The sequence below is a fragment of the Haliotis rubra genome, unplaced genomic scaffold, assembly GCF_003918875.1.
Source record: "Haliotis rubra isolate DU_JTF1 unplaced genomic scaffold, ASM391887v1 Scf700, whole genome shotgun sequence".
Classification (NCBI taxonomy): domain Eukaryota; kingdom Metazoa; phylum Mollusca; class Gastropoda; order Lepetellida; family Haliotidae; genus Haliotis; species Haliotis rubra.
The window spans coordinates 219,010-471,887 of NW_025767414.1; the positions used below are offsets into that span (position 1 = coordinate 219,010).

The 252,878-nt window shown below is 39.7% G+C and overlaps 8 protein-coding genes and 1 long non-coding RNA gene across 14 annotated transcripts; 5 read left to right on the forward strand and 4 right to left on the reverse strand.

Annotated features, from left to right (window-relative positions):
• Nucleotides 1–561: 561 nt before the first annotated feature.
• LOC124258871 (Golgi SNAP receptor complex member 1-like) lies at nt 562–13,928 on the reverse strand. Of its 2 annotated transcripts, XM_046692963.1 has the most exons (9): nt 13,823–13,928; nt 9,639–9,741; nt 9,381–9,404; nt 7,019–7,103; nt 6,158–6,357; nt 4,858–4,929; nt 4,423–4,452; nt 3,583–3,665; nt 562–2,698 (listed from the first exon to the last, which is right to left on the reverse strand). In XM_046692963.1, exons 1-9 carry the CDS (start codon nt 13,866–13,868, stop codon nt 2,574–2,576), a joined length of 768 nt encoding a protein of 255 aa, XP_046548919.1. In that variant the 5' UTR covers nt 13,869–13,928; the 3' UTR covers nt 562–2,573. The 2 variants fall into 2 exon arrangements, with proteins under 2 accessions (XP_046548919.1, XP_046548920.1); XM_046692964.1 differs by lacking the exon at nt 9,381–9,404.
• A 2,804-nt stretch (nt 13,929–16,732) lies between these two features.
• Nucleotides 16,733–32,176, forward strand: LOC124258860. Its single transcript, XM_046692950.1, is given in 4 exon segments — nt 16,733–17,045; nt 25,357–25,556; nt 26,772–26,885; nt 27,779–32,176. Coding segments are annotated over 4 exon segments (618 nt in total). The 5' UTR covers nt 16,733–16,823; the 3' UTR covers nt 27,861–32,176.
• A 2,879-nt stretch (nt 32,177–35,055) lies between these two features.
• Nucleotides 35,056–52,432, reverse strand: LOC124258854 (B-cell CLL/lymphoma 7 protein family member A-like). The gene is made up of 8 exons (XM_046692944.1): nt 52,247–52,432; nt 48,230–48,288; nt 47,269–47,291; nt 45,736–45,823; nt 44,282–44,396; nt 38,737–38,888; nt 36,684–36,737; nt 35,056–36,114 (listed from the first exon to the last, which is right to left on the reverse strand). The coding sequence occupies exons 1-8, from the start codon at nt 52,336–52,338 to the stop codon at nt 36,032–36,034; spliced, it is 666 nt and encodes a 221-aa protein (XP_046548900.1). The 5' UTR covers nt 52,339–52,432; the 3' UTR covers nt 35,056–36,031.
• Nucleotides 52,433–62,345: 9,913 nt separating this feature from the next.
• LOC124258869 lies at nt 62,346–76,448 on the reverse strand. Of its 4 annotated transcripts, none has more exons than XR_006893703.1 (9): nt 76,357–76,428; nt 74,100–74,206; nt 72,880–72,984; nt 71,861–71,972; nt 69,501–69,643; nt 68,595–68,764; nt 67,360–68,012; nt 66,825–67,329; nt 62,346–64,567 (listed from the first exon to the last, which is right to left on the reverse strand). XR_006893703.1 is itself a non-coding variant. In XM_046692961.1 (7 exons), the coding sequence occupies exons 1-7, from the start codon at nt 76,385–76,387 to the stop codon at nt 67,364–67,366; spliced, it is 1,317 nt and encodes a 438-aa protein (XP_046548917.1). In that variant the 5' UTR covers nt 76,388–76,428; the 3' UTR covers nt 67,338–67,363. The 4 variants fall into 4 exon arrangements, 1 of the variants encoding a protein (XP_046548917.1); XR_006893704.1 differs by having other exon boundaries at nt 62,348–64,567; nt 76,396–76,448; XR_006893705.1 differs by lacking the exon at nt 72,880–72,984.
• A 12,002-nt stretch (nt 76,449–88,450) lies between these two features.
• Nucleotides 88,451–181,910, reverse strand: LOC124258866 (transmembrane protein 132E-like). Its single transcript, XM_046692957.1, has 9 exons — nt 181,512–181,910; nt 150,533–151,340; nt 141,136–141,285; nt 111,540–111,738; nt 105,645–105,788; nt 103,959–104,164; nt 99,158–99,449; nt 98,622–98,807; nt 88,451–94,223 (listed from the first exon to the last, which is right to left on the reverse strand). The coding sequence occupies exons 1-9, from the start codon at nt 181,561–181,563 to the stop codon at nt 93,972–93,974; spliced, it is 2,289 nt and encodes a 762-aa protein (XP_046548913.1). The 5' UTR covers nt 181,564–181,910; the 3' UTR covers nt 88,451–93,971.
• On the forward strand, nt 171,341–178,308 carry LOC124258867. Its single transcript, XR_006893701.1, has 3 exons — nt 171,341–171,428; nt 173,186–173,189; nt 178,299–178,308. It is a non-coding gene; the product is annotated as an uncharacterized LOC124258867 (long non-coding RNA).
• Nucleotides 181,911–192,761: 10,851 nt separating the features above from the next.
• Nucleotides 192,762–210,558, forward strand: LOC124258864 (solute carrier family 15 member 4-like). Its single transcript, XM_046692954.1, has 8 exons — nt 192,762–193,485; nt 198,376–198,556; nt 201,662–201,794; nt 203,262–203,430; nt 206,525–206,611; nt 207,109–207,361; nt 208,170–208,265; nt 209,714–210,558. Exons 1-8 carry the CDS (start codon nt 192,886–192,888, stop codon nt 210,133–210,135), a joined length of 1,941 nt encoding a protein of 646 aa, XP_046548910.1. The 5' UTR covers nt 192,762–192,885; the 3' UTR covers nt 210,136–210,558.
• Nucleotides 210,559–224,288: 13,730 nt separating this feature from the next.
• On the forward strand, nt 224,289–232,720 carry LOC124258856 (leucine-rich repeat-containing protein 47-like). Of its 2 annotated transcripts, none has more exons than XM_046692947.1 (5): nt 224,289–225,300; nt 225,764–225,880; nt 226,175–226,293; nt 226,882–226,984; nt 228,792–228,922. In XM_046692947.1, the coding sequence occupies exons 1-5, from the start codon at nt 224,317–224,319 to the stop codon at nt 228,867–228,869; spliced, it is 1,401 nt and encodes a 466-aa protein (XP_046548903.1). In that variant the 5' UTR covers nt 224,289–224,316; the 3' UTR covers nt 228,870–228,922. The 2 variants fall into 2 exon arrangements, with proteins under 2 accessions (XP_046548903.1, XP_046548902.1); XM_046692946.1 differs by lacking the exon at nt 228,792–228,922 and adding an exon at nt 232,026–232,720 and having other exon boundaries at nt 224,290–225,300.
• A 7,043-nt stretch (nt 232,721–239,763) lies between these two features.
• Nucleotides 239,764–244,584, forward strand: LOC124258848. Its single transcript, XM_046692938.1, has 3 exons — nt 239,764–239,865; nt 241,474–241,538; nt 244,084–244,584. The coding sequence occupies exons 1-3, from the start codon at nt 239,844–239,846 to the stop codon at nt 244,477–244,479; spliced, it is 483 nt and encodes a 160-aa protein (XP_046548894.1). The 5' UTR covers nt 239,764–239,843; the 3' UTR covers nt 244,480–244,584.
• The last annotated feature ends 8,294 nt before the right edge of the window (nt 244,585–252,878 follow it).

Below are 252,878 nucleotides of genomic sequence, written 5' to 3' on the forward strand. Positions count from 1 at the left end.
TCTGGACCAGACAATCCAGTGATCAACAGCATGAGCATCGATCTACACAACTGGGATACGATGACATGTGTCAACCAAGTCAGCGAACCTGACCACCGGATCCCGTTAATCACCTCTTATGACAAGCATGGGTTACTGAAGATCGATTCTAACCCGGATCTTCAGGTATACTGACTTATTGCTACTCAGAGCATGGGGCTGTTCCTAATCAGGAACATACTGAACTCAGTCCTGCCATAACAATATTAACCGTGATCCCACAAAAACTGCAACACTCTTTCCTTCAAATATGTGAACTTTAGCTTTAATCATGAAACTTTGTTCATACTTACTGGGTTGGATTCATCACGATGAATTTTTGGTCATAATCACCAGTGACTGATAAGAAATAATTACCAGTGTTTTATTATAAATATGTAGTTGAATGATATAATATATACTAATAAGTACTTGTTAGTGAAGACAAGTCCTCAAATATCTGAACTAATCATTGATCATAAAACTTATACATACTTATTGGGTTGGAATCATCGAAAAGGTATGAATTTTTTGTTTGGGACAGTATCGCCAGTGACAAATATTAAAGTCATTACCAATGCTTTATTATAATTATGTTTTTGTATGATCTAGTATATATACTCGTAAGTGAAGACAAGTCCCACAGGAAGTGAATCATGTTGCATTTGTCGTTAGATCACAACGCACAATGCACATGCAACGCGTAACGGATTTGGATCACGATGAAATGGGACAGCCCACAGCTATGTGTGGTGACAAATCAAACTCATGTCCAGCGAGCAGGACAGCGATACAGTTATCACAGGCTCTCCACAATATCCACAACAAATGTCTGTGATTCCAATCACCAGGAAACTGTCCTGATCAGCTCCCATGGAAGAATGTCTTCGGTTGTCCCTAGTATCACACAGTATAGCCTATACACAGAGGGTTGGAGACACCGGACAGTTCACCGTGGCGGATATACCACCATATAATTATCACATAGTCCAACATAGTCACCAGCCTCCACTGACAGTCACAGTCACAACATAGCTCAGATACAGGACATCAGTTATCTCCCCTGTCTTACACATCAGTTATCTCCCTTGTCGTACACATCAGTTACCTCCCTTGCCTTACACATCACTTATCTCCCTCGTCTTTCCTCCTCCTTTCCATAATGATGTCCAAATCATTAACATGATTAATCATATCCTTGTTTTCTGATAGCTCTATATCTACATGTTTCATGTTATTAGTACACATTTGGCTAGAAATCAATCAATCTGCAAGACAATGGACTCAGAGGATACCTTAAGGTGCACTGGACAGAAAAAGAACACTTCCTTATTACGTATCACTACTTTGCTATCCTGGGGCCCGTTTCACAAAGCCGAATGTAGAGCTACGAATGTCGTAAGTCTATGTTAAAGTATGGGAGTTACGTCACCTTAGCACTACGATAGCTTTGTGAAACGGGCCAGGGAAATATGGAAAATGTAATCTTTTTCTCACAATGATTCCATGATTCTACAATTCAAATGGAACCTCACTATCTCAATCGTAAAAATTCTATTTCATTTGGTACATTTATTTATTCAACAATCTGGTTATTTTCATCTCCATCAATAAATTGTCAATGACTTTACAGTTACTTTTAATGCAAAGGGTCCTGGCCCATCCAAGGGATGTAACTCTGCAGTGAGTGCCCTAGATGAAAAGGTCAATTATTTACTGACAGTGAGTGAGTTTTTTTAACTATTTGCTTGTCAGTAGAACAAAACAAGACAGCTTTCCTTTGTCCCCATTTTGGGTTTCAGTGGATTTTAATTAATTCTTTTGTAAATACCACCTACGTATGCTCACAGGTTGATATGAAGAAATGATATAGCCTGACTCACTGAAACATGAACCAACTACAGACAGGCCATCTGCATGTCCCACAGTATGTAACTTAATGCTTGAAAGAATATACAAGTGCAATAACCTTGACATAAACCCAATTAACCTCATCACCTCTTTCAGTGATGAGCTACAAGTTGTACAAGGATTTCACCTCATACTCACTATCTTTTCAATACAAACCTTCTATATTTAAAAAACGTTTATCGATGCTGATTTACATCAATTGGATCTCAAAATGCTTCAGTTTCATAGCTGTATGTCACAATTGGACGTGACAGCAATTATCTCGAAATCAGATCAACAGATACAAAACCAAGCTGAACGATACACTATATCCAGCTTCCGTATCCAGCAACAAGACACGAAAAGCTACATGTGTCCAGAATTACATCATGCACTGTACTTGATCACGGGTGATGAACTGGACAAAACAAAATCAGACGCGACGCACATTTTCTCCAGTTGTGAACCATGGTTAGACCACTCAGTGATACAGGCTGGTTGACATAATCTTGACCGACACAACACTGACTGACAACTCCTGTCCTCAGTCAGGGTCAACGACGAGTCAAAGACGTATTGAACTCCATCGCGTGTGTCAGCCATTGTCCCTGCAACCTTGTCGTAAGTCGAACAGTATCTGCGTGTGCTGTGAAGTGAGCAGGACGCTAGTGGAAGGCGTAGAGTAGTAGCAGAAAGATGCAGACAGCAATGACGCCACCGAGGATGATGGAATCACGTCGTTTCCGCAGATTAATCCGCTGCATGAGGCTGTTGAGCAATGGGAAGCGATCTAGTGAAGGTCAAGGACAAACAAAGAGAAACTGTTCACACTCTAAGTCTTTAAAATGTATACAGAATCTGACATGTCATCCAAATTAAGGAGACCCTGGAATCCAGGAGGTTTGTCTGATAATATTTAAAGCCCTCTAAAACTTTCAACATTATGGTGATGGTTAACATCTCTCGACCTTTATATCTATTCTTCAGACATCATTTGAAACTGGTCATTTGCAAAGGATTGTACTAATAAATTCACTCCATTCAAATTCTCTTACCCACTGCGATATAGCTGGAATATTGCTGAGAGCAGCATAAAACTAAACTCACTCACTCAACTCTCTTACCCAAGTGCATTATATCATTATTAAAAGCATTTAAAATTTTCATGAACTCCCTCAGTAAAGGTATGTATGACAAGGATCATGAAGAAGCCGATTTGGGGATCTGAACCCATGTTTAGCAGACCCTTGCCAAAGAAGGAACTCTGTATGGTAATGAAAACACGGTGCCATTTAGAATATGGTCACATGTAACACTTTATATTTGGGATTACACTTTATATTCTAGTACTTTTGTTGGGTTGAATCCCATCCAGGATTACCATGACTACCAGTTATCCTACTTCCATTTCTGTGTAGAGTCTGCAATGGCTGAAACGGTTATATGGGTTGGACTGTGGGGATTAGGTGCCTGACTCTGAAAGTGTGGGTTCACATCCCGGATGGGACTCAACCCAACAAAAGCACTAGAATTTGTTCTTTGCTGAGAAAGTGTAATCCCAAATATAACACGTGTTACATCTGATCCACCTGTGCTCCATGTGAAGACTGCTTTATACCAACAAAGTGTTGCACGAAACCTAATACAGGCTGACCCAAGGGTTGCAAAGGATACTCGCTAATGAGTTCATTTTCTGTGTAATTGTGCCCAAGATCTTCTTCTGCGATGAAAGATTTTCCTTTGTTGCGATGGCAATGCTGGAATGAGGAAAAAATGATAGAATAAGAAACAATCAGATCTTCTCAACCCTACATCTGTGTTGGGTTGATTTCCCTGATCTGCATCACAATAACTCAAACACTGTAATATGGATCAAACAGTTACCTCCCCTGGATCTACAGCAAACAGCAGTTACCTCCCCTTAGCCCACAACACCTCTTCCTTCCCATCCACCCCTTCACCTCTTACTATCAGCTATGTCAGAGATGCCAACCCAAAAGTGTTGCAAATAGTAGTTTCAAGGATCAAAATTGGTAGTTTGGCCATAAAATTAGTAGTCAACTAAATACTCAAAACCATGATGGATTCTGAGAAAGATAATATGACACTAATCAAGAATGAAGCTTTAATTTCACATACCTCCAACAGCAGATTTCACATACCTCCAAAAGCAGATTTCCAAATTATAAGCATTATATTTTCTTGTCGTATGTTTTTGACAAAAACGTATTTAATCGACAAACATATATGCAGAATTTCTAGTGCAATCATATTGGCGTAGTTTGAGGCCAAAATTCATAGTGACTACGATAGAATCGTAGAGGTTGGCATCTCTGGCATATGTTACTGGGAATGTGTTCAAAACCAGAATATCTACAATGTTGATTGATATAACCAATATATGTTGTTGGGGGGTCTATTCAAACCTTAAATACACACAATATTGATTGTTTGAAGCCAAAAGTTTAAAAACAAACTCACACATTAATGGACACTGATATATTTCAAACTCACCTAATCTGGTCGTCTACTAATCTCTCTGAGCTGTGAAAATGAACAAGATACTTATTACTTATGCAAGCAGTTGCTATCAGCATCAATAATAGCTTCAAAGGACTGTTTCTTATGAGGTTCTTCATAAAAACGAGATGAAATTTTTACAGGATGCAATCTTTGTAAGGACAGTATGGCTAGTTTGGTGAACTTCACAATCAGCTACTCCAACTATACCACACCAGCTAGTAATTGGCTGTGTTAAGTTATCTTGAATTCTAACGGATCAGGAGCTGCTTTCAAAGAGTGATCTTGGCAGTACGACTATCTAAAGTCTATGCTAGATTATGGGAGTTGCAGTCACCAAAGTGCTTAGATCCCTTTCTGCATGTAGGCAATGGATCCTGTTTTAGAAGGGAAAGGAACCATTTCAGTGTAACAATTATCTGTACTTACTTTCTTATGTGATCATTTTCCTTTAAATATAGATCTGTTCTTCTATTCAAACCAGAGGAATTTTTATATGCACTGAAAAAGGAAGAATAAAATATTAGTAAAGTGGAGTTGCAAATCCAAGAATCTGCGAAACCTAAAATATATATATTTTTTTTGGTATCACTGACTTGGGTACGATCTATCTGAACACGAGGTGAAATTCTTTTTACAATCCTCAAACATTCATATTCTTTGCCCTACATTATTCACCCCCCTTATTCACACATTTTGAACCATTCATAGCAGGTCTTAAACTACATGTTACAATAGCATTCCATACAATACTTGACAATGCTTCAAATTAACCTGGCCTTCCTTAACCAACGACACCAACCCCATTCTCAAAATTGACTGATCACTCACAGACAACCTTCACCTTCCTTAAACCAATACACCATCTCTGGAAACGCTACATCAATCCCATAATGCCAATAGACTCACAGACCCATCCCAACCTTGACCAATAACACCAACCCTATTCTTACTGTTGACACTGCTCACTCACAGACAACCTTCATCTTCCTTCAGCCAATACACCATCTCTGGAAACGCTACATCAATCCCATAATGCCAATAGACTCACAGACCCATCCCAACCTTGACCAATAACACCAACCCTATTCTTACTGTTGACACTGCTCACTCACAGACAACCTTCATCTTCCTTCAGCCAATACACCATCTCTGGAAACGCTACATCAATCCCATAATGCCAATAGACTCACAGTCCCATCCCAACCTTGACCAATAACACCAACCCTATTCTTACTGTTGACACTGCTCACTCACAGACAACCTTCATCTTCCTTAAGCCAATACACCATCTCTGGAAATGCCAATAGCTACATCAATCCCATAATGCCAATAGACTCACAGTCCCATCCCAACCTTGACCAATAACACCAACCCTATTCTTACTGTTGACACTGCTCACTCACAGACAACCTTCATCTTCCTTCAGCCAATACACCATCTCTGGAAACGCTCACTACATCAATCCCATAATGCCAATAGACTCACAGTCCCATCCCAACCTTGACCAATAACACCAACCCTATTCTTACTGTTGACACTGCTCACTCATAGACAACCTTCACCTTCCTTAAACCAATACACCATCTCTGGAAACGCTACATCAATCCCATAATGCCAATAGACTCACAGTCCCATCCCAACCTTGACCAATAACACCAACCCTATTCTTACTGTTGACACTGCTCACTCACAGACACCCCACACCACCCCAAGAGTGTGTCCTCACTTGATGTCTCTGTGTACGGAGCCCAGCAGATCCTCCCTCTCCCGCAGTGATGTGATGTTGGCCTCCGTCTTCTGGAACTCGTGTGTGTAGTCCTGGAGGATGTCGCGATGTCGCTGCAGTGTGTGCAGGAGGGCGGCGCTGGGCGAACTCATGCTGATGTTCTGTGTGTACTCCACCATCCGTTCATTCACCCCCGACAACTGCAGCAGAAACGACCGGGTCTTGGATTCAGAAGTTGGAAACCAGGAAGACATGAGTCAGTGAGTATGGTTTTACGCCGCTTTTAGCAATATTCCAGCAATATCACGGCAGAGGACACCAGAAATGGGCATCACACATTTGAGAATCAAACCTGGGTCTTCGGCGAGATGAGTGAACGCTTTAACCACTAGGCTACCTCACGCCCCAGGAAGACATGAAACCACACACAAAAGAACTTTATTGTTACTGTGAGAAGTACCTTGAAAGATTTTTAAGTTTTAAAATGTATCCATGAACAGTTACGATGCCTTTTTGAGGACTGACCAAGTGAGTAGGAATGGTTTTATGCCAACCTTAGCAATATTCCAGGAATATTACAGTGACATATACGAGAAATGGCTTCACAGAGTAGGGATTCGAACTCAGTTTTTTGCAAGAAGAGTGAACACTTTAACCTCTTGGTTACTACACAAGCTTGCATGTCTTGAGGAAGAGCTTATAACAAGGGGCACATTACAGGATCTGCAAAGAGTAACACAATTTGAAAAACAAATAGCGAAGTCTCAATGTCAGTTTTGCCAATCATTTTAGTGTACTGGTGAGATTTTGGCTTCAGGCCAAAGGCTAAAGTCACAGATGACCAGTTATATTATAACTTACCTTTGCCAATAGTTGCTTAATCTCCATAGCCATTGTGTCGAACATGTGCTCACTGCTTGTCTTGTTTAACAGGGGTGCCGTGTCACTGAAACCATAGCAACTGACACGTGGATATCACACACATCGCTTAGCAACCAACATGCAGGTGTCACATGTATCATAGCAACTGATGGACTGATATCAGACAAACATGCAGGTGTCACATGTATCATAGCAACTGATGGACTGATATCAGACAAACATACAGGTGTCACATGTATCATAGCAACTGATGGACTGATATCAGACAAACATGCAGGTGTCACATGTATCATAGCAACTGATGGACTGATATCAGACAAACATACAGGTGTCACATGTATCATAGCAACTGATGGACTGATATCAGACAAACATGCAGGTGTCACATGTATCATAGCAACTGATGGACTAATAACAGACAAACATACAGGTGTCACATGTATCATAGCAACTGATGGACTGATATCAGACAAACATGCAGGTGTCACATGTATCATAGCAACTGATGGACTGATATCAGACAAACATGCAGGTGTCACATGTACCATAGCAACTGATGGACTGATATCAGACAAACATACAGGTGTCACATGTATCATAGCAACTGATGGACTGATATCAGACAAACATGTAGGTGTCACATGTATCATAGCAACTGATGGACTGATATCAGACAAACATGCAGGTGTCACATGTATCATAGCAACTGATGGACTGATATCAGACAAACATGCAGGTGTTACATGTATCATAGCAACTGATGGACTGATATCAGACAACATGTAGGTGTCACATGTATTATAGCAACTGATGGACTGATATCAGACAACATGTAGGTGTCACATGTATTATAGCAACTGATGGACTGATATCAGACAACATGTAGGTGTCACATGTATTATAGCAACTGATGGATAGACATCACATGCACAGCTTAGCAACCAGTTTGATTTATCGGTATCCAAGTACCATAGCAACTTGCAGGAATATCATTTATCAAACAATTTCAACACGCATGTTTACATAACTGATGACAAAATGTATCCATGGCAACATGCATGAGCAGCCTTGAAGTTACATTGTTACCATGGCAACATGCACACGTACATCACATTAAACAACAAATAGGTAATGGATTACACAGGTCACTTGTCACATCCATGAATGGTTTCTACTGAGAACTTCAAGAGAGCTGGTAATGAGTTTGTATGATTCCAACATACATGGTGGCAAGAATGTTAATAATACCAAACATTTCAAACTCTCCATCTGTCATGTATATGTATTTGATTGGTTTGGTTTGTCTGTTACTTAACACAAAACTCAGCAATATTCCAGCTATATGGCAGCAATCTGTAAATAATCATGTCTGGACCAGACAATCCAGTGATCGACATCATGAGCATCAATCTACGCATTTGGGATAAGATGACATGTGTCAACGAAGTCTGACCACCCAATCCTGTTAGTCACCTATAACAACAAGCAGAAAACCAATTCTAACCCGGATATTCATGGATCGCCCTTAATTTAATCACTAAAAGAAATAGCAAGTACACAGCAAAGTGGCTGTGTATATTCACAGGTGAACCCTTGAAGTACTGACAATGGAAAAATTTGAAGTACCAAAGACGGAAATATGGAAACTCCCACACCATGAAGCAAAGCATGATTCATCCTAACACAGATGAAAGCATCCTGAGACAAGGGAGGTAACTCTTTACTAAAGTCTAGGTTCAACTCTTGCCGACCTAGTTGGAATTGCAGTTATATTTTGGCTGGCCAAATAGGTCTGTGCATCAATCAAAACATGGCAGATGAACAACGGAGAAGGTACTATGGGTAAACAACTTCTTTATTATTAATGTATCGACGTTTTGGTGTTGATGCTAACACCATTCTCAAGCAAGTCTACTGTCAAATTGGTGTCAACAGCTATTTTCCAAATCTATTTTTCATCAAGTTTTTGAAGATACTGATGCATTCCAAAAAGTAAGACCTATTCTTTCACAATATAGATCTTGATCATCAATGTCACTCTTGACTGGGTGCCAACATTGAACATTTGAAGTAAATGTCAATTTGTAAATGCAAATGATAGTAGAGACAGATTCTGACTGTTCAACAGGACGGACACAGAAGGGACATAACTCATAATGGCCATTTGTGGCGCTATAATCGGACCATAAACTCGAGTCTTGTAAGCAAAGAATTGAAACTGGACTCTTATACAGAGTTACCTCCCTTGCTCCGGAGGATGCCATGAAACATGTCACAATGACATTACTAACAACACAGAAATATCCAGATCCATCCCCCTGATAGAGCATAGCAACATTACCTCTTTTCATCACTCGCTGGTGGGCTGGTTAAACAAATCATCAATGTATTAACAGATCTTGAAACAAATGTTATATCAAAATGTCACATCATCAAGTTTAAAATATAAACATTACAGAAGTAAATAGTTTCCCTTTTCAGTCTCAGATTTTACATGTTTCATGAAAGCCCACCGACTCTTATCAAAGATATCATCCTGGTCATGAATGGAACTGATTTAAATGTCACTAAAATCAATTACAGGTGGAAAATCGGCTACCTTTCATAGTCTCTCTGAGAGGAATAACTGGTTCCAAGCTTGCTAAAGGACACCAGTTTAAGGTCAATTTCATTTTCAAGTTGCCGGGCCTGTTTTCGTAAATCTGAAAATCAAAAAATAATTCTTTATACAGGGTAAAATGTCTCATGCACCCATATAGTCACCCTATGTATGCTAACATTCAAATATCACACAATCTGTGCCAGAATCCCTTGAGACTAACTGCCTGAACCTTTTCATTGCATCATTTATAAGAGAATATATTGTTGTTTTCAGGGTTTTACGCTACGCACAAATGTAGAGACAGGATGTAGAAAACCCAAAATACTGCATCTGGAGAGACAATAATCGAGAAATATACCAAGCGACCAAGCAATCGATCACATTTTGTGCCTACACCTCATCAAGGGTAGTTATCTGGGTCTGTCGTTTCACCAATCAGTCATGACTAATCGATTCGCCACTGATTCATTCCAAGCACTGAACTAATTATCTGAATGTACACTACAATACACCATTACAATACTTAAGGGTAGTTATTTACAGTACCCTCCTCATATTACCAGCAAAGATTCATACATTTTATTGACCACACATCCCCACCCAGGGGTGGAAATAACCCATTGCCCGACATCCGAGTCCAGTGTTTTTACCAGTCTGGCAAGCAGATTCGTATATCACGCTGTACTAATGTCAAGTTGACTTTCCAATGTTAATTATGTTGTTTATCTAAAAAATCAACAAGAAAATCGGCCGGTATAGAGGAAAAATTATCAGGGCAAGTGATTTTACATGTGCCACTGTACCAGGGTACACCCAAAATTTTAAAGTTATTTCCACCCTTGCCACCCCTCCCCCCTAAGTGTAACATTTACTAAATAAAATGCCTAATTTCAAGTTCAGGCTAGAAGATAAACAATGCATGAAGATCAAGATGGGGGACACCAGAAATGGTCTTCACACATGGTACCCATGTGGGGAATCAAACCCGAGTGTTTGGCGTGATGTGTGAGTAGATTTCTTAATGGTGTTTGGACCGGTGATGTTTGGATGTGTGCAACATCAATTAAGCTACTTGATAAACTGCATTCCTGTGCATGAGATAATAAAAATTATTAATAACAAAAATATTACATGTCTTTTAAGTTCCCATTTTTAATCCTTTTAGTACCATAATATAAGATGAAACTGAAATATAAAATGAATATATATTAAAAGTGCTTTCCCAGGCTCCATATAGTTATTCAACATCAGGAGTACATACTCAATATTTTTTTAAATATAGGAGTACTGGAAAACCTTAAGAGTACATTTACTGAAGTACTGAATGGAATTAATGGAGTGTGACTATACGACAAGACGAACAAGTGATACTCATAAGCTGTTCATTCATTATTCGTACAACAATTTGATTACTTGACTGTTTACAAGTCGTCGAGGCACAGTCTTGTTTCTGAAAGAAACTTCTAATTTGTTTTTGTGCTGCCATGTTTACATTAGGGGTGGATATTGCAGAGACTGACTGACTGACTGAGTTTGGTTTTACGCCGCTTTTAGCAATATTCCAGCAATATCACGGCAGGGGACACCAGAAATGGGCTTCACACATTGTGCCCATGTGGGGATTCGAACCCGGGTCTTCGGCGTGACGAGCCAACGCTTTAACCATTAGGCTACCCCACCGGCCCGGGTATTGCAGAGAATATTCATATTGCGATATATTGCGATGCGAAAGCATGTATTGCGATATGTATTGTAATATATTGCATGAAGTATTTTTAAACTAAAAACTACATATAATCGAGTTACTGCTTGATTTATAGGGCAAAAACACAACAAAATCACTATGCTTGATTAAGCGTTAATAACAAATTTTAATCATGATAGAATAAAATGTGAATAATATTTGGCACAAATAAAACAAGGAAATATCCGAAGATTTCCGAGTGTTACGACGTTTTCCGAATACAAGTCAAAATACCGGTTTTCGATCAGCTTATCGCACAATACGTATCGTTTTCATGTCTGAACCGGTAAATACCGGTAAACCGGTTATATTGCGCAGCCCTAGTTTACATACACATGCGTAATTTTGACCAATCAAATTTAACCAAGATGATTTGCTGCGGTACTCAGTTTCCTTAGCAACCGGGATTCCCAGAACATGACAAGGGAAACCCCCATGTGTTGCTATCACTTAAATTCAAAGATGGGACACTGCTTGAAATCATATTGATATGTTTTAAATAAATACATCTGTAAATGATTTTAAGACCGTACACCATTGCTGTGGTGCATGTCTGCTACGTTTCTAAATTATTTCCTACCGTATCGTGCCTATTTTTATCCGCACATACGCCGATACAGCCCTTATCTGTAGCCCTGTAAAAGTGCTTTCATAAAGAGGTAATATTGCCATAAAATGTGCCATTTCAGGTCATATTTAGCAAACAATTATTGAAAACTCTCAACATCACCAATCTTATTATTGAATAATAATTCAGTGATAATGCATATAGAGATGATTGATCACTGAAAGGAGCTTATACACACTTGACCCCAGCAACAGTCTGGCATCACAGGGCATTATGTTTTGCAACAAAGTTTTACAAAGTACATCCTAAGGTATTGTGACGTGACTGTGAAGATTGCCATTCTGAACATCTAAAGGTTGGCCAATCTGAGACATAAACTCATCTGCAAAACATTACCATCAGTTTAACAGTGTCAAATCATATACTGGGTTTTACCTCGACTCACAACAAACAGGGGGTTCCCAGGGACCCCTAATTATTAGTGTTAAGGTAAAAAAAAGAAATCCTACCTACCTATCCTAAATTTAAAGAAGTGTAATCGGAACGACAACATTTTTATTTGGCCTGAGGGTCCTTGCGGGCAATACGAGGGTCCTGTGAAGTTACAGTGCAGAGAACTGTATGTTTTGATAATTTCTTTAAGAGTCTGGAATAAATCATCGATCATGTGGACTGATGGATGAAATGATGCATGTAACTACTCTGATAGATACAACCAAACACTTAGCAAGACATAGATGTGTTGTGAGTACAGTGAATAATATTGTGCATCCCTCCGGACGCACTGAAATTGTTTTATGCATCCATTCCTTACATTTGTGTGTACTGGATGCACATTTGCGCAACATGTAAAACCCTGCATAGATTATTCATCCAGTGATGACACTGAATATCCATCAATAAACAGTGTCCGTTTAACTTCAACTTAAGGGGGATTCCCTACACATGTTAACATGGTAAAGGTCTGTTTTCCACCCCCAGACTCTGATACTTAAACCAACTGGGATAATACCATGTCCATCACCTGTACACTGTGACGGACTGCCAGCTTCAGTTAGGAATAATTATGAAGTCACCAGCTATAACGAGGAATATTCAGATATTATCTACATCCTCACATTATGGGTTTTCAGATGCTTAAGAACATCCATTGTCTGCTTGATTATTGAATAAACAATTGCAAAACATATCACTAAGTTACTAAAGAGTGAGAGTAATCACTGCTGCCTGAAAATATACGACTGAAAACATTAAATCTGACACACACACAGTGATACTATTCGCTGATCAGTGACAGCCTGAAAGGCCTACGAAACTTCAAAAGATCTTAAAATACTGCTTCCACTGAAATAGATACAATAAGAACAGATTACAAGCATTGATGTCTTCTACAAAAATAAAGTAACTACATTTACCCTACTGTTCTAAGGTTGTGAAAGAGTACAGTCTGGCCATAATGTCAGTATCGATATTAAGGTCTTTGACTAAGGTCCTAAATAAAAAAGTGTACACATCTACATGTTCAAACCGTGAGTGAGAACCCCCTTGTTCCCATAAATTACCGACTTATATCTATATCTGGCCCTTTAATCTAGCTTATGTCTATACAAAAATATCAGATTCGATGCTGTATATCGTAATGTTGGCCGAACCTCACACAGATACCAAAGCAACCGAAATTGTCAAAATCGATCGGATTTGACATCTAAGCAAGAGAATATTTTTGGATTGATCTCAATTAGTGTGGGACTGTTACATATGGCAGTCGTTTCTCTGTTTAAAACATTTCAATCACATCAATCTGCACCATCGCCGATTAGCATGAAACCTATAAGTATGTCACTTTGACAAGTTCGCGTCTGTGTTTACCTTCCCACAAGTTCCCCATGTCGGCCATGTTACTCATAAGAGTCATGTTGGCAAGTTCTCGCGAGATCGAGAATATTTTTGCGTACAATATTTTTGCTTCTAAAATGGGTAATATATAATTCCATTTAGGTCAATATTGAAATTCAGGGTTAATAATTGTGAAAACATTCTAATATAGACAAAGTGATAGCCTGTCATATATTTTATATTCCTAACAACTAATATTATATGGAACATAAGACGTCAAGTGAAATGCATATTGAGAGTGAGGATTTTGAAACCATTCCCCTTACACTGATGAAACATTCTGAAATTTGAACCGATAGTAACCAAAATATATCTTAAATAATTAAATAATAACCAGAGAATTTCATGATGTTAAAATCTTTAAAGCGGGAAAATCATATGAAGTACACTTTGATTGCCTGTGCAAAATCTTAAATAGCTTGATAATTAAAACTACGTCATTATGTTTGACTCTTACCTAAAAACTAAAATATACACGTGTCTAACATTTTGTTAAATTATGCAACAGCAAGTACAAGCTAATAAACACAGCCGGTTTACCAATCAAATCACAATTATCTCAAGTACTTCCATGTCATCAGCGGTGCGAGCATGATGGTGGCATCAGTAAATATACACTTGACACACGCTGGTTGACCAGACGGACATATATACACACCTTGATATGACATCGTCAGCAGCTCGTTAATGTGTAATCAGTCATTATTTATAGATCACGGTTATGTATTCGAGATCCGTATCAACAAGTAGTATTTTTCAAAAATATATTAGCATAATTATCGAGATGGAAATAATTACGGCGATATCGACTTCGAGAATCTTTATTCAACATGGCAGGGAAATCTAAACGGGATGGGTTAAAATTATAAACATCTTTTTTTTTCCTTGTGTGTGTATGTGTGGTTGGGGGGATGGGGGTTGTTAAACCATGGGGGGGGCCTCTTCTTCCCCTTGATCCTACAATAAACGTCCTGATTGTCATAAAGTTCCTTACTAAATTTCATTGAAATTGAAGCTTATGTGCATCTGCTTTAAACATATTTAATTCCAAGAGTGGAACCGGATTGGTAAACAAGCTATATGTAGGATCTGAAGTTCTTTTCTGATAAAAAATACTAATGGTAAACATTGACACTTTAAGAAATGGTTTAACGGTTCTCTCGTCCCTGAGCATCGGTTGTGGTCTTTTTGGTATTTATGTTCAAATCTTGCTCGAATACCTCTCTTTACGTTAAAATTTAAAAAGTAAAAGGTAAAAGGTACATAATTTTTTATTTTTTTTATGTACTGCACCTACTGTTTTCAATTACATACACACTCATATATACTAGTCTCTCTTGCAGTCTCAGCAACATTATTATGCCCTTCTGCCCAGCCCTTTTTGTAGCGTAAAATCCTCAAATGAAGCTAGTCAATAACTACCACTGTTTTTTTGTCAATCTCAAAATTCACTCAAGCTCCTTTAAATCTCAAAATAAATACCGCCTGATATTGCTGGAATTTTGCTAAAAGCGGCGTAAAACTAAACTCACTCACCCCAAGTTTAAATTTTAATGGAATGATGTGGTTATATTAAATTATATAATTTCCGTTCCTAGGCGTTAGTCTAACTAACACCAACACAAATTTCTAAAAGTCATATTACAGATCAGAATAGAAATTTCTATCCAGCGAGCTTCTACACTGATAATTTACAGAATTACAAATGCGTTCCCCTCATTGAACTACATACTTGTTCAAGAACCAGCATGTTTCAGTTTAAACAGGGATAATACTATCAGTTGTCATTGTATTTTATGTGTAGTTAGTCCAGTGGTCATCCTCTGACCTTCATATCATGTCGACCTGACCATTTTCTCTCCAGTGGTCATCCTCTGACCTTCATATCATGTCGACAGACCATTTTCTCTCCAGTGGTCATCCTCTGACCTTCATACCATGTCGACCAGACCATTTTCTCTCCAGTGGTCATCCTCTGACCTTCATACCATGTCGACCAGACCATTTTCTCTCCAGTGGTCATCCTCTGACCTTCATATCATGTCGACCTGACCATTTTCTCTCCAGTGGTCATCCTCTGACCTTCATACCATGTCGACCAGACCATTTTCTCTCCAGTGGTCATCCTCTGACCTTCATATCACTCACCGGGATTTCAAAGTGTAATACCGAAATCCCTACAACGCGCAAATATTTAGTTTCTGCATTCAAAATACGAATTTTAAATTAACACATACTCTAACAATTCAAACGAAGTGATTGTATTTCCAAACAACATTTTTAACGAAACATCTTGCATAAGAATTAATGCTAACATTTTAGAGTAGAAGAAAAATAATGAGACTACGTTGCGACCATGAAGAATGTTTAGGCAAAATTCTAAAACAATGTGGAATGTGTTTTCTTTACAGATCACCTAATTACAAATACCCTGTTTTCATTTACCAATCCGCAAGTCTTAATAAGAGATCTATTCGATTATATTTTTCTAACCTAGACATATTACTCTGTGGTAATTTATATTTCAGCCGCTCTCGGGTGTGTGAAATTTGTGTTTCAAAAAATACATATTACTACTTTGGCCGGATTAAATATTTTCGACAAATTATTTTGAACGTGCCTTACCATAAAGTCTGATTGGATAGTATAATGAGCTAAACAGATTGCCATATATACATAGGTCGTTAATTAATTGGTAAGCACGTCACACGTGACAGTTATGTACACAGTTCTAAATACACAGTCATTATGCTAATTACATCCGGTTTGATTGGACAATCAGCAAGTCTACGGCTGCCGCATTGCCGACCGTGGACATATATAAGGAGTCGTAGGCATACTGTACTTCCGTCAATAACAGAATCACGTGACAAACATCCTATCGCCATACATGTGCAAGTGACCTGACTGACTTGGCGGTTGTTTTGAAAGTAGTGGGATTTTTGTACGACGTGTTTTCAGCGATCATAGTGAAATGGCGACGATTAAGAAAGCACTGCGAATGTCGATTCGTGGAAAACGGTACAGTGTTCTTGATGGAACTCAAACAGACTATTTCAGTACTCCAAAATACGCAAAGCGACGAAACTCCGACGGTGACTCGCCCAACAGTGATGATCGCGGAGAGGTGAGACTCCCTAGACGGGGGTCAAAAGTAACCCAGTCGGTCAGAGATGCAGTTGGAAACATTAGACAGGTAAGACTCAATATTTTTTCATTACTGTTGAATACAGGGGAATACAGATTTATGAAATGTGTGACCAAATGTGTAAACCAACCCAAATACATTGCGATCGCCGTTTAAAAAAATATGCTGTGTATTTCAGTATATTCGCCTCTGCTTGCGTAGTCGTTTGAGATATTTACTGTAGACATGTTATGTTAACTATTCCTTGACTAGTGTAAGTTCAAATTTCACAAGTAATGCATGTTACTTTGAAGATAAGAACTGTGATGGGAAAAGTACATTAAAAACTGCTCCTAAGTAAAAAAATTCAAACATGGTCCAAAACATTGAAATTATGTTTGTGGTGAAACAACTTCAAACCATCCTAAGTTCATACTGATATTGTGGGTGTGTCTCAAAGCAATAGTTCAGTCTGGTTTGGAACTAGAAACCAAGTGAACAAATGGCATCACTTTAGACCACTCAAATTAACTGATATACACTCCTTATTTGTGCAAAAGATTTCACATCTTAATTTTCAGTTGTTTCACTTGCTTGTGTCGTGTGTGTTGAGATAAATAGTATCCACATTTGAATTTGAAACAGAAATAAACTGTTACAGACCGCTGTTGAAATGATTAAGTATGAAAATATGGGATGCTTACAGGCATGACAGGAGCCATTAGACTCTGGTCTTCCTGGCTCACTGTGACTGTAATCATGGTAACGTGACCCGTCAGCATCCTGCCTCTTTATAAAACTAACTAGATGTGTTAATGGCTACGTACTCTTTTACAAATTGGAGCGTGAATTTGGGGCTAGAACTTTGTCTTTTTTCATTTCTTGCACAAAACACATTTTGATGTTTAATTTGGGGAAATAACTCAATGAAATGTCACAAGAGCGGTATAATGAGGTTTACTGGGAGACAGGATGGGCCATTCAAGCCTTGCCTCCCAACTCATCATAGGTCATGAAGCTGTAACAATGTACAGACACTACATTCCAATTGGCTATTGTCACCAGGGCGCACATTTCAAACTGGTTTAATGACTTGTATTTCATCCTCTGTGTCAGGTGGACATTCTGATTATCCCACAGGGGTCCCGATTGACCCTCCCTGAAAAAGGTTGTCTCTTGCCAGATTCTGAGGAAATTCTATGACATTGAAACTGAGCACTTTGATATTTTCTGGTTTAAAAGCTGATACATATATTGCAATTATTATGTATGGTATGAATATTAAAACATGTCTCACTTTTGGTGCTTTTCATCAACAGCAACAAATATTTGTGGAAAATATTTTGCAACATACTGGGTCTGAAAATCAGAAAAGTGTTTGTTTTTTATGATACATTTATGTGCAGTGGTTTGCACTTTTTGTAAGTCTTTGTCAGCTCACAGACAAGTTCACTTGAAAATTTGAATTCAGTATTTGGGCTAGAAGTTATTGTTCATGGAAGACTGCACATGTGTTGCGATTTCCAAATGTACTTGTTCTCCAGGCAAATGGCATCCTGTGACCCAATTTCACATTATTCCGAATGAGTCACCATCCTGGGGATATGTTTTACGAATAAATAACAGCTGCTTTCATACTAGGTCAGACTCAAGTGAGGTAACTGGGTGTTCATGAATAAAACATTGTTTTACCTTGCAATGAACATCGTGGATGTAGTTTGATACATTATTGCTGTTCAAATACATCAGCAGGTACTGGCTGAAAGTCAGAACAAAAACTGAATTCATCAGAGGTACAGATAAGCTGCGTATCTGAGTAAATTACGCAAATATTTATGTGAAAACTCAATTCCTATTAGGTCTATTGAATTTTTGTAAATACTCAATAAGTTTGATCTTGTGGATAGATAAAATAACAGGTATACTGAGAGGTTCTATTTCAGGACTGAACTTGGAAACTTGCAGTCTTTCTTATCATTTCTGATATTACGGATGAAATATAAATAACAAACACATAAATCAACATTTAAACTTTATTATATTTTTACAATTAATGGAAAATGACAAAATACCAATTGAGTTTGAGTGAGGTGGGTACAATTTATTTGCTTACTCAAAGGAAAAATAGGATACCCATTTGAGATGAACACAAGCGAGTACATAACTCAATGACCCAAAACTTATCTGTAGCTCTGATTCATGTTTATCATATCAATGTCTTTTAAAAAAGTTTAGATTAATGTTTGATGTTGATCCAGTGTAGTAGATTTTTTCATGGACAAGTATTATTTGTACCTGACTTGAAAGTAAAATGGTATTGTGTATTCACTGACTGGAAAGGTCACTTGTTGTTGGAATGAAGAAGGCTGCCAAAACATGGTACCTGTTATTTCTATGCCTGATGGTCAGACCTGGTATTAGAGTATAAAACAAGGGCTTGTCGGGGTGTTTACAGTCTGGCATCCATGTTATACAATAGTTTGGTAACCAGTGGGAAAGCACTATAAAACAGTCCCTCCTGGATTCCACAACAAAAAATTTAAGAACTCCGCGGCAAATTTAAGTAAATTCTGCATCCCATTTTTCAAAATTCTGCAAAATATTCTTCAGTTAAAAACATGGGGGAAAAAACCCCGCAAAATAATGCAATTTCAATCTTAAAAAATGATCAATTTTGTGAACATAATTGCAGTGTCAAATTCAAATAATATTATTGTATGGTGCTGAAGAAAATATTACCTTATGAATAAATCATCTTTATTCGTGAATATTTGAAAATATCGTTATAACAAATGTCTCCATTCGTTTTTGTGTAACCAATCATACTTTTGTAATTTACCCCTACTTTTCATTTCGGTTGATAGTCAATCTTGATTCAACTTTCAAAATAAGTAAATTCTGCAGCAGAAAAATGGCAAATTCTGCAGGTATTCTGCATGAAAATTCATTTTCCGCAGACAAAACATTTTGGGTTACATTTCCGCAATTTATTCTGCAATTGCAGAATGACGGAATCCAGGAGGGACTGATAAAACTGATATTAGTCCCTTTTAGATGTAGTACAAATAGAAACCACATGTGAATGGATATTGGATTGCAAGTGCAATAATATTCTATGCAACATTAAATTCCATTTCATCTGACCTTTACTGATCTAGTTAGGATCAAATGATGACAATAACGATGACAATGATGATGTTGATGATGTGTAGTTTTTTATGGTCAAACAAGAATTGAGTCATCACATCACAAAAGAGTATGAAGATTCACTCAGACTGTCTGTCCCTGCTGAAAACACCATGTCAATATTGTTTTGTACAGAACAGGCTTATGCCAAAGAGCCCTTCAACCACCCTCTAAAATTTAATGCATTTGTAAACATTGACTTAATCTAGCTAATTAGGATAAGCCCAAGCACACAGATCAGCTATGAACAAAGAGATAACGACGTGGTCAGGTGGACTTGTAACAGCATGGCCAGGTGAGAATTGACATGGAAACAGGTGTGAAATGACAATCGCCATGTGATTATAAGGTTCTCTTGAAAAAATACTCGTGTCACAGCTGTGAGAAGCATACTTTTGAAATGTGATTTCAAACATTCTTGGGATGAAAGTGCCACTGTTTGGATGCTGATTTGTTTGGATAACAAGAATTATATGTGGTTTATACAGACTAATGTCCTCCATCTGGTGTATGTGGTAGTGATAACAAGAATTATATGTGGTTTATACAGACTAATGTCCCATCTGGTGTATGTGGTAGTGATAACAAGAATTATATGTGGTTTATACAGACTAATGTCCCATCTGGTGTATGTGGTAGTGATAACAAGAATTATATGTGGTTTATACAGACTAATGTCCCATCTGGTGTATGTGGTAGTGATAACAAGAATTATATGTGGTTTATACAGACTAATGTCCCATCTGGTGTATGTGTTAGTGATAACAAGAATTATATGTGGTTTATACAGACTAATGTCCCATCTGGTGTATGTGGTAGTGATAACAAGAATTATATGTGGTTTATACAGACTAATGTCCCATCTGGTGTATGTGGTAGTGATAACAAGAATTATATGTGGTTTATACAGACTAATGTCCCATCTGGTGTATGTGGTAGTGATAACAAGAATTATATGTGGTTTATACAGACTAATGTCCCATCTGGTGTATGTGGTAGTGATAACAAGAATTATATGTGGTTTATACAGACTAATGTCCCATCTGGTGTATGTGGTAGTGATAACAAGAATTATATGTGGTTTATACAGACTAATGTCCCATCTGGTGTATGTGGTAGTGATAACAAGAATTATATGTGGTTTATACAGACTAATGTCCCATCTGGTGTATGTGGTAGTGATAACAAGAATTATATGTGGTTTATACAGACTAATGTCCCATCTGGTGTATGTGGTAGTGATAACAAGAATTATATGTGGTTTATACAGACTAATGTCCCATCTGGTGTATGTGGTAGTGATAACAAGAATTATATGTGGTTTATACAGACTAATGTCCCATCTGGTGTATGTGGTAGTGATTGACGTTACAAATTGCAGTAAGCACTAACAAACAGCATTATAATCATTAGGGCTGCCATTAGCCTTGCTCCAAGGCTGTACTGAATGCTGAGCCCATGGATGTATAGTAATTCTATCCTTTAAAGAGGCAAGTCTAGATTAGCAGACAGACTGCGTCTATGGATGCCAGTGGGTATATTGTTTCAGAAATTTTCATTTAAACTTTTAATTATTACTGTGGAGACTTGTGCAAATCTAGGCTGTCATGAATCCTCTATTAGAATGTGTAGTATCACAAATATTGGGCAATGAATATTCATATTTGGCTACAAAACTATCGGACATGTTTTGATCATGTTGATACAATGATAGTGTTACTTCATCAGGACAATGGCCAGTGACCACAATACTGTCAAAGTAAACATATAAAAGTGTTGGCTATGTTCCTGGCTTGGATATATTTCATTCTGTATTCTCATTTTGATATTTGATATATAAAGGTGTTTTCTTTGCAAAAAAAAGGTCAGTTAAGTACCATTACACTAAGGCTTTTAATGAAAAGCTATATTCTAATGAGTGTTGTATTTATCCATCTTTGTGTTTTTATCTCTCTCTCAAACCTGAATTATTTTAATAGATGTCTGCTTTTTAAATTAATAGGTGCAATTGTATTTAAAAACTTAACTCATGTTCTCATCCTGTAATGTGCAGTGACTGAAAATGCCACTTGAAATGTCCACTGTGAAGGTCCCTGTAAGAATTGGTCTTCACGAACCCATGACTACCAGTGGTCAGTCTCACTGACCAGGGCTAAAAAAATGCAAAAATCTGCACTCGCCCTGCAGGGCAAGTAATATGAACTTTCCACTCACCCTTCTAAAATTGTACTTTCCCTATAGATCATGCATCATTTAAATTTAAATTATTTTATTTCAAAATGTTTGCTTGGACTAAAATACTTTGTCTTATGTACAAAATCTTTGACAAAGTTGAATTTGTTCACCATTTAAGATAGCTGAACTTCAAGGAAAAGAAAAATGTTACTTTTGGGTCAGAAAACGTACTCGTCCTCTAGGAGGAGCAAATTATGTTTTTCACTTGCTTAGAGGACAAGCAAATTATGTTTTTCACATGTTTAGAGGATGAACAAATTATGTTTTTCACTTGCTCGAAACAAATTTTACTCGTCAATACGGGAGGACGAGTGGAATTTTCGAGCCCTGCTGACTTATTAATGTCAGCCACAGTAAACCAACTTCATGGATGAATGTTCATGATATCAATCACTTGATTGTTTAGTTCAGACTCAATTATTTTCAAACCACTATCATAGTATTTCTGAGTATGATGTTAAACAAAGAGTGATATTTATTGACATGTACAATGTCAACAAAAACTGAGAATATTAATGTTAACAACACGCTACAAGACAGGCTTCTTAAACAGTGATCACACAACTTTCTTCATGAAGTAACCAGTTTCAATACCAGGGCCTAGATTTTCGAAGCTCTCTTAGCGCTAAGATAGTCGTAAGTATTGTAATGTATGGCACTTACTACTATCTTAGCACTAAGAGAGCTTTGAAAATCTAGGCCCTGGTACTTAAACATGATCTATTTCACAATGATTGACAGATTTATGACACAGAGTTATGTAATTACATCTTAGACAATCTAGTTGCACAATATGTAGCCAGCAATATTTGCACATGGCTTGAGTGTAAAATTAAATACTCTTTGTACAATAAAAGTCTGGCAACAAATTGGCTCCACTTAAACAGACACACTTATCAATGTCTACTTACATTATTAACATATTGGGTCAGCCTTTGAAGTTGGTCTCAGTTCTACCATTGTTCATGCTTGACTTTAATTACTAACATTCCCCCTTACATCCAATGTAAACACAGAAGTAATCCCTAAATTGGCTATTCGTCCATCCATCATGCTAAATAGATACACATTATTCACTGCAACACATGGTCAGCCTGGACCGGTCTGTCTGTGGACCGGTCAACCCAGATTGGTTCTGGACCCCACTGTGTGGCTGGAGATTAGACTGTCCACACAGCCCTAGGATAGGTCATCCTTTGTCCAAGAAGGCCATACTGGCCCTTTTATCAAAGTCCTTGTCTTGGCGCCCTGGGGCTATCTCTCCCCTCCCCCTCTCCAGCACCCCCCTGGGAGCTGTTTGAGTTGTAATGAGTGCTTGAGATGGGTTGCATCATAGGGTGTTAAATGCGGGACACACTGGCCATGTGGCTGGGGTGTGAAGAAAGGGCAGGGGTTTATCAGGGATTTCAAACTGAGCATCCTTGTCAGACAAACCGAAATATAATACTCAAATTTTAATAAGGATACTTTCATATTTGTCTGTAGTGCACAGACCAGTTTCTTGTATTTATATAAGTCGGATTTGAAAATAACTCCAATTTTCTTATTTATTTGTTCATCTTTGATAGTACATAAAACTGATTCTCATATTACTGTAAGTAAATATTTCAGTATATTGAACATATCTTATTATACCTATCAAAAGTTTGTGTGAAGATGTTTTGTTCAGTATTAGGATTTTATGAAACTTAAATTCAAAGGTATTTTACAGTTTCATGTAATACAGTAATGTAAAACTACATGTCTGCACTAGTCGTATTCGGTGAAATACAAGTCACCTCTTTAAGTCCCCCTTAAAAGCTATAACATTTATAACTAACATAAAAATGTATCAGTAAATTCTTCTTTGTAATTTGTGAAGTTTTACTGACACTTGTGGCAGGCTTTGGGACTATTATTGGCCTTGCAGATGGTTTCGATAAATCCTCAAGGGTGTAACCTGATATGTGAAGCGGGTTACTCTGACAGTAATCAAAGACCACTTGATGCATCACTGTCAATCATTTCCCTGAACTCACAGTCAACATGGGAGGGATTTATTCAGGATTTTCAACTGAGTATCACCAGAATCCTCCTTTAAGGCAAATTGGTCAAATCTTTTTTTGTCATTATTTTCATAAATTCCCATGAATTATCATGATTATAGTAGTATCAAACTAAGTATGAGCATTATCAGCTGTGAAATACCAGGGACTTTTTTCGAAACTTAAACATGCTCATTAAAAGGTGAAATTATCCTTGTATTTTGGGTTTTCAGACACTTAAAAAACATTCCTAGTTAAGTTTCCATCACATGAACACCTATAACACATCTGGCTTAGCTTATAAAAGATCATTAAAAAATGAACAGTGTTCATCCAAGGCAACACCCCGCATCATAGCCTGAGAAAGCACTTCTGTCCAAAAATGTATGATGTCCAAAACCTGTGATCTGACAATAATGAATAAGGAGAAAATATAGTTCCAATTCAAGAGTTTTTCCAACATTTCTTCCAGCCCAAATGGTCCTGGGCCCCAATCTACAAAGCCTTCTTAGCACTATGACATTCGTAAGCCTATGATAAATAAGAGTTACGACAGGTTGTAACGTTATGAACGCTTTTTGGATCTGGACCCTGCTCAATATGAATCATGTCTAGATTTTCCACGGGTTCAGTGAGTGAGTGAGTTTAGTTTTACACCACTTTTAGCAATATTCCAGCAATATCATGGCGGGTGACACCAGAAATGTTCCTCACACATTGTACCCATGTGGGAAATTGAACCCGGGTCTTCGGAGTGATGAGTCAACACTTTAACCACCAGGCTGCCTTACCACCACCCAATCGTTCAGATTCTAATTCCTGTTTCCCTGTTGCTCCATTTAGTTTGAATGTATTGCTTGTCTTTGTATTTTAAGAGACTGCACATTATTTATTCTAAAGGTGCCCACTATAATGCTCCGTTTTATCTGTTACAGAAATTCCGCATGTCAACCCGCAGGAAGATGAGACTGAAGGAGAAGAAAGGTGTGTCCCCCCGGACACCCACACGCGTGGGGAAGAGGACCATCGGGAAGACCCCTCCGTAGCGAAGCACCAAGATCTACTCCCCCTTCTACATAGAGACCCCTAAGGAGCTTGTGAAGGCACCCAGAAATGGACCCCGTATGGGCAAAGGGTAGGTTATGTTTCATTTATCCCAGGAAGTACATGTGATTCGTAGGGCTGCAACAATTCACCCACACCTCGATTCGATTCAGTTTTTTATATTGGACCCTCGATTCGATCATTTTCGATTTGAGTCTTCATACAAGTAAAAACATCAGATTTCATTTAACTCTCAGAGTTAAAGTGAGTCAGCTTTTTTGCGTGAAATTCATTGTCAACTTGGCGATGTCTACTAATGACAATGCACATTGGATAAGTAGCCCAGCGTCAACCAATCACATTTTGCCTCATATCAGCGCTTGAAACTGTTCGATTTGGATTAAAAATTACGTTCTCGCTGTGTGGAAACAGTTGAAATAGATACTCAATTATCGAATCGAAATAGTGATAATGGTTATCGAAAATCAAAACTAAGGTGTCAGATTCAATTTTTGATGAATCGAATCGAATCACTGCAGCCCTAGTGCTTAGACTGGATTGTGGGGTTCTGGGTAGGAATTTGGGACACTTGATGACTTGATGACAGAAGTGTAGTGATTATACTCCAGGTTTGTGGGCAGTTGTTCATGACATCAATCACTGAATTGCTCGGCCGAGACTATTTATATTCAGCTCTCATTGTGACTGTAATATTTCTTAACTTGCCATTACACAACAAACACACACCTTCAAGCACTGTATAGAGTTGTAATTAGATTATTGAAGTACAGAATTGAGACGACTATTATTTTCATCTCTGGTCCAGGGTCGAATTACACGAAGAGATGGTAACAAAAGACGAAAACCTTCATACATGTTGACACATTGGCAACTCTGAGAAGTCTTCATGGAATTGGACCAGGTGTTCTAGACAACTCTTCTCAGTAATCTCAATAGTGCCTAAGAAATTCTGAGTATGTAGTAGAATATTGATACTAGCTCAACCTTGTTCAGAGTTTTTGTATTAGGTGCAGTCTTTGAGTTTAACCGCTGGGCTGAAGCCTGAGTCAAGTAACTTTCCATTTGGTCTAGTAAGAACAACTAACTAAAGTCCATATGATACCAATAAAAACAGAAGAAACAGATCAGTGTCTTCTGGCTTGTGGTTACACAGACAGTCAAATACAACCATGTGTTGGAAATATACCAGAAGGTTCAAATTGCAAGGGGAAACGTGAGGATACTGAAGTAAGTTTTTGTGAGATTTATAAGTCAGTGAATCAGTGTGATGTATGTTGTATTGCAGACAGATGGTGGAGACTCCGACTCGCCTGAGACGGGAGGTGGAAGCACTGACAGCCAACATGCAGGCTCTAGCTGCGCTCACGCCCACCACACTCCGAGACCGAGCAAAGACCAGGTAACCCTCCACTATAGAGCTCTAAACAACAAGAGGTTTATTATATTTACCAGATGTACAGACAGACCATATTGGAACCTTTGTGAGAGCCCTCCTAGTTGGGTTACCATTGTTCCAAACCAGTTACCATAGCTACACAGTCTCCTGGAGGCGGTGGGGTAGCCTAGTGGTTAAAGTGTTTGCTCGTTCCGCTGAAGACTTGGGTTTGATTCCTCACATGGGTACAATGTGTGAAGCCCATTTCTGGTGTCCCCCGCCGTGATATTGCTGGAATATTGCTGAAAGTGGTGTAAAACTACACTCACTCACTCCTCCTAAAGGCAGTAATTGATAACTGTTTGTTTTGGACAAAGGACCCTGGAACATGAAACTAGAGTTTATATGAGAGGATCCACATATTTGATCAACAGCTGGTATTTACTGATTGACGGATACAGACTTACAGAATGTAGGTGAAACAAATTTGTGCTTTGGGCTAGACATGGCCGCTCGTCTGTTTATTCCAGACTAGTAGCAGTCTGGCCTAGTAGTTGTTCGATCCACAAATCTAATTAGTTTGTTTGCATAACTAGCCTGAAATAAACTAGAAATAAATCAGTGTCTTCCCATGATGGTTTTCGCGATCGGGTGGTCAGGCTCGCTGACTTGGTTGACACATGTCATCGTATCCCAGTTGCATAGTTGATACTCATAATGTTGATCACTGGATTGTCTGGTCCAGACTCGATTATTTACAGACCGCCACCATATAGCTGCTGAGTGCAGCATATTAAACAACAACCAACAAACCAACCATGATGGTTTTGTTCTAGTTTGTTAATTTTGGAGCAGCGATGAAATACTATCCCTCACATTATCGATCCTGTCATTCATTTAACCCCTTCTGTTTTCAGGCGACCAGCCTCACCCATCACAAATGGCAGCCTGAAAGTTCGAACTCAAGCACGGAGAAGAATCGAGACCACCGTGTACTAAAGTGCTAGCTAGACCTCGTGCTGTAGTAGTGTTGTGATGTCCCATGACCCAAGTTGCCATGACGATACATCACAGAACATCAGTATTCATGATATTACCAATGTTTGTAGACATGCTGTCATGCTGTGTCTCTTCTGTCTGACACACTGTACACTAGTTGTGTATCTATAGTACCTGTGATCTGTTTGTTTTCATTCATTCACTCACATTCATTTATTTTCTAAATGGCATTAGAAATACTTTTTACTATTTTAGCTATGATTTTATTTCATCTTCACTAAGGCTTTTAATTTGCTATCATTAAGCATTTTGTTAATGTTGTGATATTTATTTATTTCACCATTTGCTTAAGCTCCTAGGCTTATAATATTCTATTTCATAATTTTTAAACTTTTCTATTATTGCTTATGAGAGGAAAGTGCCAATGTTGGTATATCTTTTTTCTTTCTGTAGTCAATATCTGCCAATGTACTACTCAAATGAAAGATTAACTGTGAGAATCATGTGTTCTTTAACATCTTTGAAGTAGCGGATTTAGTTCTCTGATTAGATATGACTAAATATATCCAAATATCACTGATATGAGTGCCTATGGAACAGTGTATATCTGCAACGCCTGGAGAGAATCTTGACGAATATCAAACTGGTATACATAATACATGTCAGTATCACAATTTTACAGGGATAGAAATTAACCTTAAGTTTACAACCTTGGAGAGCGTTAATGCATAGAGAATGACCCAAATTTTTAATATTCTACCAAGCATTGGGAAAGTTTGATTTAGAAGCCCAAGTCTAGTAAATTTCTTTCAGTCAAGTAAGCTTGTCAGTACATTAATACTAAGATTTACTGAACTGATGTTAAGAGACAGGTTCAAGCTATTTGACTCGAAAGATTTTGGCTCAGACTGAAATTGACAACTTTCTCAGGGTATCGTTAATTTCCATTCCTGGGTAGACAACATCAAATATGTATTCATTTACCCTTAGTTGTCAGGTTCATAAGGCATACAGTTGCTCATTGTATCAAGTTCCACGAAGGTTAAGCCCAATCAACCTTACATTCATTCCAATTTACTTAGGACTTACATGCTCACGCATCTGGAGAAGGGGCTTCAAGGAAAGCTAAGAGTATTATGATGAACAGACTGACCTGAGAGAAGGAATCAATTCGTGTTGCTCAGTAGATTAGAAGAAAAATGTCAACTGGGGATTTGTTGTTGAAATGATTTATTTATGACATAGAAGCTAGTTCAAATAACACAGGCTTTGTATATTATTTTACCCATATTCTTAGATAACATTTCATCTTTGATCATCATCGTTCGTCATCGCTTGTAGATTTCACAGAATTTGGCCAGTGTGCTTCCAGAATTTGTTTTAAGCTACACATTTACAATATCTTTCTCTAATCTTTTGTCTTAATGAAGTGAGAAGATTTCTCACTCTTCTCAACTCTCACCTGCATAATAAATTACATATGAGAACTAATGATAGGAAATTCAAACTTGTCCAGAAAATGCTTTAATCTTTGGCAAATTGCTTCAAGCAAGATCCAATATATTTCCCCTATAAATTTGAATCGTTTTTGGTTAAAATGGTAATTTTGTAATTTAAAATGTTCCGGTGTGAAGATCAGGGGGTACTTTTGTCATTGTGGTAAACGATAAGATTGAGGGTCTCCAGATTAAAATATTTTAGGAAACAAGTACCACCATACCATAGTTTTGAACGTTGTTTTATGTACAAAGTTAGGTGAGTGTTCTCATTGTGAATGTCTAAGTGCATTGTATGCACAGTGTATCTATCTGTAACCTATCTATTGCACAAGTTGCTGCCATGTGTATACTCACAGAGGTATTCAGCATTGATGTATATATTTCATATGTGCTGCCTTAGTGCTAGTCCCATAGGGACATTCTGTACTTGAGATCATCCTCACCAGTCAAGGGTCTTCGCTAGGGGTTACACACTCAGTCCCACTACTGAGCATGTCAGGGAGTAGGTATCTGTATGTTGTCCGTAACATTGGTCGATCTTGAATAGATCATGAGTTACCTTCAAGGTGACATCCTGTGCATATTTTTTATTGTGTCAAATGAAATATACAGGGTTTTTTTGTGAAGTTCAGACAGTCAAACCTGATTTATCTGGAACGATTACTGGTAATGAATGAATAGATATGAATCTAGATTATTGCATTACTCGCCATCGCCCGTCACGACAAAATTAGCTGTTCAACTTTGAATTAAAAATTGCATTTCGGTAGAATATTTGGTCAATATATAAGTGGTCAGTCACTGTGATACGCAATCGACCAAATATTTCGAGAATGAGTCATTGGTGCCGTCTGGTTCAAGATAAGGAGGTTTGACTGTAGCGCAGTATCATACAGGTATCAAGGTGGCTTTACATAACAAACTCATGTTTGCTAGTTTATGTTAACAAACATAAGTTTGTGTGTGTTAGTGTGTCTGTATGTGAACACTGCAAGGACAATTTGTGACGTTTGACAGAAATAGTATCAGTTACCGATATTTTAACCATCATTTTAGTGTTATGTATCTTGATTTTACCAAGATGGTTATCAGACTACTAGACTTGCTCTCAACCAATCAGATGGTAGACATCACATGAATTTTACGGACATCTGCTACAAAATTGGATATGTTTGTGTGTGAAAACACAAGCTGGCAGACATTCTGGAGTTAGCCAGCCTGTGTTTGCACACTTGGGTTGCCCATGTGAAGCCACCTTCACAGGACATCCTGTACAACACCTATTGGTGCTGGACTCTTGACCATTAAATAGCATTGGTTTATAACACTACACTGGACATGAGATCCTTTATCATGAAACAAACATACTTGATTCTATGTCTAAGATTTAGCATCAAGTATGCTCAGAGCTGTGATATATATAAGCATAGATGACAACTCCAAGTGTAGGTCCTTCCTCCAAGGAAGACTACATGGGAGACACTGATTCTTGTGATTTGCTAAGGTGTTTGGTTTTGAATTAGAGCTAGTATAAATCTGTTATACTATCACAATTTTCAAAACACAAGTATATCTCAAAACTGAAACAAATACTTTACTTGTATTTGGTCCTTGTTTGTAGTCTTGTGTTGGAAAACTTTGTTTTCAGAAATTCAAAAAAATAAAACCATAAGGCGTCGGGCAACTTAGTAATTTGCAAATTATACATGGCTTCAGAAATGTGTTTTGGTTATCCTGGCCTTGTGGATCACAGTTCCATGGGTCATAGTTGTGAAGAATTTACCCCGACTTATTCCCTTGACTGGCGAGGATGGTAAAGTTTCAGCATCACCATCATCTGTACAGCTTGCATTTCTTCATCTGTTCTTGTCTTGTCTTATCTCTCACTATCATACAGTTGTTCCGTTTTATGTAAAACAGATGAGTTATCATCACTAGTGTTTAGCCACAGCTGATTCTGTAGGAGTTTAGTCAAAAGCAAATTATCCTATTATAGGTCCCTCTTGAATGGACATTGAAATCTTTATGTTGAAACACAATCTCTGAAGTCTCATACTTGACAAGGGCCTGTATTAAATGTGTATTACACCTGCCTACTTGACACAACAGTATTTACTAGCCTTTAAATTTTCATTGTGATTATGAAGTACTTTTAGCAAGCACGTAATTATACATCACAAGAAAGGTTTAGTTTTTATTGAGAAGAGTTTTAATAATTGGTTGTAAAATTTAGTTTTCTATCCAATTTGTTAAATTTGACCTTCTCTTTCTGATGTTAGTTAGCCTGATAATAATGTTCATGTCATGTTAATGTTACATCATTAATATTTCATCCAAGGATCATCGTAATGATGACCCTTGAGTTAAATATCCATGGTGTGATATCTCAAACATTGTAATTCACAAATGTTTGGGGTTTTTTTTCAATAATTATTCCATCTTAGACCATATTATTTTTGTTCCAATTGATTCAGAACCAGGAAGTCCCTGGGTATTCTGAAAGCACATTTTTAAACTTGTGCATCCGGTCAAAAATTATAGAAAAATTGTATATCACCATAACTTGTTTTAAGTGACAGAAATCACTCATATCTGTTCATTCTACTTTCAGAAACAGGATTTCTAATATATATAACATATTCCACACAACTATCAGTATTACGACAATAGTGTGTAAAGGAACAAGTGTGTTTGTGTCATTTCTCCATCTTATCTCTGCTGTCAACTCTCCTGTGAATACCTATAAATTGTTTCTGACCTGTTATAGTAATGTCACTCATAGCTTAATAGGCAATAAAGCCATTTTGTTTACAAAAATCTGACTTTTTGTTTTCTCTGAGTGAGTTTAGTTTCATACCAATATTACAACTGCATCACGGCAGGGGACACCAGAAATGCACCTATATGGGGAATCGAACCCGGGTCTTCGGCATGATGAGCAAACATTTTAACCATTAGGCTATCCAACTGCCCCAGTTTTTGCTGAAGAAACACTAGAAAACCTTTAATAGGTGAGAGTGTGGACACAGAAAGGATTGCCTTTCGTTTAACACAACACTCAGTGGTTCAGCAATATTCCAACTATACGACTACATATGTTATATTTGAGATTTCACTTTCTCCATAAAGCCCAGATACTAGTACTTTTTGGTAAGTGAAGTCCCATCCAGGATTCCAACCCACACCCTCAGAGGAAGGCACCTAATTGCTAGCACAAACAGTCAGTGATTTAACCCACGTAGCCATCGTGGCTAACACAAACAGAGAGTGATTGAGCGAGTTTATTTTTATGCCGCACTCAGCAATATTCTAGCTATATGGCGGCGGTCTAAATAATTGTGTCTGGACCAGACAATCCAGTGATCAACAGCATGAGCATCGATCTGCGCAATTGGGAACAGATGACTTATGTCAACCAAGCCAGAGAGCCTGACCGCCCGATCCCGTTAGTCACCTCTTACGACAAGCAAGGGTTACTGAAGGCACATTCTAACCCGGACCTTCACAGGTACATCATAGCAAACAAGATCACACATTGGTGTACCCCTTTGACAAGTGTAAACTGACACAGCTCCCATGGTAGAAGATATGAATGCACATTGCTATTTAGAAAGTGGTCAAATGCCACATTATATACTTCCTTCAAAAGTTTAGACTCACTTAAAACACTCATGATATGTTATGTATATATGTATGGTTACATCGAAGATTGATTTCTCCACTAACTTGGGGGAACCAACTGCAAACCTTATGCAGATGAATTGCACGAGGATCATGCATCAAATTGCTGAAAAGCATGTGCAAATATCTTCATGTGAACAGCTGTGTTTTGGTGAGAATTTTGTGTTAAGAATTCGCTAACATTCACCGATATTTAAATTTTTTGAACTCATGACAATCTTTTCAACGTTACGAATTTGTTTTACAATTCATCAGTTCATGTGTAAACAGTACCTTTAAACAGTATGGAATGTTTCGCAAAATTTAGTTTAGAAGAGTTGCCTGAAGTAAGTGGCTATATTAACACTAGAGAGTGTGAACGTTTGAAAGGAAGTATATTTAGGATTGGGGATTCCGACTATGCCACAACAGATTGTAACTAATCAGCGGCCAAACAATCCAGTGATCAATAGTGTGAACAATGATCTTCATCATCAGGCTACAGTGAACAGCAATCAGGTGAGGTGAGGTGAGGTGAAATTGGGTTTAACGTCGTGCTTGAGAATATTTCGCTCATATGACGACATGCATGTGTGTGTATGTGTATGTGCGGCTGCTTGTACTAGCCTAGACTTAAGCTGGTTTTATAGTGCTAGCCCACTGAGATACTATGCTGCAGTGAAGCATGAATACCCCACTCAGACACAGTATACTGACTCCGAGCCGACCAGTCCTTTTGTACCAATTAATGCCGAGGGCCAGGCAGGGACCAACAAGTACTACATTTTAACGTCTTTTGGTATGACGCGGTCGGGGATCGAACCCACGACCCTCCGCTCTCCGGGCGGATGCTCTAACCACTACACCACGGAGGCGGTCTGAACAGCAATCAACGCAAGTCACAGTCGGATCACCCAATCCCATTGGTCACAGTGTTTCCGTTCTCCGGTATAAACCAGAACATCGCTGGTAAAATTCATTGAGGACCGGTAAATTGAAAGCCAGCCAGACACTGTGTCCGGTAAATAATCATGTATTAAAATATAAAAATCATGGGTTAGCGAATGGTTGTGATTTCATGGTCACAAAAATTGTTATGTTTGGGAAATACCCAGGCTAAAAATAACTTTAAAATGAGTACTTACAGTATGGTAATAGGATATGACCGGCAAATTTCATTCATGACCGGTAAAATGTTAGGTTGCCAGACACAGGGTCTGATAAATAGTTAAGTCAGCAGAAACACTGGGTCATTGTGACCTGCAGTGATTGCTGGAGACCAATTCTGACTAAGAATCAATCCTGAACAGTCTAAGTAAACTTAGGCTCAGTATTATTCATTACACTGCTTACTAAGTCTAACAAAGCCTAGTAGAAAGTCACGTCAGCTAACCTCTGAATTGACCAATCAGAACACAGCTTACCAAATCGCGAAAGTTAAAATTCGCACATACCGTTTGAACTTTTACCTCGATAACTTGAATGATTCCGAATGCTATTTTCTGCACGATCACTTCCGAGAGAGTAAACAGTCGCTTAAAAAAGCGTTTTTGTCAATATTCCAGAATGTCATCTTGAGGAAATTATGAGCTAATTGGAACCTTGTCATCAGAAACCCCTAAGCATATATACTGCATGTCCAATATCTGTATTTTATGCAGATTTTCATTTGTTCAGAGATCACTGTCAGTGCCCACGGAAGAGAAAATCCAAAAACCATTTTGTAAGTCCCGCCGAAAAAATCTAAATAGTAGCCGTTGTCTGATTGGTTAAATTTGTTCGGCCGTCACGCGTTTGATTGGACGGTCATAGGTCACTCAAGGCTTAGCTGACGCGACCTTCTACTAGGGTTTGTTAGACTCAGTATAGCAGTGTAATGAATAATACTGAGCCTAAGTTTACTTGGACTGAATCCTGAAGGGTATAATTGTCATATGTGCCATCATTAGACCATTATGACTGAGTGAGTGCTTGTCTGCCAGTATTTCAACCAGCTGTTTCATTCACCATCTATCATCCTCGATACAACAACATAGTTTACAATTTAAGCTTTTATTTTCTCACATTCTTGCACCTTCTCCTTTCGTAAGTTGATATAAATGTTTCAAAGCTAATGCCCACCAATGACACGGCATTATGGCGAAACTTAATACAAATATCAGCAGTGTCTCGCCATAACTACCTCTGTGTCATCAAATGTACTTCATACATATAGAGCTTTTACTAACATCTGAATGGAAACAGTTTCATAAAATATTAGAGTTCTTACAAGTTAGTACCAGTTGACATTCTGATATCTTAAGGTGACGCCACATCTTTTTATCAGAACATACATGTTTGACATCATTAAGTGATTTGGAAAAATGAACTGACTTGGGGTGTTTTCCTATCAAAATGTATAGCATGGAAAATGCCTTACTGCATGAAAATATTAGCTGCAACAAAACCAATATGTCAGTAAGATGTACATACAAAACTACCCAGCAGATTGACAGTCTCAGGTACATACCAAACTATCCACATACCTGTCCGGACATTCTCAGGTACATACAAAATTACCTCCACACCTGTCCGGACAGTCACAGGTACATACAAAACTACCTCCACACTTGTCCGGACAGTCACAGGTACATACAAAACTACCCCCACACCTGTCCAGACAGTCACAGGTACATACAAAACTACCCCCACACTTGTCCGGACAGTCACAGGTACATACAAACTGTTCCATTGATTCAATGAGACAATGACAGTGTAAAGTCCAAAGTATGCAATGACAGACTGAAGAACTAGATTAAATGAATAAAACTGTACCAGCCATTGAGACTAGTTAAGCAAAGTATGACCATGCTGCCCTCATTGTAGTGAACTAACCCTGTTTCATCCATTACAGAGTCTGCACAGACCAGTGATACCAGTTCACGTATATTGATCCCTAATTTCTGACAAGACAATGACATGGCAATTGACAATGATACGACAATGTCTATTCACAAGGAGAAGAGGACGTCATCAGCTGGTAGTGGGCGTGTCCGGGCGGGAGCGCTTGCTGGGAGGTGGGTCTAGCTCCGGCTCCAAGACAGGTGGTTCTGAATCTGTAATACAATAAAGATGGAGTAAGTGAGTGAGTTTGGTTTAACTCAAACTTTCTGGTTGTGATGATTTCCATCATTAATCATTACCTTCCGAACAATTTGTGCTCCCCTTTGCACTTAGAAAATATTCATGACTTGAATATGCCTGTTGAAAATGAATACATTGTGGCCAAGCAAAGTTGGTAAACTGAACATGGTGTGACATACTGGTTTCCTAAAACTAGTATGTTAAAACTGTGGAGCACAGCGGTGTAGTGGTTAGCATGCTGGCCTCTCACGCCAAAGGCCCAAGTTCGAATTCCGGCGGAGACACCAAAATTTGTGACCTGGGTCTCATACTGTGTTGTGTCCCTGGGCAAGACACTTCGTCCACATGGCACTCAGTCCACCCAGCTGTTCAAATGGGTACCTGAGAAGCGGATGTACGGACCTATACGGACGCGCGAAGTGCTTAGTAGCAGCTTTGAAAGTACAATTCCGTCAGGGTAATAATGTAACGCCGGAGAGCAACATCGTGTTGGCTTCTAGGCGCAAAAATTAGCATTATTATTATTATTATTATAACCTACCATTAGTTTCATCTCCTTTCAGGGACTTGTCCTCGTCTCGACTCAGGCTCATGGCTGATACAAAGAAAGAAAACAACATCAGTATCCAGACAACAGGACTATTGTAGATTCTAAGGACACATTATCATGTTTTCATTTTCAGGCACCACAGAAGCAAACACACTGCTGCACATCAATCTATACTTTAAAACTGATTATTGTTTACAATTAAATCTATTTCTGTCTATGGTCACCCATTTCTGCATTACAATGTCTCATGAATAAAAGAAATACATAAAGATATAAATGATATATTGAATACAAATTCAAGCCCAGAATTATCAGTTGAGTCCAAATTGTCTCAGCTCTGAACTGAGCATTGTTCTGGACAACAATTGGATTTTACCTTTAATGTCTGTGGCTAAATGTTCTAATTATTGTCCTTCATGTTATGTTCCTACACATGAAGAGAACTGCTATGTGTGCTCCCTGTTTTCATTGCTTGTTGAAGCAAACCATATACACACCTACAGCACACCGTAAAACACATTCTGAGATGTAGACCAAAGGTACTTACAAAACCCCAATCTGATAATTGGACCTTGAGCAAGATATACAACACCCTGCAGTAAGAAGTGGACCTTGAACAAACTTGGATCTGAGAACACACTTACACAACGCCACTCTGAGATCTGGATCAAAGACCACACTTACATAACCCCACTCTGAGATCTGAATCTAAGAAGACACTTACACAACCATACTCTGAGATGTGGATCTGAGAGCTCACTTACACAGCGCCATTCTGAGATCTGAATCTAAGAGCACACTTACACAACCCCACTCTGAGATCTGGATCTAAGAGCACACTTACACAAGCCCAATCTGAGATCTGGATCTAAGAGCACACTTACACCACCCCACCCTGAGATCTGGATCTGAGAGCAAACTTACACAACCCCACCCTGAGATCTGGATCTAAGAGCACACTTACACAACCCCACTCTGAGATCTGGATCTAAGAGCACACTTACACAACCCCACTCTGAGATCTGGATCTAAGAGCACACTTACACAACCCCACTCTGAGATCTGGATCTAAGAGCACACTTACACAACCCCACTCTGAGATCTGGATCTAAGAGCACACTTACACAACCCCACCCTGAGATCTGGATCAAAGAGAACACTTACACAACCATACTCTGAGATGTGGATCTGAGAGCTCACTTACACAACGCCATTCTGAGATCTGAATCTAAGAGCACACTTACACAACCCCAATCTGAGATCTGGATCTAAGAGCACACTTACATAAGCCCAATCTGAGATCTGGATCTAAGAGCACACTTACACCACCCCACCCTGAGATCTGGATCTGAGAGCAAACTTACACAACCCCACCCTGAGATCTGGATCTAAGAGCACACTTACACAACCCCACTCTGAGATCTGGATCTAAGAGCACACTTACACAACCCCACTCTGAGATCTGGATCTAAGAGCACACTTACACAACCCCACTCTGAGATCTGGATCTAAGAGCACACTTACACAACCCCACTCTGAGATCTGGATCTAAGAGCACACTTACACAACCCCACCCTGAGATCTGGATCTAAGAGCACACTTACACAACCCCACTCTGAGATCTGGATCTAAGAGCACACTTACACAACCCCACCCTGAGATCTGGATCTAAGAGCACACTTACACAACCCCACCCTGAGATCTGGATCTAAGAGCACACTTACACAACCCCACCCTGAGATCTGGATCTAAGAGAACACTTACACAACCCCACTCTGAGATCTGGATCTAAGAGCACACTTACACAACCCCACTCTGAGATGTGGATCTAAGAGCACACTTACACAACCCCGCCCTGAGATCTGGATCTAAGTGCTCACTTACACAACCCCACCCTGAGATCTGGATCAAAGAGAACACTTACACAACCCCACTCTGAGATCTGGATCTAAGAGCACACTTACACAACCCCACTCTGAGATGTGGATCTAAGAGCACACTTACACAACCCCGCCCTGAGATCTGGATCTAAGAGCACACTTACACAACCCCACTCTGAGATCTGGATCAACATCATTGCTGTCCTGGGAGAAGTCTGGGACAGAATGATCCGGAAAGGACATGTTCGAGTCCTCGTTCATGTTCTCGCTGTCATTGAAGGACTGCTGGGTGCTGTCCTCACCAAACATGGCGAAGCTGAAATATACAAACACAACATCCTGCAACTGTCAAACATTCACCTGGCTTCAAATCCTTCGTCCTAAATTATCAGTGTACCTATAAATGTTCAACCAAATAGACTACCGTAAAGCCAAGTTCCTACAGACAATTACCACTAGGCAGAGACAGGGGTATAACACTAGGGTATAACATGAGTCAAAGCACTGTCACAAGTTCACGATTCACAAAGTGGATAAAACAATGGTTAGATTTATCTAGGATTTACCTAAGATTTAAAAACAAACTCTCCTTCAGTTTCAACTGGAAAAACATGTTTTGAAACTTCTGTTTTTTCTTAATTTCAGAGGCATTTAACACTGTAATTTAATATTGCACTCAAGGCAATGATATCAAGCTTCGCATTTAAGCATCTTCTCCTTAACTGGTCTTGGGATCAGTGATATACAAGACAAATTTAAATACGCCAGTTAAAAAGTGCTATATTTGTGATAACACGTCATCAGTAAAGTACTGATTCTAGTACTCTAGTACTAGGACTCAGCTTAAAAAAAGTACTAGAATCTGTACTTTACTGAGAAAGTGTAATCCCAAATATAACATGTTCACCTTTACAAAGCCATAACATCAGATGTAAGAACAAGAAATAAACCGGAATGTAAGATGCTTAAAAAATAAAAATTAGAAAAATAAATAAATACATAAATAAATTTGGCAATTTTAATTTCAATCTGAATTTGTTCACTCATCTGTGGGCTACATATCCGTTTTTGGTCTGGTATGGATAAATTCATAAATATTCAAAATGGTTGGAAAGGAAATCTGTGAACTTGCAACATCATTTATTCTCCAGCCTACACTAGCTCTCCAGGCATTTACTCTAGAATATCATGCAAAATATCTGATCAGTAAATAATGGTCTACTATATATCAAGCTTGGTAACTAAATAGAATATATATCTTATCATGCAAATTATAGCAAATGATTAACAAGCATGAGTCTTCCTCTTGGACTGATGTATAGCAGGGTTGGTGTTTGATGACATGCCAGTGGTCCACTACAATACACACTGTCACACACGGTGTAGCAAACAATCGTGTATACACAGATAATAGAGTTACACATGTTGCGGTATATATGTGTGTGAACACCTGTGAACACCTGTGAACACAGACAATAGTGCTGCCAGGTTGGAATCGTAAGAAAATACCCCTAAAGTTTCTGTTCGGCTAGTTGTCACGTCTCTTACAATGACAAACTGTACTGAAAAGTAGTACTGATGACTGTACTGAAGTTTTTGTTAACTGATTTCAATAAAATTTATTTCGGGTCAAAAAAAATTAAATACATTGATAACATGATGTCAAGTAAAAATATTGGCAGAATAGATGCACAATTAAACTAGGTGACTGAAACTAATAGGGAATAGATAGAAAAAGATGAACAGAACTTGACTTTTATGAAAAACATTTTCATTTTTCATTTTAACTGCAATAACCATGAGACTCAAGAATAATTTTTTTTCAAATTTCACATTTATCTTGCAAATAAAAACATAGTGATAATCATATCTATTAAGATTCAATCTTTTGTATCATAAAAAAACATTTTAAACCATTCCCAACACATCATGCTGAAACTCTTTCTGAACAAATTAGCCCTCACCATGAAAAATATGATTAGTAACAACCATTTCTATCTGTACCACTAACAGACAATCCCCTGGCAAGGGAGATAACTGTGCTCACATCAACTGTGTATACCACAAGCTAAGGAGAGTGATGCATGCTGGGAGGAGTGGGGCACACTGTGGGATGTTCAACAAGACAACACTTGTTAGTACTGTTACCATGCATATGGGAGTCACTGAATGTTGTGTTAGTCTGTGACCAGTCAGTTATACAGCTCTGTGCATAAGTGAATGTTGTTTTATGCCTGACTAAACATTATATCAGTGATATCTTAGTGGAATTCATATGAAAAGGTTTGAGCCCTTTTCCACAAAACAATCTTAGCGCTAAGGTGATTGTTAATCCCACAGGTCAACACAGGCTTACAATAGTTGAGGTGCTAAGATTGTTTGTGAAATTGGGGCCTGTGTAAGGCAAACTATTGGTTGATATGCAACCTTTGAGTATGAAGATGCGTAACTGCTTTGGTTACCATGGTTACATATTAACACTAATCTGATTTTTATGAGCTTTTATGCAAAGATTGGTACTAGAGACAAGTACATTCCTCACTGTGTCAGTGATTGTGGAAATATCTTAATTCTCTTTTATACACCAGAAGACAAAATACCACCAAATCATGATTACCTCCCCTTGAGTATTGTGCTTTCAGCAAAAATCCATTTTCATTGAATTGGTTTGTTTGATTTCACTCTAGCCAAACTTATTACTTGTGAACATGGTAAATAACAATATAGAAATGGTTCCTTGATTTTTTAATGAAATTTTGGCCAGAAATAGTTCACAGTTACAAGGATTTGTTCCTGTTTGCCTTTCTTTTCCCTTCTTGGTATAGCTATTTTAACTTTTCCACTTAAAAAGAAAACTTGTCAGAATTTACGTTTTGTATTGATCATAAGTCACTGACAGTAATGGCCGAATTACAACAAACAGAATTTACAATCATATTTATACCCAGAATATTGACTGTCATATCTCTGTTTATATGTTACGTATCATACAAAATTTGGTGCCTAACTGATTGATTTGCTGGCCAGCACTGAGACGTTCTGCAAGACCAACACTCTGATAGTCTCCACCAATGTCATTAAAACCAGATCTTTCAGCCTGATGTTACCTCTCTGCATTAAGATTGTAGGACAGCGCAATAGAAGTTCTGTTTGATTAACCATGACAAAAAGAGACTGCACAACCTAACTGAAGTAAGTGAGAGTATTTTTTACGACAGCGTTTGTAACATTTTGGTAACATTATGAAGGAAAACGCCCCAAAACTCTTAACACATTGTACCTATGTGAATAATTAAAGCTGGGTTTTTTAACCATGAGGCTATGCCAATATTCCTCTATTTGAAGAATATGTTGGTCCTTGGACCAATCCGACGTCAGCTTTTCAAAACATGTAAGCCGCACCACCTCAGTTATTAGCGAGTATGGTTTTACGCTGCTTTTAGCAATATTCCAGCAATATCATGGCGGAGGGGGACACCACAAATAGGCTTCACACATTGTGCTCATGTGGGAAATCGAACCTGGGTCTTCGAAGAGACGAGTGAATATCTTAACCACTAGGCTATCTTGAATTGTACAAATGGAAATCGACACTGAACACAATTATGCCTCGTGTGGTATGCCCTTTTGAGTATAAATGATAAATGCCATGATGTTCCAAAATAATAATGTGTTTTGAATATCCACAACGACATAATGGCAGTTTTATTCATTGCAACTTGGAACTTCAGTTTTGGTTCATTTTGGCAAAAAAGAAGGCAGATATGCATGTCTGAATGCTTTGATCAGCTAAACCAAACATTTGCTTCCTAGGGAGGTGCCTTTGAATCTTCATGCAGAGAGGTATTGTATCAGAGCAGAAGATCTGATATATATGAGAGTGAGTTTCCTCCGGCCAAACACAGAGATGCCAACCCCAATGTGTTGCAAATAGTAGTGTCAAGGATCAAAATTAGTAGTTTGACTATAAAATTAGTAGTCAACTAAATACTTAAAATCGTGATAGATTCTGAGAAAGATAATGTGACACTATCAAGAGTAAGCTTCACATACCTCCAACACCAGATTTCCAGGTTACATGTATCAGCATAACATTTCTTCTTGTCTCTTTTTGGCGAAAATGTATTTAATTGACGTAAAGTTTTTTGTCTATATATCCGAATTTTAATGAATTTTCTTCAAATTTCGTAGAATTGCTAGTGCAATCGTACTGGCATAGTCTGAGGCTAACATTCGTAGCGACTACGATAAAATCGTAGATGTTGTCATCTCTGCAAACATGCAAGCTGCACGAAGAAACAGCACACAACAGCCAGGGCCTATATCCAACAACAACCAAACACAGGAAGTCAACACACAAACAAACACAGGACGTCAACACACAAACAAACACAGGATCAATCAAACACATGGATCTACAAACAAGGCAAGGACATCAACACATGGACTATCCAAGTCACACAAACAAACCACAGGATCTATCGGCAACACACAACCAGTCATGGAACAGGCAGGATCTATCAACCAGTCATGGATCTATCAGGCAAGGATCTATCAACCAGTCGAGGATCTATCAGGCTAGGATCTATCAACCAGTCATGGATCTATCAGGCAAGGATCTATCAACCAGTCATGGATCTATCAGGCAAGGATCTATCAACCAGTCATGGATCTATCAGGCAAGGATCTATCAACCAGTCATGGATCTATCAGGCAAGGATCTATCAACCAGTCATGGATCTATCCATCAGTCTTGGATCTATCCAGCAAGTATCTATCAATCGGTCATGGATCTATCCGGCAAAGATCTATCAGTCAGTCATGGGTCTTTCAGGGTAGGATCAGTCATGGGATCTTTCAGGGTCTATCAGTCAGTCATGGGTCTTTCAGGGTAGGATCAGTCATGGATCTATCAGGCCAGTATCTATCAACTAGTCAAGGATCTATCCATCAGTCTTGGATCTCTCAGACAAGGATCTATCAATCAGTCAGTCTTGGATCTCTCAGACAAGGATCTATCAATCAATCAGTCTTGGATCTCTCAGACAAGGATCTATCAATCAGTCAGTCTTGGATCTCTCAGACAAGGATCAATCAATCAGTCATGGATCTATATCTCAACCCAGGATATGTCAGTTAAGGATCTATCAGTATCAGTCAAAGATAATTCAGTCAAGTTTCAAACAATAACTTGGATAGATACTTCTCCATAATCCACAATAAATCACAACTATACTGATGGATGGAAATACTAGAACAGAAATACTGCTGGTAAATGTTGGTTTCTGTGTAAAATATTTGCATTAAATATGTTCATTCAATTTTTATAAAAATCTAGTTTAACCAAGTGTAAATACAGCATTTTGCACCAAACATATCCACTGTAAAATGTTCCCTTATTTCTTATCATCAGTATAGTCACAGTCAGGCAACCATGTGATTTATTGACCTCACAAGTGCAGTGTTCGAAACTAAGGAGATACAAGGTCCTTGAGATCAACCTATGGACCTCAATGATTTTAGGACATCTTCACAAGGACCTCATGACAGTCGTCCTTATTTCCGAGCACTGGTGTAACCAGAAGCAGAAAAGTGTGAACGGATGCAACAAAAACGGCAGAACAGAAAAGCAAACCTAGACTAGATTGACTTTTAGCGAGAACTGTTTTATCAGCAGGTGACGAGGACGAAGATGACGCGGGACCCAACTGGTGACCCCGCCCACTGACAGCGGGGGCCGACTTACTAGAGCTACGACTCTTGGACGATGGAGTCCCGCCCTTAGGCAGGTGGTTACCATGGTTACTAAACTGAGAGGAGGAATCTGGGAGAAATAAATAAAATGGCAGCAACCAATTAGCATACAGAGACAACAGGGTCCGGGCAAGCACAGAATGATGCCATTACAGGAATAGGGTAGACTAAACTAGGATATCATTCAATATATTATCGAAACATGTCAAACAGAATTAGCAACAAACACGGCCCCATTACACAAAGTCATGTACCAGCTACGATCATCGTAACCATCATGGCATCACAAGGGTAGGTAGGGGTATTATTGAGGAATGGATCCTTTCCATGTTTAATACTAAAATAATGCTGAAGAAAGTTCCTGTATCATGGCATATATGTAAGGACAAGTGTTACATATAAAATACGTAAACAGTGAATACATGAAAGAATAATATTAGGGGTGTCAAGAAACACTTACATTGAAAAGTTTTGAATCTTGATACAAAACATATTCATTAATAACTTGCAACCGTTTTTCATGAAGTCATCCATTTCAATGTAATGAAGATTACAAGACCAAATTGTCAGTCAGCCAGCTTGTGCCAAACCTGAACGACATATTTTATGACATTAGTCTGATTAGATATTGCAAATACATATCAAGACTATAGAAAGCCGAAACAATAAAAACCTGTATTATTTATGGATAACAACTCCTTATGCTGTTATCCACAAGAGTTGAACATCTTTGAATATGTTCAAAATATTCTTTTTCATATCAACATAGGATTCAAATATTATTTAATAGATGATAAGGCATTTGATTTATCGCAATGTGAGATGTAAATCTGCAATTGGTTGACTTCTCTGTGAATCCTGACACCCCTACAATGTGTACAAAATAAATCATGTTATATAAATCGCATTATCTGAAAAGAACAAAGCAATTCACAATGAAACCAACAGAAAAATTTTTTTATTAAAATTTAAAAAAATATATATATCATGGGCAGTTTTTCTATTAAATATTGAATTTATCATTTTTATGTCAACGGAATGGATACTTATTTCCTGTTAATATTGAGTACTGCTCAAATATTTTTTTAAATGTTCGTTTCTAAAAGAGGAGAATGAAACTTAGCAGTTAGGCATCCAGTCGAGTGAGTGAGTGAGTGAGCGAGCATAGTTTTACGCTGTTTTCAGCAATATTTCAACAAGATGGCGGCAAGAGACACCAGAAATGGGCTTCACACATTGCACCCATGTGGGGAATCGAACCCGGGTTTTCAGTGTGAAGAGGAAACATTTAACCACCAGACCACTCACTCCACTGCCTCGTATCCCTGTAAGACACTACCTGTCATGAAGATAACACAATCAATGTATATTATGACAGGTAAACAAGGATGAAGCACACAGGATTTTACCATTAGATAATTCTTTCATGTTCTCCTTATCTCCGGCAGACTTCCCTCCTTTCTGTTTGTACAAACCCTTCTGGGCTGACCGGGACGACTGCAACACAAGCACACCATATCCACACACCTTGTTTACATGTAAACAACTCATGTTATCTTCGCAATGGAAATCTCATATTATTTTCCAAACCAATCACATCATTGAAATAAAAAAATAATAAAAAAAATTATATTATTTGTTTGAGTGGCATTTTAGAAGTTGGGACGTACAATAATATGCTTGACAATGGTACAAGAATCTGTATCAAAAAGTTGAACTCACGAAATAAAGCAGTAGTTCTCCATAAAGTTTGTTCAAAATATGTAATTACAATAAAAAGAAGGATTCATACTGTGGAGGTTAGTCATGGTTAACAAATCAAAAGTCAATATTTCTGGCAGACACAGTGGCAAATAGCCCTTGATTTTATCGGCCCAAGTCATGTTGAGACTCGTCAATATCTGATGAATACCAGAGAATGGAAATGATGATGACGATGTCTCATCTTTAGTAGTCAAATGATCTGTTAACCAGAGTATTTAAGCTTATCTGAACACAAGGAGGACACTAGACAAAGATCAAAACTTTCATAATCACATTAGGTCGAACTCAGCAATATTCCTGCTATATATCAACAGTATTAAATACATCTTACTTGCATTAAATTGACAAAATAGTGTATTTTTGTCATTTTCATGGTTTCAAACCGAAACCGGTTTCATAAAGAGGTTGAGGAAGAATTTTGTTCTGTAGTACACTTTTTGCATGACGTCACACTGTAATGACGTCACTACGCCCTGCTCGTCTGCCCCTTTGGTAACCGACATCACGATGCATGTCAGTTGTCATCGCCTCATACAGCCTCCTATATTAAACTACTCCGTAGCACCCCGTTTCTTAGCTTGCAGTTGCTTCACTCGGCTAAAATCACTGGTGGAAACATTGCGTTAATGTGTTTCGACGGATATAATGTTGCAGTTAGACTCACAATTAAACAGCGATACGGCAACATTCACTATGTTCACATTCCCACAATGCTTTTAAGTTGTAGAATGAATGAATTCACGTGTTTGTTATGAATGAAAAAGTAGTTCCGTCACAACGTGACCTAATTGAGAGGTCATCGGTTATCCAATCAAAACGTTAGAATCTCAGGTCAAGTCGTTACGACACAGGTCAACACAATACGACACTCGTGTGACGTACGAGATAAGTATGCAACTACCCATACGTTGACCACGTGGGTAATAATTAGTTTTACGCCACACTCAGCAACATTCCAGCTATATGGTGGTGGTCTGTAAATAATCTAGTCTGGACCAGACAATCCAGTGATCAACAGTCTGAGCATCGATCTAGACAATTGGGATACGATGACATATGTCAACAAAGTCAGTGAGCCTGACCACCCGATCCTGTTAGTCACCTCTTACGACAAGCACGGGTTACTGAAGATCAATTCTAACCCGGATCTTCATGGGTGGAAGGTAGGTAGCACTTACTTGAGGGGATCCCTGGTTAGCAACTGAAACAACAGAAAATTCTAGATCAAATACCAAGTTCATGACAATACACAATTTATGAAATGTCGCTTTTACACAAGACAAAAAACATCAAAACAAAGAACATGTGTAATATTGATTCATGGTCTACAGTTCAGATGCCATAATGAGTCAGTGAGTGAGTTTGTTATACACCACTTTTAGCAATATTCCAGCAATGTCACGGCGAGGGACACCAGAAATGGGCTTCACACATTGTAACCATGTGAGGAATTGAACCTGGTTCTCTGGTGTGACGAGTGAACACTATAACCACTAGGCTAACCCTCTGCCATAATGAAAGTGAATGTTTATCATGTTTACATATTGTAACAATCATCACTGATGTAATGCATTATTAATATTTATGGCACCATCTTAAACAGTCTAACACTGCACAGAAATTAACGTTACAGTTACCATGGCTAACATAGTGTTAAAAAAGTGAGTGAGTTTAGTTTTACGCAGCTTTTAGCAATATTCCAGCAATATCACGGTGGAGGACACCAGAAATGGGCTGCACACATTGTACCCATGTGGGGAACCGAACCCGGGTCTTCGGTGTGACAAGCAAATGCTTCAACCACTAGGCTACCCCACCTCCCAAAATGTGAGGTGAGGTTTTATAGTTGGTATCATTAAACATTATATCACAGGACTAACCACAGATCCAGGTAGTCCCTTATGAGTGAGTGAGTGGGTGGGTGGGTTTTCGGCGTGACGAACCAAAGCTTTAACCCCTAGGCTACCCTACAGCCCCTAGTGTTACAAAAGAAAGACCCCATCAATGCTGTCAAAACGAAATGTTGATTCTTGCAAAGCATGTTTAGGCAGCTCCTACATTTCACATATGACTCTGACATTACTGGAATCGGGAGTCTCTTGGCTCCTTTAGAAAAAATACACTGTCAAGATGACCGACCTGGTACCCATTTATAGATCCTCATGGTGGTATCGCCTATTGTCACCCATTTCTTCTCCCTGAAAAAGACAAAAATGTTAGACTACATCTGTAACAAAAGTATAAGCATTACCAGTTAGTACATGTAGTAGTTCCTCATACTGTTAACAAATACCCATGATACACTGAAATGACAAACAGAAATATATTTTCCTGACATTATGCGAAGTGGACACATTTTCATATTAATTGCATTTCTCATACCTATACAAATGCTGTACACGTTGTCATGAAAGACTTATATACTGAACTTGCTGAACAAATATAGTTGGGGATCATGAATACATTTATGAAATTGTGTGTTCAATCATGAATATAAAAATACACACCTAGAGTATTCACTAATTCATTTTTGTTCCATTTATATTTATGCAATATCAATGGCTAGTGGTGTTCCCGAGGGGTTGGCCTCATATACTGTTATCAAAAACCTGTATCAACCTTTTTACTATAAATCTTTAATTGAAGCATACATATTCAGGTGTAAGTGATTTCTCACTAAAGTGAGTGAGTGAGTTATTATTTAACGTCACATCGGCAATATTTCAGCCATATCGTGACGAGAACATTTGATATTGAGATAAAATATATGTATATTATAATACACCTGCCGACGAAGGACAGTAAAACAACTAGAGTATCACAGATATACATGTAAAACTAGTAATTGAATCTAAAACATTTTAACTATAGGGGACAACACAATATAAAAATGGGCTATAGATCGCCACCAACTGAAGGTAGATCACCATGCTAGGAGCCATGGGGACTTACATTACTTTTGCTTCCTGCATGGAGCCTAGCTGGATTTACACCATCCCTTCAGCCGCTGGCGATTGTAGGAAAATTTAGCCAACAGTTAAAATAACAAAAATACTACGTTTAAAATGTGATAATTTATATTTTACTTTGAAAGTTTTGGGACTTACGTACCCTCTCAGGAGGACAATAATTTTACGCTACATCAACCCCTTTGAGGGTACAGCCACTAACAATCTCAGTGACTAATTTAAATTACCAATAATAAAATATTTATCTATTTACAAATCAGTTAACAAATCTAATTCTTTTAAAAATTCAACTATTAAATGATAATTAACATTATAAAAAAGATCCTTCAATGTTCTGACATTAAAATACTTATCCCTTGCAATGGAATATTCAACACAGTCAAGCAGGACATGCTTGACCGTGATTCTTTCATCACAAGGGATACAAAACGGAGGATCCTCACCTTTCAATAGGTACTCATGAGTATATCTTGTGTGGCCAATACGACATCGTCGTATGATGACCTCTTCAAATCTGGACTGACAACCCAAGTAGGTGTAACCGATAGTTGGTTTGATTGCATGTAATTTATTGATACCTACTTGGGTGTCCCACTTCTTTTGCATCAGATCGCGGATGTATGTTCTAATGCTGGCTTTATAATCAGAGTATGGGATCAGAAGTGGTGTCACAGATTTGTTGAGTGCTGCCTTAGCAGCAAGATCAGCCATGGTGTTCCCAGAAATGCCAACGTGGCTGGGTAACCAACAAAAGACGATTTCGCATTGGCCAGTAGCAAGTTCATTGTACAATTCAATAATTTCTAATAAAAGTGGATGTTTGCAAGAAAGATTTTTAATAGCCTGAAGACACGAAAGAGAATCTGAAAAGATGATATATTGTTTATATTTACGGTGTTTATTAATATATTTAAGAGCTGTTAAGATGGAGTTTGCTTCTGCTGTAAATATAGAGCTGTTATCCGGTATTCTAGAAGATATTGTTCGGGATCCAACGACAGTGGCACATGCCACTGCGCCACCATCCTTGGACCCATCTGTAAATAAGGATTTGTATGTATTATATTTATTTCTTAATTGACTAAATTCTTGTTTATACTGTAATTCATTTGTTTCTGATTTTTAAAGGTAGTTAATGTTAGGTCAACTTGTGGCCTAACCAATTGCCAAGGCGGAGAAGAAAGAAGGCGACGGAAGGAGCTATATTTTCCAGCTCCAGCTCAATGCCGCTTTTAGTATTCCAGCAACATCACAGTGGGGAAAGATATGGTTTATGTGGGGATTCGAACCAAGAGGCGGAACAAGAGAAGGCTTTTTGTTGTACAACTCCTCATAAGAAGGATTGAAAACACAGTTAAATGCAGGATTAGACTCGTTAGAATAGAGTTTTGTCATATACTGTAAAGAGAGTTTGATACTGACGTTGGGTAAGGGATGGCTCATCAGCCTCAACATAAAGACTATCAATAGGAGAAGTTCTAAAAGACCCAAGACAAAGTCTTAGGCCTTGGTGGTGGACAGAATCAAGTAGTTTGAGGTTGCTTTTGCAGGCTCCACCATAAACGATGGAGCCATAATCAAGCTTCGAGCGGACAAGTGATCTGTAAAGGTGTAGGAGCGTAGTTTGATCCCCTCCCCACCTTGAATTAGACACGACTTTCAATAAATCGAGTGCCTTCAGGCATTTAGTTTTTAGAGATTTAATATGCGGAAGAAAAGTTAAATGGGAGTCGAAAATGAGACCTAAGAACTTGGCCTCTTTTACAACCTTGATGGGAGTGCCATTTAAAAACAATTCTGGGTCTTTATGTGGTTTATATTTACGGCAGAAATGTATGCAATTAGTTTTGGCTTTAGAAAATTTAAAGCCGTTTTCAAGACACCATTTATGAATTTTATTTAAACACAACTGCAGTTGCCGTTCAATAGTATGCATATTCTTACCGCGACAAGAAATGTTAAAATCATCCACAAAAAGTGATCCATCTATGGAATCATTTAAAACCTTGGATAAACTGTTGATCTTAATGCTAAATAAAGTGACAGACAAAACACTGCCTTGTGGGACACCCTGATCCTGATTATAATGGTCAGACAGGGTTGAACCCACTCGGACTTGAAATTGTCTGTCTTTTAAAAACCGTGATATAAAAAGAGGCAAACGGCCTCTCAAACCAAAATCATGTAAATCCTTTAAAATGCCATGCTTCCAGGTGGTATCGTATGCTTTCTCGAGATCAAAGAATATCGATACGGCATGTTGTTTATTTACGATTGCATTTTTAACAAAGGATTCTAATCGTACCAAATGATCAATGGTACTTCGATTTTTCCTGAAACCACATTGAATATTCGTTATAAGGTTGTTGGTTTCAAGATACCAAGTTAATCTGTTATTCACCATACGTTCCATGGTTTTACAGACACAGCTAGTTAGAGAGATCGGTCTATAATTTGACGGATCAGTATGATCCTTGCCAGGTTTTGGTATTGGAACTACAATGGCATTACGCCATGAAGGAGGAAATTCCCCAGACGTCCATATTTTGTCAAATATATCTAAAAGTGTCATCAGACATGGTTCAGGTAAGTGTTTCAATAGCTGGTAATGTATATTATCATCACCCGCTGCAGTGTCATGAGCTTGCTCAAGAGCGGTATGTAGCTCATGTAATGAAAACACTTCATTATAATCTTCACCGTTATTTGAGTCGAAATTAAGTTTTTTCTTTTCCTGTTGTTTCTGATATCTCTGAAACTCAGGGACATAATTTGCCGATGATGAATTTTTGGCAAGAGTTTCGCCAAGTTTATTTGCAATGTTGCATTTATCAGTTATCAAATTGTCACCATCTTTAAGATGATGAACAGCAGATTTGGAGCCTTTGCCTTTTATTCTCTGGACCATGTTCCACACCTTAGACATAGGTGTGCGCGAATTAATTTTGAAGACATAGTTTCTCCAAGAAAGGCGCTTGTTTCTCACTAAAGCAAAAACTATGGGTTTAATGAGGCTAATAATAAATCATTACATTATTTATTATTTTCATGGAATTTTATACAAAGGTATTCAGTCTGAATCTATTAAAGTGGCATTGAACTGTCCTGTCCAACTTTGTGGCTTTTGTTGAACCCCAAACCTTTGATTGAGAAGCCCAGCAAAAGCCACCGGTACAAACATACTCACCATTTTCTAACTTTATCGATAGCATTGATAACTCTCTTGATATCTTCTTTAGCTCGACTTCGAGTTTCAGCTCGTACAGACCTCGAAAGCATCGCTGCTTGTGAATTATATCAGTGTGGTACAATTCACATGCAAACAAAGTAAATTTAGATGCTGTTTATAGCGGAAGTGACGGTTTCTCCTCACACCGACAAAGAAAACGCGCTGCATTGAGTTTGCAGCATTTTTACGGACCAAGGGAGTTAACTCTACAATAACTGAAACGTTGAATGGGGAGTTCCAACGATACTAATTACTTCTGATTTATACAAAAGTACGGGAAGAATAGTCACAAATTTATATTTAAAATGTCTTCAGAACAACAGGCTTCCTTCGGGAATAGGTCAAAAGGGCCAATGACAAAAGTGCCAAGAGAAAGTCAAAAGGGCCATAGATTAAAGTCAAAAGGGCCAAACTTTTAGAAAATAGTAAGATTAGAAGAAATAAAATAGTAAGATTAGAAGAAATTCATTACATCTTGTTGCAGTGGTTCTAATCCTAAACATACTAGTGTCTCAGTGTTGTTTATTTAAAACATCTCAGTGGTTAATTGTTAAGCTTATTAGTATAGTCAACCACACAACTGTTTATTTAATGGTTACAAGACGTTTTAACAGAGTCACTGGTGACAGTTACACTAGTCAGTAATCTAAACAAGATTAACGTTTTAATTAGTTGTGATTGGTCTCATGACTCAGAATGCTATATAAGACGAATGGTTCAACCATAATTCAAATTGGTAACCATGCCTGTATAGTGTGTCCTTGTTGATCCAGGACTTCCCCGGGGCACATGATCCCCAGGGAGTTGAGATTGATAATACGACGTGCCGTTGAGATTGACATCCAGTGATCGAGGGAAAACAAAGCGCCTTTGAGCAGCTGAGCTGGATATCGGCGCTATACAAATGTTAGTATGTATGCATGTACAGATAAGTTATATATCTGCATAGGTGAGGTGACGTGAAATTGGGTGTAACGTCGTGCTTGAGAATATTTCGCTCATATGACGACGTGCATGCGTGTGTATGTGTATGTGCGGCTGCTTGTACAAAATCTTTAGCCCAGACTGAAGCTGTTTTTATAGTGCTAGCCCACTGAGATACCATGCCGAACCACCAAGTACCATGTTTTAACGTCTTTTGGTATGACGCGGTCGGGGATCGAACCCGCGACCTTCCGCTCTCTGGGCGGACGCCCTAACCACTACACCACGGAGGCGGTCATATATCTGCATAAATTACTCAAATATTTATGTGAAAACTCAATTCCTATTAAGCCTCTTGCGTAAAAGTAAGCTTGATTTTTTGTAAATACTCAATAAATTTGATCTTACATGCGTACACATAAAAATGTCAAATCTTAGCTTGCGTACCTATGGACAGATAAAATAACTGATGTATACTGAGAGGTTCTATTTCAGCACATGAACTTGGCAACTTGCGGTCTTTCTTATCTTTCCTCATTTTACAGATCGGGGCGGTGGGGTAGCCCAGTGGTTGAAGCGTTGGCTCGTCATGCCGAAGACCTGGGTTCGATTCCCCACATGGGTACAATGTGTGAAGCCCATTTCTGGTGTCCCCCGCCGTGATATTGCTGGAATGTTGTTAAAAGCGGCGTAAAACTAAACTCACTCACTCATATTTCAGATCAAATATAAATAGCAAACACGTTAACCAACATTTAAACTTTATTATATTTTTACAATTAATGAAAAATGGCAAATACCCAAATGAGTTTGAGCGAGGTGATTACAATTTATTTGGCTACTCAAAGGAAAATCAGGATACCCAATTGAGATGAACACAAGCGAGTACATAACTCAATGACCCAAAACGTAGCTTTGTAGCTCTGACTTCCCTCAGGCAGCAGGGACCACACAGAGCACCTTGCCAGAACCGTAACAGATGTAGGGAAAAGACATGTACATATCAACACCTGAATGTATGATGATCACACTATATAGTTTTACTATTATTACTACATATTGACACAAATATAATAAAACATATCAAATATATATTAGTTTGTATGTTCTTATTTGAATTTGATCTATGGCCCTTTTGACTTAAATCTATGGCCCTTTTGACTTTCCTTTGGCCCTTTCGACTTTCCTTTGGCCCTTTTGAGTTTTTCAATTTTGACCCTTTTGTCTTTTGGCCATTTTGACAGCCTCTGCCTTCAGACAGACCAGGTGCGTAGCAAGCCAATTTTTACGTACAAGTCCGATAGGTTGCAAAGCTTATATTTAGATAGTATTGAGTGCTTGCTCAGCTTTTTTTAGCAACAATCATGTGTAAGCCGGGCTTTTTTTAGACATTAGAATTGATCGTTTTTTACACATCACCACCTGAACAGCCTTGAGCCGCGATGGGTCCCTTCCGTCAATAGATGGCCCAAAAGGGGAGTGAACCCCATCCCACTATAGGAACACACCGCGGCCCGCGTCTATATTCCAGACAGATGCACAAAGAGGTTTTCTGCAGTCAAGAATACACGCGCGTGTTGTCCACTGATGGGGAAGCAAATGATGTGATCTGGATTCAAGTACTTCCCGTGACATAACATCAAGGTTAATACACAGGTTGGTTCGGGTGGAATCGCTTGGTTCTTACTGGAAGGCTTCACTTGGCAGGACTTGTTTGGGCATGCTTTTCTTTTTAAAATAATACCGCATTTAAGTAGTGGTTTTAGCTCTGTGCTTTTCCAGTGTTATAAGAAAGACGTTTACATTGAGTTTAGAGACATCTAGAGACATGAAATATAGTCCCAGCATTGTTTTATAGTAATGGATCATTTTGAAGAAGAGTTTACATTCAAATTTGAGTTTCGAAACATTCCATGGAATTTAGTTCCAACATTGTTTTATGGTAATATATCATTTTGAAGAAGGGTGTTTACATTCAAATTTGAGTTTAGAGACATTCCATGAAATTTAGTTCCAACATTGTTTTATGGTAATATATCATTTTGAAGAAGGGTGTTTACATTCAAATTTGAGTTTAGAGACATTCCATGAAATTTAGTTCCAACATTGTTTTATGGTAACATATCATTTTGAAGGAGGGTTTACATTCAAATTTGTTAACGAAAGTATTCAGATACTCAGACATGTTCAGGGCTTCTTGATGCAAGTTGGTTGCAGTGGCAAATATAGAGCTTAACGTCCGGTCACCACATAATAGAAAGTTCATGCAACTTCAAACTTCTTGGTATGTGTTTTGACCATAGATTAACATAATGTTTTCACACATTGCATGCTGTGGACAAGTATAATGTGCATGCAAATCTGTTAACGTACATTTGCCAAAACGAAGTGTGTTGTGTGTGATAAATGTTCCAAGTTATTGCATCATAAAGCATTGATATTATCAAGACTTGACTATGGCTGCCTCAGAATGTCAGCTTTCAAAACTTTATCACGTTCGCTCCAAGGTTTTGCGAATTTGCAAGTACCCTGGTTTAAATTTTCCTGGTTGACTGCACATAGATGTCTATGAGGCCACCGTTGAGGTGTATCACAAATATTATCCCAAACAGAAACGTAAAACAAATATATTTCACATAATGACTATGTAGAATATGTGATTTGCGGTTGTTGACATAGCATGGTCCTACTAGGTTTGATCATTAAGAAGAGGTTACCTTAGTGAATGGTTCCCAAGCTTACATGGCACAAGACACCTTGGTGTACTCTCTCCATGACTGCACCAGATTTACATCGATGAGTTGCTTAGAACTAAGTCTGTATTATTGTCCCCACGGAGCTAAAATCCACCACTTGCACTGTAGTGCGTCTACACAAGCAGATGACATCTCTCTACTGTCATGTACTAAACATGTTCTTGACGAAATCATGTCCATTTGCCATGTGTACAGCATCCTCGATAATCTCCAGGGTATACGTTACGATCACTCTCCACTATACCCTGGATGCATCCACGGCTTGGCCCGATGATTTTATTACCTCCCTTGGCTGGCTTTTTATCCAGTCAAGTGCCTACGCTGGGAAGTTGAGCGAACCAATCACAACTCACTTTCGGTTCTTAAATTATCTAACCGTTTAACGTGGCAACACAATTGATGCAGAGGTACTGTGAAAGATGTAGAAGGAGTTCCTTTATATATTTTTTGAAAGTTTCAGATCTGTCAATTTGTCTGTAATATTTCCTCAAAAATCTGAGTGGCACTGTGAACAAATAAATCTTCGCGACTGCGACCGCTATCTTTGTTGACACTGGCAAGCTGGAATGTAACGGCGGCTTAGCTGATTGGCTACTGTGAGAATGCAGAGCCAGCAAAGGGAGGTAATATTATTATCGGGCCAAGCCATGGATGCATCCAGGGTATAGTGGAGAGTGATCGTAACGTATACTCGGGAGATTATCGAGGTTGTGTGTACAGCTGCAATGGGCAATATCGCTACAGCGCTAAGGAAAGCAAGATCCTTGTGTTGAATGAGACTCTGCCACAGATGACGCGGTCATCCGTATCCTGGCTTCTTGGTGATGTGGAGGTGTCAGAAGTGACAGAATATGTTCACCTTGGGCTAACCATTACCAAGAACTTCCGCACTGCCAATCAAGTCGGTGATGTGTGCAGAAAACGTAAGAGATCTTACTTCAGCCTAATGAATGCTGGTCTCCATCCTCTCACATGTGTATAAGTCACTAGTCCTCCCCAGAGCACTTTATGGCACCGAAACACTTTGTCATTGTTGAAAAACTCTCGAACTTCAACTGGAGAGAGCTCATCGATTTTGTATGAAACGGCTTCAGCGAATGCCTTCTGTCTGTTAGTCATCTGCCGTACGATAAAGTAGTCTACGATTTACCGTACGATTCTTTGCAGCACGGGAAACGACGTTTGTGTTCACATTGTCTACGGGCATCGTGCGATTTTCTTGGGGACAGGCCGAGGCAAACCTGCTTGGAGGCTGCACAGGAATCGTACGGAGACCTTACGGACATCGTGCGGAGCCCGTGCGGCGTCCGTGAGGAGGCTGAGCGTATATCCCACGGTGATCGAACGATTATCGAAAGTTAAAAGTTGAGATTTTCTGAGAATAATTTTTAAAATCTCATACTGAGACCCAAATATACTTTTATGTGTATATTTTCAAAGAGGACACAAGGGACTACTAATTCATGGGCTGGAAAAGTGATGTAATAATAACACCATAGATAAAAGACTTTTCAGAGCATATATTTTCTATTTTCAAGGGAAAAATATACACAACTGCAGGAGCATGCAATGTAGTTCCTCTTTTTGTCCCACCCAAGTTATGGTTTATCTGAAAGGGAACTATCTATCAATATGGAGAAGCTGATAATTAAAATTACATTCCATATCTCTAAAACTAACACATGTTCATTCATAAACTTTGAACACAGAGAGGGAGAGAGAGAGGGGGGGGGGGGGGTATTTATGAACTAGAGCCCTGTCATATTTTAAGATGTTGAAATGTTATTACCTTGGCAGTAAGTTTGTCTCCATGGTAGTATACTTTCAATGCCAGAGGGAGTTCAGTGGTACCTTTGCTCTCCAGTGGCCGTATGCACATGTTGGGCGTAGCTAACGTCAGGCGTAACACACTACGTCGGGCTTAGCAGCGCCCTCCTCTTACACGTCATGCACAACGTCGGTTAAGCCTAGGCGTTACTACGCCCGGCTTAACGGATTTACGTCAAGGCGCGGTGTGCTATTTTTAGATTTTCGAACGTTTTTTAAACCACCGGTAAAAGGCGCGAAACAACTTCGCGGTACATCCCTTGCAGCCGTAATCATGGAAAGCCAAAGAAAACCGAGAAAACCCAACTTTACCGATGGATCCTGATGGAGAAATAACATGGACTTTCAAAATGGGCTTCACCATAAATGTCGCCATATTTGACACATTACGAAATCACGATTCACAGCGTTATTTGGTGTATGTTTTCAAATGTTCAAATCGGATAATTACTACTCAGATGTATTGAATTTCAAAAATAGCATATTAATGATCACTGATATCAGGTTTTCATGAAATCACTAATGATAATTCTGAAAATACACTTGTAAACACGAACGCCGAAGTGCGCTTTCCGTCATATTGGATAGTGTTTACAAAATCAAGTTTCGCGGAGGACGGTAATGAGACGCCAATTACATCACGTGTATATCACATTTACCTGCGACAAATGCATCACTGAATTCCCCATACATTTTAGAATCAAATTACTAATGGTCTTTGTCACCAATATCAACTGTCTGGATAAAATGAAACGAAAGATATTGAGTGTCAAAAGTCCAAACGAACGCTGTGCTCGAAAGGCTGCGCTTGTAAAGAAAGAAAAATTCCGATTTTATACTACGTAGCATTTTCTGAAATTTTCCGACATGCAGCCGTCTATTCATTGCTTGCAATGGCTCAATAGCTTTAGAATATGCATGGAAAGAGTATCGTAGCAAGAAATGGGAAATTAAAAAAAGAAGCAATGCAATCATTTGATATTTCATAAGAAATTGTCGAAGTGTCCGTGCAGCGTGACGCCATGACTGACGCAGAACGACAAAGGTTTTTATCAGCATTTCTGGCTTCTTCTCTTACTTACAATGAAAACGATAAAACATATAACAATACACATATAGTCAGAATCATTCTGATTACTTACATCTCATATTTATGTACAAACGATCCCTGAATCAAGGGAAGGGTCCTCGCAAAATCCTGTGTACCCTTGTCAGCGTGGCCGCCATTTTATAAGTAATCGGTCGGTGGTAGTGATGTCATACGTCAACATTGTTGTACATGTTAGACAATTTCTTTGAGGTGAAGGTCGGTTGAACAAGTGTAAACACAATCGCCCTATCCTTCCGATTACACTTTCAGTATTATGATGTATACTTTGCGTATCGTTCAGATATTTTTCATCAAACTATTTTCAGTATATACATTTAGCCTTGTTCAATACCATATTATACCTGGATATAGGGTAGGCGTTTTTATTCTTTGAAAGGTTTGATTGTTTGAATAATATTTACATAAGAAATTGGCACACGTAGCCATAACTGCAAAATATTTGGGTGTTGTGAAATATTATTTTTCATTTACGTTAAATTGATGCCAAACAGGTGCGCGTGTTGCTCACAATAAGATACGCAGTCAAACCGTCTAATTGTTGATATATTCAGGACACTATTTAATTGGTAAAATCATTCATTTTATGTTTGGTCTAAAGAGTGTTAAATTCAGACATAGAAGCCGAGACCTTTCATACAATTAATGGAATTTAGGTAAGATATATACTAATCAGCAAACCAATGTCGTCTTTTTCCGACGTCGCAAAATGCATATATATAACAAGCCATGAGGTCAACTAAAATGTTGTATTATTATCAGTAATTTCAGTACATTTGAAGATATGGCTAGTACTCCGTTAATAATGATGCAAAATTAGTCAATATACATCTACACAAACAGGAGAATATGGGAATCTAAGAACTAACTTACATATCGGATAGGGCCATCCAAATCGCTATTCTGCTTTCTCAAGTAGTACATTGCCATCTTTTCTTATAAATTGTGAAACTACCAAAACGTATCCGCTCACATTGGGGAACTTTGTAATGGAATAGGTTGGTTCACCGTGAACACAACATAACGAAAATATAGCGTAAGTATCCACAACAACTTTTCTCCAAGTGATCTGAGTAACATTGACCTAGTGTTAAGCATAACTCAGTTATGCCCCTTATATCTTTATACGTGTATGACCTCTGTCGTCAGTTGACGTCATAGAAGAAAATCCATTTTTGACACTTATTGCGAGTCATTTTTAATGTTGAGCGTCTAACGTTATGCATTAGCACATAAACCCAATTCATATACACTTATGTCGTTCAGATATCAGGCTGTATTTTCTTCGCTCACACTTTCTGTAAAGATGCCAAATTAAAAAAATCGTAGCAGAGTGCTTTTATCGGTGCACGACAAAAAGCGGAGAAATTGACAGTTTCTTAACGCGTAACAAAATTTTAGACAACATTTAGCAGTGTCTATTTCTCAAACCGCCGAGGTAGTCGCACTTATATTTATACCAACGGATATGAAATTAAATATTCTACATTTCTGTGTAATTTTATAGCCGTACGCAGATCCAGGACCACGCGAGCGCAATTCTCGCACAACGTTCACTTTTAAAAACTTTTGAAAATGTGCGCCTGATAAAAACTCGGCATCCAGTGCCGCATTACATTACAAGGCTACGCCTGGCTTTTACGCCTGCTGGGTAGGTGGCGTAAATATAGAGCGCTACGACTGGCGTAACTTTAACTACGTCTACTATGTGCATACCGGTTAACGTTACGTCCGGGCGCACATATTTACTTACGCCCGGACTAGAATTTACGCCCGACATATGCATACGGCCACTTCTTAGGAACAAGATAGTGATGGTGACCCAGAACACCAAGGGCTTTAAAATGGGGTGACAGAGATACCCTTGGTCTCATTGTCTGTATACTTGAATTAATTTTGAGTATCATGTTTGGTAAGAATGCTATTCCAAGCAAAACGTAACAGTAACAGAAGATATTCCGAGTAAAGGAAGTCTAATAATTTGAAGGAATATGTTCAGGCTAACTCTAATATTTGAGATGTGGTTAGGTGAGGTGATTTGATTCAACGGTGCTTGCAATAGTTTTTCACTTACTGGTACATCGACATGTAATACCATGGGATATATAGTCATCCCTGTGTCAGTCAGAAAACTATTAAAATATTTGAAATACTTAAAGTATTTGTCCTTTAGTAATTTCAGTTTAAAAAATACCAATATTATCATTCTTTATTTTTACTGGCAGTAAAAAAGATAATACTGGAGGTACTTTCAAAACCTTTCTAGAGCTTTTAACAAGAAGCCTATCACCCGTGAAGATCCAGGTTAGAATTGATCTTCAGTAACCCATGCGTGTTGTAAGAGGCGACTAACGGGATCGCGTGGTCAGGTTCGCTCACTTGGTTCATACATGTCATTGTATCCCAATTGCGTAGATCGATGCTCATGCTGTTGATTCTCTGATCCAGACTTGATTATTTACAGACCGCCGCCATATATCTATAATGTTGCTGAATGCGGCTTTAAACCAAACAAACTGGTTGAAAACAGAGTGGTTGGGTTGCAATGTTCGGCTGAATCATTCCACTGATTTCGTAGAGCTGTCTACACTCAACTGTATGGCGAACAGTCCGTTGTCGTATAGCTGTAAATACTGCTGGCTGAGGCATAAAATATCATTCATCTCGCTGGCCTGGTATCCACACGTTGCAATGAAAAAACTCAAAAGACTATATAACAACAATGAACGATATAATCTATACATATATATGTTACAAATGCAATGCTATCACACAAGTTATGTACAAAATATCATGTCTTCACATGACAGGAACATGCTCTTCCTAAAGTTATCCCATAACGTCGTCAGTGATATCCTTTCATTGGCATGAACATGCTCTTCCTAACAGTTACCCGATAACATTTTCCGGGATATCCTTTCATTGGCATGAACATGCTCTTCCTAATAGTTACCCGATAACATTTTCTGGGATATCCTTTCATTGACATGAACATGCTCTTCCTAATAGTTACCTGATAACATTTTCTGGGATATCCTTTCATTGGCATGAACATGCTCTTCCTAATAGTTACCCGATAACATTTTCTGGGATATCCTTTCATTGACATGAACATGCTCTTCCTAATAGTTACCCGATAACATTTTCTGGGATATCCTTTCATTGGCATGAACATGCTCTTCCTAATAGTTACCCGATAACATTTTCTGGGATATCCTTTCATTGACATGAACATGCTCTTCCTAACAGTTACCCGATAACATTTTCTGGGATATCCTTTCATTGGCATGAACATGCTCTTCCTAACAGTTACCTGATAACATTTTCTGGGATATCCTTTCATTGACATGAACATGCTCTTCCCTAATAGTTACCCGATAACATTTTCTGGGATATCCTTTCATTGTTACATGAACATGCTCTTCCTAACAGTTACCCGATAACATTTTCTGGGATATCCTTTCATTGACATGAACATGCTCTTCCTAATAGTTACCCGATAACATTTTCTGGGATATCCTTTCATTGGCATGAACATGCTCTTCCTAATAGTTACCCGATAACATTTTCTGGGATATCCTTTCATTGGCATGAACATGCTCTTCCTAACAGTTACCCGATAACATTTTCTGGGATATCCTTTCATTGGCATGAACATGCTCTTCCTAATAGTTACCCGATAACATTTTCTGGGATATCCTTTCATTGGCATGAACATGCTCTTCCTAATAGTTACCCGATAACATTTTCTGGGATATCCTTTCATTGGCATGAACATGCTCTTCCTAATAGTTATCCGATAACATTTTCTGGGATATCCTTTCATTGGCATGAACATGCTCTTCCTAATAGTTACCCGATAACATTTTCTGGGATATCCTTTCATTGGCATGAACATGCTCTTCCTAATAGTTACCCGATAACATTTTCTGGGATATCCTTTCATTGGCATGAACATGCTCTTCCTAATAGTTACCCGATAACATTTTCTGGGATATCCTTTCATTGGCATGAACATGCTCTTCCTAACAGTTACCCGATAACATTTTCTGGGATATCCTTTCATTGGCATGAACATGCTCTTCCTAACAGTTACCCGATAACATTTTCAGTGATATCCTTTCATTGGCATGAACATGCTCTTCCTAACAGTTACCCGATAACATTTTCAGTGATATCCTTTCATTGGCATGAATATGCTTTTCCTCATAGTTATCTGATTACATATTCAGTGATATCCATTCATTCCTTTCCCGGTTAAAATGTTAAGCATTATTATACAGGTACCCGCAGATTCACAAAATCGGGATGAACAAATTACAAGATGAATGAACAAATTACAGGATGAATGGAGGACACAATTTCGGGATGATCGAATGACGATGAACGAATGACGACGTAATCATCCCCAACTATTTACATCATGTACATACAATGCAGTGACATCGTGATTTCAGGACACATGCAAGGGACTATTTGTTTTTATTGATACGTAAAAGTGGGTCTTTGACGATTTGAAGTCCGTTATTGTCAACCGCACTGCTTCTTGGATGTCGGCTACAACAATGTCATTAGGGTCTCAACGCACAATAGTTTGAGCTCGGTAAGTAAATTTCCTGTTTCTCACGACAACCCAACCCCTTTCTTTAAAAATAATTTCACTATTTTTTTGTTTTTATTTTAGTCGTGGAATGTTATAATCAATATTACTTTTTGAAACAATGAAATGTATAAAGCAAATAGAAAAAAATTCCTCAATTTCTACCCTGCGCGTCTCTTATCAATAGGGGGGTAGCCTTGTGGTTAAAGTGTTCGCTCGTCACGCGGAAGATCTTAGTTCGATTCCGCACAGGAGTACAATGTGTGAAGCCCATTTCTGGTTTCCCCGCCATAATATTGCTGGAATATTGCTAAAAGCGGCGTAAAACTAGACTCACTCACTCATATCAATAGGAAATACACAGCGAAGTGTTCAGGGCAATTTTGAAGCTGTGTAGACGGACACGAGTTACTACCCTTGAACGTGCCGCTTGACGTGCAGGTGAGAATATGGCAATATTTATGTGTTTCATGAGTGAAGTCGAAATTGGTTTGTTCACTACCGACAATGTAGAACAAGACAACATTCTGTAATCCAATTATCCAAGAAATAATCACCTAACAACACACTGTAAACTACGGTTATGTCGAACCTATAGGGACCATAATCTTCAGTTCATTATAAAAGTAGCTTGTTACACTCGAATATAATGTACAGCAAGAGTCGAAACCTAAGAAGTTCGTCATATCCGTCTGTTCGTTATAAGCGTGTTTCAATAACCAAATAACCATAGTTTACTGTAATTATATTCCATAGAAAATGATTTAGAAACCGGGGCGTCTGAGAATTGTAGCAGTTTCGCTTTGAGTCTGTCCAAGGTTGAATTAGGCTCCTGATCAAATGGCGTCACTATCAAATGTAATTCACTTGGAGGTTTGAGAAAGAGGTTTGGGTTTTTCCAGGACGCCATGGTCAACGCTGGACACATCGACATCAGCAGATGGGCATCATGCATGGTTTGATCTGCTTCTTTCCGGGTGTGCAGCGCATGTCTGCGCACATCTTCATCCTCTTCCGGATCCCCAGACCGCACGTGACACTACACTCGCTCCACTTGTTGCTGGCTGTAACAGTAAACAAGAGGTCTTTGTATAAGTTCTTTAGCAAGAACTTTATCCAGGGTCCAGATCCACAAAACGTTCGTAGGGTTACGACATTCGCAAGTTTATGGTGAATTATAGAGTTACGACAGGTCGTAACATTACGAACGCTTTGTGGATCGGGAACCCAGATCACATATAGTACATTAAACAGCAGAAGATCTGACATCCCTTTTTGTAGAGAGATACTCTTAAACAAGAATTAGGATGTTTGCCGTTACACCACGTAAACAAGCCCTTGTGCTTCAGATTTTCTGGTTTTAACCATTGTTTTCGATTGAAAAAGAAAGCTTCAGTGAACAGAAAAATAACAAGGAAAAACTGGTACATATAAAGTCAGCAAAAAGACTAAATAGTGAGAGACCAAAATTGCACCTACATGAAGAAAGACGAATAACTATGCTTTAACTAAAAAACACCAACCACATCCTGGTTTTACATAGCTCCGAGGGCGGTTGGATAACCTAGTGGTTAAAGCTCGTCACACCGAAGACCCTGGTTCGATTTCCCATATGGCTACAATGTGTGAAGCCCAGTTCTGGTGTCCCTGCCGTGATATTGATGGAATATTGCTAATGACAGCGTAAACCCATACTTACTCACTCACTCATAAACATAAAGCATACATGGACTTTAAAAAAAAAGAATTTGTTTTATATTGACAGCACCCCCACTCCCCCACCCCAGTTTTCACACACAGGTTTGGCTTCACTGTAACATCAAACTGGCCTTACTGGCACTGTATAGAACGATAATATCCACGTAAGACAAAATGCATTGCATTAGTGGTCTGTCGGCAAAGATTTGTGATGATTCTTTACAGATTGTTCATTACAAAAGATACGCCAAGACATTTATATTCATCACATGTTGTAGTGGGACGTTAATAAGGTCTACAGTGAAGCCCCGTTAGTCCGGACTCCGATAATCCGGATGTCTCGTCTCCCGGACGATTTTAGCTTGTTACCAATCTATGCCTAGATAATTTGCCTCGATAATCCGGAAATTCGGTTTCCGGAACCGGACGGTAAGTAGCTGTCACCAATCAGTAAAATAAACAGTATAAAATGTATGTATTTTTTCCGTATCATTTCTATTACCACCAAATATGAGGATTTTTCTTTTGGGCATTAATTCATCTTGTTCATTCTTTACAGTAAACTTCAATATGTGAAACTGCTTTGTAAATTTGAGCTTAATGTAGCTAAAAGGTCAGGGTCATCGCGAGATGTTAAAAAGTGTTACAGAAGTCCAGCACAGAGACGAACAACTCGTGATCAATTAAAAAGCTTCGGCAGTCTGAAGAGAATAAACAAACTTTGTAAGTCGTTTGAATATGAGGAAAAAAGAACCGGAGATCAATTACGTTTTCTCAACACCGATTCCCCACATGGGCACAATGGGTGAAGTCCATGTCTGGTGTCCCCCGCCGTGATACTGCTGGAATATTGCTAAAAGCGGCGTGGAACTAAACTCACTCACGCACTCACTCAGAAACACCCCAGACCTAAACTCTGTGATTCTGAACTTTAACCCAAAAACTTATCTGTATTGTTACACCAGCATGAGAACTATCAATCCCTTTCCCAAAGCTACAGACGCCATGTGAGTCAATTGCCATGACTACGAGAGTTTCATAGTGTATTTGGGAAAAATAATAGTTACACAGTACATGTTTAACTGATTTGATTTGAGTTGAGTTGTGATTTTACGTCGCATCGGCATTGTTTCGGCCATATAGCCACGGGACCACATCTGCACACATACATATTTTAATTACAAGGTACAAATGAGTTATGTAGCAGCCATTAAATTTCCGAGTTCCGGACGCCTTGTCCACATGACCAAAGAGGTTAACCCCGTCAGCAAGCTGACAAGGTAAGGATGTCATCTGTGGGATGACTCCACGCCCTGCTACATACTCCCCCGTCAACAGAAGGCACGTCCCGAGCCGCATAGTTGGGTACTGAGACTTATTTTGCTCAAATTTGATATGAACGTGCTCAGCCCCACGTTGGGCGCCAATGTAGCGGCCATTAAATTTCCGAGTCCCGTGCTGGGATTCGAACCACGGACCTCCTGATCCGAAGTCGGACGCCTTGTCCACATGACCAAAGAGGTTAACCCCGTCAGCAAGCTGACAAGGTAAGGATGTCATCTGTGGGATGACTCCACGCCCTGCTACAGTTACTTAAAATAAGTATGTTGCATGTTTAATTACCTGAGATGCGTTGAGAATCCTCTTGATGCGAGGGCAGATGTGTGGGAGATAACTCGTCCGCTTGTATTTCAGGGATTTTTGATGGGAGTTCTGGGTGTGCATCTTGCTCAATAGCTGTCTCATAGTGAGACACGGGAGATAACTCGTCCAATGATCCGATATTTCTTTTGTCTCTGTCTGACTTCTCATCGGACTCTGTGCTCGACTTTTCTGATTCCCGATGACGATCGTCAGAAAATATTGCTTCGACAGCTTCCTGAACAATACCAAAACTTCGCTTTTGTTTACGAGAACCCTTCATATTTTTGTGTAATGCTTTGGCGTTATTGGCGTAAGAGCGCTTCCTCTTATGTTTGACATTCTCTGACTCATCCTCTTCATCCTCATCCGAATTCTCATCTTCCTCCTCTTCGTCGGTATCATGATCTTCATTACCTTCTTCATCCTCATCACCTTCTTCATCCTCATCTTCATTATCATCCTTCCTCTTATCCCTTCCTTCTTCATCCTTTTTACTATCATTTTCGTCCTCATCCTCCTCATCTTTCATTCTCATGCCTATCATCATCAGATCTATGACGAAGATCATCCGTGTCATCATATTTAAAAGCATGATCATGACCACGACGATTCTTCTTTTGAATGTCACTAAAATCTCCAGAATAGTATTTGTCACCGCCGTGTTTGAAGGGATCTCTGTTGATGTCATGTTTTATAGCCTTGGCCACACTAGCCAACAGAGTCCCCATCTGATGTAAGCCAAGCTGCTGGCGAGGAAGTGATGCATTCAGTAAATCATGTTTACCATTAATGATCCTTCTCCAGTTGGTTTCAATCCCATGTAAATGATTGGCTTTCACAACCCTGGACGTATTGGACGAGTTTCCAAGTGTTCTGTTATCAGCTGTGGTGTGAATGACGTGGTGAGTTACATGGATCTCTACATCCCCCTTCACATTGACGCCAGTATTATCCTTCTTTTCTGACGCTTTCTTTAATGATGCTTTAGCCTTGGTTCTACCCGACATGGGTGCCCTCACTTTCACATTGTTGGTTATCCTATTGACCTCCAAGTCGGACAAAGTTTTTTCCAAAGCAGTGTCTAGATCTAAATCCAGATTTAGGGATCGCTTGCGATACTTTTTGGTTGAATCCCCGGTAGACAGTATCCTGGACTGGAGCTGTGGCCTGAAAAGTATCGTGACATAGCATTGGTAAAGGGTTTGAGTGAGTTTAGTTTTACACCGCTTTAGCAATATTCCAGCAATATCATGACGGGTGATACCAGAAATGGGTTTCACACATTGTACCCATGTGGGGAATCGAACCCGGATCTTCAGCTGACAAGCGAACGCTTTAACCACAAGGCTACCCCACCGTCCCCAGCATTAGCAACGTATATAAGAAATAAAGTCTCCTCCCTGTTGTGGTGCAGTGTAACAAAGTAAAGTGTCGCCCTAAACTATTATTCCCTAAACAGCTGCACTCAGCAATATTCAAGCTATATGGCGGCGGTCTGTAAATAATCGAGTCTGGACCGGACAATCCAGTGATCATTAGCAAGAGTAACGATCTACACAATTGGGAACCGATGACATGCATCAACCAAGTCAGCGAGCCTGACCACCCGATCCCGTTAGTCGCCTCTTACGACAAGCTTGGTTGCTGAAGACCAATTCTAACCCTGGTTAATATCAGACAGAGAGGTAAAGTTACCAAGCATTTATATTTACAAAACAAACAAACCAAGCAATTGATAGAACAAACTACCTGATTTTTTCAATCCAGTCACTGTCCCGCTGCAAGCGCTTTTGCAACTGTTTGGTCTTATTTTGTCCTGTTGGTGTCAGCCCATCGATCTTTCTTCCTAACTTCTCCAATTGTTCTGCGACATCCGGGGCACGACTAGGTGCGGTGTAGTTGTGGCTTTCCTGTTCCTGCTATCAAAATCATTCGGAATAGATAATTCAAAATTACCATCTGGGATTGTGATTGAGACTATTTCAATCACGTTCATTACACACTGAAGTTCCCCTTCTAATGTTTTTAAAAGATTTTGTAAACTGTTTCACAGATGAACATTGTATTGCATTCCAAGAATGCCAAATTTAACTGCGAAAAGTACCGGCAAATGAAATTTTGTTTTGTTCCACAGAGCGCATCCTAATACCCACGTTTCAAGTGACGAAGCACATCTATTTCAAATCTTGTTACACGCTAGTCATTCGTTTCAGCTATATATATATGAGTAAGTGAGTGATTTTTAGTTTTTTACCCTGCTTTTAGCAATATCACACGGGGGACACAAGAAATGGTCTTCACACATTGTCTGGAATCAAACCCGGGTCTTCGGTGAGAAGAGCTAACGCTCTAACCACTAGGTTACCTCACCTCCACTATATGAGGTCAGTCTGTACATAAACACACGTCCCAGATGCAGCTCTACCCCCATATATTTCCAGAAATTCTTAAACACCATTTTGGCATTACTGTCAAGCATTGACTATTATCCTCCCTTACTTGGGTATATCTTGGTTTGATAAATAACTCCCAAATTCAAGTAAAACACCCATTTACAAAATATTCACGAATGTTCTCGAGTGATCACAAATAACGAATCCAATTCATGAAAGCGAGTGAAACGTACCATCCCTAGTAAATTCATCAAGGTCTTACCTTGGCAGTACAATGTCCATAGGCCTGATGACTGGCGATGGAGCACACCTGGTTGACGGCATCACAGTCGGTAGAAGACACACAAGTCTTTCCATACATCCAGACAACATCCACATCAGTCTCCAAACCACTAGCCGGGGCAGCTGCCGGATAATATTTGATATGATAAAATAATAATTATTATAAGTTATAAAGTGTATGTATCCACTGAAAGCATGTGCATGCTGAAAGCTGAGACATTATTCCCCCGGACAACCCAAGCTGCCTGTGCTCATATGACTTATCCGACCGGGTACCCATTCACTGCTGGGTGAACAGGCAATTATAAACAAACACACTTGCCTAAGTTGAGACCACATGTGTCACGTGTACTTTGTTGTGGGACAGGATTGAAGTCCTAGAAACTCTCAGGAATCAAGCTGTCGAACACGACACGCATCCATGGACTGTCTGTGACCAACGTTGCTCAACCTGATTTGAGACCTTGGCTCTATGCATAGGACCACACACCGCACAAGACCACACGCCGCACAAGACCACACGCCGTACAAGACCACACGCCACACACATATTCATAATGTATCACAGTAGACTAACTTCAGAGACTTCTCTTAATATACAAACTCTTGATAGAGACAAACAATTCCTTTAAAAAGGAGCTCATTGAAACAGGAGAATCAGAACCTGACGAAATCTCGACTTGCTTCATTTAAGGCTTAAGCGTTACAGAAAGAGACGAAGGGAAAATAATGCGGCTCAGAGACAGTCTAGCACCACAGAGCAGTCTTACAGGGGTTCATATAAAAGGTGACAAACAAGAATTTCAACCCAGACCATGTTCACGTACACATCATGAAAAACGCTTACACAAAATTCACAACATGAAATCATTTTCTAAATCCATACACAACCATACATCGTGGTTCCCAAATATCATTCCAAAATGGAATATCCCTTACTTTTTTAGTTCTAGTCAAAACTAGACATTTTCAGTAGGTTCAGTGATATATATAGAGGGTACTAAACGACCTTCGGACCGTGAAATACCATTTTTATTAAACGAGTTAATGTATTGGTATCAAACGAGCGGAAGCAATTGGGAGACCATGAAGTGTCAACCATCCTGAGAATGTGCCCACATCCTAGTCAGATGTCTAGTGCTATCCAGACTAGACTACTGCAATGGACTGTTGATCGGCCTCAGCAAACACAATATCTCAAGACTACAGAAAGTACAGAATACAGCTGCAAGAATTATTTCTCTGAAGACTAAATCTGATCACATCTCTCCTGTTCTCAGATCCTTACATTGGTTGCCTATTCAACAGAGAATCAACTTCAAACTTCTCTGCATCACTTTCAGCTGTCTCCACAATCAAGCTCCAGAATATCTCACCGAACTCATCACAGAATACATTCCATCAAGATCACTCCGGTCCCAGAATCAGCACCTACTACAAGTTCCCAAATTCCACCTAGTTTCGTATGGGAAAAGGGCTTTCTCCTATGTTGCACCAACTCTTTGGAACTCTTAACCTTTAGAAATCAAATTATGTGAATCTCTCTCAACCTTCAAGTCAAAAGTTAAAACTCACCTGTTTCAAAGTGCCTATGACTGACTCTTTTCCTCAATTCTATTCAGCGCATTGAGCATTCATAAGTGTGTGGACATTTGCGCTTCATAAGTGACATTATTATTATCATTATTATGTCAGTGAGCCTGAATACATGGTCCCGTTAAGCGGCCTTCACACGGCAAACTTAAGTTTGACAACACATCTTAATTGTTGAAATTTTAAAAGTTGTCAAACTCGCGTTTTCATACGTTAAACACATGTTGCCAAACTTTCGTGTCATTTGAGCACCATGGCTCTATCGGTGCGGTAACATAACAGTTTTGTTGACTGCAACTGGTTGTTTCTGAACAACACGAGTTTGACAGCACTTCACACCATGGGTTTGGTGGCGAGTTGGTGGAATGTTCACACTCTCAGACACGAGTTTGACAACACGCAGTGTATGAAATATGCCAAAACCCCAGTCAGACATCAGGGCTGGTAACTTCAAAATGTTACCAGTCCAAAATGGATTTAACCAGACCAGACACCAAGATAAGACTCTGGTGTAAATAACATCTTAATTTTTACCAGACCATCGGGCTGGCTAGCTGTAAAACTAGACCGTCGGTTTGAAATCTAACCCGTCTCTGGCGGTCGGACGGGCCTTATTTTACACACTGCAACATGTGTTGTCAAACTTAGTTTGCAGCGTGAAGGCGGCTTTACCACAAGCATGGGTTGCTGAAGATTCTAGTCCAGATCTTCACGGTATAAATCAATGCAATGAGAATGCATACATACACTTATTGATGACTTCCCTCTTCGGGCGTTCAGCCTTCGTGGATTGTACTGGAACACCCGGTGTTGGCTTTTGGGTGGTCATTGCCTGGTTTGTCGCAGTTTTCGCCCCCTGTTATGAAACACAACACAAGAGTGAGTAGGATTTTACGACACCATCAGTACATTTCCAGCAATATCAAGGCGTGTGTGACTAAAAATGGGCTTGACACGCTGTACCCACGTGGGAATCGAACAGGGGTATTCGGCGTGAGGAGCGTGAGCTTTAACCACTAGGCTACCCCTACGGTCACCACAGAGCAAGAGACTGTTTAGAAGGTAATTCAAAGTTACAGTCTCAAGTCAAGTCTAGTCAAGTCAAAAGGTTTATTGTACAAAAATGCCTCCAGCCCATATACAAGAGAGTATGTACATAATATACTGTTACACATAGTTTTTTAAACAGTTCATTTCTTTTAACTAGTGCATGTTTAATATATTATGAAATTGATATATGGGATTCGTTCTTAGTCGTTAAAATATATACGAAAGCTTTCGATGGCGGCATCCCTATCAAATACCCAAGCCACTTCAATCAAGCTTATCAAAGATTTCAACTTCCATTACAAAGTACATTTTCTATTTTAGATAGTTAATTTTGGCTGGTTTGTTGTGTAGGCCGCACTCAGCAATATTCCAGCTATATGGCGGAGGTCTGTAAATAATTGAGTCTGGACCAGACAATCCAGTGATCAACAACATGAGCATCGATTTACGCAATTGGGAATCGATGACATGTGTCAACCAAGTCAGCGAGCCTGACGACCCAATCCCGTTAGTCGCCACTTACGAAAAGCAAGGGTTGCTGAAAACCAATTCTATGCCGGATCTTCACGGGTACTTTTTGAATAGTAAAATAATATCAATTTTGCCGAATTCAAATTCATCTTTCAAGGAAGACAGCTAGCAGCTAACTTGGCCTATCTTTAGAATATTCAGCACTACGAACTTTACAAATATATGATCTTTATAAATCTATATACCTTCACAATACAATGTCCGTAGTTCTGGCCCTGCGGCTTCAGGCACACTTGATTGACGACTTCACAGTCAGCAGACGACAGACATAACTGCGGGATGACACGATCCTGAGAAAAACCAGGGTCACAGCAAAGACCTGTATTACATGCTACAAGACCACCTCTAACATAAAATGCCCTTAAAATTATGCCTGCATCAACTAGACTGCCGCCATATAGCTGGAATATTGCTGAGTGCGGCGTAAAACAACAAACCAAACCAAAAACGACTAGACAGTATATGACAACTAGACAGCAAGATGTTGTATTTTAGATTGATGTAATGTTAACAGTTTTCATGTATACTGTAAATCGACAAAGTTTTGCGGGCAGGAAAGTTTTGCTAGTATTGCAAAACTTTCCAGGCGTAATGGACAGTAAATGGATACGCATACATATTTTGTTTCGCCAAAAGTCATAATAAGTGTAGCTGGACGATCACATGTCAACCGACTGCTTTCGCATGGAAATAGCGAGATTGTGCGAAACCTCATCGGTGACGGGTTAAATTTTTCTGTGCAAAAAAACTATCCGGCAATGCACAAAAAAGCTGTCGCATAACCTTAGTTGTGATTATAAATATTTTACATTTATAGAGCACAACCTGCAATGAAAATGACACAATACTACAATATATTTCTCTTTATCAAACAATAGTTTCAGCTACTGTCTTTTTAAGATCACTGCATCAGAATTCATCTCAGAATATTATCGGGTACGTTTTAACTAAATCACCGGTAGGGGAACGTGTGCGCTGCACAGCTGATTGCTATTTCCGGCGCTGTAGACAGTTACACGCCATAGGCCCCCACTGCAGGTCAGAAAATTTATAAACTAGGCCCCGGTGTAGTATCCACACCCTTACTATATTATATGTAACGGTTCATCACAGAAATGCGGTGACATGATCGAAAACCGGACAATTACGCACCCGTCAATGAATATATCGCATTTTAAAGGTCTCACAAATATCAAAAGCTCTTGTCCATATCTCTGATGTGTGTAGGAGGCATGTACATGCGCTTTCCGTGGGGATGCATTTGATTGGTCTTTATCAAATCGCCAAAGACCGAGTTGCTGTGCCGGAGGTATACACTAAACTGTTCCTACAGCTCCATAACTTGGAGTATTGAAACTGTTCAAACACAATGGCAATGCTTCCTGAACATAGTCCTCAGTGTTACCTTTATCAAAGTCAAGGGGATCGCTGAGCTTGTGACAGCCAAAGAGATGAGGAAAACACCCAATCCAATGGCCTTCATCTTGCTGGCTAATATTTCAGCTTCTTCATCTGAAACATAAAGCATCACTGTCAGTAAACAAGCAAGATTAGGAGGCCAACACATTTTACACACGATGACTGGGCACAGTTAGACCAAGCTTATATAGCCTTACTGTAAGGTAGGGCTGCAACGAATACACCATGTGGTGAATATGATGCGTATCATGAATATTGGGTAACGAATACTAATAATTATTCACGAATACAATATTGTTGTTAAGTGATTGATTTACAATATGGAACGCCCATGTTGACAGTTTTTATTTGTCACAGCAATAACCAGTGATCTCATGACACTCAAATTTGGTATGTAATAGTTATAGTGGACAGTACCATGTGCAGCCTTGGCCAACTAACATGACTTGCGCTACTGCATTGCTAGTACATATTCAATCCTTGCATATCTCACTTTCCAAAAGTACACAAGGGTTCAAGTAAAACATGCTCCCTTAAAAAAATCGTAAATATTCGTTAATATTCGGTTCTGGTGACCACGAATAACGAATTGAATTCATGAAGGGCTTCGGTTCGATTCAACAAATATGCCAGTGATTCGTTACAGCCTTATAAGGGACCATTCATAATGGTTCACTTACTAAATGCATAAATGTTTTTTCTTATTATTTGTGTGTGTGTGTCCCCATTCACACTGTACATGCTTCTCCATAAAAATCATCACACACACCCACCCCCCACACACCCCATCAGGATAATTAATTATCAACAGGTCCCTTGAAATTGACCTGAAACAATAATAAGGTCAAATATTGGCAGTGGAAAGATAGGGAAATTACATCGACACATTTCACTTGCTTTCGGGAATATTGGAGAGGAAGAAATAACGTGTTGATAGAAAAGGATACTAGAGGGAGCAGCCACTTGGTTTGGAAAGGCCTTGAATTTCAGTTTTCATCTGAGATCAACAGCCATCATAAACATGTACTTAGTTATGCCACATTTGAATAACAACTATTCTTCGGATTCCCTAGTCTGTAGGAGAAGGCGCATCTTTCTATGCTCATGTCATCACTTTCTATTTACATGGATCAGCTTTCATGGTATCAACAATTGTGTTTTACACCGCTTTTAGCAATATTCCAGCAATATCACTGCGGGGCCAATCACTGGGTGACATCATACAGTTGGATTCTTGCTGAGTGTGGTAATAAAACAAACGAATGTATGTCACGAAATCAAACAGAAATTCCAGGGTTTGGTTTGGTTTGTTGTTTTACGCCGCACTCAGCAATGTTCCCGTTATACAGCGGCGGTCTGTAAATAATCGAGTCTGGACCAGACAATCCAGTGATTGACATCATGAGCATCGATCTACGCAATTTGGATACGATGACATGTGTCAACCAAGTCAGGCGATCCCGTTAATCACCTCTTACGACAAGCATGGGTTGCTGAAGACCAATTCTAACTCGGGTCTTCACGGGTCTGTTCCCGGTAAACAGGTCACATGAACCAAATAGGGACCTGAAAAGTCTATTACAGTAAGTGTGATGCCTTATTATATTTTTATGATAAGATTTACTGATATTTTTGTTTCTTGGGTACACTTACAGAATACCGGATACCTACGAGCCATATTGTTTAGTGTCACGTCACCCTAACCCTAACCCTTACCCTAACCCTTACCCTAACCCTAACCCTAACCCTAACCCTAACCCTAAACCTAAACCTTACCCTAACCCTAACCCTAACCAAAAGTAAACTCGCGTGCTTTCAAAGATGGCGGAAGGTATCCGGTATTCTGTAATCTTACCGTTTCTTGCAATACAAGATCTATGAAATGAGAATACATTCACGGGGGTTCAGAAACGTTCAGAATACCGAAGGTCGCGGTAATATTTACAAAAATATGCATTTATAGAATGATCCACTCAACCTCTCGGCGATACAGAAATCTACAGTTTACGAATACGCAATAATTTGAGACTCCTGTTCATTCGCAAATATGTCGCTCTCGGAATGTACCCTGAAAGAATATATTTAGATTCATAAGATTGTGCTTTTTGAGGTTGGCCATGAGCGTATTCGTTACCCCGTACATAACATTGCCATTTATAATACACAGTGTTATCGGAGACTATTACCAAGCATAACCAACAGATGTAAGATAACCAAGAACATTGATCGGGGCAGTTTCTTACTTGGACCGATTATAAAGGAAAAACGCTTCATGCACAAACCTCGGCCCTTGGGAAGTCAACGTACATCGGCCATTTTATCAATGTTGATAAAAGCACACAGGAACTGATGACGTCATTTTACGATTATGATGTCATATGATAACAACATGTCGTAGACCTTTTGGCGGCAAAGCGACCCACTCCAGCCGGTCTGAATGTTTCTGATATTATCAAATCTAGAAGATTTCATTCAACTTTTTCTTTCATTTTCTTCGAATAAAGTGATCATTATTGGGATTTGATTTATTTTTCATCGAATTTTGAGATAAAACAAAATAATAAATGTAATTAATGAAACATAAACCCGTGAGGAATGATTCAGCATGCATATGTGTCAGGGTAGATATTGCGATCTGGTAGAATCGTCGTCATTGCGATCGGAGTCTCTACTGGTAGAATCTCCGATCCTACTAGTAGAGATTGCAGCCGTCGGAGATTCTGCCAGTACAATTTCCAATTCAACCGGTAGAAACTCAGAGTGATCTGTGGGCAAACAACAAAGACACTTTTGCTGAACAGCACTATGCATTTTATTCAGATATAACACTAAAGTGTTTCCAATTCAACAGATATATTAAGGACTAAAAATACAAATGTGACTTGAGAGATCATATTACAATATTTACATATATTACAAAACAGATTACAAGAAAGATCAATTGCGTAATCAAAACTTTATTTTGACTCATCGTTAGTTGTTGATGGGTGGCACTTTGTTGAACATTTCATTCCTTGTTTTTTACACCTACATCTGGTAGTTACACAGCTCCCCTTGCAAGAACATACACTTGAGCCTTGTGTCCTACTTGCTGTCCAGCCGTTGTTCATTCTTGAAGCCTGGGTGAGGGTGATTTTGTCAAGACTGTTGATATCCTTATGCTGCAGTGATGAAAAAAACCCATTATGCATGTCAACCAGCTCCTCTGGATCAATGGTGTTTCCCAGACGACCATGTGCTGTATATAACTTGTATGTTGCATCTTTCCCTGTAGGACCTTGCATGGCAGAAGTCGAGGGTCGGTATTTGTGCGATCCACTTCGTGAATGCGTATTCCAACAGTGTCCCCTTCATTGAAAGAAGTACTTTTCAACTTGGCATCATAATTATCTTGCTGCTGCTTGGCTGCCTTCAGATAGCTGTCTGTTGAAATTTTCCGTACCTTGCTGTGTGGTGTGTCAAGTTCTAGTGGAACTGCTTGAGTGATATCCCAAACGATGAACTGGCCAACAGAAAGTGGTTCATCAACTGGGTTACCTCAAGCTGGACTCTCCTACCCAGAGTTCCGTGTGGCAAGCCAGCATAGTACCTCTGCCACAGGCCAGAAAAATGTAACGATTCGTCACATCTTGCAATGTCCATTCAATATAGTGTAAAGATTTACACATTAAAGAGTCTACACATCTAACTAATCATCTTAATAGAATGGTTTAATTTCACTGAGAAAATATCAAAAAACGTGTAACACTATTTCGATTTGCGTAGCGATCCTTTGTTTACATAGGTTGTACGGCTCCACGTGCTGTCATCGAAGCTGATGGAGAGCAACGATGCAGCCAGTTTGATGATGATATCTAAATATGTACTGCCATAGACCTTACTGTCGCAGTTGTGGAAGAATATATATGTAACAATGTAAAACGTTATGAAGAGAGCGCCGAAAAGCTCTCGTGAGTCCAGTCTCTTCTTATTATGAATATGCGCGTTTGTTTACAAACAAGAGAAAAGTCCGGTCACGTGATATGCAAATTAGCCTGTTGCAGTGATGTTATGTGAGTCATCGCTGTGCCGGAGTGTGTTCCAGCTGGAATGAAGTCCGGTTCCTCCACAGTTGTTATCTGGAACACTCCCTGATATTGGGAATCATCTGTTTCACCATGTACTGTGGTCCTTCCAAACACTCTGGTTCCAGTTTATTCCGACTGTTTTTGCACCATCCAGAAGCCGGTACGCCAGAATCACTTGGCTGGGATGTGGTCTGGTTGATGTCTGCAGAATCACTTGCAGTCTGGTTTGTCAGTGGGTTGATGGAATCTTGAACTTGTGGATGAAAAGATCTGTTCTGTTCTGTCCTCATCTTGAATGCCCCGCTCATCCAGTATTTCCAGTACAGCACAGTCAGTTCGGGGAGGTTGGCCGAAGACGACTTCATACGATGACTTCCAAGTTGTTGAGCTAGTAGAAGTGCTGATGGCATATGTGACATGACGAAGATCCTGGACGCAGCCTCCGTCCGGGTTTTCCTCCATCCACTTGCCGAGTTTAAGCTGCAGATCTCCATTCCCCCTCTCCATGCAGCCCTGTGATTGTGGATGACGAGGTCGCCCATGAAGGATAATCATACCTGGAAAAATAAAAAACATGGAATATCAATAAGATTGCATTTTCCAATACTGCTATCCCACATATAAAATCATTGACACTTACCAGTCCTTCCAGAGGTCATTGATGACAGCAGATTCAAATTTCCGCCCATTATCTGACTGCAGAATCCGAGGACAGCCGGACAAGTAGAAGGTCTGGACAAGCTTCTCTGCAACTTCAGCAGACCGCTTGGACGTCAGAGGGTGTGTCAAGCTGAACTTGTTGAAGTAGTCACACATATGGAGGATCCACTTGAAGTCACTATCTGGTCTGCTGGTCATGTCGATTAAGTCAGTCTGGACACGGGTCAGGTATCCAAGGGAGATGATGGGCTTCCCCGATGCAGGTTTCTAGAGGGGGGCTGCGTGTAGAACACTCATGGCAAGTGCCGAGGAAAAGTTTTACCAAGTCATGCCTGATCCATGAGTAGTTAGTCTTGATCTCATCCCATCTTTTCGCACGTCGTGAGTGACTAACTCTACAGCAATATAGGTAACCTTTATGCGAAGTTGACCGATAAGCCTGCCATTTCTGTATGAACTGATCAGACAATCGTTTACAAACTGAGGAAATTACCCATTGGTGTTCGACAATATGTGGGTTAAACCATACATACGACAGACCACAATCATCTAGAACAGATTTGACAAATACAATCCATGGCGATAAGAAGATATTGTAAGAAAACGTATGTATACTGGTGTCGTAGATTTCTGTTTGTATTTGTAACAACTTTAAACCAATATGATACCATGCGTTTTTTAATATATATAGAAATTCCCCGCCTGGTCATGTCCCCACCTCTGTGGAAAGCAGTGTTTTTATAACAATTACTGATTATTAGTTTTGAATTACATGTGAATAAACATCCTGCGTTTAACTTAGACTTTGATATGTTGGAGTGAGGGGATTAAAGATAACAAACATTTAACATCTCACTGTAAACAATATCAAAATAAAATAAAAATGGTTTGTAACACTGTATTTACATCATGACACCAAGCTGCCAAACTTGGACTCCACTCAAAAAAGTGAAAATACCTTACTCAAAAACAGACCTGACAAAGTTAACAATATAATAATAAATAAATTCAATTATAACTGGCCAAAAAAAGGAAAACATTATCTACTCTACCAAATTCAACAAACACTAAATACAAAATGTAAAAATTATCACCAAACACGCCGAACTGATGTTGCCATAACAAAATTGCAATTTTTATCACTATTTACACAAAATCAACCAACATCCAAACGGCAAATGTATCACTTGCCAAATTCCTGAAACAATAGCCCACAGTATATTTTACTGCTCAAAATATAATAAACAAAGAACCCCATTTACCAATGCTTTAAAACAGTACCTCAACAATGCTTACTCTTCTGATCTCAACATTCTAACAAATCCCAAATTAATTAAAACAATCACTAAATATCTTATTCATACAAAACTATACCAAACCATCTAGTAACACAAACAATAATACAATAATTCCACTTTTTATCATTTTAAAAATTGTTACAAACATGTATATATGTTATTTTAACTTTTCAAATCATCTTTCTCTTTTTAACTTCATTTTTTTACCTTTTATATGTTCATCATTATTCACTTAATAAATATGTTTTTAAACATACTAACAAGTTTCTGTAGTAATAACACCATTCTTTCAAAATTTCTATTTTTTGTTCCCCCTCATTTCTTAATAACGTACTACCCCGTCGCCGAAATACCTTAGTTGTGCGTGCCACGCTAAATAAAGTAAATAACTAACTGCAAGGGCTTTTTGTCCTGCGAGGGCATTTAGCCTAGGATTTTTTGTCCGAGGGCTTTTTATCCTAGTGGGCTTATTGTCTGCCCACCGTTTTTAAACATGGATTGGTTGTCCTCAACCAATAACACTAACAATAACCATTTATTACACTACATCTATATTAAATTCCAAATCTCTATTACTCTTTATCTGTTTCATATTTTATACCTGTTTAATTCGGCCTCTCATTCAAATTTGTTCAGTTGTTATTTTTGGGTAGTAACACCACCCTTTCAAAATTTCTATTTCATGTTCCCCCTTAGTTGTGCGTGCAACATTAAATAAAGCAAATAACTAACTAGCTGTATTTACATCAATGAGATGTACTGACTTTGTCAGGTGGGACATGGATATTTAAGAATGAAATGTATTTTACTCTACTTCTTGTTCATTCACTCCTCTTGCTCATTCATTCTTACATTTGAGTGAAATAACCACCGAAAAACAAGAAGGTGGGGGAATGACCGACCAGATATATATTTGGGTGGGGTATTGACCGGGTGGGGAAACGGTAGGTGAGGAATTGACCAGGTGGTGAAAATATGAAAATAAAGTTTGTCTTTCTAAATATTCACTTGCTTGCATAAGCTTGCATAGGTTATTCCATATAATCAGAGTCTCTACCAGTAGAGACTACGATTGCAATCTCTGCTAGTAGGTCCGGAGATTCTACCAGTAGAGACTCCGATCGTAATCTCTACTGGTAGAGACTCCGATCGCAATCTCTACTGGTAAACACCCCGATCGCAATCTCTACTTTTGACATAAGATGGAAACGCGAATTTGATAATGTGCAAATTCGCAAAGGATCGTAAAGCAATCGGGGCATTCGTAAGGGCATCTTAAGCCTCCGGCTGCAACATCGGGAGAGCGGGCAAAATCTTTGGCATGCCAAAAAGCCCCGATACCCTGTGCGAAGGTTCATTTTCGTGATGCATACGTGTCTCCATTTTGCCCTTCTCATGGCCATCGAGATGGCTTCTTGTGAATTTGTGTCATCATCGTATTGCCTTCGTCTGTCCATCGGTACCATCGGGCAATTTTCACCTTGCGAAGATAATACGAAGGAAACAAGATGCTGCACGATCGTCATAAGAAGGCAACACGACTACGAACAGCCCTCGTGATACCTGCGAATAGCCATCGTATTGCATTACGATTCCGTCTCGATGGACCATGGTGTCGGTTGGCAGGGCTGAGTTTGAGTAGCTCAAGTGTTTCCCAGCTCTCATGGTAACGTGGACATATAAAAGGGCACCCTTGGGGCAACTCCCACGCCGCGAGTCCTTCTTGAGCAACTTGTGTGTGAGGCTTGTGTCACTCCTCAGCATTTCACATGATTAATCCTAAGTATTTTCCTGAATCCACAGACAATAGCATATGAAGATGAGACAACCAGAAAGAAGAAGGCAGCATCCTTGCTGCTGATAATGCACCGCAGAGAGCATGGCGAGCAGCTCTTGCAGGCCCAGCACCTCCTCTTACAGGTAAACATTGTCATATTGCACTCTGCTTTTATTTGTCATTGTATCATTTAACTGTGTACTTATCTTGTTTGGATTTTGATTTTCCAGGGCAGGAGCAAATAAAGGCGCAGGAGGAAACTGTGGTGGTGGAGGGGATGTCGTTATGGCCACTACACAACTCTACTTGATGAGGTGAGAACTGAAGAGGAGAAGATATTCTTCAATTACACAAAGGTCAGAAGGACTGACTGACTGACTGAGTTTGGTTTTACGCCGCTTTTAGCAATATTCCAGCAACATCGCGGCGGGGGACGCCAGAAATGGGCTTCACACATTGTGCCCATGTGGGGATTCGAACCCGGCTCTTCGGCGTGACGAGCCAACGCTTTAACCATTAGGATACCCCACCGCCCAGCTCAGAAGGAAAGAGGACGGAATAATCAAGAAGTACACATGGTACCGAAGGTCACTCCCCCCTGGTCTCAAACTGACAATCACTCTCCTCTGCGGTGATGATTGTCCAAGTCTGTCATAAAACTTTAGAGTTGCTCCAAATACAATCTCACTCATCATCAGAGAAGTTTGCGATGCAATCAAAGCTGAGTTTGCTGCTGAGGCGATTCAGTGTCCAACTACAACTGAAGGGTGGGGTGCCAAGTTCAAGTTGAGAAGAGATGGCTGATCCTACACTGCTGTGGTGCTCTGGATGCCAAGCATGTGGCAGTCAACTGACCCTGGAACACTGGCTCTGTATACACAAACTACAAGGGCTTCTTCTCCATTGTGCTCATGGCCTTAGTTGACGCAAACTACATGTTTCTGAGGACTGATCATATGATGGCTCCAGCAATGATTCCAGTATCTACAATAGATCAGAACTACAGGAAGGTCTGGAGAGTGAGAACAACACATCCAACCTGCCTGATGAAAAGCGTCTACCTGGGGATGTTCCTGTGCCTTAATTTCATAGCCGGGGACAATGCTTTTGGCCTCAGCAAGCGTCTGATGAACCAATTTTCTATTCGAAATATGGAACAACATGAGAGATTATTTAATTATTACTCTCAAGAACCAGGGCCCCGTTCCTCAAAGCGATCGTAGTGCTACGTCAGTCGTAAATTATGGGAGTTACGATCATCTTAGCGCTACGATCTTTTTGTGGAACCTGACCCAGACGTGTAGTTGAGAACGTCTTTGGCATTCTGGCACACACGTTCAGAGTCTTGCTCAGAACCATGAATAAGAGAACAGAAACACACAGAAAGATCGTCACAACCTGTGTCACACTTCACAACCTTATCAGAATGAGATACCCATGCAGCCACCCACAGTAACCTAGGGGCGGTGGGGTAGCCTAGTGGGTAAAACGTTCGCTCGTCACGCCGAAGGCCTGTGTTCGATTCCCCACATGGGTAAAATGTGTGAAGCCCATTTCGGTGTCCCCCGCCGTGATATTGCTGGAATATTGCTAAAGCGGCGTAAAATCAAACTCACTCACTCACTCACCCACTCACTCACTCACAGTAACCTAATCTAATGGATTTTGAGGACCAAAACCATAATGTGGCCAGGCTCCTGGAGAAAGGACGAAGTGCTGGCTGATGTATACCATGAGAAGGCCAGGATTGCTGGCATCCAAGAAGAGACGATCAGAAGACAAAGGATTATCTTTCGCCATTCTAACCAAACGACGATCGTCACGTGCACTGGTCTTCCTGGGTCGACCATGACGAGGTATGTCCTTCACATCACCTGTCACTCTGTGTGTTGATAACAGTCTGCTGACCACTGACTAACTAACGTGAAAGTGCCCTGGAATTTGTATCAGGGACATGCCTGCTTCCCTCATGCCTATCATCTGCCATCGTGAAGCATCCGTGCCATGTTTGCCGTGTACAAGACCAGTCATCAAACTTGTATTGTGCAAGTCGCGAGTGCCTTCGCGGATTTCACTATCCACGTGCAGCATGATATCTGGTCTCATTCTGTTGGGTGTGTTTGAGTGAAGTGTTCATGTATCTTTTCATGTGCAAACGCATTAGGTTCAAATCTAATTACCTACGAATAAATCAACATGAACATAGGAGTTGCTTAACCTTTTACCATCAGTATATTTCCCACACAGAACATTCGTGTGACCTTGCTGTCATACCCCAAGTGGAATTTTAAATGAATATAGGAATATGCCTTGTTTGCTGGGTTTATTCTCAGGGTTGATACCTAAGTATTGTCCTCGCATTCTCTCCTTTCAGTTTCTTTGCCCCTGTGCACGTGAATATACATTGCATATGCAACTATTTGCACAACTGTCAATTTTGTCCTTCATAGTTGGTCTCTTTGACTTATGAAACATTAAGAGCTTTTATGTTAATGGGTTAGTTGCTCAGTCTTATTTCTTTCAGGTATCGGGGCGGTGGGGTAGCCTAGTGGTTAAGGCGTTCGCTCGTCACGCCGAAGATCCAGGTTCGATTCCCCACATGGGTACAATGCGTGATTCCCATTTCTGGTGTCCCCCGCCGTGATATTGCTGGAATATTGCTAAAAGTGGCGTAAAACTAAAACTCACTCACTCTTTCAGGTATCACTCCTATTGTTCTATGCAGAGATGCCAACCCTTATGCTTTGGGCGTAATTATTACGATTTTAATCATTAAATTACGCCATTACACTTAATCTGTGAAAATTACGCTTTTCTACCTGTTTTGCGAAAATCAATAAAGTGGATCAAATTTCACAGGGAATATTTTTCATAACGCACTAGTGCAGGGGTTCAGAAATGGCCTCACACCGATAGGAATCGCTTACTCTTAGCATTGCTGCTCATTCAAATTAACTTGTAAGGAATTAAAGTATTTTGTGTCACCTGACCAACAATTTTTGATGTATGGAACTGCATAATGATTGGTCACGTGTATTTCTGTCTAGAATCTTTCCTATTCATGTGAATAAACCTTTTTAAAAGTATTTTTTATAAAGTTATCACCTTTCACTATGTAAGTGTTTTAAGTATTACACTTTTTAGGTCCAAATTACACTTTTTGACCTCCAGTATTACACTTAGGCCCAAAATAGGGTTGGCATCTCTGTCTATGTGTGTGTCATTAACCCAGAAGCACACACTCATTTGCATAACGCTCTTGTTCAGTGTATCCTGAGCGTACAAGTACATATTCACATTACCACTTGATTTCATCAGGCCATCCTGATTCTGGTCACTTACACATTTATGTTGCTGTCCCTTATCATTTTATCTGTATTTTGTTCTTTTCGCCATCAGGAGTAAACCACTACTCATCATCAGAGAAGTTTGCGATGCAATCAAAGCTGAGTTTGCTGCTGAGGCGATTCAGTGTCCAACTACAACTGAAGGGTGGGGTGCCAAGGTTCAAGTTGAGAAGAGATGGCTGATCCTACACTGCTGTGGTGCTCTGGATGCCAAGCATGTGGCAGTCAACTGACCCTGGAACACTGGCTCTGTTTACACAAACTACAAGGGCTTCTTCTCCATTGTGCTCATGGCCTTCCAGTTGACGCAAACTACATGTTTCTGAGGACTGATCATATGATGGCTCCAGCAATGATTCCAGTATCTACAATAGATCAGAACTACAGGAAGGTCTGGAGAGTGAGAACAACACATCCAACCCGCCTGATGAAAAGCGTCTACCTAGGGGATGTTCCTGTGCCTTAATTTCATAGCCGGGGACAATGCTTTTGGCCTCAGCAAGCGTCTGATGAACCAATTTTCTATTCGAAATATGGAACAACATGAGAGATTATTTAATTATTACTCTCAAGAACCAGGGCCCCGTTCCTCAAAGCGATCGTAGTGCTACGTCAGTCGTAAGTCTATGTTAAATTATGGGAGTTACGATCATCTTAGCGCTACGATCTTTTTGTGGAACCTGACCCAGACGTGTAGTTGAGAACGTCTTTGGCATTCTGGCACACACATTCAGAGTCTTGCTCAGAACCATGAATAAGAGAACAGAAACACACAGAAAGATCATCACAACCTGTGTCACACTTCACAACCTTATCAGAATGAGATACCCATGCAGCCACCCACAGTAACCTAGGGGCGGTGGGGTAGCCTAGTGGGTAAAACGTTCGCTCGTCACGCCGAAGGCCTGTGTTCGATTCCCCACATGGGTAAAATGTGTGAAGCCCATTTCGGTGTCCCCCGCCGTGATATTGCTGGAATATTGCTAAAGCGGCGTAAAATCAAACTCACTCACTCACTCACTCACAGTAACCTAATCTAATGGATTTTGAGGACCAAAACCATAAAGTGGCCAGGCTCCTGGAGAAAGGACGAAGTGCTGGCTGATGTATACCATGAGAAGGCCAGGATTGCTGGCATCCAAGAAGAGACGATCAGAAGACAAAGGATTATCTTTCGCCATTCAACCAAACGACGATCGTCACGTGCACTGGTCTTCCTGGGTCGACCATGGCGAGGTATGTCCTTCACATCACCTGTCACTCTGTGTGTTGATAACAGTCTGCTGACCACTGACTAACTAACGTGAAAGTGCCCTGGAATTTGTATCAGGGACATGCCTGCTTCCCTCATGCCTATCATCTGCCATCGTGAAGCATCCGTGCCATGTTTGCCGTGTACAAGACCAGTCATCAAACTTGTATTGTGCAAGTCGCGAGTGCCTTCGCGGATTTCACTATCCACGTGCAGCATGATATCTGGTCTCATTCTGTTGGGTGTGTTTGAGTGAAGTGTTCATGTATCTTTTCATGTGCAAACGCATTAGGTTCAAATCTAATTACCTACGAATAAATCAACATTAACATAGGAGTTGCTTAACCTTTTACCATCAGTATATTTCCCACACAGAACATTCGTGTGACCTTGCTGTCATACCCCAAGTGGAATTTTAAATGAATATAGGAATATGCCTTGTTTGCCTGGTTTATTCTTAGGGTTGATACCTAAGTATTGTCCTCGCATTCTCTCCTTTCAGTTTCTTTGCCCCCTATGCACGTGAATATACATTGCATATGCAACTATTTGCACAACTGTCAATTTTGTCCTTCATAGTTGGTCTCTTTGACTTATGAAACATAAAGAGCTTTTATGTTAATGGATTAGTTGCTCAGTCTTATTTCTTTCAGGTATCGGGGCGGTGGGGGTAGCCTAGTGGAGGTCAAAAAGTGTTTTTTGGACCTAAAAAGTGTAATACTTAAAACACTTACATAGTGAAAGGTGATAACTTTATAAAAATTACTTTTAAAAGGTTTATTCACATGAATAGGAAAGATTCTAGACAGAAATACATGCGACCAATCATTATGCAGTTCCATACATCAAAAATTGTTGGTCAGGTGACACAAAATACTTTAATTCCTTACAAGTTAATTTGAATGAGCAGCAATGCTAAGAGTAAGCGATTCCTCTCGGTGTGAGGCCATTTCTGAACCCCTGCACTAGTGCGTTACGAAAAATATTCCCTGTGAAATTTTATCCACTTTATTGATTTTCGCAAAACGGGTAGAAAAGCGTAATGTTCACAGATTAAGTGTAATGGCGTAATTTAATGATCAAAATCGTAATAATTACGCCCAAAGCATAAGGGTTGGCATCTCTGTACATTCAGACCAAGGTCAAAGTTGAAGATTATTGTACTCGGTCAAATTCAAATAGTTCAGGCAATCAAGCACCTGTCACTTTAACACAGGCAGCAAAAGTTCCATCTTTCTCTGGTGACAAGTAGGGCGAAACATAATTTGATGTGTGGAAATATCATGATGAGTGTCTTGTTTCAAAACAGATCTTTTTCACCACAGACTGTTGCTAACATTGTTCTGCAGTCCCTGCGTGGGAGGGCGGCCACAGTTGCCATTTGCATTGGACTCATTTACAAGTTAGATTCTACTTTTGGTAGCATAGATACGGGTCAGTGTCAAATACAGTGAAGAGACTTGTAGCAAACCAACAATTATCTCAAACTGTTATCAGTCCTTCCTCTTGGTGTATAGTTTAGTCCAACTAACTAACTACGGTTATAATGAACTAATATTAAGTGTGAGTGAGTGAGTTTAGTTTTACTCCGCATTTAGCAGTATCCCAGCTATATGACGACAGTCTGTAAATAATTGAGTCTTGACCAGACAATCCAGTGATCAACAGCATGAGCATTGATCTACGCAATTGGGGTGCGATGACATGTGTGAACCAAGTCAGCGAGCCTGACCACCCGATCCCGTTAGTGGCCTCTTACGGCAAGAATGGGGTAATGAAGATCAGTTCTAACCCGGATCTTCACAGGTATCCAGGCAAAAACGTCTTCTGGGGTTTACACCTTCTTCTTGGTCTAAACATCTGATGATGATCTGTTTCTTTCTGAACTCCGGACCCACTGTCATGATGAACAGCATAAACACAACAAACAATGTGGTATAATGAAATGATTTATTGACAGTAGAACTGGATCTGTCACAAACAACAGACACACTGTCTCTGCTATGTCATGTGACAGGTCACATGACAACACAGGACAGACAAACAGACAGACACACATCCACACAGACTTGAAGACAGTGAGGGATTAACTTAACAGGAAATACCAAAGAAAACTGTAGTGTTGCTGCAGCGTTGTGACCATTGGCAGATAAGGCGGACGTGCTGAACACTTACGTTGTCTTTCACAATGCATGGCTACCCAAGGCTTGTTAAAATATACCTCATTCCTCATGACCCACTATAAATCCATAAATTAGTTTATCATATTTACATACTGTTAAGAAAAAAACTTTGCATCTCCAATTTTGTTTTCGCTTAATTCCAACATTTAGTACCTCAAACCAAACGGACTAAAACCAGTTTATGTGGTACATTCTAATCCATTGGGTTTTATCAGTTTGTAACCTAGTAAAGAGATATAATTTACAAAACCTCATTCTCGTCCGTTTTGAAACAAGTTATGAGTGAGTGAGTTTAGTTTTACGCATTTTTAGCAATATTCCAGCAATATCATTGCAAGGGGACATTAAAAATGGGCTTCCCACATTGTACCGATGTGGGTAATTGAACCCAGGGCTTCTGTGTGACAAGCGAATAATTTAACCACTGGGCTACCCAACCATCCCAAACAGGTCATGAGAAACAAGAATATGTATTTAACTGGCCTAACCTGTACCCAATTCCACAAAGCAAGTAAACAACGATCATAGTACTAAGGCTTTGTAGAACAGGGCACATGGTGAGGATTCTTAACATTTCCAGTTCCAAGTCTTTGAGTAGTAATTTTCCTGTTTTTCAGTTAGCACCAGATGTTTTACAATAACTCCATTTGTCAAACTTACCTGGCTGGCCTTATTTCATTATCAGTAACTCTTATTTTCTTGATATAGAAAAAGTGTTTTGATTACTGTTTGAAAACCTTTGGGTCATAAAGCCAAATTTTCAAAAAATCATTTGATTATGACTCCTAGGATTTAATAACTTCTGAAAATAATTTCAGAACCTCAACTGTCTATTTTCAAAACGCCATTAAAACTGTCGAATTCAAGTTGGGTAAAGTGATTTTGAGATTATTGTTCTGTAGAAGAATATCTTTTCAAATTTCTAACAAACGTGTTAGCCACCTTAAATGGTTTTGTTTTATTGTTTTTTAAACCAAAACGCCAAAATCAGTAACGACTTTGAAAGAGCTAAATGTAAATAGAACTTACTAAGTATTTGAAGAAATTTCTCAGCTGCTAGAATTAATATGAAAGAAAAGTTAAATATCTCATTATTCAGTGATCATAGAAAAACACAGGATGCATTAAATTCCATCGGTAAAATGACCATTAAAATAAAAAAATATAAAAATTTAAATAAAAGTCTAAATATTTAATAACACAGCAAATGATGAAAAGTTGTAGAATAGAAAAGAAAATATATATCTAAAAAGAGTTTGTAGAGTAGCTATACAGAAGTTAAGTGACATTTACTAGTGGAATCTTAGTTTCTGTACAAGTCTTGAGGAAAATGCTACATATGATAGTATCACAAAGGCTCGTAGATTAGACAACAGTGGGGGCAACCAAGCATCTGGGGAACTTTAACAAGACAATGACAGGAACACTCTGTTACCATGGTTACAGGAAACTAATTGACATCAGGTGTTGCCACAATCAAGAAATGTGCAAAACTTAACAGGGTTTTCACTAGTAAAAATGAAGACCATAATGAATTGATTATTTTAAACACAACATATTTAAATCTGTCAAAATGAATCATTTTTCTGTCATTTTCCACAGATTCTTTTCTTAACCAAACATTTCAAGGGGCAGTTTGGAGCAGGGGTTGTTCTGAAAAATATTTCATTATTCTGATTCCAAACCTTAAACAGTGACTAGTTTGTGTATATATACTACTCCACTTTTCATAGGGATACTTATACGTTTTCATGCTGCAAAAAACTGATTCACATAACAATGTCAAGCCTATTTAAATAAAATGACATGATTATCCTTATCAAAAGTTGAGTAATATATGTCCATTTGGGTAATTTTGTCTGTTCATAGTCTGAAAATGTCATAATTAATTCACTATAGCCTTACACACTGAATTTATTTTTGTATTAAAAAAATAACATTTCAATATCTATCCTAGCGTCCTAAAGACAATGAGAATTAGGTTGCAACAAGCATCAACACGCACAAATACTTTCAGTAAAAGTGTCATATTTTACATGTGGTTTGCGATATTTAGGTCACTAACAACAACTTCACTTGTACACTACAAATGAGCTAATTACTAACTTCAAGAGGACATTCCAAAAAAAATATACTTGCCATGAAGTAAACACATTTTGATTCTGATATTTTTGCTAAGTCGTCTCATGAACCATTAATGCCATTGCATTTAAATATTCATCTGTAACTTTTAAATCAGTAAACTGATTTCAACTTTCTTGACCAAAATCAATCACATTTCAAAAGTTTGAATTGAGATTTCATTAAAACAAGATCTGCCATCTGACATGGTATTTCGACAACATTGCCATGGCAACTATCACAATCTTTGAATGACTAATGAAAAAGACGTGAGGAGTGGGGGAAAAGTCAGATCTATTTGCTGTGAAATGACAAGTCACATGACTTGCACTGGAGCACCACTGAAGCGACGTGTCCACGCTAACACAATCTACACAGAGTTACATCATAGTCATAATAACTGCTGGTTGCCTGGCAACAGTGTCTCGGTCAAGGCTTACTATATGTCTGTACCAGATAATGAACAGTTGTAAGGAAAACTGATCCAGGTTATATTAGATTCATCAACTGAGGGCGTGTCTTCTCACGTTTATGACTAGCCTCTATCTGTGCAGTTAAGACCACGATTTTGTTCAGGAGAAAATTACCAAACTGAAAACATGCTTGAGAGTGAGCAAGTTGAATTAAATGCTGCTTTTTCAAATGTTCATTTATTACATAGCTTGAAATTGGAGAAAACACAAAAATGATACAGGTCCATGACCTTTTACTTCAGCAAAATGCTGCATCTCAGACCAAATCTATTTTCCTAAAGGATTTGATGCTTTTCAAAATTTTCCATTACTGTTTGCAGATCAAAGTAATTTCCCCAAGCAAAACACTGTGAGAGGGTCCCAGCATATATTCAATATATTGCATTTCGCATATGCATAATAAACAACACTATAACACAGGACCGAGGAAACACCTCAGTTAAAAAACAGACAGGGCTGGCACCCTGACTAAAGACAGAGCTCTTCCATTCTGTTGATGGGCATTACAGACCCAGGGAGTTCCAGTGAACAAAGCAGGGAGAATACACACAAACAGAATGGAAAATAATCTAAGGAAATATATTATAATTGTTCAATGGGTACGTTGAGAGAGATCGTACAATCCCTGTTGTTAACTGGGCTCTCCCAGAATGGCAACCTTTGCTGGGTGTACAGCGGAGGGTTGGTTTATTAATGCACATATAGGGGTGGCCTGCAGTAACTTCACAACAATTACACTGACCAGGATATTTGATTAATTAACTAATTTTTGTTTACCGTCAAAAACCAAAAACAGTTCTCGACAAAGAGAACAGTCATGAGCAATACAGATCCCTTTCTGATAAACCATTATTTTTAAAATAATTTTTTTCACACAAAAATACACTCAGGTTTACAGTGCATTTTTAAAAGCAACTTATGTCATCTCACAATTTCATGTCAGCCAAAAAGTGTCCAAGATCAAGCTAAAATGTTTCAAATTCATCCGACCAACACATTTTCTCCATGGAAAATTGGTTACTGTTGTCATTACCCAGGAAAGGACTCAACATAATCTGCCCTGTCTGTAGAAAAAGTTGTTGTTGTTCTACACGACCACCACACAGTGCTTCCCTGTTCATTCATGTGCATGGTTCTATCATCACCAGTTCTCTCCCTTGTTAGAGTTACTTCCCTTTACCAACTCCACTGACTCAGAACCAGTTCTCATATGCCATGATTGTCTCCTTTGCCTGTCACATGCAAATATATAAGACAATATGAGTATTATATACACCAGCACTATGATGCCATCGCACTGCTCAGGCACGTGCTAAGAGGCCGCCATTTTCTCAAATTTAGTCATTATGCAATACAGGTCACCTGCCATCTTCCTGCCACGGAACATCTCAGTGGAACCTTCAGGCAGCACAATTATTTACAGTGAATACTTCCAATATAGGATCACAAACTATCTGTGTGGCATATGATCACATATATCCTACACATGTAGTATAGACAATACAAGGGTGCCAGTATGTTGGTACAAGTCTCTAGTACTGCTAGATGCGTGTGGGTCCTCAAGAAATACTTGGTTCACATCACAGCGAGGACCTGGCCCATTAAATACCTGAACAACACTCACGTCCACAGCTCGGAACCACACCCGTGCCCTACTCCAGTTTTCTGCACAACCATTTCGTAAGGGAGAGATTTCCACTTGTGTTTTCCTGTTCATTCTGTCGAAAGGCAAGACGCACTGCATCCAACTGTTCCCTCAACACTAGAAATGAAACAGGACGAAAATGCAAGCAAAGTGCCACGTTTCTCACAGTGTTCATGCTCTCTCGTATACAGCAGAAAATTGAAAATAGTTCAGAGGAAGATTAAAACTTAAGGCGTTATGCAGTTGACTCTTTCAAATTATCAAAGTATTCCATTAGTTGATCGTATGTCATCCCCATTGCTTCATAATCCCATTCGGCATCCTCTGGGTTGGGGACGTCTGCCCCATCCAGAAGTGGGTTGGCAGTGATCCGAATACTGCATTCCGAGCCTTTGTATGTCGACACTGTGCTGTTGCGGTTGCTCCCGCCGTTTTGTGAACTGTTAGAGCTATGACTGCTGCTCTGGGGACGAACAATCATCTGATTCCCATTGAAATCCTCCTCCGGCATGAGTGTCTGTGAGCAGCGTGTGTGATGAGCACCATTACGTTCGAGCGTTGAGCGTCCTATCCAAACCCAATCATGTGCCTGAGATACAGTATCCTTGGGACCTTTGGGAATACGTTTTCTGCGATATCTGAGCATGAATACGACACAGTTGACAGTGAAGACCAAAATTGCCACGCAGAATACAGCCAGCAGGACATACATGCCAATCTCCAATGGCGACAGATGGTTGTTTTCTCGGATTGGCTGCTGGTGAGCCTCCGATTTGGGTTTGGACATGGGGAGATTATCAAAGGCCAAATCGACAGGAATCACTTGAGGATCTGACTTGTCCTTCTTCAAAATCTTATCAAACTTGGACTTGGGCTGGTGTTGAAAGTATTTGTCTTTATTGTCAATGTGTATCTTCTGAATGTTCTGGCTGTGATCATCCTGATCATCCTCCCATCGTCCGCTGGCGCGGTTGTTGTAGTTGCCATCACTCTGAAGGCTGTCATGGTAGCTGCCCTCCTTAGAGAAGTCAGCAGTCACATATACATAGGTTGTAGAGAGCGGGCGGGAACGTTACGTGGGCATTGGTCTCCATGTCTGAAAACAACTTTGACAAATTCATCGCTTCCCTCGCCGACTGCACGGATCTCGTAATTGTCCGTGTCAAGAATGTCGATGACATGGTGGTTGAGGGAGGAAATCTTTATGTCATAGTCCTTGGAATTGATGTACTTCAGAGGGAAGCTTGTGCCATCAGAATACTGCACAGACACATCCAGACTTGCCTCCTGAAATCAAAACAAATCAGAATTAGTTTTAAAGACAGATTGTAACACTTACAAGGAGGCTAAATCACTTCTATACACAAAGAACTTGGTTAAGCCCCCCCTGACAAATTCACGATTCAATGAGCCTGGATCTTAACCCTTTGGAGCATATCTGGGACACAATTGGTCATCGTGTGCAACAAAGGGATCCTCCTGTACAGAACCTGGCCCAGTTGGAAGCTGCATTACACGAGGAATGGCGTAGTCTGCCCCTTCAGAGGATCAGGAGGCTGACAGGGGGTATGAGAAGGAGAGTGCTGGCTGTCATGCAGTCACATGGAGGTTACACTCAGCCTTGACCTTGAATCAAGTAAGACACGCAAATGACATTTTGAGTGTTCACGTTAGTTTCATGTACCTATTATTGCAAAAAATACAGGGGGTTCTTTGTGTATACTTCAAGGAGATGTTTCAGAGCCTGATGTGGGGATGTAGGGTCATGCACCTCAACCATATTCTAGTACCTACCACAGCATGGGGCAACAAAACTAAGCTTCCTATACTGTACCCATGTGCTCAACACATCAGTACTTCACCTACCCTATGGTAGCCAAGTAGTGAGAGGGTTCTTTCAATAAATTAGACATTTGAATCTGAATAGGTGAATTCATTACTACTTCAAGGGGTAATTTGGGAGGCTAGTAGGAGTGTGTGAGTGTAGTGCGAGTGTGTGGGGTCTTGTGCCTCTTTAGGGAGTTTATATTGGCAGAGCGATATTGTAGCAGTATCCTAGCGACATTGTAGCAGTATCCTAGCGACATTGTAGCAGCTAGCGACATTGTAGCAGTATCCTAGCGATATTGTAGCAGTATCCTAGCGATATTTTAGCAGTATCCTAGCGACATTGTAGCAGTATCCTAGCGACATTGTAGCCATATTATAGCCATACCACAGCAGGTGGCACCAAAAATTAGCTTCACACATTGTACCAATGTGGTCAACACTATGATCAGTATACCTCCAACTCTGTGGTTGCCTTGTACAACAAGAAGACAAAGTCATCAATATCCCCCGCAACGGCAAAATACTCTTTATGAATATGTCTACTAGTTATGATTATGTCAAATGTTTTGGAGTGTATACAGCAAAGTGGAAGGAGAGTATTGAAAGGTTTTAAGATCTGCTCCAGAAAGGAGCACTACCACCAAATTCAGTTGAAGCCTAACTTGTTGCAATGGAAATGCAACAAGATGACATCCTCATAGTCACAGCCTAAGTCATGTTTCCATGGAAACCACAAAAAATAAAATTCATATCTGCGTCTAACCCGCAAAAGGCACATATAGGGATCATGCTTAACATATGTACCAAGTTTGATGAAGCTAGCATGTATAATTTAGGAGATCTGCTCCGGACAAGATGACATCCTCATAGCCACAGCCAAATCACGTTTCCATGGAAAACCAAAAAAAAATTCATATCTGCGTCTAACCCGCAAAAGGCACATCTAAGGATCATGCTTAACATTTGTACCAAGTTTGATGAAGCTAGCATGTATAGTTTAGGAGATCTGCTCCGGACAAGATGACATCCTCATAGCCACAGCATAAGTCATGTTTCCATGGAAACCGCAAAAAATAAATTCATATCTGGGTCTAACCCCGAAAAGGCATATCTAGGGATCATGCTTGATATGTGTACCAAGTGTGATGGAGCTAGCATTTATAGTTTGGAAGATCTGCTCCGGACAAGATGAAATCCTCATAGACACAACCTGTCATGTTTCCATGGAAATAGCAAAAAATAAAATTCACATCGGGGTCTGACCCCCAAAAGGCTAATCTAGGGATCATGCTTGATATGTGTATCAAGTTTGATGAAGCTAGCATGTATAGTTTGAGAGATCTGCTCCGGACAAGATGACATTCCCATAGCCACAGCCTAAGTCATGTTTCCATGGAAACAGCAAAAAATAAAATTCACATCTGGGTCTAAGCTCCAAAAGGCACTTCTAGGGATCATGCTTTATATGTGTACCAGGTCTGATGAAGCTAGCGCGTATAGTGTAGGAGACCTGCTCCGGACAAGATGACATCCTCAGAGCCACAGCCTAAGTCACGTTTCCATGGAAACCACAAAAAATAAAATTCATATCTGGGTCTAAGCCCCAAAAGGCACATCTATGGATCATTCTTAATATATGTACCAAGTTTGATGAAGCTAACATGTAACGTTTGGACGAAATGTTCAAACAAATTCTTTTACTTAAATGTCAGATGCTGAAGGCTAAGTCTCCTAATGAACGTTATTAGGTCTATGAAGTCATCCTGTCTTGCGGCAAAGTGAATCAAGTCACTGCGAGACATGAAGTCATTTGTTGCCATGAAAACAGGTAAGAGTCCTTATGATTTACACAGGTTGAACCAGACGGAGCATGTCAGGATCTTAAACTCTGAACAGATGGAGCAAGCTAAGGTTCAATTTCTGAAAGTTTTGTTCAATATGAAAATTATGCAGATCATATTGGCCAAATCGCCTTTATCCTACCTTGTCATTGGTCACAAGTGTGAGGCTGAGAGACATACCGGTATTTAATATCTTCTCTTCTTTGTACACAAAGTTGACCCGTGAAGGTCCGGGTCTATTAGAATAGCCCTTCAGCAACCCATGCTTGCTATAAAAGGCGACTATGCTTGTCGTAAAAGGCGACTAACGGGATCGGGTGGTCAGGCTCGCTGACTTGGTTGACACATGTCATCGGTTCCCCATTGCGCAGATCGATGCTCATGCTGTTGATCACTGGATTGTCTGGTCCAGACTCGATTATTTACAGACCGCCGCCATATAGCTGGAATATTGCTGAGTGCGGCGTAAAACTCAACTCACTCACTGTACACAAAGTTACAAGGAGTGGGTGTGCGTCAAATGATATTCACATGAAGCATGAAAGTTTTGTATGCTACAGTATGTAATCAAATCAAGAGAATGAGTGCCTGTGGCTTCTTTAAGTAATGTGAAGCTAGGCGCGTGGCTGAGAGGGAGGTGGGAATAAAAATCCAATAATTAACTGGGCCTCTAACTTGAGACAGGCCTGCAGCTACCAAACCAGGGCCTAGATTTTCGAAGATCTCTTAGCGTTAATAAAGTCGTAAGTGCCATACATTAACATTAACTCATGACTATCTTAGCACTAAAAGAGTTCGGAAATCTAGGCCCTGGCTCTTGAACTGCTCCTCCATTTGTTGGTTGTTAAGACTGACTGACTGACTGAGTTTGGTTTTACGCCGCTTTTAGCAATATTCCAGCAACATCACGACGGGGAAAACCAGAAATGGGATTCACACATTGTACCCATGTTGGGATTCGAACCCGGGTCTTCGGCGTGACGAGCCAACGCTTTAACAACTTGGCTACCCCACCGCCCCCTGGTTGTTTAGAAATACTTCATCTATGACACAGTAGCCTGTAAATGCGAGTCAGGATCAAACAATCCTGTGATTGACAGTGTGAACAACAGTTGATACCATTAGGGTACGATGACATTCAATCAACCTAACCCCTGGACCTCACCACCCAATCCTTTTGGTCACCACATGACAAGCATAGGTGGGCCTCTCAGACCCCGACCCGTGAAAACGCAACTCACTCACACCTCTCAGACCCAGAATTCCCAAGGGATAGTGCGAACAACAATATCTGCCATCAGGGTTCAATGACATGCAATCAACCTAGTCACTGAGTCTGACCATCTGGACAACCCATGACAAGCACAGGTGGACCTATCTCACCCAGGTGAGGTGAGGTGAAATTGGGTTTATCGTCGTGGTTGAGAATATTTCGCTCATATGACGACGTGCATGCGTGTGCATGTGTATGTGCGGCTGCTTGTACTAGCCCAGACCGAAGCTGGTTTTATAGTGCTAGCCCACTGAGATACCATGCCGCAGTGAAGCATGAATACCCCACTCAGACACAGAATACTGACTCCGAGCCGACCAGTCCTTGTTGTACCCATTAATGCCGAGAGCCAGGCAGGGACCAAAAAGTACCATATTTTAACGTCTTTTGGTATGACGCGGTCGGGAATCGAAACCGCGACCTTCCGCTCTCGGGCGTAGGCTCTAACCACTACACCATGGAGGCGGTTCTATCTGAACCAGAATTCCCACAGGGAAGTCGCTCTCACTATCAGGATGGGCACTAACCAGTTGATTAAGGGTCTGCAGCTAGACAATACAATGACACGCACTCAACCTCACCACTGAGCCACAAGACAAGCACAGGTTGACCTCTCTGACCCAGAATCTCCATGGGAAAGTCGCTCTAGCTTGTATATTAAGGTTCTAGGAATTGCAGGCAGCATACACTATAACACCCACAAATCTGAACATTTTACTAGTAACTGTTATTGTAGCATACCTTGTGTTTGGACATCAGCTTATGCTCAAGATGAGCGACGGCAGTGAGGGTTCCAGGAAGTGACCCCTTGACAATATCAAGTCGGACGCCACTGATGACCCTGATAAGCAGGCGCTCTATGACGACCTTCTCCTTGCCAACACGCACCTCCCTGGCAGCCATGACACGCCCGGTTGGTGACAGGACCTACATCAAACAGGCATGTGTTACTGCATCAGATTCAACCTGATATTTCTATCACAATGAAATGTAAAATCAAACAGAATTCTACATCACTGCAATGTCACTAACAATACTTATGCATCACTACCTGTCTACTATATTGAAACACCATATCTTTCATGTTGGTTTCAGGAGGACAACCAATCAGGGATTAAACATAAAGAAATATGAGCTCTGAAAGCGACATCTTGTTCTTAATAGTGCTGGGCATTTATGAACATTATGACACATTTATAACCACATATCTTCAGAAGAATATAATATTAATGTGTAAAGTAGAATTGTGTTTTCTGTCAGAATTTCTAAAAGCGTACCTGAACTTCAGTCCGTCCCTGGCCTTGACCTTGGATGATGTTTCCTTCCAGAGAAGCAATCCTAGGATCAGACATCCGCATTCTCTTCAGGACAAGGTCAGTGACCTTGAGATAGGCCTTTCGGTTGTGGTAGTAGTCAATGCGAGACCGAGATTCAATGTGGAAGCGAGTGAAGACCTCCACCTCAGCTTGTTGAAGACGCAACTGGCAGCCATGTCGGTCCAGTTTCTGGTTGCGATCGCCAACATAGAACCCTGAGTGGGTCAGCAGTCCAAAATCAACACTCCGCTTGCTAGAAAAGAAAAATGAGCACATTCATTACAGAACTCTCATTCCTTGAATTGAGTATTCCCTTTATATGAAAGTCAACTTGATATGTAAAGACTTTTGAAACAGTCTGCTAGACTGAAACAACTAAACCCTGCTGAGAAATACTAAGAATCCAGTCTTGGTATTTCTCAATGACTACTAACTGTTTAGGGTTAAATCCATAACTACTTCAATACAATTTTTGCAACAAACTGGAACTAAATAAAACTGACAGAAAATTTAAACATTGCAATTTTTTTGTATCTTCTTCAATCAGACTTTGAGAACTAGTGAAATTGGATTACACTAGTCCTCGAGACCAATCTTACAGTGGTAGTAATCTAATTCTGCTTCTTGCCAAGGAAACCAGTTAGGGCCTCAACAATAAAAATGCACAACCTGGAATTCTTAAGGTGCTCTGTATTGGGGATCGGTCAGAGAGAGTAAGGGAATCCCCCAAAATATGCTGAGAGGGTCAATAACAGTATTCCACCAAATTGGAGAACATTATGAAAAAATGTGCAGAATCATAAACTTGTGAATGAAAGAACGCTGCAATTATGATGATAGCTTTAAAATTACTCATAACTCAAATTTTCTTGGTCTGCATGTCCAATTTAAACATGTTTAAATTCACGCAGCAGTACAGACAGGTCATTTTTTATAATAGTGGTTGGGGAGGATAGAATAGGAAACATGGAAAAGTGGACTTACTATAATAAAATCTAAAGATGCTTTTGCATTTTGTCTTTACAGGGGGTACAATGAGAAAGGTACAGGTCAACGGGAAGGTCAACCCACAATATAACAAGTGAGTGAAGTGAACCAGCAATATTCCAGTAATATATGCGGGGGGATACCAGAAATGGGAGACCCATGTTATCGAACCCGGTCTTTCGTTTTGTCGAATGCCTTTAACCACTAGGTTCAATATAACAACCAGTAGGAGGAGAATGTTATTTTCAGTACATCGGTTCAACAAAAATGTCTGACCAAACTTCTAATAACTGGCTGGTTTCTTGAGATACAGCAGTCTACAGACATCATCGGAACATGGAATCATAAACATATGCACTGAACTTGTACCCCGAAAGATTTTGTCAAATACATGTGCGAGTGACCCCAAAACAAAAACATCCTTTATAACTCTCTTATCTTCTTGCAACATATTGGAGTGAAGTGCAAGTGTTGTTTTTATCTGCCTGAACAAACTTCCATGGATATCCTGCTTGCCTGACAACTAACCTCCTATGACCTCAAAATGTAACAGCAGCGCACGGAAATGGATGTTTTTCAGTACAGTCCAATTGCTGTCTCGTTATAAATTCATGATTGTGGTAAACAGCATGAAATGGTCCACCATGTCTATGTTCAGCATATTGTAACAATTTGGCAACAACAAATTATGTATTTGCTTGTTTTTCACAGTCTCTGTATCCTATTTCCTTTTGGCTTTAAGGCTACAATTTTCTGATCTGAAATAGTTTATTTTTTAGTTATATAATTACACTGATTTTTTAATAAATGGAGTCTGGCAATGACCTTGGCTGTTGGGCAGGAAGGACGATCAATAATCATGTCAAGATGGTGATACATGTACTGTATGCATCATTTATCACTGCTGTGAACTAATGCACATGCTCCTTGGTTCTCATCATGGGGTGATGGTACGAGTTAATCATATTAATTGCACCTGGACCACACATGGAATTCGGCCAAAATTCAATCAAAAGGATTTGTTATCCTGGATCAAAAAGTCTAATCTTTGTGGTCACAAGCCTTTCAAACGCTTATTTCATAAGCCGTGACCTTGCTCTTCAACAACCTGTCATGTTAACATACCAGATGCATGAACTTAAGTACAACCGGAGGTCTATCATCAGTGTGTGTACTGAGTGAGTGAGTGAGTGAGTCAGTATGGTTTTACACTGCTTTTAGCAATATTCCAAGAAAAGGGCTTCACACATTGTACCCATGTGGGAAAATTGAACTCGTGTCTTCGGCATGCCGAGAGGACGCTTTAACCACTAGGCTACCCCACCACCCCAAATAAAGAATATGACTGATACAATTTACTTTGGTGCAAGGTTGTGGTCATGCTAGATGATTATTTGACTCTTTGGATGAAAAAACCTACACCTGCACTTTTCTACCCCAGTTCGTACAAAACATGTAACATTAATACACAGTAGTCAACTCAACACAAAGAACGCCCACAACTGGAAGACTGAGTGTTTTCAATACCTACCACGATAGACTATGTTATGTGAAAACAATGGTTGTTCTTTTGTCTCCTTTGAGTAGTTAATATTTATGAAGACAAATTTTGTAAATGTCAGCCAAGGACAATCTGATGTTGTCAAGTTGTGCTGTATTTCAATTGAACATTCAACAGTGACGTCGCACACTTCCTTAAAGCCATAAATATTTCAAAAGTTTTCAGCCTAACAGCAGTCTTTCATCTATCCTGCCATGAAAGAACATCAATGTTCTAACAATTCCACAAAGGCCAAAAACCAAAAGACCTTCTATTCCTTTTCAAAGAACCATGATGAATGATACCTTCTCCCTAACCCACATTTTCATGACCAAACATATCATGAGAACTAGTTGTTTACCAAGTAGTACCAACAGACCAGGCACAAACAGAGATGAGTGGCAATGCCATTAATCTGACCATAATCAAGCTTGATTACCTAAAAGTATTTTCCTAAGCACTGGTTCCAGGTCCTTCAATGTGGAAGCATCATGTTTATGGATGCTCTATAATTAGCGAGCCTGACTCTGGAGCTACCTCAACAGTTCAGTAACGAGGGAGGCTAATGCGAGGCTAATGCAGTACTGATGGCAGAAAGCTCTTATTTTCCTGTTCAGGTAATCAAAGGATGTTAACTGGAAGCTACCACTGGTTAACAAATTACCTTGTGATTTATGGGTTAAGGGTAATGGTAGGTATAGCTGCTATGAAAGAATTCAAAGTAACAGCTAATTTGAAGGATACAATCCAACACGATGGTAAACAGCTGAAAGCCATCCACCATGTGAAGCATAGTCCCTTGATGGAAAGAAATCTCATCTTTCGAGATCACATATCAGATTCTTTTTTTAAATTCATTCTCTACAGTCTGGGAGACAGACAGACAAAGTTTGGGACAAAATCGGATTATTTCACAACTTTGTTTAAATACATCTCATGCTCAAAGATATGATGCCTCAGAAATCGAGTCAATTGTTCATAAGGGCGTGAACTTTCATTAAAAAAATATCCTTGGAAAAATGCTGCAAAATTCAGCTCAATAATACTAGTTTCCAGGTAGACGCAGAAAGGATTTACATGTATATTGACTTTATGGATAACCACTTCTTCCTTCCATAAAGTTTGTCAATATTGAATATTTCCCAACTTCTAAAATGCCAATTAAAGAAGTAATTTACTTGAACCTCAAACATCTACAAATGGTCATAAAAAGGTTAGGGTTTTTTTATTTCTTAAATATTAGATTATACTAATGAGCTAAATCTTGAAACTGAGGTAACAAGGACCATGTTTTAGCTCTGGGAACAAATTCTGATGACACTGGGCTAATGTGCACAGGTGGTTTCTGAGAACTACAACTTCATCCAGAAGAAAAGTTGTAAGGGTTTTTCATTATTTCTATAAATAAATGCAGCACAGTTGACAAGAAAATAAAGCAATTATGGACACATTTATTTATTCCAAGGACACATTTTGCTGACACTTTTGCTGCGATGAGGTGCACATGTGGTTTTGTCCTGAAGAAAAATCAGGTAAACCTAATAAGGGTTTTTCATTATTTCTATAAATAAATGCAGCACAGTTGACAAGAAAATAAAGCAATTATGGACACATTTATTTATTCCAAGGACACATTTTGCTGACACTTTTGCTGAGATGAGGTGCACATGTGGTTTTGTCCTGAAGAAAAATCAGGTAAACCTAATAAAGGTTTTTCATTATTTCTACAAATAACTGCAGCACAGTTGGCAAGAAATTAAATCAATAATGGCCAGATTTTTTACTCCTGGAACACATTCTGATGGCACCTTTGCTGGGATCATGTACACAGGTGGTTTCAGAGAACTAGAATCTTTCCAAGCAGAGTAAGCAAGTATGGTTTTAGGTGACTTTTAGCAATATTCCACCAGCATCACGGAGGGGGACACCAGAAATGGACTTCACACAATAGTACCCATGTGGGGAATCGAACCCCAGTCTTTGGTGTGAAGAGCAAATGCTTGAACTACAAGGCTACCCCACCACCCTCTTTTCTAGAGTGAGCGAGTTTATTTTTACGCCGCTTTAAGCAATATTCCAGCAATATCATGGCGGGGCAAACCAGAAATGGGCTTTTTACATTGTTCCCATGTGGGGAATCAAACCTGTATCTTTGGCATGATGAGCAAATGCCTCAACTGAGAGGATACCCCATCGCCCCTCTTTTCAAGAAGAAATGGCGTGACTTCTGCTCACCTTCGTGGGGACTTAGTCTGCACCTTCCAGCCCCGAATCTGTCCGAGCTTGTTGTCTGACAGCTGTATGTCCAGCCTACTCTCAGGTACCCACACACGGATGTACATGTTGTCTGTGTAGAGGCCAGTCTTGGCAATGATAGTGACATTGTGTGAGCCACGTGTTTCATTGCCTTCAAAGTAGATTTCTGAGCAATCTGGTGCAACCTACAAGTAAATTAAACAATGAACTATAAAATACAAATAACACTATAAGCTTGTAATGAAAGTATCATCAAAACAATGATATTGAAACTTGAATCGCTGGAGTCATCAAAACATTTGAAGGTCACACGGAAATATATTCCTACATGACCCAGGTATTCATTCTACTACATCAGTAAAATAAAATGAATGATTCTTAAGAATACACAATGCCTTTCAGAATGTGGTCAAAAAGAACACATGTCATATTTGGGATTACACTTTTTTAGTAAAGTACAGATTCTGGTGTATCTTTGGTTCAGTCCCATCCAGGATTCGAACCCACTCTCTCACAGCAAGGCACCTAATTGGCAGAACACAAAATCAGCGATCTAACCCACTCACAAAAATGGTAGTCGGACAACTGGTAGTCTAGACCAAGTACTTCGTGTACCCCTCTGACAAGTGAACACTGGCACAAAATTCCCATGGATGATTTGTTTGTTGTTAAACACCACAATCAGCAACAATCCAGCTAATGGCACCATCCCCTAAACGTTTAGGCGAGACCATCCAGTGATGACACTGTCGACCAACAATCCAGCTAATGGCACCATCCCCTAAACGTTTGGGCCAGACCATCCAGTGATGACACTGTGACCAACAATCCAGCTAATGGCACCATCCCCTAAACGTTTGGGCCAGACCATCCATGATGTGATCCAGCTAATGACCACCAGACCATCCAGTGATGACACTGTGACCAACAATCCAGCTAATGGCACCATCCCCTAAACGTTTCAGCCAGACCATCCAGTGATGACACTGTGACCAACAATCCAGCTAATGGCACCATCCCCTAAACGTTTGGGCCAGACCATCCAGTGATGACACTGTGACCAACAATCCAGCTAATGGCACCATCCCCTAAACGTTTGAGCCAGACCATCCAGTGATGACACTGTGACCAACAATCCAGCTAATGGCACCATCCCCTAAACGTTTGGCCAGACCATCCAGTGATGACACTGTGACCATCCTATGGGCCAGACCATCCAGTGATGACACTGTGACCAACAATCCAGCTAATGGCACCATCCCCTAAACGTTTGGGCCAAACCATCCAGTGATGACACTGTGACCAACACTCCAAATCATTGGGCATGAGGAAAAGCAAATAAGCCTGACTACCTGCTCCATATTTATTCTTATGACCATCCACGGATCCTTAGAAGCATCCCTAACCAGGAATCCTTACTTGGCCAAACGGATGAAATGTTCAATACAATAGTTACCTTGAGGTTTGGTTTGGTTTGATTGCTGGTTAACGCATCACTCAGCAATATTCCAGCTATATGGCGGCGCTCTGTATATAATCGAGTCCGGACCAGACAAACCAGTGATCTACAGCATGAGCATCAATCTATGTATTTGGGATACAATGACATGTGTCAACCATGTCAGCGCGTCTGACCACACGATACGTTAACCCGTTAATAGTTACCTTGAGGACATCGCGGTCTGTTGAGTGGCAGGCGGTGAGGACTGAAACATCACGGAAAATCCCGACATCAGACACGGCGTAGACTTTCAGGGGGAACGAAAGTCTCTCTCCCGTCAAGATGGCTGTGTTCAGTATCTCAGTCTCCTGAAGAAGAAAATAATCAGTTTGAGCAATCTCCAACACAGTTACACCAAAACACCAACCCACAGTTAAGAAAAGATTCTACTTCGTACAACTAGTGAGTGTATAGATGCAGGCAACAAGCACACAAGCTTGAATATTTGATGTTGCATGTGTGTTTAAACAGAGAACTACAGTGATACAGGTTAGTTGTTTATGCTGCACTCAGGAATATTCCAGCAGTCTGTAAATAATCGAGTCTGAACCAGACAATCCAGTGATCAACAGCATGAGCATTGATCTATGCTATTTGGATACGATGACATGTGTCAACCAAGTCAGCTAGCCTGACCACCCGATCCAGTTAATAGCCTCTTACGACTAGCATGGGTTGCTGAAGATCAATTCTAACCTGGAACTTCACGGGTAGTAGAGTGATACAGTGAACAAGCACACACATACACCCAATAGTCATGTTGCCATGTCCATGTCTGTCCGCGATGATACAGTGAGTGAGTGTGGGGCGGTGGGGTAGCCTAGTGGTTAAAGCATTGGCTCGTCCGCCACGAAGACCCGGGTTCGATTCCCCACATGGGTAAAATGTGTTAAGCCCATTTCTGGTGTCCCCCGCCGTGATATTGCTGGAATATTGCTAAAAGCGGCATAAAACTAAACTCAGTCAGTCAGTCAGTGAGTGAGTGAGTTTTGTTTTACGCAGCACTCAGCAATATTCCAGCTATATGACGGCGGTCTGTAAATAATCGAGTCTGGACCAGACAATCCAGTGATCAATAGCATGAGCATCGATCTGCGCAATTGGGAACTGATGTCATGTATCAACCAAGTCAGCGAGCCTAACCACCCGATCCCGTTAGTCGCCTCTTATGACAAGCAAAGCATAGTCGCCTTTTGTGGGAAGCATGGGTTGCTGAAGACCTATTCTACCCCAGATCTTCATGGGTCTGCAATGATACAGGCAACTATTGCATGCACTGACACAAAGAGAGAGAGAGAGTTATCTATAAATGTGTCACAGGTTGCACATACACATAAAAAAGCAGTTACAGGGCGCCATTTAACGGAGCAACCTTTGGCCATATTTGACCAATGACATACAGAGAGCGAATTGTTCATTAATGTGAAACAGGTTGTTTATAAATAAAAAGCATTTACTGGGTGCCATTTAACGGAGCAAACCTTTGGCCATATTTGACCAATGAGATACAGTATTTTTAATACATGTAAGGGTTGCATGAGGGGGCATGTGCTTTGAAAAATGGAACCCATACACTGATAAAACCAACCAGTATAAGCATTTAACACTTTATATTTTGTCAAATAAGCCACAATTAACCTAGATCTACTGAAACTGAAACTATGAATTCTGAAATTTATTACAAACCAACACAAAGAAATTGTAATCTGTGTTTAATAGTCTGAACAAAATAACCATTTTTATGTGGAAACATATTAAGGTGTTCATACTGCATTCCCCATTAATAGTCTGAACAAAATAACCATTTTTATGTGGAAACATATTAAGGTGTTCATACTGCATTCCCCACATCAATACATTAATAGATCATCGGTACACCTGTTCACCATGGCGGTAGTTTTGCAAATTGGAAAACATTTCATTTCACACAAAATTGCTGTTTTCCAAATTGATAATGTTTATTGATACATTGCCAGGAAAATAGTATCATTTGATTTTGAACCTGGTCTGGATTTGATTATTGACATTTTGAAGACTTGGACCAAATTTGAGACAAATCAGCCCACACATATAAATTGATTACCCTAAGCTTCTGAACCATTCCTCAAATAACGAGACTGAAAATGACAGAGTGCTCGAATTGACAACCAGTAAATCCTGTTCCTGTCTGCAAAGGCATACATCCATCATCTTGACAAGATGGTGGCCAATAAGGACATTTCACTAGCGCCACCTACACTTGTGACTTTGTCACTTATTCTCTGAGGCAGCATGCAAGCTCCTGCCCAAGGGGACATCACATGATCAAACACACATCAAACAGTCTGCCGTATGTCCTCTGTCTGGCTAGGGACAGCCTGGATGCTATATGGGACACAACTTATTCATGTAACTGTAGAAACAAACCTTGGGATGACGTCAACAGTCGCCATACTTATTTCCGTTCGTAGTATGTAATTTATTTTCAAATAAAAACAGGAAGGATTGTGGCATGAGTTTATTTGCAAGACTACTGAAGTGAATAAAGATGAGATAGAACTTTTGAAGAAATGACGCATGGGATAATGGTTTATTTCACTCTTGCCTTTAAATTAATATTATTTCTTGAACTATCTGCTTCAAAATTATCATTTAGTATCTCACACCCAATATTTGCAATTTTTTCAGTAGCCTTCTCACTGTACTAGAATTCTTGGGGGCAGTGGGGTAGGCAAGAGGTTAAAGTGTTTGCTCATCACACCAAAGACCCGGGTTTGATTCTCGACATGGGTACAATGTTTGAAGCCCATTTCTGGTGTCTTCAAACAAGATGTTGCTGGAATATTGCTAAAAGCAACTCACTAACTAACTTGAATTTTAATAGCTGTGAGACAGTCATGACATCACACTGGAATGTAGCGACATCATACACACATTTGATGACAACATTTTACAAAAGATGAAATCCTGTCCTGGCATGACAGATACAGACCCAACATTATCAAATTTAAATGATATCACCTTAAACCCAAACTCCACATTTCTTACATTTTTTGAATAAGCAAGATAGTTGCACGAAAGATATTCATATGCAGTGAAAAGTCTGAAATACTTCAGGGATCCAACACAGTATAAGATTTCTCTACCAGTCTGGGGTAGTGCGCACTTCGACTCGTTTCTTAATGTCGGAGTAAACCAAGGAGATATAATCGATTTAAGGTCAGACCTTAATCAGGAATGTCGTCCCGAAAAGTATGTCTGACCAATCCATCATGAAGGCATCAAAGATGAAAGTTTATTAGCCTAGTGAAGCCATTGACTAGTTAATGACTAGTTAAGCCTTCCGCCATAATGATCTCCTCTAAACATAGTAGTATATGTGTTGGTTGTGACAATCACGGATACCAATGGATGTCATCAGCATCACCGTCACCTCTCGTACTGTAACAACTTTCATCCAATATCCGTCTAAGGGCAGGCGTTTAGGAACGTCAATCTGCCATTAAACCGTCACAGAGTATGCCTCGTCAGTTTCATTCTTGTACAAGCCTCATCAAGACAATGTCAAATTGGGGGATAATTTCTCCCAATAAAACCCCAGCCAGTCCAGAATACCAATCTAGAATCCTGGCACGGAATCGGTAGGCACTGCGACCCATGCCATCAATAGTACTGGCACTTCAACCTTCTGGGAAATCAATCCCAGGATGCCACGTCCAGTCACAACAAACATTCAAGTGAAGGTCGCTGTGGCACCTCCGCACAGCCACATCTTCGAAGGTCACGGCAGAAATGCATAGCAACCTCATCACATGAATTTATATTGACTGCTTATTCAAATTTAAACAATAAGTCGGACAAGATGAATTTCTGAAAAGGTTATTATTGGATTTTGCTTTGGGAAAAAGGAAAGATTTCCAAATGCCGTACAGAAAATATACTCCTTTATCATCAAGTGGCGCACACAAGAACAGATTGTGAATGAATATTTGCGTGAAATCATGTAGCGTCTGTAGCCGGAACATGTCATTGTGTGGAGCTTAACTATTCCCCATTACGGAAAGTAGATATTCAGAACTTGGAGACTTTCCAAAGTGTCCATCACGGTCTCCTACTCAATAATCTATACGTTATTATCCCTGAGACGTTGCACAAAATATACAATGAAAACACACATTAACATTACTGTCATTTTCCAAAAGATGCAAGTAACTTAAAATTATCTCAAATTATTTTCTTCCAACCATGTGGAATTTTCCTGAAGTTTACAAAACTTGTCTTTTCAAGTTTGTTGCGATATTGGAAAATAATTCTAATTCAGGAGAAATCCATTACGCCGATGGTAAAACATGACTAACCAAAGTAGACTGTGACATCTTAAATCTGATGCAACCTAAGCATTTCCAAGATTCAGTCTGTGGAATAATCATGCAAGGGCATCATTGTAGCACTTTACATAACTGGTAATTTTTTCAGACAGGTTAGAAATTGTTCATACAAGTTGGGCAGAGGCCAAACGTGCATGCAAGTAAGACTTGTTTAACTATTATTTGCTAAGTGAGTTGGGTTGGGTTTTACACTGCTTTTAGCAATATTTCAGCAATATCACGGCAGGGTATTTGTTAAGCGTTATAAGACACACATATGTGAACATTAATTAAAAATCGTCACAATGAAATGTGATTTCACGTCAATTTCCATAAACAAGATCTTATTACGATGCATGCAAAAGATATTGTAGTCTCAGGAAGATGTTGATGTTTAACGCTGCAGTCAGCAATATTCCAGCTATATGGCGGCAGTCTGAAAATAATCGAGTCTGGACCAGACAATCCATTGATCAACAGCATGAGCATTGATCAATGATGACACATGCCAACCAAGTCGGCGAGCCTGACACCCCCGATCCCATTAGTCACCTCTACGACAAGCTTGTGTTACTGAATATCAATTCTAACCTGGATCTTGTGTGAAAAATAATGGGTCCCAATTTTGTTAGGGCCCCAAAGAGAGGGTATGGGATTATACTCCCTCATGTCACATTTGAAATTGTATGGACCAGCTGCAGTGGCCATATTGACCAAAGGGGACACAACTCCGCATTTAGACTGCATAATCTCCTGAATGTACTTTCCTACTTGTGATCGTCAGATTCTCACAAACAGTCTACTGAATGTCCCAAGAGACGTTTACACCACATGGCCAGGGGTTTGAAGACTGCGACTCATTAATGGCTGCTCTGGAGCAAGGCATTAAGCTGGCCATGAAGACATTTCGCAGGCAGCTCTGTACAGTACCTCGTAACAATTCTCCTAATGTTGTCAATGATGAGACCCAGCACACACTCATTAAACTAGATGTTCATTGCAAAATTTACTTTCCTCCATTAGCGATGCCTTAACATCCAGACCTTGGGTCCAGGATTGAAACCGTCAGGATGACATTAAGGCATTGTTGCAGCAGTTGATTCTGAACCACGGCCCCGTTTCACAAAGCTATCGCAGCGCTACGACTGTCGAAACTGCTATACTGTAACATAGACTTACGACAGTCGTACCTCCTTTACTGTAACATAGACTTACGACTGTCGTACCTCCTTTACTGTAACATAGACTTACAACAGTCGTACCTCCTTTACTGTAACATAGACTTACGACAGTCGTACCTCCTTTACTGTAACATAGACTTACAACAGTCGTACCTCCTTTACTGTAACATAGACTTACGACAGTCGTACCTCCTTTACTGTAACATAGACTTACGACAGTCGTACCTCCTTTACTGTAACATAGACTTACGACAGTCGTAGCGCTGCAATAGCTTTGTGAAACAAGGCCCAGGAGTGAGTGAGTTAGTGTGATTTTACGCCACATTTAGCAATAGTCCAGCAATATCGCTGCAGGAGACACCAGAATGGCCTTGACACTTTGTACCCGTGTGGGGAATCGAACTCAGGTCTTCATGTGATGAGCGAACACTGTAACCATTAGGCTACCCCACCGCCCAGCTGAACCAGGAATTCAGTGGACATTCTGAACATGCAAAACAATAGAAAAATAATCTATCTACATGAAACTGACCTTGAAAACAGGGACAATTCTTTCATGGTAGCGTCCTGCGATCTTGATGCGTGCGGTGACGCGGGAGTTGCGAGGGGGGTAGTAGGAGTTGAGTGCTGGGGCATTCTTCTCGTAGTCGATGGTCCAGATGATGCGGCCATTTTCAGGGCTCATGATGCTGTCCTCAACCTCAAACTGCCAGTGGAAGATCTCCAGGGAGCTGGAACAATAACACATGTTAATTAGAACACTGAAGTCAAAGTCAAACTGCATCTTGAACCTGTCATAATATACAAAATGTAAGTGAGTTTAGTTATAGGCCACGTTTAGCAATATCCCAGCAATATGGCAGGGGACACCCGGAATGGCCTTCACACATTGTACCCATTCTTGGAATTGAACCAAGGTGAGTGAGTGAGTTTACTTTTACACTCAGCAATATTCCAGCGATATGGCGGCGGTCTGAAAATAAGCAAGTCTGGACCAGACAATCCAGTGATCAACAGCATGAGCATCGATCTACGCAGCTGGGATTACGATGACATGGGTCAACCCAGTCAGCGAGCCTGACCAGCCGATCCTGTTAGTCGCCTCTTACGACAAGCATGGGTTACTGAAGATCAATTCTAAGCTGGACCTTCACAGGTACCCAAGGTCTTCTGTCTGATGAGTGAATGCAGTTAGCACTAGGCTACCCCATTGCCATTCCTCTCATAATATGTTAAAGAACAAGACTGTAACATACTGATGCTGATCATGTCATGCTTAGTTTTCATGTTTGTCCTTTGGACTGACTGACTGAGTTTGGTTTTACGCCGCTTTTAGCAATATTCCAGCAACATCACGGCGGGGGACACCAGAAAATTGGCTTCACACATTGTACCCATGTGGGGATTCGAACCCGGGTCTTCGGCGTGACGAGCCAACGCTTTAACCACTAGGCTACCCCACCGCCCTTCTCCTTTGGAAAGATCTTCAATACAACACAAGCATGAGAAGATCTTTTCTTTAAAATAGTTGTTTATTTATATAAGATACATTTTTGCTAGTTTTTTTCATTCCACACTGAGCAATATTCCAACTGCATGATTGTGGCTGATAAGCATCAGGCTTTGACCAGACAATCCAGTGACTGATATCATGAGCACCAATAGGGAAACACTGTCAAGTAGCCAAGCCTGACCTTGACCTACAATTGCTAACGTCTGAAGGGATGATGTAAATCCAGCTATGGGGTCCATGAAGTCCCCATGGCTAGTATGGTCATCTACCAGGCAACCAATAGCCTGCGGGAAGCAAATGTACTGTAAGTCCCCATGGTCTCTAGTATGGTCATCTACCAGGCAACCAATAGCCTGTTTATTTTGTTTTGTCTTCTATAGTTTCATTTTAATAGATTTTCATACTAGTTTTAAATTTCTATCTGTGATCATCTAGTTACTTCACTGTCCGTTGTTGACAGCTTTTAGTTTGAAATGTATTGTTTAATATTATCGCAGAATACTATAACTTGATCTAGTCACAAAATGGTTGAAATACTGCCAACTCTCACTCTGGCAGCCCGTGTCAGTTGCTGGGTAACAACAGATCCTAGAACTGCCACAAAGTCTGCGATCGAGATTCACATCAGTAAAACAGTTGAATCTGAGCTCTATAACAGCCATTACATATACAGAGTTGTGACACAACGAGCTGTAAGCGGAGCTATCACTTGTTAGTGTATCATCCCCAGGTACCACTGATCACAGCTTCACTCTGATCATATTGACACAAGACCTGCGAGCTAACGGCTATATCAATGTAAACATGATTCACTGGCATGGCATCATTTGTCTTGCCAACGCCATAAACCAGCGAGATGAAATCATTGTGGTCCTTGCAACAAGCATACACTGTGACCTGCCACTTCTTAATCCTGTTTCATTAATTTTGACAATTTTGCTTGGATCTCCCATCATCAGAATTACAAATTGCCCTGTAGTGAGTGAGTATAGTTTTAGATATATTCCAGCAAATAGTCCAGAAATGGGCTTCACACATTCTACCCATTCTTGGAATTGAACCAAGGTGAGTGAGTGAGTTTACTTTTACGCCGCACTCAGCAATATTCCAGCTATATGGCGGCGGTCTGTAAATAATCAAGTCTGGACCAAGACAATCCAGTGATCAACAGCATGAGCATCGATACACTAAGCTGGGATATGATGACATGGTCAACCCAGTCAGCGAGCCTGACCAAGCCCGATCCTGTTAGTCAGCCTCTTACGACAAGCATGGGACTGATGCTGATCATGTCATGCTTAGTTTTCATGTTTGTCCTTTGGACTGACTGACTGAGTTTGGTTTTACGCCGCTTTTAGCAATATTCCAGCAACATCACGGCGGGGGACACCAGAAAATTGGCTTCACACATTGTACCCATGTGGGGATTCGAACCCGGGTCTTCGGCGTGACGAGCCAACGCTTTAACCACTAGGCTACCCCACCGCCCTTCTCCTTTGGAAAGATCTTCAATACAACACAAGCATGAGAAGATCTTTTCTTTAAAATAGTTGTTTATTTATATAAGATACATTTTTGCTAGTTTTTTTCATTCCACACTGAGCAATATTCCAACTGCATGATTGTGGCTGATAAGCATCAGGCTTTGACCAGACAATCCAGTGACTGATATCATGAGCACCAATAGGGAAACACTGTCAAGTAGCCAAGCCTGACCTTGACCTACAATTGCTAACGTCTAAAGGGATGATGTAAATCCAGCTAGGGTCCATGCGGGAAGCAAATGTACTGTAAGTCCCCATGGTCTCTAGTATGGTCATCTACCAGGCAACCAATAGCCTGCGGGAAGCAAATGTACTGTAAGTCCCCATGGTCTCTAGTATGGTCATCTACCAGGCAACCAATAGCCTGCGGGAAGCAAATGTACTGTAAGTCCCCATGGTCTTAGTATGGTCATCTACCAGGCAACCAATAGCCTGCGGGGAAGTGTACTGTAAGTCCCCATGGTCTCTATAGTAGCCTGCGGGGAAGCAAATTCATGGTCTCTAGTATGGTCATCTACCAGGCAACCAATAGCCTGTTTATTTTGTTTTGTCTTCTATAGTTTCATTTTAATAGATTTTCATACTAGTTTTAAATTTCTATCTGTGATCATCTAGTTACTTCACTGTCCGTTGTTGACAGCTTTTAGTTTGAAATGTATTGTTTAATATTATCGCAGAATACTATAACTTGATCTAGTCACAAAATGGTTGAAATACTGCCAACTCTCACTCTGGCAGCCCGTGTCAGTTGCTGGGTAACAACAGATCCTAGAACTGCCACAAAGTCTGCGATCGAGATTCACATCAGTAAAACAGTTGAATCTGAGCTCTATAACAGCCATTACATATACAGAGTTGTGACACAACGAGCTGTAAGCGGAGCTATCACTTGTTAGCGTATCATCCCCAGGTACCACTGATCACAGCTTCACTCTGATCATATTGACACAAGACCTGCGAGCTAACGGCTATATCAATGTAAACATGATTCACTGGCATGGCATCGTTTGTCTTGCCAACACCATAAACCAGCGAGATGAAATCATTGTGGTCCTTGCAACAAGCATACACTGTGACCTGCCACTTCTTAATCCTGTTTCATTCATTTTGACAATTTTGCTTGGATCTCCCATCATCAGAATTACAAATTGCCCTGTAGTGAGTGAGTATAGTTTTAGATATATTCCAGCAAATAGTCCAGAAATGGGCTTCACACATTCTACCCATTCTTGGAATTGAACCAAGGTGAGTGAGTGAGTTTACTTTTACGCCGCACTCAGCAATATTCCAGCTATATGGCGGCGGTCTGTAAATAATCGAGTCTGGACAAGACAATCCAGTGATCAACAGCATGAGCATCGATCTACGCAATTTGGATATGATGACATGTGTCAACACAGTCAGCGAGCCTGACCACCCGATCCCGTTAGTCGCCTCTTATGACAAGCATGGTCTTCACACATTGTACCCATGTGGGGAATCGAACCCGGATCTTCGCCATGATGAGCAAATGTTTTAACCACTATTCTACCCCACCGCCTCATGTTCCCTGTAGATAATCATAGCAATTAAATGTATAAGCTAAGTTTGATTTCTCGAGTATGATTTGACAGAATGTATGAATTCAAAGGTATCATGCGAGAAGTATTTAAGGAAATCTTATTCATTTGTGACCTGTATTATATCTGTAAGGATGATATAAGACTTATCACATCTTTTGTTTGCTACCTCAAGTCAGCAGTATTCAAGTTATTCCATGGCAGCCTGTATATAATTAAGTCTGGGTCAGGTGAACTAGGGGTTGAAATAATGAGCAACACCCTCATCATCATCAACAATGACATGCTATCAAGGTCATAAGTTTACTCTTCTAAACTGCAGACCCCAGGACCCAATTTGTGCTAGAATTCAAATTGGGGTGCATCACATGAATATACTTTCTGCAGAGAGCCTTGGACTGTCTCAAAATGATCTTCTTACCTCAACTAAGGTGTACCTTCCATCAAGAGCCTTGTACAATTTGGTCACAAGAGCCTTGTACAATTTGGTCACTAAGGTGTACCTTCCATCAAGAGCCTTGTACAATTTGGTTATCTTCAACACCCACTTTATGTAGACCCTGAACACATTTCAGGTTGAAATTATGACCTCTACCAAAATACAGTCCCTTCCCAAAAGACACATATACTTTGGTCACAATGGACACCCACCCCTGTAGACCCTCAACATAATTTCATTCAAAACTGATATTATCTCATCAAAAATTCAGTAACCTCCCTCAAGACCCACATATCGGAGACCCATACTGGAGACCCACTCCTGTCGACCCAGCTTATCTCAACTTAATATAATGATCTCATAAACCACAACAGTAGAAAGACCCCAGAATCTGCAAGATTGTTTTACGCAACACCTGCTTATTGGCTGTCTGCATACAAAACAACCCCGCAATGGACGGCCACCATTATCACAGCAGCCGCACATCTCTCTAAATTAACCTTTCACAACACAGGAACACCAAATGAACAATGTGTTTGCTTTTCCAAAACTAAATTCCGTCATCGCCGTCCGCAGCCATAAATCAGGACCCTGTGACAGCATTATAGGTACCAAGAAAGCCCTTTTCGTTTAAAGTTGGCTTCGATGGAAGCGAGCTCGTCTCCCTCTTAAGCTGCCTACCTGTAGATCAGAGCGGAGTGTCAGACAACAAACAAAGCCCCGTAGAGAGCTTTCACAGGGTATAACCTGTGTCTCGTAAACTACAGGCCAGGTAAATAAGGGTCCCTCCCATGGGGGAATTCTTACCGGGGAACGCAAGTTGACTCTGGTGTGTCCATGGTATATTAGTCCATTTTAATATTCAGTGACATTGCAACATTAAAGGCTGAAATGCTGATGTGTTTTAACTCTTGGAGATTTAACCCATACCTTGAGATTTATTGTCCTTCAGAGGAGTGAATAACACATTTATTGCATACTGAACATTCTTCGTTCTTCACCTTTGCTTTGTAAGAGTTTGTGAGGGATGTTAAAATAATTTTGTAGTGAGCAAATGTCAGCAATGGGTCAGAGAGGCTGGTGCTTTTTCAATAATCTTGTCAAACCAAATCTCACTTTAGCAACAAGAACATAGTATTGGGAAATTCTCTACAAAGAAGCACAGACATATGGGAAAAGAACTTTCACTTTCATTGCTTCATGCAATATAACAGGTCGTGCATTCTCGCATCACGTCTCTTGGCTGTGTGGCACTTCCACCAATCAGCACCCTTGCATTCAGGGGAGATAACTTTGGTGAGCACACGATACGTCATGGGTTACCAGTATTCCATATATGCCATTTTACAAGAATCCACTAATATCATGATGAGGAGTTCCAACAGCCGTCTTGACATACTGAATCCTGAGGAGTTGAATCAAAGTCTAGGCAACTTCAAAACCCTATCGGGGCGGTGGGGTAGCCTAATGGTTAAAGTGTTGGCTCGTCACGCTGAATACCCGGGTTCGAATCCCAACATGGGTACAATGTGTGAAGCTCATTTCTGGTGTCCCCCGCTGTGATGTTGCTGGAATATTGCTAAAAGCGGCATAAAACCAAACTCAGTCAGTCAGTCAGTCAAAATCCTATCTGATGCAGAAAGCAGACTCTATCAAATATTCACAAACCCCACCCACCACTATTTTCTGCATTCATTCAAAATTAATTCAAATGCACCAAAACTCATAGGGAGACTCACCTATTCCCTTTCTCAAATATTGCAGTGCAAGTTGTCTAGAGCCTGTTTTGTGTGTATTTTAAGGTATTGTTTACATTAATGCCCATCATCCCTGTAGCCAGTTTACCTCTTTCTTAAATCCCACCCCCACACCAGAACTCTGAGTTTCAGGAGAACAACAAGCAGATTTGTTTATTTCAATACATCATCTCAAAATAGACAGCATTCCATCACAACAATGAGAATTCATTCAGCAACATTCCTAAGAAAAACTCTTCCAGTTTTCAGGCGTTCTCCATACGTCTGACTCCAACAAGCAGACGGCTTCCTGCCAGTTCCAAAATGGCTACTGTTATGAGCCTACAGAGGTAAGATGGGGGAGCTATAAACAGCTATTTTGGTTGCCAAGTGTCTGGATGCTGGGGATGTCAAGAAAAGATCCTCCGCTCATTGAAGCAGACGGCAACATTTTCAAACATGATCTGAAGCACATCAGTCCTTGTGTTCACGCTGCTACGACCCATAGACATTTTGTAATCCTACTTCAGCTGAAAGACACTTGTTTTTGTCAAAGGACAAATTAATTTTGTAGTAATCCGGTGCCTGTCCCATCTTAGCATTAGTGTTTTGTCGGCTCAGTTAGACATCAATGGTATCGTCTGCTTTACTTGCCCTTGTCAAGCAAGCAGTCCATTTATCTCAACTGTTGTATCGCCTTTGTGTCATTACACAAGCATTAGCAAGTTCTGATCCGGACTGGCATACCTCAGCTTACAAGCTACATGGCTGACCTGTCTCTCACACATCCTTCAAGACAAGCTTTTGTTTTTTCACATGCCCACGGAGCATATCTCACTGGGGGACCTGTGCAGTCATTCTCCTAAACAACCTCTTTAAAGTACATGTATAGCAAACATGTAGGCGACAACAATTTGCCTATGTAAAGATGCTGCATGATGTGGTCTCACAACAATGTTGACAAGTTTCTATAAAAAAGTGGTGTGTCTCGGGTTCTCAGAAAGGTGGTCGCCACAACACTCGGGTTCTTTTATGTGAAGCATTTTTGTAAATTCTAATTGTCTTTCTTTTTTCAAGTTATAAATGACAGTTTGAACATTTTCTTTCTTCAAAAACATGAGACTACAGGACAAAATAGACAGATGCTTTGTCTCTTATAATATATAATTTTGATAGAAACAATTATTTTCTTTTAAATTGAAAAGGAGCCAAATGATATGAGAAATTTAGAACCTGAGGAAATCTTGCTTCATTTAGGGCACTAGCATGGGAGAAAGGCCTGGATGGAAGGGAAAATGTTGCGTTTCTGGGACTATGAGACAGGCTTATAGTAGTGACTCTCGGGTTATATGGTCAGCTATAGGATGATATTTAAAGGGAGTGAGTGTGTGAGTTAAGTTTTACGCCGGACTCAGCAATATTCCAGCTATATGGTGGCGGTCTGTAAATAATTGAGTCTGGACCAGACGATCCAGTGATCAACAGCATGAACATGATCTACACAAATGGGATACGATGACATGTGTCAACCCAGTCAGCAAGCCTGACCACCCGATCCCGTTATCTCTAATAGAAGGAACATATTTATGCAATGCACAATTATTTCTGCGACACCAAACGATGTTTAATATTTAATTCATATTGCTGAAACATGCCAAGGGAAATATTGTTTTCAAAATCTAACTAACTGTGAGGAATGATATTCAGGTTTTTCACATGTAGTCAATCAGAGTGTGACATAAGAGGTGACATTATGCATGGCTGATGTTCCAATTGTTATTCAAACCATTCCCTGCCATGCTGGCCCATCAGCCTCTATCATCATCGGGAGACATGTCTAATTAGCGGGCATGAGGAGGCATAGAACCCACCAAATGAACGCCATTAAGTGCCCAACGTAACATGGCCTTCAAACTCTCACTAGCATTTCAATATGGCAGCACTTGGTCAGGACATTTCTGAAGAGACAAATACTAATTTCAAGTCAAGCCCTTAAATTAGCCACTGGTCTGATGAATGTTTCATGTCACCTAACACTCTTGTCAAAGCTTTCATAAATCTTCTAACCTCCCTTTCATATGCATTGTCACAACCGTCAGCCGATGAATCAAAAGTTGAGGAACTTAATTGCAAAGCATTAGGGTGGAAATTTACAGGTCCTACCAAGCCTGAGATCATAACAGCAGGAATTCTTTCAATAGGCCTGTCTTCACAGCTTTCATAGGGGCATTCAACCACCTTGTTCAAGTCAAATTCATAGCATTGCGAACAACCCAACACCGGAGAATAGTCTCCAGCTCAGAAGCCACTCAGCCATGACTGTGATGGGTATATGCAGAAACCTCTAGGCTATCAATTTCCCATACAATCTTGTTTTAATACCCTTTTTTGTTCTTCATAAGCTACACACATAAAGGTGTCCCTATGCCATCCAACTTTACACCTTTCAAGCTTGTTCTTTTGTAGGCCCAGAAAATAATAGAGTCACCATGGAATATTTTTCCATGGCGGCCATGTTGAGAAGTAGTACACTATACAATAGGGGATGGCCATCCCTGGCAAGGTATAGAAGCCTATTCAGGCCAGTTTATTTGTATGTTTGATGCATAACGCCACACTCAGCAATATTCCAGCTAGATGATGCTGGTCTGTAAATAATCAAGTCTGGATCAGACAATCAAATGATTGACAGCATGAGCACCAATAGATCTGAACACTAATGCATATAATCAACCAATCAGTGAGCTGGATCCCTTTGAGTAGAATGACAAGCAAGGGTTGCTGAATGAGCGAGCAAGCGAGTGAGTGAGTGAGTGTAGTTCTACGCCACTTTTAGCAATATTCCAGCAATATCACGGCAGGGGACACCTGAAATGGCCTTCACATTGTTCCAATGTGGGGAACTGAACCCGGGTCAAGCAAACGCTTTAACCACTAGACTCCCCCACTGCCCCTCAAATGCCTTGTCCACAAGCCCAAAGAAGTTAACCCCATCAGCAAGCAATGTAAGGATGCCATCTAAGGGATGAACCCATGCCATGCTACACAAGCTGTGTTCACAACCGGCCTTGGAGAAAGACGACCAAACATTCCCTGATTATCCCCATGTCTCTGTGGCATAAAATATCAAATCAACATTAGTGCTATATTGGGTTTATCCTCCACTGATAGGACTGACTGAAGCACTGATTGGCATTGTTTCTGTGTCCAGGAAATGTGTTTTATTACACTGTGTTCTTTGATCTTTTATCAACGTGCATCCCTGGTGGCATGTGATCTGATGTTCTGTGCACGGGACACAAATCAGGCAATGTTGGTCTCGGATAGTCCTTGGAACGTCCTTGTATGACTGACAGTACCTTACAGCTTGGCTTCTGAGAGTTTCCAGAGAACAGATGTGGGGTCACCTCAGGCAAGTAAGAAAGTGATTTTTTTGAATATGCAACTGTTCACCAACCAGTAAATGGGTACCTGGTGGTTTGAGACGGAAAAGGGGCTGTTAACCCTCTACTGCCTCACAGGCAGCTATGCACTGTACACTCCCTAGGGAGTTGAGAAAATGTTTTTCAGTGCACACTGATCAATTGACTGGGGTAATAACAATGCAGCACTTTCAGAATTCACGTCATATGGATTCATGAACATTACAAGCAATCGTTAATAATGATTATCCCCACGATTATCTACCAAGTCAAATCAAACGTATTTGTTTGCCTGTTGCTAAACACCATACTCAGCAATAAAAACAACAATATGGCGGCAGTCCGTACATAATCAAGTTTGGACTACACAATCCAGTGATCAACGTCATGATCATCGGTCAATACAATTGGGAAATGATTACATGTGTCAACCAAGTTCGCAAGCCTGAACACATAATCCCGTTACTGGCCTCTAACGACAAGCCTGGGTTGCTGAAGACCAATTCTAAACTCCAGTTTCATGGATAATTAAATATGGAACTATCACAGATTTAACATATGTTATATTTGGGATTAGACTTAGTTAAGCACAAATTCTAGCAGTGTCTGAGCGGGTTAGGCGGTTGACTTTGTGTGCTGGCCATTAGGTGCCCGACTCTGAAGGTGTGGGTTCGATTTCCAGATGGGACTCAACTCAAATAGTACTAGAATTTGTACTTTACTAAGAAAGTGTAATCCCAAATATAACATATGTTACATTTGACCACTTTCTAAATGGCATTGTGTCATCATATCAAAGATTTGTTATATTTTTCACATTCATTGGTGGTCTCCTGTCCAGTACATCAACCCAGACAATCGTAATTGTTTACATTTCACAAAGTGGTTTGCAATTTCCCTCACTCATCCACAGCCCCTCGCGACTTTCATATTGTCATAAAACAAGCAAAACAATTACTCGATTATTTTACATTTTTGCTAGCATAACAACATAAAAAGTTTTTGAATTAATTACACTTATATTAATTACCTACATCCTTTTCAACTTCAGAAACAATATTCCTTCACAGACTGTTATGTAGTTATCAGTTTCATTATCAGGTCTGTATTACTCAACTCTACTGCAGTGAATAAGGGGTCTACATGTTTTAACTGTTAATCAGACATGTATATCGCTATGATGAGTCTCCGTGACATGTCTCTTGGGGCCGTGCAAGAACAAATATATATTAGAAGAATCATTTTTATAAAGTATCTACTGACTGGTGTGAAAATAGCCAATAGGCAGGACCCAAGGAAGAAAATATTTTAAAATAACCAACTTGAATAATAACCTGTGAGCGAGTTTAGTTTTCCTCCACACTCAGCAATGCTCCAGCTATATGGCAGTAATAACCTGTGAGTTAATGCACAATGGACAAAACATCTGCAGAGCCTTGTGCTCTGTCCATGCGGTTGAGAAGGCAAAAGACTGATGTATACCCTGCTCTGAGCTCGCCCTTTACCCGATGTAGGGATGTTCTCGGAATGCCACAAATGTAATTTGATGTTTGCCAGACTCCTCATTCTCCATGCTACTGACAAATCAAAGTGATTGCACAAAGTACTTCAATTCTATCTTGACAGATTTGAAGTCTGACATTGTTGGGAGCCTAACTTTAGGTGTAATTTCCTGATCAAAATTCTCTGATGCCGTGAATTCCCAGAATACCGACGGATAATATCATAAGCCTTTTAACATACGTCTTCGTGTCAAATCAAAGAATGGATCATAATCAGGATTCATCCACTTTATCAAAGAAACAGACAGCAAAATCATTTACGGTTGTTCTAACCCTTTATTCAAAATATAACAAGATCTAACCTTTCATCTGACACATTAAAAGAAAGTCAGAGCTCGATTTTTTCCACGAGTCAGTTGTGATAATTCCATTGATGTTTCAGATGACAAAGAATGTAAAATGTTCGAAAATGGATTTGATAACCTGTTGACATGGAAAATGGCTTGCTGAAATATTTCTTTATGGCCAGTAGCAAATTGTCAAGTCTGTTTCAAACCAAGAGTCTTAACCCCTAATTTGTACACATTGGCATCAACACACTATGTTATAGATCTCCATTCTTCAAACGAACAAAGTGTGTCCACAAAAATCATGAAAGCAATTTATTTTTTCATCCTTTGTACTCTAAATGTTAACTTCTTTAACACCAAGTGTAGGCATGAAACATTCACGACCAGAAACATTTGATACAGAAATCTTTCTTGATGTTTTTCCCCACTTCCTTTTCCCAGAACACAAAGCCAGGTTGTAAATTACGAACAAACTTAACCTGAGCCATAAATAAAATATGGTGAAAAAAGTTCTGTATTTGATGAGTCATTTTCTGATTGGGTGTATTGAGAGTCTTCAAAGATCTGTAAGAGTAATAAAGACTGAGTTATCACCTTGTCTGCTAAAACTCTTCAACAAAATCAAATCAGGAACTCTGCAAAAACTATCGCTGCCAATTTCCTCATCTCTTTGAGGGTTCCTGCAAGCAGAGGACCTTGTGTGTTCCACTTCTATTGCCACCAGCACAAAGTGGCCATCTGCTTCAAGATGATAATACTATCCTTCCAACTGGTTCCAAATGGCAAGGTCATGGCAAGGTAGAAAATAGTTATCTAACAACTAACCATAACCAAATACTTTCTTTACAAACTATTGGTAAATATTCTTCAAAACTGAAAAAAAACTGGTTTGGGAAGGAATTATATCTTAGCCAATGAAGTCCATAAAACACAAGCATATCAAAATATTATAAAATAAACAATAAATCCAACATATCTAAATCACACATCCATAAGACTTACCAAAGGTAATAATAATTATTATTATTTAAGTAAGGTTAGAAATCCATTCAAAATTTTACCTGAGCCATGTTTTCAGAGTAAGTGAGTAAGTGACTCAGTATCAGTTCAGTTACTTGGTGGCGCCATTTACTTGGAATCAGTTAAATGATTCAACTGTCATTTCCTTGTGTCTGTATCAGATCATTTTGTCTGATCAACGACTTGCTATCAGTTCAGTGACTTGAGTGAGTGAGTTTAGTTTTACGCCGTTTTAAGCAATGTTCCAGCAATACCACCACAGGAGACACCAGAATGGGCTCCACACATTGTACCCATGTGGGGAATCGAACCCGGGTCTTCGGCGTGACGAGAGAACGTTTTAACCACTAGGCTACCCCACCGCTACAAGTTTTCAGAAGCTTAATGAATTGGAAAAGTCGGTCAATCCCAAGAGTGAAATATTTTCCACGTCGTCTTTGAAAGGCTTTTAGATGTGATAGTTTTAGACCTGCCTCCCAGTCGTGAAGAATCTGGTGGACATATAAACCTGCCAGATAACCATCTTTATTTCACAGCCTGCACAGTGGTCTGTATCTGGGAGAGTTATGTCCCTTAAAACCTGGATGGATTCTTTAGCAATGTTGAACCCCATCTGCCCCTGTGGCACCCCCAACACCACTTATTGGCCATGATTGGCATTCCTTCCCACATGCCTCTTCACCTACCATGCAAAATAGTTCGCTCTGGGAACAAGGTCAATTTCATGTAAAATTTACAAAATACAATTTCGTTGAAAATCTGACAGTTAATTCACGACGTCCTTGCATTAGTGCTACAACCAAGTGTAAATTCAGCCATGAGAAGAACTTCTTCATGAATACAATCAATGGGCAAAAAGTAGATTTTCCGAATAAATCCGCATGGCACAGAAAAGCTACTTGTCTCACACTGACGTAAGGCTCTAATCCATTATACAAGCATGCTACAGAGGTCCGCCTCTACCTCAAGGAGTTCCCCAGAACACAGCCCCCACACTGAGGTTTTCTGAGAGTAGCAACTCCTCTCCATCTTTGCTCTCCATAGCTTACAAAGACCATGTTCGGGTCTATGAATATTTCATAGGCAGATCAATACAGGCAGGAATGTTCTGGGATTGTCTACCGACTCGCCTCACACGCCAGCCAGGACAATCAAATAACTCTAACATTTTCTTGCTTCCTTATTTTCATCTTCCACCCTGTAGAAACAAGGACATGCTAATCTCTTAATGTGTTTTATTGTTTCTCAATTTTATTGTCACTGTTCTGTGGCAATTAAGGTAATTCTGTTCACCTTCACGGAATTGGAGTCAATAAAACAGACAATGCTACTATATTGGGTTTTGCGTTATGTGTTTGAAGATTTCAACTTCACAACAAATGTTTATTAATGTGTCCTGGATGAAAGAAAGAATTGTCTTTACGTTATAAGTGTGGTGATGTTGTCCCTTCAATCGCGACCGCCTCTGTGTTGTAGTGGTTAGAGCGTACGCCCAGAGAGTGGAAGATCGCGGGTTCGATCCCCGACCGCGTCATACCAAAAGACATTAAAATATGTCACTTGTTGGTCCCTGCCTGGCGCTCGGCATTAATGGGTACAACAACGACTGGTCGGCTCGGAGTCAGTATAATGTGTCTGAGTGGGGTATTCATGCTTCACTGCGGCATGTTATCTCAGTGGGCTAGCACTATAAAACCAGCTTCAGTCTGGCCTAGTACAAGCAGTCGTACATACACATACAGGCACGTCGTCATATGAGCGAAATATTCTCAAGCACGACTTCAAACCCAATTTCACCTCACCTCACCTTCAATCAGTCACAAGATGGTGCTTTTACTCCAGCCAATACCCACACCAACACATACAGTTAAATAAACAAGCCACATGTATCATCCCAAACTGACTCCCACTGTAGATATCGCTTGTGTGATATGAACCAATATCTACCAGATATCGCATTGTAGATATTGCAACAAGTGAATTGTCATAATGCTATTACATCGTTACTTAATGACCTCACAATGCTTTGACATCACTAAGAACACAGCTGACAATGCTATGACATCACAAAGTTAATGACGTCACAATGCTATGACCTCACTGGGATCACTCCTCGAAACCTAATGGCAGTTATGTGTTCCGATAAATTCATTCTTTCACTGATAACTGATGAAGAATGATTTTGGATGATAAATAATCTCACTTGGGTGAGATTCTCTATTTACCATTACACATACACAGTTCAATCAAATCTACTGGTTTGTATCTAAGTGTATAAAGTCGTTAAATGACATTCACATTTTTATGTTTTCAAACACATATTACACATTTTCTCTTCAGTATCCCTGAGGAAGACGCTCAAGGAGTGCTCTACAGCCAGGTCTATGTTTAGACAGATTTTGTTCATATATTTGACAGTAAGCTACCCAAAATATCCAGCACATCAGACAAGCCGACCAAGCCGACCTGAAAGCTGGCTTTGTCAGAGATGCTGACGGCTAATTGTCGAAGATTCTGACACCTCGGCTATCAAGGATGCACACGTGCTAATGCTTGCAGTAGGCCGGACGTACTTTCCTGAACTACACCCAATATTCTCGGCTATGGCAAAGAACGCATTATATGACAGACTACAGAAAAGGCTGTATGGAAGTAACTCAACCTTACTGCTCATTAATGTTCATCAAGATTGGTTTACTGACTGACCTGGAGGACTATATCTACCAAGTTTGAGATGGCAAGAAGTAAATACACACACAAACCACTATTTACCCTCTTGCACACACCACTACACCACACCCCTGCAGACACATCACACACACACCACTACACCTCACCCCTGCAGACACATCACACAGAGACCGCCTCCGTGGTGTAGTGGTTAGAGCGTCCGCCTGGAGTGCGGAAGGTCGCGGGTTTGATCCCCACCCGCGTCATACCAAAAGACGTTAAATATGGTACTTGTTGGTCCCTGCCTGGCGCTCGGCATTAATGGGTACAACAAGGACTGGTCGGCTCAGAGTCAGTATAATGTGTCTGAGTGGGGTATTCATGCTTCACTGCGGCATGGTATCTCAGTGGGCTAGCACTATAAAACCAGCTTCAGTCTGGGCTAGTACAAGCAGCCGCACATACACATACACACGCATGCACGTCGTCATATGAGCGAAATATTCTCAAGCACGACGTTAAACCCAATTCCACCACCACCACCACCACCACACCACATCACAGACACCCCTGCTCCTCCCCACCTCTCACACATATCCCCACTCCACATGTTTATCAGGGTGTTGATCGTTTACAAACCCACTGACCACAAAAATCAGGAAGGTAGAGAGAAAAATCTCAATTGAGCGATTGTATGTTAACACCAAGTCATAACCCACAAAGGAATAAAACATATCACAAATTGTCTTCATGCTTATACCAACACAAGGTATTAACAAAATGTCCACATGTTCAGGGTCTACTGAATTGTTCATCAAATTTGTCTCGAAAAAAACCCCCAACAATATGTTTACAGAAACAAAACAATACAAGAACATTTGAAAGTGCTAATCTTTTGACCACCAACTTGAAAGATGACAGAGCAAAAATGCTCACCTTTTGAAACAGAATTCAATGATATCTAGTCAATGCTCCAGTATTATGTATCAGACAGAAGGTGCGATGTGACAGTGTAGGGTGACCCAGACACGCATAATGGCTTGAGATCCCCCCATGTATTGATGACATTCTACACAAGAATCTTCTCTGCTGCAGCGTGATGGTGTCCTGCCCTAACCCTTTGTCAGGTGAGACCTCAGGGCTCAGAGAAGATTTTATTTGACAAGAGTGTGGCAGTGCGGTAGATATGCCTGAAACACTCTACTGTGATAGATAGATAGATAGATAGATAGATAGATAGATAGATAGATAGATAGATAGATAGATAGATAGATAGATAGATAGATAGATAGATAGATAGATAGAGATAGATGAGGGAAAAAAAGAGAGGGAGAGGAAAAAGAGAGAAAGAGAGAAGGAAAAAGAAAGATAGAGACAGTGTGAGAAAGAGATAGAGAGAGAGAGGGGAGAGAAAAAGGGAGGGAGAGAGAGATAAAGGGACTGTTGAACAACATTCTGCAAGAAGCAATATTCCATGTTCTGACATGACATCGTCTATTAAAATGCAAGTCTGTCGAAATCATAAGTCCAATCTATCTGCCTAGACAACCAACCTGACCACCTGCTCTTGTTAGTCACTTATAAAAAACAGAGGCTGCTGAACACTAGTGCAACCTTCATCTCGGGTGGAGAGTGGGGTGGGGGTGGGGTATGGGGTTGCAGCAGGGTGTGTGTATAGGGGGTCCGGCAGGTCGGACACCATGTGTGGGGGCAGACGGGTTGTGTCAGTAGGTCTTGAGAAAAGTGAATGTAAATAAATGATAGTTAATTGGCTGGATCGTGAGAGGGGCAGCGTGGGTCTTCAGGGCTGGTATGGGCAAACAAGAGGCTGATACTGTTAGCATTGATCCACTACCGGGGCAGAACGAGATCAGAAACTCTCAGATGAACTATTGTATTCCCCCTGGTGCCTCGTCCCCACAATCAGCAGCTATTGGGGGCATCCGATCCCATCATAATTCACTTACACAACTACTCATACTGAGAGCCAATGCAGCACAAGACCCACCCTGAGATCTACATACTGGAAAGGTGTTGGAACAGCAACCAGCAGCAAAACCCTTTTATCTGACTGCCCCAGAACCAATACAGCAACAAGATGTGAAATATGAACAGCAGTCCCTTTCCACAATCATAATAAATATCTGATAAAACAAGAGACCATGGTACGATTCAGACTATATTGTATGCATATGTACATGAATCACTATTAACTTGTGGTAATACCAGAAAAGGTAATCATGTCCTGACTGACTGAGTGAGTTTGGTTTTACGCCGCTTTTAGCAATATTCCAGCAACATCATGGCGGGTAACACCAGAAATGGGCTTCACACATTGTACCCATGTGGGGATTCGAACCCGGGTCTTCGGCGTGACGAGCCAATGCTTTAACCACTAGGCTACCCCACCACCCCGATCATGTCCTGAAGGTACTCAGCACAATCACATGCAAAGGGAAGTCAATTGTTCAATGGAAACGCCGCCATAAGACTTGCTACATACTTCAGATTGATTGTACAGAACTGAAGCTTTTTTCGAGCTAAGCTAGACCCAAATCCACACATATCCCAGTTTCACAACTCTTTCTGTTCATTTCGTAAATCAATATCCGAAAATGAAAATAACAGTACACCTACATTGTGATCTTCAATTGTTCAACTGAAAAACACAAGAACTCTTTGCTGTGAGACTGACTCAGGAATTGCAACAGACTTCAGTTTGATTGTACGGAATTGAAGCTTTTGTCGAGCTAAGCTAGACCCAAATTGATTATCAAGTTTTAAGAGTTCTTTTCCTTTTATTTTGTAAATCTATGTCCGACAATGAAAATAACAGTAAACCTACATTGTGACCTTGACCTTTTGCATGACCTTTCAAAGAGAAATAATGACAAAAGTAATAATTCTCAACAACTGATTCTTAGCTGCCATTTTTTTTATCATAAACCTGTTAACAAAAAAAATAAATAAAAAATCTGTTAACAAAAACCTTCTAGTATCAAATACCACTTCCAGCAATAATAACAATGTTTTTGCCTGCTTGTTTTTCAATGCCAGTCTCAACAATATTCCAGTTATGCTACGACAGTATGTACGTAATCAAGCCAGAACGTGCAAGCCTGTGATCAATATTTTAAGCAACTATCAGCCGTAGGGGGAAAATGACCCCGTCACCAGGTCTGACAACCTCATCCTTTAACAGTGGACCTTTGGACAAGCAAAGCTTGTTGTGGACCTGTCCCGATCAAGTTACCAGGCGGTCTTTCAAGAGTGGCCATTCTCGCTTCTCATGTGTCAGTGTGCATATGGCTTGTGTTATGCCTAGCTCCTGACTAATCACTGCCGGTAATTACGAGCAATTAAGCTCTATTCTGCATCAGCAACACGCATCAGTGGCAGCCAGGTGGAGGAAGCTGTTAGATAAGTATACAAGATGGCCGCCGAGGCTGGAAGGCAAAACTCATTACATGACAAGTACCTCAAGCAGTGGGGAGCTTTACGCAGCCATAAACATTTCTTGTTTATTTGGGACACCTTGGATCTGGTAATTTGATATTTTCAAGATGAAACAAGAATGTGGTCTCCTCAATTCATGTACAAAATTTACAGGAAATCTGAATTGTTTTGATTTAGTGAAAGAACGAGTTCTCATGACTCTAGTTTTAAAACCTTTAAGTAACATGAAACATTACAGTAGAATCTACATTCCACATAACCATGCAACTACTCATAATATCAAGCATTCTTGTTGGAGACCAGATATCCAGAAATCCACTGTGTTAAATCCTGATGTAACATATATGAGACCAATTGACAAAACAAAAATGAAAATTTGAAAATATAAAAATGCTTGACAAATACAAATTTGGCCCATTGTTTTACAATTTGGTGAAATGAGAAAACGACATCTTATCACTGCAGTTAATTAGAAAGATTGAATAATGCATAGAAAATCCAAATCTAAAGAAAATGCCAATCAAATATCTTCTTTTCTCAACCATACTACTACCAAGGCATCATCCACAAGTGTCTTCTCCACACATACGTAGTGCTAATCTTGAAGTTGAAATTTAACAAAAATAATATTTATTTTGAATACCTGCATTTAATTTTAATTAGGACAAACATTTTGCAAACTAATAAAAAACAAAAGGCCTAATGACGAGTACAAATGTACCCAGCTGTTATCATCTGATAAACTCAACACCTCATCTCTCATCCTCGTCTGAAAACAGATTGCAATTCACCTAACACATATCACACATCAATGTATTTCCCTTGATACCGGAATGACCTTATCCAGTGAGGAAAACCCATTACTCTCCGTCCACTGAAACAGATACCAACAGGACGAAACAAACTATTACGCATATTGTGATCAAGTATATTTCAACACTATCATCTTTTCTCACGACATGTAAAAACCCATTTCTGGTGACTTGATGATGTGGACGTGAACTCCGACCTTTACAAGAAATGACCACCAGATGGAGGCACCTGAGTGAGAACAGCCACATGCGTACCTGGGAGAATAATAGCAGCCACATCATCATTTAATCGCGATGATCATCTACTCTGGTGTGTCCTCAGATGTTCGGGAAACAGGCCTCTACAGCGTCTACCAGTCTACATTTATCTTGTTATGAAAGATTTGTTCGAATTACTTTTTTACATCAAGGGTTTAATGAAAAATCAAACATATTACAGGACTGAAAACACTGTTTCTACCCCTCCACAATAATTGTCTTCTTAACAAGGTTAAAGTGTAAAGCACAAATGTGAATGAGTGAGTGAGTGAGTGAGTGAGTGAGTGAGTGAGTGAGTGAGTGAGTGAGGTTTCACATGACTTTTAGCAAGCCTATTGCATTGAGTAAACATGTGAATAAAATCCTATGTCACCAAATCACAGACTTTTGCCACCCGAGACCATCAGTGTGCGAAATATACATTATGTCGTAACGTAAAGTGCACGTTAAATCTCCACATCATCATTATCATCACCCGAGTGCATGTTCCACAAAGCGCATGTTTCGTGAACAAAGACTTCAACTATCACAGTGCTACAGTGACTATGTAGGACAGAGCTCTTGTGAATCCAACTAAATCAAGTACAATGCTGACACACTAAGGATCACACTAAAGGTAATGGTAAACATGGGATAGGACCTACTCTCAGTGGATCCTTACAAAACTAAGGGACATAACCCTTTATATTGTATTACAGAATCTTACAGATCCAAGCCACCCAATTCATGTGCCAAGGTAAGACATTATTGCAAGGAGACTTTCTAAATCCAAAAGCTACCATTAACTCTTCTTCATTTGGCAAAGACTCTTGTTATACGATGTGGTGCACTAATTGCTGTTCGGATCGTCTCTCTTTCCCGGAATGCGTGGTAGGTGAGCAATCTCTGACACCATCCTCTTCACCCCGCTTCCAGTGCAGCTCCATAGATCAAAGCGCTCCTATCTTCAGCTGACATTTATTCTAGACAAAATATAGCCATTTAACTACACCCACGGAACAAAAGACAAAACACGGACCAATCTATACAGAAACTTATAACAACAACGTAATGGAATTTCCATTGAAAAGCAGGAGGCAAAGAACGAGCCCTAATTATCCTCTCTTTAACTTTTTAAGATTAAAAAAAAAGAAAGGACAGAAAAAAAAGTAAAAAGACCTCTGTAAGAGGTTCAGAGGCCAGGCAAGAAGTGCAGGGCCCCAGGGCCTCTGTAAGAAGTTTCGGTCCAATCTAAAGATCAGTAGATAGCTTATAACATTAGGAGATGAACTTCAAACAATAAATCCTGCTATTAAATATCCTTACATTCAAAGCGTAACATACAAAACTAGCAAATTAAAATGAGGATATTCTCATGAACAAAGGAACAAAGATACACAAGTTTTAGATCAAAATATATTTATATACCAACTTTCCAAGTCTAATGAAATTGACTAATATAAAATAAAATAAATTAAGTCCTTAGCATCAAGTGATACGTTGATGAGAAGGGCCTGATGCAGATTATCATCCCAAAGGATATCAAGCCAACATGTCTGTTTCATCACCGATTGAAAATTATCTAAGTTAAGCACAACTCTCTGTAAGAGATGAAAGTTTTTTGGAGGGTCTCTTGTTGTCGAAAGAGATCTGTGTCAGAAAACCTAATCAGTAAAATTATTTTCAATGCAAATACTAACTTTATGTCCTATGAATTACAATTATGACATGCCTGGAATAATTATTTTAAATTTTTTGTTTACATCTCAGACAGTAGAAATTCATGAAAGATTCGTCCTTAAGGCAAACAAAATGCATTTACTTTTACCATTCACGTGATCAAAATCATTTGGCCTACTGCAATGAGCTCACTCTCAGACTAAACAGACCAAAACATACTATTTTTGTTAGAAACACCTATTTCCATTTTTCACTTGTTAGCAACATGAAATTACTTTTGCTAGGTTTTCGCGATATGTTAATTCCATGATTCCACACAGGTAGCTTGTTATGGATTACAGGTAAATGATCCTTAATGATCCTTAATGATGACTATGATGGACAATTACTCTAAGACTACTAATTGAGGTGTGTTATTCAGTGACCATCTCCAAGGTATTTTTAATCTTGAGCGAACGTTTTACTCTTCTCTTTAGCAAAGCATGAGTTAGATCGTAAATGGTGTGTACACAGTTTGGTGTGGTGAAACAGGGCTTAATGTAGCGTTTGAGATTACTGCACTAATGTGGCGAGTGTGTGCCCGAACTGGACATGTCGTGAGAATCTGGCTATAATGATCAGGGATGAGAATGAAGTTTTGAGAAAACTAGCCAGGGGCCTGGGGGTCCAGGGCAGATCAACGGATTTAGACGATTCACAAAAATGACCCTTGGTTTTATGAAATTCCCGGAATTCCACGGATCCGCGGAAATTTTCACCCCTGAATGATGATGATGTCATCAGTTATTGAAGTAGAAATGTGAGGTGAGGTGAGATTTTATAGTTGGCATCATTAAACATTATATCACATGACCAACCACAGATCCAGGTAATCCCTTATGAGTGAATAAAACCAGCTTAAGTCTGGGCTAGTACAAGCAGCCGCGCATACACATACACACGCATGCACGTCGTCATATGAGCGAAATATTCTCAAGCACGACGTTAAACCCAATTTCACCTCACCTCACCTTATGAGTGAGTGAGTTTACGCTGCTTTTAGCAAAATTCCAGCAATATCACAGCAGGGGCACCAGAAATGAACTTCACACATTGTACCCATGTGGGAAATCGAACCTAGGTCTTCGGCATGACGAGCGAACGCCTTAACCACTGGGCTACCCCACCGCCCCTTGTCCCCTATGAACCGGGATCCTACTCAGGACCCATCCATCTGTTACCTCAGTCACCCTGTACAAGTAACAAAACTACTTGATTTAATACCTTCAAGTCTGTCTGGCCAGGGATTGAACAACCAACCCTCCCCTCTCCAGGCAAACACTCTATCCACTAGACCAATGAGTAGGTCCAAAATGGAACTGACTTGAACAGACTGCTGAACCCTGCAATACCCATCAATCACCCCAGACTGCATGATCCTCAAGGAATTGTCTAAGCCTGGATTCGGCTGATCTTTGAGAAGATTCTCTACCAGGTAAAGACAGTAGTTCTCAATTTTATACACTCCCCCTCCCACAGGTACTGCGTGTAAACAACTCCTACATTCGGTATGGAACCTTTCCGCCGTGACCTCACAAGAAGCTAGTATCTTTCTTGCAAGTGTCAGTAATTACCTCGACAGGCCTGTTTTTGCTGGCTATGGCCAGTGATGATGGCCTCTGTAAATATACAACCCTGAAAATACCTGTACCTTGCAGCCAACTTCTCCCCCCCCCTCTCATGTGGGCTTGGATCAAGCCATGTGGGTTGTGGGAGGGGGCAGCTTGTGTCTGGGGCGGTGAGTTGTGTTGGAATGTGGAGGTGGGGAGGGGAACCTAGACTGATATGTAGACCCAAAAATAAAGTTATCTTATCTATAACTATAAGAAATATTTTAAAACAATTTCAAATGGATCCCAGAAGAACCCTTAATTACTGATTTCCTACAACTGAGGCAATCTAGACTTGTCAAATCATCTATAGTAAGACTCCTATTTGCTATATTCTCCAGGGTCAGGAAGACACTATTAGGCCCCAGGTTGAGCCCAGAAGAATCCTTGATTTCTGATTTCCTTGAACAGACTTGATCATTCTAGACTTGAGTATGACTCCTATTAATATCTTCCCCACGGTCTGGGAGACAGATTAAGGAGAACCTTGCCTATTGGGCACCTGGTTGAGATGGCGGAAAAACATTTCATCCCAAGAATAAAGTTTTCTTATTTCAAAATGAATTTCTATAAAATGCAAAATGTAATTCAAACGGAAAACAAAAACAATGCTAAATTTCAGGACTAGACTGTCAAATCATTCAGACTTCAGTAGGATTCATTTCTGAATTTCTTCTCCAGGGAGAGAGACTAGTGATATCTCTGTAGAATAAGTAAGGGCATGGGCTGGGTTTTAAGCCACTTCTAGCAGTATTCCCCAACAGCACAGAAGGAGACACAAGCAATGGGCATCACATAATGTACCCATATGGAGAATCGAACCCAGACCTTTGGCAAGAAAAGCACATGCCTTAGCTACTGTGTCTGCGACCCATGAACATAGGGGTGGGTAAGGGGTTCCCTACATCTTGTGTGGAGGTGATGTGGGCAGCAGACCATGCATCAAGGATTGAAAGTGGGGTAGACAGGAGCGGGTCCGAGGTTCCAGATGTACTATGCCCTCTATAAGGGTTCCCTACATCCACATAAGGCTACAACTGATGGACCTGCTCTATCTAATGTCACATTGCAACTTGGACTTTTGATAGGGACCCAACCTTAAATATCCACGAGTCAGGGGTTCCCGATGTACTTGGCACTCTACATCCACATGAGGCTGACTAGGACTTTTGATACCCAACCTTATCCTACTGTAAACACAATCAAACTCCCATCAGAGTTAAAATATATACGACCGTCAGAGTAATAATGCTACTTTTGTACAACTTTGCACACTGTTTATTATGAGGTAATCTGAATTGGTAAACACCATCATATCCTACTGAGCCTGAACCAAAATGACTAAATATAAATAATACTAGTAGTACCACTTATAATAACTGAAAACGACAAGAACAGGCACTCCGGTAAGAATAGTCCCTTCCAACACAGACAAAACAGTATATTTTCCTTTAACATGTTATTCCTGATTCAACACTACCTAGCTAACAGTAAGACATTTTGAGGCCACTTAAAAACTGCTTAAAAATCTAATTTATGCAGTCAAAATTCCAAGAAGATTATTAAAAAGGACACTGCATCATGTCCCTGAAGACGTCTGTCTGATTTTATCGCCTGCTGCACCACGAAGCCTATTTAGCTCCAGACAAATTAAATGCTATTTTCCCCCTCGAAACTCTAACATGCACCTTCAAGGCAGCACCTCAATAACAAGAAGACCGAGTAAAACCTAAACAACTCTGACCCCTGTACATTTAGTGTTGATCTGTCCATAGTTAAAAGCATTATCAAAGGAGACACTGAAAGCAGGGGGGAAACGTGCGGGTATCAAAGCCCAACACCACGTAGGAGTTATCAGCATGTAGTCAACAAGCAGGCATACTTTCCACTCAGGACCCAGAAATATCAATACACAACTGGAAGGTTCTCACTGAAAGGAGAAATGGTTTGTTTTGAATTCCAGGGTTCCCATCCCAGCCAGCATTCCGATTCATGGCCAACACAAGCGGAGACAATCAATACATTTGATAGTTCTTTAACTGCAATGGTAGCCGTGGTTACCGAGACATGATTGCGAGGCTGGTGTCCATGGCAACAGCAAAATTGATGAGTCTATATCAATACTTGAGACAAATGATCTGCTTCAAATCACATGTGCACTCGCATGAATAATCCTCCTTTGTAATGAGGAAATAGCTATGGGCAAGAGAATTCATCAAACTTGCGATTTTTCTACTCCTTCAATGATGATATACGTCAACCTGAAGTTTCCACAATGGATGCAGTACACAGGCTAAAACAGAAACTAAATACGTGAAGCTTATTACTAAGATTCATTTGGGTGGGGATAGGGGTGTTGCAGGAGGAACTCTCCCACCCTTTTCCAGACTTTTATTTTAATTTATTTTAATCAGAACATGGTGATGATGTATTGGGTAAAAACACTTCTCGTAACAACAGATATTGTACATACTTTTTCACCAAAACCTTTCCTAGTCCCTAAACCATAATATTTTCCTTTCCTCAAAACCCTTACTTTAGATCGAGTGAGTGAGTGAGTTTGGTTTCATGCCACATTTAGCAATATTCCAGCAATATCACGACGGGGGACACCGGAAATGGGCTTCACACTTTGTACCCATGCAGGACAGGGTGAGTGAGTGAGTATGGTTTTACGTCGACGCTTTCAGCAATATTCCAAACTTTAGATCTAAATGAAGCAAGCAATCCTATATTTTCGACAGGTTCATGAACGTTCTGTGGTCTCTTCAGGTTGAATGTAGTCGCTTGTTTCTACAAACAATTTCTACATGTTCAGAGACTAAGTGTTAGTCTATTTCCTCTTGTACTCCCATGTTTTTGAATAAAGAAAATATTCAAACTGTAAATGTCTAGCTCTTGGTTTGAAAACTTATTTAAAACATGATGAAATATAACATGTGTTACATAAGACAATTAGAATTTACAAAAAATGTTTTACATAAAAGAAATTGTTGGCTATTTTGGAGAAAGTGCAGTGTGAAGTGTCCAACGCATCTGGCCGAGAAGCACGGATCAGGCTGGTGACAAGGGTGACAGTGCTTACTAGTTGGTGTGCTTGCTGTGCTTGTGGCATAAGGACAATAACTTCATAAATTCCATCGCATAGTCAAGGAAGGCAGAAAATTGAATTGTACTGTCTTGTAAAAAAATGTCTATATACTTTTTAACAATATAATATACCTTCTTGCAAATTTGTATATTATTTTGGATTTAATTGTCTTACACATCATCTGAAAAAATTGTAGGGAAATTTTACTAAGAACAGATATATCTTCACTATTGAAGCAGACGTTTAAACATAAAAATAACTTTTTGGCTTATTTTGAACTGAACACAATTTTAGAATTAGTTATCAATGTTTGGAAATATACACAGGTTTACCCAAAGTAGGGAGCTATGAAAATGTGTGAAAATATTGTGCTGTTATGAATCCTTCATTTTACAAGTCCAACATTCCTAGGTAAAACCATTCATATATAACTGCCAATCATTCAACTTTCTTCAGTATTAACGAAAAATCTGTCAGATCATAACTGAACATTCAAGATAATAATTGACAACAAAAATGTTTTTGTAAAACAAAAAAACAAATGAATAATTTTCTCTTATTGACAGCCGAGTTTCTACTTTTTTCTTTGAATTCTGCTGACTGATCACAACATGTTCCAAGTTGGGCAGCAACAATGGAACCTGTTTTTAGCCATATTGAATAGTCCCTTGGAAACATGTCTGACTAGAAAAGAACCCTTGCCTGCTGGAAGCCATTGTTGTTGCACCTGGAAACTCGTTACGGTACAGGTACACCCCTTTGTTCTCCAGTGCATTTCAATCAAACACAGGTATTTAATCAACATGTTATCCATCAAAGACTGAATGTGGCTGCTGCAGCATTGTATCGATATCGATAACGCTGCGCCAACAGTGTACTGATTTATCTCCAGACATCTACACATGTACAGAGAATTTAACACAGTCAGCAAGATCAGCATCATAGGCACACATACCACTCACATGAAGTTAAGGACCACCCGAAACACTACTCAACGATATTACGGAAACCAAATTCAACCATATTACTATAGTTGCCACTTCCACATGACTGTGACCCGTGAAGGTCCGGGTTAGATGAGCCTTCAGTAACCCATGCTTGTCGTAAGAGGCGACTAACGGGATCAGGTGGTCAGGCTCGCTGACTTGGCTTACACATGTCATCGGTTCCCAATTGAGCAGATTGATGATCATGATGTTGATCACTGGATTGTCTGGTCCAGATTCGATTATTTACAAACCGCCGCCATATAGCTGGAATATTGCTGAGTGTGGCGTAAAGGTAAACTCACTCACTCAAATCAAGTTAAGGTCTACCCAAAACACTACTCAACAATATTAAGAAAACCCAATTCAACCATATTACTATAGTTACCACTTCCATATGACTGTGATTACCATGGTAACATTTTGAAGCTAAAAACATTGTTTAACATTATTTTCATGACAGATTAACTTAAGTAATATGAAAGCATCAAGTGGTGTTAAACTTGTTTTAAGTAGTATATTTGATAGAGTTTGGAAGTTTGCTAATTTGATGCAACATTCTTTGAGTATTTCCTCAACTTTGTTCGAGATTGATCGTGATTGAATGACATTGATAGTATTTCATGTAAAAGAAGAATGTTGCCAAGTTAAAAATGAATACTGGACAACATTTAATCCTTGTTGTTTAACACCACACTCAGCAATTGCCAGCTATATGGAAGTGGTCTGTAAATAATCAAGTCTGGATATGACAATCCAGTCATCAACAGCACGAGCATCGATCTTCATAACTGGGACAATATTTAATGAGATGAGTGACTTAAAAAGATATATAATGTAGCAGGGTCTCACTGCACATGAGAGTAAGGTGACAAAAATTCTTATTTTTGATCTAAGCTAAATGATGATCAAACATTATTTGATTTACACAGGTTAACTTTTTCCCTTCTTAATTAAATTTGCAACTTAAAAATTAGGCTCATCAGCAAACAACAAGAACATAAAGTGGCCAAAAAATTAAAAATAAGTTTTAACAAACAGTTTGCCTGTTAAATGTAACAAAGCCTGACACTATGGGTGTGCCATGGTGATAAAATTACACCAGGAAGTGCTACATTTCAAAGTGAGGTCTGTCAGTTTCTTGCACACGGGAGATGCACTGTAAAATAGGCTCCATCCAGACAAATATCGGTTTCATGTTTACTAGATAATCACGTTTAACCTGATATCATATTATCCTTCACAGAGAGAGGTCCCGGGATTGTGATTGAAAACATGTCTGGTGAGATGGTAAGCAGAATGGCTGCCAACATGGCTGCCACTATAGCTGCTGGCTCCCAGTGTTTTCATGGAATGTATGCATTAGTAAAGCATCTGATAACGAATATTCTGCCATGTTTACATTTCCTTGCAGATCAAAGACAGGTTGTGGTCAGAAATGAAGGAATTGTCTGTCCATGTGTTGAGCATCAGCAGTATTTTGCTAAAATTTGGTAAAGGAATTCTTCCGGTACAGAATGCATGTTGGTCATTATGTGTGTTTTTGCTTCTTTGTGAAGCTCGGCATGAGGTTCGGGTTCTCATCCAAACAATCTGGCATCTGTTTTGGTTTGATAACTTATTGTAGTAACAGGCTCTCAGAATGAGAGAATATATGGGTGTTCTTCTAAGTAACTCTCGGATTCTGATTCATTGCAATGAGTGAGTGAGTGAGTTTGGTTTTACGCCGCTTTTAGCAATATACCAGCAATATGATGGCAGGGGACACCAGAGATGGGCTTCAAACATTGTACCCATGTGGGGAATCAAACCCGGGTCTTCGGCGTGACGAGCGAACACTTTAACCAATAGGCTACCCCACCGACCCCTATTGCAATGAACAGGCTCAATGACGCAATCCCCCTCTACTGGCACTATTCTCTTTATATCAAAGAGGGGAACGGTCACTAGACATAAGATACCTACCGTAATCAACATAATAAGCGCCCTGGGCACTTAGTTAAAAAATATTCAAGGGGGCCTAGTTAGGATAACCCTTTCGAGAGGGCGCTAATTAAGAACGTTATTAATTAATTGTGGTTGACATCCATGATGTTAGAGTGTGTGTCTGTACGGCAGGTGGCTTGTTTGTACACCGTTCTCTTGTTATAACAGTAACTTTTGGGTTCAAGGATTACACATCATGTCAGTGTAAATGACACAGATATACAGTTATTGCCAAGTTTGATAAGAGGGAACGGGGTGCTCTGTGTGGTTGAATTTCTATTAGGGAGTGCTTATTAGGGAGGGGACACTAATTATGACAATCAAACCCTATGGAATCAAACCCTATACGTTAACATGGCAAGCCATTGCTTGATCCACTAGGCTACTCCATGTCCCTGCAGGAAGCAATGAACGTTCAGCCAGGACCATGAACAGGAACAGTGGGGACCAAAGTGGCAGGAACATATTGGTCTTACCTTGATCTTTGGCTGAGTTTCTCTGTGTCCTTGACAAAGGCTGTGACTGTGGCTGATCGCTGTCTGTCGCTGATCTCAACATATATACTCCAAGGGCTGTTCTCGCTCACCACAGCATCTCGAATCAGAAGCCCATTGTGTACCTTCACCCTGAAAACAATATGGTGGGTTTACTTCAAGGAAGCAGGAACATTAGCAGAAATGAAGTCATTGTGATTTGAATCAATCTGGATTTGTCTCAATGTGTCACATGCAGGGGTGGAAATAACCCATTGCCCGATGCCCCAGTCCAGTGTTTTTTTCTGTCGGACAAGCAAATTTGCATATTACACTGTACCAGTGTCCAGTTGACTTTCCAGTGTTAATTATGTTGTTTATTTAAAAAATCAACAAGACAATCGGCCAGTATAGTGGAAAAATTATCAGGGCAAGTGATTTTACATGTGCCACTGTACCGGAGTTCACTAGCAATTTTAAAGTTATTTCCACCCCCGACATGGCACAGATCACAACATTTTGACCATAACTTGAAATCCGCATCAGTCAGACGTAGTCTGTCATGTAATGACCATCCAAGCTGTGCACTGGTAGTTTGTTTAGTTTGTTGACTTACTGCACTCAACAATATTCCATCTACGATTCAGTCGTCTGTAAGCGTCTTTAAGTCCAGACCAGTCTATCCAGTGATTGACATTGGGATATTGTCTGTCTCACAGTCCCTGAACCATATTATTTTCCCTACAGCCTTGCCCTCCCTGCAGTGCAAAAGCCCTAAATGAAGCAAGTTTAGATTTCCCCAGGTTCTGAAGCTTTGGTCTTCCTGGGGTTTATTTGTTACAATCAAAATTATATATATATTCAGAGACTAAGTGTTAGTCTAATTGGGATTACAACGATATGCATAAACCATGCCATGACACCTGACCACCAATCTCAACAAGTAAATCTCAACAGCTCTAACCTTAATGCTTAGAGTGAACGAGTGAGTGAGTTTAATTTTACATTTAATGTTACGAAGGTTTCATATATAAGGCCAAAAGAATATATATGCCTGTTTCCTATTACACGCTTTTTAAAAACAGGGTAGGTGGGTCGGTTTTATCTCTTTTATTTTTACTCTTTTTTTTAAAGTAGCACCAGGTGGGCACCTGAGAAGGTATTCAAGAGTGCCATGTCATGTAGTGACAATGCCTTGTGATGAAACATTGAAAGATTTCTATATCAAATCATTATGCATGTTATCTATTTACAAGTTTTGTCAGCGAGAGCCCATTATGCCAATTGAATGGGAAACGGACATATTTTGTTCGTTTTTTGGGCTTAATGACATGTATGTTATTCATTCACATGCCAACTCATGGACTCTGTTCACACTCATTATGTTTCTAAGTTTATCAGCACAGATTCGCCAAAGTGGTAAACATTTCAGACCTGTATCACTTCAGACCTCCCTCCCACGGTGAACCAATACTCCATGATATAACCTATACTGCTGTACCCAACATACTCACACATAAACCCACCGACCAACCCATCTCACTCACTCACTCATCCACCACCCATCTCACCCACAGACCCACCCACTCATCTCACTCATTCATCCATCTATCTCACTCATCCACCACCCATCTCACCAACAGACCCACCCATCTCACCCACCCACCCATCCAACTCACTAATACACCCACAGACCCCCACCCACCCATCCATCCACAGACCCCCATCCACCCAGCCACCCATCCCAGCCATCTCATTCACTCACTCATCCACCCACCCATCTCACTCACTATATACTTGTACAAACTTAAACATTTATCAAGGACTATTGTCAAAAGATGGCTTCTATAAAGTCAAGTTTTATTCAGGTAGTTCAAACACCACATTTTTAATCTGTAGATGCACATTTGATTCAGTACACTTATCAAACAGAAATGTTTGCCTAGAAACAAGTTTTTCATCTACATACTCTGATCATGGTCTCTTTCATGTTCAGTAAAATTCCCCAAATGTTTCTATCTCGACTTTAAAGCTTGTCCAAGGATCAATTCACATAAAGATGATCTGATTAGGTCATTTCTTAAGGTGTAAATATGAAGTTTCCATGGCAACAGTTTAAGTTTGAGTCCTCAAAGGGATCTCTATGTTTAATAAGCCACAGATGGCGTATGGCTCTAATGTAAGTCAAGTCGTACATATTATCATTCTAATTTCACCACACCAGACTTCCAACAATAAACAACATGCTACTGGGACAACATTCTTTATGCCCACAATTGCCAGCGATAAAATCTTCCCATTTGCCTCGGGGACAAAATACCCAAGAGATGGAATAAATCAAGCTGAGGAACTACTTTGCTGACAGTCTTGCTTTCACAGATGGATGAACACAGTGGTCAGTGAGGTGGCACATGGGCTGTTGTTTACACCAAACGTATCACTACATGCCACAAATTTTGCACTCATGTTGACAAAGTAAAAAATGAAATGTCAGAACTTTCTAAACTTTCACAATTTGATTCCATCATGGGAGATGTTTAAGCGTTAACTTTACAGCGATTCAGAGCGAATTCAAGAAAAAGGTGACCCAGATTGAAGAAGGCGGTGTTTGGCTATATTGTTACACGTTGCTGTATTAACCCTGTCATATTTTTTGGTGCTCCTTTGACAGACAATCCTTCACGAGTGGATGGGGTTACCTCTCACAACCTGAATAATCGCAGACCGACTGCAATATCTCTCACCCAGGTCATGGGAGTGGTGTAAATTACAACCCCTGTCTTGCTGATGCTCCCGAACAAGGAAACTTGTCTGACCAACCCCATAACTCCATAGTGACCCTGACATTTCACTGTCAGTAATATACCTTACATGACAGGCACAACCATAACCATCTATCCTGACTGAGATGTATGTAAAACACATTCAAACAATGGCCTACAGGGAATAGCATAGACCTGCTCAGATGATGGTATTCAGTGAAGTCAAGAAATAATTTGTTTCCATTGCCTTGCTGGGAATAGCATGGACGTGATCAGATGATGGTATTCAGTGAAGTCAAGAAATAATTTATTTCTAATGCCTACAGGGAATAGCATAGACCTGCTCAGATGATGGTATTCAGTGAAGTCAAGAAATAATTTATTTCCAATGCCTACAGGGAATAGCATAGACCTGCTCAGATGATGGTATTCAGTGAAGTCAAGAAATAATTTATTTCCAATGCCTTGATGGGAATAGCATAGACCTGCTCAGATGATGATGAAGGTATTCAGGGAATAGCATAGACCTGCTCAGATGATGGTATTCAGTTAGTAAGAAATAATATATTTCCAATGCCTTGCTGGGAATAGCATAGACGTGATCAGATGATGGTATTCAGTGAAAGTCAAGAAATAATTTGTTTCCAATGCCTTGCTGGGAATAGCATAGACGTGATCAGATGATGGTATTCAGTGAAAGTCAAGAAATAATTTATTTCCAATGCCTTGCTGGGAATAGCATAGACATGATCAGATGATGGTATTCAGCAAAAGTCAGCAGCAAACATGACCCACGATAATTACATATTTCAAAATTCATATCATGCAGTAAAAATAATTGTACAGCTTTCTACAAAAACCTTTTCAGTAATAGTTATAAGCCTGTTGAATATCTCTTCTTCAATGTTATCTGTGAACAAATGCATAATAGTATATAAGAAAATATGAATTGTCAAGTAAATCTTTGGTCTTATAAGAGACCATATAATATAATCTCTGCTCTTATCCATGAGTGCGTGTAAACATTACAGACTCGTCTAGAAGGGTTTGGGCAAGGAAGGAGGGTGTTACATGAAGGAGCGTGGCAATAAAAACTGTGTTGTTATTATTTTAAGTACAAACTTCAGTATTGTTCACATACATCAATTCTATTACAATTCTCATTCTCAAATATCAATACCATTATCATTCTCATACACTCCTTATAATTCTACAGTACCAAATTGAATTATTATTTTCAAATACAAACTTCAGTATTATTCTCATACATCAAACAGTTTCACAACAATTTTTATTCTCATAAATCAAATCCATAATTCTCAAACATTCATTTCATTTCCCAAATTCCATTATTATTCTCACATACAAACTGAGTTATTATTCTCAAACACAAACTCAGCTATTATTCGTTTGACTTGACAGGAAGAAAAAACTGGTGTGATGCAGATCTACAAGTAGTGACAATCGGACCAAAACTGGTCACAAATATTTCTCATTTTCATTTCATGGACCTGATGGAAGTCTCCAAGCTACCATGACAAAAAGATTCCCATAACTCCTAGATCAACATGCAAACCACAGAACAGACATGTTCTCTAAAGATTCTGACAGATATTAGGAACCAAGGCAAGCTTCCCAAGCTCTAGAGTCAAACAACATATCCTAGAACTGCCATGTTCTTTTAAAGATTCTGAAAGGAATTAAGAACCAGGACAAGCTTCCCCTTGCTTAAGAGTCCTACAACATATCCTAGAATAGACTAACATATCCTAGAATAGACTAACATCTAGTGTCTGAAATGAACAGTTCCTAAATTACAATAATAAAATATGTGAAGGAGCCAAGAGACTTTCTTCATTTCCTGAAACTGTGGAAATCGAGACTTGACACCTATTCTATACGTGCATGGGCTTTCTTGGATATATTTGTTTCAGGGTCTGTATGACTGGCTAATCCTGTTACTGCCATGTTCTAATAAAGATTCTGAAAAGTATTAGGAACCAGGACCATGAGCCTCCCTCAGCTCAAGAGTTCTACAAACACATCACAGAACTGCCACATTCTTTTAAAGATTCTAAAATTATTAGGAACTATGACCACAAGTTTACCCTCGCTCAAGAGTTCTCCAAACATATCTCAGAACTGCCACGTTCTTTAAAAGATTCTAAAATTATTAGGAACCATGACCACAGGCTTTCCCTCGCTCATGAGTTCTCCAAACATATCTCAGAACTGCCACGTTCTTTAAAAGATTCTAAAATTATTAGGAACCATGACCACAGGCTTCCCCTCGCTCAAGAGTTCTACAAACATATCTCAGAACTGCCACGTTCTTTAAAAGATTCTAAAATTATTAGGAACCATGACCACACAAGAGTTCTACAAACATATAAACATTCTTTAAAAGATTCTAAAATTATTAGGAACCATGACCACAGGCTTCCCCTCGCTCAAGAGTTCTACAAACATATCACAGAACTGCCACATTCTTTAAAAGATTCTAAAATTATTAGGAACCATGACCACAGGCTTCCCCTCGCTCAAGAGTTCTACAAACATATCACAGAACTGCCACATTCTTTTAAAGATTCTAAAATTATTAGGAACCATGACCACAGGCTTCCCCTCGCTCAAGAGTTCTACAAACATATCACAGAACTGCCACATTCTTTTAAAGATTCTGTAAGGTTCAAGAAGCATCATATCAAACTCCGATCCCTCCCTCCCGACAGACCTCTCACAAGCCTTCCTCCTCCACTTCACACCCAGTGAGCCCAGCACTTTCCGAAACTGTCATGTGACACCCCCAAGTCAACAATCCCCTCAGTACCAGTACAGTCCCCTGCGCTACTTCAACCCTATCAAGTAATCCCAGTGAGCGGAGTACTACAGCAATGAAGTGCTCCTCTCACGCTGTCCTCAACCCATGTGCCTGTCCCTCCACGCATTAATGCAGGAAATATCATATCATCATTTTCATTTTTTTTCACGCTGAACATTCTTGTGTTACTGTTTTTTTCGCATGAGTCAACAGAGTGGTAATTGTTTTTTGAATATACTACTCCATCGTGAGGTGGTATGACAGGCAGGTTGAGGGTTTTACACATATCTGTTTCATAGCCCTCTCCAATATGTCATATGGCATTTAGTCAAACTGGTGGATATGACAGTATACCATACCACACACTGCACAACTAAAGACTCATTGAATCCCTACTGATGTAACCATACCACACACACTCTTCTGATACAATTTGTCCCAAATAAGTTTGCTTTCTTCTTGTTGTTTCACACAGAACTCAGCAATACACTCGTCATATGGCATGTTACTGTATCCCAATTGTATCGATCAATGCTCATCATGTTAATCACGTGATTGTCTGATACATACCTGATTAATCACAGGCTGTCATCAAACAGCATTAATACTGAGTGGTGTGTTTCCAAATATAATTAAAAAGTGAATGTAACTAGACTGACTGACTGACTGAGTTTGGTTTTACGCCGCTTTTAGCAATATTCCAGCAACATCACGGCAGGGGACACCAGAAATGGGCTTCACACATTGTGCCCATGTGGGGATTCGAACCCGGGTCTTCGGCGTGATGAGCAAACGCTTTAACCATTAGGCTACCCCACCGGCCCGAATGTAACTAGAAATATATCCAGTTGCAATGAACATGTTACACCAATGTGAGTGAGTGAGTGACGCTGCTTTTAGCAATATTCCAGCAACATCATGGCGGGGGACACCAGAAATGGGCTTCACACATTGTACCCATGTGGGAAATCGAACTGGGAGTTTGACATGACGAGTGAACGCTTTAACCACCAGGCTACCCCACCACCCCTTTCATCTTTACGAATAATACAGGTTCATAAACATCAGTTTCAGAGTATCTCACATCTTCTTAGATCAGGGTTCCGATCCACAAAGCATTCATAACATTATGATCTGTCGCAACTCTATAGTTTTTCATGGGCTTATGAATGTCATTGAGCTACGAACACTTTGTGCATTGGGACCCAGAATTTGAAAATGTTAAGTTTTTCAGTTGATGTTACATTTAATCCAGCATATGTAAATTCACACTCACTCACTAACTCACTCACACTCAATAATATATTTGGGTTTTTTAATCACAGAAATAAAATGGCCATCTGCTTCGAAACCCACAAGAATGTCACCAAGGATTGTTGAGCATTGTTATGAATTATTGATCGACAGTTATATTCCATAACGTCCTACTGCAGTGTTATACAACACCAGCATCTCACTACACGAACTACTGGCTTAAATGGAACCATACAAGAAACTGTCCCAATGAAAAGATAGCTGTTTACACTCCGCTCCAGGTTTATCCCACCCAACCATACTTCAGCATGGAACAGCCATTAACAAACTCCAGTCGTCTGCTTCGAGGGTTCGCTTGTCTTACCTATCAGTCGGGGATCACATACTGTAAACAACAGCTAACCTCCGCCATTGTAACTCCTACTCTTCCCAGTGCTCTAAACCTACAGGATTTGCCCAAAAGCTTGCCGTCTGTAATTGTAGTTTGTCTTCAAAGCCCAGGGTATAAGACCCCGTATACCTCAAGTCTCAGGTACAGTCCGTATTGTCCAGCCAGGAGTTATATTTCTAAGGTTTTCGAGACTGGGATTTTTTTTAATATGGTTTGTAAATTGCTTGTTTTTTTCCACAGTATTGCAGAAGACGGTTGTTGATAGCACTGGCCGTGTTTGAAGTGAGATGGGAAATCGTTTGATAAACACACGCCTCCATATTCACAGAGCAGTTTGGTTTGCATAACCTTTCCCAGGCTTATCTCCAACGCTGGATCACTTTCTAGAAGAATGGCCGAACAAAAAGGTCTCTGCCAATACACAGCAGACGTACTCAAATTGGCTCAATTACAACCAATCATTATTATCCCACACGAACATGGTCAATTTGCCCCTCGTTTATCTTACAGCATAACCATCAAAGATAACTGCTTCAATTTTCATGTCAGCCATCTTGACAGGACTTCTTTCATGACACTCCATTGAATACTGAACACAAACTGCTGACTTTTCAATTACATTGAGCCAGTTCTACAAGATAACATCTTATCATGCAGTTAATGACGGCACGAAAAATGTAAGGATACTTAAATGCAATTTCAAAAGCATGTTTTCATCAAGCAATAACACAAATTGGCCTTTCACACTTTTTCATATTTTGCTGACATGCGACTTTCTTAAGGCTTTGAATTATTTTGTAATTAACTGACAGTATCACATACTTTCTTTCTCTACATCTTTGAAAACAGAAACATCATTATATCATTCTGGAATGATTCAACTATGCAGGGATAAACATGGATAGTCCATTTGACAAATAATAATCGAGCCAGACCAGATGTTTTATCCAAAAATACCTATTTATTTTCCCCAAAATAACTAGTTATTTTCCGTAACCAGTATTCTGAATTGACACCAAGATATTCCCATTATTTCACAGACATTTATGCTTAAATGACTGACGATAGTGTGAATATACAGCTGAGTCTCAGATATATCCTTGCAACTTGAACCATTGACAGTGACAGAAAGCATAAGTCATGATCCATACCAGAGCAAATCAAACTTAATCATTTTCATTTTTTTTCACGCTGAACATTCTTGTGTTACTGTTTTTTTCGCATGAGTCAACAGAGTGGTAATTGTTTTTTTGAATATACTACTCCATCGTGAGGTGGTATGACAGGCAGTTGAGGGTTTTACACATATCTGTTTCATAGCCCTCTCCAATATGTCATATGGCTTTAGTCAAACTGGTGGATATGACAGTATACCATACCACACACTGCACAACTAAAGACTCATTGAATCCCTACTGATGTAACCATACCACACTGTACTGATACAATTTGTACGGAGAGGTTTTGTTGTTTCTAAGATCACTGACTGACTGGCTGAGTTATTCCAGCAACATTCGTAAGTCTATGTTACAGTATGAGAGTTACGATCACCTTAGCACTACGACTGTCCTAAGTCTACGTTACAGAATGGAAGTTATGATCACCTTAGCACTACGACTGTCGTAAGTCTATGTTAAAGTATGGGAGTTACGATCATCTTAGCACTACGACTGTCCTAAGTCTATGTTACAGTATGGGAGTTGCGATCACCTTAGCACTACGACTGTCATAAGTCTATGTTACAGTATAGGAGTTACAATCATCTTAGCACTATGAGTATGTAGTGAAGTCTATGTTACAGTATGGGAGTTACGATCACCTTAGCACTACTGACTGTCGTAAGTCTATGTTACAGTATGGGAGTTACGATCACTACTCTTGTCGTAAGTCTTTGTTACAGTATGTCGTCACTTTAAGTCTATGTTACAGTATGGGAGTTGCGATCACCTTAGCACTACGACTGTCGTAAGTCTATGTTACAGTATGGGAGTTACGATGGAGCACTACGATCACCCTATGTGTATGGGATCACTTCACCTTAGCCTACAACTACACCTAGGGGCAGATTCCATTACTTGCCACTTAAAACAAACATGGGTTGACAAATTCTAGTTCTAATCCCATATTCACGAGGTTGATCGCTTTGTAAAGCAGAACTGTGGTTTTACTTACTTGATGACAATCACTTGAAGTTTGGAACCAGTATCCAGGTATACAGGAACATCAAACTTTGCCGCTGGAAAGAAATCCTGCGTGGGTACGTGAAATATAAGATTCTGATCCTTCCGTATTTCATAGTTGTATTCCTTTTCCGCCAATCGAATCGTTGCAATGAAGGTTTTTTTCTGATTGGTATTGCCCGACATGGAGCGTCCCGGTACGATGGAGTTGGATGCACTGGCACATTCATGGTTGGCGCCGACTCGGGAGACGTGGTAATACACAGACACGTCGGTGTCATTATGGTGCCACCAATCCGACGGAAGCTCGATGCCCATCACACACGCACTGTCTCTCTCACTGAGAACGCACACCGCAGACAACTGCTGATGCTGATGCTCCACAAACATCTGACCACACCATTGCTGATCGTATCCATAAACATTGTACATTCCATCAGCTTTCCGACTGTTGAGTGGCTGAGCATGCACCAGTACTTGTAAAAGTGACCATTTGGGTGTCAGTCTGTCAGTGACAATATGTGCACTTAAGTCCGTGTTGTACAAGATCTGTCTATGCATGAGGTTGAGGTTCTCGCCCTCATTCCTGGCATCCTCCAGGAGAGAGTCCGCTACTGACTGGTACACCTCGAACGGTCCATGATGAACCCGGAGCTTGTACAGCTCAGAAGGATGGGTCACAATAAACGTCTCCTTCTCCAACACCCGCGGATCCTTCGCCCGGAGCTTCTGGTACGGTGACTTGAGGAAGAAGCCATCTTTCGGGTCATTGAAGGATATGTCCACACCCCGGACTATACCTGAAATATCAACAGGAAAATTAGTAACATTTTCAAACATCAATCTTAGGAAGATCAAATACAGAGACATTCGAACCTGCAGCATCCAAGGAATAGCCCAGAAACATTGTGACATACAATAAAGAAGAAGTTGTCATCCATTATATTTGCGTTTTTGTTGAATGCCAACTTCTACATGCCTCTCAAGAACCTTGTTACTTTACTACATTGAATAAAGTGAGCAAGTACAATTCTACAACACCTTCAGCAATACTGCAGCAGAGCAAAAATGAAGAACACCGGAATTGTTCTTCACACATTCTACCCAAGTTGGGAATCAAACCCGGGCATTCAGCAATATGGACACTTTACCCATTGGGCTACTCAATAACCCAAATGACCTTTAAAGCCCTTATCAGCATAAAACTGGTCCCCAGAGTTTTCAAGACCTTATTTTTAAACTATTCTCTACACAGTTACAAGAAGGACATTGCTCTTAGGGCATGGCCTCTACTGTCTTCAAACAGAAACAGTTCCTACTTGGGGCATTGTGCACTCAGAATCCCCACAATCAGATAAGTGCCATGGACCTATCTGGCCTAGCAGCTCTACACTACAGGAGTTTGTGCTTACTAATGCTTAGTCTCTGAATATATATAAGTTTGATAGTAACAAGCAATCTCATATAATTTGAAAAGGAGCCCCAGTAAAATGGGGCCTGAACCTGAAGAAATCTAGACTTACTTCAGTTAGAGCTTTAGCATTGCAGGAAGGGCAGCAGGGAAAAGTATGTGGTTCTGGGACTTTGAGACAGACTACAGTTTTGGGTCTTCTTTGGCATATTCTCACATAGTGTTCTGTGGACACTGCGTCAAAGTAGACCATATTTCACACAGCAACACAACAATATTTTCAAAACTATATTTTTCTACTCTATATTCAGCTAGAGTGGCAAAACAGAATAGGAACATTCTGCGTGTTTTTTTTTGCCAGATGCTGTATCGCTATAACGTAAATAAACACTGGCTATTTCAAACCTCCAAAACAGATCATTAACTCTAGTGCCAAAAGTCCTTGAAAGAATGCCACATCTTTTCAACCTCCACCAACATGTCTGCCAATTTGAAATCGGACACGGCAAGCCGAGGAAGCTTGAAAATACCTGCTGATATACAGTGGGGAGGGAGATACTGTGGTTATTTTATCAACATATTCGATAAGAAAAAGCGTAAGTGTTTCTCCATTATTTACTTGGCATTTTTCAAGGACATACAGAATTCCACACGTATTCAAAGTTCCAAAAAAGAAGCCCAAATACCTTAAAGTTGACATCACAGGGCAACAGACAAGTCTTTTGAAATATATGGGGTGGTGGGGTATAGAGGTGGTCAGATTAATTGAAATAATCGAAGATTGGTCGCAATGACTGAATGACCAAGCAATCGATCATGTTTTCTCATAATCGAACACAAACAAGTTTGGTACACTTGTTTGCATTAACAATATTTTTCAAGAGGTTGGTTTTGTCTGTTACATTTCACAAGCACTACTAGCTCATTCCAAGTCAAGACTGAATTTATCTTAAAGAGTCCAGGTAATTTATGTTCCTAACATAAGTCATCCTGTAAAGATGTGAAATTTGCAAATGCATTGTGTGCAATTTGAAAAACCCACGAAAGAACGACATGTTTTTTCTTTATGTTTTGTGCATTAAGAAACATAACCAGTAAAATTTGATAAATGACGCTAACCAATTATTTTCGATGATTGATTGGTTGTAATGAACCAATGATCAATTATGAGATTTATACCACTTCCCAACACTAGTGGGGTAGCCTTGTGGTTAAAGCATTCGCTCATCACGCTGAAGACCTGGGTTTGATTCCCCACATGGCCGCTGTTTGCCTCAAGAATCATCATTTATAGCACAGTCAATACTAATCTCCTGAAGAGTAACGGAGTCAATGACAACTCCAAGCCATTCAAGACACTCAAGTCACTGGGGACAGTGGTGTAGCCTAGTGGTTAAAGCGTTCGCTCCTCACTCCAAAGGCACTGGTTTAATTACCCACATGGGTACAATGTGTGAAGCCCATTTCTGGTGTCCCCAGCCGTGATATTGCTGGAATATTGCTAAAAGTGGCTTAAAACTAAACTCACTCACTCAAGTCACTGAACTGATAGCAAGTCGTTGATCAGACAAAATGATCTGATACAGACACAAGGAAATGACACTTGAATCATTGAACTGATTCCAAGTAAATGGCGCCACCAAGTAACTGAACTGATACTGAGTCACTGATATGTCAATCATGACTCAGCGTCAAAGGGCAGATAACCCAGAATCTGCATTGCTGCTACCATTCCCACTTTAACACTTGATGATTTTGTTCTCTTTGGACATTCCATGTCATTCCTTCTGATTTACATCTACAATTCTCATACAGAAATGGTCACAATTACTCCCATCCTTCCAAGCTGCATCCCTCCACCCCAACCTTTGAGCTCGACCCAAGTTACAGGTAACTAAATTAGGGCAGTTATACTCCAGCCGACATGCCAAACATTCTCAAACACTGTTGATGACATGGTGTCCGTCTAAATTACAGACCAGCACCCATTAATAGCCCCGGTTCGACTGTACCGCATCAATAACAGTCTTGATTGGCTATTGACAAGCTGGGCCTATGTCATGTCTTGTGCCCCCACAAAGGTGGTTTGTTATTTTGTTATTTCCCCTGTGAAAATCCTTCATCTGTAAACTTTGATGTTCATGAAAAATGTACCATTGCTATCTTCTTGTAATTTCAAACAACTCTACTGCGCATTGACTTCTCTGAATTCAGATCATTGTGTGTCAGTTGCCTATTGCCTACTTGTTGTAATTTCAAACAACTCTACTGCGCATTGACTTCTCTGAATTCAGTTCATTGTGTGTCAGTGTGTCAGTGCCTACTTGGAGACACAAAGGTAATCTTACCAAGAAACCAGTGAAACTGTTTGAATTGTTATTTTATGTTAACTAAATTCCAAACAAAGACATACACTCATCTACATACCCTAAAAAACAAACACACATGCTCATATCACTTAACACACCTCACACAATGATCACACATCACACAAGAAAAAAACAAACCTCACACAACACTCAAAAACACATGACAAAACAGTCACACAACACACAATGTGATACACCCTACACATCCACTTAACTCAACACATACACATCCAAATAACTCAACACATACACATCCACATATCTCAACACATACACATCCACATAACTCAACATACACATCCACATAACTCAACACACACATCCACATAACTCAACACACACATATCCACATAACTCAACACATACATATCCACATAACTCAACACACACATCCACATAACTCAACACACATATCCACATAACTCACACACATATCCACATAACTCAACACACATATCCACATAACTCAACACACACACATCCACATAACTCAACACACATATCCACATAACTCAACACACACACATCCACATAACTCAACCCACACATATCCACATAACTCAACACACATATCCACATAACTCAACACACACACATCCACATAACTCAACACACATATCCACATAACTCAATGCACACAAATCCACATAACTCAACACACACACATCCACATAACTCAATGCACACACATCCACATAACTCAACACACACATCCACATAACTCAACACACACACACACACACACATAACTCAACACACACACATCCACATAACTCAACACACACACCCATCCACATAACTCAATGCACACCCATCCACATAACTCAACACACCCATCCACATAACTCAACACACACACACACACACATAACTCAACACACACACACACACACACACACACACATAACTCAACACACACACATCCACATAACTCAACACACACATCCACATAACTCAACACACACACATCCAACCATCTAACAGAAAAACATGAGCTATAAAATTTTCAGGTTCCTTTGCTGACAAGCCAAAATCAAATGAAAGACATTAGCAAAATAGCCAGATTCCTGTAAAAATCGAAGGGCAAGCCCACCAGGAAATACCCTCAACACCCTCCTATAACATTATGTTCTCCACCTTGTTACTACTTAGATTAATTCATCAAATGTTTGGCAGAACCATGTAATGTTCCACTTATAACAACTTAATGATACCATTTCCCATCCCAAGCATATAGCAACTGCTCTGGTTGTTTGTGACACTGGAATGTTTTAACTGGAGCGACACTAGAGATTTCTCCTCACACCTCACATTAAACACAGGGGACCTCCATTTCAGCCGGTCAGTGCTCACCGACCGCCCACAGAGTTGCTGGCATATAGCTGTAGATTATCATCATCTATAATGTGTAAGATATTAGCCGTAATCCCCAATAATCCCCTGGCTCATGAACACCACCAACGCTGATGTAGAGATTGCCGAGCCTGCTGCTGCCCCCGGCCAACACGTGAATGAACATACAATATTATCTATTTCTTTGTGTTCCATTAAACAGACCTTGCCAAAATGTCACGGCCTGGATTCTTCTCCCTGACCGAGATAAATAATAGCGTAATGGTGGAAATCAGGACCACACCTCATGATAATGCGTCTTATTCATACAATGTTATGTGTGGAGCTCATGAAGAGGGGAACATACTCCCAAATACCATACTATTTACATCACATACCACACCATACCATACACAATGTATATCACATGTATCATACCGCACACGATATATATCATATCATATATATCATATATCTCATACATAACAACATACCTCATACCATATTTATTACCCATATGGTGAAACATAACCAGTGTCATATATATCATATGTGCAGATATCACTTTTGCCTTGCAACCATTCAGGGGTGGAAATAACCCATTGCCCGACGCCCGAGTCCAGTGTTTTTTTCTGTCGGGCAAGCAAATTTGTATATCACACTGTACCAGTGTCCAGTTGATATTCCAATGTTACTTATGTTGTTTATTTATAAAATCAAATTATCAGGGCAAGTGATTTTACATGTGCCACTGTACCCGGAGTACACTAGCAATTTTAAAGTTATTTCCACCCCTGCCACTGTTTCTGTATTCTGTCGTCTGTGAATGTGACGTGACATCAATGAAGAGGACCATCGCACTTGCTTACCATGTTTTTCTGCACAAATGTACTGAATAAAATGGAAAATAAAGAAATGATTACATTCGAGCAAGTGTCTCATATGACTTATACAAAACTTGTGCAAAACTCGTGAAACTCGAGTGAGACGCTTGGGCAATACAAATTTTCAAACTTGACTTGTAGGAGTCTTGCAACACATTTGCTCGTGTAATAATCTCTACATATCACACCTTTCACAAAATAAGTCATGTATATCATCCCATATGTCATATATATCATACCATACACAATATATATCATACCACAACAATATATCTCATACTATATCATACACAAAAAAATTCTTTACACAAATCCGATGGATCAAGTCCATCTGGATACCCCACTGATTTCCTTATTAAAGCCATGGTTGGGTAGCTAAGTGGTTAGTGTGCTAGCTGGCCATGATTAAGATCCAGGTTTGGTTTCCAAAATGGTGGTAGTGCAGCGAAGTTGCTAAATGTAGCCATGACTCACATGGTGCCTGACACACAAGCAAAAACACATCCCTCCAGTCACTCTCCTTCATCCCTACTCAGATAACCATCTTATCTCACATCTGCTGGTGCGATAACATATAATATTGATCATGAACATGTGCATTTTCATCATTATGTTTGCAGGCTAAACTGATAATCCATGGCCTCACAACTCTATAATTATTGATCCAATTGAAACAGGAAATACCCATAGACGATCAACAATGCACGTTCCAGACAGCCCCGGGGCAGATGGTCAGGAAATGGGTCTGAAAATCGCTTCCCATAAGGGGACATAATTCCTAGCCTGATTAATACTCATAATGGCTTAGTCGCTTTTATTGTTAAAGACAGGCATTAACCTTGGACGGAAATGGTCTGGTTTAAGGAGGAAGGATCTCCTTTATTTTCCGAAACAATAGACTCTACATTGAAAAGGTCTTGGGAGAGCTCGGATGTGTAACAATGCCAGACTCCAGATGCTACTTTCCAGGCTACTGATTTATCAGGGATATATTGTACTTGGTTGCCTTTTAATCTAATGAATATGCATCACGTTTTAAGTATATAGAGTGATGAGGTTTTTAAACCAATACAACTTTTATCATCTGTACACTTAAAGCAGATAAAGGTTCAAGATTTCTTGAACTATTGCTTGTGAGTGAGTGAGTATGGTTTAACGCCGCTTTTAGCAATATTCCAGCAATATCATGGCGGAGAACACCAGAAATGGGCTTCACACATTGTACCCATGTAGGGAATCGAACCCGCGTCTTCAGCATGACAAGTGAACTCTTTAACCACAAGGCTACCCCACTGCCCCTTTTTATTGTGGTCTAACCTACAAAATAGACAAGTGACTTAATTACATTCAAAGTGAATGAGTGTCTAGGGTTTAACAACGCTTTGCACAGTATTCCGATAATATCACAGCACATTCGTTTCATGTGGTAAGAAAGTCTGATGGGATGCTGGTCTCAAACATCAATCAATTTGGTCACACCCACAAACATGGGTATGGTGAAGACAAACCTAAAACATAATTTGAGTGAGTGAGTAAGGGAGTGAGTGAGTGAGTAGTTTAGTTTTACGCTGCTTTAAGCAATATTCCAGCAATATCATGGCGGAGAACACCAGAAATGGGCTTCACACATTGTACCCATGTGGGGAATGGAACCCGGGTCTTCGGGGTATGATGAGCGTACGATGTAACCAATAGGCTACAGCACCATCCCTAAACATAGTTGGATCAAACTGGGAAACAAACCCATAATCACATGTTCCTGGCATATCCAAGGGATGTCACTCTGCACAACAAAATGCAATGCCTTAGACCTAATTATAATCACTTTTACACAAAAACATATGATTATTTTTAACAATTAACTAGCAAATATTACAAAGTAAATTACCCCAATCAACTGATTAAAAACTATGTTCATATCGATGTTGGAAAAACCAACAAAACTGTTCATCATCAGACAATAAGACAAAGGAACAAACTGTGTAGATCACTTCGTAAACTGTCATCACAGATCCATTCAATTCTGCAGATCGTTTAATAAAGGGATTCTGGTGTCAGCTGGGAATTTCATGTTTTGCTACAAGTGATCGAACATTCCACAAGTAGCAGCCTCGCAGGACCAGCCAGATAGTCAACAGAGTGTTACTAAGCCTAGTGCTGATGGAACCTTTCCATGATTCATCATTCTACCTCAGAACACAATCAACATGGCCTCCATAGCAGCGGCGGCCATATTGAACAGGGGAATTTGTTACTGTTGGAATACTGGCTGGTGAATATCGATCCGTATCCCATGCCGGTTCCGTCACTACATTATGGCCACTGGTGGCGGTCTGGCTCGGAGCATCTGATGAAGACTGATTGATGGGGGTCTAGTGACCGTACCAGCGATCGGATGCTGATACCATGAATGCAATGGATAGATTAACCCGCAGCAATACCACACAGCAACCCTTACGAACACTGTGCATGGATTAACGAGATGGCCTTGTAATTAAGTGACTCACGAGCCACAGAGTTCATTGATCCAGAAATGATTTGCCAATACTGAGAGTGGTGTTGATGTATGGATACTCAGGGTATTGCAACAACTACATACAATGGAGTTGACATGATGCTCCTCAAGCTGGCCTTGAGTCTGCTGCTGTGTTATGTTGTCATACAGGTGTATGACCAAACCATCAGCATGGTCAGGGCATACAGGTGTATGACCAAACAATCAGCATGGTCAGGGCATACAGGTGTATGACCAAACCATCAGCATGGTCAGGGCATACAGGTGTATGACCAAACCATCAGCATGGTCAGGGCATACAGGTGTATGACCAAACCATCAGCATGGTCAGGGCATACAGGTGTATGACCAAACCATCAGCATGGTCAGGGCATACAGGTGTATGACCAAACCATCAGCATGGTCAGGGAATGGTCAACTCAGAATGTGTTTCCCGGCATCCAAGCTAACCTGGAAATACTCAAAAATACTGATGAATATCCAGATTAAAGAATCATGGGTTATGGTCAATGGTTTGTGAGTCAGTTTGGTGTTACGTCACATTTAGCATTATTCTCGCAATATCATGGTGGGGGCCACGGGAAATGGGCTTCACACATTGTACCTATGTGGGGATTCGATCCCAGGTCTTTGGCATGATGTGTGAACGCTTTAACCACTAGGCTACCCCACCACACCTGACTTATGGTTAGGGTATGTGAGTTTGTGGTTTGCTGACTTTATCACTGATATTCTAGTCATATATTGACTTTGTGGTTATTATTATTTTATGAAATCGTTTAATTCTAACCACATCCACATATCTAGCTAATCAATCATGGTATAACAGACTAGCCAATGTAATATGGAATAATTTGGTGATCCTCAACTTCTGTTGAACAGTATATAATATTCATATTCAGAATTCGAGCCCACCTTAAAGATATAACTTCAATTCACCTAATTTTAATCAGTGCACTTGCACTTTTGGAAATGATTTTATCTGTGTTTATGTCCCACGAAAAAATATATTTAAACTCCTAAAAAAAACAATAATTGTTCAAACATGTTTCAGATTCTATAACAGGAATGTCGCCCACAAAATGGGCGTCTCGACACCTTTCTGTTAGGTACGAGCGTCTAAACAAACCTATTGAGAACTTTGTTAGAATTGAAGTTTTATTTAGACAAAAGGGGCTGAATGAGGCCTCAGAGCTCACAATGGCATCAATACTGCTGGGCAGAGGGCAAAAGGTGTTCCCAAGTACACAACTCCCTCACTATACCAACATATAATATCTCAAAAATATAACACAAAAACAACTTTCATAAAAATAAATTGGATAAAACCATTTGTATCAAACTTAATACAGCTGCCAATCAACATACAGTTTCATTATAAGGACATATTGTGAAAATGTGCTATAATGAGGATGGTTAGGAGAGATCAAAGGTTTCTCAGTGCAGGTTTAGCTGTGTCAAACTAAAGGTTACACAAGCTTGTGAACCTAGTCCTGTTTAAACTGAGGTAAGAGGACTTCAAGGGCTTTCATCATTGTAAAGTGGCCATATTCCTGCTTTTCACAGCAGTGCCAACCAAAAGCATACAGTAGGGTTCAACGCATCCCAATAAGAAACAAAACAAAACAAACTGGACACCAATTATTTCAATGGACACATTTCAAAAAGTGAATAAACGCCACCATTATCCTTCAATGAAATCAAATACATATCACAGTAAGAAACAAAACCAACTGTTATTTCAATGGCAACTTTTCAATAAGGTCACTAGCAAATATCGAAAATTCCTATTCTGCACTTCTGCAGTAGTAGTTGATGAATGCCATTATTCATGCAAATTTGAATACTACTCAAATCAATTACTCACTCATCAAACAATAACTATAATTTTTCAATTGTTATATGTTCCCAATACTTATAAATTGGAAATACTATTTTCCAACAACAAAAATTGTTTATGAAACCTTTAACTGACTGAGTTTAGTTTTACGCCGCTTTTAGCAATATTCCAGCAATATCACGGCGGGGGACACCAGAAATGGCTTAACACATTGTGCCCATGTGGGGAATTGAACCCTAGTCTTTGGCGTCGCGAGCCAACGCTTTAACCACTAGGCTACCCCACCGTCCCGAAACCTTTAACAACATACTGATAAACACATTCTAAAACCCTTTATACTGATGTTTATTTCAACATGCACCATATGCACATAATGAGCAATTGTTGTATATTTGCTAAATGTTAATCATAGATGATACTCACGTACAACTGTGGTTTTTCAGTAAATAATGATCTGAACTAAATCTTTTGAATATGATTACTTACATGCCTAAATCTGAAAAAATGTGAAAATTTATGAAAATCACAAAACCATAGATATTTCATGCTTCACAAATCTTCGCATTCAGAAAACAACTGGAACACCTAAAGCCTAGTGGTCAATGTGTTAACCAGGTTAAGCACTGGTTTGATTTTCCACAATGGTCAGTGTTTGAATCCTATAACTGATCCCGATTCCATGGCAGGAATATTGCTAAAAAGAGTTCACATGCTTGGCAACCAGAACCTTTCAGAGAAGGACGGATGCTAGTTCCAGTTGTCCACCAGAATCCCTGCAGCGGTTATTTTCAAAGTTATTCATAAAGTTCAGAACATGACTGACTGACTGAGTTTGGTTTTACGCCGCTTTTAGCAAAATTCCAGCAACATCACGGTGGGGGACACCAGAAATGGGCTTCACACATTGTACCCATGTGGGGATTCGAACCCGGGTCTTCGGGGTGACGAGCCAACGCTTAAACCACTAGGCTACCCCACCGCCCCCGTTCAGAACATGAAATTCCTCAAGTTCAAGATCTTTCAAATCTGAGTAGACTCGAACTTACAACACACGTGACATTCCAGTTCTGCCCTGGAATACCAGCAGTGGGTTATGTATAAAATTAGGAAAATGATATGCCTCAAGTTCAAATTTTTCAAATCAGAATAAACTGAAACTTACAACACACTCTAACAATATCTCGGCATATAAACAGATTAATCAGTAAAGAGATTTGCTCTGCCACTCTCGGCTACACCTCCATTACATCACAAGGTAATATCAGCTACAAGAGACCGGGATCATTCCAAGCACACAGCTCCAACTAACTGGTCTTTGATGTCGGCTTCCACAGAAGGTGTTGATGCATTACACCATATTTCACCTGCACAATACCTGTCCTGATTGGGTCGCACCTGTCTCGACCTGGCTGATTACACAATACCTGCTCAATACGCCCAGGAGCTAAAACTCCAAATTATTCCACCAGCCTGTGATACAATCTGCTGCAATACACACATGCAGTAATCAGTTATTTAATGGCATTGACTTAATTGGATTGAATCATGTGACCTGAAGCTTGATGACTTTCATCCCAGTCATTCCAGCATAAGGTGAGTGAGTGAGTGAGTTAAGTTTTATGCCACACTCAGCAATATTCCAGCTATATGGCGGCGGTCTGTAAATAATCGACTCTGGACCAGACAATCCAGGGATCAACAGCAATAGATACGATGACATGTTGTCAACTCAGTCAGCGAGCCTGACCACCTGATCCCGTTAGTCGCCTCTTACGACAAGCGTGGGTTACTGAAGATCATATTCTAACCCGGACCTTCACGGGTGAGTGAGTGAGTGAGTGAGTGAGGTTTTATGCCGCTTATAGCAATATTTCAGTAATATCACAGGGGCATGGGGGGGACACCAGAAATAGGGTAGGTTTTATGCCGCTTATAGCAATATTTCAGCAATATCACGGCAGGGGACACCAGAAATGGGGTACCCATGAGGGAAATCTAACCCAGACCTTCGTTGTGATGAAGGAACACCTTAACCACTGGCCTACCCACTGCTCCTCCAACAGAAGGGATTTTACAAACGTCCACATGACTTAAAAATGTTGTGTATGCATTAAAAGTAATCATTAAGTCAAAATCAAAAATTGCAATTCCATATTATTATTACAATTACCTTTTATATCCAGGTGAAAACTGAACAATAACAAAATTGTCATAAATACTTGGGGAGAAATTGTTCTTCTCCTCAAGTAAAAAATATCCATACTCCTTAACTTTTCCATCTTAAAAATCATACTTACATTGTGCTTGATTTTAGGTTGATATTTTACAATCTACATTATATAGATATTCAGCGATTATTTCCCACACCCCAACAATAAGGAACATATCCTCCAAGACTAATGTTTTGTCTACTTAAAATATTTTATGATTATAAAATATAACAAAACAGCTTAGTTTAATGAGAAAAGGTTTAGTGGAAGCATCAGAAAATATGCAAAATCTTGACTTGCTTCACTTATGGCCCTCTACAGAAAGTGTAGCACTGAAAGGAAAAATAACATAGTTCTGGGACTCTGAGATAGACCAAGGTTCCCCACCTGACTATTTTGACCAGGTGCCCTGTCAGTTCAAACACTGCACTCAGCAGTCACTCCAACAGCAGTGGAATCAAGGGAGCATCCTGTGCAATAATCTAATGAACTTGTTGATAACAACCACTATCTCATCAACCCATCACTTTTCTACCTTCAACACACAAGAGTCATTTAATCTTTGAAAAAATGTTACATCGTTGGAAAGAGAGGTATTGCAGCCAGATTAACTATCTCCCTGCTCTATAGGCCTAGCAACCTCCTTGGCAACAGTGGTAGATAAAAGAGAGGCTTATTAACCCCTGCTACAACAGCAGAACGACCAAAGGATGCTGTAGTTGACTCAAGAAGACTGATACAGGTCAGCAGGTGGGATTTATCTCTCTCAACCCCCAACCCCCATAAACTCCCCCAACCTCTTAACCCTACACTGTCAAATCATATTTTCATCCATTCAATGACGATTCTCTTGATATTTATTGTATAACACTATACTCAACCATATCCTTCAATGTGACGCTTGTCAGTAAATAATCAAGTCTGGGCCACACAATCCAGTGATTGATGTCATGAGCATCAACCAATTTTTTGGATGACAACATTCAATCAACCGGATCACACTTTATAAAAGTTGAAAAACTTAGCAAACCTTTATGATGGCAAGGTGTAAATGGGCCTAGTTGCCCGATCACCTATTAAACTCTTAATAATCAATCATCCCAACCATTTTGATTCTGTAAGGGTGAGTGAGTTTAGTTTCATGCTGATTTTAGTCATATTCCAGCAATATCACAGCACGGGACACCAGAAATGGACTTTGGGGGGAATCAAACCAAGGTCATTGGCATAAGGAGCAAACGCTTTGACCACTAGGCTACCCCACCACCCCCGATTCTGTCAGATAAGCATTGGTTACTATTCTAATCCAGAATGAAAATGGGGGTTCCAGTATGTAGTACCATGAACTGTCTTCAGTAGACTTACCTGCCAATGAGGTTCAGAGCATACTGGGACACATCAAATATCTTCCCTGTGAAGGCGCGGAGGGGTAGCCGAGTGGTTAAAGCGTTGGCTCGTCACGCCAAAGACCCGGGTTCGAATCCCCACATGGGTACAATGTGTGAAGCCCATTTCTGGTGTCCCCCACCGTGATGTTGCTGGAATATTGCTAAAAGCGGCGTAAAACCAAACTCAGTCAGTCAGTCAGTCTTCCCTGTGTCCATGCCTGGATAAAAACTCAGACTGAAGTACTAGTGTCTGCATTGTCCACTGTGCTATCAACCAGCATCATTTCAGGCAATTTCAAGTAGCCAGTGATGATGATGATGATGATGATGAAGAGGATGATGATGAAGGCTTCATGACCTATACAAACCCGGTACATGGCATCTTGCCTGCTCCTAACAATATTTCATGCAATAATATTATAAATATTGTTACTTTTATTCTTAGAGGTTTAGCTGAAAGAATATTTGGAAGCTGCACCTGAAGTTTCACCTCCATGCCCACATTCTCCATGAACACCATGACACGCATAAACCATACAGCTGAATTCATTCTCCCCATCACTTATCCTTTCAATGTTTTTGAACAAATTCAATGAAGACACAGCAACCGAGACCATTTACAAAATTACAGATAACACCAGACCAAAGAGTCAAATATTTATTAAGAACATAGTAATAATAATTTACACCCCAGTTCACTCGATCTGAACCTCATTTGGAGACACCCATTCAAAGTTTAAACAGGTGCTTGTTGAACAGGTACATCTGAGGCAAAATGTTTAAAAGAAGCTGTCAGGTCGTTTATTTTTTTTAAAGGCGAAAAGCTCTTCACTTTGTGTTTTGAAACTATTAAACAACCTATCCAAGCTTTAATAAATTAACATCTGCAGCTTCATCCATAAACACCATGACACAGCTTTTCCGCAAGACGAGAAAAAATATTCCACAGTTTTACATTCTCGTTTTTTCATCGCCTTTGCCACCTTGTTGACACCACAACAAAACAGTCACAGCACAAGCACTCTTGAGAACTAACATAAACTAACTTGATTAATTTTTCCATTTACACAGTTCAGCTATCTGAAGCTTTTGTAGTCGTTCACAAAACAAAATCCACGAGTTTTTTCAATGAATGTGACCTGGGCACCTTACACTCTGTCAGATAAAAATCAATCTTTTTACAACCTTCTCTTCAAATAAGAATATCTCCCACTCAACACCAGCCCTTCAACTGCCGGCAAGCAATATAACGAAGCCTTCAATCGCAATATCAAACTTTCACAAGTCTATGTGAACAAATAAACGTCCTTGCATATATCAATATTAAACCGGGCTTATTCATCAAAGAGCTGTGAATAAGCACAGCAGCATGAGACACAGGGAAAATGATTACACAGAGGGAACATTGCTCCGATGTGAGACGCTGGGGGCTCCGACTTAGAGTCGATCTGCAGTCTCGACACACACAGACCTTCACAAGGTCCCCAGTCTGGAATCTGTTACAATCTGATTCAACACAGTCTGTCCACAGGCCCAACAGGGAAGAGATAGTCAATATATAGCAATTTACTTTTCCTGGCTCAAGTTTACAAATTTTGTTTACATTAACCTGTTACAAACAGATGAAAATAAAGGAAAATGTCTTTCTAGTACTGAAGTGGGTGTTTCAAATATCCACCACAATAAAATGTCTAGATTTCCATAATTAAAACTGAAGTGGATGTTCAAAATATTCACCACAATAAAAAGATCTTGATTTCCACGGTAAAACTGAAATGGATGTTTGAAATATTCACCACAAAATAAAGGTCTTGGTTTCCACATTAAAACTGAATGGATGTTTTATTTATTTACAGTAAATGTGTCTTGGTTTCAGTGGAAAAACTGAAATAGTCTGAAGTCTGAAATAGTCAGGCCTAATTATGGATGGAATATGAAAAATAACAGAAAGGAATTTCTCAAAGATTAACATAACCCGTTCACTGACTATAAGCATGCTAATGAAGAAGAAGAAGGACAGCACCATTTCCATAACAAATTACTACGGACTGTATAATGCCCCTGTTTTACATACATAAAGCCACATTTTGTTAGTTTCCATATTCATAACACTGCCTGAATTCCCCGGTCAAACATCAAGGCATGTTTATTTCATTTGGCATAAGATCATCTTAAACTTGGGAAAGTATCCAAATTAACTTCAGTCAAAAAGGACTCGAAATGGGATTTACCTTTTAATGTTGCATTCCAGAATATTATATTTAAATAGCAACAAGCATGCCTCTGTGTGTGTGGCTGCTTTTATTATGCAGATTTAACATGGATACCAGTGCCAGCCCACTGAGATACCATATCGCGGGGGCTGTGGGGTAGCCTAGTGCTTAAAGTGTTCGCTTGTCACACTGAAAGGTCTAGGTTTGATTCCCCACATTGGTACATTGCGTGAAGCCCACATCTGGTCTCCCCCGCTGTGATACTGCTGGAATATTGCTAAACCATACTCTTAACAGGAATACCCCACAAAGACACACTAAACTAACTCCGAAACCAACCAGACTTTTTGTTCCCATAGTGATGATCAGAGCCTCCTTTCACAGAGCACTAAGGTGATCATAAGTCACAAAGAAAACCTTGAGTGAAATGTTAAGAATGGAAGTTAAGGATAACCTTAGTAAAGGTTGCTTCGTGACAGGTGCCCCTGGTTAACAAGACTTTAAAGTGAAGTAGCCACCATGTAACTTCATACAAAAAAAAATTCCTAAAAATTAAATGATTATCAAAGTTATAGACAAATAATGGGCAGTGGAATAACTTATATAGTTTAATCCTTACGAAACTGGAGCAAAAACAGGACAAATCACACAAAAAATAAATACTTTGAAAGACCAATACAGTGAGTGAATATTGCATAACGCACCATCAGCAATTTTGCATCTAAAATCAAAAGAATACAAGGTAGCCAAAGAGAGAGGGATTTTCTTGTCAGCCATGACACCCTATTACATAACTTCAACGCTAAGACAGTTGTTCAGTCATTCTCATTCACAATAAATGTTGGGCTCCAAAACTAGACGACCAACAGCATCAGAAGCTGAGCTTTCCAAAACAAATACTGGGACACCCCCTTATGACCTCCTTCAATATCTCCTTCAGCCAGACTTGAGAGTCAGGCACGCTACAGTATTAGCACACTCCTACTTGAAGGGATTAATTGCCCTCGTACTCTCAACATCAAATACTCTTCTCAGATATACAAACTCATGGTTTTGGACAGGCTTGATAACATAGAGGTTCGGTATATCCTTTTTCATAGTCTGCTTCCCCTGGGTGCTGATTCCTGAAAATTTGTGCTGTATAAATATGGATTTATGTCACGTTTATCAATATTACAGTTCCGTTAGTGTGGATCACCTGAAATGAGAGAGTATGGTTTTACGCTTTTAGCAACATTCTAGACTAAATCTTAGTCTCTGAATATATATTTTGATAGAAACCAATGATTCCTATTAAACTGAAAAGGAGACCCAGTGAGAACGGAGATGCAGAACCTGAGGAAATCTAGACTTGCTACATTTAGGGCTTTAGCAATGCAGGGAGGGTTAAGTCGGAGGGGAAATAATGCAGTTCTGGGACTGGGAAACAGGAGGGTTAAGTCGGAGGGAAAACAATGCAGTTCTGGGACTGGGAAACGGGAGGGTTAAGTCGGAGGGGAAATAATGCAGTTCAGGGACTGGGAAACGGGAGGGTTAAGTCGGAGAGGAAATAATGCAGTTCTGGGACTGGGAAACAGGAGGGTTAAGTCGGAGGGGAAATAATGCAGTTCTGGGACTGGGAAACAGACGAGCAATATTCCAGCAGCATCAGCATGATCAGTAGAAACAAACGTCACACTGCACCCGTTCTGGAACCAAACCCTGCCTTCACCTGGATGAGTGAACACTTTAACCACTGAGCTAAAGCCAATGTTTGCCATGACTACGAGACATGAGAACTCCATTCTTTGTTCCCCAGACCAACATGGCTACTGTCTAAAGCTGTGTTAAACTCTAAGCACTCAGTTTTCTGGCCTGTCCCAATACATCCATCTCTTATCATCAAGGCTACACAGCCTCAAGGTTCCCAGGTGGGCTGTAGTGCTGTGATTGCTTGTGTCAACACTGATTCCACTCACTGATTTCAAAGCTTGTTAAAGGGGGCTACACTGTGGCAAACTGGCTGCCCAGACTTATATTTAGTCCACAAAATAGTTACATTATATTAAAATATCGAACTAGAAACATGTAAAATAAAATCCAAATACCGCCCAGAACAAATTATGGATCTCAAAATGTGAAATAAAATTGAAATGGAGCCCAGAACATAATATGGATCTCGCAAATGTAAACAAAATCCAAGTGCAACCCATAACATGGTCTATTTCAGATACCTCAAACTGATTTCAGTTTTTATTGAGTTGCTTCCCTCTACGAAGATGATATTACAGGTGGCATTAGTCTGGTGGTAGTGGAACTCAAGACTAGCTGTCAGCTGGTAGAGGCCTTTAAACTGAATATCCATTTTACTTCTATGGACCAGCGGCCAGCCATGCTTGACATGAACTCATTGATGCATGGAGGTTGTACTTATGTCCACAGGGAGAGACTAAACAATCTATTTGGATCTGAAACTGAGCAGGCTGGCTGGATTCCTGACGTATCTAAATGAGGTGCATTTAGCTCTTTAGGAATTTCTACATCAAGGTTATCAGGGCTTCCAATGTAATGGCACCAAATTTGGCACGTTTTGTTTTGGAGTGGTACTATTTGGACCACTCTATCAATGGCTGCTGTTCATAGCGAGGGATACCAAGGTGGTGAAATTGGGTTTAACGTCGTACTTGAGAATATTTCGCTCATATGACGACGTGCATGCGTGTGTATGTGTATCTGCTTGTACTAGCCCAGACTGAAGCTGGTTTTATAGTGCTAGCCCACTGAGATACCATGCCGCAGTGAAGCATGAATACCCCACTCAGACACATTATACTGACTCTGAGCCGACCAGTCCTTGTTGTACCCATTAATGCCGAGCGCCAGGCAGGGACCACAAGTACCATATTTTAACGTCTTTTGGTATGTCGGGGATCGAATTGAACCACGGAGGCGGTCCAGGGATACCAAAATGGGCTTCACACATTGCACCAATGTGGGGAATTGAACCCAGGTCTTTGGTGTGACGAGCAAAACCTTAAAAACAACTAGGCTACCCCAAATGAATTGGATGGAGCAAGCTATAATTTTGATACATACAGACAACTCTGTTTAAATTGAAAAGGAGACCAATTACACTATATTGAGATGGGAAATTAAGAACCCATGAAAAATCTGGATGTGCGATATTTTGGGCAGACCACATCCCCACAACATCTCTACCTCGCACCTTTCCTCTCTACTTTAACACAGGGACAATGTCTCAATTTTGCATGACACACATTATAAAATCTACATCTGGCTAAATATGGTATAACACCTGCAGAGGATCACAAGCTATACTCATGTAGATGCCAACTAAAGGTATACTGTAATTGGATGTCAGGGGTGGAAATAACTTAAAAGTTGATAGTGTACTCTGGAACAGTGGCACATGTAAAGTCACTTGCCCTGATATTTTTTCCAGTATACCGACCGTTTTCTTGCTGATTTTTTAAATAAACAACATAATTAACATTGGAAAGTCAACTGGACACCGGTACAGTGTGATATACAATTTGCTTGCCTGACAGAAAAAAAACACTGGACTTGGACGTCGGGCAATGGGTTATTTCCACCCCTGGATGTAAAGTAAGCCCTCAAGCTTCAAATATTCCTCACCTTGATAAAGATTGAATACAAAACTTTACATGACCATTAGATATAGGAGCATTTACCTTGCCTGTACTGGATTTTTAAATTCCTTTAAGTCTAAACAATTTTTATACAGTTCCCATTACAACCAACACCTTCTGTGACAACTATTAACATCAAAGTACCCAATTTACAGCATAAAAGAACACAGTTCATGCTGTTTAAAAGATATTGTGTAATGTCTGGATTTTGTAAAAAAAATATATATTTTTTTACCATATTTTCAAACTTTTCTCGTTATGTTCCCATTAATTTACAGCTTTTTCTGATATAGATCTTTAATCTAAATTCCAACAAAAGTAATAAATAAGGTGTTTATACTACACCCGTATTCCACAGACCATAAAACAGTTCCTCTGATGGTCTACCCTGTTTCTATAGAAACCACAAGCATAATTAAAGTCTTCAGGTTATTGACATGGAACGCACCAAGCAATCTGAACAAAGTTGTTGAGATTTTATGAGTCAATACCCTGAAGTCCCTACCTATCACAAAAACTCCTATCAATTTGTAATTTTCGTTTTATTGCCTCGTAAACTATCACGTGATCTGAGAAAAACATCGCAAACCCCATGATAAAAGGACTAGCAGAGTGGGTACGTGTGATCAAGCATGTATCGACCTTCAACCTGACGGCAATGTATCAGAGTGCTGTCGGAGCTGACAACACAGGTATTGCAACTGGCAATGTCGCCTGTTCCTTTCAACCCCAACAACAGAAGCCATGTTGAATGAGACAGTGACAACAAAGAAATAACATATAATTGACTGTATCTAATGTCTTCAGGTCACAGTAGTGTTGGGAATTGGTTAAAATCTCATAACTGATGATTGGTTCAATACAACTGATCAATCATCGAAAATAATTGGTTAGCATCATTTATCAAATTTTCCTGGTTATGTTTGTTTGCACAAAAACATAAAGAAAAAACATGTAGTTCTTTGGGGTGTTTTTTTCGCAAATTGCTCATCTTTAAAGGATGACTAGTATGTTAGGAACATAAATTTCTTGGGGGTCTTTAAGATAAATTCAGTCACAACTTGGAACGAACTTGTGTTCATGAACTGTAACAGACAAAACCAACCGTGTGAAAAATATATTGTTAATGCAAAAAGTGTTTCAGAATTGTTTGTGTTCGATTATGAGAAAACATGATCGATTGCTTGGTCGTTTAGTCACTTGACATTATACAGGTCAATCTTGTGTTGATTATGTCAATTAATCGGACCACCATTAGGTCACAGTGTTGACATTATATCATGGTCAAGTAAATCGCTGTTAAAATTGAAATCAGCTAATTAGTAGCAACATACTATTGCAATATTGAGTCTATAAAACATACTATTGTAATAATGATAGTCTATAGCAGCATACTAAATAATGATAGTCTATAGCAACATACTATTGCATAATGATAGTCTATTTCTATTCTTGATATGTCTATTGTAATACTATTGTAATACTATTGCATTAGCTTTTCTCTCTTGATATGTCTCATTTGAAGTTATTTGCCAAATGAATATATAGTTTATATGCGATAAAAACAACTTGAAGTAGTTTCAGTCTCTTTTCATAACGGACAAGAAACTTGAAACCCAGATCAAGTAAACAGTTAAAACATAAACTCAATGAAGCTGCAAGTCTGCACCCAAACACCTTGTATTTTGCGCTGCGCATTTACCAACAGAAGTCAATTACTAAACTATCGGTAGTCACAAATAGTATGGATACATCGCTAGGTTTTGTTTGTACCATGGATTACTTGCTATCAGAGACTCAACAATTGCAATCCATCGATAGTTTGATGTATCGTTACAGCCATACTAATTAGGCAACAATCACATTCTCATGGATGACAGATACCGATCACAGACATTGAGTACCTCACTGAACTTCCTTCTTCACTGCCATACTGTCCATTGATGACAATGCAGGGTCTTCTTATCAAGGTTTGTTTTAAGTTCTCAGGGACGGTAGGGTAGCCTAGTGGTCAAAGCGTTCGCTTGTCACGCCGAAGATTTGGGTTTGATTCCCCACATGGGTACAATGAGTGAAGCGCATTTGTCAGTTATTAAAACAGTTAGTTTTGGTTTGACATTTGTTATTTCTAATCCATCTAAGTTAGAGCAGAAACTGACAGTGACATAAACTTATATAACTTCATTATGAGTGCAAACTTGGCTCTTATCAATCAAATAATGAATTGAAAAATAAAATTTCTTGTAGCTTTGAACCAAGTATGCTGAATTTAAGTACAGTGAACCCATCATCCAAGCCTCTCACAGACCCTGAACAATATTTTTTGCCCAGTTCTTTCAACAATGCAAAAGCTCTAAATAAAGCAAATCTACATTTCCCTCAGGTTCTGAGTGTCCCAGCTTATCCTTTTCAATTTAACATGATTTATTTGTTTCCATGACAATTCCATATTTTCAGACACTAATCAGAGGTGTGTCTCCAAGATCCTACAAAATAAATCAAATATGGGTCCTACTCAAGTCTAAAATGATTTGGAAAGTCAAATTTCCTCAGAAATTAAGGATCGTCCTGAGCATGTTTTGTACATAAGTATATTTTTTAATGTTTATAAATGTCAGTCCAAGCGTTAGTCTACCATGATCTATTCATCTAAAAATAGCTCCAAGAAGCCAAGTCCCATGATGAGATGGTAATGAGACTCCACACCCACTCCATAACCATTTTAACAGTCAGCGCCAAGCATATATTGCCCAGGGAGAAAAGCATGCAATATGAATGTATACTGGTCTCTTGACTGGGGAATAACATGCCATGCACTTTGAACATGCATCAGAGTGGTGTCTGGAGTTCTGGCTGCGTTATCGTATTCACAATGTGGGATTCCAGAATTGTTGGTGGGTCTGAAAAAACAGGAGCGTGATGGAAGCCTGTTTGGATGTCGAGCCTGCTGATGAGTGAAACCTTCATAATCCTGAACCCATTTATTCAGGAACACCATGTTTCAGATATTTAAGTTCAGGAACATCTATACTGAACAAAAATGTTAGGACTCTTGAGAATTTGTAGGGATATTTAGAGAGACCATCCCCTCCACCCAAAATATTCCCTATAATATTCACGATCCCTTAACTTGCTTTGTTCAGTTTGTATCAAGTATACTACTCAAAACAAGAGAAGAATGCTCATATATTTTCATATTACTATTGAAGATCTGTAAAAGCCAGGACCTCATAGAAAACAATCAGGAAACTTTATGAATGCTAACACATGAGAAAATAATAATAATAAAAATTACCTTAGTCACTACAACAAAACATCCCCCTAAATATTCATCATTTCTAAATATTCCTAATTCCTAAGACCCGTGAAGGTCCGGGTTAGAATAAGCCTTCAGTAACCCATGCTTGTCGTAAGAGGCGACTAACGAGATCAGGTGGTCAGGCTCACTGACTTATTGACACATGTCATCGGTTCCCAATTGCACAGATCAATGCTCATGCTGTTGATCACTGAATTGTCTGGTCCAGACTCCATTATATACAGACCACCGCTATATAGCTGGAATATTGCTGAGTGCGGCATAAAACTGAACTCACTCACTTTGACAGAAAAAAAATTTCCTTTAAAGTTGAAAAGGAGCCCAAATGGTATGGCAGGAAATCTAGACTTGATTCATTTAGGGCTTTAGCACTGGTGGAAGGGAAACTGTGAGACATTCTAATAAGTAACCAGAAGCCTAACGTAAACAAAGGCTTTGTCTCTGAATTTATATGTTATTTTGACAGAAAGAAATATTTCCTTTAAAGTTGCAAAGTAACCCCAATGAGATGGCCGATTCAGAACCTGAACCTGAGGAATCTAGACTTGATTCATTTAGGGCATTAACACTGAAGAAATGGCTGGATGGAAGGGAAATAATGTGCTTTAGGGACTGAGAGACGGACTTAGCCTCACCCTCAGCAAGACTTTTTTCTCATCAGTTTTCATTAGGACCTCCCATTCCTTACACTCTTCTCACACTGCCAAGCCCCACCCTTCCCGTATTTCAACAGGCTGGCCCTTTACTCAGTCTGGAATACCGATATCCGCCTTGCCCAGAGATGAAAGTGGGAGGCAGATGATATAGCCACATGCTCCGGTATTTACTCTCAAAATATACCACTCACAGCATGTGCATGTGATAATGATCTTACTGCCATCGTTGGTCGATGGTACTTAGAGCTAGTCAGTCACTGGTTGATAGCCACACAATTCTAGGCTATCATAGGTCGATGGTACTTAGAGCTAGTCAGTCACTGGTTGAGTCAGTCACTGGTTGAGAGCTAGTCAGTCATTCTAAGCTATCATCATAGGTCGATGGTATTAGAGCTAGGCTAGGCTATCATCAGTCAGTCACTGGTTGATCACCACTCAATTCTAGGCTATCATTGGTCAATGGTAATGAGAAGGTTTTGTGTGATTAGTTAATTCATAAATGAACATAAAAGTGAAAATGAAGACTCCATATTTTTGGCCAACCATATTTGGGGTAAGCATGAACATCAACCCAAAACAGAACACCTAACAAAACAAAAAATCAGTGACTACACAAGCGCACTTTACGCAAAAAAACATGCTGGATCAAAGCTGCCACCTTAACCTTTTCAACAGATCTTGCCACTAATAAATCACAAGTAGTTTGTTTATTGTTTTACACCACACGCAGTAATATTCCAGCTATATGATGGCAGTTTGTATATAATTGAGTCTGGACCAGACAATGCAGTGATCAATAGGGGTGTCACTATACACCAATCTCACGATACGATACGTATCACGATTTTATATCACAACGACTATACGATCACGATCACGTATCGCGATATATAATTTTCGCGCTTTTCATAGCATTACCTTACAGGCAACGTACGCGCTCGCTGATTGGTCCATCAAAATAGTCTAGCCAATCACAAAAGCTGTTAGTTTCCAACCTATTTTTTAAGTAAAGCTAGCTACATCTATTTATCGGAGCGATCTCGTATAATTTTACTATCAAGACTTCGAAGGAGATGGATATAGCATAAAAATTTGAATCGATAAAGTTTTAAAATAGGAATCGATACACGGAAGCATGTATCGCGTATCGTATCGTTCAGTAAAAATACATTCGCGTATCGCGACACCCCTAGTGATCAACAGCATGAGCATCAATCTATGCAAATGGGATATGATGACAAGTGTCAACCAAGTCAGCGACCCTGACCACCCGATCCCATTAGTCACCCCTTACGACAAGCATGGGTTGCTGAAGACCAATTCCAATCCCGATCTTCATGGGTGAATCACATTTAGACAACTTTGCCATATATATATACCATGAAGATGTGGATGTCACTTGTGTCCAATAGGCAGGATTTACCAAATAAATATACTGAGAGAAACAAATAGAGGAACAGGAAAAATTCAACTGTTCCTTTAACGTTTTCCAGTTTTCATCACCAGCTTTTAATAGCGCTGTGGGAGGAAATCTGAAAATAAATAAAGGAACACTGCCATGAAGTGGTGTACCCTTATTTGTTTCCTTCAGTATATAATACATACTTCCTGAATTAATTATGTTCAGCATAGACCATACAGAAACTTACTTGACACGGGCTCCAGGTCAGTAGCCATATTGAGTTCCAGACTCCTCCTACCAAAGGATTTTGATTTTCAAATCCTTGTTTAAAACCAAGTTCATTGTTCAAATCATGATTGAAAGAAAACTTCAAAGGGTTTTAAGACCGCAAGGTGAATCCATCACATGTATGCTACTTGAGATAACACTTAAATTGAAACTTGTACCAGAACAGAACAGAATGTTGCATATAATGAAAGGCATTGCCTGTTTTGTAAATTAAATTGTATCTTTGTTGTTGAAGATGAATGGCATGTGTTTTATATCTGTGATGCATATTCTCATATCAGAAATAAGTACATATCAAAATATTTTAGTAAATGTCCAATAATTATTAATTTTATATCAACATTACAGAGTAAAAATGTTAATATTATCAAGGATGTATGTCTATTTTTATACTTTGTTGACAAGAAACACAAATCTAAATGAAATATATATGTGCTCTACTTATCAATTTATGTACATGTATTTTGGGGCGGAGGCCTGTTACTGAAATAAAAGTCTGTTCTGAATCTTGTAATAACTTGTAATAACTTGTAATAACTTGTAATAATGCTGTTCATTAAACTACCAACCCGTGAAGATCCGGGGGTAGAATAGGTCTTCAGCAACCCATGTGCTTGCCATAAAAAGGCGACTATCTTGTCGTAAGAGGCGACTAACGGGATCGGGTGGTCAGTTTCGCTGACTTGGTTGACACATGTCATCGGTTCCCAATTGCACAGATCGATGCTCATGCTGTTGATCACTGGATTGTCTGGTCCAGACTCGATTATTTACAGACCGCCGCCATATAGCTGGAATATTGCTGAGTGCGGCGTAAAACTAAACTCACTCACTCACTCATTAAACTACCCCACACAAATGAACTTTAATCAAACATTTCTGTAACAGCAATTCCTCCAGTAACATGAAACGATCCACCTTCCATCAATCATTCCCACGGAAATATTTATGATAGCAATTTAAACCTTAAAATCAGATTCAACTTTACCAAAATAGTCATAACTGATCGTAGAAACGACTCATAAAGATTCAATCCCCATAACTCACAAATTAATCAACGTGCCATTTGTGGTTTATTAAATCCCTTATTCCGCCTCATGTCTTATAGCTAAAGGAATGACAAAGACCATTCTAATACTGTATTACTACGTTTGGAACCATATCGGTGATCTTGTTAATAAGAAAGCAATAACATGTCTCCTCCAATAAAAATAGATCAGTTCATATTTCAGCATGACATAACAGATTATGTTTAAAATATGAATGTCAAGACAAATTAACTACGCAGGTGATCCTTAATTAATTTGAGTAGTATATCTATATCTAAAATTAAAAACACAGAAAACTTAACACGTGTCTACCCTAATACATATGCAATATGAATGTCATGGCATGATAAATGCAAATTAACTATACAGGTGATCCTTAATTAATCTGAGTAGTATATATCTTCAAAAGAGTTACATAACTTTGGTCAATCTAAATTCTCTGGGTTTCTTTCTATTACATTTTAAAACAACTTTTCGCCAAAACATTTTTCAACTATAGTGTCTATTTTGGGCCTACCTGGCCACAATTACTTTCACATTTAATTTACACATTTAAACTTTCAGCCAAAAATGACGAGACCAAATCTGCACACATACACATCTCAGTTACATAAGTTTACAAGCTCAAGAGGGATTTCTTCACATACATATTTCTTCATTACATTATCATTTACAAACAGTCAAAAAGTCATAGCACCAAATTTTAAAAAACAAGCAAATAGATACCATCTCGCAATAGATGAATGTTTTGAATGAATATCAATATTCTATGTTTATGCAAGTTGTTTTGACATTGGTCACAAACAGATGCAAATTTAATATCATTTACAACATTTTTAAAATTGTTTTGAAAAAATACAAACTATTCATGTAAAAATACCGACAGATGGAGGGAGTGCAAATATGTTGGATACGAAAAGAAAACTTTGAACACCCAATGTGAATGATAACGTTTGAGTAAATACATAACACCTCGATACATTATCTGGTGCTCCGTGTTGGCTACAGTTATTAGTGTAAGAGGCTTGGTCAAGTTAATTCTGTAGGAGTCTGTGGGTAGATTACTCCCAATTACCTCTGATTAATCTAATTACCCACATCAACAGCTGGGCTAGCTTCCCATCCCATGGACCCATCACCAACACTGCACATAATACAACAATAATACTCATCATAAAATACAGTACATACATTCAGCATCCCATTATAAAAAAAAATGCAATTAATCCGAGCTTTTGAAATATCCTGCATTCCATATTTTATTGCTATCGCTGTACATGAACCTACCTTGTGTCTACTGAACCAGAATGTCTGGGGCATGTATAAAGTGAAGATTATATATATGCTTAGTCAGTATTCACCCGATGAAGAGGCAAAAAGTAGTCCTGTAGCGCAATTAGGAAGTCGTTATAGATAAAAGTTTCGTGTATAGAACTACTAATAGTTCCTTTCATCTCTTGAAGTATATGACTAGGCAGGCAGGAACCCAAGCAGGACCAGAGTCAGTTAAGTATTTAAGTTAGTAAGTTAAACATCTCAGATCTTCCACATAAGCACTGGCAGCTCTTTCAACAGTATTAATATACAGACAACTTTCAACAGTATTAATATACAGACAACTTTCAACAGTCATAAAACGCAGCAGTTCTACAGTATTAACAGGCACACACTTGTGTCTACTGAACCAAATTGTCTGGGCCATATTTGTAGTGAAGATGGAGTCCACAACCTTTAAAACATCCATTAATATATTCCTGATCTTGTTTTCTTATCGCTTGATATATATATACGCAGTATGCTTAGTCAGTATTCATCTGATGAAAGAGCAAAAAAACACTGAAAGGAACAATTAAGAAGTTGTTATTTGTAAAAGTTTCGTGCATACAACTAATAATAGTTCCTTTTACCAGCTTCCCTTACTTTTCCTTATAGGCAGCCAGGACTGGATTCAGTTCAGTACTTAATTTTAACATAGTTGGATAAAATTAAAAGTAATTAAAAGTAGTTCAACCATATAAACATGTGCACAAACAGTATTAACAGTACTTTGACAGTATTAATATACACACCACTTTCAACAGTCATAAAACACACAGTTCCACAGTATTAGTGGTCACACACACAATAGTTAATCAGGCAAACACAGAATTGCCAACAGTCATACTTATAGTGAGTGAGTGAGTAAGTTTTGGTTTTACGCTACTTTTAGCAATATTCCAGCAATATCATGGTGGGGACACCAGAAATGGGCTTCCCACATTGTACCCATGTGGGGAATCAAACCCGGGTTTTCGGCATGACGAGCGAACGCCTTAACCACTAGGCTACCCCACCGCCCCCCAACAGTCATAACACACACAGAGCATTGGCAACAGCAATAACACACCATATCAACAGTCATAACACAGAGCATTGTCAACAGTCATAACAAACTGTATTCAATTTCAACAGTCATAATACACACAGGGCATTGTCAACAGTCATAACATGCAGAGCATTGTGAAGAGTTATGACAAACATTGTCAACAGTTATAACAAACCGTATTCAACAGTCATAACAGAGCAATGTCAACAGTTATCGTGGTTATAACAAACCATATTCAACAATCACAAGACAGCATTGTCAACAGTCATAAGACAGAGCATTGTCAAAAGCCATAACACACAAACAACATTGTCCATAGATATAACAAACCATTATCAACAGTTATAACAAACCGTATTCACCAGCCATAACACACACAATTTCTGTGGTACCAAAATCGACGCTGCTGAACTCTCATTTCACCAGAACACACAAATCAATAAAGACTTCACAACCCAACTGACAGGTTCTGACATGTGGTTTCATCATGGAACTTTAATGAAGACAACTGAATGGAAGTAATTAAAATTTGATGAAACCGAATCTGGTCTCAAAGCTCCAGACTTGGCCCAAACCCCAACACCTGTTAGCTATCACCTACTGGCAACCAAGGGAGAGATAGCATTAAACTCACCAAAGAAGGTACCGCACCAACTGATAGAGCTTTAATGCTGCTGCTGCAGCTGATGATGTAAAAAAAATATTGACTCGCTTGCCGAATAAACAGAGCGTTAAGTCTTTTTCCACCACACACTGATCAATTATTCAATATATCAGTCACTGCCAGAGTTGTGGTTGTGAGGGTGGGCACTGACGCAACTACCTACAATCCATACACTGACAGAATAAGGATAGGGCCTTTTCTCACTATACAGCTTCTACAGAAGGGAAAGTACCCATAAAATATTCTGTTTTAAGGAGGATTACATACCACAAAAACATTAGAAATGAAAAGGCAACGAGAACAGTTAATAAGGGTGTAAATTAAATTCTGTAAAACTATGACATATTACAATTCTTCCTCCTAGTTTCTCTACATATTATATGCTTGGTCAAAAGTATGAAAAAGATTTTCATACTTTCTATATTGTTATTTAAAGATACAAAAATCCTATTTTGCAATGAAAAACATGTACAAAGAAATGTCAAAAAAAAATAAATTTCTCAAATTTTACAATGAAATGACTTTCTGCAATATGACTCATTCAGTCAACATGATTAACAAAAGTATGAATAATCGCAAAAAAAGAGTGTGAAAACATCACATCACTGCCACCTACCTAAGTTCTAGAACCTAACACTTGGCACGGTCATAGCATCTTCCGAGAGTGTTTACATCATGAGTATATGTGAGTCAGGGGATTGTATCATAAATCATAAATACACTCCATGAGCACGACTTCTTGGCACAGCCACCTTTTCACATACCTACACACCATACTGGCAAGTTGACCCCGATATCACCCCTAACGGATGGGCAACACGAGCACTGACCCACAAACAAATCCAGATATTCAGCAAAGAAACAGATCTACAGAAGTTACTGTTTTCTGGATTCAGGTTTTCAAGAAATAGTGATACAAACGCGATCAGTGTCCTTAAACTGAAGCCAATGTGTTGTTGGAATTCAAAAATGGTAACGCGAAAAACAGATGTTTTCAACATAAATGGTACCTAACCATCGCGTGTTTCCAAATTATTTGCGTATTTGTGGCCCCGGGTGAAACATGTGTGTGATATGACGTTGTATTCTATAGTATAAGAAGAAAACGTTGCGGTATGGTTCTACAATGTCTGTAATTGTTGCCTTGATGCTGAGAAATAGCAGCATCCATTGAGAAAGTAGCGGCTACCAATATACATACATTGTAATACATCGCGATGGAGAGTCGCAACAGAGAGCAGTAACAACATTATATACCGTCCTGCACGGGCTTCACGCAATTGATTGACTGGATTAAAGAATCAACCGAAACAATAGGTGTGAAGCACGTGAAGCTCGTGCCGATTACGTGAAAACGACACGATGTGATGAAGCTTGTGTCAAATAAAGACTGAAATAGACAGAAAAGTGTCTTACCAAACACAGTGACAATACAGAAATATGTCCACAAGTCGGCCGTCTTCGCCATCGTCTTGGCAAAGTGTAAATCCAACGTGTTTCTACATCAGTTTAGTGAGGTATGCAATGCCAGTCCGACACAATATCACCCGGAAAAACACCCGATATTCCGTTGTGGGGTTGACATTCATCGTTCACCCTCGCCTTGCGGTCACTTCTTCCATGCTGAATCGCTCGGATCCGTCGATGTATTCATCCGCCCTGTCATATAATAACATCCAGAAGACCTATTCACCACGTCCACGGATTCTCCATCATAAGCCGCAGAACATGCTCTGTGTTATCAATATTAATCAAAACGTAATATCATAAGACTGCATGTTTGAAACTTTGAACGTTTTCGAACAAATTGCAGGGACTATTTTCTTGGCCCGAAGTTGATGTCGGCTGCTAATATATTCAAGCGAGGTCATGTGATCTAATTATAGGTCTCGAGCGCTCGAGCGGGGAATGAGATCGGTTTCAAAGGACGGCGTGCAAACAGTGGCCCGTTGTGGCGATATTGTGATATTCTACTAGACCAGCGGGTATCCAATATCCTTGGGGGCACCCGATGGCCGCTGATACACTCCTGTTAATTGCTTTTTCATTCAAACAATACTTGGACCTTTGTACACCCCTTTTTAGTACCATGGAAGCGTTGGAGATTCTACTTAAAAATTCCCTGGTTTCACTACCTCAAAAATATTGCGAGGTTAAGAGGTTCAGGGGAGGCTGCTATCACTGAACACAGCTGTTAATCCCTTAAAATTTAATGTTTATTAAATTCGGATGTCTCTTCAGCCAAAACGTTTCACTTCTGTGCTGTTACGTTAACTGAAATATTTTCTCACCATTAGATGCGCAACGAAACAGGTGACATTTACGATATGTACATTTTTAGTATCACACTTTTCGTGTTTTTTTCTCAATGTTAATCATTGACGGGAAATCTGTGAAGGGATTAAGTCTCCGGCAACCTGTGCGTGTGTACGATGCAACGAAATGGATGTGGTCATCGTCGTTGACCCGTGAAGATCCGGATTAGAATTGGTCTTCAGCAACCCATGTTTGTCGTAAGAGGCGACTAACGTGATCTAGGGGTCAGACTCGCTTACTTTGTTGACACATTTCATTCTTTCCCAAATCGATGCTCATGCTCTTGATCACTGGATTGTCTGGTCCAGATTCAAGATTCAATTATTTACGGACCGCCATCGTGTGCTATAGCTGGAAAATACCTGATTTTGGCGTTTAACAAAAAAAAGAGAGAAAAATATGCATTGTAGGTCATCGTATATATCCGAGTTCCTGACCGCCTCCGTGGTGTAGTGGTTAGAGCGTCTGCCCGGAGAGCGGAAGGTCGCGGGTTCGATCCCCGACCGCGTCATACCAAGAGACGTTAAAATATGGTACTTGTTGTTCCCTGCCTGGCGCTCGGCATTAATGGGTACAACAAGGACTGGTCGGCTCGGAGTCAGTATAATGTGTCTGAGTGGGCTATTCATGCTTCACTGCGGCATGGTATCTCAGTGGACTAGCACTATAAAACCAGCCTGAGTCTGGGCTAGTACAAGCAGCCGCACATACACATACACACAGAAGATGAAACCCAGAAAAGTCTCTATGTTTAAGCAAACTATTACTTCCCTCGTGTAAGCAACACATTGTGCACATGCACCGCAAGTCCTCACCAGAAGCACTATAGTGTATACACTTAAATTGCTTCCGTTATACCCTCACTATAGCGTAGTGTCACGCTGACGGTAAGAAGTAATTGTGTTCACAGTCTGTGTAGTCTGTCATACAGACCCTGAAACAAATATATCCAAGAGAGCCCACGCAAGTCTAGATTTCAACATTTTCAGGAGTGAGTGAGTGAGTTTAGTTTTACGCCGCTTTTAGCATTATTCCAGCAATATCACGGCGGGGGACACCAGAAACGGGCTTCACGCATTGTACCCATGTGGGGAATCGAACCCGGGTCTTCGGCGTGACAAGCGAACGCTTTAACCACTAGGCTACCCCGCCGCCCCTACATTTCAGGAAATGAAGAAAGTATCAGGGCTCCTTTCAATATATATATTTATGTATATTTTTTACTGTGAACTGTTTTTTCTGTATAATGTGTTCCTTTCAGAGACTAGTTGTTAGTCTAGCAGCCTGTAATACAGTTTTTCACTGAAGATACGATGCACATATTGCGGTAAAGTCGCAGCATCCGTGACCAACTCGACAAGCCGAATGGGATACGGAAAGGGGCGCGTGGTGACGAATGAAGTCACAGCTGATTGCAAACATAGTGTGAGCGAGTGAGTGAGTGAGTGAGTTTGTTTTATAACAGCTTGTTGGTTAACGCCTCTACATTTAAACTTTCCGAAATAACCCATGCAGATCTGGGTTAGAAATTATCTTCATCACCACATCGTTGTCGCAAGATGTGACTTAGGTAAGTGAGTGAGCTAGTGAGGTGAGTTTTACGCCTCTTTTATCAATATTCCAGCAACATTAGGGCGGGGACACCAGAAATGGGCTTCACACATTGTACCCATGTGGTGTAATGAACCCGGGTCTTCGATGTCACGAGCGAACGCTTCAACCTCTAGGCTACCCCACCGCCCCCGCAAGAGGCGTCTAAGGGGATCGTGTGGTCAGTTGGGGTGACCGTACGCTCTTACCATGGCACGGTACGTATTGCGGTACAAAGCCTTCGGTTCGGTCCGTTTCGGTTCGGTTCGGTATACGAGATATAATCATAATACAGATAATCGACTAGAGCTAAACCTTACAGAAATGCATAGATTTTGACAATAATTCGACTGTTTAGAAAAGGTATAAAAAGGTATATAAAATGATGGTACGAATACCGAAAATACCGATTTTTTGGATTGCATTATGGTATACCGAACCGAAACCAAAATACCGCGGATCTACTAATACCGCGGTATACCGTTTCACCCATAATATTAGTCAGGCTCGCTGACTTGGTTTGATGCCTGTCATCGTATCCTATAGTTGTGTAGATCGGCTCTCATGAGGTCATTCAGTCTATGACTTAAGACCTTCCCGTGGAGATCTGAGTTAGCATTGATCTTCAGCAACATATGCTTGTCGTAAATGGCGACTAACGGGATCGGGTGGTCAGGCTCGCTGACTTGGTTGACACATGTCAATTGTGTAGATTTATATGCTCATGCTGTTGATCACTGGATTGTCTGGTCGCTATATAGCTGGAATATTGCTGAGTGCGGCGTAAAACAACGAAAGCAAACCCTTATATAGGATATATGTATGGTGACACTTGACTGGCATAACTACCCGTTACTGTGTAACCTAACGTGTAGCATCCTAGCTGGTTACCCGTCCAACATGTACCCGTGCTCATCCGTGAAGCCGTCACCCGATACTCGCTTTTAGCGTTTTCAACAAGAATGCGGTAGATGGGAATTCAATTGATCTCACAACCGAGGTGCCGATCCCCCTATCCGCTGACTCCCAAGACTAACAGCTTGTCTCTGAAATGAACATATTTTACAGATTATAAAAGTTTTTAAATTAAAATAAAATGCACACTTTAAACGAGACTTTCTTCTTTTTCAGAAACGTTGGTAATCTGGACTTGCCACACATTCTAGACTTGCATGGGCTGCATTGGTCATATTTGTTTCAGGGTCTCATGACAGACTTCTGACTCCCAAATAGCATCCCTTTTTCACTCTCAGTCTCATATAGCCTACTCCTGAACCCCGAATATTACTTAACACAGCCCTAAAAACATTCGATTTAGAACAAAAATAAAATATTTAGAGGAAATATTCGAAAAATTGTCCGAACATCGTTTGTTTCTAAATGTAGAAGCTGCACGCCAGACGTGTAGACCATTTGTTCAAGTTTTGGGGATTCGACCGAGAAGAGTGAGTGAGTGAGTTTAGTTTTACGCCGCTTTTAGCAATATTCCAGCAATATCACGACGGGGACACTAGAAATGGGCTTCACACATTGTACCCATGTGGGTAATCGAACCCGGATCTTCGGTGTGACGAGCGAACGCTTCAACCACTAGGCTACCCCACCGCCCCTTGACAATAATTCGACTGTTTAGAAAAGGTATAAAAGGTATATAAAATGATGGTACGAATACCGAAAATACCGATTTTTGGATTGCATTATGGTATACCGAACCGAAACCAAAATACCGCGGATCTACTAATACCGCGGTATACCGTTCACCCATAATATTAGTCAGGCTCGCCGACTTGGTTTGATGCCTGTCATCGTATCCTATAGTTGTGTAGATCGGCTCTCATGAGGTCATTCAGTCTATGACTTAAGACCTTCCCGTGGAGATCTGAGTTAGCATTGATCTTCAGCAACATATGCTTGTCGTAAATGGCGACTAACGGGATCGGGTGGTCAGGCTCGCTGACTTGGTTGACACATGTCAATTGTGTAGATTTATATGCTCATGCTGTTGATCACTGGATTGTCTGGTCGCTATATAGCTGGAATATTGCTGAGTGCGGCGTAAAACAACGAAAGCAAACCCTTATATAGGATATATGTATGGTGACACTTGACTGGCATAACTACCCGTTACTGTGTAACCTAACGTGTAGCATCCTAGCTGGTTACCCGTCCAACATGTACCCGTGCTCATCCGTGAAGCCGTCACCCGATACTCGCTTTTAGCGTTTTCAACAAGAATGCGGTAGATGGGAATTCAATTGATCTCACAACCGAGGTGCCGATCCCCCTATCCGCTGACTCCCAAGACTAACAGCTTGTCTCTGAAATGAACATATTTTACAGATTATAAAAGGTTTTAAATTAAAATAAAATGCACACTTTAAACGAGACTTTCTTCTTTTTCAGAAACGTTGGTAATCTGGACTTGCCACACATTCTAGACTTGCATGGGCTGCATTGGTCATATTTGTTTCAGGGTCTCATGACAGACTTCTGACTCCCAAATAGCATCCCTTTTTCACTCTCAGTCTCATATAGCCTACTCCTGAACCCCGAATATTACTTAACACAGCCCTAAAAAACATTCGATTTAGAACAAAAATAAAATATTTAGAGGAAATATTCGAAAAATTGTCCGAACATCGTTTGTTTCTAAATGTAGAAGCTGCACGCCAGACGTGTAGACCATTTGTTCAAGTTTTGGGGATTCGACCGAGAAGAGTGAGTGAGTGAGTTTAGTTTTACGCCGCTTTTAGCAATATTCCAGCAATATCACGACGGGGGACACTAGAAATGGGCTTCACACATTGTACCCATGTGGGGAATCGAACCCGGATCTTCGGTGTGACGAGCGAACGCTTCAACCACTAGGCTACCCCACCGCCCCTCTCATAATAAAGAAGTTGTATATCCACAGAACTCTCCCCGTTGTAGCATAAAACAGTCAATAATTGCATTGATCTATTTTTATTTACTTACCCAAGCATATTGATTGCTGAAACATCTGTTAACCTTCAAAACTAAATGTGCGGCCTTATCTTCTTCGTGTATTTTACAAAGATAACCGTGTGAACACATTTAGGAAACATGCATGCACACCTGCACACGTGCACACGTGCTTGCCGGATATGAATTCATCTGATGCCGGATATGTGCTGATGTAACACGACATTGTATCCTACTTACATGCGTCTAAGTGAAAGTGTAGAAGACTGATGTCGATGTACAAAAGAAAGTACACATATGGTGATTTGGGGTTCGTTTCAAAGAAAAACATGAATATTTTTTATTTGATTGTGACTTTTGTTTGTTTATTTAGTTAAACGTTACGTTGTTGGTTTGTATATCAGTATAACATTTTGGAATGTTTTTTATGTTAGTATGGGGAATGGTATGTTTTTTCACTGTTGGCGAGTGAGTTGGTTCTTTTACGCCGCTTCGAACGGTATTTCAGCTGTGTACCATGGTGTTAGTTAATACATGAGAGGAAAGGCACAAGATGGAAGCAGATCCGAAACTCAAGCTGACTGACTGACTGACTTAAGTTTTACGCCGCTTTTAGCAATATTCCAGCAATATCACGGCGGGGGACACCAGAAATGGGCTTAACACATTGTGCCCATGTGGGGAATCGAACCCGGGTCTTGGGCGTGACGAGCCAACGCTTTAACCACTAGGCTACCCCACCGCCCCTCCGAAACTCAAGATACATGTATACATATACTATATACATGTATATAGCCACAATGAGTTTCGAAAAATAAGGTTTATAGCGTGACAATTGTCAGTATATAAACTCTAAAAAGTCCTTGAGTGAACGAGTATAGTTTTACGCCGCTTAGCAATATTCCAGCAATATCACGGCGGGGAAACCAGAAATGGCCTTCACACATGGTACCCATGTGGGGAATCGAACCCGGGTCTTTGGCGTGACGAGCCAACGCTTTAACCACTAGGCTACCCCACCCCTCCTAAAAAGTCCTTGAACATACTGACAAATTAGTTATTTCAATTATAAGGGCTGGCTAACTGAATCTACTTTTGCCAGTACAGAAATGTCACATTCTAGCCACATTTTATATAACATGTCGCTAAAATGTGACCACGCTGAAATAAATTCTTGACGAGACAAACCGGTGATTGATAACGCATAACGTAACAGTGAGTGAGTGAGTGAGTTTTGTTTTACACCACACTCGCCAATATTCCAGCTATATGGCAGCGGCCTGTAAATAATCGTGATCAGACAATCCAGTGATCAACAGCGTGGTCATCGATCTACGCAACTGGGATACGATGACACGTGTCAGCGAGCCTGACCACCTGATCCCGTTAGTCGCTTCTTACAAGCATGGGTTACTCAACTGAAGATCAAATCTAACCCGGATCTTCACGGGTGGATAACGACGTTATGGTAGTCAGGGTACGATGACCACCAAAATTGTGGGTGTGGTGTGGGGTGGAGTAGCCTAGTGGTTAAAGCGTCCGCTCGTCACGCCGAAGACCCGGGTTCGATTCTCCACATGGCTACAATGTTTGAAGCCCATGTCTGGCGTCCCCCGTCGTGATACTGCTGGAATATTGCTAAAAAGCGGCGTAAAACCATACTTACCCACTCACTCTGTTTGAGTGTCACAATCACCGCAAATGCATTTGCGAAACAGACCAATTGGTGATAGCGTGAACATTGCCAAACGTCGTAGGGCGACGGAACTCATCAGTTGTACAGGTAGTCGAGTCCTTACGTCGAAGGCGCCGTAATTCGCCGTGCGGATTTGCGTTATGCCCAAACCCCATGATTGAGGGCCTGGTTCCATGTTCGGCTGATATAGTTCAAAATGTCCTCGGCTCTCTAACCCCGCTGGTTAAAAGGGTTTTCCTCTCAGATTAAGCCGTCTTGTCGTGGTAGAACTGGGATAACGTTGGTGTGAACCCAGCTCACTCTCATTTTAGGCATGTTTGTAATGTGCTGATCACACCATATGACGCACATGCTTTCAAGAGTTAACTCCCTTAGAACAAATATTTTACTGGCGGTTTGTCGAATCAGCTTGGAATCACCACTGTCGTAATGGGACATGCATAAAGTCATTCGTAACTACTCGTGTCATTCCGGCAAGCCGGATGGCGTCTTCTTGTAGGTCACGGAAAGAGACGAGTAGTTACGAATGGAATAAAGTGAGTGTGGTTTTAGCAATATTCCAGCAATATCACTGCGGGGGACACCAAAAACTACCTTCACACATTCCACCCACGTGGGAATCGAACCCGGGTCTTCAGTGTGACGACAGTGTATATCTGAAACAACATATCATAGGCGTAGGAACTGGGGGGGCAGGGGGGTCAGCTGCCCCCCCAGAAAAAAATATGGGGGGGCGCTGCCCCCCATATTTTTACAAGCTGGAATTTTTTTTAGGGACCATAATAGAGAATTAAACACAAATTCAAGCCTCTGGTAACGTTTAAAAAATAACATGATCACAAAAAAAAATTCCGCTAATGATAGAATCCAAATTGTTTAATTCATGTCACTCAAAAGTGAAAGCAGAGGCAGTCAGGCTGTTATCAACAGCCAACATGGATTCGAATCAGCGGTAAGTTGACAACATACATTGACATTACACTGTAGTCTATACAGTAACATTTAGTTTACAGTAATAGCCATATTTTAAGTATAATAGGTGCTGTTTGATTTATTTATTGAAAATCTAAACAATAACAATAAGACACGATTTCAAACTCGTACACTGGCAGTGAGATAGCTGGTTTTATCTGAAAGCCGAATTCATGTATGAAATAAGAATGGCTGCATTATTATACCCCCGCTACGACGTAGTCGCTGGTATATAGCGCTCAGCCCGTCCGCCCGTGTGTCCGGAATGGTTTCTCTGAGCATGACTAGAAAGCTATACCACTTACAAACTTCAAATTTGTCATTGAACTTACCCTTATGGTGCCATAAGGCTCAGCCCGTCCGCCCGTGTGTCCGGAATGGTTTCTCTGAGCATGACTAAAAAACTATACCACTTACAAACTTCAAATTTGGCATTGAACTTACCCTTATGGTGCCATTGTGGGTTTTGGCTTTCAATTGCATGATGCCAAAATTGAAAGTTTTCCTAAAATATTATTTTGGTATTCAATAATGGTATTGAAGGCGATCAGACTATAAGCGGGGGTATTGTTTTTCAGTACCCTATTGTTCTATTTGTCAGCACCCAAAATATGATTATCATAAAGAAAAAATGACAGTGACTCCAATTTCTTATTTTTCAGATATTTAAGACCAAACATAAAGAGAATAAGTTATTGTAAAGACCTTCTTGTGAAGTATTCTAAAGGGCCGGGACACTCTTTGAGGAGAAATTGCAAAGCAAGTGAACTCGTCTGTCCTCTTCATATACCTCCTCTCTCCACACCCCTACCCCACACACACACACCCCCGTTATCAATTTCGAAATCTTGCCCCCCCAACTTTTAAACTGTTCCTACGCCTATGCATATGAAGAATAATTATCAGAACAGCAATTGCTAAACGGATTGGATTGTTGTTTAAGGCCGCACTCAGCAATATTCCAGCAATATGGCTGAGGCCTGTAAATAATCGAGTCTGGGCCAGACAATCCAATGATCAGCATCATGAAACTGGGATACGATTACATGTGGCAACCAAGTCAGCGAGCCTGACCACCTGATCCCGTTAGTCGCCTCTTACGACAAGCATGGGTTACTGAAGATCAATTCTAACCCGGATCTTCACGGGTCAACGACGAAGACGTCTAACCAGACCTCATCCTTTTCGTCTTCTCTTACACATACACAGGTGGCCGGGGACCTATATCTAACTTCACGGGTATCATAAATGGAAAAGTAAGTCAATTATGCATGTACAGACAAGTGGAACTCACATTTCATAAATATATATATTAAAATTATCTGTTAATTACAGTTTGTTTCTTGGTGCATAATCAGCGTTAATTAATAAGGTGTTTGGTTTGTTGTATTAACGCTAGCTATAGGCTCTGTGGTTCTCTAAATATAATCCACAAAGCAATTAACAATGACAATAATAATTTTAGAATCCCCAAAGGAAGTACAAATATTCCCGTGTACAGAACCGATTTCGGTCGTAACAATAATAGTGTTCCTTTGAAAGAGCATTGTTCTGTTTAAATTGTTCGCTTTCTCTCCGGAAGTATATATTGTGAAAGGAAATTCTCATCAGTCGTGCAACGGACGTGACACAGCGTTAAGGGGGAGTTGTTGCACTAGTATGGTCTTGTGTATCATGTGCACCTGTCAATATCAGCTTGTCAGATTATTTTTCTATTGTTTCAGAATGTCCACTGAATTCCTGGTTCAGCGGGGCGGTAAGCAAGCTTAGTTGCTAAAGCGTTCGCTCGTCACGCCGAAGACCAGGGTTCGATTCCTCTCATGGGTACAATGTGTGAAGCCCATGTCTGATGTGCTCCTCCGTGATGTTGCTGGAATATTGCTACAAGTATACATGTATATGGGCAGCATTTTAATTATCTGTTTCTCATCGCCCGCTCGCTCCTTCTAAATTTATTGCCCCCGCCTCCCAACCCCCCAAAAAACAAACTAAAAAACAAAACAAACAAAACAAAAACAACAACACCAAAAACAACAACAACGAAAAATAAAATAAAAAACAAAAAATCACAAAACAAAAATAAAAAAAACCTAAAGCAACAAAACAAAACCAAAATAACAACAAACAAAAAACCCACCTTTTTTGTCATTCCAACACTGCCGACTCGAACCTAAAACGTACCGCCTCGTCATATATAACGTTTATCTTTAAATCAGTTGCTGCCACAAGTCCAAAGAACGCGAGAAATTGTAATAAGAATTACAATAAATGGCGATCAGAATCAAGAACGTTATTCAGATAATTTTGTCTTTATTATGTTGGGGGTTTTTTCCCGACCGACCGACCCATGTTCAGATGTTAGATTTGGGTGTCTACGTGAAAGACATAAAAAAATTATGTCCTATTACATATTACAGTCACACATCAATACCAACCTCGTCTAAGGACGCCGGCGCCCCAAGTTGGGCGCAAATTTAGTGGCCATACAATTTCCGAGTCCCTTGCTGGGATTCGAACCACAGACTTTGTGATTCGAGGCCGGACGCTTATTCATTTGACCAAAGAGGTGTTAACCCCATGATAACTTACATAACCACTTTACCTCGGGAATAGTAGAGACTTAACTAAAATCGTACTTAAATAAATAATAATATCAAAGTTGACAAAACTATGCATTTATGACATATATTTCATCATTTTAAATAAATTGGGGCACTTTTACCAATTTGACCGAACCTGGGGCAATTTGACCATAAATCCGGGTCATTTTGACTGGTACCCAATAATAACCCAAGTTATATATTAAAATAAACTACACTCTGTTTAATGCATGATGCTATCTGTGCAAGCGCATAGCAAGCCATTTTTTTCGTGTAAGTCCGATAGGTTGCAAAGCTTTATATTTAGATAGTATATTGAGGGCTTGTCCAACCTTTTTAGCAAAAATCATTTGTAAGCCCGCGCTTTTTCTTATAATGGTAGCTACGCCCCTGGTGAAGAAGTTTTTCCGGAGATACCAGAGGGAATGCCTTTTGGCAAATCCAATATCCCAGTCGACTTCTTCTTGACGTCATCATACATTTCATTGGTTCAGACCGTGAGATGTTGTAGATCACATGACTTTTGATCACATGACATAGTGAGGAAAGATGGCGATGTACAACAACAAAGTTCGTCGCCTGTTGAGAAAGTTTGTTAAGCATGAGGATACGATCTAATCAGTGACAAGTACAACTTTGACAGGAGCAGTACAGAAATCTCACATTTACGGCCATGTCGGACGAACGCCGTGCCCTGCTTCCTCGTAGAAATGGAGAACATTTATTGGGCCCAACCCGGACTCAAAACAGTTTGTGCTCTGTTCGAACTGCTTGTGGGGCGATACTATTGTCAGTCGTTTTTGAAAGACTGGCGTTCTATGCTCTTGCTGGTAACCTAGTGTTATTTCTCAACGACCAACCGTTCACATGGGAGTCTTATCATGCGATGAACGCTTCGTTTTATTTTCTAGGGCTGTCATTTGTGACCTCGTTATTCGGCGGATGGCTGGCCGATTCAGTGTTCGGACGATTCAAGGCAATTATAGTGGCGTTGATAATATACATCGTTGGGTATGTCTTCATGCCCCTTTTGTCTCCAAAGGACGACAGCAATTCAATATATTTACCAGACGTCTGCCGAATCCATATCCACAACATCACTCCTATTATGCCTAAAAACCACACACAGGAATTTGATCTCAGTGACTCAGACTCCGATGACAAGAATCCCTTTGATGAAAAGTGTGCCTGGCTCATCTACATTGTGTTGACGATCATTGCTGTGGGAAATGGTTCATTTAAAGCAAATATTGCTCCGTTTGGAGCAGACCAGGTGAGAACATTCTAGCTATATGACACTTCTGTTTGATACTAATGGTGAAGATTAAGGGTGAAATGATATTAGGTCATGACGCGATGCGTATCTTGATACATAGTTCATAGGAACAGCAGAAATGGTCTTCACACATTGTACCCATGTGGGGAATCAAACAATCTTCAGAGTGACATGCTGATGCTTTAACCACGAGGCTATGGGAATACTTATAACACACCTTGTCCAACTTCTTTGAGTGGCAATTTAGAAGTTGGGAAGTACAATATAGAACAAACTTTATGGATAACAACTTCTTATTTGTGAGTTAGTTTTGATACAGATTCTTGTACCGTTGTCAAGCGTAATGGAACATGAAGAAGGGGAAGTATATATATGCTGGATGTACATGCTTTGTTACATTGTTACATCCAGCATATATATACTTCTCCTAGTTGTTACATCCTCCACAACAATGACATGGCACACAATGGCATTGGATACGTGCACACCACCTGAGAACCGAACCGTTTAATAGCAATATCTTCACACATGTCAATACACATCAAAAACTTTCATACATGCATCATTTGTACCAATGACTTACATAATATTTATGCACATATCCTGATCACACAGTACATGTATTAAAGAATCATGTACAAAACCAACCATAGATTTATACATTTTACATTGCTTAAACATATGAACAAAATCCGGCCACAATATTTCAACTTCGCCCGACAAGCCATCCACATCGGCGATAAGCCATCTTCCTCGGCGACAATATTGCAACTTCGGCGACAAGCCATCAAACTTCGGCGACAAGCCATCAACATCGGCGACAGGCCAGCATGAAGCGACAAGCTTCTCCACATTCGCAACAGCATTATCAGCGACAAGCCCTCACCTGGCAACAAGCCATTACAAGACAGCGAGCCATCCACTTTCAGGCGACAGGTCTCTCAAAGGCAGCACCCATCACTACAACAAACAGAAATACATATATCATGCGTACATGCTGAACATTTTTATTTATCTTTTCAAAATGAAATCTAATTTCTCGGATATGGGTCTCTCATCCATGTTGTGTGCACCGTAACCGAGAATGGCATATTCAAACCTTTACACCCTTTATATACCCCTTTAAAGGCCCCCTATATTCATTATCTCCCTTTGTTGTATCTTCCCTGCGGCTGGGAGAAAGAAATTTCATTCTAATTCGTTCCTCAAAGCGAAGAAAATATATTTCTTCGTTCTTCATGTTGCATTATGCTTGACAACGGTACAAGAATCTGTATCGAAACTTCGCACTCACAAATAAAAAGAAGTTGTTATCCATAAAGTTTGTTCTATATTACACCTTGTCCAGGCTAGATATCCTGCTCAAAGCACGCAATCTGATCATTATTCCCCCGGATAACCCAAGCTGCCTGTTAGGCCCTAGAAGGTGAATAGTCTCATGACTTATCCCACCGGGTACCCATTTTCTGCTGGGTGAACAGAGGCAATTTGAACAAACTCACTTGGATAAGGTGAGACCACATGTATCACATGTGCTTCGTTGTGGGGCAGGACTGAAGTTCTATAAACTCTCAGGAGTCAAGCTTTTACACACGGTCACCCATCCAACGTTTCTTAACTTCAACTGATTGTGACCTGAGCTCTATGCACAGGACCACACACCACCATGTGACATTGTTACCTTGTCAGCTTGCTGTGAATTGAATCGACAGCACACTTTTAAATCCTGATGGCTTGCAAACTGAAGAAATGTTACATTTATATTTTGAATTACACTTTTTTGTGAAATCACAAAAGTACTTTTTGGGGGGTTGCACTGAATCCCATCCATCCAAAAGTTTTTAAGAAATGTACAATAACGTTAAAGTATTTGTACTTCATCTGTTTCCCAAGAACCAAACAAATTTACATGCCTGGAGTCATTGCTGTTATTTTGAGTTAGTCCCCTCGAGTGCTGGAGTTCAATATATTGTCCAGGTTTGTCTGCGTCTTACCCATGTTTGTGGATTTCACAACAGTGGCAAAAGTCTCAGATGTACTTCACTTACAAGCCATGTCATATCTGAATGCTTTTCAAACCTGCTCACTTCCTTGTCTTGAGTTTTACAGGAACCTGAAACCTGTCAAGAAGTATTGGTGTTATTTACAGGATGTGTTCATTGTATTCACTGTAAAGGGAAGTAATTTGGTGTTACAGATTTGTGCAGTTTGGAAGATCATTATATAGTAAGACCAGTGGACTTATCATGTTTTGAACAAGTTGAATTAATATTTTCTCCTGCTTTGATAATTTTCTTAACTATGTGTTACACAGGGCTCCAGATAACTTTTTGGGGTGCGAGTGTACTTACAAGTTACACATCATATTGCAAGTGGAGGTGTACTGAGAATTTGAAGGAGTACTGACATGTTTTTGTGTGAGCGAGTTGGTGATGTGGTTTGTCTGGACGATTCATCGATCACTATTTCCAACCATGTATTTGTATTTGAAGACGCGTGAGAAATAACTGAGCGACCGTGTGATGTGCGAAATGTCAGGTCCGACTGGAAATAAATAGGAACAGTTTTTAGCCAATCGAAAAATAGTGACGCATATCGTTGCATGGCAATGCAAGTGATTCCTACTGTCGAGGGTTTCCTCATGTGTCAAATCGTGTTTTGCAAAAGAAACTTGACAAGTATTTATCCGAAATAGATTTCCATTTGCACGATACGCACGGAAATTAAATGTTAGACGTACAAAGGTATTTATGTGCGTACACGATACGCTTGAAATCTTATATTATTTGTACTTAATTGATTTTGAGGCGTACATTACGCCTGTACGCCCCTTATCTGTAGCCCTGGTTACACATGGACACTAGCAAAACTTGTCCAAACAAATTGCTTTATAGCAGCATTCCTTGATTACTTGAGCAGAAGGTCGCGGGTTCAAACCCCGGCTGCGTCATACCAAAAGACGTTAAAATATGGTACTTGTTGGTCCCTGCTGGCGCTCGGCATTAATGGGTACAACAAGGACTTGTCGGCTCGGAGGCAGTATAATGTGTCTGAGTGGGGTATTCATGCTTCACTGCGGCATGGTATCTCAGTGGGCTAGCACTATAAAAACCAGCTTCAGTCTGGCCTAGTACAAGCAGCCGCACATACACATACACACCCATGCACGCCGTCATGTGAGCGAAATATTCTCAAAACGCGACGTTAAACCCAATTTCACCTCACCTCACCTCATTCTGGAAGATTTAACTTATTCTCCATTACATATTTTTCTAGTGATTTCTCTGAATAAAATTGTTTCATGAAATTGTCATTAAGTTTTTGCCTCATCGCGAAAAGATTCAGGATATTCTTAGACCTCATAGTCTAAGCACCCATATAAGCTGAAATATTCTCAAGCACGACGTTAAACCCAATTTCACCTCACCTCACCTTGATTACTTATGATTCCAGCGATATAAGTTTTAATACATAATTCAACATGTAAGGTTTGCAGTGTCATGATAAAGTGACCCTAATTTTTCCATACATATTTTAACATTTTCCACGTTCTAGGTGAAGATTGCTGTTACTTATTTCAAAAGTAAATTTTTACTAACATAAAGAACGTATGTTACTAGTTATGTCTTTCTTCTTTCTTCTCAGATTTACTTCTCTTAAATAGCAAAGGTTAATGAAATGTGCAAATACGGTCTGATCTGAAGTTCTACACAAAGTTATTTATATTGAAGGTTTGTGTAAACCTTTACTGTTAAAGGAGATACAATTTTCTATCACCTTGATCATGGTGATTGCCATTTGGGAGATTAAAGCATCAATACCAAGTGTACCTTGAGAGATCTAATTAACAAGACTATTTTGGATCAGGGGCAGTTTGTGTCCTACATGTTATATCCTTTAAAATTGTATTTGACCCCAAATTATAGACTAACATCTTATCTCTCAAATAAACATATATTAGAGGAGACCCGTGAAGATCCGGGGTAGAATAGGTCTTCAGCAACCCATGTGCTTGCCATAAAAGGCGACTATGCTTGTCGTAAGAGGCGACTAACGGGATCGGGTGGTCAGTTTCGCTGACTTGGTTGACACATGTCATCGGTTCCCAATTGCGCAGATCGATGCTCATGCTGTTGAACACTGGATTGTCTGGTCCAGACTCGATTATATACAGACCGCCGCCATATAGCTGGGATATTGCAGAGTGTGGCGTAAAACTAAACTCACTCACTATATTAGAGGAAAAATGGTTGCTAATGTATATTTGATAAAATATCATAAAAAGAGCCCAGAGACTTTTTTTATGAAACTAGACTTGCCACACATTCTAGACTTGCACAGGCTGTAGTCAGTATATTTGTTTCAGGGTCTGTGTGACAGACTACCAAAATTACAAACTTTATGAAAATGTTTCTACTCTGAAAACAGTCACCAAAACTGCTGAAACTTAATAAGCTTAAGTTGTTAAACCACAGCTATCAGTTTCATACGTGTGTAAAATACATGACCATCATAAAACTAGTTCTTGTTTGGTTTATCTTTTTTCCCTTATCAACATGATGGGGCAGTGGGGTAGCCCAGTGGTTAAAGCGTTCGCCCGTCACACCGTATGCCCAGGTTCGATTCCCCACATGGGTACAACGTGTGAAGTCCATTTCTGGTGTCCCCTGCCATGATATTGCAGGAATATTGCTAAAAGTGGCATAAAACTAAAACTCATTCATTCACTCACCATATTAACACATCTTGGTATTCATTGGAGTTTTAGCAATATTCAATATCTTGGTATTACCAGAAAAGTATGCCCATGTGGGGAATCGAATGATAGTGTACCACCGCCCTCTTGGTATGATAGAAGTATCAAATGATAGTGTTTGTTTGATGCAGGTGAACCAGGAAGGGCATCAGACAACGCTTGGTTTCTTCAACTGGTTCTACTGGTGTGTGAACCTCGGCGCCTTCATCGGGCTGCTGGCCATCACCTGGGTGGAACAGATGAAGAGCTTCTTCTATGGCTACCTCTCCGCCTGTGTCTGTCTGTCTGTGGGGGCCATCGTCTTTGTTATGGGTAGGTAGTCTTACAATATGCTATGAAAGTCAGTTTATACAATGGCAATAGTCAGGATGTCTATCCATATTTTGATCATAGAGATCAATAATTGTTAACTGAATATTGGTCATTGATTATTGATAAATGCAACTCAGAGCAAAATGCCGAGAACTACTTGAAATAAATAAAAATATTTCACATCCCTGGGCATAAACAATGACATATTTAGGCCATCATTTGGATTACTAACAAAATGTCTTGACCATGATTTAGAAAGCAATCCATGAATAAAGACCTAACGAAGTCAGTCAATGAGAAGTTGATTGTGTAGCAAGTGGATTTAAACTTTATTTCACCATAGATTATGCATGATATTTTTCAATGACCTAACGATATCTGATAAATCGATAAGCAAATATAACATTTTAGCCAATGAGTATAAAATATAGAAAAGCAATGACTGCAACTATAAAAGCAGTAATGATATTCATCGCTGGGGGCGATGCTGTCAGTGGTTACCATGATTTTTCCAACTTGTATGGGTGAGTGGATTAAATTTTTATTTCATCACAATAGCAGTGGTTCAAGCATTTATCGATGCTCAATAACATTTTAGCCAGCCCCTGGGTTCGAAGCCCTGTAAAAGAAACATGGGTACAATGTGTGTGGTTAGTCCATTTCTGATGTCCCATCATGCCGAAGACCTGGGTGATATTGCTGGAATATTGCTAAAAGCGGCGTAAAACTAAACTCACTCACTCACTCCAAATAGGCCTAGGCTGAGAATACAGGGTGACAAGTGTTCTGCACAGAACTGCTGATCTTCTTGTAATATGAGATGCAATGTGAGATGACTGAGTCAAAAGTGAGGTGAGGTGAAATTGGGTTTAACGTCGTGCTTGAGAATATTTCACTCATATGACAACGTGCATGCAGTGTGTATGTGTATATGCGGCTGCTTGTACTAGCCCAGACTGAAGCTGGTTTTATAGTGCTAGCTCACTGAGATACCATGCCGCAGTGAAGCATGAATACCCCACTCAGACACATTATACTGACTCCGAGCCGACCAGTCCTTGTTGTACCCATTAATGCCGAGCGCCAGGCAGGGACCAACAAGTACCATATTTTAACGTCTTTTGGTATGGCGCTTGGACGGGTTCGAACCAACAACCTTCCGCTCAAGTAATCAAGGAATGCTATAAAGCTATTTACAGTTTGACAAGTCACTGCTGACTTCCGTTAATGCGTGCCAATTTGATTGTAAAACAAAATGTAGGCAATTAATTGTCAAATATGACTTCAATGAGTCAATACGCTTGGGTATTGGGGTCAATGGATGACAAGGCTGTGATTGCAAGTGATTGCTGAGAAAAAATGTGAAATTGGTGCTATCGTGGTAGGCACGAAAAGCGGACCCTCACCGAATGTGGTAAGCAGGCGTTGTATGGAATGAGGTAATGCCATTTCACTCATGGTTTGTCCGTTGTTATTGGAAACAGTTTTAATGAATGAAAATGGGATTGAATTTAATCAATAAAATGTGTTTTCTGACATCATACATTCTCGGATGGCGGTTACCCGTGCAATTACGCAGAGTGTTGCATCATAGCAAATGTTGTAAGTGCTCGGCTGATGGCATGTCTTTATGATAAAGTTATTACGATGTTTAAGCTGTTCATCTATTATAATTGAAAAAAACCCTGCATTTTTAAGCATCTGAAATATAATAACGATAAACACTGTTAATTGCAATCTGACTGAATTTCACTAGTTTACAACATGATTAACCAGAGCTCAACAGCCGATTTGTTGATTTGCTAATTTTGATGCGTGTATGTGTGATCACTGGGCAACTTTTTATGGGAGCCACGGATTACCCCGGTTTAACCGAATCCGCGGTATCGCAAAAGAGCGCTATTGGGAGGGATGACTGTACCATATTTAAACGTCTTTTGGTATGACGCAGCCGGGGATCGAACCCGCGACCTTCCACTCTCTGGGCAGACACTAAGTGCGCCCCTTATAAGGTTATATAAAACTTTCCAGGAACTTTCCATAATATTCTGGGTTAGACTACGCCCATGCAGTTGTAGTACCTTCCCGAACTCTCAGTCTAAATATAGCACATCACTGAATATTGGTCCACAACAACCTATGCTTGTTGTAGTGGCTAAATATACTGAGGGAATCAAAAAAGGGAACACCACTTCATCGCATTGTTCGTCTATTTATTCTCAGATTCTCACCCACAGTGCAATACAAAGCTTGTGATTCATAATGGGGGAAAAACCTGGAAAAGAATAAAGGAACGCTTCTGCTATAATGTGATCCTGTATTTATTTCCGCACAGTATATATCGGATGGACAAACTTGCCCGGTGGGTTGATGCATGTCATTGTAGTGTGGGCCATTGTCTGTTGGGTGCGTAGACAGTTGACCCAAGAGGAAACTGAGTAAATATGTTGGTTCACATCAAGCAATGCTTAAAATCTACTGAGGGAAAAAAATAAGTGATCACATGAAAGCACAAGTGTTCCTATATTTTGTTTTCCAGGTTTCTTCACAAGCTATGCGGTACAAAGCTTGTGAAGAAACCTTGGGGAAAAAAATAGAGGAATACTTGTCCTTTCATGTGATCCCGTATTTTTTCCCTTAGTATATGTTATGAGTGTCAGACTGACCGAGGTGAAGGTCAGTAAGAGATAAGATGAAATAGATAGAACGTAAGGATACTCTGAAACAATGTGAATAAAAGATCATTACTTGACATTACATCACTGTAGTGAATGTCTGTGGTCATGGTGGTAATCGAAGATGTTGTTGTAAAGGTTGTTTTGTTGTTCAGGTGGCTGTTGTTACATACGAGAACCAGGTGGTAATGGAAGATGTTGTTGTAAAGGTTTTGTTGTTCAGGTGGCTGTTGTTACATATGACAACCAGGTGGTAATCGAAGATGTTGTTGTAAAGGTTTTGTTGTTCAGGTGGCTGTTGTTACATAAGACAACCAGGTGGTAATCGAAGATGTTGTAAAGGTTGTTTTGTTGTTCAGGTGGCTGTTGTTACATATGACAATCAGGTGGTAATCGAAGATGTTATTGTAAAGGTTGTTTTGTTGTTCAGGTGGCTGTTGTTACATACGACGGCCAGCTGCAGGAAGTATTCTGACGAACATTTTCCGAATCATCCGTGAAGCTTTTCGGATGCGACGCCGAAGGAGGCGGGATTACCGCACAAAGTCCATGACAGGTGGAAAGTAAGTAGTTCATTATACCACAGCTAACTCTATCTCCCTACATATGGCTTTTAATTTTCGGAAGGGCGGTTGGGTAGCCTAGTGGCTAAAGTGTTCGCTCGTCATGCTAAGACCCAGGTTCGATTCCCCACATGAGTTCAATGTGTGAAGCCCATCTCTGATGTCCCCTTCCAAGATATTGCTGGAATATTTCTAAAAACTGTGTGAAACCAAATTCACTCACTCAATTTATGGAGGATGATCCCATGTATCTTCAGGGTGGCATTTTGATAAATCTAACCGTTAATGTGGGCTAGCGTGATCTCAAATTATGTTGAAATTATTTTCTCAAACTGGAGACAAAGAGGATGGGGATTTTTTTTGAAGATTAGATCTTGCATTTGAGATGGAAAATCACATAGGTATGTAAGATGACCCTCTTGTACGAGAGGAGATAACAGTTGGAGATTGTATCTTTGATAAAATGCTGAATGTTAGAATAAGTCTCTTCTATCCACAAAGAGGTGGGACATGGAGCTCTGGCTGGCCGAAGAAATCCCCTTCACTCTTCTGTGAGGCAACAAGCTACATGTTTATGAGTCAGTGCAAGTTTCATGCCACTGAACAAGTTACGTGCAGATCAAACCAAAAATATGTACCTTTTGTGATTCTACAAAGAATTTACCCATGAAGGTCGGGGTTAGAATGAGCCTTCAGTGACCCATGCTTGTCGTAAGAGGCGACTAACAGGATCGGGTGGTCAGGCTCGCTGACTTGGTTGTCACATGTCATCGGTTCCCAATTGCGCAGATCCATGCTCATGCTGTTGATCACTGGATTGTCTGGTCCAGACTCGATTATTTAAAGACCGTCGCCATGTAGCTGGAATATTGCTGAGTGCGGCGTAAACTAAACTCACTCACTCATTACAAATTTATGTCACTCCAGCAACAATGCTCCAAATAAGTATCTTCAGACAGGATGCTGTAATCCCATGGGAATTCTGGGTAAGGACTGATCCCAGGCGACCATTGCTGGTTGTAAGAAGTACGTTAATGGATTGGGTGTTCAGTCTTTGTGACTTGGTTGATTTGCAGGGGTGGATATAACTTTAATATTGCTAGTGTACTCCGGTACAGTGGCACATGTAAAATCACTTGCCCTGATAATTTTTCCACTATACCAACCGTTTTCTTGTTTATTTTTAAAAATAAACAACATAGTTAACATTGGAATATCAACTGGACACCGGTACAGTGTGATATACAAATTTGCTTGCCTGACAGAAAAAAATCACTGGACTCGGGCGTCGGGCAATGTGTTATTTCCACCCCTGATTTGTAAACATTCACCACGATATATGCAAGGTGTGGATCCTTGCTCAGTTACTCTCAGGTATTTACAGACAGCTCATATTTTGGTGCCATTATACAAGAACCAAACTGACAGAACACTGGTAGGACATGACGATGTTATTTGTGCCACCAGGATGGTTGATGAGGCCGAGCCCAGCCATGAGAGGCTGAGTTTCCTGGACTATGCCAAACATCGGCATGGTGGAGTATTCCATGACTCCCTCGTGGAGGATGTGAAGGAGCTGAAGAAGATCCTGTGTGTTTTTGCTGTCCTCATCCCTTACTGGATGGTGTACTTCCAGGTAATACAGGTGTACTTTCAGGTAACAGGTGTACTTCCAGGTAATACAGGTGGGAGATGGGTAACACAGGTACTTTCAGGTGGGGAGATGGGTAATACAGGTGTACTTTCAGGTAACAGGGGAGAAGTGGGGAGATGGGTAGTACAGGTGTACTTTCAGGTAACAGGGGAGAAGTGGGGAGATGGGTAATACAGGTGTACTTTCAGGTAACAGGTGTACTTCCAGGTAATACAGGTGTACTTCTAGGTAATAGGGGAGAAGTGGGGAGATGGGTAATACAGGTGTACTTTCAGGTAACAGGGGAGAAGTGGGGAGATGGGTAATACAAGTGTACTTCCAGGTAACAGGTGTACTTCCAGGTAACAGGAGAGAAGTGGGGAGGTGGGTAATACAGGTGTACTTCCAGGTAACAGGTGTACTTCCAGGTAATAGGGGAGAAGTGGGGAGATGGGTAATACAGGTGTACTTCCAGGTAACAGGTGTACTTCCAGGTAATAGGGGAGAAGTGTGGAGATGGGTAATACAGGTGTACTTTCAGGTAACAGGGGAGAAGTGGGGAGATGGGTAATACAGGTGTACTTCCAGGTAATAGGGGAGAAGTGGGGAGATGGGTAATACAGGTGTACTTTCAGGTAACAGGGGAGAAGTGGGGAGATGGGTAATAAAGGTGTACTTTCAGGTAACAGGGGAGAAGTGGGGAGATGGGTAATACAGGTGTACTTCCAGGTAACAGGGGAGAAGTGGGAGATGGGTAATAAAGGTGTACTTTCAGGTAACAGAAGTGGGGGAGATGGGTATACAGGTGTACTTTCAGGTAACAGGGGAGAAGTGGGGGAGATGGGTAATACAGGTGTACTTCCAGGTAACAGGTGTACTTCCAGGTAATAGGGGAGAAGTGGGGAGATGGGTATACAGGTGTACTTTCAGGTAACAGGGGAGAAGTGGGGAGATGGGTAATACAGGTGTACTTTCAGGTAATAGGGGAGAAGTGGGGAGATGGGTAATACAGGTGTACTTTCAGGTAACAGGTGGGAGAAGTGGGGGAGATGGGTTATACAGGTGTACTCCAGGTCAGGTGCACTTCCAGGTAACAGGGAGAAGTGGGGAGATGGGTTATACAGGTGTACTTCCAGGTAACAGGGGAGAAGTGGGGAGATGGGTAATACAGGTGTACTTCCAGGTAACAGGGGAGAAGTGGGGAGATGGGTAATACAGGTGTACTTCCAGGTAATACAGGTGCACTTCCAGGTAATAGGGGAGAAGTGGGGAGATGGGTAATACAGGTGTACTTTCAGGTAACAGGGGAGAAGTGGGGAGATGGGTAATACAGGTGTACTTTCAGGTAACAGGGGAGAAGTGGGGAGATGGGTAATACAGGTGTACTTTCAGGTAACAGGTGTACTTCCAGGTAATAGGGGAGAAGTGGGGAGATGGGTTATACAGGTGTACTTCCAGGTAATACAGGTGCACTTCCAGGTAACAGGGGAGAAGTGGGGAGATGGGTTATACAGGTGTACTTCCAGGTAACAGGGGAGAAGTGGGGAGATGGGTAATACAGGTGTACTTCCAGGTAACAGGGGAGAAGTGGGGAGATGGGTAATACAGGTGTACTTCCAGGTAACAGGTGTACTTCCAGGTAACAGGGGAGAAGTGGGGAGATGGGTAATACAGGTGTACTTTCAGGTAACAGGGGAGAAGTGGGGAGATGGGTAATACAGGTGTACTTCCAGGTAATACAGGTGCACTTCCAGGTAACAGGGGAGAAGTGGGGAGATGGGTAATACAGGTGTACTTCCAGGTAATACAGGTGTACTTCCAGGTAACAGGGGAGAAGTGGGGAGATGGGTAATACAGGTGTACTTCCAGGTAATACAGGTGTACTTCCAGGTAACAGGGGAGAAGTGGGGAGATGGGTAATACAGGTGTACTTTCAGGTAACAGGGGAGAAGTGGGGAGATGGGTAATACAGGTGTACTTCCAGGTAATACAGGTGTACTTCCAGGTAACAGGGGAGAAGTGGGGAGATGGGTAATACAGGTGTACTTCGAGGTAATACAGGTGCACTTCCAGGTAACAGGGGAGAAGTGGGGAGATGGGTAATACAGGTGTACTTTCAGGTAATACAGGTGTACTTCCAGGTAACAGGGGAGTTGGGTTATACAGGTGTACTTCCAGGTAATACAGGTGTACTTCCAGGTAATACAGGTGTACTTCCAGGTAAAACAGGTGTACTTCCAGGTAATACAGGTGCACTTCCAGGTAACAGGGGAGAAGTGGGGAGATGGGTTATACAGGTGTACTTCCAGGTAATACAGGTGTACTTCCAGGTAATACAGGTGTACTTCCAGGTAATACAGGTGTACTTCCAGGTAACAGGGGAGATGGGTAATACAGGTGTACTTCCAGGTAATACAGGTGCACTTCCAGGTAACAGGGGAGAAGTGGGGAGATGGGTTATACAGGTGTACTTCCAGGTAATACAGGTGTACTTCCAGGTAATACAGGTGTACTTCCAGGTAATACAGGTGTACTTCTAGGTAATACAGGTGTACTTCCAGGTAATACAGGTGCACTTCCAGGTAACAGGGGAGAAGTGGGGAGATGGGTTATACAGGTGTACTTCCAGGTAATACAGGTGCACTTCCAGGTAACAGGGGAGAAGTGGGGAGATGGGTTATACAGGTGTACTTCCAGGTAATACAGGTGTACTTCCAGGTAATACAGGTGTACTTCCAGGTAATACAGGTGTACTTCCAGGTAATACAGGTGTACTTCCAGGTAATACAGGTGCACTTCCAGGTAACAGGGGAGAAGTGGGGAGATGGGTTATACAGGTGTACTTCCAGGTAATACAGGTGTACTTCCAGGTAATGCAGGTGTACTTCCAGGTAACAGGGGAGTAGTGGGGATTAGGTCCAACAGGTAAGAGGAGAGTGAGTACTAGGGTATGATGGGAACTCTGAAATCATGAGAAGTGGGTTGGAAGAGGGTACTGCTACACCCTGTTGATATCTGGATGAGACTTGACACACATAATCTTTTGTGTCTTTTATGCCATGAAGCATTTTGTGTGTATATTTTGTTTCTTTTTCAGATGCAGACAACGTTTCTGGTTCAGGGCCTACATATGAAACTGATGATTCACCGGAACGAGTCTAACACTAGACCACCACACACACAGGTCAGTCGGAGTTGTAAACAAAATTAATTAATTTAGTTCATTATAATCCAATCCAAGCTCTTGTAGTATTACTGTTTATGTTTTGTTTGTCTGTATTTTTCTTGTGTGTAAATACTTAAATCAGGACCAGACAATCCAGTGATCAACAACATGAGCATCTATCTACGCAATGGGATACAAGGTTGTATCAACCAACCTGGCCACCCAGTCCAAATGCTGGGTTGCTGTAGTCCAATTTTAATCCAGATTGGGCTGAATAGGCTTCTATAGCTGGCAGGAAGATGGCCATCTCCTATTCTGTAGTGTAGTGCTTTTCAATGACATAGCTGCCATGGAAATATATTCCATGGTGAATCTATTACTTTCTGGGCCTACAAAAGAACAAACTTGAAAGTTGGATTATTTACAGGCTGCTGTAATAGCTGGAAAACTACTACATACGTCGCTAAATTACAATAACAGTGGAGTAGTTCTTCCTTCTCTCTTTATGTTTTCAGCTGGTGGTCGCCTGGTTCTCCTTGTTCGATGTTGTCTTCCTCATCCTGCTGCTTCCGCTGTTTGACCGAGTCATCTACCCTCGTCTCGCTAGGGCCGGACACCCCTTCGGAATGACCAAGCGTATCATTGTCGGAATGGTGTTTGCAATGGTGGCAATGATAGTGGCTGGAGTGGTGGAGAACTACCGACTGAAGGCGTTCTGGCCGTATCCTGATCAACCATGCACAAACAATTCCATAATACAGACAATTGGTAAGTCAGGGTTATTGATTATTAGTTTTGATTTAAATGAGATCTTGAGTTTAATACATGTACAAAACCTCTGAGCAGGCTGATCTATCCTTCACTGGCCTGAGGTTTTTTATTAGCAGCTTCCAGTATTCTCTAGATTCAGTTTCACCTTCCGTTTAAACTGAGATGTTGTTTTAGTGGTTCCATTTGCTGTTTCTCTAAAAGGTGAGGTGAGGTGAAATGGGGTTTAACATCGTACTGAAGAATATTTTGCTCATATGACGATGTGTGTGTGTATGTATGTGTGGATGCTTGTACTAGCCAAGATTTAAGCTGGTTTTATAGTGCTAGCTCACTGAGATACCATACCTTCTCTTAAAGGACAGTACAGCAACTGTTCTGAATCACTGTTTGTTGACCTACCCAGCTCTGCTTGTCTTAATCCCCATTATCACATGACCAGACTTTTCTGGTTCCTGTTGACAGACACACTTCTTCACAAACAGAACAAGATGAAGCCTTCAGTGCACTCTACATATTGTTCTGCATAATTATGTAGATTCAGTACTACAGCTGTGGGGTGGTGGGGTAGCCTAGTGGTTAAAGCGTTCGCTTGTCATGCTGAAGTCCCGGGTTCGATTCTCCACATGCGTGCAATGTGTGAAGTCCATTTCTGGTCCCCTGCCATGATATTGCTGGAATATTGCTAAAAGCGGCGTAAAACTAGATTCATTCACTCACCTTAGTGCATCGATGACAGAATATGGAGGATGTGAACCATTTGGAATACAGGGGATATTGGTATTTGTAATCCTGGTATTGTTTGCAGGAACGACAACGTATCAAGCTGCAGATATGAGCATCCTTTGGCAAATCCCTCAGTATGCTTTGATAGGCACCAGTGAGGTGTTCACCAGCGTGGCAGGTATGTCCCTCGGACCATTCTCCTTTTGTAGGGGGTATGTACAATAAATAAATGTTAACGATCATCAGGTCTTTCATATGACTCTAGTTGGTCATGAAGTCTGTATTGCTATGACAGTTGTGTCCGTCGGTCCATTCTCCTTTTGCAGGGTGCAATGTATACTATTATCTGATTCTTTCAAATAACTATAGTTTGTATTTTATGAAGTCTGTTTAGCCATGACAGGTATGTTCCTTTAGGACATTCAATTCTCTTTATGCAATGTGTAACATACTACAGTGGAAGCCCTCTAAACCGGCATTCGTTGGGACCGGACAAAAATGCCGGCATAGAGGGCGTGCCGGTTTTGAAAGCTTCCACTGTACTCTTAAAATGTTAAGGATTATCTGATTCTTGCATGTTACTTTATTTATCTGTCATGCCAGGACAGGTATGTCCTATGAGGGTAATCCATCCTCATGTATATAATGTATACTACTCTAAAAATGTTTAGGATTATCTGATTCTTTCATATAACTGTGGTATAGTTATCTGTCATGTCTTGAGGTAAAATCAGAATGACAAGGTTGGTTTTATTTTTCACCATTGATACAAATGGCAATGAAATGCTGCTGATTTTGCATTTTATTCGTAAAGACCCTAACGGGCCAAATATTATGTTTATTTAAAGACCATCATCTGCAGATCGAAATGAAACTTTACAGTCATGTATTAAATAAAGAGAACCTGTGAAATTATTTATTTAACTTTCCAACCAAATATTATGTTTTTAATAACAAATCCAGTATTTTTCATCATCTGCAGATTGAAATGTTTTACAGTCATGTAAAATAAAGTGTGAAATTATTTAGACTCATCCAGTAATAATATCAAGTAGTATTCAAGAAAGATTATTGGTCATGAGACGATACAAACCAGCAACGTCATTGTCTGGTTCAGATCTCGTTTGATGTGTAGCCAGGGTGTCAATTCCACAATGCAGAGATACAGATCAGCTGCGTATCTGCATAAACTACGTAAATATTTATGTGAAAAATCAATTCCTATTAGGTCTATTGCGTACAGGTACGCTTGAATTTTTGTAAATACTCAATAAATTTGATATTACATGCGTACACATGAAAATGTCAAATCTTAGCTTGCATCCCGGTGGATAGATAAATAACAGGTATATTGAGAGGTTCTGTTTCAGGACATGAAATTGGCAACTTGCAGTCTTTCTTATTGTTTCTCATATTACAGATCAAATATAAATAACAAACACGTAAACCAACATTTAAACTTTATTATATTTTTACAATTAATGGAGAATGGCAAAATATCCAATTGAGTTTGAGTGAGGTGGGTACAATTTATTTGGTTAATTAGGATACCCATTTGAGATGAACACACGAGTACACAACTCAATAACCCACAAAGTTATCCGTAGCTCTGGCCATATGTTACAGGTCTCCAGTTCGCCTACTCCATGGCCCCCAAGTCAATGAAGGGCATCATCATGGGACTGTTCTACCTCTCCTCCGGAATCGGCAGCTTCCTCGGTACCGCCATCATCTCCGGCTTCTACAGCACAGGAACGTGGTTCCACTCCTCCGATTATGGTGACATCAACTGCCGTCTGCCCTGCACGGACAAGAAAAGTTTTAATCAAGCCTGTCACCTCGACTACTACTTCTACCTGCTGGCTGGAGTGGAGCTAGTGGGACTTATCTTGTTCATTGTTGTAGCCAAAGTGTTTAAACTGGGTGTAGAGACCCAAGAAAGATTACAAACAAATTCCCCAGTGACTTTTCAGTCAGAAGCAACTATGAACAATGCCAAAGATGGACGTCATTCCATCCAGAGAACGACGTCTGACATGTCATCTTAGCATTGTGTGTATATCGGCATGATGAAGGGAGTGGAAGATCTTCATTTTGTGTAAATGGAGTGTTTGCCGTTGAAGATGTTGTTGAACTGGATCAGAAGCCAGGAAAGCTGGACTTTTCATTATGTGTGAATGATCTGATCGAGACAAATGTTAGGTTCAAGGAAGGTGATATATTCGTGTGTTGTTCAATATAGACAAACTTTATGAATCACAGCTTCTTTATTTCATGAGTGTGACTTTCAGATACAGATTCTTGTACCACTGTGTATATATGATTATTGAATATCACATAGTAATTGAGAAAAGTTCAGTCTGTTCTAGGGCTGGGCTGGGTCCAAATTTTCTACCCGGGTACCCCACCCCCAATTCCCCTACCCTACCCTGATACCCATTATGTTAATTCCTGACATCAAATTTGTAAGATGTGGCAATATATTCTTCAGCTCGAAGGCTAAAATTTCGAGTTTTTCAGTATCTTAACCATGTATTGTATTCAAAACAGGTGACTTTTAATCATGAAAGAATAACATATTACATTGTTTAATCTATTAGTCACATGATCATAACGAGTCCAGCTATTGAGACAGGTACCCGGGTCCAACTCATTACCCACCCTACCATTAGTGCTGGTATTGGCATACAACCTGCGATACGATACATCACGATACGAAAATTTTACTCACGATGATATATTGCCAAAGTATTGTGCACTAAAGCTGCGATACGATATGAATCCTGATATAAGAGTGGCGATGCGATATGTATCACGATACTAAAATCTTTAATTCTTACACCAACTATAAGCACCTTAAGATTAAAACAAAAACATTGTTTAAATGAAAGACTTTAATTTGAAAAAAGTCGCATTAGGCAATTTTTTAAAAACAAGTACAAAATAAATATAATATAATACTGTTATAAACAGATATTCGGCAATATTCAAAGTTAAACATTCATGTATCATGGCGCATTTGAAGTATTGTTTCGGGATATACGACAATGTATAAATTTGTATCGATTCACTGTATCAGCGACCCATGAATCGTCACACCACTAGCACACCACTAGTATCCATACAAAATTTCAGAAAAGGAGTTATTTAGGAGTTGTCTTTATGTGTATAATCTCAATAACATCAGATGTTTTATTCTGATATGATTCCTCACTGTGTCAAGAACTGAAGAGACCTCCATAGAAGGTTCCAGCAGGTGAACCCTGAATGGCCTTTTACTGCCCAATCAAACATTACTTCACAGCCCTCATTAAGAAAGTTAGATCTGGGCCAATGAAGACTTCCATAGATGATTCAAGCATCCAGGGGCGTAAATACCATTATTAAAAAAGGCCGGGCTTACACATGATTGTTGCTAAAAAGACTGGGCAAGCCCTCAATACTATCTAAATATATAGCTTTGCAACCTATTGGGCTTACGTGAAAAAATTGGCTTGCTATGCGCTTGGCATCCACTCTTAACGTTGAAGACATGGATTCGATTCCCCTCACGGGTACAATGTGTGAAGCCCATCTCTGGTGTGCCCCGCTGTGATATTGCTGGAATATTGCTAAAAGTGGCGTAAAACTAAACTCACGCACTCTGACAGCAAAGTTTGTTTGAAATACTGTGTGTTTACCTTTACTCTCTCTGCACATAAAGAGGTTTTATGTCAGACAGATGTTAATGGTGTGATCAAAAGATCATGTTTATGTATCCAAGGGTATCTGTCCATGACTATCCATGATTATTCAAGATTTTGTAAGACTCAGGTTCGCATTAGGTCTCCTAACTAAGGTTTGATCCTCAGATTTGTGTCCTGTTTCCTTCTGAGATAGAAAATAATGTGGCACAAATTCACTATTTAGTATTGCTCGGTTACCATGGTTACATTATTCATTCAAACTGCCGAAACTTCAGCTTTAAATGTTCAGTATAACAGCCTATTGCATGGAGTGACGTTTCCATGTAGATTCTTGTAGCTTGATAACAAAACCAGATGTCATCCATAAAGGTGAATGTCATTTTTTGACTCACCAACTTCTAGAATGCTGATCAAACAAAGAACTGCCTATATTTTGGGGCATTCATTTAAAATTAGTTATTCAATGTCTCGAGAATTTTTTTTATCTAAGTTTATTATTAATTGATACTTTTTAGCCAATGTATTGATACTATAATTTTTGAATTGATGACACTCAGTATTCTTAACCCCTCAGTATTGCATATTTGTTACATAAATATGTTAGTGTATCTTTCTGACACTTATTCAACTACTGATATTAATGTCTTTGTTTTCTGAAGGATGGATTTATACGGTGGAATTTGATTTTCTTAACACTTTCCTCTACTACACACTAGTGTTGGGAATTGGTTAAAATCTCATGATTGATGATTGGTTCATTACAACCGATCAATCATCAAAAATAATTGGTTAGCGTCATTTATGAAATTTTCCTTTTTGCACAAAAACATAAAGAAAAAAACCATGTAGTTCTTTGGTTGTTTTTTTCTCTCAAAAATTTCACATCTGTAAAGGATGACTAGTATGTTAGGAACATAAATTTCTTGGGGTCTTTAAGATAAATTCAAACATGACTTGGAATGAGCTTGTAGTGCTCATGAAATGTAACAGACAAAACCAACCTTGTGAAAAATATTGTTAATGCAAAAAGTGTTCCAGAATTGTTTGTGTTCGATTATGAGAAAACATGATCGATTGCTTGGTCGTTTAGTCACTGCGACCAATCTTCGATTATTTAATTAATCGGACCACTACTACTACACACATAAGTGACATAAGTCAGTATTATAATTCTGCAGCTGTCTTCGTAGCTGAACTCTCTCTTTTGTGTTAATTTCATTCAGGGGCGGTGGGGTCACCTTGTGGTTAAAGCGTTCGCTCATCACACCGATATAGTACTGTTTGTGCCTTCAATCTTTTAGTGAAGCATCTTAGAATATGTGACATTCCAGAGACATTGTATATACATCCCTCTTTAACTTCACATTTCGTGTCCTTTACCCTCTTTGGCTACTGAGGTTCGTCTAATACGTCACATGACATTTTCACTAATGGTTCTCAGATTGCGGCTACTTTGGTCTCAGAGGTGTCTCCACAGAAAATATTTTGAAGTCATAGTTGTTTAGTGCTATAGCTATCATTGGCAGTGTGTCATGTATATAATCAGATACACATTGCCGTGTATGTTTTTGGAAACGGCAAGTGAGATTCAAAATCCTCATCCTTGGAATAACACTACAGCATTGATGGTGCTTGGTCTTCGCCATCAGTTGTTGCTTGTAAATCTCATAGAGATCTCACAGATGTGCTTTGTTTCATAAACCATGATAACATATAACTTTCATACAAATTGTCATAGTTTTCTAAAATTGTCTCATGCTATTAGCATAACAAAATGTATTTATATGTATATATTTACCAAGATGCACAAATGTACCCCCTGTCTTTCCACTGGTATAATGTTAGTATGTAAAATACAACCAAGTACGTTGCATGTAAATAATACATTCTTACCAAATAAATATAATTAATAATTGTGAATTTATAATGCACCTTTTCCATGTACAAGGCACATGGTCAAATTATTATTACCCCGGATAACCCAAGCTGCCTGTGAGGGGCTAGAAGGTTAATAGTCACATGACCTATTGCACCGGGTACCCATTTTCTGCTGGGTGAACAGAGGCAATTTTGAACAAACTCACTTGCCTAAGGTGAGACCACATGTATCACATGTGCTTCGTTGTGGGGCAAGACTAAAGTCCTAGAAACTCTTAGGAGTCAAGCTGCCAAACACGGTCACTCATCCAAGGACTGTCTGTGCCAAACGTTGCTTAACTTCAGCTGATTTCTGACCCAAGCTTTTATGGATTTGTTTTTTTGCAATTAATTTTCCAAACATGGATACATACAGTTGTATATATGCACATTTTTTACAATAAAAACTAGCATGTTACCCATTATCATAAATGCTACAAATATTTTAGGCCAGACATTTTAGTTTGAATCCTGGTTGCTGTTGGTGGATTGAAAAAAATGAGAAGTCATGTTAGAATATTTTTCCATGAGCTAACTGAATAGGTTTTCACGATTTTAGGTGTGAAATGTTAGTTTTTGTACCACCATAAGTCAAACCAATTGTTTTTGTTTTTTTACTTTCTCTACAGAAACAGCAAGTTCAAAAAAGCAACTACATTTTATGCTACAAATATAACATGTTATATGTGGGATTACCTTTTTAGTAAAGGACAAATTCTAGTACTTTTTTATTTTAGTTGAGCCCCATCCGGGATTCGAACCCACTCCCTCAGTCAGGCACCTAATCGCCAGCACACATTTCATGCTATTGCTGTCTGCAGCGTTTTTGGACAAGCCTCATCAGTAAGACCCTAAGGAATCAAGTCTGGCAATTATCTTTGTTTGTCCATGTGAAATTTGCAAAAATAAGATTAAATATCATGTGTTATTGTTTATATCAGAGTATCAAGATCAGTGTGCGAAACAGTTTCCAAATTTTCCAAGTCAGTCGGGCTACCTATGGCTGAAAGTTACTAGCCTACAAAATAATTCACTAGCCCAAAATTTGAAAGTAGAAACTAAGCAAAAGATTAACAAAATAGATGAAAATAAGATTTTGTCGTCATGATGCCGGTTTCATCATTAAGCTGCTAATATGATGAACATTTTATCAGGTCATAATCTTGCATGATTGAAAAGTGTATTATAATTTAACAAGTCGGAGAGTGATATATTACAAAATGACCTCATGAAAATTCACTAGCCAGTGGGGCCAGTGACTGTGGAGATTTACTGGCCCAACTGGATTTTTACTAGCCATGGGCTGGCAGGCCAGTGGCTATTTTTCGCACACTGATAATCAAGATCTTCACACTCTCAGTTGGGCATGGATGACCCAGTCATATTAGGTGCTGCCGCTGAGTTTGCCGTACAGAGTCGTGTCCCTTGGACATGCCAGACATCCGTGTTTGATGCTTCCAGATTTGTCTTACTAACCGTACTCAATATGGCTCAAAAGGGGACCGATGAATTGCAATCTAAATCGAAAACTAATAAACATAAAATACTCAATATTCGTGAGCTTCGTCAAAATGGTAAAAGTCGCTCACTCAATGAGTCTCTACTCTGTTAAGTTGACAGGTGAGGGTAAGCTGGTGATCAGTGTATTGCCTCCCCACACCAACACCTGGGTTTGGATACAATTCGTCTTCCTGATGCAAGAGTGTCTACTTTCATAAGGGCTTGTGACCGGTGAAGGTCCGGGTTAGAATATTGATCTTCAGTAACCCATGCTTGTCGTAAGAGGCGACTAACGGGATCGGGTGGTCAGGCTCGCTGACTTGGTTGACACATGTCATCGGTTCCCAATTGCGCAGATTGATGCTCATGCTTTTGATCACTGGATTGTCTGGTAAAGACTTGATTATGTACAGACCGCCGCCATATAGCTGGAATATTGCGGAGTGCGGCGTAAAAGTAAACTCACTCACTCTTGCAGTAAAATGGTGGACACTGTGTGAAGCCTCTTTCTTGTGTGGCAGGGATATTTCTAAAGGCTGTGAAATTCCATATATTCTCTCACACTCCATGAAATAAACAGTTACGCTATAAACATATGTGTTTACAGGTTATGTTGTGTTTGAAAAGTCATAATTAGTGGTGGTGATCGAAAATTGAGGATTAAAAATGATGATCGATTGTAAAAAACTTATTTTCGATAAATCGGAATTTTTATGTTTTAGTATAACACACTTGAATTAAGTAAACTAAGCATTAAATTTGACAAATATTCGCACTCAAAAACATAAAGCTATGGTCATTGTAAAATTTTAGCCACTTTTGTTTAATTACAGTTCCAGTGTCTTGCTTGCATGCGTGCATTTAATTTCATGACAGTATTAGTTATAAAAAGAATTAATTAGACAAAAACTGGGGGAAAACCCTTAAAATTGATGAGTACATTAAAAATATACATATTTTGATTATAATCGATAATCGTTCACCACCAGTCCTCCGATAATTGATAGTGGATTGTTCACGATTGACTATATTTATTCAGCCCTGAATTGTACAAAGGTACATGGTTAACCCAGATAACAATCACATGTGTTTCAGTTAATGACTTTTGTTTGTTAAATGTTTTTTGGAAAATAAACAAAAACATAATATGAGAAACTTGCTGTTTTCATTTGATGCCATGATATATTTGTTCATGTGAAAAGGCAACGTTTATATCAGAATACTGCTGTAAATAAAACAATAATAGTGGTTATATCTAATCATTGGAGACCGCCTCCGTGGTGTAGTGGTTTGAGCGTCCACCAGAGAGCGGAAGGTCGCTGGTTCAGTTGCCGGCCGCGCAATACCAAAAGACGTTAAAATATGGTACTTGTTGGTCCCTGCCTGGCGCTCGGCATTAATGGGTACAACAAGGACTGGTCGGCTCGGAGTCAGTATAATGTGTCTGGGCGGGGTATTCATGCTTCACTGCGGCATGGTATCTCCAGTGAGCTGGTACTATGAAACCAGCTTAAGTCTGGGCTAGTACAAGCAGCCACACATACACATACACACGCATGTACATCATCATATGAGCAGAATAGTCTTAAGTATCCTTGTGTCATGTAAGTTCGATCACTTAAGAACTGTTGCTGAATTTTCAAAGTTATATTCATATAATCTTATTTTCAAATCTCTTACCTCTAAACTTGTTTATTTATGTCAAACATTTCCAAAATCCAGGTAATTTTACTGCTTTTCACAATCGCGGCATGGCCGCCCTCTCACTGTCAACACAAGTGACCCAGAAAGCTACGTCACATAAGTTCGATCATATGATTGGCTTGCTTGTCACGTAAACAGGATGACTTGTAAGGGCGATTTCTTGTGTCAAATTCAGAGTTAGAGCAGTCCCAAGTAATTTTATGGTATTTATGTCCATGAAACGTTCATTTTATGTTTCAATACTTCTAAAAACGATGAAAAGTCACAAATATTCAGCTTATATAGAAGTATTATGCAGGGAATTATTCTTCAGGCACATCGTGACAGGCATCAAACCTCAGAATGTGGACAAACTCCACGAACTGGCTTGCAGAAACGTAAATGTGTTCTGTGCTGACATGTAGGGTGGGTACATTGTGCCAAGGTTGTATTTATCAATGAGGCAATAGCTCGAACTTCATCAGGTACAAATTCACGGAAATTCTCAAAAAGCATTAAGTTTTCTATAAGAAATGGCCCTTACTTGTTTCCAAAGTTTTAAATTTTGAAAGGGTTATCACGTGTCTGGACATGTCACAATTAGACCAGCAACGTAAACAAACAGAAGACAGGGGTGCTGTCAATTTACAACGTGTGAAATAAGTACTGTTTACATTTTATTGGAGCTGATAAAGTTACATTATTGATCTAGGGTTAAAAAATAGTTGTTTGCTGAATATGAGCTATAACTTACGTTTGGTAACTTGACACGAAACATTTTCCGGTCCAAACGAATAAAAGTGGTGTCACCAGAAGATCAAAGCTGCACATATCGTAAGTTATCGCTACGTATTGCGACAATTACCATTCAAAATGGGCGATCGAAGTTACATGACGATCGAACTTATGTGACTTGACGATACAATTTTAAACCCCATTTCACCTCACCTCACCTCTAATCTTTGGATACAGTGTGTGTGAAGCCTATTTCTGGTGTTCCCCGCCGTAAAATTGCTGGAATATTGCTAAAAGTGGTGTAAAATCATACTCATCCTTTTCATTCTACAGTTTTGTGTGACCAGGTTTTATTATTTACAGACTGTGGTGATATAACTGGAGTATTGTACTGTGAAGTACTGGAATAATTAGCAGTGAGTGGGGAATCGAACCCAGGTCTTCAGCGTGGCAAGTAAACGCTTTAACCTCTGGGCTACACCACTGCCCTTGAATAATTAGCAGGACTATGTACAATGAGAAGATAAACAGTGTATGAAATAAGGCCCGTCCAACCGCCCGAGACGGGCTAGATTTCTGACGGACGGTCTGAATTTACAGCTAGCCAGTCCAATGGTCTGGTAAAATTTGTAGAAGTTTCATACATCTGAGTAAATTCACCATGGTGGCTGGTCTGGTTAAATCCATTTTGGGCTGGTAACTTTTTTAATTTGCCAGCCCTGATGTCGGGCTGGGTTTTGTGGTTATTTCCTACACTGGTATAGATTGTTTTATGGGTCTCGCAATAGGTATTACACATCAGGGGATATTGTAACAGCACTTGCAACATATCTTATCAACATGTTTTGAATTTCTGCCACTGTGAAAGAATTACAACTTACTACAACATAATAGGAAAACCTGATTAAGCTGAGATTCATTTGTGTCCTCTTCCATAGGCTTTTAAACAATATGCAGGTGTTTGCTTGGTAGCAGGGCGTGAAGGATTTATTCTCTCAATCTGAAATTTATTTACGTCAAATGCGGGATACAAGTAGATGTAGTTTGTAACAGCTAAAATAAGAGAGAAATTTTTAATATTTATCATACTGCTTTAATCTTGTTGTGATTATTCTGATGCATGATCAGCGAGCATACGTAATGCCTGTTGTGCAAGGAATTTGTTTCTCATATTTTTTAAAACCGAATGTCTAAGGAGGGGGGTATTTAAATAGTTCGTATTTTAATGCTTTTGTCGATGGCTACAAATGTTTTATTGACACTTATGCGAAACAGATATCTGGCTGCCTAGTCAACACAAGCAGCACTTGCCTAAGGTGAACAAACTCACTTGCCTAAGGTGAGACCACGTGTATCACATGTGCTTCGTTGTGGGGCAAGACTAAAGTCCTAGAAACTCTTAGGAGTCAAGCTGTCAAACACGGTCATCCATCCGAGGACTGTCTGTGCCCAACGTTGCTTAACTTCAGCTGATTTGTGACCCAAGCTTTTATGGATTTGTTTTTTTGCAATTAATTTTCCAAACATGGATACATACAGTTGTATATACATGTATGCACATTTTTTACAATAAAAACTAGCATGTTACCCATTATCATAAATGCTACAAATATTTTAGGCCAGACATTTTAGTTTGAATCCTGGCTGCTGTTGGTGGATTGAACAAAATGAGAAGTCATGTTAGAATATTTTTCCATGAGCTAACTGAATAGGTTTTCATGATTTCAGGTGTGAAATGTTAGTTTTCATACCACCATAAGTCAAACCAATTGTATTTTCAGTTTTGTTGACTTTCTCCACAGAAACAGCAACAAGTTAAAAACTACATTTTTATGCTACATATGTAACGTATGTTATATTTGGGATTACACTTTCTTAATAAAGTACAAATTCTAGTACTTTTTTTAGTTGAGCCCCATCCGGGATTCGAACCCACTCCCTCAGTCAGGCACCTAATCGCCAGCACACATTTCATGCTATTGCTGTCTGCAGCGTTTTTGGACAAGCCTCATCAGTAAGACCCTAAGGAATCTAGTCTGGCAATTATCTTCGTTTGTCCATGTGAAATTTGCAAAAATAAGATTAAATATCATGTGTTTATATCAGAGTATCAAGATCAGTGTGCGAAACAGTTTCCAAATTTTCCAAGTCAGTCTACAAAATAATTCACTAGCCCAAAATTTGAAAGTAGAAACTAAGCAAAAGATTAACAAAATAGATGAAAATAAGATTTTGTCGTCATGATGCCGGTTTCATCATTAGGCTGCTAATATAATTAACATCTTTATCACGCCATAATCTTGCATGATTTAAAAGTGTGTAATAACTTTACAAGTCGGAGAGTGATATATTTACAAAATGACCTCATGAAAATTCACTAGCCAGTGGGGCCAGTGACTGTGGAGATTTACTGGCCCAACTGGATTTTTACTAGCCATGGGCTGGCAGGCCAGTGGCTATTTTTCGCACACTGATAATCAAGATCTTCACACTCTCAGTTGGGCATGGATGACCCAGTCATATTAGGTGCTGCCGCTGAGTTTGCCGTACAGAGTTGTGTCCCTTGGACATGCCAGACATCCGTGTTTGATGCTTCCAGATTTGTCTTACTAACCGTACTCAATATGGCTCAAAAGCGGACCGATGAATTGCAATCTAACTCGAAAACTAATAAACATAAAATACTCAATATTCGTGAGCTTCGCCAAATTGTAAAAGTCGCTCACTCAATGAGTCTCTACTCTGTTAAGTTGACAGGTGAGGGTAAGCTGGTGATCAGTGTATTGCCTCCCCCACACCAACACCTGGGTTTGGATACAATTCGTCTTCCTGATGCAAGAGTGTCTACTTTCATAAGGGCTTGTGACCGGTGAAGGTCCGGGTTAGAATATTGATCTTCAGTAACCCATGCTTGTCGTAAGAGGCGACTAACGGGATCGGGTGGTCAGGCTCGCTGACTTGGTTGACACATGTCATCGGTTCCCAATTGCGCAGATTGATGCTCATGCTTTTGATCACTGGATTGTCTGGTAAAGACTTGATTATGTACAGACCGCCGCCATATAGCTGGAATATTGCGGAGTGCGGCGTAAAAGTAAACTCACTCACTCTTGCAGTAAAATGGTGGACACTGTGTGAAGCCTCTTTCTTGTGTGGCAGGGATGTTTCAAAAGGCTGTGAAATTCCATATATTCTCTCACACTCCATGAAATAAACAGTTACGCTATAAACATATGTGTTTACAGGTTATGTTGTGTTTTGAAAAGTCATAATTAGTGGTGGTGATCGAAAATTGAGGATTAATAATGATGATCGATTGTAAAAAACTTATTTTCGATAAATCGGAATTTTTATGTTTTAGTATAACACACTTGAATTAAGTAAACTAACCATTAAAGTTGACAAATATTCGCACTCAAAAACATAAAGCTATGGTCATTGTAAAATTTTAGCCACTTTTGTTTAATTACAATTCCAGTGTCTTGCTTGCATGCGTGCATTTAATTTCATGACAGTATTAGTTATAAAAAAAAGTAATTAGAAAAAAAATGGGGAACCCCCTTAAAATTAATGAGTACATTAAAAATATACATATTTCGATTATAATCAATAATCGTTCACCACTACAGTCCTCCGATAATTGATAGTGGATTGTTCACGATTGACTATATTTATTCGGCCCTGAATTGTACAAAGGTACATGGTTAACCCAGATAACAATCACATGTGTTTCAGTTAATGACTTTTGTTTGTTAAATGTTTTTTGAAAAATAAACAAAAACATAATATGAGAAACTTGCTGTTTTCATTTGATGCCATGATATATTTGTTCATGTGAAAAGGCAACGTTTATATCAGAATACTGCTGTAAATAAAACAATAATAGTGGTTATATCTAATCATTGGAGACCGCCTCCGTGGTGTAGTGGTTTGAGCGTCCACTCGGAGAGCGGAAGGTCGCTGGTTCAGTTGCCGGCCGCGCAATACCAAAAGACGTTAAAATATGGTACTTGTTGGTCCCTGCCTGGCGCTCGGCATTAATGGGTACAACAAGGACTGGTCGGCTCGGAGTCAGTATAATGTGTCTGGGCGGGGTATTCATGCTTCACTGCGGCATGGTATCTCAGTGAGCTGGTACTATGAAACCAGCTTAAGTCTGGGCTAGTACAAGCAGCCACACATACACATACACACGCATGTACATCATCATATGAGCAGAATAGTCTTAAGTATCCTTGTGTCATGTAAGTTCGATCACTTAAGAACTGTTGCTGAATTTTCAAAGTTATATTCATATAATCTTATTTTCAAATCTCTTACCTCTAAACTTGTTTATTTATGTCAAACATTTCCAAAATCCAGGTAATTTTACTGCTTTTCACAATCGCGGCATGGCCGCCCTCTCACTGTCAACACAGGTGACCCAGAAAGCTACGTCACATAAGTTCGATCATATGATTGGCTTGCTTGTCACGTAAACAGGATGACTTGTAAGGGCGATTTCTTGTGTCAAATTCAGAGTTAGAGCAGTCCCAAGTAATTTTATGGTATTTATGTCCATGAAACGTTCATTTTATGTTTCAATACTTCTAAAAACGATGAAAAGTCACAAATATTCAGCTTATATAGAAGTATTATGCAGGGAATTATTCTTCAGGCACATCGTGACAGGCATCAAACCTCAGAATGTGGACAAACTCCACGAACTGGCTTGCAGAAACGTAAATGTGTTCTGTGCTGACATGTAGGGTGGGTACATTGTGCCAAGGTTGTATTTATCAATGAGGCAATAGCTCGAACTTCATCAGGTACAAATTCACGGAAATTCTCAAAAAGCATTAAGTTTTCTATAAGAAATGGCCCTTACTTGTTTCCAAAGTTTTAAATTTTGAAAGGGTTATCACGTGTCTGGACATGTCACAATTAGACCAGCAACGTAAACAAACAGAAGACAGGGGTGCTGTCAATTTACAACGTGTGAAATAAGTACTGTTTACATTTTATTGGAGCTGATAAAGTTACATTATTGATCTAGGGTTAAAAAATAGTTGTTTGCTGAATATGAGCTATAACTTACGTTTGGTAACTTGACACGAAACATTTTCCGGTCCAAACGAATAAAAGTGGTGTCACCAGAAGATCAAAGCTGCACATATCGTAAGTTATCGCTACGTATTGCGACAATTACCATTCAAAATGGGCGATCGAAGTTACATGACGATCGAACTTATGTGACTTGACGATACAATTTTAAACCCCATTTCACCTCACCTCACCTCTAATCTTTGGATACAGTGTGTGAAGCCTATTTCTGGTGTTCCCCGCCGTAAAATTGCTGGAATATTGCTAAAAGTGGTGTAAAATCATACTCATCCTTTTCATTCTACAGTTTTGTGTGACCAGGTTTTATTATTTACAGACTGTGGTGATATAACTGGAGTATTGTACTGTGAAGTACTGGAATAATTAGCAGTGAGTGGGGAATCGAACCCAGGTCTTCAGCGTGGCAAGTAAACGCTTTAACCTCTGGGCTACACCACTGCCCTTGAATAATTAGCAGGACTATGTACAATGAGAAGATAAACAGTGTATGAAATAAGGCCCGTCCAACCGCCCGAGACGGGCTAGATTTCTGACGGACGGTCTGAATTTACAGCTAGCCAGTCCAATTGGTCTGGTAAAATTTGTAGAAGTTTCATACATCTGAGTAAATTCACCATGGTGGCTGGTCTGGTTAAATCCATTTTGGGCTGGTAACTTTTTTAATTTGCCAGCCCTGATGTCGGGCTGGGTTTTGTGGTTATTTCCTACACTGGTATAGATTGTTTTATGGGTCTCGCAATAGGTATTACACATCAGGGGATATTGTAACAGCACTTGCAACATATCTTATCAACATGTTTTGAATTTCTGCCACTGTGAAAGAATTACAACTTACTACAACATAATAGGAAAAACCTGATTAAGCTGAGATTCATTTGTGTCCTCTTCCATAGGCTTTTAAACAATATGCAGGTGTTTGCTTGGTAGCAGGGCGTGAAGGATTTATTCTCTCAATCTGAAATTTATTTACGTCAAATGCGGGATACAAGTAGATGTAGTTTGTAACAGCTAAAATAAGAGAGAAATTTTAATATTTATCATACTGCTTTAATCTTGTTGTGATTATTCTGATGCATGATCAGCGAGCATACGTAATGCCTGTTGTGCAAGGAATTTGTTTCTCATATTTTTTAAAACCGAATGTCTAAGGAGGGGGGTATTTAAATAGTTCGTATTTTAATGCTTTTGTCGATGGCTACAAATGTTTTATTGACACTTATGCGAAACAGATATCTGGCTGCCTAGTCAACACAAGCAGCATTTATGTATAGGTCAGGACGTCAGTGCAACTATAAGAAAACGCTAATAATAAATCACGAGAGCTAACACACAACACCTAAACAGGGCCCCTTCAATTATCTCCCCTGTGTGCTGCCTTGAGAAAGTATTTACCGATGACTTCATCAATTATTAGTACATATTGAATGCTATACATTTGTAACTTTAGCGTTAAAGTGAATTTATAAAATTGTAGATGCAATGCTTAGAGTGCGTACATTAATAGATTTAAATAAATTGCCTCTGTGGTAGATAATCACATAGGTTTGTTGAAATCGTCAAATAGGTTGTTGCTTGTTGTTGACAACTACAATCATCTAAAACAGCATGGCGGACATATGGCCAGAGGTGGCAACTGCGAAAGAAGAAAACAGACGAGAACTCAACCTCCATGGCTCAGAAATAAGTGAAAGGATAGAGAAAAGAGGATTTGATAAGCATGTGTTCGATCTGGTTGGCTTGAATTATCTAGACGTACGGAAAACATGTCTTGCGGAATTGTCAGTTTCTGTTTCGAAGTTGGTGAACCTCAACACCCTGATATTGCACAACAACAGACTAACATGTCTTCCGGAAACTGTAGGGGATTTGAAGAAATTGAAACTGTTGGACGTGTCCTCCAATAAAATAGAATCGTTTCCAAAACTTGATGGCCTAACTGAACTACAGTCTTTGAACGCTAGTGGTAACCAGTTATCGGAATTCCCAGATGTGTCTTGTCTCACGAATCTACACATCCTTAACCTCTCGCATAATGAGTTACAATCACTGCCGGACGGGATCGGAGATGATAAGTTGGAGTACCTGGCGCAAATCATGGCAGATAACAATGCCATCACTCAGGTTCCAGCTGACTTAGCAAACCTAGTTCGCTTGCATACTCTTGATTTGTCGTTCAACAAAATTACAGAACTTCCGCCAGAGTTAAGTGACTGTCAGAAGTTGAAAGAATTTAATGTCAAAGGAAATAAATTCAAAGACAGGAAACTAACTAAACTGGTGGAACAGAGTCATGGGAAATCAGTGCTCAATTTCCTTGGTGTTCAACTTCAGAAAGTACGGGAAAGTGAGATGAAAGAAAAGGGAGGGAAAGATAAGAAGAAGAAGAAAAAGAAAGGAGTGTCAAAAGACGAAGTTGAAGAACTGGCAAAAGATCTGATTGATGTTCTCCATTTCCCTGTGGAAACTGGCATTACTGTACAAGTAAAACCTGCAGTCATCTCAGTTCGTCCATATTTTGTCAGCTGTATCGTCCGAAATCTAAATTTCAAGAAGTCTGTTAATATGTTCAAGAGGTTCATCACCCTTCAGGTTATACCATTATGTTGCTTCTTGTAATTAATTATGAACATAAATACATTTTGGATGTAAATCATGTGTTATATTCTTAGCTGTCATCTGTCAACATCTTGTAGGACAGCAGCACTCCGATCATACTGATTGTATAAATGTTTACTAAGAGATGCCCCACATGGGTACAATGTGTGAAGCCCATTTCTGGTCCCCAGCCGTGATGTTGCTGGAATATTGCTAAAAGCGGCGTAAAACTAAACTCAGTCAGTCAGTACTAAGAGATGCTTTTGATGATCAGTGGTCATATTCCTTAGCATTGTTGACTACATGTCTATGTATTCAAACAAATATTCTACATTTGTCTGCTCCAACTGGATTATTTACAGGCTGCAGTTCAAATGTTTGAGCATTTCAGAATGCGGTGTCCAGCAGACAAAGAGTTGATATGAGCACAAGTAAACATCTGTTTTATGTTTCTCAGACAAAGCTTCACGACACAATCTGCAATAAGAGACACACTGCCACCATTGCTACACATGACCTCAAACTTGTGAAACCAGTGCTTGTGTATGATGCACGCTTCCCACACGACATCAAGGTAAGTGGCTTGAAGATTTTTCTTGATAATGCAACTCAAAAATAAAATATTTACTCTCTGTTTTAAAACATGTGGAAATCCCCGCTCTAATGGGTTAAAATTATTTGCAATACTGTCACAGTGGTGGGTCATTATGAGAAACAATGTGGTGTGGACAATCAGTCCATCACTTAGTCCACCACTGACCACTAGTCAGTCAGTCAACCCCCAACTGGGATCCTTTTAATATGGTCAACAAGCAGTCAGTCAACCATCCAGTAAAACTAAACCCACCCACTCACTGTGTTCTTCCAGGTTGTGCCCCTGTTCAAGTCTGCTGAGGTCACAGCTGCAACATTGGTTGCTCAGCTGCGCAAAGAAGCTGATGATCTCAGGAAGGAGAAAAAACGGAACACGTACAGTGGCATCCACAAGTTGGTACCTTTAACTTACTTCCCTCAAACCAGTGGGGAGTCTGGGTTAGGACTGGTCCCCTTGCTTGTCGTAGGAGGCAGTCAAAGGATCTGCTGAATTGGGTGTCATTGTCAACTCAAAATGTTGATCCCTGGATTATCTGATCTGTTTTGCAGCTGGAATGTTACATTAAACAAAAACAATGAAATATTGCCTCCAACATACAGTATGTGTAACAGGGACCCGATATGTTGTTGGAAACGAAATTATCCTTGAAAATGATTTAAAATAATTGTTTAAATCAAAAAGTCAACTCATAGTTTTGTTTTTATAACATTTGATTTTACAGATGTAGATGAAAAAAAGTAAACAGTCAAAATGAGACCCACCACCCCAATTATCAGATGGTTGGTCCCCGCTGAAGGAAATGTTTTTCTGCTTCCTTTAACAAAATCAACTGATAAGGATATTTAGGTTAAGTTTTGACAATGTATGAATAGTAATATTAAGTTGAAATGTATTCTTTGGTACTTTTCAGTCAACTTGATTCTTTATTGTCAACACTTGCCTCTTGGTGAATAATGTCCTTTATTCATGTTTCTTTATAGATACCTGGATCTGTTGAAGGATAAAGTGCAGTACCCATGCCTGCTGGATGGAGATGGTCATGTGATCTCATTCCCACCAATCACGAACAGTGACAAGACCAAAGTAAGTCATGCAGAAGGAGAGTTTCAAGAAAAAGAAACCTCTTTAGTCAAACCATTAACAGTTTTTGTTAACTTAATGAGTTGCACTGTGTTGTTAGTTGGTGTATGTAGATAATTATCGCAGTTAACCCAATCACTTCCTGTAATGTGTAAATTTTCTAGGAGATTTTTGGGTGGTACTACTGTCTCAGTTGCCCAAGGCTCTGAAGTTTATACAGAGTTGTTTCCCTTACGTATGCCCTAAACCTTAGATTGTACAAAAGAACTTCAGAGCAGCGATAAACAGCCAGTTTGAGACAAGAAACAATCTATGTGAGGTGAAATTGGGTTTAACGTCGTGCTTGAGAATATTTCGCTCATATGACGACGTGCATGTGTGTGTATGTGTATGTGCGGCTGCTTGTACTAGCCCAGACTGAAGCTGGTTTTATAGTGCTAGCCCACTGAGATACCATGCCGCAGTGAAGCATGAATACCCCACTCAGACACATTCTATACTGTCTCCGAGCTGACCAGTCCTTGTTGTACCCATTAATGCCGAGCGCCAGGCAGGGACCAACAAGTACCATATTTTAACGTCTTTTGGTATGACGCGGTCGAGGATCGAACCCGCGACCTTCCGCTCTCCGGGCGGACGCTCTAACCACTACACCACGGAGGCGGTCAGAAAACAATGTAGACAGTCTAGTTACTTTACATAACCCACAAGAAATGATATGAGACCGGTTTTCATGTAAAACAACTAAATAACATTTTCTGTAATGTGAAACAAGCTACAGACCTATTTTGATAAACTGCTTGATGACTTTGCAGTAGTCTTGAATGGGCTGCAATGATCCAGGTTAGAACTGGTCTCAGTAACCCATGCTTGTTGTAAGAGGCAACAAATGGGATCGGGTGGTCAGACTCTCTGAATTGGTTGACACGTCATTGTGTTCCAATTGCATAGATTGATGCTCATGATGTTGATCACTGGATTGTCTGGTCCAGACTCGAGTATTTACAGACTGTCATCATATAGCTGGAATATTGCTGAGGGGGCGTTAAATAAGAAACAAACAATGAGCTGCAGACTACAGTGAGACCTCGGATATCCGGACACATTCGTTTTTACCTAAATCGTCCGGATAATTGAATATCCGGATATCTGGATCTTTCACTGCCTGATCCTCCGTATCGACATTGTCTAAAAGCAGTATGACACGCCTACCACGCGACCTCATCTGTCTATCAAAGTAGACCAGCCAATCGCTGAACAGGTCAGATGTCATCCAGGCTTTAGTGTTGAATCTGTAGCGAGCATACACTTCGGGGTTGAAATCACTTCCGAAACAATTGAAAGACTTGACTTGAATATCGACACACTGCACTCTTATTGCTGTGACTGAATAAACAACTTAACAGTTAGAACTCAATGGTTAACTCAGTGTCAGCTAGGCCTTCTAATCACCACCAATACCTTGATGATCATTAATCCGGATTAGCCGACCATGTCTCGTGTCAAAACACATGGGACTCTCGCACTTCCCTTCACACGGTTAGCGGTAGATCAAAGCTTCGTGCGGATAGGTGAGTCAATTTTGTGTTGATTTAGCCGGTTTGTTTGTAAAATGTACCGTCCGGAAGCGAAACGGAATATCCGTTATAGACAGTCACTTTTATAACGTAAGAGATTGTTTTTTTCTAAAACTTGACCGGAAGGCGAGGTTTCCGGATATCTGGGGTCCGGGTATCCGAGGTCTCACTGTACTTGGATTTGACCAATGGAGTCTACTGGTAAAAGCTCCTCTTTCACTGCTGTGTTTCAGATCTCCAAGGAGGCGACAGACATTCTGGTGGAGGTGACCAGTCACGTCATCCCTGGATGTGTGCAAGAAGGTGGCTGATGAACTGCTGAGGGAGATGTTGCTGATGGGGTGGGGGCGCCCAGGAGGATGTTACAAAGGGGATGACACGAAGGAGGATGATACGGTTGTTTACAGCAGAGAAGGGGATGCTGGTGCCATTCAGAAGCTTGTTGTGGAGCAGGTCCGGGTCATCGATCATGAAGGGACCTTGAAGGTTGTGTATCCATCTCGTACAGACTTGCCACTAGACATCTATGAAGTCAACCCGAGTGACATTGTCATCCATGGTGTTGGAAACACATATCTGTTTCGAAAACTGCAGCCTTAATGTCTTGGCTTGTAGAAAGTACTAATTAAACCTGCCTGTCCTAAAACAAAAATGACCAGTTACCAGGAGACTGAAACTCTTGGGCCTAGATTTTCGAAGCCCCTTAGCTAAGATAGTCGTAAGTTAATGTTAATGTATTACACTTACGACTATCTTAGCCAAGAAAACTTAAAAATCTAGGCCCTGGTTTGCAGAAAGTACTAATAAAGCCTGGTAGACTTAAAATATAAACTGTCTAATGCCAGAAAACTTAAGCTCTTTGCTTGTAGAAAGTACAAGTGATATGTACAAAACAATAAAAGGCGTTCAGGCTGAAATTGTGTGTTCTTGCTCTTTGTCTATCATTGTACCCCCCCAGCAGAGTGCTCATGCTATCCACCGATGGTTCTACTGGCTATTGGACCTGTGAAGATCCGGGTTAGAATTGATCTTCAGTAACCCATGCTTGTCGTTAGAGGCAACTAACGGGATCGGGTGGTCAGGCTCGCTGACTTGGTTGACACATGTCATCACATCCCAGTGGCATAGATTGATGTTCATGCTGTTGATCACTGGATTGTCTGGTTCAGACTCAATCATTTACAGACCCGCCACCATATAGCTGGAATATTGCTGAGTCGCGGCATAAAACTAAAACTAAACTCATTCACTCTACTGGCTATAGCGTTGAAGCTACTGGTTGTGTTATTTTGATGTAAAGGATGTTCTGTATTTTGTGGGTCAGTGTTACATTTCAGACCAGAGAGATTTACTGGTGCTACGTTTGCAATAAGATTCTGGTAGAATGAAGAATACATAATCTTGTGGGTATGGTATAACGGAAACATTTTGTTCAAGTAATGAAAGAATCAGCCTTTTATGAACATCGGTATGGTGTTGAGAAATTCAGTTGAATGTCATATAAATTGTATCTGTTGGCGATTCATTGAACTATTTTTTTGATAATCTTATTTGTTTGTTACTATTTTAGAGATTGGGTAGATTTGTTGGCTGCACAAGGCATCTTTGAGTCATGTCCTTGAGAATTAATGACTGTGCCAAACAATTCATTGAAATGTTCACTTCAGTAGACCATGTGCTAACTTGAAATGTTCACATCAGTAGACCATGTGCTAACTTTTCAGCCAGTCCTTAATGCTTTTTGTTTAGTAGTTTTCAATGTAAACATTGTATCGAGCTATTAATTGTTCAGAACATGCTACATGTTGATGATGAATTTTCTTTTTATCCCCTTAGTATGATGTTCTAGGGGATATAGTTATCAGTTTGTCTGTCTGTCCGTCTTTCAGTTTGTAATCATTTTTTTTAAAACTTATCCTATTTCACAGTATGCACTTCTCTCTGTTGCTGCGACACTGAGTGGAATGGTGTAAAGTTTTCTCCAAGGCCTCTCTTGTCCATTCGCCCAAGCACTCCATGTCGCTCCCCTTATAAGACAGCTTCCTAGTGGCTCCAAGAACGAGAATGATTATTCAAAGGTGGTCATGTGCAGAGATGCCAACCCTTACGCTTTGGGCGTAATAATTATTACGATTTTGACCATTAAATTACGCCATTACACTTAGTCTGTGAAAATTACGCTTTTCTACCCGTTTTGCGAAAATCAATAAATTGGATAAAATTCACAGGGAATATTTTTCGCTTAGCACTAGTGCAGGGGGTTCAGAAATGGCCTTACACCGATAGGAATCGCTTACTCTCATTCAAATTAACTTGTAAGGAATTAAAGTATTTTGTGTCACCTGACCAACAATTTTTGATGTATTGAACTGCATAATGATTGGTCACGTGTATTTCTGTCTAGAATCTTTCCTATTCTTGTGAATAAACCTTTTAAAAGTATTTTTATAAAGTTATCACCTTTCACTATGTAAGTGTTTTAAGTATTACACTTTTAGGTCCACATTACACTTTTTGACCTTCAGGCCTTGTTGTAAGAGGCAACAAATGGGATCGGTGGTCAGACTCGCTGAATTGGTTGACACGTCATTGTGTTCCAATTGCATAGATTGATGCTCATGATGTTGATCACTGGATTGTCTGGTCCAGACTTCGAGTATTTACAGACTGTCATCATATAGCTGGAATATTGCTGAGGGGCGTTAAATAAAGAAACAAACAATGAGCTGCAGACTACAGTGAGACCTCGGATATCCGGACACATTCGTTTTACCTAAATCGTCCGGATAATTGAATATCGGATATCTGGATCTTTCACTGCCTGATCCTCCCAGACGACATTGTCTAAAAGCAGTATGACACGCCTACCACGCGACCTCATCTGTCTATCAAAAGTAGACCAATAATCGCTGAACAGGTCAGATGTCATCCAGGCTTTAGTGTTGAATCTGTAGCGAGCATACACTTCGGGGTTGAAATCACTTCCGAAACAATTGAAAGACTTGACTTGAATATCGACACACTGCACTCTTATTGCTGTGACTGAATAAACAACTTAACAGTTAGAACTCAATGGTTAACTCAGTGTCAGCTAGGCCTTCTAATCACCACCAATACCTTGATGATCATTAATCCGGATTAGCCGACCATGTCTCGTGTCAAAACACATGGGACTCTCGCACTTCCCTTCACACGGTTAGCGGTAGATCAAAGCTTCGTGCGGATAGGTGAGTCAATTTTGTGTTGATTTAGCCGGTTTGTTTGTAAAATGTACCGTCCGGAAACGGAAACGGAATATCCGTTATAGACAGTCACTTTTATAACGTAAGAGATTGTTTTTTTCTAAAACTTGACCGGAAGGCGAGGTTTCCGGATATCTGGGGTCCGGGTATCCGAGGTCTCACTGTACTTGGATTTGACCAATGGAGTCTACTGGTAAAAGCTCCTCTTTCACTGCTGTGTTTCAGATCTCCAAGGAGACGACAGACATTCTGGTGGAGGTGACCAGTACTTCATCCCTGGATGTGTGCAAGAAGGTGGCTGATGAACTGCTGAGGGAGATGTTGCTGATGGGGGTGGGGACGCCCCAGGAGGATGTTACAAAGGGGGATGACACGAAGGAGGATGATACGGTTGTTTACAGCAGAGAAGGGGATGCTGGTGCCATTCAGAAGCTTGTTGTGGAGCAGGTCCGGGTCATCGATCATGAAGGGACCTTGAAGGTTGTGTATCCATCTCGTACAGACTTGCCACTAGACATCTATGAAGTCAACCGAGAGTGACATTGTCATCCATGGTGTTGGAAACACATATCTGTTTCGAAAACTGCAGCCTTAATGTCTTGGCTTGTAGAAAGTACTAATTAAACCTGCCTGTCCTAAAACAAAAATGACCAGTTACCAGGAGACTGAAACTCTTGGGCCTAGATTTTCGAAGCCCCCTTAGAGCTAAGATAGTCGTAAGTTAATGTTAATGTATTACACTTACGACTATCTTAGCGCTAAGAGAGCTTAAAAAATCTAGGCCCTGGTTTGCAGAAAGTACTAATAAAGCCTGGTAGACTTAAAATATAAACTGTCTAATGCCAGAAAACTTAAGCTCTTTGCTTGTAGAAAGTACAAGTGATATGTACAAAAACAATAAAAAGACGTTCAGGCTGAAATTGTGTGTTCTTGCTCTTTGTCTATCATTGTACCCCCCCAGCAGAGTGCTCATGCTATCCACCGATGGTTCTACTGGCTATTGGACCTGTGAAGATCCGGGTTAGAATTGATCTTCAGTAACCCATGCTTGTCGTTAGAGGCAACTAACGGGATCGGGTGGTCAGGCTCGCTGACTTGGTTGACACATGTCATCACATCCCAGTGGCATAGATTGATGTTCATGCTGTTGATCACTGGATTGTCTGGTTCAGACTCAATCATTTACAGACCGCCACCATATAGCTGGAATATTGCTGAGTGCGGCATAAAACTAAAACTAAACTCATTCACTCTACTGGCTATAGCGTTGAAGCTACTGGTTGTGTTATTTTGATGTAAAGGATGTTCTGTATTTTGTGGGTCAGTGTTACATTTCAGACCAGAGAGATTTACTGGTGCTACGTTTGCAATAAGATTCTGGTAGAATGAAGAATACATAATCTTGTGGGTATGGTATAACGGAAACATTTTGTTCAAGTAATGAAAGAATCAGCCTTTTATGAACATCGGTATGGTGTTGAGAAATTCAGTTGAATGTCATATAAATTGTATCTGTTGGCGATTCATTGAACTATTTTTTTGATAATCTTATTTGTTTGTTACTATTTTAGAGATTGGGTAGATTTGTTGGCTGCACAAGGCATCTTTGAGTCATGTCCTTGAGAATTAATGACTGTGCCAAACAATTCATTGAAATGTTCACTTCAGTAGACCATGTGCTAACTTGAAATGTTCACATCAGTAGACCATGTGCTAACTTTTCAGCCAGTCCTTAATGCTTTTTGTTTAGTAGTTTTCAATGTAAACATTGTATCGAGCTATTAATTGTTCAGAACATGCTACATGTTGATGATGAATTTTCTTTTTATCCCCTTAGTATGATGTTCTAGGGGATATAGTTATCAGTTTGTCTGTCTGTCCGTCTTTCAGTTTGTAATCATTTTTTTTAAAACTTATCCTATTTCACAGTATGCACTTCTCTCTGTTGCTACGACACTGAGTGGAATGGTGTAAAGTTTTCTCCAAGGCCTCTCTTGTCCATTCGACCAAGCACTCCATGTCGCTCCCCTTATAAGACAGCTTCCTAGTGGCTCCAAGAACGAGAATGATTATTCAAAGGTGGTCATGTGCAGAGATGCCAACCCTTACGCTTTGGGCGTAATAATTATTACGATTTTGACCATTAAATTACGCCATTACACTTAGTCTGTGAAAATTACGCTTTTCTACCCGTTTTGCGAAAATCAATAAATTGGATAAAATTTCACAGGGAATATTTTTCGTAACGCACTAGTGCAGGGGTTCAGAAATGGCCTTACACCGATAGGAATCGCTTACTCTCATTCAAATTAACTTGTAAGGAATTAAAGTATTTTGTGTCACCTGACCAACAATTTTTGATGTATTGAACTGCATAATGATTGGTCACGTGTATTTCTGTCTAGAATCTTTCCTATTCTTGTGAATAAACCTTTTTAAAAGTATTTTTTATAAAGTTATCACCTTTCACTATGTAAGTGTTTTAAGTATTACACTTTTTAGGTCCACATTACACTTTTTGACCTTCAGTATTACACTTAGGTCCAAAATAGGGTTGGCATCTCTGCATGTGGGTAGCTAATGGTGCGTGCGGCATGCGGTAAATGACAACTAGGACGCTGTCTTATCAGGGAAGCAGCATGGAGTGCTTGGGCGATTGGACAAGAGAGCCCTTGGAGAAAACTTTACACCGTTCCACTCAGTGTCGAAGCAAGTGCATACCGTGAGATAGGGTAAGTATATAAATGTACAATTTATAGTTAAAATTTCCAATGTCTTGTTTCTAAAACTGATGGGTATGCTTTTATGCATCTTTACACAGATGCACACCAGGTTGACTACTGCCTTCTGCTATTCAGGGATTTTTAGAATTATATTTCTTTTTGTTTCTGTACGATCAAGTTTGAGTTTGTTCATGGTATGTTTATCCAGAGCATATCTCTTACACTGATGGTTTATCTCTCATGAAACTTTACACACGAAGACAGGTTGTCAACTGTTTTCTTGTGCTATTAAAGAATTATGCATATAATTTTTTTATATATTTTTTATTTCCACAGCAAAACAGTTGTTTAGTGTTTGTCAGGGCCATATTTCAAAAAGATTTGTTATTTATTCCTGAAAGTTCTCACACCGATCATGTTGACAACTGCCTTTTGCTATTTAGGAATTTTAAAATTTATAATCTATACAATTTCAGCTTTTCTGAAATGGATAGATTGATTTAGCTGACATTTTGTGTGCATGTTTGAGATAAGGCGCTTCAAGTTTGTTCAAGGTGGCCAATTTGGACATCAAAATTTTCAACAATTAGATGTTCTTTTTTTCTGATTTAATAATATTGTGAAAATATCATTATTGTTTGTACTATTAGTCATACAGAAAATACTTAAATAGCAATACTGCCAGCTTTTATAAAGAGGCTGCATTTGTTTTAGTTTTAAAAGGTTAACTATAGTTCAAGTTGAGATACAATGCCGTGGCACCATTTTTTATGTATTTTACAAGGATTTCTTCTTATTGTTTATAAGGTCTTTTTTGTCTTATAATTTGAAGATTTTGCTTCCAACAATTTGAAGACATAACAAGTGGTACTCAAGCATAACAGTGTTCAATGGAAAGTGCTAAAATAGTGCTGTTAGTAGGGAGAAATAAAGACAAATACCAATAAACACTGACGTTACTGAAATTAGCTTGGTGGGTAGATATATATCCATGTTTTTTTGTATTAGTGTCACTATGTGTAAAGTGACAAAGGAATATCTACTTCATGTGAGGGGCTTATTATTTTATAAATCAAGAACTTTATGGATGTCAATTTCTTTATTGTGATGGACACAGCGTTTCGAGGTATATTCTTACTCCTTCATCAGAAAATCCTTCAAAACATTGTGTCCATCGCAATAAAGAAGTTGACATCCATAAAATTGTCGCCTTTATGTGTATCACTTCTAAATGCCATTCACAGACTATTATTTTTATGCTTATTAATATTAATAAAGATTGTATTGTATTTGTTAAATTTACATTTTGAACAGGAGATGAGCAATTAAATTTAAAAATTGTTTAATCTGTGATGCTGTTGCTTGGATATTGCTAAAATCAGTCTAAAACCATTCAATCTCAATCGCTCGAAGTTTCTTCAGATTTTAAGGTTGAGGGTAAAAGATACGATTGGTATGAAATTGGTAATGTTGAAAATTGTATATTTTTGTTAGATATTTGTTTGTGCGTTTTAGACTGACACCACTTCATTGGTGAATGATCTTTTTTATATTTTGTAGCCATTTGCTAAAAGATACAGTTTGTGCTTTGTTAAAAGTATCCTGTCATCATGTCATTTGACTATTAAGAAAATAAATAGTACAAAAGCTAAGGATACATGTTTCTCATTACAGGTTAGTTTCTTAATTAGCAGACCTTACGTTTATCATAGTCTTTCCATGTATTGATGTTCTGCAGATTCGGGATAAGGCCAGACCAATTTTATTTCTTGTTTTACAGATTTTTGTCCCATAAAAACCAAAAGGCAGGAGGGAAAAAATTAGATATAAAATCACCAGTCAAAGTAATATTCGTTCTAAATACTCAAAGTATTTTACTTTTGGCAATTTATGAAGTGTATATGGGGCGAAAAACATTAGGATTTTATTTTTTGAGTGGGGAAAATTAATTTTATTAGTTTTTGTTATTCTTGAAAGAATACGACAGGCGGATCCGTAAAACAATAAATAAAATTTGTCTGGCCTAAAGGAGGGTGTTTGTAGTGATACATGTGTTCTAATACTTTCATCTTCTTCAAATTTTGGAGGGTGGTACATCAAGCCACTTTTGCTAAAAGTGGCATAAAACTCAACTCACTCACTCATATTTTGGAACCATGGGGTGGGGGGGGGCAGTGGATGCTTGGCATGCTGAAGGACTGTGTTTGCTTCTACATTGTAGGATCCATGAAGATCAAGGTTAGAATTGGTCTTCAGTAACCTAAGTAAGAGGCAACTACGGGATCGGGTGGTAAGGGTCGCTGACTTGGTGGACACATGTCATCATATCCTAGTTGCGTAGATGGATGCTCATGCTGTTGATCCATTTTTGTTTTTTACAGACCATCACCATATAGCTGAAATATTGCTAAGTGGAACAAACCAACCAACAAATCTCTACATTGTAGACTGTAAACTCTATAGGTGGTGTTTCCATGTTGTGATATTGCAGTGGTGTAAAACCACACACATTTTCGCTTCTCTTGTGTCATGACCATTCAAAATAATCTTATTGTGTAATGACATTTACATGACCATTACAGCTTCAGTATAATCTTCACTTGTCATGCCGAAGACCTGGGTTCAGTTCCTTGCATGGGTACAATGTGTGAAGCCGATTTCTGGTGTCCCCTGCCATGGTATTGCTGGGATATTGCTGAAAACAGCATAAAATCATACTCAGTCAGTCAGTACCATCAGAGATGGATGTCATCAGTGTTATTATCATAGCCCCTTGTTCAGGGTGTTTTGTCTATATTACCTTGCAAAAAAACTACCTGGACTCTATTTGCTATTACAGCACCATTTCCATCAATTGAATTTACTTTGAAATAAAACTTTAAATGAAAAAGAAAAAAAAAAATCATTTGCATCAATTAAATCAATTTTGAAATGAATATGATGATGAATGGGCTCAAGTGCTTGAATAATTTTCCAAATAAAATGGCGGATTTCAGAGGTGGGAAGTATTGTTCATAATAGAATGGAGGTATTTTACCCTGGATCTAAGATGATATCTGAGATCTAAGATGATATGACATGTGGATATTTCTACTGACCCGTGAAGATCCGGGTTAGAATTGGTCTTCAGTAATACATGCTTGTCGTAAGAGGCGACTAACGGGATCAGATAATCATTCTCTCTGGCTTGGTTGACACATGTCATCGTATTCCAGTTGTGTAGATCGATGTTCATGCTGTTGATCACTGGATTGTCTGGTCCAGATTCAATTATGTACAGACTGGTGCCATATAGCTGTAATATTGCTGAGTGCAGCGTAACACTAAACTCAATCACTCGCTGTTCCGGGGCGGTGGGGTAGCCTAGTGGTTAAAGCGTTGGCTCGTCGCACCGGAGACCTGGGTTCGAATCCCCACATTGGTACAATGTCTGAAGCCCATTTCTGGTATCCACCGCCGTGATGTTGCTAGAATATTGCTAAAAGCGGGGTAAAACCAAACTCAGTCAGTCTGTCAGGCACTCACTGTTCCTACTTTCTTTTATTTATTATTTTGGAACCATAGGGGCATCATGGTTGAGTTGTGAAAGCATTTGCTTGTCACAGTGACAGACTGGGTTTGATTCCCTACATGGGTATAATGTATGAGGCCCATTTTTGATGGTATTGCTAAAACCTGGAGTAGTACCTACTGATGGAATATTGCTGAGAGCTGAAATAGCAGTTAAATCGGAATATTGGAAAAAGCAGGAAGAGTACTAGAAGTGGCGTAAAACTGGACTTAACTACTTCACTGGAAAAGCAGGTAGACACTAGAACCCTTTTTGTTAATTGTGCCAATGGTATAAATCAAAATATCAGCAATACTGCTTTCCCATGCACCCCCCTCTTTATGAAAAAGCTGTATCCACCCCTGCCATGTCTACCGTCCTTTCAAGACAGGCAGACAAAGATGATCTCACATTTCATGTTACCAAGTTTTTATGACCAGTAACAATAATTTTAAGAGGTTGCCAGTTGGACAGTTTATCCAGAATATGTAAATCAGAAGCGGTAATGACATATATATTTGAAAATATGCATTTTGTTAAATGTTGTGAATATTTCTGTGTATGATTTGGTAACTACTTTATTTCAAGAGTTATTCATAAGAACACAAATCTTTGATTTATTTGCGAGCTACCTTTGGGTTTTGGGAAACCAGGGAAAGTTTTATCATTTGTCAAGATAAATATTATAATGCTGTAGGGGATATATATTTTCAAAAGGCATATTATTATGTCTTTCTCCATTAAAACAGGCCACTGGTTGAATTTATTAAGTTCCAGCAGAAAAGGAAAATAGCCCAATGGAGTGCAAACTAATGTGTACTGACCTATCAAAGTTTGCCATGTGTCTATTTGTGATATAATTTTTTCTTGATTGTTTTCTTGATGTCTATTGTTTCAATAAAATTGTTCAAATGTGTTTGTGTGACTATGATTCTTCAGAAGAAGCTTGTCAATCTGTCAACAGGAAAGTCTTCACCAGTCAGCTCTTTGGCCAGGTGTATAGGGATCAAGTTATGATAAATGTTGCACACATCTGATAAGTTATATGGAGTAACTACTGTGCCTGGCATAAAGCAATATTATTAACTCACAATGTTTGGAAATCAATATACACAACTCAGAAGTTAAAGAACACGATCCAGCTGTAGTTTAATCTGTCCTGCTAAGACTTGAACTGCTACTTCTTGGGACTGTTCATGTCACTGTTTATGTCACTGTTCCATCACCTCACAGTTTAGGTAGTCACCATATAGTTCTTTTAAATAGATGGGGCAGTGTGCGAAATAGTTTCCAACGTTTGCTAGCCAGTCGGGCTAGCTATGCCTGGAAATTACCAGCCCACAAAATAATTCACTAGCTAAAAAATTGAATGTAGAAACTAAGCAGAAGATTACAAAACGTTAAAATACCATCATTTATCAGGTCATAGTCTTGCATGATTTAAAAGTGCATTATAACTTAACAAGGCGGAGACAGTGATAATTCTTTTAAAACATTACCCCATGAAAACTAACTAGCCACTCGGGCCTGTGACTTAGACATTTACTGGCCTGACTGGATTTTTACTAGCCACTGGCTAGCGGGACCGCAATCTTAGCAACAGTTACTCGGTGTCTTCTCGAACGTCCGCGCTTTGTTTATAAATGTCGCAGCCAACCTGTGTGTGATGTCATTACTCTTCAGCATCTGCTACCGGTAACATATACGTTACAGCTCTTGTCACGTCACGCCATTGTTACGTCACAATTACGGCTCTGATTGTCTTCAGCTATGGTTCACAGGACGAGGGAAGGTAAGTGGAAAATGTGACATGTTTGCTGTATTTGCAATGAACAAAAAAGAAGATGTAACCCAGAAAGAATCTCTATGTTCATCAAATATCAACTTCTAAAATGCCAATCAAGCATCTAACAGTTTTAACATTATTGTAATTATAATAATTAAAATATAATTCAAAACCTAGTTGAACCTACATGTACTAATAATATATGTGAAGGAAGTATGGTATTTTTCTTTCCTTACCTCAAATTTACTCAACTTTCTACGATGTAATGCCCTACCGGTCAAGATTACACCAAAATACACATTTCTGTCTTGCACTTTATCTACATGAAATTATTTATCTAGTAGTAAATAATGTATCTTTTGCATTATATCCTTTCATATTTGGCACATATAAACACAGGGGTGGTGGGGTATAATTGTGGGTAAAGCGCTCGCTCGTCACGCCGAAAACCCAGGTTCGATTCCCCAATTTCTGGTGTCCCCCATCGTGATATTGCTGTAATATTGCTAAAAGCAGTGTAAAACCATACACACTCACATATAAAACACACCATGTATGGCTTATGTCCCTTGCATTATGACATTACATGTGCCATTGATAAACGAATGATTTAATTAGAATTATTTCACGTGGTGTAGGTACAGGCGTGTGGTTCTTGTGTCTCGATGCACAGCCTACTGTTTAACCCTCACTGTTCCAAGCTATCAGGTGGCACTGTGTACCGCTCAGTGCCACACAGTCTTTTGACGTCGCAGTTTTAATAACGTATATATTGTGCAAAGAGTGTTACAACGTTCTTTTTTCTGCCTACAGTGTAATAAAATTGTATAACATTAAACTTAAATCAGTTGTCTTTCAAAAACGTATGCACAAGATGTACAAAGCCATCGGTGAATGTGTCTAAGTTTGCTGCTTTCATATATAAATCTTAATATATATATATCCCTCCTTTAACATCACGACTATAAATTCACGTCGCAAACTTGAATTCTGAGGGAAATTCCCTCTTCTGTGATGTTCTCCACTCATTGCAGGGAAGGCAACTTTACAGAAAACCACATGCATCGTACATCTCCATACGCTTGACAGATTAAACCATACACCATTCACTACGTTATCTAGTGTACGTTTTGAAATGTAACTATCAAATATATGTTTATTCGGAGAACTAAATTTATAAGAAAAGTGATCACGGTTATTTTTTTATCATTTTTTTTATCAGACCGCCAATGATCATTCTGAAACGTCGTCGAGGATCCTAATATCGCTAAAAATGTTTTGGAAAAATGAAAACACGAATGCCGAAGCAAACTTTCCGAACTTGAAGCCTTTATAAACTCACGTTACATGTTAACTCTCGCCTGTTTAGCTCGGAAAACAATGGGATTATAATGCCATATCATATATCGTAAAGCTTATATAGAGCGTTGTACTTTCAATGTGAGAAAAATTAATCTATATTTTTAAACATTGATATTAGTAAATTCTAAAATTCCGTTTAGTTTTGCATAACAAAAACAAACCCTGCGAGTTCGAAGTATACACTTCCCCTTTAATAAATAACACTTCGCAAGTTGTGAAGAATGACGTGATTGTAGTAAATCTTATTTTCAGATGGGGAGGAGTTGTTCGGTGTACGTAATTCTCACCTGATCAACGATGGTATACAGGAAGTTATGGTAGGCATTCTGAGTGAGTGAGTGAGTGAGTTTAGTGTTACGCGGCAATCGGCAATATTCCAGCTATATGACGGCGGTGGTAGGCATTCTGAACCATCGACACAAATTCTATACTGCAAGCAGAGAGTTTATATAGAACCGTTTCCACTATACTCCCCAATCATATTGATTTTACAGTCGGTTTGAGTCAGAAACGGACCGATGAATTGCAAATTTTATCATTGTACAAAATTGCCACATAAATATAAATAATACACATGTTATCATTTACTAATACCCAACAGCTTTCTTATATTTGAAAATTGTCCGGACTCCACCAAAAAAGTTGTTTCAGAAAAACTATCATCCTTGAAAACGCAAAAGTTGTTATCTGTCGCGGCGGGGTGAAACCGTAGAAAAGGAACAGCCAATCATGGCTGGGGACATCTCAAAAGCTATTCCGGGAGACCTGTCGGTTCATCGTCCGTCGTAGTGTCATAGTCACGACTTAAAGGGATGACAAGTGGTGCCACAGTTGCCTGTTGGAAGCCATCCCGAGACCAGTAACCTTGTTCAATGGCGTTAGCTACCTTGTTGACACAGTTTTGCCAAGTTTCAGTCGTGATTTTTTTAAGGGATTCTTTAACCAAAACCTCTACGTCACGTAATCTAAAAGTTGTGTTTGATCTGGCAACATCTCCTTTGACAATACCCCATATCATTTCAATGGGGTTAAGGTCACAGTGATAGGGTGGAAGTCGCAGAATATCTTGACCCTTACTTTTTATGTAACTGTCAACTTTGTAGAAAGGTTCACCTTTGTGGGGTTTTATGATCACATATAGCTGAGGCTTCGTTGCCTTTGAAGGCCGTGCGATCTGAAATTTGTCCAGCCATGATATCATATCACCTTTTCGACTGTTCGATGTCGGGGCTTTACCATCGGGGTCCTGCACGCTGTGGTATGGGGCATTGTCCTTTGCGATAAAAAAACTTCTCTGGTAGAGCTGGCACCAACTTGTTTTTAACCCAATCGAGGAAAACCGCACCATTCATCTCGGAATGGTAGTCTCTGTTATCTGTGGACTTTGCCCTAAATACCAAGTCGCAGCCTGGGAGAAAGCCTTTGCTGGAGCAACCAGCATGGAGAATGATTAGTCTCTCTCCTTTCCCTAGAGGCAGCTTTCTACGTGACCCCTTATCACCCCCATCGGGTACCCACTGACTGCTGGCAGTGTGAGAGGCATTGACCCAGGTCTCGTCCAAGTACACTGGCTCGAACCCTTCCTCGCGCTTCTTCTTTATAACCCTGAGAAAATTAGTTCTCCCCCGAAATTTTCTTATAACGAGACCCGAAAGAGTGTAAGAGTCGCCAGAGTGTGTACTTTGATACTCTGAGGTTGTGTTCTTGCTTCAAAAGCTTTTTTAATATTTTCAGCGACATGAATTTGTTGTCAGAATAGAGCTTGTTGATAGACCGCCTTACAAGGTTCTTTTGAAAGTTGTCCAAATGTTTTAATTTGTGTGATTTTGACACGACTCCTACCTGCTTCGCATCACCCTCACAATGTTTGTGTTACAGAACATTTGTCAGTACCCTTGCTTATACTCCTAAAGATTTTGCTGCCCGCTTATGGAATTTATTAATGGCATAAAATGGTGTGCCCCTTTCGGCTTCAGCACGGAAAAAATCGTACACTTTAATCATCAACTGTTTCACGTCAGCATTCAAATTCATTTTTCATCAGGCATGTGTATCCCGTGCACGTCGAGATACTGGCTGTTCCGTTTCTGCGGTTTCACCCCGCCGCGACAGATAACAACTTTTGCGTTTTCAATGATGATAGTTTCCTAAACAACGTTTTTGGTAGAGTCCGGAAAATTTTCAAATATAAGAAAGCTGTCCAAGATATTTTTATGGATTAAACTTCTTTTTAATTTCTCTCACAACGTTTCGAGACCATTCCAGGTCCCTTCATCAGGTGAACTGGCAGTGTTTAGATTCTAAATGCTACTGAAAGACATTATAAGAAAGCTGTTGGGTATTAGTAAATGATAACATGTATACTATTTATATTTATGTGGCAATTTTGTACAATGATAAAATTTGCAATTCATCGGTCCGTTTCTGACTCAAACGGACTGTACGTGTGGTTATGTTTGAGGTTTGTGTGTGTGTATTTGTTGTTTAACGCCGCACACAACAACATTCCCGATATATGTTTTTTAAACGATTAAGTCTGGACCAGACAATCCAGTGATCAGCACCGTGAACCTCGATCTACGCATTTGGGAACCGATGACATGTCAACCAAGTCAGCGAGCCTGACCACCCGATCCCGTTAGCCGCCTCGTACGAAAATCATTTCTAACCCGGATCTTCATAGTGTAACAATAGATTATAAAAATCTGTACCCAAAAATCCTCCTCTGAAATCGAAATGTATTTTACGCGATATAATGTGAGAAAATGACCTGTTCATATTGGACATGCGTTTCATGTAAGAACACGTGTTTCGTGTAATTGTTGTATCTTGAACCACAGGATGTTCTGTTTCTTCGCCAAGGGACGACTGATTCAGTCCACGCTCCACCCAGTCCTGTCCAGACGAACCAAGACTAGTCGCCGCCATTCCACTTTGCCTACCACACACATTACCAAGTCGACAGACGACAAACATCTCGCTAAGCGGGAAACTACCTTCAAAGATTTCGAAACGGCCGCCATATCGTCTGCCAAGGAAGATAGTTGCCAGACACCAGTAGCCATCGATGTGTGTTTTGCAGGAATGAGTTCTGCAAGTCTGACACTGTCTACACTCCCCAACACGTCCAATGCCAGTGTTGTCACTGGAAGCGCAAAGCCAAAAAAGAAGTCAAAAATCGCCAGGCTCTTCTACTGGGTGCGTCACTTCTTCCGCCAAACTAGCCGCCATGAAAGCCAAGGATGGCTGAAGTTATAGACATTCAGTAACCTGCTGTCATCTTTCGAACTATAAATTTGTGATATTTCCGACTTTACACCAGTGCTATTTATGAAATTGAAAAAGTGCCATTATGAATCTATACAAACTGTCCCTACGTAATATATGTGGTGTTTGCTCTTGCATACTGTATCATACAAATGTTATTAAATTGTATTGTTATCTTTGAAGTTATTGATGTTCTATGTACATGGTGTTGGGAAACTGATATCACAGACACAGATACAGACACAGATGATTTTATTTGTATGGGTGACCATGAGGCCAACAGCACATCGACATTCATAATAGTAGAGAGTCCGGAGCGCCTGGACATTGATTCACGTATGAACTGTATGTGATGGTACTTTTTTTACAACACACAGCTAAACGTACTAATATATTAACTGATTTTGAATTCAGAAGAGTTACAAACTTGTGATAGTTGGGGTCGGTGTAATAATAACATGGTAGATATTTTCTCCGTAGATCGTTGTACAATGGACATTCTAGTAATACATGATATTCATTTTCTAACTTATTAAGGCAATGTGGACACTTGACAATTGCGATATGTGCACTCTTCGATCTTCTATATAATTGTAGGTTAAAACCAGCAATACCACATCGAAATTTTTGTCAGTGCTCTACGCAGATGAGCCGATGGGCAAGTCTCGTAGGTAGGTTTCCGGCATTATGTCAAGTGCATAGGTTGAATATGTGCGTAAATATTTGGAAGCAGTCACGGTAGCTGGCCACTCTTGATAATAAACATCTTTGTTTGAATATACACATGAACAATTCTTTATTACCTACGGAAACTGATACCCATCAGTTGTATTAACGTATTCCCAAAACTTTCAACTGACAAATATTATCACAGTAGGTGGTTTCTTGAGTTCCTCGTTATGTATCCGACGCCCTGTCCATTCCATTTAAGCATATTTTACTGACAGTCATTACGATCGAAAACAAAACACACCCACTTGCATAAAGCGATCTCAACTTTCATGCGTCTTTCCTTTTCAAATGTACAGAAACTGTCAGTCTGTGAAATCAACATCATTATTTACATTTATCATTAATGGAGACAAAACCATGATAGTAGAATCATTCTGTCCATGGAATATTATTTATATTTAAAAATCAGTCTAAGTAAACTTAGGCTCAGTACTATTCATTACACTGCTGTACTATAATACTGTAATACTACTATAATAATACTGAGCCTAAGTTTACTTAGACTGATTTAAAAAGGAATTAATTGAATTCGCATCTAAATTATGATCGCCATATTAAGAGTTGATTGTATACCAAATCTGAGAACACCTTGTAGTAAAAATAATAACCTTTAAGAAAATAATGTAATTACAACATCCGATGAAAGTCTGAAAAACAAGATACATACTTCAAGAAATACATTATATCAAGGTATACGATATTGTATGTCCCTTCTTCAAGACATACATTATGTCAGGTATACAGTATTGTATCTACCTTCTTCAAGACATACCTTATGTCAGGTATACGGTATTGTATGTCCCTTCTTCAAGACATACATTATGTCAAGGTATGCGGTATTGTGTGTCCCTTCTTCAAGACATACATTATGTCAAGGTATACGGTATTGCATGTACCTTCTTCAAGACATACCTTATGTGTCTGTGTCAAGATATACGGTATTGTATGTCCCTTCTTCAAGACATACATTATGTCAAGGTATACGGTATTGTGTGTCCCTTCTTCAAGACATACATTATGTCAAGGTATACGGTATTGTATGTCCCTTCTTCAAGACATACATTATGTCAAGGTATCCGGTATTGTATGTCCCTTCTTCAAGACATACATTATGTCAAGGTATACGGTATTGTATGTCCCTTCTTCAAGACATACATTATGTCAAGGTATACGGTATCGTGTGTCCCTTCTTCAAGACATACATTGTGTCAAGGTATACGGTATTGCATCTACCTTCTTCAAGACATACATTATGTGTCTGTGTCAAGGTATACGGTATTGTATGTCCCTTCTTCAAGACATACATTATGTCAAGGTATACGGTATTGTATGTCCCTTCTTCAAGACATACATTATGTCAAGGTATACGATACTGCATATCCCTTCTTCAAGACAGACGTCATGTCAAGGTATACGGTATTGTATATCCCTTCTTCAAGACATACATTATGTCAAGGTATACGGTATTGTATGTTCCTTCTTAAGTACATACATTATGTCAAGGTATACGGTATTGTATCTACCTTCTTCAAGACATACCTTATGTGTCAAGGTATCCGGTATTGTATGTCCCTTCTTCAAGACATACATTATGTCAAGGTGCACGGTATTGTATGTCCCTTCTTCAAGACATACATTATGTCAAGGTATACCGTATTGTATGTCCCTTCTTCAAGACATACATTATGTCAAGGTATACGGTATTGTATGTCCCTTCTTCAAGACATACATTATGTCAAGGTATACCGTATTGTATATTCCTTCTTCAGTACATACATTATGTCAAGGTATACGGTATTGTATCTACCTTCTTCAAGACATATCTTGTGTCAAGGTATCCGGTATTGTATGTCCCTTCTTCAAGACATACATTATGTCAAGGTGTACGGTATTGTATGTCCCTTCTTCAAGACATACATTATGTCAAGGTATCCGGTATTGTATGTCCCTTCTTCAAGACATACATTATGTCAAGGTGTACGGTATTGTATGTCCCTTCTTCAAGACATACATTATGTCAAGGTATACGGTATTGTATGTCCCTTCTTCAAGACATACATTATGTCAAGGTATACGGTATTGTGTGTCCCTTCTTCAAGACATACATTATGTCAAGGTATCCGGTATTGTATGTCCCTTCTTCAAGACATACATTATGTCAAGGTATACGGTATTGTATGTCCCTTCTTCAAGACATACATTATGTCAACGTCTGTATATGTATCTGTATCGTTCTTTGACATACATTATGTCAAGGAATACGGTATTGTATCTTCAACTATATCTTGTCAAGTATCCGGTATTGTATGAATACATTATGTCAAGGAATACCATTGTATATCTTCTTCAAGACATACTTATGTCAAGGTATGTATGTCCCTTCTTCAAGGACATACATTATGTCAAGGTGTACGGTGTTGTATGTCCTCTTCAAGAATGTATTGTATGTCCCTTCTTCAGTAAGACAAGACATACATAATTATGTCAAGGTATACCTTCTTGTAATGTCCTTCTTCAAGAACATACACGGTATTGTATGTCCCTTCTTCAAGACATACATTATGTCTTGAAGAAGGTACCTTATACAATGTATACCTTGACATCAAGACATACGTTTGAAGAAGGACATCCTCCCTTCTTCAATACGGATACCTTGACACAAGTATGTGTCTTCTTCAAGGACATACATACCGTGTCAAGGTATAATGTATTGTACTGTCCTTCTTCAAGACATACATTATGGTATAGTATGACATGGTATGTGTATGTCCCTTCTTCAAGACATACATTATATGTCAAGGTATACGGTATTGCAGTATACGATATGTATGTCCTTCTTCAAGACATGACATTATGTCAAGGTATACGGTATTGTATGTCCTTCTTCAAGACATACATTATGTCAAGGTATACGGTATTGTATGTCCTTCTTCAAGACATACATTATGTCAAAGACATACGACACACATTATGTTATATGTCCCTTCTTCAAGACATACATTATGTCAAGGGTATACGGTGGTGTTGTATGTGTCCTTCTTCAAGACATACATTATGTCAAGGTATCAAGGTATACGGTATTGTATGTCCTTCTTCAAGACATACATTATGTCAAGGTATACGGTATTGTATGTCCCTTCTTCAAGACATACATTATGTCAAGGTATACGGTATTGTATGTCCCTTCTTCAAGACATACATTATGTCAAGGTATACGGTATTGTATGTCCCTTCTTCAAGACATACATTATGTCAAGGTATATACGGTATTGTATGTCCCTTCTTCAAGACATACATTATGTCAAGGTATACGGTATTGTATCTGTCCTTCTTCAAGACATATCTTGTGTCAAGGTATACGGTATTGTATGTCCCTTCTTCAAAACATACATTATGTCAAGGTGTACGGTATTGTATCTACCTTCTTCAAGACATACCTTGTGTCAAGGTATCCGGTATTGTATGTCCCTTCTTCAAGACATACATTATGTCAAGGTATACGGTATTGTATGTCCCTTCTTCAAGACATACATTATGTCAAGGTATACGGTATTGTATGTCCCTTCTTCAAGACATACATTATGTCAAGGTATACGGTATTGTATGTCCCTTCTTCAAGACATACATTATGTCAAGGTATCCGGTATTGTATGTCCCTTCTTCAAGACATACATTATGTCAAGGTATACGGTATTGTATGTCCCTTCTTCAAGACATACATTATGTCAAGGTATACGGTATTGTATGTCCCTTCTTCAAGACATACATTATGTCAAGGTATACGGTATTGTATGTCCCTTCTTCAAGACATACATTATGTCAAGGTATACGGTATTGTATGTCCCTTCTTCAAGACATACATTATGTCAAGGTATACGGTATTGTATGTCCCTTCTTCAAGACATACATTATGTCAAGGTATACGGTATTGTATGTCCCTTCTTCAAGACATACATTATGTCAAGGTATACGGTATTGTATGTCCCTTCTTCAAGACATACATTATGTCAAGGTATACGGTATTGTATGTCCCTTCTTCAAGACATACATTATGTCAAGGTATACGGTATTGTATGTCCTTCTTCAAGACATACATTATGTCAAGGTATACGGTATTGTATGTCCTTCTTCAAGACATACATTATGTCAAGGTATACGGTATTGTGCTTCTACCTTCTTCAAAACATACCTTATGTGTCTGTGTCAAGGTATACGGTATTGTATGTCCCTTCTTCAAGACATACATTATGTCAAGGTATACGGTATTGTGTGTCCCTTCTTCAAGACATACATTATGTCAAGGTATACGGTATTGTATGTCCCTTCTTCAAGACATACATTATGTCAAGGTATACGGTATTGTATGTCCCTTCTTCAAGACATACACTATGTCAAGGTATACCGTATTGTATATTCCTTCTTCAGTACATACATTATGTCAAGGTATACGGTATTGTATCTACCTTCTTCAAGACATACATTTGTGTCAAGGTATATCGGTATTGTATGTCCTTCTTCAAAACATACATTATGTCAAGGTATACGGTATTGTATCTACCTTCTTCAAGACATACCTTATGTCAAGGTATCCGGTATTGTATGTCCCTTCTTCAAGACATACATTATGTCAAGGTGTACGGTATTGTATGTCCCTTCTTCAAGACATACATTATGTGTCAAGGTATACGGTATTGTATGTCCCTTCTTCAAGACATACATTATGTCAAGGTATACGGTATTGTATGTCCCTTCTTCAAGACATACATTATGTCAAGGTATACGGTATTGTATGTCCCTTCTTCAAGACATACATTATGTCAAGGTATACGGTATTGTATGTCCCTTCTTCAAGACATACATTATGTCAAGGTATACGGTATTGTATGTCCCTTCTTCAAGACATACATTATGTCAAGGTATGCGGTATTGTGTGTCCCTTCTTCAAGACATACATTATGTCAAGGTATACGGTATTGTATGTGTACCTTCTTCAAGACATACCTTATGTGTCTGTGTCAAGATATACGGTATTGTATGTCCCTTCTACAAGACATACATTATGTCAAAGTATACGGTATTGTGTGTCCCTTCTTCAAGACATACATTATGTCAAGGTATCCGGTATTGTATGTCCCTTCTTCAAGACATACATTATGTCAAGGTATACGGTATTGTATGTCCCTTCTTCAAGACATACATTATGTCAAGGTATACGGTATTGTATGTCCTTCTTCAAGACATACATTATGTCAAGGTATACGGTATTGTATGTCCTTCTTCAAGACATACATTATGTCAAGGTATACGGTATTGTATGTCCCTTCTTCAAGACATACATTATGTCAAGGTATACGGTATTGTGTGTCCCTTCTTCAAGACATACATTATGTCAAGGTATACGGTATTGTATGTCCCTTCTTCAAGACATACATTATGTCAAGGTATACGGTATTGTGTGTCCCTTCTTCAAGACATACACTATGTCAAGGTATACCGTATTGTATATTCCTTCTTCAGTACATACATTATGTCAAGGTATACGGTATTGTATCTACCTTCTTCAAGACATATCTTGTGTCAAGGTATCCGGTATTGTATGTCCCTTCTTCAAAACATACATTATGTCAAGGTGTACGGTATTGTATCTACCTTCTTCAAGACATACCTTGTGTCAAGGTATCCGGTATTGTATGTCCCTTCTTCAAGACATACATTATGTCAAGGTGTACGGTATTGTATGTCCCTTCTTCAAGACATACATTATGTCAAGGTATACGGTATTGTATGTCCCTTCTTCAAGACATACATTATGTCAAGACATACGGTATACGGTATTGTATGTCCCTTCTTCAAGACATACATTATGTCAAGGTATACGGTATTGTATGTCCCTTCTTCAAGACATACATTATGTCAAGGTATCCGGTATTGTATGTCCCTTCTTCAAGACATACATTATGTCAAGGTATCCGGTATTGTATGTCCCTTCTTCAAGACATACATTATGTCAAGGTATACGGTATTGTATGTCCCTTCTTCAAGACATACATTATGTCAAGGTATACGGTATTGTATGTCCCTTCTTCAAGACATACATTATGTCAAGGTATACGGTATTGTATGTCCCTTCTTCAAGACATACATTATGTCAAGGTATGCGGTATTGTGTGGCCCTTCTTCAAGACATACGTTATGTGAAGGTATACGGGACTGTCACTAAAAGAGTTTTTGTGGTGACGTACGTCATCTGCAGGGAACAATTATTATTTTTAGCAAGTTTATTTTACAGTATTTCCTATGTATACATCCTGGGGGATAGTATTCATATTGTCCAATACGCCCTGCGCCATTTCTGTCACTCGGCCAGCAATGAGAAGATTCCGTATGAATTGAATTGTTTCCTTAAGTGGCATTTAGAAGCTGGTATGATGATGAGGAACACTTTTTATGGATAGACAACTTCTTTATTGCAGTGGATGCGACGTTTCGGTGTAGATCCTAACACCATTAGCAAATCATCGGTGTAGATCTTAACACCGTTAGCAAATCATCGGTGTAGATCCTAACACCGTTAGCAAATCATCGGTGTAGATCCTAACACCGTTAGCAAATCATCGGTGTAGATCCTAACACCGTTAGCAAATCATCGGTGTAGATCCTAACACCGTTAGCAAATCATCGGTGTAGATCCTAACACCGTTAGCAAATCATCGGTGTAGATCCTAACACCGTTAGCAAATCATCGGTGTAGATCCTAACACCGTTAGCAAATCATCGGTGTAGATCCTAACACCGTTAGCAAATCATCGGTGTAGATCCTAACACCGTTAGCAAATCATCGGTGTAGATCCTAACACCGTTAGCAAATCATCGGTGTAGATCCTAACACCGTTAGCAAATCATCGGTGTAGATCCTAACACCGTTAGCAAATCATCGGTGTAGATCTTAACACCGTTAGCAAATCATCGGTGTAGATCCTAACACCGTTAGCAAATCATCGGTGTAGATCCTAACACCGTTAGCAAATCATCGGTGTAGATCCTAACACCGTTAGCAAATCATCGGTGTAGATCCTAACACCACATCGGTGTAGATCCTAACACCGTTAGCAAATCATCGGTGTAGATCCTAACACCGTTAGCAAATCATCGGTGTAGATCCTAACACCGTTAACAAATCATTAGCTTGATAACGGTGTTAGGATCTACTGCAATAAAGAAGTTGTCCATCCTTAAAAAGTGTTCCTCTTCGGAATGTCTAGTTTCATTAGTTCACGTGACAATCACATCGCACAACACACTGTGGCGGCAGCCTTGGTCCTGCTGCTCATCAACTTATATAACAACTCTCCATCATCCATCTGAAATCGTTCCTAAATACTAGGGCTTACTTTTGTGAAAGTATATCTATTTAACCTTAAACACAATACATAAGATGCGTGTCAGTCTACACCATTGTACAGAGGGGTGGTGGGGTAGCCATGTGGTTAAAGCGTTCGCTCGCCACGCAGAAGACCGGGGTTCCATTCCCCACATGGGTACAATGTGTGAAGCCCATTTCTGGTGTCCCCCGCCATGATATTGCTGGAATATTGCTAAAAGCAGCGTAAAACCATACTCACTCACCCCATCGCACAGGTAACGGCACAACCGAATGA

Bases quoted from the DNA above. Each gene is read 5' to 3' on its own strand.
- LOC124258864 (XM_046692954.1), top strand. From the start codon at position 192,886: ATGTCGGACGAACGCCGTGCCCTGCTTCCTCGTAGAAATGGAGAACAT. The intron at 203,431-206,524 runs GTAATACAGGTG...TTTCTTTTTCAG, and splicing joins ACTGGATGGTGTACTTCCAG to ATGCAGACAACGTTTCTGGT. The intron at 206,612-207,108 runs GTCAGTCGGAGT...TTATGTTTTCAG, and splicing joins CTAGACCACCACACACACAG to CTGGTGGTCGCCTGGTTCTC.
- LOC124258869 (XM_046692961.1), bottom strand. From the start codon at position 76,387: ATGAAGCGTTTTTCCTTTATAATCGGTCCAA. The intron at 72,985-74,099 runs GTAACACTGAGG...GGTTTTTCTCAG, and splicing joins TCCCCTTGACTTTGATAAAG to GATCGTGTCATCCCGCAGTT. The intron at 68,013-68,594 runs GTAGTTTGTTCT...GATACTTTTCAG, and splicing joins GACTGGATTGAAAAAATCAG to GCCACAGCTCCAGTCCAGGA.
- LOC124258854 (XM_046692944.1), bottom strand. From the start codon at position 52,338: ATGCTTTCGAGGTCTGTACGAGCTGAAACTCGAAGTCGAGCTAAAGAA. The intron at 44,397-45,735 runs GTAAAATCCTGT...TATTTCTCCCAG, and splicing joins CATGAAAGAATTATCTAATG to ATTCCTCCTCTCAGTTTAGT. The intron at 36,738-38,736 runs GTAAGTGTGCTC...TCTTTGTATCAG, and splicing joins AGATCTCAGAGTGGGGTTGT to CCATGAGCCTGAGTCGAGAC.
- LOC124258866 (XM_046692957.1), bottom strand. From the start codon at position 181,563: ATGGCGAAGACGGCCGACTTGTGGACATATTTCTGTATTGTCACTGTG. The intron at 151,341-181,511 runs GTAAGACACTTT...TTGATATTTCAG, and splicing joins CTGTATTGTCACTGTGTTTG to GTATAGTCCGGGGTGTGGAC. The intron at 104,165-105,644 runs GTAACTATTAAC...ATTTACTTGTAG, and splicing joins CAGACCGCGATGTCCTCAAG to GTTGCACCAGATTGCTCAGA.
- LOC124258848 (XM_046692938.1), top strand. From the start codon at position 239,844: ATGGTTCACAGGACGAGGGAAG. The intron at 239,866-241,473 runs GTAAGTGGAAAA...TCTTATTTTCAG, and splicing joins GGTTCACAGGACGAGGGAAG to ATGGGGAGGAGTTGTTCGGT. The intron at 241,539-244,083 runs GTAGGCATTCTG...TTCTTCGCCAAG, and splicing joins ATGGTATACAGGAAGTTATG to GGACGACTGATTCAGTCCAC.
- LOC124258871 (XM_046692963.1), bottom strand. From the start codon at position 13,868: ATGACTCTTATGAGTAACATGGCCGACATGGGGAACTTGTGGGAAG. The intron at 4,930-6,157 runs GTGAGGACACAC...TTCCTTTTTCAG, and splicing joins TCCGTACACAGAGACATCAA to TGCATATAAAAATTCCTCTG. The intron at 2,699-3,582 runs GTATCCTTTGCA...GACCTTCACTAG, and splicing joins GAAAATGAACTCATTAGCGA to ATCGCTTCCCATTGCTCAAC.
- LOC124258856 (XM_046692946.1), top strand. From the start codon at position 224,317: ATGGCGGACATATGGCCAGAGGTGGCAACTGCGAAAGAAGAAAACAGA. The intron at 225,881-226,174 runs GTAAGTGGCTTG...GTGTTCTTCCAG, and splicing joins GCTTCCCACACGACATCAAG to GTTGTGCCCCTGTTCAAGTC. The intron at 226,985-232,025 runs GTAAGTCATGCA...GCTGTGTTTCAG, and splicing joins CGAACAGTGACAAGACCAAA to ATCTCCAAGGAGACGACAGA.